Raw genomic sequence first — 284,713 nt, forward strand, 5'->3', positions numbered from 1 at the left:
CCCATCGTATACTACATCAGTACTATCCAAAGGATGGAATCATATGGGATCCCGTGGGAAGATCCTGCAACAGACCCACACATCCTGTCTGATTCCATGTTACGATGTTGCCTGTGAACTCTGCAATCTGGCCACAGGGAAATGTGAACCTCAGTGCCAGATGATTTTGTTATAAAAGGAGCCAGGCCTGGATGGAGGCTCGACTGATAAAAGCTCTCAATTCCTTGAGAGGTCAATAAGGAATAGAGACGAGACCAGATCAGTATAAAGTCTTGCCTTTAATACCTTTGCAAAGGGAGGGCCTCAATCAAGTGGCTCTCCAGAATAGCTGACAGTCATCATATTTATAGGCTATAGATGCATCACACACATAATAGCAGAAATGCATAGCTAATCAAGAATACATCATTTCGGTGCCTTCCTATCATTGTTTAATTTCTCAGCATCTGTCTATTCTGGTCCACTTCTCTGTTCTCATCCCAAACTTCCTCTATCCTTGACCTTTGGTGCTACAAGCTGGGAATAACATCTTTAATTGCTAAAGAGGTAGATAAGCGGAAAACTCCCGTACTTTTCACAAAGCAAGGAAAGCAAGCATATGTTTCATTTTGCATTATTTGATTTCATTTTAGTACAACATTTTAATTTTAACTCATTGCAACAACTTGGGTTAGACATAGTAAAAAAAAGAGGGTATACATGGAGACTGATTCCCCCTTTCCCAGATCTGGATACCCTACTTCTGCTCCAGCTCTGAACTATGAAGCAGTGTGCAGTGAAGGCTATATGACACACTTACTGTTCTGCCAGTGTTTTAAATTTATATATTTGTTTTTAATGTTTTTAGTTACTGTAAACCACCCAGAGAGCTTCGGCTCTGGGGTGGTATACAAATACAATAAATAAATCAAACCCTGCCCCTTTTTACTGTAAAACCCGGTGGGATCAGCTCAAGTATGTGTTTTTTTTAATTTGTTTCAGACAAATTTTGCAATTGATCACTGTTGCCCTTCCAGGTGTGGCCAATGGAAATGTTTTGCTATAGGTGACTAGTGTGCTCACAGCCTATGTTTGACTGTCATAACAAAAGTCACCCATGAAGAAGTGGAGAAAGGATCTCTCCTCCAGGTCTTTCTTCTCAAGATCCATTCCTTTGGACTTCTCCTGTGCCCATACTTCTTCTCACCCACATTTATTTATTTATGTATTGCTAATTGTAAATTGTATTATTTTTATTGATGTATTTTATATTTGGTTTTTTTGTAAGCCGCCTTGAGGGCCTTTTGGCCAAAAGGTGGGGTAGAAATAAACAATAATAATAATAAGTGCTGAAGAAGGTGACCCAAAACCGCTTAAGTCAGTGTACTTCAGCATTTAGACCAGGAGCTAAGAATGCCAGTGCAAGTGGTGTATGAACTGTAACAGCTATGGGCTTGTTTAAGGTTAAACATGTGCAAAGAGAAAGCATACAGGGCAGTGTAAAAGATGTGACCATGATGAAAAGGTACCTTCAAAAATGCAATTACACTAGGTATGAGTCAACACTGAGACAACCTCACTCTTGAAAAGTTATCCTACCATGCTCTTGCTAACTTTATTCATCCAAAAAGCAATATGTGCTACATTTATGTTTCTAAGCAATATCTAGTTTTGGTATTGCTGACAGCTTGCATTTTGAAAATTTCTTCTCATTCCTGCTTACTTTCTCTTCATGACTCACTTAATCAAGGTTGGTATACTGCATACAGTATTGATTTCTTAGAGATCTGCAAGACAAAATCAGTATGGGGCTCCTATATTTGAGCTGCCTACCAGCAGATCATGCAAATATAAGTTTTCACTGTTGACTTTTGCCCTCATGAAATTTTGTCTTCAGCCAAGTCATATCGGTTCCTGCTGGGAGGAAGGGCGGGATATAAATCAAATAATAAATAAATATAAGCAATATTTGTTTTCCAATTGACAAAACTAACAACTAACATAGTGGAATGTAAGGCTACAGGCTATGCTACTGCAACTTAAGGAGGGAGTCAGGAAGCTAACAGGTTAAGCCTTACTCTGAATAAATGTTGTAATAGTCATTAACAAGATTCTTATTGGAAGTACTTTGTTTTGTTTTTACTTTATTGAATTTTACTTTCAAGTCTTAAGATATCTGGTGAAATCCTAATTTCCTGAGGCTAGAAGTCACCATGCTTTAGGCTGCAATCCAATACATGTTTACTCAGAAGTACACTCCATGGGTTCAATGGGACTTACTCCCAGGTAAGTGTGTATTGGATTGCAGCTTTAATCAGGGATAGTTGAAATCCTCTTGGGTCTGATGATCCCCAGCCAGGGACAGTTGGGGGAACTCTTGAGCCAAATTAATAACTCTTCCTCTTTCCCTACCCAGGCCCCTAAGTGCCAGTTGACTGACCTTTATCTTGATGCCTGGAGGCACCCTATGTGAGTCTGAATGATCTCCAAGAAAAGGCAGCAAATTAATACACCAAAATATGAATACAGATGGAATCATTTTGTTTCTGACTGCTGTTAACTAATAGTGATAGCAGACTTGACCCTGCCAACTATTCTATGATTCTAAGAATTTGATCAAAGTTAAGCAACCAGGACTAAGAGGTTGCACCAAGACATAGATGTAGCCACGGGTTCATGGGACCTCTCTTAGTTTGGGATTTGGCAGCTTCATTTATGACTGTAGGAGACTGTAACTCTCTTCTGATTTGAAGCAAGAGATTTATGTAGTGACAGCCTTCATTCTAGATAATGTGAGGAGGAGGCAAGATGGATATCCTGGCACCAAAAGTTACAATTTTGAATCTTAAATTTCATCCTTATTATAACCTCCTATCTTTTCCCAAAACCTGGAGACACAAAGCTTTCATTCTCTACTCATTCATAACTTCTCAATAAAAGGATGGTGATATACCCTAATTAACAGCTGGACAAAACTTTGAATTTTGTGTAGTGAGATAATATAAAAGGACATGTTCACTGACTATTCTTTGGAAAGGTATGGCATCCCAAAGACCTGGAGAAGCTGCTTGCTATGTCAACTTCCCCAGAGCACTGGGAAAGGAATAGCCAATCAGAACAACCTCAGATTCCCAAGACTATCCCAGATAATTACAGTGCCTTGCAAAAGTAATCAGACCAATGCTCTCATATTACTGAATTATAAATGTTACGTTGTAATTTCATTCTGTATGATATTTTATTTTGAAACACTGAAACTCAATTATTGTTAAGATGTCATTGGTTTTATGTTGGGAAATGTTTGTAAGAAACATAAAAAAATGAAACATTGCTTGCATAAGTATTGAACCCCTGTGCTGTGGAAGCTCCCACTTTACACAGATGAAAGAAATTGCCCTAACAAGGACACAGTTACCTTACCATTGGCCTCCACTTGTGAACCATTAAAGTTGTTGTCACATTGTCAGGATAAAAAAACCCTGTTGGAGGATCATTGGTCAGGCCGTGGATCTGAAGGAAAATGAAGACCAAAGAGCATTGTACAGAAGTGAGAGATAATGGAATACAAATGCATAGATTAGGAAAAGGGTACAAAATAATATCCAAGTGTTTGCATATCTCAGTTGGATCAATAATTAGGAAAGGGAAGCTGCATCACACCACCCAAGCACTGCCAAGAAAAGGCCATTCCTCAAAACTCAGCACTCAAACAAGAAGGAGACGTGTGAGAGAAGCCACAGAGAGGCCAACAATCACTTTGAAGGAGCTACAGAGTTAAGTGACTGGGAGTGGAATAATGGTGCACCAGCCAACCATATCAAGAGCTCTGCATAACACTGGCCTGTGGGAGGGTGGCTAGAAGAAGCTGTTATTCAAAAAGTACTATCTGAAAGCACGTCTGGAGTTTGCCAGAAAGCATGAGAGTACCCCAGCTGCAATGTGGGAAAAAGTTTTGTGGTCAGATGAGACCACGATAGAGCTTTTTGGCCAAAACTCAAAGCACTATGTGTGGCGCAAACCTAACACTGCCCATGCCTCAAGACACACCATCCCTACAGTGAAGTATGGTGGTGGCAGCATCATGCTGTGGGGATGCTTCTCATCAGCAGGGACTGGGCATCTTGTTAAAATTGAAGGAAGAATGGATGGAGCAAAATATAGGGAAATACTGGAAGAAAACCTGCTTCAGTCCACTAATAAACTGAAGCTTGGGAGGAAATTCACATTTCAGCAGGACAGTGATCCCAAGCACAAGGCCAAAGCAACACTGGACTGGCTCAAGAACAAAAAATGAATGTGGCACTCTTTAAAAACTGCAGTCCACAAGCAATGCCCAACCAACCTGAACAACCTGGAGTGAATCTGCCAAGAAGAATGGGCCAAAATCCCTCCAACACTGTGTGCAAAGCTGGTACATACTTACCCTAAAAGTCTTAAAGCTGTCACTGCAGTGAAAGATGACTCTACCAAATATTAATGTGGGGGGTTGAATACTTATGCAAGCAGCATGTTTCAGTTTTTTATGTTTCTTACAAACATTTCCCAACATAAAACCAATGCCATCTTCCAATAATTGCTTTTTAGTTTCAGTGTTTCAAAATAAAATATCATACAGAATGAAAGTACAATGTACCATTTGTAATTCAGTAATATGAGAGCATTGGAATTACTTTTGCAAGGCACTGTACATTTAGCTTTGGCAGACACAGCTTGTTTGAGCAAGGAATTTATTAATAAACTCCCTCCTGATTTGACTAGAAATCAAACTGGTATGCTGTGTCTCCAATTTTGTTTTCTGTATCATGACCCATATTCCTCTTTTTCCATTTGCTGTCTGAAGTAAACACACTTGTATAATTCTTGGAATACGACCAAAGTCTCTCCTTATCCAGGGAAAGGCAGCGTATCTTCCAGCAGGATTTTTGTGAGCAGATCATTTCCAGAAATAACTGCTATGAACTAAGAAGGAAGAAATGTAATCCCGGTGCTTGTGATTTTAATGTCAAGACAGTGTGTAATAAATCACTTGATTCTATACGTGTGTGGTGTTTTTTTAATTTGATAGCATCAGAGCTCAAAATCTTATGGAGATCACAGAAAGACAATTGGCTTTGCTGAAGGCAGTTACCAATTTTAAAGTGGTTTGAACAGCAGAAAGCCACTAAACATGTTATTAAAAAAACAAGAAGGAAGAAATCCCAGCCTGTGTTGTTATCTTTGGTCAGCTATGATAGCACTAGCTATAATGACTCAAAGCCTCATATTACAATGGAAGATTCCCCAAAACTCCAGGGTTATACTAATCAGGGGAAATCCTTTGAAATTCACATCACTAGTCACAAGGAACTGTCCACCAGGAAGCTTTCCTGTTCAAGACCCATAGATAGGAGTGAGAACCATGCAGCAGAACTTTCCAGTAAATCAAATCCATAATGAAATACATGGAAGTATCTTCTGTACAGAAGCCTGAACTCCACTGTGACTATTTACTTAAGGAGCAAGTCACAATGCGGTTCTTGTTTCATTGCATCTGAGGCCAAAAAAGACATAGAGTTGTAGCTAACATTTGTTCTACTCATGCAGACCCGTTGAAATTATGGCCTTGACTAATTTAGGTCCATTACTTTCCATGGGTCTACACAGAGTATAACTTAGTTGGATATAACCTATAAATTAAGTTTCATTCTTTCCCTTTGAGACAGAGCAGGGAAACCACTTTTAAGTGATGAGGTTTTTAGGAGAACAAAGCTTTGTTTATTTCCTTCCTAGTTAACATCTACAAAAGCCATTGTTTTCTGTGATATTTCAATTCACAGTTCTTTGGAGTAAAATAATACAAGCTGAAACACTGGGTAGGTTTGAGGCCAATCTGTAAGTGAAAACTTTAAAAAAAAAAGTGAAAGGAAAATAATACATGGCATTGCTATCGGATATCATGGCTTGTTTTTCACAAAAATGACTTGGATATTAGCTGGTGTTCAAAATAGGACTGAGCTAGTTCATATGGCCACTTTGCACATAGCTGGCTGCTCTTTCCTCTTAATCCCAAACTGCTCTGTTACGTTTTTTATTCTTCACTGATTGCTTCTGTTAGGTTTTTCTTTTTTTAGGTATACTCAATAGAAGCTGGTCTACACCAATTGGGTGCGATTGTCCTTTGTTTCTCACCTATGCACACAACTTTATCTCACATTCTGAAAGTAACACATACTAAAAGTCTCAAGCTCTCCCCTAGACAATTTCCTTGGAAATGGACTGCCTCAAGTCAATTCCGACTTATGGCAACCCTTAAGTTTTCACTAAATTCTGTCTCTCCTAAAGCTCTTGTGCCAGAAGCCACAGTGTTAGGCTTTGAAATTGCACTCGAAGCGTATTGTCAGTTTTTCCACAGTGAGGGTAGAGTGAAATCTGCTTAAAATTCAGCAATTTACATACACACTATCAAATATATATAGTATGAAGGCACATGAGGCTACCACCATGCTGAAGCTAAACAGGTCTAGACGTTGTATCCAGTGTAGGAAGTATCCTGTCAGCATACAGATTTCTGCTTGCACAACAGGATTTCCCTCCTCTTTCCCCCATACATCCCCTAAATCTGTGCTAGGGGTTCCCCCAACCCTTGGGAGTAGATTTGGGGAGGACATGGGGGTATGCAGGGGAAGAGAGGGGGAAAGTCCCATTGCACAAGCAGAAATCCTTGCATTGATTAGATCCTTACTTAGTGGTATGTTAGATACAACCCTTGGTCTCATCAGTGCCTGGACTGGTGACACCTGGGAACCACATGTATGCTGCCTTGATGTTTTCCATGACAGAAGAAAAGTGGGATATAAATATAAATGAAATAAATGTAATCTCAGATGAAGACATGAGACTGCATCCAATGATGTTTGCCTGCTGTTCCAAAAGAAATCTACTTGCAGAACAACACTTCCAGTTTCTTTTTCCCACTCACCCCCATAACACGTCTCCCCATGCAGCACCCAGAACTGCTCTGGAGGGTCCCTAGCCCTTTGAAGCAAATCTGGTGTGCATGCGGGGGGGGGCTACAGGAGGGAGGGGAGAAAAAGAAACCTAGCTGTGCAAGAGGATGCCCACTGCCCTGCGCTGAATCTCACCCATAGACAAAAGTGCACCTTAAGTTAACTTTATGGATTGTGATGGGACCTATCTTGCAATCTAATTCTTTTTACCCTAATGAATATGGCCTTGCCATGTGCAATCTTTCTGAAAAACAGTTGTATACTATCTTCCAAAAGCCAGTCATAATGTAACCACTCCATTTTATCAATGAGCATCCACTTTCAGATATGCATCTGTGCATAAATACAAATACTCCAAAGCCAATTCAGAGAATGTCCGCATTAAGAAAATTTATTTTGTGGCATTATTTTAGCCTAGTTCTGATGCAAGAAACATTTCTATATTACTATCTTACTACAGTATGTTAAAAAAGAAATTAATATGGAAATAATGCTTAGTACCATCCATAACCAGGATAGCTCCAGAAAAGTCCCACATACTTTAATCAGACTGTCTTGGAGCAAACAGGTTGGCACCTGCAACCTAACTACATCAATTGTAACCAGATATTTGTTTTGTGCATCCAAAATACTATAAGCACAAAATGATGCAACTTAAGGCCCATATTTTCTTTGCATCTGGTGACCCTGGATTTAAGTTTGCTACTGAAGCTAATACTATTATTTTTTGTTCAGGTGTGGCAATGCAAGAAGGGAAGAGTTGTCAAGGAAATTGCAAAGAAATGGAAATGCTGCCCTGGGTTCCTGCTGGGAGGAAGGGCGGGATATAAATCAAATAATAAATTAATTAAATAAATAAATACAAGATTTGGAGCTGACATAAATGAATATTGTTTTTCAAAAGATGTGATACCATGTTTCATATGCACAGCTTAACAGAATGTATTATAATACAGTGTTCTGCTGTGATTTCGCCAGAGCTCCCCAGCATGCAACAAAGCATTTTCTCCTAATGCACTTCCAATTCACTCCACCACAGAGAAAGCAGCAATTGCCCTTTTTATTTAAAGAAGGATACAGTCAAAAGGTGGGATGGGGATGGTGCTAAACTCAGCTGGTTAAATACAGAAGGGATAGAGTTAAAAGGGAAGTGGATGGCGCTAAAGGGCTGCCTGCGGAAGTACACTGCCTTCAAGTCGATTCTGACTTTTTTATGGTAAGCGGTATTCCGAGGTGGTTTACCATTGCCTTCCTCAGAGTTTGAGAGGCAGTGACTGGCCCAAGATCACCCAATGAGCTTCATGGCTGTGTGGGGATTTGAACCCTGGTCTCCCAGGTCGCAGTCCAACACCTTAACCATTACACCACACTGGCTCTCAAGGGTGCCTGCAGGCACAAAGAAAGGAGAAGCCAGTTCTCTTGAATTAATACACCCTGCAAGCGGCAGAATACTCTCACTCACAGACTCAAGCACATAATCTTACCCAGTTTTATCAATGGAATGTCCTGCATGCAGATAAGAGGATTTAGAAGGAAAAAACATCCAAAGCTTTAGAAGCCAGGGTACAGAAACAGTTTCTCAGACATAATAGTTGATTGGAACAAAAGTAGAAATAAACTTTTTATTATAGTGATGTTATGTATAGTTCCAGATAAGCTTTGCAAAATATTTTGCAGAATGAGAGAGACTTAAGGAGTCTTTTAGGCTAGGCATGAGCAGAATTCATATTATAGGATCTACTTTGTTTTTTACTAGAATCACAAGATCTAACAATTGAAGATTCACCATCAAAAAATAGTGCCTGTGGATGATGCCACATGGAAAATGGTAGCCTACAAGAAGGAGCCAGTTACCTACTACAGCTCAAGAGCCATACACTGGGATGACCTGCATATACAAGTATCAAGCTACATCTGAGTTAATACAGATAGGAGACTCTAACAGCCTAATGGTTCAGGAGCCTATTGTTGTTGCTGTTACTAGATAACAGGGAGTAAAAAGCAATTGGTAATCTACTTCAAATCATTCAGCAATCTACAAGCAAATCCTGATTTATCTTCTGTTCAAGCTACCTTCTGCATAATCTAGGGCAGGGATTAGGAACTGTTGGAGTCTGACTCCCATGAATCCCAGCCAGCATGGTCAATGGTCAAGGATGATGGGAACTGTAGTTACGGCTGGGGGTTTATGTTTTTTGGAGAGACACAAATCAAGTCAGAACATTTTATTAATTAATTAATTGATTGATTGATTTATATCCCAGCAGGAGCCCATTTCAGTTGTTCAAATAGAAGCTACTTGCTTAACATCTACATGACAACTTTTCCTTTCACGTCTTAACACTTCTGTCAAGCATACAAACAGAATGGCACTATATCTGTAGTTGATGATAAACAATACAAGCAAAATGATTTTATCAGCATCCATGGCTCATAAATGAAGTCTCAGTGGGAAGGAACAGAATGCGAGGAGGAAAAATGCTTCCCAATCAATAGTCCTATATTGAATATTGTTCAGTGCAATTTAGAAGGACAAATCTGAAGTTAAGGAGAGAGTCAATTATCTTCAGGCATGTCTGTACCAAGGAAAATAAGATATGTTTTCCAAAAGAGCTTTTCATTTTTCTCCCATTGGTATTGATTAACTGACTCATAGAATTGTAGAGCTGGAAAAACCAGCAAGTTATGTAATCTCTCTAGCTAGTTTATGATGAAACAGGATTGGCCTCCTCCAACTACACCCATGTCTAATAATTTAGTTTATCCAATAAGAATACATTGGGACTGTGATAACTACATTACACTCCGTCACAGTGACATAAAACAAAGCAACTGGTTCAAATGATTAAGGACAGTAGGGTTGCCAGGTTCTTGGCCTGAGACTGATCCTGTATCTTTCGGAGAAGAGAAAGTCAGCCAAGTGCAGGTGTTCTTGCAACTCTGTAATGGGAAAAACCACAAGGTAGAATTCTCCCTTCCCCCTGCACAACTTTTAAAGATACAGAAGACCTCTTGGTTGCTAGGCCTGGCCTCCAAGAGGTCTTCTGTATCTTTAAAAGTTGTGCAGGGGGAAGGGAGAATTCCACCTTGTGGTTTTTCTCATTACAATGTTGCAAGAACACCTGCACTTGGCTGACTTTCTCTTCTCCTAAAGATACAGGATCAGGCCTTGAACCTGGCAACCCTAGGCCATGTTCTCCATGTTTTCAAGCTGTGTTTTAGAAAATATTTAACTGTGTTTTAGAAAAAAAATTAATCACAATTGTGTTTGTGAATGTTTTTAACTGTTTTTGGTATGTTTTTCTTCTTGTTGGTGAATTGTTTTGTTTCTGTTTGCTGCCCTGGGTTCCTTCAGGAGGAAGGAGAGGATAAAAATTAGAAGTTGTTGGACTAAAACTCCCACCATTGGTTCTGCTTCCTAGGACTGATGGAATTTGTAGTTCAACAACATCTGGAGGGCACCATGTTGGCTATCCTTGACTCACCAACATTGGACATGTATGTAGATTGTAAGATGATGACACTATTCCTATTTTCGTCAAACCCACTTAAGGATGAACAGGTAAAATGTCCTTTCAGCAGAAAAAAATGATCCCAGGCCAGCCCAAAGTCCTTTTAATTCAGTAAGCAACTAAACAGATACTGAAATACTGTAATTATAACAATCGTACTTAAGTCTGTAACATGCATGAGACAGTTAAGTAAGAGAAATAATATTGCAATGTGAAAGACTAATAATTACAGAAAGGGATTTGCATAATAATATCCATTCACAAGATCCAAGCTTTTACTTACCACAGGAAACTTTCCCTGTTTTTAATTGCTAATTTAATTAACTCTCCTAAGACCTTTGCTACCTATTTATTGTTAACTGCTAGGAGCAGATCTAATCAATTGCTAAATCCCCTGCTATAGTTAAAGAAGACAGCCTCAAAAACAAAAACTGTAGGAGACATTACAACTCTATTTTTCCATTCCCTGGTTAAATTAGCAAACACCAGATTAATTTCAGAACTGGAATTTTATTTTATTTTATTGTTAATGACATATTTTTTCCTCCTATAACAGATACTAGGAATCTCCTAGAAAAGATAATAATGCTAAGAAAAACAGAAGGGGGTAGAAAAAGAGGAAGGTCAAACAAGAGATAGATTGATTCCATAAAGGAAGCCACAGACCTGAACTTACAAGATCTGAAAACAGGATGGTTCATGACAGATGCGATTGGAGGTTGCTGATTCATAGGATTGCCATAAGTCATAATCGACTTGAAGGCACATAACAACATAAAAGATACCGTACATCATGGACCTATTTCCTATTAGGAGTTTTATATGACACCTCCCTGCAATGTGGTCCTGTCAGAGACGGATAACCTGTGGCCCTCCAGATGTTGTTGGACCTCAGTTCCCATGAGCTCCATTCAGCATGGATGATGGAAGCTAGAGTACAATAAAAACATCTGGACAGCCATAGACCCCTCATCCCCAGCTCATGTGAATGTTGTAGACAGAGCACTGAATTGGCCGAGCAGCTTCAGTTGTCACCCAGAAGTATCACTGAAACAAGTGATGTGCATCCTCATTGTCCATTTTTGATGTAATGTATGAATGTGGAGTCCCATGCTTTTTCCTGCTACTAGATAATTAGGGTTGCCAGGTTCTGGGCCTGAGACTGATCCTGTATCTTTAGGAGAAGAGAAAGTCAGCCAAGTGCAGGTGTTCTTGCAACACTGTAATGAGAAAAACCACAAGGTAGAATTCTCCCTTCCCCCTGTACAACTTTTAAAGATACAGAAGACCTCTTGGAGACCAGGCCTGGCAACCAAGAAGTCTTCTGTATCTTTAAAAGTTGTGCAGGGGGAAGGGAGAATTCCACCTTGTGGTTTTTCCCATTACAATGTTGCAAGAACACCTGCACTTGGCTGACTTTCTCTTCTCCTAAAGATACAGGATCAGTCTTAGGCCCTGAGCCTGGCAACCCTACTAGATATATATTGTCCTCACCGTGAGGAAGATGCACATTACACTGGAAGCATGGACAAGGAACGTAACTTCTCCACACTCCTTTGTTAGTCCTTTCTATGCAGTCACCTTCAGAACATTATAGTTCAGTCCATTATATAAAACCCAGAAGCTGTGTATGTTGGACTATAGAGACTCCATACCTTATATCTGCTATGGGAAGTTTAGTAAAATAGGGTTGCAACAGTGAGCTGATTAACTGGTTGTTTGTCAGGAGGATGAGCTGGGCTCCTGGGGGGTTGTCAGAAGAGGATTCAAATGGCTGGCAGAGGGAGGAGGGAGGAACTTACCCTCTGTGGAGCGAAGCCGAAACAGAGGACATGCCAGAGATAGGGTCGCCTAGCAACGGGGAGCCTGAGAGCCTTGAAGTTTTAGAATCCCCCCCAGACATTTCCAGGCCCTCCCTTCTCCGCAGCTCAGAGCAAGAGGGAGGGCTGATCACAGCAGAAAGGCGGAGAGATGGTTTACCCTCAGCTCCTCCTTTATCACCCATAGGGGAATCGGACACTTCAGAAGAGGAGGAGGTGATGCCTCCCCCCTCACCACGCACACGCAGACGGTTGAAAAGACAGGAGAGAAGGGGGGGAAGGCGGGCAGTACCTGAGGGGGAGTTAAGGAGGAGCGAAAGGTTGCGCGCCCGTTTAGCCCCTTCTTAAAGAACAGGTGGGAAGCAGCCCCTTGCTCTGTCAACTTTCTCCCAATGTCGCAGGACCTGTATCCCTGTATTGCTTCATGAGAAAGCGCAGTCTTTGTTGGACATTACTCTAATAAAACACGAATTAACTACAACCTCTGGTCTGGTTCCTGAGTCGCATCCTGGGCCTGACAGCTTGACAGAGCCACCTAAATCACCCTCAACGCTCTCTTCACTTGACTGGTACAAGATGTCAAAGGGAGCAGCGGGGGGGACGAACCCCACTTCTGAGACGGAAGAAGTGAAACTCTTGAGGACTAAGGTAGCTGAATTGCAGACGGATGTCCAAGCCCTGCTAGCAGCAGTCAAGGCGCTGAAGACGGATAATCAAACCTTGAAGGCCACGATAGACCAGATGCAAACAGCCCCTCCAGCTGCCGCAGTAAAGGTTCCCATTGGATTGCCCCCAAAATACGCGGGACAAAGTGATCAGTTGGCAACTTTCGTCGCTCAATGTGAGTTATATCTGGATGTCAGGCATATGGAGTTTCCGGACGATGGGGCTAAAGTGGCCTTTGTGATTAGCCTCCTGGAGGGAGAAGCTGCAAAATGGGTGACTCCGTATCTCGTGAGAAAAGATACTGTCTTAAGAAGGTACAGAGGATTTATACAGGAGATGACCGAGATGTTCCAAGACCCGCAAAGAGCTGAAACAGTAGGGCGGCAACTAGGCGCTCTGAAGCAAGCTAAAGGGACTGTTTCTGAGTACACTAATGCTTTTAAAATTCTGTCCCAGGAAACTGGTTACAATGACGCCGCCCTGATGTTTATGTACTGGAGTGGATTAAATGCTGAAATCCTGGATGAGTTGGCCAGGACCTCCCCCCCCGCTGACCTACCAGGGCTCATCCGGCTATGCCTACAGATAGATCACCGGATGGAAGGAAGGCGCCTGGAAAGGAAGCAGGAGGTCCCGAGATACTCAGCCTCGGCATCTCGCAGCAAGACCCTTCCCTCTGCAGGAATGGCAGGTAATGCAGCTGAGGGACAGGGAGGGGCTAGGCCAAGACTGTCGGAAGAAGAAAAGGAAAGACGACGCCGGGAACGTTTATGCTTTTATTGTTCAAAGCCGGGCCACGTGGCCAGAGACTGTGGACTAAAAGGGGGGAAAGCTGAGCCGTCGGGAAACTAGAACACCCAGTCCACGTGCAGGCCGGTGGACTGGGGGCAGCGTTGTATAAAGGCCCCCCAATGATCCAACCTCCCTCAAAGGGGGTGTTGGTCTTGCCTATTCGGATTACAACTTCCAGAGGAGTGGTGTTTAATTCCACTGCCTTAATTGACAGTGGAGCCTCCACAAATTTTATTGATGTAAAGTTAGTCAAGCGTCATGGAATTTCCCGGTGGAAACTGAACGCTCCCCTAGCTGTGGAGACTATCGATGGGAGACCCCTGAAGTCAGGAGGGGTGACACAAGCCACGGAGGAAGTGAAACTTCAAATCCCCGGGCACGAAGAGTTCATTTCGCTATACATGTCAGATCTCTCGAACTTTGAGGTGATTCTGGGAATGCCCTGGCTAGCAAAGCATGAACCCACAATAAGTTGGAAGGAGGCGGTGGTGTGGTTCACCTCACAGTATTGCCAGGAGAACTGTCAACCTGAAGGAATCAAGAACACCTTAGCGGGGGCAGTGCAAGAGATCGAGCAAGTGACCCTGCCGCCAAAGTATGAAGAATTCAAAGATGTGTTTGATGAAAAGGAGGCAGAGACTTTACCCCCCCACCACCCTTACGACTGTGCGATTGATCTAGTGCCAGGAGCCAGCATTCCATCAGGGAGAATCTATTCTCTCACAGAGATTGAGAGGGAGGCCCTGAAGGAATTCCTGGATAAAAACCTGAGATGAGGATTCATACGCCCCTCACAATCCCCTGCTGGAGCGCCACTATTGTTTGTGAAAAAGAAGGGGGGGAACTCAGACCCTGTAACGACTATCGCGCATTGAACCAGATCACCATCCCCAACAGCTACCCGCTGCCCCTGATCTCAGAGTTGTTGGACCGACTGCGCTCTGCAAAAATCTTCACGAAGTTGGATTTGAGAGGAGCGTACAATCTGATCAGGATGAAGCAGGGAGATGAATGGAAAACAGGATTCTTGACCGCTTACGGACAGTATGAATACCTGGTCATGCCATTCGGACTTTGTGGAAGTCCAGGAATTTTTCAAAAATTCATGAACGACGTGTTTAGAGACTTGTTGGACACATATGTAATCTGTTACTTAGATGATATCCTGGTGTTCTCAAAGAACCAGGAAGACCACGACCAGCATGTGAAGACGGTGTTGCAGAGACTGAGAGAAAATCACCTGTATGCTAAATTAGAGAAATGTGGATTTGACCTCAAGTCTCTAGACTTCCTTGGATATCGAATCTCAGCGGAAGGCGTGGAGATGGACCCAGGGAAAGTAAGCTGTATATTGGACTGGGGCCAACCTGTCACCAAAAAGGATGTACAACGGTTTTTGGGGTTTGCCAATTATTACAGAAAGTTCATTCCAGGGTTTTCCAAATTGACAGCTCCTCTGACTGACTGTTTAAGGGGAAAGAAGAAGTTTCAATGGACAGAGAATGCCACCCAGGCCTTTGAGGAGCTGAAGAGAAGGTTCGCTTCCGAGCCCATTCTGCACTTTGCTGACCCGACCCGCCCTTTCATCGTGGAAGCAGATGCTTCAGATTTTGCTATCGGGGGGGTCCTTCTGCAATTAGACCAAGAAGGAAAGGAGCTGCACCCCTGTGTGTACTTCTCTCGGAAGTTAAAGCCTGCAGAGAAGAATTACACAGTTTGGGAGAAGGAGCTGCTGGCCATCAAGGACTCTTTTGAAAACTGGAGACAATACCTAGAGGGGGCCCCTCATCAGATCGAAGTGCGCTCCGACCACAAGAACCTGGAAAGCCTCCAAACTGCCAGAAAGCTGAACCAGAGACAGATAAGATGGTCCCAGTTCTTCACCAGGTTTAACTTCAAGATCACTTACCAAACCCAAGCCAAAAACCAGAGAGCTGATGCCTTATCCAGACAGCCACAGTACAAAGAAAGTGAATCCGAGGACCAGCCTCAGTACGTGATCCCGCCAGAGAAATTAATGTTGGGATCATGCCAGTCTTCGTGGGAAGAGGAACTCAAAAAGGCACAACAAGAAGATGCAGAAGTACTAAAATATGGGCAGGAGACGGGACGAAGTCAAGACTCAGAAGTAACCTTTCACTGGAGGAATGGACTATTATGGTTCAAAACAGCCAGATATGTGCCAGAAGGAGAATTAAGGCTCAGAATCCTACGCCAGTGCCATGATTCCATCACAGCGGGACACTTTGGGATTTACAAGACCATTCAGAACGTGGCCAAGGACTTCTGGTGGCCTAAAATGCGTAGGGATATTGAGAGCTATGTAAAGTCCTGTTCTGTCTGTCTGCGGACAAAAACACAAACAGGAAAACCAGCAGGACTGTTACAACCGCTACCTGTCCCACATGAACCCTGGAAGGATCTCTCCATGGATTTTATAACTGATCTACCCAAATCCCAAGGAATGACAGCCATTTTAGTCGTGGTAGATCTACTCACCAAAATGGCGCATTTCCTCCCTTGTGCAGGGGCCTTAGAGGCTAAGGAAACGGCCAAGTTATTCATCAAAGAAGTCTACCGACTGCATGGGTTGCCAAACAGTGTAGTCTCAGACCGAGGAACTCAGTTCACAGCCAAATTTTGGAGAGCAATGTGGAAACAGTTGCAGACGGAATTAAAACTCTCCTCCACCCATCACCCCCAGACAGATGGGCAAACGGAACGCTTGAACGCCGTTTTGGAAAGATATTTAAGAAGTTATGTGTCCTATCAACAGACTGACTGGGTATCATATTTGCATTTTGCAGAGTTCGCCTACAACAATTCTCTACACTCCAGCACTCAACAAACCCCATTCTTCGCGAATTATGGATTCCATCCTAAAGTCTTTCCAAGCAGCTCAGAAGGAATGCTGGTACCGGCAGCTGAGGACTTCCTAAAAGAATTGCAAGCGGCGCAACAAACACTGAAACAGCAGTTAAACGAAGCCAAAACAGAGTACAAGCGAGTTGCTGACCTGCACAGGAAGGAGCCCCCCCCCCCTTCAACCAGGAGACCAGGTATGGCTGTCCAGCCGTTTCCTCCAGATGCCGGGCAAATGTAGAAAATTACAAGACAAAACGGTGGGTCCTTTTGAAATAGAAACTCAAATTAATCCCGTGGCGTACCGGCTGAAGCTACCTGACACGTTTAAAATACATCCTGTGTTTCATCGATCCCTCTTGACGAAAGCTGCCCCTCCCAGTGAGCTGCGGCTGGAGGAGCCTCCTGGGTCCCCACTCCTGATAAATGAGCAGCTTGAGTTTGAAGTTGAGGAAATCTTGGATTCCAGGATCAGACGCCACAAGCTGCAGTATTTGATTCACTGGAAGGGCTATGGAGTGGCTGACAGATCATGGGAAAATGCAGATGATGTGCATGCTCCAGAGTTAGTAAAACTTTTCCATCAACATTTTCCTCACCGCCCCAAGCCAGACAGGGGGAGGGGGGCACAGCTTGAGAAGGGGGATGGTGTCGGGAGGATGAGCTGGGCTCCTGGGGGGTTGTCAGAAGAGGATTCAAATGGCTGGCAGAGGGAGGAGGGAGGAACTTACCCTCTGTGGAGCGAAGCCGAAACAGAAGACATGCCAGAGATAGGGTCGCCTAGCAACGGGGAGCCTGAGAGCCTTGAAGTTTTAGAATCCCCCCCAGACATTCCCAGGCCCTCCCTTCTCCGCAGCTCAGAGCAAGAGGGAGGGCTGATCACAGCAGAAAGGCGGAGAGATGGTTTACCCTCAGCTCCTCCTTTATCACCCGACACCATCCCCCTTCTCAAGCTGTGCCCCCCTCCCCCTGTCTGGCTTGGGGCGGTGAGGAAAATGTTGATGGAAAAGTTTTACTAACTCTGGAGCATAGGGGAATCGGACACTTCAGAAGAGGAGGAGGTGATGCCTCCCCCCTCACCACGCACACGCAGACGGTTGAAAAGACAGGAGAGAAGGGGGGGAAGGCGGGCAGTACCTGAGGGGGAGTTAAGGAGGAGCGAAAGGTTGCGCGCCCGTTTAGCCCCTTCTTAAAGAACAGGCGGGAAGCAGCCCCTTGCTCTGTCAACTTTCTCCCAATGTCGCAGGACCTGTATCCCTGTATTGCTTCATGAGAAAGCGCAGTCTTTGTTGGACATTACTCTAATAAAACACGAATTAACTACAACCTCTGGTCTGGTTCCTGAGTCGCATCCTGGGCGTGACATTGTTTTATAGTGTGCTCCCTGATTAATTCTGGGGACTCTCATGAGCCTAGAGTACAACCGTAATTAGGGGTTTCTAGTTACCCTGGATACTTAACCAGAGGCTAAAAGGTCACTGGCTGAGGAAATGGACTACAGCTGGCTTTGAGACTGATACTGGTGATCAGGAGACCATTGAACCTGAGGCTGGCAGGCAAGATCCCATCGTTCTAAGGCCTATAAGAATCAGAGCCAGGACCCCCATGGATTCATTCCTCTAGTCCTAAGGAAGCAAGTCCTTCCTACATTACCTTGCCAGTCCAACAGTGCAGGGAGTGCAACAGGCAAGAGGTTATAGAGCATAGGAGAAGTGTCCATCTTCAAGCCAGGGTGTTGACCCTTTAAGAGTCTATAGTTGTCCAACAGAGGGAGGAAAGCATGAAAGAGCGGGACTGGAGGCAGAGGTTAGTTTACCAGCCCACATCAGAGCTAGGGTTGCCAGTTTCAGGGCCTGAGACTGATCCTGTATCTTTAGGAGAAGAGAAAGTCAGCCAAGTGCAGGTGTTCTTGCAACACTGTAATGGGAAAAACCACAAGGTGGAATTCTCCTTTTCCCCTGCACAACTTTTAAAGATACAGAAGACCTCTTGGAGGCTGGGCCTGGTCTTCTGTACCTGTATCTTTAAAAGTTGTGCAGCGGGGAGGGAGAATTCTACCTTGTAGTTTTTCCCATTACAGTGTTGCAAGAACACCTGCATTTGGCTGACTTTCTCTTCTCCTAAAGATACAGGATCAGTCTCAGGCCCTGAAACTGGCAACCCTAATCAGAGCAGTTGTTCACTCAGAGCTGTGCCCCCTGGGCTTTGCCCTGGGTTCAGATGAATCAGGTATTTCAACTGATTAAGTGGTTAGACTGGCTGCACATTTTGTAAAGGCAATAAATTTATATGTATTTCCAAGCACTTCTAAAAACTGCAGATGGAAGGTGCCATCTTAAAAGAGGCATCCCCCTTCATTCAGTGGGAGTGCCTCTTCTAACATGAGGCCAGCTGCAACACATAAACACGCATCATCTGAAAACAAACTATGCATTTTTTTCTTCAAAAGTATTGCTTTATTCATATGAAAAAACATGTAGGTTTGATTAATATAATTTAAAACAAACAATTGATCAACTCAGATTTTTTTATCAGGCAGACTGGATCAAACCTGCCATGCTGTTTCAAGTCACCCACCAAGGCCCCAGCCAAAGGGATATCTTTAAAAAGAATGCTGCTTCCTTTTTCCTTAACATCTACCTGCCAGCATGCAAGAGGAAGAGTTGCCTTTGTGAGGTCAGAAAGAGATACTGTTGGAAGATCTCTTCCTTTCCACTGCAATGATCACCAAAGCAAAAAAAAAGTGTTCCCGGACCCCCACCCATCACAGCACTACAATGGGGGGTGGGGCAGGGAAGCTGCCTCTGTCTCTGAAACACTCTCAACATTTGAGAAAAAGAGTGAGTGGTGAGTGTATGTATGTGATCTGTATACATTCTGTGTATGTAGTGAAGACACACACATGTAAGTATTCATTGACCAAACCTTCCACTGCCTTGTGGCCCTCAGTGTAGTAGCTTCAGGCTAGCCATCCCAGCCTATGGAAAAGGGCACCATCAAGAGAAGACCATGCTAAAGCAATTTTAGGTGGCTTGTGAAAAACAGTTCAGTTCAGTGTAGCCAAACAGAGGTCTGCAAATTTCTGGTAGCTTCAGAACAAGGCTGCCAAAAATGGGTTGAAGGATGACATAACAAATAGGGATAAATGCATGTAACTCAGACCACATTCTCAGGAGAACAATATGGTCATTTCAGTTTGGGCCCAAGTATTTTTAAGCACCTCAACAAGTCTGATGAAAATAACAAAAGGTGAAATGCTCCAGATCATATTTACTTGACAAAACAGAATTTAAGAAAATGTGATTATGCCCTTTAGGAGGTGAAGCTGTTGACAAACATTCAAGAAGTTAAAAAAAAAACACCTAACAAACTATGAATAAGAATATCTTTCTTAATCTTTTTCTTCTTCTTTTTTGTGGCATTAGTTATTGTGGCAGCACTGGTATGCATTTGTCTTGATCTCCCCCCCCCAACCCCTGATTACTTGCTGGGGAAAAACACATATAAAGCTTTTCAGGACACATAGGTGATTTTTTTCTTTGTTTGCTTACCTGGAGAAAATATAGCCCAAGGTTTTTTTAATGTCAGAAATAAGTGCTGTCAGTCCAAAAATCTGTGCAATTTTAATATTTAAACTTCACTGGCAGAAAAAGCAGGACAACACAAGATATAAATACTGATGTAGAAAGTACAAAATCTTAACCAAATAAATCTTATTTGTGTATGTGGCTCAGATCCCTTTTACAAGAAAAGAAAGATCACTACCACCCTTCTAAAAAAAAGAGAGTAGCAGTTAACAGTCAATGAAGAAATTATCACTAGGATTTATGGGGAGGGGTCATGGCTCAGTGGAAGATCACACAGTTTGAATGTAGGAAAATCCCAGGTACAGTTCTTGGCACCTCTGGTTACATAGCACAACCCTATATATGTTTATGCAGAAGTAAGTCCCACTGTGTTTGGGGGGGCAGGGTTGTCTTCTAGAAAGCGTGTTCAGTATTGCAGCCAGAGGCTACGTGCACACTAGTTGCTTAAAAAGCAGTGAGACCATTTTGTCTGGTTGCAATCTGAAACGAATCTGCACCTGACTATACACAATTTTATTGTTTGATGGAATACACCCAGCCCCACTGCTAATGTCTGAGCTTTTAGGACCACCCACTGTAAAGTGTTTTCATTGGACACACCTTGGAGTTGCAACGGGTTGCTAGATCAAACAGTTTTCAAGTCAGTGTGAAGCTGGCTTGAAGGGAAAATGCATCTGGTCTGAAAAATCCCAGATTTTGGAGTAAAAACGAGTGGAGCATGACAAATGTCATATGTACCCAGATTTAAAAAAACAGAGGTGAAGAAGCAATGAAGCCAGTATAACTGCAAGTATGTCTGCAGCCAAAGTCTCTTTAATAGTTGTACTGAGAAAAACCTTTCTGTGTAAGACTCAGCCTAGAAAGTCACTGCCTGCAAGCATAGACAGTACTAGGCTAGATGAACCATTCATCTGGCTCATTCTAAGGCAGCTTGTATTTTCTATAATGAAATTAAAAAATACATCAAAGTTTCTCAAAATCACAAGAGCTGCTTGCTTCGTGATCCATAACTGTATTCCCCTCAGCGCATCTTGGCTCATTTACTTGAGTAATCTGAAGATAAGTATTCTGCTGGCACCTTACTGGAATGCACCTGTTTTCTATTTTTCATATACTGCTGGATTTCAAAGATTGATGTCTGGGCTGTTGTGAAGATACTCTGTGAGTTGAGGAAAAACTGGACTGAATGGTTGTTTGATCCCTCCCAGTTCAAATATTTCTGTTATTCTCTATGAACGATCTCTTATTGGAAAAAATGCTGTTCTAATCCAGTATTCCCAATGGTCTAGTATCTTCCCAGCCTCTCTGGCTTTCCAGGTGAAACCATTTTCTGCCATCTATATAAACATTCAGTAGCTCGGAACATCTTTTTTGAACATGGGGGATGGTCAACCATTTTTTCCGTGTAGTACAAGGCAGTATTCCTCATGAACTTTTTGTGCTTTGACAGACTAAGAGGGATGGTGACAGGCTTCTGTTTGGAATACTTTTGTCATTTGTCTTCTGGTCTCTGTGAGGAAATTCTCAGATTATTTTCCCCTTTGTGCATCATTAAGGTGTGAAACAGTTTGGGAGGAGGTGGGTCTCAGCAGAATGAAGCAAATCCAATATGATATGCAGCTATAGCACCTAAGGCAGATAGTAAGAGACAATGAAGTAATGTTACTGGAGTCCATATGACTACTGGACATATTGGGGTCCACTATTTCCAAATGTTTCCATAGTTGTGGGATTCAGTCCCCGGAACAAGAAGCCCCTCAAATTCCCAGCAGTAGTCCATCAGATTATCACATGAGGCCATCATCCGGACAGTGTATCCTTTCAAATGATGACTCTGCAAAGCTCACCAAATGATCTTAATGGCAAATCCTTTCTGTCATTTCTTTCTGTGAGGGGGAAAAAAGGAATGTAATTTTATTTGTAAGAAGTCTCTGTCCACAAAACCTTTCAGAAAACAGCCTTATGATTCAACCTGGTGCACGAAGTACCTTGAATCTGTCATAGAATTGTGACCTTTGAATGTGTCCAATTATAGATAGTCTCGCCACTCACCCCATCAGTGATGCAAAATGAGTAGGGTATCAAGAGACTTTCTGTTACCATGTTATAATCCAGGGTATCTAATCACTGATATTTTAATTATTGCATATATTAAATACAAAAATGAAAAACAGCATACTAATGCTTAGTAATAGCTATATCCTCTTATTATTCTACACAGTAATTTTAGCTTTCATAGCAAGTATGACTAAAATCTGGGGAGTTTATATCACCTTTCAGTCAATAAATGCTTACAAAGCAGTGGGTTGCATTTCTACCAACAAAAAAATAATGCCATTTTTATTTCAAGTTTTTAAGGATAGCTTTGGACAGCATATTTGCTGACACACTTGTTTGCCAATAGAAACACCCCCCCTCGCGCATATATTTTTCAAACTGAAAAAATGGATTGAAATTTAATCAGACAGAAAACAATGTCTTCTCCCCCAAATATGGGCAAACACTGTCTATTGAGCATGCTTGCTGAGGATGATGGGGGTTATAATTCAGTACCATCTGCAGGCTCAAAGGTTCACCACATCTGCTTTTAGGTGTTTGCTCCATTGAACTGGAGAAATATGTAGAGACATGAAATGGGACTGGGACTTATACCTATCTAGGAATCTTGATCTTTCTCAGATTTAAACCTCTGCCCCCCTTCCTATAGTCACAGGGAATAGACTCCAACTCCCATCAGCCCCAGGGCAGTGGTCAGGGATGATGGGAACTGTAGTGGCATGGAAATTATATACTTTAGCATTGTATACCATGTTATTTGATTTGTGGTATAATAGTCAATGCTTTTTTGGTAAAAAATGAGGTGCCGGTACTGATACCTTAATAAAAAGTACCATGCATGCCAGCACAAAATGGCTGGCATGGGCAGCAAAAAATGCAGTGCCGGTACTTCATAACAGTGAGTACTATCACAAAAAGAGGCCTGATCGTAATCATAATTAATTACCTACACATCTGCTAGCAACCATTGCATTCAATTAATCAAATGCTAACAAACTCAGAGCTTTTTAAAAAAAGTGCTGGGTTTTCATTTCTAAATTAATTTCTAATCTATAGGTTTAAATATTAAGTTGGTTCATTTAAGAAATGTATAGAACAATGGTTCCCAAACCTTCCCCCCTCCCCATGGACCACTTGAAAATTACTGAGGGTCTTGGTTGACCACTTAATGATTTTTTTTTGCCTTTTGTAGCAATTGTAATGCACTGTGCTAGATGCTGTATGATGTTTTATTGTGCTAGATGCTGTATTTTTATTGCTTCTTTTATTTCTTATATATTGTATCTTATTGTATTAGAATTTGAATTCCATAGACTTCACACTGTAACACAATAAAATACAATATAAGAAATAAAAGAAGCAATAAAAATACAATTAAAATAAAGACGAATATTTTATGAGATGGATATGCCATCTCCCATCTTCCACCACAAATCCACATACACCGCATGGACGACCTATATGAAGTTCATGGACGACTGGTGGTTCATGGACCACTGGTTGGGAACCTCTGGTTTAGAATTATTGACCACTAAGTATATTATTTGTAAAGGGTTGTATTCAACTAACACCTACTCAGAGTAGACCCACTGAAATTAATGAACCTAAGTTAGTCATGTCCATTAAATTCAACGAGTCTTCTCTGAGTAGGACTAGCACTGAATATCACCCAATGTTAATAATAATAATAATAATTTTAGTGATGATTTTTGGAGTCTATTGTAGTTTTATATCAGTATCATAAAAATATTGAAAAGGTCACAGATAAATATTTGAGTATTGTTTACATTTATTATACAGATGATCTGAATTAGAATGTTGACTCAAAACTCAAACTACCCTTTATACTAAAGAAAATAAATTTTGGCTGTTTTCAACATCCTCTTCATCAATATGATGCCTTCAGAGCCATGCCTTCAGTGTAGTGGGCACAACTCTATGGAACTCTCTCCCAGCAGAAATTAGGAAGGCACACTCCCTCCTAAATTTCAGATACATGGTTAAAACTGTTTTATGCCAGAAGGCCTTTGCCCCATGAATGCTGCTCTGATGTTTAATTTTTTTAATTTTGTATATTGTATGTTTTTATTTTGTAAGCTACTTTGGGATCCAGACGATGAAAAGTGGGGTGTAAATGTTAAAAATAAATATGCTTTCATCTTGTCATGTATATGTCATACAACATATATGTTAACATTTTGCATTTATAATGTGGTTTTTGAGAGTTCAAAGCACTTCAAATACGCTTTCTTAGTAGATAAACAACCCTGCAAGATCAGTGGATTGAATCCAAAGGTTCCCGTCCTCTAACTGAGTCTTTCTTTGATGGAAGGCCTCCTTTCTCCCCCATATTGCACATGGGAGGGCCTCTGGCCACCTAAATAAATTCATGACAGGTGAAATTCAACCAAGGGCTGCCTGGCTCACAATCTTCTAGTCTGATTAAATTAAATCAGTTTGATCTGATGGATGTTTGCAACATTTCATTAGATAGCAGTTCATGCCAGGTAAAGATATGACTCAAAAGTCTGGGTAAATGTATACAATATATGTCATACAATAATTTTTAAAAAAAAACAAACCTTCATTTATTTCACAATAAACTCCGTTTCTAAAAAATCTGAGACAATGTCTGTGAATTTTGTCCTTAGTAGACATTATTACATTTTTTTCCAATTGGTTTCAACTTAAAACAGCCTAAAGGTTTTAGGTTTGAAAGAAATAAAGATGCTGAAGTGAGACACAGGCAGCAAAAAATAGGACAGATCTTCAGTGCCTCTTTGAGTTGCCTTGGTGATAACCAAAAGGGTCATCAGAGGCTGATATCCACAAAGGTTTGCATTGGGTCTGAAAAAAATCCAATTTTCACTTCTTCACAGTTTTCCTTTAATACCATGAAAAAGCACTGGTGACAAAAGGGAACATGCACAATATGTGTAAAGGGAGTAAAAACAACATCCTATCAAATATCACCTAGCAAGGAGAAAGGATGTTTAATTGGAGAATTGCATCTACATATAAAGTGCTCCTGAGACTGGATTCACAGAGTCAATCGACTTAGGCCCCAAATATCTCAGAGACTGTCTCATTCCCTGCAGCTCTCTTGGGTGTTAGGATCAGCAGTGGGGGCCTTCTTGGTAGTTCTGCTACTCTCAGAAATTTGGGGGATGGTGGCCCAGGAGGGAGCTTTCTCTGTGGCAGCCCCTAAGTTGTGGAATTCCCTCCCTATAGAGGTGTGTCTGGCACCTCTTTATCCTGGCCTTTAGCTCCTGAGATGGATGTTTTCAGAACCCACCCTATTCTTGTGATTGAAATGTGTTTTAATTCTTTTTAATATTGCATTTTAGATTTTGTTACCTGCCCTGGGACCAGGCAATTATTATTATTATTATTATTATTATTATTATTATTATTATTATTATTATTATTATTATTATTATTATTATTATTATTATTATTATTATTAATAATAATAATAATAATAATAATATGCATTATGCATATTAATCTAATATGCAAGGATTGAGGAACCTCCTTCATGTGTGGACGATCATGGAGAGAGTCTGTTCACAACATTCAAACAGTTCAGTACTGAGAGAGAATCTTGAAGAATTCAACTAAAGCTTATCATCTGATAATCACCAGGAGAACAGGTCATGTGAATCCACCCTAAGCAAATCCAAAGTAATGGGGCACCAATATGAATGCATTATGATGGCATGTGACCAGGCAGCCCATTACATTTATCTAAATAAAAGTCAGTTCCCAACAGTTCATCACATTTCTGTACAATGTAGAACCCTGGCTGGGTATGCAGAAAGGAGCAGGCTTGATTCTCAATGACCGAGAAGTCACTGAGGTCAAACTGATCTTATCCCTGACACAGGGTGTCTAACCCCCGCTGACAAGGATACTACACAGGGATGCAATAAGAGTCTTTGCAATGTGCAGATATTCCTTACTCGCACGAACACACACACACACACCCCACCCATCCCCATCACAATGTCAAGCATTTTCCTAGCATATAATAATTTGTTTTATTTATTTATAAGATTTCTTACCCACTCTTTACCATAAGGCCCCAGGGCAGGCTACAGCACTATAATATACAATTATGAAAACAACTTTACCATGCCCTGTCATTTAGTTATAAAAAATAGGACATAGTATATAATATTGGAATTGGTCCTCTGTAGCCCTACAATGACTAGCAGAGGGAATCATGGGCCCCTTATAAAGAGTTTGTTGAGGACTTGCTTTTTTGTCTCCCATTTATGCCCTGAGTGCTTGATATGACACTGGAAGCCTTTCATATTAGTGTTTTCTATTGAAAGGTTTAACATTCTATGCGCTGCGGATGAATTTACTGGTAAGTCAACTTTAAGGCTGACTCAGGTAATCACTCACGTGATTATAGTTGGCCATTTTCATTCCTGTTCCTGGGGAATCCATGCTCATGGCAAACAAACTATCTGAACTGTTTGCTGTGATGTCACCTGCTTCTATGTACATTTTTCATGGTAAGTAGTGCTTGAGAGTGAATAAAGTGAGTGTCAGGGAGTAAGTATTTGCATATTGATGGTGATTGGCTGAGAGTGGGAGGGAGGAGATCTGTGACATGTTTAGAGATGAGTGCTGTTGGAAGGGTGAGGAAAAAAATTAGGGGTTGAATTTAGATTAAATTCAATCTGTGATAAAAAAAGATACAGGGTCTAGGATTTGAGTGCGGTCTAGGGAGAGAGTATGAATATAAGAGGGAATAATTAGCAGCTAGTATAATTAGTATAATTACTTCTCCAGCACAAAGGATAAAGTGGATTCTTACCATGTAATACCTTTCAAATGTGAAACAATAAATATACTGTTGATTTCGTTATCTCATACCTATTGCTCAATTACTACCAAGAGGGAAAGTAATATAGATGAAATATTAAGATTAATACATGGCCTCTCATCCTCATACAAAGTATTGGACCTGATGTAAAGTCCTGGTGGCAGTGTTACTCAATGTGATGGAAGATATTGCCTGCTAAGGTAAAGTCCTGGTAAAACAGAGTATTGCCATTAAAAGAAAAGTGCAGGGATGCCTCATTTGCCATACACATAAGCCGCCATTTTCCTCACTGTCACAAACATTCCAAATGCTAGTGAAATGGGGAGGACGCAAAAATAAACCTTCTAGTCTTTGGGTTGCATCCAATGCTGTTTGAACAGAGTTCCGCTTGCACAACAGGTCTTCCTCTTTCCCCTTTTCTTCCCACACATCCCCAAAATAAGGATGCACTGGGGGGGGGCTGTAGGGAAGAAGAGAGGAGGAGAACGTTCAAATGTGCAAATGGAAGTCTGCAGCATGAGCAGAATGGAACGATAGTGTTGGATACAACCCTTTGAAAACAATTCAGGGGATCTATGAATTATCACAAAAGCATTAGTGAGATCAGCAGGAGGGGTGCAGAGACAGCCAACCACACACAAAGTGGTGATGTCAGTTAGTGCCAAATTTATTCTTTTGAAGAACACTTCAATTTGAGGATGAAAGGGTATGCCCTGGCACCAGAAGCACACAGCATGGAAAGCTGGAAAAGACAGTGGCTAAAATTTTGAACATACTGTATTAGTCCCATTCTAGCTGTTGGGCTTATTCTTGATTAAGTTCAATGAAAACTGAAAACATGATTTATTATGTAACATTTGCCAATGCAATCCAAATGTTCATTACTGTCCTCAAATTCTGTGGAGCAACATAAAACAAAAACATCAAATACAGGATTCTCTGCTCCTGGGGAAATGAGTGGGAGTTCCTGCCTTTCTAACCAAGATTTCTCAGTGCTTCTGTTAAAATCTGAAGCATTGATACCTCCTCCCACCACCACCCCCAGTCATTTCAACCACAGATGTGCTCTTCCTCCTCCTCTGTCCCACGAGCCCTCCTATTAAAAGCTTCTCAAATCATTTATATCTTTTGGGACCCAACTGTGTCCCAAGGCTTTTTATAGTTTAAAGGCAAAACTAATTTTAAAAAATGGTGTACGAATGAAACTCCAAAGCAGGCAAGGTGTGTGTGCAAGTGTTTCCCCCACACACCTTTTCTGTACCACATCTGGCTTCTCAGGTGAACCAAACTGCACTGCAGTATTGATTTGATGGAGCCTGGGCTGCTTTTGTCTGGTGGGAAAGGCTCCAGATGACTTCTGCACATTATTAATGATTAAAATGCGGCTCAAAGCCTTGTCCCTGAGATGTAGGATTTCCACAGGGATATTTTGATAAAGAAGTATTTTGATCCAGGGGCCTTTCTGAATGTCTCATAGGAGAAATGCATGAATTTCCATACTGGTGTTAAACTGGGACTATGGAATACATGCAACTAAGACCATCCCCAGATTGTCAGTATTTTGTGGGAGATATTTGAGTTTGTAAAGGAAATGTAGGTTTAAAGAGGATGAAAGCGCTCTGTCACCCTAGCGCAAATCCATTTTGGATTTGGATGGGAAAATGCTTTGAAAAGTGTGGGAAGAATGAATGGTTAACAGAAAGACATATGAACACCATACAAGCAATTCAGGAAGAATGCTTATAGTCAGCGAATCTCCCCACAAACAAGTTGGAATGAATGTTCAATATAGACCAGACATAGTCCAAACTCCACAAAAGCTTTGTGCAAGCAAATCAGGATGAATGCTCAATAAATAGCATGTCTGGAGGAGCCCTCATTCATGCACCATCTTTTTAGACCTTATAATGCCCAAAGCTGTCCTGTGGTTCTGTGAGCTGCTAAGGTACTGACACGCCAGGTACTTTAGTGATATATGCCATTGTTGCAAAGATCATGGATTAAAATTCAACCATTTTGCAAAGAACACAAATAGACCCTGTTCATTTAATGTGAATTACTAAACTGTGGTCAAAATTACTTGCTTAAGCAAACACTTAAGACAGGGAAGCTTAAGTGAAAGCAAGTCTTCTGATGTTTCATGCTATACCTTCATTCTCATACTTTAGTTTCCATTTTCCCCACCTTTTGTTCACTCTTTCCTCTAGCCTCTGGGCATCACCACCACATCAGCTTGTGTTTATTTCTTTTAATTTTTCTTCTTGACACAAACAGTGACCCTTCTGTATGCTAGACAACATTCATTATGCTAATATCCCCACAGCAGCTCCTATCTTTCCCAGAAATAATCCAAGGCTTTGTCAATGTTATTACTTGTTGCAACCAATCTGTTTTATCCTAGTAAAACAAATTACAGTTTTCTTAGAGACACATCTCTAAAATTAATCTTAGGCCAAGGGAGTTAAACTATGCATTTTACACAACCAAGTATGAAGAGGAAAATTATCCAATGACTGAATTACAAAAAAGTCATCCAGAATGTTTCATTAAAATATTCCAAAGCCCGCAAATTGGAGAGGGAGAATCTAGCCACAAAAACACACACACACACACACAAATAGTTTGAAGAAGTCACGTAATTTCAGCCCTACTTTTCCTTCTGTAAAATGGAAAAACAATTACATATGTTCACAAGGTTATTGTGAGCTGAGTTGCATGTGAGTTTCCCCCCTGTTAATGTAATGCTAGGATACCGAGGGAAAAGGACTGTAGAGCCATGGATTCAGGTTGATGCATGGATTTCAGTACTGCTATCTTTTGAAGTCTCACCTACTCTCTAGGTTGTAGTGCTTCATTTCATGCTGATCTAGTATTTATCCACAAACACAAAAGCTAGGAAGAATTCAGGGCCAGGAGAGAATGTGATGTGCTAATCCTGTTTGTAAACTATGTCCAGTGGGGTTTACTCCCTAAAAAGTATGTTTAGGATTGCAGCTTCCAGATAACCTGTTTATTAAGCATCCATCCTGATTTGTTTGCACAAAATACCCATGGAGGTTATATGATGTCGCCATCAAGTGGTAGTTATTCCACACTTTTCCTGTGCTTTCCCCCATTACTTTTCTTACTACAAAAAGTCTGATTATTATTGGGGGGGGGAAGCAGATTTGTTGCAAAAGAGCCCTGCAATGCCATTGCTATTTATCACAATGCCCCTCCCCTTTCTGCATTTCACTTTTCTTCCTCTGAGCTCTCAGGTTCAAAAGTTCACTCCTGTCTCCCTGGTGTAATATCCTCTGGAGACAGAGCTATGTCTGTAGATTTCTCAGTTCAGACAGCACTCCAAACCATGGTTAGTAAAGCTATGGTCTGCACTACCATGGTTATTGATTCTAGTTTGCCAGTCTTTTGTGTACCACGATTTGTTCTGATTTGATGATGATACATGGTCTCTAATGCATTCAATGTCAATACCTTCAGGGATGGAAACCTGCCAAGGCCCTTAGTTGAAGACATTTCAGTATCCTTGCCCTCAAGCATACACAATTATATCATCATGGCTCATGATAGGGAGAGGATGGGTTTTGTGACTGTGTCATACCTCTACTATTCTCTATTTCATAGTGAATGTGTAAGACAGAGGATGCATGCTGAACACAAACTATTTTGAAACTGGGAGTGCAGAGAAACTGGGAACCAGCTGTGCATGATATAACACCCCAGTACTAGAAATTAAGATAAATTCATATATTTTTCTAGAACCATTGTAGCCCACTTGGTTGAAAAATTATGGTCTGAGGCATATAAATTCAGACTCGGAAACATACCCATACTGGGAGTTAGTGTCATTTTACAAAGATGATCAGGGAGAAACTTTCTCTTATTATGTCTTAAGGGAAGCAGCAGAAAGGAGGGAAGTGGATTATTATAGATTTTTGTTCTTTTCTGCCTCTTTGGCTTCCTGATATTTAATTACTTGTTAGGGTCAGTTGAATTGTAGTTGTTATTCCCTCATTTGTTAAGAAGTGGCTAATTTTGACTATGTAACTTCATTTTAGAAACTTCAGGATTTCAACTGTGGTAGTCATCTATATATATCTATACCTAAATGAGGATTACTCTTGGGGTCATGAGAATTTGATACACACAGCACTTGCAGCATCCGTGTACTACACAGAAGGAACTGGTGCAACTCCTGAATTACCCATAGCTATCCCTAGAATGAAAATAAGTTAAATAATAACGATGACAGTAATAAACAGTTTATCCATCCCAGCTGACTCTTAAAGTGCAAAATCTGTGTTAACAGTGTGAAGTGGCCAATGTGACACACACATGCACAGGCACACTTGGGATTCTTCTGAAGGTTGCCTAACCATCCCTTTCCTTGGCAATAATGCAGGATGACTGGCTGAACTCATCATAATGAGAGTGAATGATGGTGCAGAGTCTCCTGATAGCTGTGAATCTCTCTCAAGCTTATGGAACATGAAGGTGATATTCATTAGAGCTTGGAGAAAGTGACAGCAACCCCAGTGAGGTATGGGGCTGGACTCTAGAGCAACAGCTAGAAGGAGAGCAAACAGTAGCTTGCAGTTTGAACTTAGAAAGTCAGGTTTTAGAACTTTGCATTGCTGGCGATGGTCACTTTAAGTCTGCAGTACTCTCCCTCATCCGAAGGAAATTCTTGCTGCTCAGAAACTGGGAGCATAGTAGTATCTATGTTCTTACCAGAGGCTCTAATTCCCTTTGGTCAACCAAACTAAACTCGCTGATGAAGTAGTAAAAGTGCTTGTAGCAGGTGTTGACGTGAGCTTCAGCACCCATACTGATGATGCTGTCAAAATGATGGATGTAGACATGGACAAAGACTCTGAAGAGGCGTGTGAGGATCTTGGTGCAGACCTGCTGGAAGTTCTTAGGGAAAGGAACACCTGCAAGACAGAAGAAAAAAGGCTTTAGACTGAACATTCAGCATTACTGTTGGACAATCAGCTATATTTAGGGCCTTCCATTTGTGCCTCCTTATTTTTATTTATTATTACATTTGTGTTCCATCTTTCCTCCAAGCAATTCAAGGTGACATACATAATTGCCCGCCTACTGATTTAACCTAACAACAGCCCTGTGAGGTAAGTTAGGCTGACAGAGCATGATTGGCCAAAGGTTACCTAGTCAGCTTCATGGGAACTGGAATAAAACAAAGGTTGAAGGATTCACTTCAGTGCACATTTATACTCACAACAACAGTGCATCACTGTGTTATTGTCAGTATTGACAATATGGACTAATTGTCCAATATGAACTCAGCGCAGGACTTTGGGGCAGAAGCTCAGGGCCCTCACTCCAGAATGACCCTAAATGAGGTAGGGCTGGCTTACCACATCCTGAAGTGTGTGAAATAATACACATCACCATCTAGAGAAGACCAGAGACTAAAACTACCCGAGGCACGATGCAAAACCTGGCCAGCAGTGGTGGGGCTTAATGGAGTGGCAAAGACACCACTCCATCCACAGCCCTGCCACTTGCACTGGCCAGAGCAGAAGGGGGAAAGGGGGGAATGCCCCCTCACTTTACTAGCACCCAGGCTGGTGCAGCGAAGAGGCCCAGATCGGGTCCATTTCCATCATGTGATGGCAATGGAGCTGCCTCAGGATCCAGCAGACCCTATGCTGGCCCAGCCAGGCTCCCTCCCCTGGAATGCTATGTTTCCATGGGCTTTACTGGCTGCTGCTGGCAGGGATCCCACCAGCAGTAGCTTCTCCCCATCCACTGCTTGGGCAGGCACACTGAGGTGTTCCTCACTGGTGGAGCTTCCTCTCTGGCAGCAGGGCTGGGTAGAGGAACACCTTCGCCACATCCAATCACCCTCTGGCACAGTAGATGGGGGGGGGATGTTGCTCTGCCCATGCACTACAGATTAGAAGACTTCCAACCAGTAGCAGAGTATCATTCTGAAACAGTATCTTCTGGAGCATTGGTTGGAACAAATAATCTAAATTCATTTGAAAAGCCAAGATGAATATTCTTCTAAAGAGTATTTCAGGATGAATGGTAATAGTACCATAATGAGTACTGGGGCTCAGTGGGAGGACAGTATTGACTATATGAAATTCCCAACTCCTTTCATCAGGCAAACCTTGAAGCAAACTTATCAGTGCTTGGAAAATGTGATCACCTTCACTTTATTATGGAAGTAAGTTGGTATCCTCGAAGCAGTTCCTCTGAAACATCTCTGTTATCTTTTCAGTGCCTTTTGAGGACTTTCCTCTTTCAACAAGTCTTTTAAGTTGAGACTTATCCCAGTCGTCTGTGTTGGAATTGCTTTTTAATTTTTTAAAAACTTTTTTGTTTACAATATGTTTTTTAACCCTTTTTTAAAGATGTCTTTAAAGCTTTTTAAAAAAATGTTTTTAAAGTTGTTTTGTTTTAATGTATTTAAGGTCTGTTTTTATGATGTTTTAAAGTGTTTTTAGTGTTTTTGTTTGTCACCCTGGGCTCCTGCTGGGAGGAAGGCTGGAATATAAATCAAATAATAAATAAATTAAATAAATAATAAAATAAAACCAATGAAAAGTTCCCCATTGGCAGCTCTTTAGAGTTTATTTAATACATGTAATTATACTATACCTGAAGGGGGAGGTAGAGGATATCCTTAGCATTGAATGGAACTGCACACTATTACCACACGTGATAGGATTGGCAAGGAACAAAGGAACTTGAGTAGGGAGCCTCCTATTCTCATAAAAACTGTTACATTATCACAGTGAGTATTGGGAACACATGAAACAGCTCTCTAAGCGATCAACCACATGTATTTAATTGCCATCTGAATTGCACAGATGAAAAGAGGAACAACCACAAATAATAAAGTGATCTCATACTAATTACATTTTATTTTCAAGCAGGTTTCTGCTTGTCAGCGTTTCCCACAAATGCATCACTAGAGTTTTAGGACAAGCCTAATGAATCAAGAATGCATCTGACTTAATGAAGTCTGGGCTGTTGACAGGATACATCCATGAAGAGTTGTAGCTGCATAATACCACATGCCAGACTCAGATGTGCCAATGGCTGGAAAGTCAGTAAGTGTGGTTATTGTGCTGTCTGGGGCTTATTGGCTCTTTTTTCCTGTGTTTTGTGGGCAGGAAAATGACTACAGCTGAATCTCAGAGCTGTAAACAAATACCTTGAGAAGGCTGATTATTATTATTATTATTATTATTATTATTATTATTATTATTGAATTTATTAGTCGCCCATCTGGCTGGTTCACCAGCCACTCTGGGCGACGTACAGAATAAACAATACATTAAACATTAAAATTTAAAAACAACAGTAAAAGCCTAGGTTCTGCGTTCTCAGACCTATGATGCCACAGGATACATGAGGACTGTTATTCCTCTCAAAGTACTAATGTAAAACGCTTTCCATTGAAAGTGGAGAGTACAAATGTTCACTAACGTTGAGGTTCATTCAAAGTGCCAGAATGGCTTCTTTTAATGCGTCTACAGATTTTGAAAACTGGAAAGCATTCATTCATTCTGAAGCCCTATTTGCACAAGAATTTCAGCCAGCTGGAAAAAGTCTAGTGAGTCCATGTTATTTTCTAGCCACTTTTAGCATGCACAGAGGCAGTCATGTGCATATGCTGCTATTTGCACTAGATTTGGATACTGGTCAAATACTGTCAAATTGTGGACTCCTACAGTTCACATCACATCCTGGAAAGCCTCCCTCATTAGGACTCCACTCCCGGGTTTTGCAGCTGGAAAGTGCCTTTGCCACTGCTACATGACTGACTGGGCTTTTGACATGTCAAGTGCAAACCCTTTTAAGAGAGTTTGTTGTAGTGTGCTAGTATTTAGGGTCTGTCAGATTGCAATCTAGATATTAAACCTAAACCACGTGAAGTAAAATTACCTGAAGGACTGCCTCCTCCCACATAAGGTCATCATTGGAAGCCTTTCTCCGAGTGCTACCACTGAGTAAGATCTGGAGGTTGGATATTAGGGACTGGACCTTCTCAGTAGCACACCAGTTGTGGAATGTCCTTCCAAAGGAGGCTCACATGCCTCTGTGCCTCTGCAGTGATGTGTTTTATTTGTACTTCCAGTTGCTCTATTTTAACTTTTTTTTATGTACACTACCCAGAGAATGTCAGTTATAGGGCAGCATAAATCAATAAATATTTGCGTAATATTGTTAAAATCACCAATGAAGCAGAAGACAAAGTAGCTGTGGTTTCTCCTACCTGCCCCTTCCTTGCTACTTATATTTATCCATCTACTCTACCTGTTGTAGCGAGCAGAAGCCCACATTTGCCACACTCAATTCATTTTTGGCAAGAGAGGATGAAACTGATCTCAGGATAAAATTGATCTGGGCAGATCATTTAAAGTCTGGCCGTGGGAGGTGCATCTCCAAATCTTGCTCAGCCATGAAATGTACAGAGTAGACACATTCTTTGGAACAAAAACAGATGTGATGCTAAACGTGTCTACAACAGCCACACCAGGGCTTCAAAAAATTAATACCAGGCGTAGAGGTGCAGTTTTAACTGGAACTGCAGCATGCAAGGAAAGAAGGTTTAATCTTTTATTTCCTTGTCGTGGTACTGATGAAGATCCCACTCCCCATAAGATCATAACAAACAGAAAAATAAAACAGCCTGCTAGATCAGGCCAATGGCTCATCTAGTCCAGCAGCCTGTTCTCATAGCAATCTACCAGATGCCTATGGGAAGCTCCAAAGCAGGACCTGAGTGCAACAGCACTCTCCCCATGTGCAAACAGCCCCACTGGCTTCCCTCCCAGGACTAATACCAGCAGCAGGGGGTGGGGATTTTTGTCAGGACCATGACAAGGGAGGAAAGGGTTAAAACTTCTCATGCACTGTAGTCCCAATTAACATCCCCCTCCCGCTCCTATTTATTTTTGGTGATTTAACAATATTATATGGTTGCTACCCTGAGGTGTTTTGCACCTGGATAGATGTGGCAGTCAGCATGACTTCCCTTACAGCATGAAGGTGAAATAAGACCTGAAGAGCACTTTGTATGCTAAAACTATATTCATATTTATTTATTTATTTATTGAATTTATATCCCGCCCTTCCACCCAGTAAGACCACAGGGCAGCCAACAAAAACACTAAAAAACACTCTAAAAATATTAAAAACAGACTTTAAAATATATTAAAACAAAACTTCTTTTAAAATATCTTTTTTAAAAAGCTTTAAAAACATCTTTAAAAGCAATTCCAACACAGACACAGACTGGGCTAAGGTTTCTACTTAAAAGGTTTGTTGAAAGAGGAAGGTCTTCAAGCAGGCACCAAAAAGATAACAGAGATGGCGCCTGTCTAATATTTAAGGGGAGGGAATTCCAAAGGGTAGGTGCCATAACACTAAAGGTCCATTTCCTATGTTCTGCAGAACAGACCTCCTGATAAGATGGTATCTGCAGGAGGCCCTCTCGTGCAGAGTGTAGTGATCGACTGGGCATATAAGGGGTAAGATGATCTTTCAGGTATCCTGGTCCCAAGCTGTATAGGGCTTTGTATACCAAAAGTAGAACTTTGACCTTGGCCTGGTAGCTAATGAGCAGCCACTCTCTATGCGGGCATTACAGTTTTTCATAAATGAAAGTGAGTAACTACACACAATTAGCAAGATTTGTTCAAGTTACAGAATTTTATAGAGCTTTGGTACATAATTCTATATTTTTCTATTCTGGTTCATGTTAAAGTCTGAAAGCCATTTCTGTTCTACATTAATAAAAACAAGAAGCCAAACTGTCAACAGTAGACTAGCAGACAGGAACTGCCTATTATGGTAGCCTGAGCGCAGATCAAGGCTTTCCTCAAGCCAGGAAGTGTGGTGGAAATCTGATAAGCAAGGCATCTTTTTTTCATGTAACTCTACAATGATTCAAACCTTTTGACAGCTGTCTGGCCACCCACTACAATTCTGCTTAGGAAAAATTGTTGAACAAGGGGTTGCTCAGCAGCTCCAGGCTTACCTGGACAGCATAGGTTTTCAAGATCCTACCCGGTCTGGTGTTTGGCTGGATAACACACTAGGTTTGTGCTTGTGGATTTGGTTGATGATTTCTATCTTGAAAGGAAATTTCACATAGGGGGAATTTTTACTCTTTTGATCTTGCAGAATTGCCTGCAGCCTTTAATACCATTGACCAAGCCCAACAAATCTGTACAAGAGAGGTCCACACAGACACATAGGAAACTGCCTTATACCGAGTCAGCCCCTGGATCTGTTCAGCTCAGTATTGTCCACACTGACTGGCAGTGGCTCTCTAGGATCTTCAGACAGAAGACATTCCAAGCCCTATTTGGAGATGCCAGGGACTGAACCTGGGACCTTCTTCATGCAAACCAGCTGCTCTACCTCCAAGCTACTGTTTAAAGGCCTCCTAGTCCCAATCCTGTTCAAAGTTCAGGATAAACCATCCACCAGCCCACCACATATATGAGATAGAGATCACCATGCACTGCAGAGTGAAAGTGCTTGCAAAACAAAAAGCCTCAGATGTCTCAAGCCAGGAGTAACGGAACCTTTGCAGCCCAAGGGCTGCATTTCTTCTGGGCAACTTGTCATGGGCCACATGCCAGTGGTGGGCTGGACCAGAGGCAAGAGATGTAAATTTTACATTTGTACAGTAGCCTAGTATTACGAACCCCATGGAGAACTCCCAGCAGAGTGACTCCGACATTGAGGAGGCCTGGGATCCAGAGGAGGGTCCCAGTGGATTGCAGGAGAGGGCTGGCAAAGAGGGTGGGGTCACGGAGAAGGTCCCTGTAAGAGAGGGCTGGAGAGTTGGAGAAAGAGCCCAGTGATCTGACAGGTGATGGCCCTGCTCCTGAGCAGCAGGCTGTCTCAGACCTGCCCACTGTGGGCAATGGTTATTCTCGTCCCTTCTCCAGGATGCTTACCACCTCCAAAACCTCCTCCCAATCCACCTTCTGGTGGAGATCCACTGAGTAAGCAGCCAGAGAGGGCAGAAGAGGAGCTGCCAGACAAACTGGCTGAGACGTCCCTGCCTCCGTCACCAAGGACACATCGCAGGATACACAGGCACAAACAGGTTGAGCCCACTATACAGCCTACCTGTAGGAGAGCCCGCTCCAAGAGACAGTTCCCGTGCAAGTAGAGTGCCCACCCCAATCCTACTTAAGGGGCTTCTGGGGATGTGTGCAATTGTTGCAACAACATCTATGCTTTTGGAGCCATGCCTAGAGATGTTTGAGTGGGACTTAGATGACTGTGTAATCTGTAGTTTGCTCCATGAACTGTGCCCACTTTAAGTTCTTCAATAAAGGAAACAAAAAGAAAAAGTTGCGTGTTCCTGTGTCTGACACCACCATGGGGGCTAGTCAGGGGAGCTAGTTTCTATGCACACACTCACACACCTCTTTATCCTCCACTCAGGCAAGCAAGAGGCATTAACAGAATTCAAGAAAAGGTACCAGCCAGACAAAAACACTCCAGGAGGATGCGAAGCAGGGCCAGTGAGAGGTGTGGCCTGGGAAGAGGAGATATGGCTAGGCGGGGGGGGGGGATGGCCTGGAGAGAGCCCCGAGGGCCAGATAGAGAAGCCTGGAGGGTTGCATTTAGCCCTCAGTCCCTGTGTTTCCTCATTCCTGACCCAGGCAACTGAGACAAGACCCACACATACTGCACAAAAGGCACCAATAGTTCTTCCCCCGTGTAGTTCACAGGAAAGATCAATATCCATCCACTGCCATCACTCAGTCACTCATCTCTCGTTGTGTCAGCCTCTGAGGGCCAGACTAGACATGATCGTGCAAGTGCCTTTTCAAATGCATACCTGCCCCATCATATAAAAAAGGGGGTGGGACCTGATTTAAAGGGCAAAAGCATGATGGCAAAAAGCACCAGACCCTTTTCTCTGTACTTGCCTCTCACCTCCTCGCAAAAGATGTTTTTCTCCCAGCACATAGAGGGTAATGAATACTCTCAGTTGTCTATCTTTGGTACGGCAGCTTCTTACATCCTAAGGAGCACCTTTGGAATGTGGAGATGGTGCGCCACAATCTCTATGCATCTCTGAAGTCATGTATTACACATTCACATATACATTCAAACCAATGCTGTCTGGTTTTATCAGCCTGAAAAAGCACTGAAAAGTTGACTTGCGAAATGTGTTTCAGAGCCAGGAATCTCAAATGCACCTGTGTTCAACTTCTGCTGCCTTAAGCCAGGAACAATCATTTTAAAGAGCACTGTCAGGTGGTATGACAGAAATATTGTTGCCTTGCTTCCCACCCACCCCCAGCCTTTTGTCTCACTGTCATCTCTGGTCAATTAGTTTTTGTAAAGGGTTGTTTTTTTAAAAAAGCACATGCAAACAAAGATGATAATTAGATGAGTGTGCATACAATAGGGAGCAATGTCTCTGCCATACCACCCTCTGAAAGAAACTCTTGTCTGTCTACCATTAGTTCACACATGGAACAGGGCAACAGAGTGGTACCGTGTGGATGTGGACTCCAGTTTTGGAGACAGATGCTTTCACAACATCACTTAACCCAACAAGGAAGTAAGTGAGAAGTGATGTACTGATGCATTATAAATAAGAGGCACTAAATACAAATACAGTACAGAACAGAATGTTAAAAGATTTGTCTCTCCAAGCCATGAGTTTTTTCTGATATGGTCAAATGAAGCTTGCTAATGGGATTCCTTAGTATTAATCACTACAAAGTAATTGTAGGAAGGAACAATTATTCAAAACAATGGCACAAATACAATGAATTTTTATTTTTAAACCCCACATGTTAACATGTGCATTGTTAACAGCCACTTCCTATTAATGCATGTGTGTCTTTTAAACCAACCCTTAACAGGAATGGATACAAGAACAGCTGCAAATTGTTACATGGAATTTATTTTGAAAGCAGATGAGGTGGGGATATCAGAAGCAAGCATTTATGAAGCCAGCCAGCTGCAAAAACAACTAGAAACGTGCTGTGTCAAAGTGGTGTGTTTCTTTACAATGGGAGAAGAATCCAATAGTCATTGTTTCCCCCATCTCTCTGTGTTCTTTGGAACCATAAATAGTCAATTGGACAGTGGAATTCTATGCATGTTTATTCAGAAGTAAGTCCCACTGTGTCCAATGGGGCTTACTTCCTATTAAGCATGCTTTGGACTGCAAACTAAGTTTTGGATGAATGAATCCAAGCTCAGTAGTTTCCATTGCATAATTGAAAGGGATGCCATCAAATGTGTTTCATCTTTTCATCTGATTTTCCATCATTGGCAGCTAGCATTGCTAGACTGAGAAAATGAGCACCTCTGCTAGTAGGGTAGCCAGATGGGAAAAAGAAGACAGGGCTTCTGCACCTTTAATAGTTGTTTGGAAGAATTTCAGCAGATACAGCTTGTCATGCAAATTCTGAAATCCCTTCTGCGGGAGTTCTATCCTCTTTTTCATCTGACCCCTCTGTCTACTAGTAGCATTCTGCCTTCTCCCTATGGCAAAAGCTGAGAAACACTTGATCCATTCCCAGTTTCTCCTTCCTGAAAGTAGCCAGGCTGATGTTGATACAAGAGCATGGGGTACTCACAGAGAACCGTTGCTGCTTATTTACAGATTGTATGTATTATTTATTAAATTTATATCCTGCCCTTCCTCCCAGAAGGAGTCTGGGGGGCAAACAAAAACATTAAAACACCCTAAAACATCTTAAAAACAAAAGACTTTAAACCATATTAAAACAAAACATCTTTTAAAACCTTTTTTTAAAAACCAGCTTTAAAAACATCTTAAAAAGCAATTCCAACACAGATGAAGCTCTCTACTTAAAAGGTTTGTTGAAAGAGGAAGGTCTTCAGTAGGCACCAAAATGATAACAGAGATGGCACCTGTCTAATATTTAAGAGGAGGGAATTCCAAGGGGTAGATGCCACAATGTTAAAGATCCGCTTCCTATGTTGTGTGGAACAGACCCCCTGATAAGATGGTATCTTCAGGAGGCCCTCACCTGCAGAGCATAGTGAATAACTGGGTATGTAAGGGGTAATATGATCTTTCATGTATCCTGTTCTCAAGCTGTATAGGGCATTATATATCAAAACCAGAACCTTGAACTTGGCCTGGTAGCTAATGGACAGCACAGAGCTTGGAAAAGTTACTATTTTGAACTACAACTCCCATTAGCCCAATCCAGTGGCCATGCTGGCTGGGGCTGATGAGAGTTGTAGTTCAAAAAAGTAACTTTTCCAAGCTCTGACAGCAAGTGATATGTTGGCAGCAAGTGATACGTTCGTACCACCACATTTTGCACCAGCTGAAGCTTCTGGAGCAACCTAGAGCACACTACAGTAATTCCACCTGGAGTTTACCAGTGCAGAGCATGGACAACAGCAGTCAGGCTATCCCGGTCCAGAAATGGCCACAGCTTCTTATCAGCTGAAGCTGGTAAAAAGCACTCCTAGCCACTAAGGTCACCTGGGCCTCTAGCGACAAAGATGTATTCAGGAGCATCCCCAGACTACGAACCTGTTCTTTTAGAGGGAGCATGAGTCCATCCAAAGCAGGCAATTGACCAATTATCTGAACTCAGGATGTCTCCATCTTGCTAGGATTCAGAATCAGTTTATTGGCCCTCATCCAGCCCACCACTGAGTCCAGGCACCGGTCCAGGGCTTGGATGGCCTCTCCTGATCCAGATATTACAGAGAAATAGAGCTGGATATCATCAGTGTACTGCTGACACCTCACCCCAAATCTCCTGATGAGGGCTTCATATGGACATTAAACAGCATTGAAGACAAGACGGTACCCTGTGGTACCCCACAGCACAACTGCCAGGGGCCCGAAAGACAATCACCCAATGCTATTCTCTGAAAATGACCCTGAAGGTAGGATCAGAACAACTGTAAAACAGTGCCTCCGATACCCATCTCATCAAGTCGGCCCAGAAGGATACCATGGTCAATTGTATCAAAAGCCAAAAAGAGATCAAGTAAGAATAACAGGGTCACACTCCCCCTGTCCTCTCAATAAATGTCACCTATCAGGGCGACCAAGGTTGATTCAGTCCCATAACCGGGCCTGAACCCAGACTGGGATGGGTCAAGATAATCCGTTTCACCCAAGACTACTTGCAATTGCTGAGCCACAACCCTCTTGATCATTTTCCCTAAAAAGGGGGTATTTGCAACCAGAGAGTAGTTGTTACAAACCAATGGGTCCAGGGTGGGCTTTTTCATGAGTAGTCAGATCACCACCTCTTTCAGGATGGCTGGGACTACTCCCTTCCACAAAGAAATGTTGACCACACCCTGGATCGACTTAGTCATACCCCCTGGGCAAGTTTTAATAAGCCAAGAAGGGCAAGGGTCAAGAGGACACATTGCTGGCCACATTGTCACAAGCATCTTGTCCACCTCATCAGGCCACATAAAGTGAAACTGATCCTAAGAAGTTGCAGCAGATGTTACACTGGACACCTCACTGGGGACTACAGTGAATGTGGATGGGGCATCAAGCTTATACAGAGGTGAGCAAAGTTACCCTCAAAGTGCCTTGCAAACAATTCACAGTGGGCCTCCGAAAAGTCTAAAACTCCATTTCCTAGAGTTGATGTCAACAGACCCCTGAAAATACAATGAAGCTCCGCTGGAGGGCTACTTGAGGATGTAATGGAGGCAGAGAAGTGGGCCTTCTTCACCGCCCTCACTGCCACGCAGCAGGCACTGTGTTTAACTTGTGCCCGATCAGCTTCACAGCACATCTTTCACCACTTGCGTTGTAGCCATCCTCCAGCCTGTTCCAGCTGGAGCAAAAACCAAGTCGAAGGTGTTCCCCTGCCCTATGCGTCGGACCAGTGACAACTTGAGACAGCCTCATGGTTGCCATGGAGGCCATGAAATCCCAAGCCAGAACACTAGAGGACTATTGTTCTGGGCTCCTCCAACACCACAGCTAAGATTGCCCCCACCAGCTCAGTCAAAGAAGCTGCTAGGCAGCAGGATTCGTGGTACACCAGCAGCAACCCTTGTTTACTGTCTCCTTGGCTGGACACTAGGTGCAGGCCCTCACAGGCAACACCAAGACAGAATAGTTTCCTGGGGACAGAGACAAAAGTTCTGTAGACCACAGCAACCCCTCCCCCCACCCCTGCAGCTTGTGCAGGTGTTGCACTGAGTATCCCAGTGGTCAAAGCTGGGTCAGAGCAACTCCTCCCAGCCCACTCACCCAGGTCTCAGTAATGCACACAAAATCAGCACCCTCATCCATGATCAAATTGTGGATGAGTGTGGTCTTCTTGTGTACCAATCTGGCGTTAACCAACAGCACACACAGGCCAGTAGGCACAGCAGATGAGCAACTAGAAACCCACCCATGGAACAGTGGAAGCAAAGAACAAGGGGAAGATAGCCTTGCTCTTGTCTTCCATGGTAGATTTTGGCAGCACAATGATTAGGCACATATTAGTAAAAGAGTTTTTGCCATAATCAGCACAATCATTCTAATGCATTCCTTTCTCCTGGCCACAGCATATCTGCTCTTCCAAGCTGTGTCCTAACACTCCTAGGGCGGCTCAGGGAGCTGTCCCAGAAAATGTCCCCTGTATCAGTAGAAGTCACATCCAGAAGGATAGAAGGGTTATGTTACCCTTTCTTTTCTCTGTTTTCCCCTCAAAGCCATGAGGACTAGAATTTTTAAAAAAGAAACCCAATTCTGCGAGAAACTGGGAAATAAGTTTCTGTGGAAAGTCTTGCTACCTGCTTTAGATGTCACATTCCACAATTTGCAGCAGGATAACAACCATGCAAATTTACCCTGCAGAATTGCTTCATCTTACAATGACCCGTAGACAGCCTCTTGTTAATATTTGAAAAACAGCCGCTCCTTTGCCCGATGGCTAAAGCATTGTGTAAAACCCAATTACTAAGGGCATTCAAAAACATACTTACTTGGAAGCAAGTTCCACTGAGTTTAGTGGGGTTTACAACTAGGTACGTGTGCACAAGGGTGCAGCCTTCACTGAATGCAGTACAGGCTCTTGGTGGTGGCAACAAGTCTTAGACCAGTCTTACGTCTTTTGAAAGAATGGGGAGAGGGCATAATGGAGTCTCATGAACTTGAAATTTGCAGGGCAGTGCCTCATTTGCCCTATCTCCTCTCAGCCAACCTCCACCTGACTGTCTTCTTACCTACAACCAGTTCAGGGGGTGGCAACTGGCTATCAGCTTCCTCCTCCTTACTCAGTGTTGCCCTTGTAGAACTCAGCAGGGAGAAAGATGGGGAGAAAACAAGAATGAGTTGGCTGTGCCTGTCATTGGCTCTGGTGCCATCTACTGTTGGTCTCCCTACTTTCCGCTCTACCAGTCCCAGTGGGTGCCAGCCAACACTGCCATATCCCAGTGGCAGAGCACATGCTTTGCATGCAGAAGGTCCCAAGTGCAATCCCTGGCATCTCTTGTAAAAAGGATCAAGTAGCAGATGGAAAGAAAGACCTTTGCCTGAGACCCTAGACAGCCACTGCCAGTTAAGTATTGACAATAGTCTGGGCTAGATCAACCTGGGATATGGCAACTTCCTATGTAGCAGCTATTGCCTACTTACCTATCCTGGTAGGAAAGATGTCCTCGTTGTTAATTAGTGTCTCAATCCAGTCCATCAACATGCACATATACTGGGGCGCTGACAGCTTGGTAGGCCTCTTATATCGGTAGTCATCCTGCCACCGGTACTCATACTTGAGCCCACCTGACATGATGGGACAGCTTTTCTCAGTACAGAATTCTGACATGGTCCCATAGATGAGATTTATTCTGTTGAAGAAGTCCACAAGGTGCACGGCAATCCAGTCATTGATGTTCTCCCCTGGGGGCAACTGGACCACAGCCTTCAGGTCTAGTCCTGATTTCAGAGAGGCTTGGGCTTTCTTGTACAGTTCAAAGCGCTGGGTTCCTGGCTCAAATTTCTTCCGGGGACGAAATGTTTTGTCTTTGTTAAAAACTTGCTTAAGGCACAAAGCCATTCTGGGCTGGAACCAGCCAGGGTGATGACAAGGCTGCTGTCTTTCCAAAGGCCAAAAACAAACAAACAAAGCAGAAAAATTAAGGATGATTCCTGAAAGATAAAATGGACACAAAGTATTTAAATCAATTATTTATTTAACAAAATTTATATACTTTTTGATTGTAGAAAACCTCTAAGCAGTTTACAAAAACAGTTAAAAACAAACATATTTTTAAACAATTAAAACAGCAATAGACTAAAAACATAACAACATTGTTTTACAATGCCTATCTCAGTGAACAAAACCAAATACATCTGGAAACCAACCGTAGCATCCACACAAAAATGAACTGTAGCATCTACACCAGGGATTGGCAACCATTCTGGGCCATGGGCCCATTTGAAACCTGGAGAAACTGTTGTGGGCACCACACATGCACACCACAACCAAGCACACACCACAGTCTATTCCACTGGGTACAATAGAATGCTTCTTTCAAAGCTAATTTCAGCAGGGGGATGGGACCCTGTGGGTGCCAAGGAAGTCCTCTGTGCATGCAAGTCCAGTAGCGGATGGCACTGAAGGGCCGTGGCGCTCACCTGACCACTGGCTGGTTGCATCATTGCTGCTTACTGGGAAAAAGCACAAGTGGCCAGCTTGGTGCAGTGCAAATGCACCATTAGAAGCCCTGGATCTGCACAATTTGCAACACAACTTATGGGGAAGGGCCATAGCTCAGTGGTAGAGCATCTTCTTTGCATGCAGAAGGTCCCAGGTTCAATCCCCGGCATCTCCAGGTAGGTCTGGGAGAGAACCCTGCCTGAAATGCTGGAGAGTCACTGCGAGTCATTGTAGAAAGTCAATAGGGAGCTAGATGGGCCAATGACCCAACTCAGTATAAGGCAGTTTCCTATGTTCCTCCTGGTAAGCCAGCAATGCCATCAGAGGATGAGAACATGAATGCTTCCTGAGTGTATGGCATAATGAATGGCAATTCAAAAAGGCCAGAATCTCTTTTGGGAAGGAATTATGTGTTATAACAACAACAAAAAGACATCTACCAAACACTTCCATCTTATGGAACCAAAGTCATGCCAGCTTAATACAGATGCCACTTTTTGAAACTCAGCCTATCAAGTTATGTACATTATATGTGGAGAGACAAAAATAAAAATTCAACCATAGGAGCAGCAAAGCAAGTTACCAGCCAACTTGCTATATCAAATATGTCAACCTATATATTGTGTTCCTTCTAATAATCCACACATTTCTCTTTGACCTACAAAGTTACACTGTTATCAGCCTCAGTTCCTGAACCAAATGTTTGCCCCCCCTTCCCTCACCAAAATCAGAATCATTCATCTTCAGTAATTAGTGCTCCCAAGGTGATTACCCAATGAAAATGGAAAAAGCTCTTATTATCTCCAAGCCATTGCACAGAAACTCTTTTAAAACAGAAGGGCATATCAAAGTGACACCTCAAAGCAGTTCTAAAAATACACTGATCCTTCTTGAGGGAAGAGGAGGGATTTCCTCAGCAGCTGTGGTATTTTTTAACCTAAGAAGAAAACATTTCTTTCACTTTGTCACTAGTGCAGCCATTCCCTCCATATCTACTGGGAATACAGATGTTTGGCAGTTCACATAGTTTTGGGTCTCTCAGTTTATAATGCTTCTTTGCAGTGAATTATATTTAAAAAGACTCGTGAACTTCGGCTTCAAGTTCAATGGTGTCCCAGGAGAGGAAGCAAGTAAGTTTTGAGCCATGGGAAGACTTTAAGCACAAAGACCAGCAGGCACTGTTCTTATTCAGCTGTGAAAAAGGAGCAGCATTGGGTGGATTGCACACACAGACACCGTGCTCAAAAAGCAGGAATGTGATTTGGCATCTGCCTACGGCAGGCTGCATTACACAGTAATCCAGGAGAAGAGTCTGTGTCTTTTTTAAAGTTACCTTTATTTGATACAAGTATCAAAACACAGAGAAGCTGAAACACACACACACACACACACACACACACACAGCCCAATGTTGCTGGACTACAACTCCATACTCATAGAATCACAGAATCGTAGAGTTAGAAGGGGCCTATTTATTTTTTATTTTTTATTTTATTAGATTTCTAAACCGCCCTATAGCTTTCTAGCTCTCAGGGCGGTGTACAAAAGGTAAAAACAGATTAAAATACAATAAACATGATAACAATACACTGTAAAATATAGAAACAAAATCAAGACAAAGACAAATTAAATAAAATTAAATTAAAATGCCTGAGCAAAGAGGTAGGTCTTTACCTGGCGCCGAAAGGATAACAAAGAAGGCGCCAGGCATATCTCATCAGGGAGGGCGTTCCATAGCTCGGGGGCCACCACTGAGAAGGCCCTAGTTCTGGTTATTACTCTCCGGGCCTCCATATGCGTTGGAACCCGGAGAGGGGCCTTCGATGTCAAACGTAGTGAACGGGCAGGTATATAGCGGGAGAGGCGTTCCACCAGGTATTGCGGTCCAATGCCGTTAAGGGCTTTATAGGTAAGAACCAACACTTTGAATCTGGCCCGGAAACATATTGGTAGCCAGTGCAGGTGGGCCAGGACAGGGGTTATATGATCATATTTTTTAATCCCAGTAAGAACTCTGGCCACAGCATTCTGCACCAGCTGAAGTTTCCAAACCGTCTTCAGAGGTAACCCTACGTAGAGTGCATTACAGTAGTCCAATCTAGAGGTTACCAGAGCATGGATAACTGTGGCAAGGTTCTCCCTGTCCAGATAGGGTCGTAGTTGGGCTACCAGCCGAAGCTGGTAGAACACGTTCCGTGCCACCGAGGCTACCTGAGCCTCCAGAGACAGGAGCGGATCTAATAAGACCCCCAAACTACGGACCTGCTCCTTTAGGGGGAGTGTAACCCCATCAAGGGCAGGTCGGACATCAGCCATCTGGGCAGAGAGCTCCCCCACCAACAGCATCTCAGTCTTGTCAGGATTGAGTCTCAGTTTATTAGCTCTCATCCAGTCCATTATCGCGGCCAGGCAGTGGTTTAGTACATCAACAGCCTCACCTGAAGAAGATGAAAAGGAGAAGTAGAGCTGCGTATCATCAGCATATTGCTGGAAACGCACTCCAAATCTCCTAATGACCTCGCCCAGCGGCTTCATATAGATATTAAAAAGCATGGGGGACAGAACCGAACCCTGCGGGACCCCATATTGGAGTACCCAGGGATTAGAGTAATGCTCCCCAAGCACCAACTTCTGGAGACGATTCTCGAGGTAGGAGCACAGTGTCAGAGAGCCCACTACCTCTCTAGGTAATTGGTTCCATTGTTGTATGGCTCTAACACAGCCTTTCCCAACCAGTGTGCCTCCAGATGTTGTTGGACTACATCTCCCATCAGTCTCAGCCAGCATTGCTAATGGTGAGGAAAGATGGGAATTGTGGTCCAACAACATCTGGAGGCACACTGGTTGGGAAAGGCTGCTCTAACAGTTAGGAATTTTTCCTGATGTCCAGTCGAAAACTGGCTTCCTGCAACTTGAGCCCATTATTCCATGTCCTGCACTCTGGGAGGATCGAGAAGAGATCCCGGCCCTCCTCTGACTCCAATCAACCCTCGCCATTAGCCATGTTCAGCAACATCTGGAGGTCCAAAGGTTCCCCACACCTGCACTAGTGCAATGACTTTGTTGGATTTAGCCCTATATAAAAACCACCTTTCTATAAAACACATCTGCAGGCAGAAAAATTATTCTCTGTAAGGGGTTTAACCAGTTGAGTTGGTCATTACCTAGTCACAAAGTGTTCTTTATAAAAAAAACAAACTTCTGGGCTCCAGATTTCATCAACAGGTATAAATGCATTCAAAGATTTACAGAATGCTGACAATTTGACTAACAGATTATTCCATAATTTTCCTAGTCATTTTTGTTTCAAAGGGCTTCTCTTGAGTTCTTATGGGTGTTATAAAGGACAGCCTTGTGCATCATGCCATAAAACATTGTTTTCCCCTTTAAAATAGTAAGATCAGAGGCTTGAACTTTTCCCAATTCTTATTCATATATAATTTGACGGAAAAAGCACATTCTGTACTTGGACACCATTTACTATGGTGTGTGTGTGTTATAGATCCTGTACTTGGGTAATAATATATGAAGCAGCCCTCAGTACAAGCATCTCCTTAACACCTCAAGTTCTGTCATCCTACAGAAAACTTGAATTGTGTTTCAGTAACAAAGCTTCAGGCCCACTTCAGTTCAGGCATTATCTTGTATACCCAGATTTGGATTGAGGGCATCAGCACAGCGGAGACAGCTGTCAAGTATCAGTTAAGGCATTTATCTAGAGGAAACACATTGGCACTAAACACTTGTTTCCTTACTGCTGCTTCACTACTGTTCTTCATTCTATGCTCATTTGGGACACCATTTGGGGTCATTGTTTCAGTGGGGAAATAATTTCTGCGTTTCCACCTTCTCTCAGCTTCAGTACAGGCAAAAGTTATTATGAATAGTTGCTCAAGCTCCTTTTTAAGTGTGCAAAGATTTTATAACCCTTATCTCAGTGGTACTCCACACACAATTTTCTTACATTGGGGTGGGGAACTTGTGTGATGCTCTAGATGTGAAGGTCCAGAGTCTAAAATTACCTAACTGCACCACTGTATTCTACTGCAAAATAGGAATTTGGGGAACTAGGCAGAAAGGATGGTCCTGAATATCTTTTGTGGTTACTTGGGTCCTTCTCAAAATGCTGAAAGTCAAGATGAGCTTCTCCTCCTCTCAGTCCAGCCTTTTCATGTTGGCTTCCAAGCCATGTCCTGTACGCTTTTTGGTCTCGTAAAATTGCACTATGGCTACCCAAATTGGAACTTTTCACTATGGAAAGTGATAACCATCATGCCCAGCACCAGCTCTTTATACTGTAAAATCTCCAAACCGACCTATACTTTCCCAAAAGAACCAAAATCTGTTCTTCACTACAAATCCTGGTCTGACCCTAGTTAAGTCTCCACTCCCACATTAAAAATGCCACCATAGCCTTGAGTGTGTATTAACAACTTCAGTTTTCAAGAAGACACAAACTTAATGGATCTTAGGCAAAGTATTATGAGCTTCCCAAAGGAATTTGGTTGGCCACTGTGCAAACAGGATACTTGTCTAGATGAGCCTTTGGCCTGATCCAGCAGGGTTCTTCTTATGCTCTTCCTCATGATGCTGAAGGGGTGGAGATATGCCCTCACTATGATGCCATCACAGCCACTGTATCCAGTGTGTGCTCAGTCTAGGAGGGGATGGGGAAAATACACAACCAGAATTTTTTAAAAAAGTGTAAAAACACCCAAGAGTTATTTTGTGTTTTGCTAGCACAGTGGGGCTTCTACCAGATCCTAAAGCCCTTCAAGTATCTTGAGTATAGCTCTAAAATCCGGTCATGCTGGTGCATTCATTATCACTATGATAATCCTTTTTTAGATTATTTACCGCCACTGGGAAATTACACCTTTGATCATTTCTCCAACTGCCAGATAATGAGAATATAGTTAGGAATATAAATATACACTCATATGGGGAGGTTGGGGGAAGACAATCCAACCAGTCAAGTACTTTTAAAATCCCAGCATCTGAAACTTGAATAACACAATTGATTTTCTTTCCACCTCACAATGATCTCTGCAGTCCCCCATACTGAGAGCAGAACAGATGTGATGTGCAAGATCTGACTGGATGTCAAAATCATCCATTGGGTCACCAATATTGCCCAGAGCAGTGGTGCTGGGAGCATTTAACCCTTTCCATGCCTTTAAAGCTGCTATTAGCCCCACCAGGGAGAAAATACAGGTACACGCAGATGTCAGCATGCTTTTGAATCACGAGCTGCCATGCGAAGAGCAGTCATCTAATTGTCAGTCTTGCTGTTCTGGGGGGGGTGGTCTGAGTGTAACAAATATATGACCCTTCCTCTCCACCGAGTCAATATAGCTCTGAGCAAAGATGATTTGTATAAAGATTTATGAAGACTTTCCAAATCAAAGAAAAACACACAAATAATTAAAAACCACTTGGAAAGGTCTAACACAAAAGACAAGAATACGTATAACAAAAAGTAAAAGAAAAACTAAGAAAATTAAAATGAAACCAGCAAATCAACAATAATGACTATGTTTATTCTTGCTCTTGCCCTTGATCACAGTAAATGGAGGCATCATGGCTACACAATTCACAATTCTCTGTTTGGGCCCTAGGGTTCTTCTGAATCACTATTGATTAGCCTCTTGGTCAACAAACAACAAAAAGGAGTGTGGGCTTCTGTGTCTGTCTGGAAATCCTGGCCTCTATCTTGAAAGCCTTGCCCCTAACTCCAGATAAAGGAGGCAAGGCTGGTTTACACAGCATTGAAGGAAAGGCTTTCAGCATATGCTCAGAGGCACATTCCCCTAACAAACATTTTCAGGACTCTGTCCTGGTGGCGTTAAAAGAGCTCCCAGGGTTGAGTTCTAAGGAGCTCCCAGTCAAATTAAGTCCTTTATAGAAAATATAGATGAACTTTGCTGATTTTTTATTATGCATATCTGCTTTTTCAGCATGTGTTCAGAACATCTTACAATAACAAAAAGGAGTTAATGCAAAGCTTTAAAATGATTAAAACATAACAAAAGAAGGAAGATGGAAGGTTTACAACAGCAACAACAACGAAATTCCCTCTAGGGAGAAATCCAAAGACCTGATTGGGAGGCTTTACAACCCTTCCAAAATGAAAGCAAGAACAATTCCTCCATTCCAGAGGGCAGTGGTTCTGCACTCGTGGGCCCACAAATGGACTTCTTAATTCAAAGCCTTCCATATTGCAGGCGTGCTGTTTCCTTCCCCATCCACACTTGCAAGAAGAGATGGGAAAACATTTTCAGCCTAAAGGCAACACACTTCCCCAACTGTAGTCCATGGACTACCGGTGGTCCATGAGTTTCATTTAGGTGGTCCACAGAATGTGTGTGAAGAAGAATACTTACAACTGGAATTCTATGGAATTCAAATAGCAATACAACAAAAGACAACATAAGAAATAAAAGAAGCAATAAAAATGCAATTAAAAATCAATACAGCATTTAGCACAGTACATTACAGTTGCTGCAACAGGCAGAAAAGTGGTTCGCCAAGACTCTCAGCAATTTTCACATGGTCCACGGGAGAAAGCGTTTGGGAAGCACAGCTCCAGTGGGCAACCTTGGGGTTGTATGCCAGCAAATCTTCCTTGTTAGGTGGGGTAGCCACATTTCTAGGTGGGGCCTTTGGGGGGAGGTGCACAGTGCCAGCCAATCCCGTTCTCGCAGTTGAAGAGGATGTGAAAGCCAGGCCAGAAGAAGGGAAAGGCAGTGACCTTCCCCCTCACTCCTCCTCCATCCAGAGTGTGTGTTAACTTACATGAATGAAGTTTAATCTATTAAATTGTCATCCTTTCTTGACAGATCCCCAGGAATACCAGACTCAAAAGATTGACTTTACCTGTGGCTACAGTCTTCTTTCATCTGTGGTTTATCCCTGTGGTCTTATTCTTCATGAACTGAACTTCTTTGGTAATGACAGTAAGCTCCTGAGCTTGGCTGTATGCTGCATTAGGCATCTCAGTTTTAGATTCCACACAAAATACAAACCTGCCCATACTACAAGTTAAAGGAAGGGCAGAGAGAAGATAAACACTTTAGGGTGTGTAAAGACTCCTTGAGAGTCCCTCCTTCTAGTCTTGTTCCTGACCTTTAGATTTTTCTTCCTGTTGGACAGTCAAGGGAAAACTTTTAATTGGCTACTATATAAAGGACCCATGAAGCAATAGGAAACTAATTTTGGAAAGTAATTGGGTTTTTTTTTATGGTTGCTGTGTTGATTTTCCAGAAACCCTGAAAAGGCCTCATGTTAAGCTGCATATATTGGGAAAATCAGAAATTAGACTTGAGTTACAGTCTAGGTAGCCAGCCAGCCAGGTAGCTAACTGTACATAGCAATATTTCTATTCCTCTAGGGCTATTTTCATCCTTTGCCATCAAGTACTCAAGAAATAGAAGGAAGCCACTATAATTGTGAGAATAATGAAAAAATAAAAGGGTAAAGGGTAACTTAGAGTAGTCATTTTTTAGATCATTTTAAGTTATGTCTTTATTTCACTCTTTATCAATAAGCACCCAATCCTGCTGTACTCATCATAATAAGTGAAGAATAAACAAACTCTTACTTCTTAGGTTATTTTTAAATTGGTTTTTAATATCATTAAAATATCATTTAATAGCATTGAACATCACAGTTCAAGAAAGATCATCAAGACAGTAAAGGTTCCAGGAGACAGATATCAAAAGCATAATATCAAATAGCATCGCTGATCAAATGCTATCTAATATCAGCTTCAAATATCAAATTACATCTATGGAATACTGGCAGAGCTCCAACACCAATTCTCAAATATTGTATTAGCATCAACTATTAAATACCACTGCATATCAACTATTAACTATCATTCCGCTATTTAAATAACAATTGCCAATGCCAAACAAATGTTGAAACTGACTATTCTATACAGAAAGAAAATATAGCAGAGGACTAGGGTAGTGATTTAACTACAGGCTTACTTTCAGCTATTGATGATGTAAGATTCACTCTCAAGCGTCTGCTTTCCAGGAATCTCCAATTCAGTTATCTAAATACTATGGAAAATTCCAGAGCTTGTTCCAAGGAAATGGCTGTCAGAGAAGAGAGAGGCTGGAGAGTATAGGTAAGTGAAGCCAACTCTACTTGCTTGACAATAAGTCTTGAAACAGGAGCTGCAGGAGAAAGCAATATTCATGGCAAATAACAAAAAAGTGCTAGGGATTATTCTGGCTCTGTCAGGAACCTAAGACTACTTCCCTGCATTGTAAAACACAACCTCTGATCAATATGGAGACTCTTAGGTTAATTTTGTGTTGCATGACATCCCAACTAATACTACGGATGCTCTGAAGATATCAGATGTAAGACCACTGAGATCTCTGTGAAAGACACATGTCCCACAGATGCAGCTTCTTCAGACTGTTACAGTGCTGGAAAAACTTGCACTTCCTGAATGCAGGGCTCCTTCACGTTCTAAACGAGTCAGAAACACTACCTTGAATGGGATATAGTGACTGTACTAGGGAAAGGCAACCTGTGGCCGTCCAGATATTGTTAGACTCCAATTCCCATCAGCCCCAGCCTGCATAGTCAGGGATTATGGGAGTTGTAGTTCAAAATCTGGAGGACTCTAGGTTCCTCGCTGCTGGACCATACAGTTCATTCAAGGCTCTATGTTATGCACACTTCATAGGGAGTAAGACACACACACACACACCCCAAAATCAGTGTGACCTCCAAATAGACATGAATAGGATCAGGCTGAGGTTTTTCCTTGTGAAGTTCTTTTCTTCAAGGAATATTACTTTCATGATAAATAGTAAGGGTTGAGGTTGGGTGGGAAAAATTACCGATATTTTAAGTTGATCTAGTAGCACTATATAACTTTTGATTTGTACGTCTCTCATTGTATAACTGAGCTTGATGCTCATTCCATACTGAGATGTGGGGAGGTGGGGGGGGTCAGCTGAAATTTTTCATAGACCTGAAATACTCTTTCAATAACATGTGCAACTTACCCCAATGACACTTTAAACCAGCACTGAAAAAATAAATTTAATTACACATAATATATACAAAATAGTCACAAATTAAAAATAGCCATATCTGAGTTAGCTTAGCCATTAAAGACAAGCAAAACAATATTATATTATGTGTTTGAAAACTGCTAGTGCTCAGACTCCACTGAGCCTCCAATGGAAGAAATCACCACAGAAAAGGGGCAGGGAGCAGTGAAAACACCTTACTATGGGCCTTCGTGTTTGGACTTGACTCCTAGATGGTTCTGACACTGGAAGTGAGATGCATTTATTCACAACCAGCTCTCCTTTTTTCTGTAACAGGAACATAGCAACTCTGAGGGATTCATCTACCTTTTGGAAACTGGTCTCTTGGGGCGGTCAGTCTTCCATTCCGGCTATGGACTTTCATATTCCACCCACAGTCTGGGAATCCCATTTTAAAGTGATTTTTGCTAAATCCCAAAATAAAGATTCCACTCGTGAATTGGTTAGCCACCTGGAAAAGCTCCCTGAATGGCCCCCAGTCTCAATATCAGAAATTGTCTCGCTTATAAACAAACTTAAACCGGGAAAGGCCCCAGGTAGTGACAATCTCCCCCCAGACCTTCTCAAAGACAATGTGGACTGGTGGGCTCCACTTTTGGCTGCTCTCTTCACGCACATTGATCGATCTGCCTGCCTGCCTGATGATTGGAGACTGGCCATTATAATTCCTGTTTTCAAAAAAGGGAAACGCTCGGACCCTGCCAACTATCGCCCAATTAGCTTGCTAAGTGTGATCAGCAAGCTGTATGCCAGCCATTTGCTAGAGAAATTTTATGACTGGCTTGAGATCCATAAGATCCTTGATGATGAACAAGCCGGCTTCAGGGCGGGATGCTCTACCCTTGACCAGGGGCTGATATTACAACATCTTGTGGAGAAATACATGTCCCCCTCTGGGGGAACCCTGTATGCAGCGTTTATAGATTTTAAATCCACATTTGACCTGATTCCTAGGGAAAGACTCTGGAATAAATTGATGGAGCATAACATTGACAGACGACTTTTGTCTCTGATTAACAGCCTACACGAGAACACCTATTTGAAAGTTAGGTGCAACTGCGCAGGACAGTTAACCGCTCCTATTCCAACTCATAATGGTGTTAAGCAGGGCTGTGTACTTGCTCCCTCGCTGTTCAATTTTTATATTAACCCCTTAATCAAACATCTCGCAGAGGAAAATGCCCACCCACCCATTTTGGCGGGTAGACCTTTATTGACTCTACTCTATGCGGACGATGCTGCCCTCCTGTCCTTAACATGTGTGGGCTTGCAACGCCTTCTGAGAGCGCTTACCTCTTTTTGTAAGACAGAAAAGCTAATACTCAATTATGATAAGTCTAAGATCTTAGTATTTACACGCAAAAGGCTCAAACATCGCTGGCTATTAAATGATCACCCTATTGAATAAGTTTCCCTGTTTAGATACTTGGGAATTATTTTCCACTCCTCAGGCTCTTGGAAACCCCACTTGAGCAATGTTGTCGAAACTGCTCAGAGAAGTATTAGGGCGCTATTGGCATTCTTTTCTAATGGGGGCCAACATATTCCCTCAGCTATGATGGTGTTCAACGCTAGAGTGGTGTCCCAACTTCTTTATGGCACCCAGCTATGTTCCCAGTGTAATTATGCCCCTCTGGAATGTGTCCAATCTAAATTTATCAGGACCATTTTAGGTCTTCCAAGCTGTGTTCCAAACGTTGCTCTCCACCGGGAAGTAGACACCCTGCTGATTGAGTCTAGGGCTTGGGTCCAGAGGTTGAATTTGTGGCTAAAATTAACTTTTTCTCCCGTGGGACTCGCTCCGCTAACCCTCATTGATACTTACCAATCTAGATGGAAACTTGCGGTGATCTCCAAACTCCAGTCACTTGGTTTTTCTCATGCAGCAGTATTACATCTTGGGTACTTCAAGGCTAAAGATCTTATTTCACAATGTATTAGGGATATTGAACTTCAAAATAATCTGGCTCATTTGGCAGCTTTCCCTAATACTTGGGTCAGTGTAAATGTACCTACTTCGGCAGGCTATTTATTTAATCTGTGTATCCCTAAGTATAGAAAGGCATTTACTCTAGCAAGATACAATGTACTTTCCTCAGCCTTATTGGAAGGGCAGTACAAGAGAGTGCCTTATTCAGAATGATTTTGTATTTGTAACTCTGGTGCGGTGGAAACCGTTGAACATGTATTATTGCACTGTGCCCTTTACTCTGATTTACGTACTTTGTTCATTGCCCCGTGTCTTCTTAAAAGAGCTAGAATATTAGAAGAAAATTCCTTCCACGTTCTACTTGAGGATCGTGACCCATTCATTACTGATATGGTATCTAGATTCTGTGTTGCGGCCATGGCCCGCAGAAAGAGCTTGGTCTAATCATTTTAATCCCTGTTCCTACCATTTTAATATGTATTTTATGGATTTGGAAATGTGTGTTTTATGTTTTTTGTATGTATTTATTTTGCTTGCTGGTCATGGACCGAAATAAACATTCATTCATTCAACTCTGGGGTAGAATTTTCATCAGGGAAATGGCACTGAATCCCCTCATTCCCGAGTGCCACAGTCCTGTTTAAGATGTTTTTATTATATTTTATCTTATTAAATACATTGTAAATCACTCTGAGACTTTTTTTTAGTGTAAAGTGATATACAAGTCTAATAAATCAAATCAACTTCTATGTGTTGAGCATGGGCATCTGCATTGGGGTAGCCTACATAGCTAGGATGTGTATAAAGGTTTGTATCTGCATAGGGAAGATTCAGGCTGAAAACCTTATGTACACTTACCTGGAAATAAGCCCCACTAAATTCAGTGGATGGCCTTGGAGCAAGTGTCTCCCAGCCTGACCCACCTCACTGGAGTAGTTGTGAGGAAGAATTAGAAAAGAATGGTGAAGCACTTTGTACACTGAAAAATGTGTTGCCAGCATAACTGATAACAACTGTGTTTTTGCAAGGCTGCAGTGAGGGACGTGCCCCAGGACATGAGAAATTGTCCCTAGGGAGTAGCTCTTTGGAAAATATTGTTCCTTCCTTCCCCGGCTCCATGACTGGCAGCATTCAAAGCCATCAGTCACAATCTGAGCAGATACTAAATTTAGTGGGCTTTGACTAAGGTCTAATAAAATTTTGAGGAGAGCCATTTTGGGCTCAATCTCCATTAATCCAGTTTCCAGATAAAATCTCTCAAAATCTGCTGTTCACTCAAGAAAGACAGTAGCCAGAATACATCTACTCCGGGCAAGAACATTAGACAGATATGCAACTCTTAACAGCACAATCTTCAGCATGCTTACTTGGAACTCAGTCACACTGTGTTGAATGGGACTTTCTACCAGGTAAAGTGTGCATACACTTTCTCAGTGTCTGTGTTTAACAATCAGATTGTTAAAAGAAACCATCTATAAGTCAGTAGCCACCCAATGAAAAATGATATTTTTGCTTGGCACTCATCTATCAACTCAGCACCTACCCAGCACCTGCTTCAATGAACCTCTAAATTTCTGGATATAGACACAAGCCTGTCTTCCAGATGTGCTATTTTAATACTATAAGCGTGAGGTTAGGCTCTGATTTCTCAGTAGTAAGACATTCTGCACGTGGTCAGAAGCGCTATTATGGTAGGTCTTAGCTGTGGTATTCAACAGAAATTCTGTGGGTGAGCCCTGGCACTAGGGACCACTGGCTCAGCAAGAGGCACCCAAATGAAAAAAACTAGATGAGATATGGGAGAACCTTGTGCCAACATCTGTCCGCAGCTGGTATTGATTTTTGCCACCTGCACTGTCCTTGTCATTATGGGGACCAGTGTCGATGATTACAAGCATACAATGTGCCTCCCCTCCCACATGCCCTATACTAGCTTTGCCTAACCTGGTGCCCTCCAGATGTGTTGGACTACAACTCCTACCATCTCTGATCATTGGTTATGCTGGCTGGGGCTGATGGAAGTTGTAGTCCAAAACATCTGGAAGGCACCAGGTTAGGGAAGGCTGCCCTATATAAAAATATGTATAGCCTCTTGGTTTGTAGTGTCTGCTGCAACACTTCAGCAAATCAATAGATATCCCTGAGGCCATCAGAACAGTGACTTGCAATTGGGAAATTTTCCCCCAGAGCACATACATAGTGTGTTGTTGTAGCCAGCCTATTCTCTATCTCAAACACAGAAGCACCAGTGTTCAGTACACACAATTATGTGATGATTCAGTCAGTCTACACAGTTTATTGGACATTGTGCTTGCAGTTTCCTTGGTGTCGTTGCCAAGTGGCAACTGGCAGGAATCCAATACCAACAAGTCCCTAATAGTGCTGACAAACTTGCTGTTGGATATTTTCTGCTCTAAAATGCTGCTCTGCTCCTATTTGCTTCTGTCACCAGTAACTGGCTCCAGCAAGGTTGTGGCTAATCGCAAATACTCACAAACATGCTAACAGAACCCAGTCACCCTTCTAGAATTTTCTCCCTGCCCAACCGCATTGCTGACAGCATAAGGGTTGAAGAGTTCAGAAAATCCAGCCTCCAGTAGTTTTCTAAATGGGGCCACAAGGGCTGTAAATGAGTCGCAGCATAGCTGTGAAGAACGTCACGCTGAAGAGGCAGATTCGCCGAGAGAGCTTAACTGGAGCTTTGCAATGCTCTGATCAAACTGTTTTGTGGGAGAAAAGAAAAAAATACTCACCCTCAACTGTACAGCTGATCCAAATCAAAGTTGTCACCTCTGCATCAAAGGCCAAGGAGAAGTCTTCCTCCAGTCTCTCTAAAACTGCTAGTGGCTTATCAAAAAGCTGAGGAATAAAGCATTCCACACAAGAAGCCCTTGCTGAAGTTTTCATTAAAGAAACTCTGCTTCTTCTTTTTGTCTCCCCGTCAGTGATGTCACATCCTGATTGTGTCTATAGAAGAATACAGCTGTCCTTGCTTGCAGCAACATGCCAACTCTTTCACCCTCCCCCAGCTATGCCTCCTAACTCTTACAATGCTTGCTCTCTCTCTCTCTCTCTCTCTCTCTCTCTCTCTCTCACACACACACACACACACACACACACACACAGAGCACAATTTCAATTTTTCTTCTTTCTTACTTTTTCTGGCTCCAGATGAAATGGGAGCTTTAGGTCCCGTGAAAATCCCATATACCAAAAGATTAGTGGGAAAACAGAATTCATCTTTCTGCTATTCCTCCCTCCACTCTTCACAAGCTCCAGTCCAGATACTGAATTTAGCCTTTTCTGGACAAAATTGTCTTATTTTTTTCAATCAAAGAAAACAAATAATAGACCCCAGTCCAAATTTTCCAGCCATCTCAGGAGAGAAGAGGCTTGCCCGCAACTGCAGAAATGTGGATCGGGGGTGGGGGGGAGGGATCATGTACTGAGGTCACTGATGACTGAGTGAAGGATTAAGGGTATGAAAGAATGTGACACACTAAAAGTGACTTTTGATTATTTCACATTCTGATTCTGTGTGCATGCATATCATTTGAATATAGGACACTGCTCACTGCTCTATACAGAAGTCAGACAACTGGTCCATCCAGTTCAGTATTGTCTACAATACCTGGGAAGGGGAACTTGCAACCCTCCAGTTATTGTTGGACCACAGCTCCCATCTTCCTGTCTCCCATGCTGGCTGGGGCTGATGGGAGTTGGGAGTCCAACTACATCCGGAGGGCTACAGGCCTTCACTGAATGGCAGCTGCTCCTCACTTCAGAGAGAAGCTTTTCCCAGTTCTACTTGGAAATGCCAGAGACTGAACCTGGGGCCTTCTGCATGCAAAGCATGTGCCCTACAACTCTGCTATAGCCCTTCCCTTAATATGGAACAGAAAGCCAAAAAGTCATTCTACACATAGCAAGGCTTTTTGTGTATTCACATATGCAGGAAATAACAGCCCATGACTATTGAAGTATTACCCTAAAAACAACCTTTGGGCTGGTTCACACATGCAGGGATGTTCAACTCCACACCAGTGACTTGTATGTGTGAATGGGGATGGAGCTGTCTTGGTTCATCTCTCTCTGTTCTCTCTTCCCTGTAATGCACGCTGCAGCACATGTGATGCACATTGTGTTGTAGACACGCTACGAGAAAGAAAGGGGAAAAGACACTTAGGTTGCTTCCAGGTGACCTGTTCATTGACATTTATCATGATTTGTCTGCACAACGCTTGCAGGGAGACTGTTGAGCATTCATTCTCATTTGCAGAGAGATTATATGATGTTGCATTGAGCCATTGTTATCTTGCACTTTCCAGTGTATTTTTCATCACTTTCTTTACTGTAAAAAGCCTGATTTTTTTTTTTTAAAAAAGGTTTATTGTGCAAGAGCACCAAATCCACTTTAATTGTGCAACCTGAACTTACAGGTAAAAACTGAATCCCACGCGCAAAATAGCAACAGTCTGGAAGCACCTTTAGAGAAGCAACACCTGTGTCTCTCTTAGAGCCAAACTACAAATTTGGCAGTTGCAACTATTCCTAATGCAAGTTTTCAGTCAAAAAAAGCAGCTGCACTGGGGCAGGGTGTAGTGGGAAGATCTGAAATGGGGCTGTGGTGCAGAGGAAATGTGGGGCCAATCGTTTTCCCCATACCCCAGCCATGATCCAAATTCCCCTGCCCCAATCCCAAGAGCAACTATTAGTTGGAAAGGGGAAAACAGGGCTAAAAGCTGCAGGCAGTAACCAATGGTGGCTCTATGTCAGTGGGGCAGTGGAATCCATTCTGGGTTTTAGTAAGAACTTTCAAGGTTCTAAACCAAAGCAGATTCCACTGCCCCACTGACATGGAGCCACCAGCCACCATTGGCTTCAGGAAGATTTTAGTCAGGGAATCACCCACCTTACCCCCATCCCAATCCAGATCTCACACATGCATCAACGACAGGAGTCCCAATCATAGAACTCCAGCATAATGTGTGGTTTGCACCAAAGCACATCTAGCTCTGCCCTAAGACATTAAGACCCCCAGAGAAACATGTCCCTAACTTCTGGCACTCAAAGATATGAGGTTGTATCCAATGCTAGTTCTACTCAGCGTAGATCAATTGAAGTTAATGGACATGACTAACTAGGCTCATTAATTTCAGTGGGTCTACTCTGAGTAGGACTAGCATTGGATACTGTTGTGCATACCCCAGTCTCGTGGTGAAAGTTTCCAGGGGTTCCAGTGCTTACCCAGGTTCGGTCACTAGAGACAATGGTGTCTTTAGGATATATGGTTTATTTACGTATATATGCAACCTGAGCATAAAATGGAAGGCTCAAAGCACTGACACTCCAACAGATCTCACTTCCCCATTAGGTTTCTAGGCCCCTTGCTGGATAATCACCTTGTGAGTAGGCTTGCGTGTTCCAATGAACCCTGTGAGCGATGCCGTTGGGAGTCATGTACTCCCAGCAGGGTCACCCATGGCGGTAAGGTCAAGGGAGGGGAACCAGACAACGAACGATTCAAGAAAGTCCTCAATGGCAGAACAGGCAGAGGATAACAATATGTATGTTACAACGGCTGTGAAGGCGGATGAAGGCTGCAGCAGATAAAGGACTTCCAATCATCATGGTACCCATGCCATTGGATCAAAGCCTTTTTCTGTCAAGACTGTGTGTTGATCGTGGTGCACCGATCTCCCCACATAAAACAAATTCACGCACAGGCGTCTTCCATAACAAAAGTCTCATGGTGATTGGCAAATGGTGACGGGGACAGGACTGTGAAATCCAGAAGCCCCTAGTCATGGTCTGGTACATCGGCGGTGGGTACAGATTCAGACAGATCCATTGTTAAAGACTATATTTTGGAAGACAATCTTACTCGGTCATGAGTGATTGCCAAGAATTAGGTTTCTAGGGAGGCTCCCCCATGCCTTTGCTTTGATTTCATCCCAGCGAGCAAGTCAGCCTCTCTGTCTCTTTTCAGCTTCCCATCCCCAGACCAGACTAAAAACATACACAGGCTACCTTCAGGGGGGGGGATTATCCTCAGAGCAGCACCAACCAGTTGTTTCTCGACCAAGTCTTTAGAAATGTAATTGGGGTATTTGACAGATTCAGCCGTACCCATTACCTTAACAAAGGAACTGGTTTGACAGTTCAGCAGGTTCCTTCCACTGCAAATGCTAAATTTCCAAATACAAATACAGAATTACAGGCGTGGAGGGGTGTGACACCCTTCCCTGGCTCTCCCTGTCAGGTTCCTACCTGCTCGTGGCTACTGCCTGTCACTAGGCACCACCAGGGACTCCACCAGTCCGGACTGTCCTTTTTTATGGTTTCTCTCCCCGCTCTAGCATAGACCTCACCAGATCCCCCTGCTAGGCAGCACCACCAGTCACGTCCTATAACCAGTATTCCCAGAGACTCTGCCTGAGTCTCTCTCAATCAGGTTACCTCTGTGACTGCGTGCTTAAGCTGTCCCAATCCCTTTGTATCAATGCAGATAATTCTGGTTTGCTCTGAATACTTGTGGTGTTATTCTTCCCTTCCCCGCTGCCACCATTTGTCACTCTTCAGCCTTGGTATTTACCTTACCCTCCCTTCTGGTCTGTGAAACCCCAGCCAAGGATCAGGCCTTTGGTAAACCAAATATATTTATTAAATAACAGAGATAACAAGATTACTTTATAAAGGCACTTAAGCATATGGTTTCATCTATTCCTGAGGTACTGGTCTTAGTATTAATCCGAACTCCACCCTCTCCTCACATCCACCAACTCTCCACACAATCTCCTCTCAAAAACCCACCAAAACAACCCTCTCACGTTCCCCCCAGATTTAACTGTCATCCTTCCATTTATACTCTCCGCCATTCTCAACACTCAGCCAATCATCCAGCATTCTACTGCCCATTCACTCCCCCCTCCTCTTTCATTCCACTTACCATGTATCTCCTATACAAACAGTACTTACCATATATACACTAATACATGAACATCACAAGGGGACCCAAAGACATTATCCACACCAAACTCCCAATCTTGTAACAATACAATTCACAGTGTCTCCACACATGGAGGTTTCACTTAGCTAACAAGTTGGGACCTGCAATAAAATGCGGCTGTGTGGAATGATGTTTCCAGCCAGCCACTCATACTCCATTGCACTCCCCAGCAGAGCATGCTCAGTCCTCATCTTCATAATTGCCTTGTTCTGCTGGTGGGTTTAGCAAGTTTTCTTTCTAATAGCTCCCCCTTTTTATGCAACCTAAAGTTGGACCTTTATCACAAAACACCACTTTTCACTTTTTTGAGTCTGTTAAGAGAAGCCAATCAGGGCTGGTGGCCAGTAGTCAACCAACTCATGCACTGGCCAAAGTCCTCAAGGGTTCAGAAGGGCCCACCACTGACCTGACCTGGCTGCACTGTCACACAGCATCAGGCCCCTGGACAGCCATTTTAATGGTAGGTGGGCAGCTCCCATCCATGGTGGCCCCCACTCTCTTAATTTACTCATTTTATTTTTATTTATGTATTTATTATTTGATTTATATCTCGCCCTTCCTCCCAGCAGGAGCCCAATAAATATTATGCCCTCGCCTATAGATCTATTAAATCTATAGATTTCATGTGTCTATAGGCAGGGGGGCATTGTAGTTGGAATAAATTAAGATGGTGGACAGCCACCATGGGTGGAAACCAAGCTTGGCTCTCATTCAAAAGCAGCAGCAGCACTCACCTACCACTAAAATACCATCTGGGGACAGCAGCAGGAAGGATGGTGATTGGCAGTTGAAGAAGAGTATGAAGACAAAGACCGATGCAGCTGTGGCCATGGAGGATGGGGGGGGCATCAGAAACATCATGCCAAGGGCCCCCTGAAGTCTGAAACCAGCCCAGATGCCAGTTTTGATTGCACGATTTTACCTTATCTTCTAATGAAATATTTTGGTAACAGTTGCCCCAGTTGCCTTGCAGTCCCCGGTAATTTCCCTGCAGCTGATGTGAGTTTGTAGCAAATGAGAAATCAGGAATTGCAACCAGAAGTACAAATAAATCTAATAAATGCAAATGAGGATTTTTTTAATGAATGTATTCTTTCTTTCTTGTACTTATCCTTAGTTTGCCTTTACCCTCACTCAGTGCAGTCAAGCAGAAACAACAGATATTCACACTTTTGTTCATTCGTATCAGAACCCAATGTCCTGTTTGAACATAACGCCCCGATGTTTGGGCTGCAAACACCACAGGTACAAAAGTTTTCATTGTGGCCAGCTTAAGAGGAAGCATGATAACATTTTTGTATTTCTTTCACAATTATATACTTAAAAAAACAACTGAACATGGAGGGAAAGAGTGACCTCAATCTGGAGTTACCATTTTAAAGGTGAAGAAGAATATCCTTGATACTGAAGAAGATACTGGGAATCACAACCAGAAATGTAAACATATCTAAAAACCACTTACCTACCAACAATATTGAAGAGACACAATGAATTAGAAGTGTGGTGTAGTGGTTACAGTGTCAAACTGAGACCTGGGAGCCTGGGGTTCACATCCCCACTCATGAAGCTTGCTGGGTGACCTTGGGCAAGTCAACATCTCTCAGGCTAACCTACCTCACAGGGTTGTTGTGAGGATCAAACGGGGAGAGGGAAGAGCCACATTGTGCTCCTTCCAGGAAAGGTGGGATATAAATGTAATAAATAAATAAAGTTATCATCTGGCTGGCTTCTTCATACTAGCTAGACCCAGAGAGATTGCTTATTCCATGAGTATTTTTCAACAACATGGCACTGGGTAATTATAGGATTTTAGAGCTAGAAGGGATCATCCAGTGCAACCTCCAGTTCAGTGCAGGAATCTTACAACCAGTGGTGGCTGGTGGCTCCATGTCAGTGGGGCAGTGGAATCCACTGTCCAAGGTGCTCCTTGAAAGTTTGGACTAAAACCCAGAGCATATTCCACTGCCGCACTGACATGGAGCCATCAGCCGCCACTGCTTACAACTACCGCACTCTTGACAGATGGCCATCTAGCCTCACCTTCAATATCTCCAGCAAAGGAGAAAGCCAACACCTCCCCAGGCTGTTCCTTTATCAAGCAGCTCTTACTGACAGGAAGGTTTTTCTAATGTTTAATGGCAATCTGCTACCTTGCAGTTCTGGTGCTGCCCTCTGGAACAATATAAAGGTAAGAGTTAATACACACAGACCTTCTTGATATTGCATAAATTGTCTGTGAATTTAAGTGTAATTCTTTTGTTTTATTATTTATTTTTGTTCGTATTATTGGAGTGGAGTAACTGCAAAATGTATTTGCAAACTGTATATGGCAAAACTTCAATAAAAATTATTTCCAAAAAAGAGAAGAAAAATAATAAAATAACAGCTCTGCTCAATTTCCTGCACGACAGCTTTCAGATATTTGAACACAGCTATTTTGACTCCCCTTAATCTTTTCTTCTCCATGCTGAACACATCCAGCTCTTTCAGCTGGTCTTCATAGGACTTGGTTCCCAGAACACACACACACCCCTTTTGGTCACCCTCCTCTAAATGTTCTCTAGTTTGTACATATCCTTCTTAAAATGTGGCTCCCAAAACCTAACGCTGTACTCCAGTGCTAATCAGGATAGTTTACATTTGTATACAATCATTTAAATTAATTAACATATACCAATAAGCAATGGTCAGGAAGGAACAATTGTTACACGAGAGAAGGAGCAATCCAGTGCATGTTTTCTTAGAAGCAAATCCCACGAATAGGGTTGCAATACAATGTGTAAGCACAGAAACACAGTACAGTCGACTTCAGAGGAAACACGCATAGGATCACTTCATACGTGGCGTTTTTTCCTGCACGGAGAATCCTGTGAAATGTTCCTGTTGAAGAATCAGTGTACACCATATGCACTCTGATGTGCATGAAAATTATCTGGATGTTTCCTGAACTGCAGCTTCCCTTGTAACAGAGAGAGAAAAAAGATTGTTGCTTCATTTTCCCATGATTTGTGCAAGGCTTTGCCTACACACATGTAGGAAAAATATCATCTTTAAAGAGGCCCTAAAACAGCATAAGTAGAGAGGCAAATCCTGTTTAATCCTGTTGCTAAGTGAAAACAAAGTAGAAAGATCTGGTTTCACATCTCACTGCCATTTGACTCAAGATGAGGCCCCCACATACTCCCCCCCACCCCGCTCTTGATGAAACTGTATTGAAGCATGGAAGGATTTCTTTCCTCACCTGCCACCCTAATAACCTCTCCAGTGCAAAGTGGGCGACACAGAATAATATAATTCTGCCTTCTTTTTTCCATCACAACTAAATTGAACATGAACATACTTTTCCTGTTAAGTTTGTGAGGAAATGAGAGATAAACAACCAAACACAACATAAAAATCAGAAGAGATTAGAACCCACAAACCTACCAGTTCAAAGATCCCCACACTTCCCTTTGCATTCCAGCTCAGCTGACTCCTGATCTTCGGATCAAGCAATTTAAGAAGCAGGAGGAGGAAGAAGTGTAAAGGAGGAAGGGCTGGGATTCTTTACTGCCTTTAGGGTCTGATGAGCTTGTGGGGGCAGGGATGTTGACAGTCTCACTCTGTTTGCTGTTCACCTTGCTAATGGGCTCTTCCAGGATGTCTTTTCTTGGGCTAAAGATCTTTAGTTGATAACCATCAGCAGAGCTTACAATGACAATTTATACTATCTGAGCATTTATTCTGAACCCCTTTGGAGTGAATAAATTAAAATTTTAATTTATATTTACTTAACAATATTGACAGACTAATGAAGTCCTCTGGGTGGCTTACAACAGCAATAAAACAATAAAATACAGCAATAAAATACAGCAGAAATAAGACAACAACAAAAGACTCAGAAAAAAAATAATTTGTTAGTTGTTAAGATTAAGGGCACAATCCTATGGCCTCTTCGAGTGTGTGCCAGGGCCATAGGATCTCTGCCTCCACCAGTGAAGTAAGAACTCTGCTCATGAAGGTCTCCTTGTTGCAGCCATGGAAATCCACCCTCCTTGGCTGGATCCAAAGCCCTCCCATTTCCCTAACATGCCCTTGGAACAGGGAGAGGAATATGTTAGCCCTGGACCTACTGTAATGATTTCCCTTCCAATTGGGACCAATGGAAATGAAAATATTTTGACCCACACAAAAAAAATCAGAAAAGGGGGGGAATGAAAATTAACTTCTGAGCTTCTGTCCCACCAGCACACACCTGATGGGTCTTTGGATTTGGTGGTTCATCTACCACAACCATCCCTGACCCAACAGGATTACTCTGCTACAGTTTAAAAGGTATTCACCAGGCACTGAAAAGACCACAGAGTAGGTGCCAAGTAAGAATCTCTGAGGAGTCCATTCCACCTGTCCCCACTTGACCAGGGCATCTAGAAAAGAGCTTCTGAGGATGATGTCATGGTTCAGCAAGCAATATTCCACTGCAGGATCCCTAGAACATACCACTTAGCCTGTCGTAGATTGCCTTCTCATGGTTTCACAGTGAAATAAATAGGCATTCATTATCAGAACAGTTTACTGACATGGCATATCTTTCTTAGACAGGTCTGATATACAGAAGCCCATATTGTTATATGTGGGCAGGAGGCTAGCTACCCCTTCTCCAAAATCCAAACATTGCTGATTCCACCATATGTTTGAATGTGTGCACAAACTGACATCAAGGAGTAGACTTCTGTTCATTCTGCCTCCAAGATGTCTGATGTAATGTGTCAATCTGCCCAGGAGACTGCTGAAAAAGATTCTGTGTGCAATACAAGCTGCCAGGAGCAAGAATTGGAAAGCCACTCAACCTCCATTAATTACATTGCAAAGGTTGAGCAAATTGTGAAAAGTATTACTCATAGGTTCCTGTAACATAATGCTTATGGGAAATACTAGAAAGGACAATATTAAGCCGCAAAGAGGGCCTGAGAGTAAAGTCCAGCAGGTTCACCTGCATTTCAGAGATAATACTTTACTCCAAAACAGGTCTAGTATGGCTTGTTTCCATTCTTCCGGATGTGCAAACACGAGGTGCATTATAACACATGCATTTGTAAATTTTAGAATGGACCAATGCAGGGGCGAGGAACCTTTTATAGCCCAAGGGCCACATTCCCATCTGGATAACTTTTTTAGGGACCATATACCAGTGATGGGAGGGGCCAGAGGCAAAAGTGGGCAGAGCAATATATGTAAATTTTACCTTTCACCTCGCTAACCTTCACCAAAGGCACGTTCTTGCCAAAAACACTAAAGGAGTGTGCCAAGCTGGCCCAGTGAGGGGTGTGGCTTGGGGAGAATGGGTATGGCTAGGGAATAGGTGTGGTGTGGGGAAGAGTCCCGATGGCCAGATAGAGGGGCTTGGAGGGCCACATTTGCCCCCTGAGCCTGAGATTCCCTGGCCATGGATTACTGTAATGCATTTTATGTGGGGCTGTCCTTGAAGTGAATTTGGAAAGGTAGAGCTGGTGCAGAAGGATGTTATTTGCCTCTTGACAGGTATAAATATATTGCCCTGCGGGGCTGCCCTAGTTATCAGTAGCTTCTGGCTACAATCAAAGTTGTTATCTACACAGCCCTAAACATCCAGAGGCTTTTTATTCTAGGGAGTCTCTCTCTCTCATAAAAAGTTTCTAACTTTTACCATTGTAATTTTATGTGCCTCCTCCCCCTCCCCCCCCCCCCAATTCCCATGACACATGAAACCATACTGCTAACCAGCTTGGTTTCAGGAGTCCATTCCATCTACCACTAGGGTTGCCAGGTTGGAACCATCCAAAAACCTGAGAAAATGGGGGTGGGCCCTAGTGACGTCATTAAACATGATACATTGTATCAACCAGTTGCTTGGAGCATACCATTCAAAAAAAATTCTCTGGAGATTAAAATAGAAATCTTACCTAACAGGGTGTTCCTAGGTCCATCTGAAGTGACAAGGTCATTCTTTCTCACAAGCTTAGGGTGATGCAAAATGGAAATGGACTGCCTTCAAGTTGATCCCAGATAGGGTCTTCATGGTAAGCAGTATTCAGACAGAGGTGGTTTACTATTGCCTTCCTCTGAGCCTGAGAGGCAGTGACTGGCCCAAGGTCACCCAGTAGTTCTTCGCCTTAAAAGACAATGTGATGAGTCCCTAACATAGCTTTTGCCAGCCCTATTAGAATTAAGTGGTTCTACGCTCTTTGCCCTTAAATGTATTTTGAAAGTGACCCCATTTATCTGAGAAAAACCAAGTGTCCATTAGGCTTTCTAAAGCAAGCAAACCATACTATTTAATATGCTGCTCCACTTGCTGTACAGTAGCCAACAGGGAAAAACACACACACACAGTCACTCCCTTTACTATATGTTTACCTGTCTTGTCATTACACCCAGAGGAAACAGTCAGAAACCAGACACACTGCTAAATGTTCAAGCAAGCAGAGTAAGAGAAGTTTGTCTAATCCTTAAAAGTTAATTTGGGCCTCCTTAAGGAGGCAGCTGCTAGGGAAGGAAGCTTATTTCAGAGACCCAATTACATTATCATTTTATTGCTCCAACTGAATTATTTTCTAACCTTACATTCTGAAAGACTTGAACAGTCATTAATTTGATTTACGGAGGCTCAAATCTTGAGACTCCCTAATCTAAAATATGTTAAGCAATAAAGTAAAATGATGTACGAGAAGCTATTTGAAATCAATGTCTTTTAGATGTAGAAATCGGGCTTCTGTGATTAGTTTCAAACTACTGCTGATAGTCCAGGGAATTTTGCTTAAATTAATTTTAAATCCCACAGAAGTCCTTTGGTGTAGAAGGTAAACTGACCCATAGTGTATGCTCAAGAGACTTAGATCAAGAAAACTGGGCAATGGTTTTAATAATGTATCACTTCTCTTTCTGCACAGTACCCAACACATTGCGATAAATCTGTAATAAATTACCAACTTTAGTTTGCCTAAATTACTAATTTCAGTTTGCACGACTGTTAAGATACACCACTTACTCAAAAGCCTATTTCTGGAAATCTCTTTTATTAACAAGGCTATATAACAGGCTGTCTGAACTAATGCAAAGCCTTTCACCTATTTATGATCTAATCATTATGAAACCTTAAATCCCATGCCTGAGAACATAAATAACTGCACTGTAGTCCAAAACATCTGGCGATCACCAGATTAAGGTTGGCTGCTGTAGAATATTTTCTACTCCATATTAGGCAGAGAAGAAGAAATAAAAACCAGTAAATAAATGACAGTGCAATTTGAGGAAGCAATACTCAAATTAGTTAACACATGCTAACCCTGCAACCAGAGTCATCAGACTCAGATAATGAAAAATTGAAAGTGCAGTTCATTTCAACCAACTTGATACTGCTTATTGGGGGGGGCACAAGAGTCTGGTTTTCTTGATGTGGTGGGTCGCTGAAAGTAAACACTCTCCATTTCAAGCACAAGTATATATGGGCAACAACAAGAGACTGTCATAGTGACGGCAGCTACAAAGTCATTAACACAAACAAAAAAAGAGATGTGTGATCTTGGGAATGTGATACACTAGGCGAAAGTAACGGGACAGGGCAACTCAAAAGTGCCCCGGAAACCATCCATTACCCATGAAAAGACTTTTCATGAAAAAGGATGCTATGCTAGCCTGGAGCGGGAACAAGTGTTTCTGCGGGCCAGAACGAGGAATAGTTCTAAGCAGGCTCTGCAGACGCGGGAAATGCAAAAGGGGCGTTTGAAACCTCTCGTGTGAAAACGGCCCCGGGAGTTGCATGGAAGCTACCTTGGCACTGGGTCGACAAGCCGAAAGGAGTTCAACGAGGCTAAGTGCGGGAGAAGGAGAAGGGCATGCACATATACACAAGAGCCTTCCCCATCCCGAAAGCAGGCAGGGGCTCCCAGCTACTTCCCTCCCGGAAAACGGCTGACAGGCCCAAGGCGGTCCTTCTCCTCCTCCTCTCACCTGCGACCGGCTTCAAGCGCCGGCTGCCTTTCACGCAGAGTTCCGGGTCGCCGAGCGCCAACCTCGGCCTCGCCAGCCCACGCGGCAGAAGGCACACGCCCGCCCGCCCTGCCTTCTTTGGGCCGAGGAGAAGGCGGAGGCCCGGCGCACCCGGGAGGAGAAGAGCGGGCGGCGGGGTGGAGGCTTAGGTTTGGGAGAGGCGCCTCAGCCGTCGCCAGCCTCGGGGGGGAGGACGGAGCCTGCCCCTCACCGTTTCCTGAAGGGACCCCCCCCAGCAGCAGTCCCTGCCCGCTGCCGAGCGGCCTGCCAGCTCTGGAAAGGACGGCCGGCCGCTTCACCCCTCATGCTGTGGGGAACCAGCTCTGGGGCTAAGAAGGAGCCAGCTGGCCGGCCTCCACTCCTGCTGAGGCTGGCAGGCCGCTCAGCAGCGGGCAGGGGCTGCTGCTGGGGGGGGGTCCCTTCAGGATATGGTGAGGGGCAGGCTCCGTCTTCCCCCCCGAGGCTGGCGACGGCCAAGGCGCCTCTTCCAAACCTAAGCCTCCACCCCACTGCCCGCTCTTCCCCTCCCGGGCGCGGCGGAGTGTGTATATGTGCGTGCCCTTCTCCTTCTCCCGCACTTAGCCTCGTTGAACTCCTTTCGGCTTGTCGACCCAGTGCCAAGGCAGCTTCCATGCAATGACGGCGGCAGCTCGAGTCTTCTTGAGGCACCTGCTGGCAGCCGCTTCGTCCTCCTGTGTCTGCAGTCCCCGGCTGACTGAGAAAGGGCGGGAAGGCGGCCAGCCACAGCCCAACGTATGCGTGTGTCAGTCACGCATGCGTGGCTGAGGGGGCCGCTGAAAAGCCGGAGATCCACCTTTTTAAACGAAGTATAGCCGGAGGCCGGAGACGGCCCCTTTTTCCCTGAGACTCCGGCAGGAAACCGGAGACCTGGCAACCCTGATCCTCCAGGCGGGGAGTGCTGGGCTGTCCCACATCCTTGATCTGGTCAGACTTCTGGAAAGTCACGTTTGCCACACCAGGCTCCCTGGCAATGATCTGGCTGCCTGGCCTTGAGAATTCAGCTGCTTCTGAGTTGCCACCCCCAACTGCAGGACTCTTTGCCTCAGGGGCTCCTTCTCCCATTGAAGCGTGGGACTGTGGGGGTGGGCGGTCTGTATCTGTCCCCATCATAGCTGCTGCACTGGAGCCTGCATCCATCCTCAGATTGTCAACTGTGTGGAGCTCAGGATTCCCTGCCTCTTCTTCCTCCTTCTTCTCCTCCGGGACACTTTTCCCTGATGGGCCAATCACGCCTGAGATTGTTACACGTTTGGAAGGCTTGACAGCCACCTGCTGTGGAAGAGCAAAGAGAGAGAAGAGAGTGGGGAAAAAGAGATGGGCGGCTATAGGAGAGGCAGGAGAAAACTTGGGGGGGGGACAGCATTAAAAAAATGGAGCAGAGGTTCTCAAACATTCCACCCCCAGGGCCCACTTGAGGTGACTGAAAATTACTGAAGCCCACCAGTCACAAAATGGTGGTGCAGGGGCAGAACCAGTCAGAGACTTGTGGCAGATGAAGTTTGGTATAATCAGCTGGCAATTACTGATATCATTTTCTATTGATCTCTAAACCATCTTGAAAAATTGCTAAATTCTTTGCCACAGTGTTTTCCTTGTGGCAGGGAGTTCCATAGCTCTGCTTTCCTAAGTACAGGTATTTGCTCGAGCTACTGTGACAGCCTCCCTGTTTCACTCAGAATTTGCAGTTCAGTGGCTTTAAAGGGCTTTTTCTTTTATATTTTTAATGTTTTCTCCATGCCATCCCATCCTCCCATGCCTCTCAAAGTATTTTTACCCATCTCCTGTAATTTCTTCTTCCACTTAACATGTACCTTATCCACACACATCCAACTGCCAGTTTCTTTCATCCCTCCTGCCTGTTCATGTTCCACTCATGTCTTTTTCCTTCTGCGGAGAGAGGCCTTCCTTCCCTTCTGTTCCCCACAACTTCTCTGTCTCCCAGCTACCTTTACATTTCTGGCATTGGTCCAACCAAAAGGCTATGTGGCATGTCTAGGGTGCAGGGCAGGCAAGTGAAGAGGCACTAGTCAGGCTGTGGCACTGAAGCCCACCTGAAAGTGGCCCTAGGCCCACTGGTGGGTCGAGGCCCACTATTTGAGAAATACTGCACTAGAGCATAAGATGATGTAAGCCTCAACTTGGTGCTTTAAAAGTAGTAATTTGTTTTGTGGTGATGACTGCCCAATCCTTTTTGACCAAAGTTCTTCTTCAGGAGCAAAGGGTTTTAATGTGTCTTATTCTAGTACACTTGCTAAATGTTTGAAAGTATATTCTTGAGGGTGTTGTGTTCAAGGGTGTACGAGAATAAGACACAGAAAGACCCTTTGCCCCTGAGAAAGAGCATTGGTCAGAATGGATTGGGCAATCTTCACAACATAAATTAGTCCTTCCCTCCCTTTTGAGCACCCCTATGAGACTGCCTCTCCCTTCTGATAGGGCTGTCCAAAATTCAAGCACAAGGTCTTAATTTGTATTATGCAGTGACAATCCTTGACACCACTGGGCAGGGTTTAAATTTGGAAAGAAAGGGTAAAGAAATCCTAGGACTCAAACCTGCCCTTTGACCCACAAATCATGCTGGCTGATGAATCCCGAACTGGTGAGGTTAGTGGCAAAAAGGATTCCACATATGCTCAGAGGCTCTCTTATCTTATTTCTTCACATATACCCTAGCTGAGGCTTGGAACTGAATTTTTTCTCAAACCTTGCTGGGGTTTGTGTATTTGCATGTTGTTAGGTGTAAGAATAGGTGTACATTTGCATGAACAGATATGTGTCTATAAACGGAGTAATAGACTGAGTAAGGAATTGGAATGTGGTTTTGGGAGGGGGCCTGAAAAGCATCACCTTAGGGCAAGTCTTCATTGGAGCTACCATGGTGCAGAAATGCAGAAAGAAACTTCTAGAAGAAAGAAGGCATCCTTGAGGCATGGAAGAATTCTGCACTATGAGCTGGTTCATATATGAACCATCAAGTAAAGGATTGCACATGTGTAGGGGCTATCATAGATCGAACACCAATGACAGAATGTCTACATTGCCCACTGTCATCTCAAACACACATTCTGATGTCATCCATCAAGCACTGATGTCACATCAACATAATACATTTAAAGCACTCTTATAACACTTTAATGGAGACTCCTGGGAACTGTAGTTTGTTACGGGTGATGGCAATTGTAGATATAGATAATTATTTAAGGGTAATGGGAATTGTAGGTCTGTGAGGTCAGTTCCCTTAAACTACTGTTCCCATTTATTTATTTCATTTGTATATTGCCCCATAGCCGAAGCTCTCTGGGCGGTTTACAACAATTAAAAACAAATACAAATTTGAAAACACATTTTTTAAAAAAGCAATTTAAAAACACATGCTAAAATGTGGGTTCTTTGATGGAAGCCAAGACATTTCAAGATCTAATAATCAAGTAATTATTAGGGCAGTCTAGGGATTCTGCTCGTGTACTGTCCACCCCGCTGCATGACGGACTCCCTGGCCGAGGTGCTGGAGGTGGTCTCGGCTGTGCGTGTACAGTCCCCAAACATGCTGGTATTGGGGGACTTCAATGTACATTCAGAGGCCATCCTTACTGGGGCGCCTCGGGACTTCATGGAAACCATGGCTTCCTGGGAGCTGCACCTTATTACAATGGGGCCCACCCATGTAGCCGGTCATGCACTCGACCTTGTGCTTGTCTCGGGAGAGGAGGGGAGTGATCTGAAAATTGGGGGTACATCCATCACCCCCTTGTCATGGTCAGACCACTACTTGTGAGGATGGACTTTTCGGTGCCACAAACCCTCCGTGGGGGTGGAGGACCTATTAAGATGGTCTGCCCCAGGCGTCTGATGGATCCTGATGGATTCCTGAATGCGCTTGGGGACTCTCTGGAGCATGCACACAGCCACTCAGCTGAGACCCTGGTGGAGGGGTGGAATGCCGCAATCGCCGGGGCATTAGACTGGGTGGCTCCGAAACGCCCTCTCCCCCTGAATAGAGCTCAGATGGCACCGTGGTTCACCCCACGGTTGCGAATTCTGAGGCGGGAGGTGAGACGGCTAGAGCGCCGGTGGCGGAAATCTCGCTCTGACGATGATCGGACACATGTTAGAGTGGCTGCGGCAGCCTATCATGTGGCAATAAGGGCAGCAAAAAAAGATTTTTATGGTGCCTCTATTGCATCTGCAGAGTGCTGTCTCAGGAGACTGTTCCAAGTGGTCTGGAGCCTGGTCGGTCCAGTTGCTCCGGAACCAATGGAACATGCTAAGGCCTCCTGTGACGAGTTTGCTAAACACTTTGTGGAGAAAATCGATCGTATTAAGAGTGCTATTCCGTGTGCTGTGGACACAGTGAGCGAGCCAGAGGTGACCAGTGGTGCTCTGGTGGTGTGGGATCGGTTCCAGCTTCTTCCATCTGATGGAGTGGACAAGGTGCTTTCAACCTTAAAGCCAACCACTTGCTTACTCGATCCTTGCCCATCGTGGCTCATTATGAGCTGCAAAGATAGACTGGGGGAGGGGATCAAGATGGTGGTAAATACATCTCTCGAAGAGGGAGTAATGCCATCAGCACTCGAGGAGGCAGTAATAAAACCAATCTTAAAGAAGCCCTCCTTGGATCCCCAAGATCTGAACAACTTTCGCCCAGTCTCAAATTTGCCATTCTTAGGCAAGGCGGTTGAGCGGGTGGTGGCAAAGCAGTTGCAAGTGCACTTGGAGGAAGCGGATTATCTGGATCCATTTCAATCGGGCTTCAGGCCTGGACATGGGACTGAAACAGCCTTGGTCGCCTTGGTAGATGATATGAGGAGGACGTGGGATAGGGGCGAATGCACCTTCCTTGTCCTCCTTGATCTCTCAGCAGCTTTCGATACCGTTGACCACGTTATCCTCTTGGACCGCCTGGAGAGGTTAGGCATGGGGGGCACTGTATTGCAGTGGTTCCATTCCTTCCTCTCTGGTAGGTACCAAAGAGTGGTATTGGAGGATGAGGTCTCGGATCCTTGGCCTCTCACTTGTGGGTTGCCACAGGGTTCCATCCTCTCCCCGATGCTGTTCAACATCTATATAAAGCCGCTGGGGGCAATCATCAGGAGATTTGGGCTGCAATGTCATCAGTATGCGGATGACACGCAGCTCTATCTCTCATTTAAATCTTCACCGAGGTTGGCTGTAGAAACCCTGTCCAAGTGCCTGGAGTCGGTGAGTGGCTGGATGGGAAGGAATAAGCTGAAGCTGAACCCTGACAAAACCGAGGTACTGTTTGTGGGAGACAAGGGAAGGCTGGGGGATGTGGACCTGGTGCTCAATGGGGTACGATTGCCCCTGAAAGACCAGGTCCGCAGCCTGGGGGTCATTCTTGACTCCCAGCTGTCCATGGAGGCTCAAGTCTCGGCTGTGAGCCGGGCGGCACTGTATCAACTCCATCTGATACGGAGGCTGCGCCCCTACCTTCCCAACCATCTGCTCCCACCGGTGGTACATGCCCTGGTCACCTCTCACCTAGACTACTGTAATGCGCTGTACGTGGGGTTACCCTTGAAAACAGTCCGGAAGCTGCAGCTGGTACAGAATGCGGCGGCTTGTCTGATTAAAGGCAGCCGCCGACAAGATCACATCACTCCAGTGCTGAAGGAGTTGCACTGGCTACCGGTTGTTTACCGGGCCCAATTCAAGGTGTTGCTTTTGACCTTTAAAACCCTACACGGTTTTAGCCCAGTCTATCTGAAGGAGCGCCTCCAGCATCGTCAGGGATGCCGCTCAACAAGATCAGCCTCAGAAGACCTTCTCTCGATCCCACCGGTGAAAACAGCTAGACTGGTGAGGACTAGAGAGAGGGCTTTTTCAATAGTGGCCCCCACCCTGTGGAACTCTCTCCCAAATGATCTCCGCCATGCCCCTTCTATGATGAGCTTCCACCGGGCCTTGAAGACCTGGCTCTTCAGGCAGGCTTTTGGGGTGGGTTAGGTTTTTACTGTTATGGTTTTAAATTTTAACGTTTTAATGTATTGTTTTTTATCTTGTACATCGCCCAGAGTGGCTGGACAACCAGCCAGATGGGCGACTAATAAATTTAATAAATAAATAAATAAATAATGATGTACATGCAATTATGAACCAGCTGTAGTTGTGAATAGTGAGTAGAGAAGATCACCCTATTGACCTCACACCTGCCATCTTATTTTAGGAACAGGGAAGCATATGACAATCAGATGCACCAGAAGAGCATCTCTGACTCACAAAATGTTTCATTCAAACCGCACCCTTGCTCTGCCCCAGTACCTTAGAATCTTCCCTGCTTTTTGACAGTTTCAGTTTCTCCATAGATGAGGACAGGACATTATAGATGGTTACAAAAGTAAGGCTGCTTCTTTGTCGAGCTGCAAAGCAAATGGAGCAATTAGCCAGCAACATGGCTTCCAGCCAGGGGCATGGTGGTGGGGGATATGGGAATCAAGCATTCATATAGGCCATCTAATTGGCATTTCTTCCTACCTGAACTCAGAGCCTTTTTCAGTTTGTTCTTGGACATCTGGCTCCTGTTTAGATACAAGTTCAGTTAGTCTAATTTGTTAAAGGAGTTCAGAATAAAAACACAGCTAATGATTTTTATTGTTATTCCAAGGTTCATAATAGTACCCGAGACCACTTCCTGGCCCTGCCTGGAATCCCAGGAATCAAATGTTTTAAATGGAAGAAGTATGTTTCTAGGTCTCATGGATGCAGCAGTTAGAAAAAAATATGATGGCATGCTTAACTAATGGAGTCAGCAGTTATACATAACAGGAATGCATGAACATGGGGGACATTATGGCAGTAGGCTGCCACAATGTGTCTTTGTTAGAGAACCCTCGCATGCGCAGGATTTGTGATCATAGGAAGAGAGGGCCTCCTACATGGACAGCTGCATATGTGAGGTTCTCTCACAGATTCTAATGAACATGCATAATAATAATAATAATAATAAATTTAATTTCTGTGTTGCCTATCTGGCCAATGGCCACTCTAGGCGACGTACAAAATCATTAAAATACAATTAATAAAATACAGTGATACAATATAAAACAGTGTAAAATCAATAAATCTGCAACAACAGTATTAAAAGAGGGCAGGAGGCATTACAGTTATAGCAGTTAACCCTCCCCAGAAACCCCGAAGGCCTGTTGAAAGAGCTTAGGTTACAAAGCTCGTCTCCCGCACCCCTGTCGTTAATTTAGCATTGTATAACGTTTGATCTGAACAGGGTGGTTTATAGCAGATGCCACTGGAGGTCACTGATTCATAGGGTCACCACAAGTCGTAATCGACTTGAAGGCATATAACAACAAAATAACATTTGAAAAGGGCTCAGGTGAACAGTTAAAAAGCCCAAATGCATTACATTTTCCACCTTTTGAGATTTCATACTCAAGATTTCTTAACCTGACTCTGGGGTTAGTGCTTTGGGAGCAACATTTTTAAAAAATAAGAACATGCAGGAGGACTAAGCACAACATGCCCACTAACTCTAGTTTGATATCTAGGCAGTTCAGGAGAGCAATATGCATACTTTGCAGCTAAAACGTGCAGAACTGTATATTTCCCATAATACCTAGGGATGGACCTGAGTTGCACAGGTCCAAAATCACAGCTATGGGAGGAGCCCTATTCCTCCTGAGCCAGTAGCCAAGTGAGAGAATTTTAGTTGGTGTTCCTCAGCCCAGGAACTGCTAACTCTCCAGCCCAGCAACATGAGAGCTGCTTCTCCCACACAGCCCTTGTGTCCGGATGGAGGAACGACATGGATGGGGGAAATTATGTGGTTCATTTCCATACAAGCTTCCTTGAAAGGGTGGTGCTGGCATGGGAAAGAATTGCTTCATTTCCCTGCATGAGTTCTTCTATCCCAGATGTGGGGAATCTTTGGCCCTCCAGATGTTGCTGAGCTACAACTCCCATCAGCTCAACCTAGCATGGCCAATGCCCATGGTAGTTCAGCAACATCTGGAGGGCCAAAGGTTTCTCACACTCATTCTATCCAAGCAAAGTGGTGTGGAGCTGGACTGTAGATAAACAATTTACACAAAACTGTGGTAATGTATAAATTAGGCTCCCACCATCTCATTTGGAGCTATTGGTTGACAAGGTTATAGTCGATCACTTCACACCCCACAGAATATGACATTCTTGTCTTCTTCACTCGTTTGAGCATTTTATCCCAGAGATGCTAACAGATCTGCTTGCCTTTGTTCAGCTGGGCTTCAAAGGAAGCGCACCAGGCAGCTGGTTCTCTTATCTTGCCCAACCCAGATTGCTGAGACTGTACTTCTCACCCTGAACATCTGCCACTTGGTTCTCCCAGCCAGCATACCTGGGGGGGTTCCTGTTTCCCTGCAGCACTGCTTGGCTGGATCTGCTTGGCTAGATCTTTACTTTCTTTATCTGTTCCCAGTGCTCCGCTCTGGGGCCTGCTTGTAATCAGGCCAACCACCATGGAGGGCCCCACACCCACAGTCTTCCAGCCTTGTTGAGAAGGCCCCACTGCTACTGATGCTGTTGTTCTGTGGACTTGTAGCCCAGACTTCTTTTCCTTCCGTGATGGGCTCCAAGAAGTGGAGCGCCCCTTCTTTGGGGAGCGGCTTGAAGATGTCTGTGGCCTGCTACTCTGTGCCTTGCTAGGCTCCTGGGATTTCACATTTGTTGTCTGTGAATGTGCGGCACTTTCCTGGCCCCGACTCCCTGGCTCAGAAGGAGCAACTGCGGCTGCAGGTTTCTCAGAAGTCATTTGAGCTGGCTGACTGGTTGGTCTGGATGGGCCAGCTGCCATTGACTTGGCACCCACTTCAGAAGGTCCAGCAGCCTCTGAAACATCATATGCATCTGACGGACCCGCCGCCTCTAAGGCACGGGATTTGGGGGCCGGACTGGCTGCTGGTGCTTTTGTTGAAACACCTCCGGATGCAGGCTGACTCTGCTTTGTGGAAGGGCTCTGGGAAGCTGGGGCTTTTCTTCCTTGTCGTGATGAAGGCTTGACTGGCTTTGATGGGCCAGGACTTCTGTCCAGAGATTTGGCAGGAGACTCCTTCTCCTTGTGAGTCTCGGAGCTGTCCTCTTGTGAGAGTGTAGTGGCTAGGGTTTGTACCAAAGATCTGGATTTTTTGCTCCTTTGTAGTTTCACAGGTTCAGGTTCACATTCTAATTATGTTCTAGGAGTGGAGGGACGTGCTGCCTCAGACACGGCAAATGGCTGAGAAGGTCCTGCTCCCACTGAAGCTCGAGATCGTGGGAAGGAGTGAGGAGAAACCTGCTTAAGCATGGATTGCTTCTGTGATTTGGAAGGTCTGCGGAATCCGGAAAGGCCAACCTGGGATCCTGGTGACTGCTTAGTTGCACTCTTGCTCATCAACTTGGGAGCAGAAGACTGAGACTGTTCTCTGGAAGTGTATTCCTATAAAGGAAGAAGGGTAAAATATCCTGGCATATATGGGGAATGGATTCCCAGAAATCAATGAAAGATAAATGCAATTACCATAGCATTGCTTCCAAAGAAAGCTTGGCCCACCCACTTCTCAATGAACTAGAGCTCTGAACTCATACAGGAACACAGAAGGGCTAGGATTCTGATGACTGGTGGTCCCAGAGCTCTGCCCACTGCTTTGGTGGGAGACTCCACTAGACAATGGGGACAGGGAATCAAAGAATTTTACTACTGCAATACAGAACATGGACCCCCACCTCTTCCCCCATCTCTTGGTTTATCATTTAGGGCTTATTCACACGAGAGCCTAACTTCGTACTAAAGATGCTGCTTTTACAGTCATAATAGATTTTCAAGGTCTACATTTTTGCTCAATGGTTGCTTCCAATCTGCTGTTTTCCATTCACACAAGTAGGCATTCCTCTGGGAAGGATTAGTGTTGCTGTTTCCTTGCAGCCCTGCCCTCTAATTTTAGATGTTTACTCCCTCCAGTTCAAGGCTGAAGCTGGGAGAGTGCCTTGGTATGCAATTGACAAGAAAAAATGAAACTGATTAGACCCCCTCCCCTTCTCCATTGTCAAGCCTGAGTGAAAGGCAGACTGGGGAGTAAGTGAAAGGCAAAATAGGCAGCAGCTGGGGCAGCTTTTGCAGGTGGCAGAGAGACAGAGGAAGCAGGAGATGGGGCATAAGAGAGCCCACCCACTAAAAAACATTGAAGCAAAGCGCCTACAAGGAGGAGCGCAGCACAGCTGAGATGGTTTTTCCTCTTCACATTATCAGCGCATTATCAGCAATGAAATATGCTAGATAAAGAAGGCTCACAAGCCCACATCTCTGATTTTAAGAATGGTACCTGAGACCTTTCCTGTGCAAGTCCCTCCACTCCTATTCTCTGCCTTCTGGGTCAAATGTCTTTCTCCCCTCACAAATGGGCATTCTAGAATCACCAGTTCCACCCACCCCCCTTGCGATTCTGCCTTCAATCTGCATCCCTTCCCTCCCCCTTTCTCACATTTCCGACCACACAGGTCAACCAAATTGCAAGTCAAGAAAATTGCTGACAGGGACTAGCACCTTGGGAAAATGCCCTGTGTGTCATAAGGTATCCCAAGTCCAGCCACTGGGTTCTCTGGGAGATAACAAGATCTACAGAGCTGGAGAAGGAAAAGATCAATCTCCTTACCTTTTTGGGTGAGATTCCAACTGATCCTTGAGAAGCAAAACCTTTTGAAATAAAGAGGAAAGGAGGAAGGGAGTGAAAGCTGTGGAAGCCGCAAAGGGTCCTGTCAGTGGTCTGTAGAGACAGGCACCTGGTTCTAGGGGGGATGCACCCCTGCTGTCCCACTCAGCTACTTCAGACACTCCGCTGTATAAAAGGCTCCAAGATGCATCATCCTGGCATCTCAAGATTGGGGGCACCGTGCTGAGATGTTTGGCTGGAGGGCTGTTCTTGTGCCCACCTCAGACATATCAGGGAGCAGGGCTGAAGTTTAACCTGAGCATGGCCTTGCCTTCAGTGCCTCCATCCTTACCTGATTTGAGGATGCTGTGTTGTGAAGCAAGGTCACTTTCCCTGAAATGGAAAGGCGTGGATGAGAATTTGACCACACAACTGCCACAGTTTGGCCAGAGCGGAATCAATTTCTCATTTCACAGGTGGAAACATGGATATATTTGTAACACCCCTAGTTCCATCGCAAAGGTCGCTGACAAGGCCTCCCCTTCCAATTACACATTGTTCAAGATTCAGTCTCCACCTCTGTATGTGTGAATTAATTTATGCTGGAGTAGCCTGGCCGCCTACGTGTACTTCCCCCTAATTTATGTAAACACTATTTGGTTGGATAACTCCATGGCAAAATTTGGATAAGTGTAAAGTTCGAAGGAGGGCTGTATTTGGGTTCTCATGTTGTTTCAGAAAGTGCAAATTTGATAGCTTCACCTTGAAATGCAAAATGGATCGAATTCCCCCCCATCCCAATCTCCACCAACTTGAAAGCCAAATGGTGTTTGTTCTTTTAGTTACAGAGCCAAACTTAGTAGTCTAACAATGCATTACCAACAGCTCCAAATACAGCGGCTGCAGTGTATGAAATGGGAGACTGAGCCCTGCATGGTGTCTTGGGGGAGGCCATGGCTTATTTTATTTCTTTATTATTTGATTTATATCCTGCCCTTCCTCCCAGCAGGAGCCCAGATATTCACGTGTACCAGAGACATAGTACGTAAACATATATACACCTAGACATTTAACCCCAAGGAAGGAGCTGAACCCTGAAGAATGATTAGCCATTTGCACTAAAAATGCCCCCCCAATAGGCACAATGATTTACCAAGGACCAGGAAACCAAGAAAAAAGGACAATCCCTGGTAAATAGGGACTGTTGGGCTATATGGGGAAAGCACTTGGCTTTGGGCCAACCATGGGGGGGGAACCTGAGCGGTTGCTAGGCAACCCCCAAGCTCTTCCTCCCCCTCCCCCTAAACAGCCAATATAGTTAGCCAGTGCAAAGAGAATGAATGAAAATTCAGCTGCTTCTGCATTCCAGTGCAGCTGCACTGAGATGCAAGGTGAAGGGAAAAGAGATGCGTTGTTGCTACATAACAGGGTAGACCCCGGGTAGTACTACCTCAATAGACTAATCTCTCAGGGGTTACCCTGCTCTTTTCTGTTTCTCTTCATATCTGTATGATGTTTTGCCAAAACCAACAACAGTAAATTAATTATTTTGCGTTATTTTTAAACAAGACAACACTTAGGATTGTTCAACCCAAAGCACAGCATGTACGTACGTGGATCTTGACATGCTCCTGGCCAAGCTGGCCTGACGTAGCTGCTCCTTCAGCTTTTCCGCGGACTGTGCACCCATGGTGCCTGGGAGCCAAGGCTGCTGGAGAAACACAGCACATCATGCAGATGTGTAAGGATGGTCTAGTAAGGATGGCCGGGAGGGACAAGAGGGCGGGGGATGTGTCTGGGGTAGGGATGGGGGAGAAGTTTGATTCTGTTCACACTGAAAGGCAAATCAATCAAATTGGCAGTTTCTGAAACAGTACAAGAACTGAAAGACAGCCCTCCATTGCCATTTGCACTCATTCCAATTTGGCAATGCAGTTGTCCAACCAGACAGTGTTTATCAAAATGCATCTGACGGGAAAGTGTGCATAACAATGAATATATTAGTGAACATAACATACAAAAATGCATTATATTAGGAGAAATTGCTTGCAAAAATGTGTTCATAAGTCAAAACTGCATACAAAGAGAAGGAGGGGGGAAATTAGGGGGGAAATCACACCAAACTGCTGATGAACTTTCATGAGAATTTTTTAAACGGCAAAAATTGGGAAAATGAGAAATTGGGAGAAGTGAAATGGAAGATCCTTCCACACTTTGTCTGGGGCAGGCTTGTTGACAAGCTGGGATGCCAGAGGTGGGGGAGGGGCTAGGGTAAGACTGAGCAGCGTGATGATGGCAGGCGGATATGGTAAAGGACAAAGAAGGAAGGCTTTTGGGTAGCTTTGCTTCATGAGACTCACCTTCTCAGATGTAGCACGCAAGCTAGCACTCTTCCATATCGTGTGAAGCCCCGATTCCTTAGAGGTGAAGCTGACTGGATCACTGATCCTGCCGCTGGCCACGTGCAACAGGTAAGCAAGGCGCATCCAGCGATCAAAGAGGAAGTTCTCATCCCCTTTGGGGGCACAGAGTTGCAGATAATATTTTCGCCCTGTTGCCAACTTTACTTTCAGCTGTCGCTCATTCACGTTATGCACAAAAATCTCCACCAGGTGTAGAGGGATCAACCTGTGAGGGAAGGAAGGACTCAGCCTAGGAACCTCCCAGGTGGTGGGGTTTTCCCGGGAAAGTGAGGGATGGCAGAATGGGGGACTGCACCAATCTCACCGAGTGATCTCCAGGTCTTTCACCTTTGCCTTTGTGGTTTTGACACCTTTCTTTACTTGGGCCATGATCATCAGGTCAGGAAGTAGTAGAGATGGGCTGCTGGCTAAAACACCCATGGTGATTAGATTGGGGTGGTTGTGGATGCCAATGTATTCACCCCTCTTGGTTACCTGCGTGAGAGGAGAGGAGAGGGGAGGGGAGTCTGCTAAGAATGGAACAAAAGCTGTGGCAATAGGAGCCCCAAACAAGCTACAGCATCTGAAATCATTTGGGCAATGCAGGGTCTGGCTGACAGTAGACCTTCCTTGCTGTTCCTTGCACTGTGGCTCCTACGCCTCTTCAGGCCTAGAGTCTCTTCAGCCTACCATCAAAGCCTTTGTTTCTTCCCCCTCTCATATATAATCACATGAAGCTGCCTTAATATCAGGATAGGCCACAGGTCGGTTTAGTCCAACACTGTCTGTTCTGCCTGGCAACACCTGTCTATATGGGCTTTGGTGGAAGCAACAGAAGTGGCTCCTTTAAGGCATATAGGCCACTGCCCAACCAACAGCAGCATGGCCATAGCTCAGTGGCAGAGCATTTGGTTTGCACGCAGACTGGCCCAGGTTCAATCCCCAGCATCTCCAGACAGGGCTGGGAGAAGCCCCTGCCTAAAACCCTGGAAAGCTGCTGCATGTCAGAGTAGGCAATACTGAACCTCCTCAGTATTGTTGGCAGTAAAGCACCAACCCTTGCAACAACAAGTAACCTGAGCCAGTAGGGGGTGATAGACAGAAAGGCCAGCTATTTTCCCCTTACTGATTCCTTGTTTGTTTTTCCTCAGGCTTTGCTTCCTCCTGGCTCTGCAATGGCCACATGTATGTCTGTTGTCAGAATGATTTTATTCCCCAGTGGTAATAAACCTTACATTTCTTTACCCTTTCAATCAACAGCCTTTTGAGACTATTTTTGCATCAGGCTATTTGTGGCAATATATGCCAACTTACTTAGACTCAGACTAAGGCAGCTCCCTATGATCGATGACTCTTAGTCTGCCTTCAGTCAGCCCTCACTTGCCCTGCCTTCTTACTTGCAAGCAATCCAGGGGGTGGCACTGCCTTTGAGCTTCCTCCCCCTTAGTCTCCTGAGTGTTGCCCCTCATTGAACTCAGCCGGGAAGAGGAGGATAGAGACAACTAGAATGAGTTGGCTCTGACTGTCTTTGGCTCTGGTTCCACCTCCCATTGGGGCTCCCTGCCTTTCTGCCCCAACAGTCCCAATGGGCTCCAGACACCGTTGGATAGAAGCCTTTCCCATCACCCACTACCTGAGCCTTTCAACTAGAAGTCGGAAGCAGGGCCTTCTGGGGCACTTTGCTGCAGTAGGTTGTCGATGCAACCATCTGCCCCCTCCCATGCCTCTTTATGAGCACTTCCATGCAGAGAAACACAAGGAAACACAATGGCCCAAACTGGCATGCGGGCAGACTGAGCCAGCAGGCACATGGGAACAGGATGGCTCTTAGCAATAATTGCGAAATGGTTTGCCTGCCGCCGCAAAGCATAATGGAAACTGCAGTTTGTAAAGTTTTCTGGGAATTTGTAGCTTGGTCGGGAGAAACCACAGTTCCCAGGATTCTTTGAGGGAAGAAGTCACATGGTTTCAATGGGCTTCTGCTGGGCGGATGGGCAAGATATAAATCTAATTAACAACACCAACAACAACAGCAATAATAATGTGTGTTGGATGTGCTTTAAATGTATGGTATTGGTGTGGTGTGGATCTGCCTTTAATCTATGCTGGCCAATATGGTGCACATCCTTGTATGTTCGTGGGGGGAGGGCAGGCTCTAACAGGGAACACTGCTGCAGAAATCTCTGTGCTGTAAGCCACACTGCCCAACCAAGGGCAGCATTCAGTTCACCTGCACAAAGCTGCCCTCGAAGATTGGTGCATCTCCCAATAGATGGTATTCAGGCTGCCGCAGCACCTCCTGCAGATTGCCAGTTGTTGGGGCCCAGCCAGAGAAAGGCTGCTCATGGATACCTTTGGTGAGATTCTGCAAGCCCTTCTGCTTAGTCCCTGGGAGACCGGAAAATAAAAATTAACAAAGAGGATTCATATGAAAAATGACAGGGGAAGTCCAGGGTCAAAACCTTCAGTCTGCAGGACCTGGCTTTTGTCTTGCAGCAGGACTCAGGGACCCTTCCCTTTTGCAGTTCACTCCCTGTGTCAAATTATCAGCAGCGGCTTGTGGTTCCATGTCAGTGGAATCTGCTCTGGGTTTTCGTCTAAACTTTTGAGCGCTGTCCAAGGTGCTGAAGCCTGACCCCAAATTTAGATTCAGCACACTGGACAGCTCCTTGAAAGTTCAGAGTGAACCCTGGAACAGATTCCACCGCCCCACTGACATGGACCTATCAGCCTCCATTGCAAATTATAGGTTGTAAGCCTCTTGGGGCATGAACTTCTTCATAAAGCAGGTGTGGGGAACTTTGGGCCCTCCTGATGTTGCTGAACTATAGCTCCCATCAATGCCATCAAGTATGGCCAATGTCCAGGGATGATGGGAGCTGTAGTTCAGCAACATTTGGAGGGCCAAAGGGTCCCCACACCCACAGTAAAGCATCACACACAGTGATGGTGCAAAAATAAAGCCTCATTATACCCCCTCCCACATATGTTAAAGTTCACTAAAGCCCTCTAACTTAAAATCATAGAGTTGAGAGACGACAGGGACCCAAAGGCTATATAATTCAACCTCAAAATCAACTGGCCGCCAGTTCTTCCCAATAGATTTACATTATTTATTTATACACCACCCTCTTGCAAAACATATTGGGTGGTGTACAGCAACATAAAAGCATTTGGCTGCAGACCACAGCGCCTGCCAAGCGAGCAATGGCTCTGGACAAGTCAAGCAAGTGAGCCAAGCCATGTGTGTAGGTGACAGGCAACACTATGCCTGCTTGCTCCTCTCAGATAAATGAGCCAACATGATCTGAGGGGAAATTCCTTCCTGTCCTCAAACACGGCCATCTGTTAGCTCTTGAACATGAGCAAAACCATCCATCTCACAAGCCTTTCCCTTGAAATCAAGGCAGAATTCCGTGGAACTCAATTATCTTCCTCCTGATGTTCCATTCCCAATGGACAGGGTCCCCCTCCCCTCTCAAGAACCTGGGCACCCTAGGTCCTACCTGCAGGGTACGTGTTCATGGCTGTGGGACTGAGTGGAGACTCAGGAGTTATAGGGCCTTGCTGATTAACATGGCACAAGGCATCCCTTGGGTCACAAAATACTGGCTGATGATTCCAGATGGGGAAGGGCCCCCCCATGTCCTTTGTGCCTCTGGGGCTCTGTGCCCATGGAGGCCTCTCTTCTCTGCAAGTGGCCCCCATCAGCTGACAGGCATCCCTCCCCCAGCTGCTTGTATGCCTGCACATTATGACATCATAAGGCAATTCAAGCCAGTGCCTGGAAACTGGCAGTAACAAGGTTATTGCTGCCTACGCTACTAGAGCTCCTGGAGTGGGGGTACTGTGGCTTTTTGTGCCTTGGGACACATCCTCAGTGACCAGAGTCAATGGCTCCCTTCATGTGTGGTTGGCACATGGGCATCATCACTGGCACTGCATGATTGGTGGGCCTTGGTGGATTGTCCATGGAATTTTGGTGTGTGTGTGTGTGTGTTCTTTTTGTGCCATTTAGGATTTTCTGTGGTGTTTCCCCCTCCCAAGCTGAGCATGTGTAAGATACGGCTGCTGTTCTGCCAGTGTAACCCCCCCCCCCGAAGCATTGGAGTAGAGCAGGAAGGGCTAGCCTGTGGCCTTCCAGATGGTGCTGGTTTGTGTGTTATGTGCCTTCAAGTCAATTGTGACTTATGGCGACCCTATGAATCAGTGACCTCCAAGAGCATCTTTCATGAACCACCCTGTTCAGATCTTGTAAGTTCAGGTCTGTGGCTTCCTTTATGGAATCAATCCATCTCTTGTTTGGTCTTCCTCTTTTTCTACTCCCTCCTGTTTTTCCCAGCATTATTATCTTTTCTAGTGAATGTCTCTCATTATGTGTCCAAAGTATGATAACCTCCCCCAATAGAACAAATAAGAGTAATAAACCACAATCTCTACTTTAGTGTTACATCCAAACTGGGGACTGTAGTTTGTTTCATTCAAGGATACAAAATTATACAATGAGGGTCCCCATACACAATAATACAACAACAAGCCTAGAACTTATTAAAAATTATAGTAAGTTCTCATGGTTGCAGTGTACCATACAAGCAATAAACAACAAATTACAACAGAATACTGGCAATAGTTCATTTCGACCAAAAAGTCTTTATCAAGTTTATATGAGAAAGCCTTAATTCCTTAGGAAAAGTTCTTTTCATGTTGCACTCCAATGAGGGATTCTGCCAAGTTATAATCCTCCCACTTGTATGGAGATAACAGAATTCTTCCTGTGTGAAGGAGACCTCTGAAAACATATATTATACTTTACTATATGTTACTATGAGAGACAGTGTGGTATAGTGGTTAAGGTGTTGGACTACGACCTGGGAGACGAGGGTTCGAATCCCCACATAGCCATGAAGCTCACTGGGTGACCTTGGGCCAGTCACTGCCTCTCATCCTCATAAAAATCCTATTCATAGGGTCACCACAAGTCGGAATCGATTTCAAGGCAGTACATATGTTACTATATGTGACTCTATACAAGCACCAATTTGATTTTTAGCCAAACCTGACTATCAGAACAGCTCTTTACCTCCTTTGTTATCTGTCCCAGGAATGAATAAAAACAGCCCCTAACTGATCTTAATTTATATTCGCTGCAAATGCTTAGTGTATGCAATCGGAACTCCAGGCTCTCTTGGATGAAACTGATTATCTGGATCCATGTCAATCGGGCTTTCGGCCGGGGTTTGGTACAGAAACAGCCTTGGTCGCCCTGTATGATGACCTCTGTCGGGAGAAAGACAGAGGCAGTGTAACTCTATTGGTTCTCCTTGATCTCTCAGCGGCTTTTGATACCATCGACCATGGTATCCTTCTGGGACGTCTTGCGGACTTAGGAGTTGAAGGCACTGCTTGGCAGTGGCTGTGTTCCTACCTCGAGAATCGTCTCCAGAAGGTGCTTGGGGAGCATTACTTGAGTCCCTGGATACTCCAATATGGGGTCCCACAGGGTTCAGTTCTGTCCCCCATGCTCTTTAATATCTATATGAAGCCACTGGGCGAGGTCATTAGGAGATTTGGAGTGCGTTTCCAGCAATATGCTGATGATACGCAGCTCTACTTCTCCTTTTCATCTTCTTCAGGTGAGGCTGTTAATGTACTAAACCACTGCCTGGCCGCGATAATGGACTGGATGAGAGCTAATAAACTGAGACTCAATCCTGATAAGACTGAGATGCTGTGGTGGGGGGGGTCTCTGCCCAGATGGTTGATGTCCGACCTGCCCTAGATGGGGTTACACTCCCCCTAAAGGAGCAGGTCCGTAGTTTGGGGGTCTTATTAGATCCGCTCCTGTCTCTGGAGGCTCAAGTAGCCTCGGTGGCACGGAATGCATTCTACCAGCTTTGGCTGGTAGCCCAACTACGACCCTATCTGGATAGGGAGAACCTTGCCACAGTTATCCATGCTCTGGTAACCTCTAGATTGGACTACTGTAATGCACTCTACGTAGGGTTACCTCTGAAGACGGTTCGGAAACTTCAGCTGGTGCAGAATGCTGCGGCCAGAGTTCTTACTGGGACAAAAAAAATTGATCATATAACCCCTGTCCTGGCCCAGCTGCACTGGCTACCAATATGTTTCCGGGCCAGATTCAAAGTGTTGGTTCTTACCTATAAAGCCCTTAACGGCATTGGACCGCAATACCTGGCGAAACGCCTCTCCCGCTATGTACCTACCCGGTCGCTGCGCTCGACGTCGAAGGCCCTTCTCCGTGTCCCAACGCATAGGGAGGCACGGAGAACGATAACTAGAGCTAGGGCCTTCTCAGTGGTGGCCCCCGAACTATGGAACGCCCTCCTTGATGAGATACGCCTGGCGCCTTCTTTGTTATCTTTTCGGCGCCAGGTAAAGACCTACCTCTTCGCCCAGGCATTTTAAAAATTTTTAAATTTGAATTGAAAATTGAAAATTTTTAATTATGTTTTATTGTGTATTGTATTTACATCCACTTGTATTTTAACCTGTTTTATTATGCTGTACACTGCCCTGGGAGCTTATTGCTATAGGGCGGTCTAAAAATGTAATAAATAAATAAATAAACTGGAAACATGCCACTAATTGTAAAATGACAAATCAAATTTATCATTGAGTCCATTAGGACTTACTGTATTCAAGGTAAAAATCTAATAGGCTTCTTGTTTACAAACTAGGTTATGGATGTCTTGCCCTCTATTATTAGACTATGAACTTGTTACACAACAAATTATAAACCATAAATCTTCAGAAAGGAGAAGGAGGTATCAGCATTGCTAGGGAAATCCCAAATTTTGCAGTAATACAATTAAAACAATTAAAACTAGAAACCACCTCCACCAAAACAAACAAAAGTCCAGTGGAAGGACCAATCGCACTTAGTAGACATAGCATGTTGAATGTCACTTAGAAAAGAAAAATGGAATTGTGGGGTGCGGGAGGGAGTGGTCTGAGTATTCTGGTGGAGAACATGGCTAGCTTCCTGGAACCCTGAACAGGACCACTCTTGCTAAAAAGTGAAGATGCATTGCAACATTTTGTTTTCGTTCTTTCTTGTTTGGGATAAATAGTGTTGCTATAAACCATCTGATATTAGCATTTCCATTTTAAAGATGGGGATACTGAGGCCAAGATTATAAGTCTGTGGCAGAAGTGGGACTTGAATCTCACCCCCAAATTACCCATACCATTGCATAAGACACTCCAGTACACTTTTCTTTGAAAGAACGGGCCTTTGATTTTTTAAAAATGTTTCCCTGGGAGAAGAGTTTGCAAACTTTTAGGTTACACACCATACTTTCAACAGGCACAATAGAAAAGGAACTAATTTTAATTGGAGGGAGAAGTAGAGAATAAAATTTGTTAAAAATGCAACTAATTTTACTTCTTTCAGAGGCCTCACCACAAAGCTTTTCCAAATAGGTGTCAAGATCAAAGTGTATGTCTTTAAAATCCCCTCCTTTTTATATTTTCAAAAAAGACACTGCAGCATCTTGAAACAGTGAAAATCCATTGCGTTTCATGGAAAAGGAGAAATCTCAGCCATATGTAGATGGTAGGGGGCACTTAACTGTGTCATCTGATGTTACAAAGGGTCTGATTCACATATTAACAGAACAGTATTGTGGCTGCTTCCCTATGGAGCTCTGGTAATGTAGGAATGAAAGAATCCCATGAGACAGATCATGAGAAGAGTTCCCACATCAGTGCTGCATCTCTCTGAGGACCTGCAGTGTCAATGTGGATGAGTTGCACACGATCCAAGGGTCTCTCATGATTTTGTTGTTCAAACACTACCAGAATGGTATGAGCCCAGAAAGCAACTTTCCTGCTAAATGGGTAACATGAATCAAGCTTTTTGTAGCTTTTCCCCTTCTTTGAATTTCTGCATAATTGCAGAGGAGGTAGGTTTCACCCCCTCATGGTCAGAGGGTATATTTGGCCACTATTTACAGGCAATATATGAAAAACATTTAAAGGGCACTGTGTAGCTTCTGGCTCCATAGGCCTACATCTCTTGGGTTAGCCATACGGCAGAAATAGACAATGGTGAAGCTGGTTACTAATGGTTACTGGTTATTTGCATGGCAGTTCAAAACATCACTTGATGCCTTTTAATAGAGGACAGTCTCCTGGAGATGCAAATGTTATCATTTGGGGTAGCACAAAGCTTATTGTGATGTGTACTCTCTGAGTTCCTTATTTGTTTTTGTCATCTGGGGTCATCATCACACACTTATGAACACTGTGCAAAGACAATAGTTTTGCCTGGAGAAAATTATTGTGGATCTCAAAAGAGACAGCACCCTTGGTCATTCAGATAAATGATATGGGGTAGATCAAATATTATTTTGGGGTTCAGGTCAGAGACAGATAAACTTAAGTTCTTTTTAAACATTTTCTGATTCAACTATGTTTCAAAGTTTCATGCAAATTTGGAACTGGTGACAGGTCATCAACTTCAGCTTTGTCAGAAATGGAGGTTCCCTTGTCTCCTATTTTCATGCTCACTTTCATCTCCCTGATTTCAATACAATAGGATGGTTATGGAGTATTCTATCCCCTTCAGACAACCTTTTCATTGTGCATTCATGATTATTTGTGCTCATGTTATTGGGGCAGTTATACACAGTCCTACTTTCAGTACTATTTGTACTTGCAAAAGTGACAGGATGTACATAACACCTCAGTGTATGTCCCATAACTTCCTGCAGAAATCCTGTAACTTTTCATAACACAAATGTTCCAGGTTTATTTCCCCCCACTATGGTTGCACTATATAGTGCAAGAGTACCCCTCCCAAAAGCAATAATGCAATAACATTGGGGAAGCCTTGCAGAACAACTAATAAAGTGGGATGATGTGCTGACAGTCCAGTATAAATCTGCTGCTAATGCACTATTATTGCACGTTACATGCTGCAGAATACACCCACAAAACAAGGTCTGCAGTGGTCCTAGGGCAATAATTGTTGGTGCTGTTACTTACTAGTACAGTAACTCCTATTGCACTTGGGCTCACCTCTGAGTAAACATGCTTAGGATCAGGCTGCTAATAATGAATTTGTGTTAACATCTTGGCAATGGTATATAATTTCAAGGGTGGGGGTAGGAATTACTCCTACCATCAGTAACATTATAAGGGAAATGAAGACTTCTCCAGGTTGTTAGCTGGCACTGGCATTGCATAAAACACAGGATCAGTGATCCTAAGCATGTTTACTCAGAAGTAAGTCCCATTAAGTTCAGTGGGTTTTGGCCCTTGGCAAGTGTGCTTAGGATTGCAGCCTTGATGGAGTTATTTATAAAAGCAGGCTCAAAAAATCTAAGTGCATTCTAGTTGAACATCAAGGACTGTTAACAGGAATATCTCCGTCACACCCCCTCCAACTTTTTCCTGGGCTTTGGTTGGCTGACCACACAAAAGTGAGGAGGAAGTTTTTATTATGCCAAAATAATTGAACGGAGCACACGCTTGAGGTATGTGTGTGAGTATGCATGAGGAAAACCTCTTAAAGGATGAGGTTCTCTTTATGATTCACTCTGTTTATTGCGAAAGGAGAGGGGGAAATGAAAGGACGAGGCAGGGCTCCTGGGTTCTCCGCAAAGGGAATTGCGGGCCTTCCAGTAAACTAGAAAAGGAGATACAAGGACCCTGGATTACCTGGGAGTAGGGAGCATTATTCCAAATAGGGAGAGAAAAGAGAGGAGGGAAACCGAGCATCCTGGACTCCCAAATTAGGGGGGAGGGCTCAGACTCCTGGGTTCCCCGAGATAGTGTAGTATAGGCTAACTCAGGGCAAATTGGGTCTTAGGAAGCCTGGAGTCCCAGATCCTGAGGGTAGAGCAGAGTTAATTCATCTGATACCTGAGTGTTGGTCCCTCCCCTTCTGAAACTGGTTGGACCGCTTTCGTGGGTCTCTCACCTGGGCCACTCCTTCTTTCCTCTCTGGACCTGGGTAGGCCATTTACCTTTCCTGCTGTCCTTTTCCTGCCTTCCTTCTTTTCTCTTAATGCCCCTGGACTGGGTTTTGCCTTTAAGGTCATCATACTAGTCTCCTCGAATTGCCCCTTCTTGGTAGTCGCCTCTGACCTGTTTTTTTAGGCCATCCAAAACCTTTTGTGCAGTGTGCACCTATCCTGAAGCTCTCGGCGTTTCTCCCTCCTCTTCCCTCTCCCTCTGTTCAAAGAAGGACCAGGAAGCCGAGTGATCCCCTCGACGGGCCCCTCTGATCCCATGATGGGCTCCTCGGGACTGGGCTGCTGCCGGCTGGCCTTGGCCTTTGCGGTGTTCATGGACACTGCTGGGACTGGGGCGCTGCTGACGGGCATTTTTGCCAGGCTGCGGCTCCGGGGCCGAGATTTTGGGGACCTTCTGATATACTCCGGAGGTAGGCAGGCTGTCCCAATAGTCCCTGGCCAATTCCTAGTATGGTCCATGAGTAGGGTTGCCATATTGCCCGGACAGCCGGATTTTACCCGGATTCTATGCATGCCACCCGATGCCCGGCTACCTCTTACGTGGCCCGGATTCTCAGCTTTAATTAAAAAAAAAAAGTTTCTAGGTGGTCCGGTTCTCGAGATATACATAAAAACGTCAGCCACCCCCCTCGACTGTTAAATCTTTCTTTAAACAGTACTGTACTATAGCACTTTGTAGCTTTAACCCCACCCGTTCAGCATTGCAGCCAATCAGGGATTGTGTTTCAGTTTCATTGACCTGAGGCAGCGTCTAGAAAACAAAATGGTGGTTTCACCCCCCCCCCCCGTTTATCTGAAAATCTCATAAATTGGGTAAGTATATACATTTCAGTTTTTTCCCCTCTTGTGTGCAGGAGTCAGAGCTTGGGCAGTGTTTTGAAAACCTTCCCAATACTTGCTTTTTGTAAAAGCAATGCTAATCCCATATGCCCAAAGTAAATCCCATTTAATTCAATATGACTTACTTTGAGTAGACATGGTTATACCACCTCCCTACCTCACAGCTATGCAGGAACAGAGAGCAAAAAAGAGGAAAGGAGGAAAAAGAAAGGCAAGAGAGAGGGAAGGGAAAGGAGAGTGGGAGGAAAATAAATCAACGAACTCAACCAAGATTAGCTTTTGGAACAAACTATACATTAGAGTGCAGCCATGTGCAACATCACCCCAAGAGCTGCTTCTCTGCTGCAAAATATCCTTATTCTAGGAGTACAGAAGTGCTACTGCAGTAGTGTTTAACTTTCCCTCCTACTTTCTGTTCTCCCCATTTAGGACTCCCTGCCTAGGGGTCTTGATGACTGCTTACTTCCCATCTGGAATCCCTGGGGGAGTGGGGTGGGGAGTTTCTGGTGAAAAGCAACAAGTGAAGGGGAGGGTTAAGTCCCCTTCCCCTCCTTCTCTGCTGCAAACTACTCCTTCCCAACTCCCAAGGATGTTTACCCGTGGAAAAAGCAGCCATCAGGCAATGTGACACGTGACTCCATGTGTCAGGGCTCTCTCAGGAAATGGCCTGTTCTCTCTAGCCGTTTTGCTTCCTGGGACCGAATTGTGTGCAACACTGCAAAGCTCCAAGATAAAAACTGACACTGTGTGGGAAAGCCTGAAAAGGAAAGGGGGCGGAGCTTCTCATTTGTAGCAGCCTGAAATGTTGGCAGACATACTTCTATATGAAATGGGATTTGCCCCAACTGCAAACAGTTGACCCATGTGCTTTGGGCAATTATCTACTACATTTCTCTACCACTTTCTGCTTGAAGCCTCTGTTGCAACCGTCACCAACCTGGTGCCCTCCAGATGCAACTTGCCAACCTGGTGCCCCCCAGCATGGCTCACATTGATGGGAGTTGTAATCTAAAACATCTGGAGGTCACCAGGTTGGCAAAACGACTCTATTGACAGCAGTAGGCATTTCCCTTGAAATGCAAATAGGAGATTTTCTTTCAGGACCCTGGCTGGGAGAGAGAGTGCGTTAAACCTCCCCTCACCATGACTCCAAGCTGTTCATGCTTCCTCTTGGTCACTGTTTACACAACAACAGCAGCAGCAGCAGCAAGTGCACATTGATTGCAATCCCATAATGTCACCTCTAGTTTGGCCTTCACATGATTCTAAATACAAAACAATACAAAATATAGACTAATGGGGCATCCAACAAATGGTTTCAGTACAGCCCTCCAAGACACATCCCTGTATCTACTTACAATAAGCAGTTAGGAGCTTCCTCCTCTCCATGTACTGCCTGTTTATTTTTCTTCTCTTTGTTCCTCTCAACAGTCACCTCAATATCCATTTGGACTGGAAATTCACAGGTGTCTGGAAGTTCAGAGGTGTCTACCTTTGTGTGTGTGTGTGTTTCTGAAAAATTCGTGTCCTTTTAATTTACAAAACTCTTGACATATGCTTGCCTAGCAAGTTCCCTCAGTATGCGGAGACCACTCATTGAATTTTCGGGTAGCCCGATTCTGTTTCCTAACTGATAGGCAGTCAACCACGCAAGTTTGCTATTACAGGAAAGTTTGCTATTGATAAACAAAAGTATCAGTTGCACCAGCTAGCACAGTTAACTGGCTGAAAGCCGATTGCACAACTGATTAGCAGTCTTGGAAGCTGTTATTAATACGTTCCTACAAGATACACCCAAAAGAGTTTTAGAGGAAGTCATGCTATACAATCAACAATGCAATGATTGTTGGCTAGAAAAGTTGGGTGAAAACTGTGAGAAAAAGTTCCAGACTTCCAACTGTTGAAATAGGATATCGGGAAGAAGAGGATTTGGAAGTATTTAATAACTTAGGGCACAAATAATTAACATTTTTCTTCCACTTTTTAATGAGGTCTAAGGGTGCAATCCAACTCACATTTTTGTCGGGCTAGGGGGAATTGGATGTAGAGGACCTCTGGCTGAGCTGGCAGGTGCCCAGCGCTGCCGGGCTCTGCCAGCGGAAGCCCACTACCACTGCTGAGCCGTGCCACCGCCGGGACCCTGCCAGTGCTGCCAGGGGTCCACCAGGGACAGCTAGCCCAGCAGAGAGCCAGCAGAAGCCAGCGGTAGCCCTGAAAACGGTGTGGTGGGGAGGAGCTGCTGGGGACTTAAGCCAGATCCTCCTCGTGTTCAGAACTTTCCCCCAGGTGCCGACCTGGCTGAAATCTGCGCCAGGCAAAAGGCCGGTGGAGTAAAAAATTGTAGCAGGCATCTACAAGGAGCAATTACTCCCTGGGAGGCCAATTTGTGGGAGCTGGCTTCTTCCTTTCTGCTTGTGCACACAGCTCCCAACAGAGCTTGTGGTCAGCCAGGGCGGTGGCTCCCAGTGGGAAGTGGATGCCATGGAGCTTTCTGCTGACTCCTCCTCTACCTGCCCCCCTCTGCCGGCTTCCCACTATTTGGACTGCTCTGCCTATAGCAAAAGTTAGTAAATCAGCTTTATCACCTTTTATCCATGTAGCTTACAGGATCCATTAACATAATTTCAATAATGCTTAAGTAGTTATAAGAAAACCAGCCAAAAGATGTAGAAGGAAATGGCAAAGGAATGTAACATCGCATGAACTTAAGGCTGGCCTTGCCAGATAAATGAGGTCAATTTTTGAAATTGCAGGTTTTCTTCAAAAGAGAAATACAGCTTGTGAAAAAAACAAACACAAAAACAGTATTTTACTAGAATATTTTGCGCAATACCACAATGGGAAATATTAGTACAGTTATTCATTTATAACAGTGTTCATTCATGTTTTTCATTTATCAGCCTATGAAATGGAATGTATTCAGAATGTTATCATTAAGCTGAAAGAAGGAAACAGGAGTGGACTGATGAAATATATTAAAGACGACACCAAGGAACAAGGACATTATGCTAAATGAACTGCATGACCTTGTGGTCTAAGGGGTAGCCTCCACTTCTCCAGTCGCTCCAGTTGTGGTTCTCAGCATTTGCTCAAATTTCAATTTTGCCTTCTTGAAAGCAAGTGAAGAAAATTCTGCATAGCAATTCAAACAGGGCCATTCACTTCTGCTGAATCTCAGCATTAACATTTAGGTAGCTCTCCTGCAAACACTATTCTTAATCAAGCTGCTACAATCCTAAGCATATTTGCTAGGAAGCACGTCCTATTGAATCCACAAGTTTCTGAGAAAACCATGCACAGGATTGGATTGCTGGGGCTGTACACATCTTCCTCAAGGCTAGTGGCTCCTGTTTATCCTATAGTTGATTCAATCCCAACCCCCTCTCTTATTTTTCCTCGTCACTCTGTCATTTCCTGGAGAGAAATATGCTTATTTGTTTCCTAAGATCTTGTGCAACTTAAGATCTATTTTATGAGAGGTGGATGGAATCATTAGGTCTAAACTAGGGATGGGTGAATATATCCATTTTGATTTCCTCTGTTTTTATTTATTTATTTATTTGTTTCATTTATAGACCGCCATAGCGAGTGGCTCTCTGGGCGGTGTACAAAAAGGTTAAAATACAAAATATCAACAATAAAATCAGACAACAAACAATAAACACAAGCAGCAACTAAAGAAAAAAATAAAAAATAAAAAATTTAAATTATAACATAAACGCTTAAAATGCCTGGGAGCATAGCCAGGTCTTAACCTGGCACTGAAAAGATAGAAGCGTAGGCGCCAGGCGTACTTCTTCGGGGAGGCTGTTCCACAGTTCGGGGGCCACTACAGAAAAGGCCCTAGATCAAGTAACTGTCCTCCGGGCTTCTCGATGGGTTGGTACCCGGAGGAGGGCCTTAGATGCTGAGCGAAGTGACCGGGTAGGTTCATAGCGGGAGAGGCGTTCCACAAGATATTGCGGTCCCACGCCGTGTAAGGCTTTATAGGTCAAAACCAGCACCTTGAATCTGGCACGGAAACAAATAGGTAGCCAGTGCAAACGGGCCAGAACAGGTGTTATATGTGCTGACCGGCTGGTCCTCGTCAGCAGTCTGGCTGCTACGTTTTGCACTAGCTGAAGCTTCCGAACTGTCTTCAAGGGCAGCCCTACGTAGAGCGCATTACAGCAATCCAGCCTAGAAGTTACCAGAGCATGAACAACTGAGGCGAGGTCATCCCTGTCTCATTTTTCCAACCTTAAATTTAGTTCTTCACATTTTCATATCAGTTTGCATTTTTTTAAAAAAGTCACCAAGAATATTAAGCAGCATTTTAGTGTGAACATTTCCTAATATACACATTGTTATATGTAATCTTGCCTAATATATACATTTTTGCTATGTAGTTTCCCTTAATAAGTGTTCCTGTAAGTCATTTTCACTATATATGCATTTATTTGCATACTTAACCCTAGTACATGAATTTTTGGTCATGCTCTTTGTCTGGAGAACCACATTGCAAAATTTGGAGATGTGAGACTTTTAAAGGATAGCTATATTTTGGTTCTCATATTGTTTCGGAAAGTGTAAACGAGGTAATTTCACATTTAAATGCAAATTCAATCGAATTTCTCCCCCATCCTTAGTCTAAACAACCACAGAGGGAATAAAATTACATAGTAGAAAAAAGGATTAAAAAGATACTTAAGGAGAAATTATGCAAGTTACATGAAAATAATAAGATATGAATTATCAGGGCTTAATTTACACTTAGGCCCAGAATCTGCTGTCAATACCAGGGGCAACGTCCTTGAATAAGTGAAGTCACAAATAAGGCATGTGCCTCAGAGCTTGTGTTCCTTCTCGATTTACATTTCCAGGCTTGTAAAAGAAAGTGCCTCTTGTAACCTCTCTCATTCTGATTGATTTCACCATTTACATATATGCATCAGGAAAGCCATTATGAAGTTCACTAATTTCAGCCAATGGCAATTGAGATTTATAATTATAAAATATAATTATTCCTTCTGTTTCCAATGCTCGGATGGTGTTGTTGCTTATCTAGCCAAAACAGTGGCTCCCATGCAGAAGAGGAAGATAAACCCCCAAGGTTTGCAGAAGTACAAAAAGAACATCAGGAAAAAAATCTTGAGAGGGAGGCCCCAAAACAGCCAAATGTGGACTGAGCATGCTCAGTAACCGTGGAATACTGTCCAACTGTCAGGGCAAGGGGAAGAGGCGAATGGGAGAGGATAGAATCCTGAAAAGCAGCATACTGTACTCACGCTAACATTTTGTTTCAGGTCCCATTTGATAGAACTGGTAAGCAGCCGCAAATGAAATGATACATTTGTTTCCCGGTGGTACCACCTGACTCAACAGGTGGGGACTCACATATATTAATATTCCTCCATACAAAAATAAAACAAAACCCCTGCATGTAGCAAAGTAAATGTCAGGGGAAAGGATTCTTGCGAATTATGCTAGAGGCTTTTTTTTTTCCTGTGAAGTGAAATTTTTATATGGAGGAGCATTCCATCATGTGAGCCCTCATCTACAGCCGGAAGTGGTACAGCCTAGAAACAGGTGTGCAACTTCATCAGCTTTTGTGGGAAGCAGGTCTGGTGAAGTGTCTCTTTTGCTATTCAACAGAATGTATTTTCCTGTTTAAAGAGAAAGGGGGGTGTTTCCTTGTCTTGTGTCAGAGCAAAAAGATTTCTAATCAATGTTTGCTTTTTAAACTAACACACTTTTTAGTTCCATTTCATGAAAATGAATTTTCCAACTGGATTAGAGAGAGGTAGGTACATACCTGTACTCCAGAGTGGTGAGTTTTACCAGCTTAGGAAACCAAATTCTGGGGGGAGGGGGCTTTTTAAATTATTATTATTATTATTTATACCCCGCCTTTAGGCCCAAGACCCTCAAGGCGGCTTACAGAAGACACAAATATCAAAATACAATACAAGAATACATCAATAAAACAATAAAGCAATACAATAAAGCAATACGATTTACAAAACACAATTTACAAGAGTTAAATAACAATAACCATCACAATCTACATTTCCAACTTAACACTTGCAGCACTAAAATTGGCCCCAAGGTACCGTCTAATAGCACCTAAGTCCATGAGTCCACTACCTAGCTGGAACTAAGCAGGTCTGGGTATGTGAGGTCTGGATGGATATCTGCAAAGAAACCTCACGTACGCTGCCTTGAGCTCCATGATGGAAGGAGGCTTGGTGCCTACGGTAGGCCCTTCCTGGTAGCTAGCTTGCTCTTTGAAGCGGCTCAGGAAGGCAAAAGATAGATTAGTCCTAAAGGAACATGCAGGCAAGGCTCCTGAAGAAACAGACCTGCTGCTGTTGCTGTCACCTCCTCCTCCTTCACCGAGCTGTGTGCTTGAGGCTGAGTCAAGGCCGCTGCGGGACCATCATGAGGAAAGGGCATGCTGCGAGGGGAAGAGTCTTGGCGGGCCTGCTGGTGTTGGCGGCACTACTGGTGGCACTGGCAGCAGGGCTCTTGCTGCTGCTAAACACGCTACTGCTGGCCCCTGGCTCCTGCTCCCGCTGCGCGCTCTCCCTCACTCTCCAAAGACTGCTCCGCCTCAGCTCCAGCTTGACAAGCTCGGGCAGAGATGGGGAAGAGCAGGAGGCGGTGGCCGGTGGCCCAAAGAGCACAGCTGCGGCCGGGCTCCCCGGCTGTAAATTACCTCAGGAACTCCAGGGTCTTGTTGGTCTGCCCAAAGCAAAACTGTGGCGGGGTGGAGAGGTTCTTAATCTCGGCACTGGTGTACTGGGTGGCAATGAGGGCTTTGAATCCCTGCCAGTTCTAGGGAGGAGCCCCGGCTGCAGTCATCCTCCTCCCCATCGCCATCTTTATGCTATTATGCTTTTTAAAAAAACAACTAACTCCCATCAGTACAAAACTGAGCTCATCTTTTTTGCTTCAAATTGGATCATGTTGCCCTTTGAAAATAATCAAAGTAAGCAAACCTCTTCATCTTGGCATTATGCAAGACTTTGCTTCATTCATTTCCATTCAAATGATTCCCCCCACCCCCTAGGAGAAGGAACGTGTCATTTCCCCAGTTTTAATACAATTCGCTGAGAGAATTTCTGACCATGAAAGCTGATAGCTGGGGATTAAAAAAACAAACCCTAAACATTAACATTTTTGAACAATAACACAGAGCAAAATGAGTTTATTTCTATAGTCTCCAGGCTGCCTTTTTGCCATATGGCACTCTTGGCAACTTACAGAAGATTAATTAAAGATAAAATGTCACACTTCATACAAAGAACATCCCATTATAAGCGCTAAGATTAATTTAACCTTGAATGACAAAAAGTTTAGTTACTTTGGTAAAGAACCCACTAGCCATACTTGTTCAATCCAGTGACAAAATAACGAAAGCTGCTGGACAAATGTGGCCAACACATTGCAGATTAAGGTTCATCCTTGTCCAACCAGCCTTCCCACATTTATTTAACTTGTATATTGCTTTACATTGCAACAGAAATCTCTAAGCAGCTTACATACCCCAAGAAAAATAATTTGACATATGACCGGTGGAGTCTCATGTATTAGGGACAAATGGGACACTGCTCCCCAACCTCAGTCTGCCCTCAACCAGACCCCACCTGCCTGACTTCTTTCTTACAACCAGTTCAGGGGATGACACTGGCTGTCAGCTTCCTCCTCCTCCATCTTGGTGCTTCCATTGTACAATTTAGCAGGGAGGAGGATGGGACAAAACTAGAATTGGTTGACTCTGCCTGTCACAGGCTCTGGATTTCACCTACTGTTGGTCTCTCTGCCTGCCATCCTACCAATCACAATGGGCACCAGCCATCACTGCACGTGACTTCTGTCTGGGTTTGGCCAAGAGCAAAGTGGGTGTCATGAGAATTGGAGCAGAGCTGGAGACGGGGAGAGGAGGAGAGAGATAAGGAACATGGTTCCGTAGCACTCAGAGTTACCAGTTCACAACCGAGTGATCATGGCTGTAGCTTTACATGTTTGAGGTACCAAGAGACTATACAACTGTTGTGCTTCTTGCCCTGTTCAAGGGATGGGGTACCCATGACTCTCCAGATGTTGTTGGACTCCATCAGCCCCAGCCAGATGGCCAATGGTCACAAGGATGATGGGAGCTGTAGTCCAGCTACATCTGGAAGTTCAGAGATTCTCCACTCCTGCCCTATTCCCTCCACTGGCCCATGCTGCCTACCTGCCTTCCATTTGTTATAGCAACTACACTCCAGTGTTAACACACCTGGATACTTCCCTGCTGTCTCAGGAGAATTAAAAGAACTGGCAAGGCCATAGATTGATATCAACATACCCCTTGCTCATAAGATATGGGACATGCCAATTGTTTTGTAAGGGCATTTTATAAATTTGTAATTTTAAAGGTTGTAAGCTGCCCTGAAGAGCCAGTGTGACGTAGTGGTTAAGAGTGTTGGACTACAACCTGGGAGACCAGAGTTCGAATCCCCACACAGCCATGAAGCTGACTGGGTGACCTTGGGCCAGTCACTGCCTCTCAGCCTCAGAGGGAGGCAATGGTAAACCCCCTCTGAATACTGCTTACCATGAAAACCCTGTTCATAGAGTCGCCATAAGTCGGGATCGATTTGAAGACAGTCCAAGCTGCCCTGAGTGGAGCATTTGTCTTAATAGAATATAAATCCAGCAATTAAAAACTTTTCCCCCTTAGGCAGCACTAGCTGTTTTTCCTAGACTGTGTCACCAGAAACAGCTGGTGGGGTCCACATGCAGTCTGATTACAGCTCCTTCAACTGCATTTTGTTGTGGGCAAAGTGCGGTGGCTGTATAATGACTTGTGATCAATAACAGTTAACTACACTATTATCACATTGCACAACCATGTGTGTGTAGCTGCAACTCAGGATAACACTTCATGCACCTGATGAAATGGACTGTAGTCCACAAAAGGTTATGCCATTATCAATTTATTAGTCTTTAAAGGTGCCTCTTTGTAGTTTACTGCAAAACACCAGCACAGCACCCATTTGGAAATAATGGCTTGCATATAGTTCACCTGTCTCAGCACAGAGGAAGATGTGATCATCATTATGCTGTAAAGGTACTCATTGCTCTGCCATGGTTCTCATGATGCCACGCAGCAAGCTCAGAAAACTCGCTTTCAAGCAAGAGAGTTGTCTACTTGCAAGAAAGGTCCCCAGCTATCTATATATCTCTTATTGCATCTGCTGTTCCTTTTTTATTTTATTGTAGTGTTGATAGTTGTACATTTGCAGTGCAAAAGAAACAGCACTAGAAGACAGGGAACAAGTTTGAACAACAAAAAGTCACATGGGACACCAGATGAAAAGGATCTAATAAGCAGTTGACAATTTTGCCCTCTTGTGGCTATTCCTGTGATGTACTTTTGTTTTCAAAGTTTCTCCTGCTTTCAGAAGACTACACTGGAAGCATATGTCTTTTGAAATAACACGGTAGAGCAAGGATGGGGACCCTGCGGTCCTCCAGATGTTGCTAGACTACAATTCCCACCATATCTCACCACTAGCCATGTTGGCTTGGGCTGATGAAATCGAGTCTAGCAACATATGGAGGGCTAGAAGTTCTCCATCCTATAGCTGGGCTATATCTAAATGAGTTCCTTATTTTGTGATTGATTACCCTAATGTGAAAAGTGCTGAAACCAGACCTTAACATGAGTAATGACAGGGGCTTCAAGGGCATGCAAACACAAACAGAAATTGGAGTTCTTATACCTTGTTTTCTAAAATGTTGACTACCCAGCATACAGTTTGAAGCTAAGAGAAATATAGCATTAAAAGAAATGGAAACCAAAGTTTGCAAGAATCTACAAATCTTGAACCGACTACAGTCTATATATTCTTAACCACTGGCTTTATACCAGATCAGACATTTCATAAGCAGAGTAACTAAGTGTCATAATCTCTTGCAAAGTGGGGGATTTATTTTGATTATATTTTAAAACGCTGCTTCTTTAATCCAACGGGATTCTCCAAGTGGTTCACAGAATAAATACAATAAAAGACAACAGTCAAAAACAATGAGACACAGCAAGTACCATGGTGAGCATACAAAAGCCAGCATAGCATAAAACAAAAAGCTAAAATAGCTTTGAGAAATTGAAAGGGTTGGCTGGGGCAAAAAACATGTTAGGACCAGGACCAGGTGAACTTCCAAAGCCAGGGTGCCACCACTGAAAAGTCTCTCTCTCTCTCTCTCTCTCTCTCTCTGATAACCACCTATGGGCCTCCAAGAATCTTTATACAAAAGGTGGGCTTATCCGGGCATAGACAGGCCAGGTGTGCACATACACATTGAGAGTTGGTAAATTGAGTAGTGGGTCATTGATTTAAATCTTGCCTCAGCCATGCACTCAGTTAACTTTCTGCTGCACATCTGCAACATGTGGATAAAAATGCTGATCTGCTTTATAGGGTTGTTTAAGGTCACTGTGTTAACGCCTGTGAAACATAGGAACACAGGAAGCTGCCTTATACCAAAACAGATCATTGGTACACCTAGCTCAGTATTGTCTACGCTAACAGGTGCACACTCTCTGGGGTTTCAGACAGGGGACATTTCCTACCTTACCTGGAGATGCCAGAGATTGAACCTGGGCCCTTCTGCAGGCAAAACACTTTGAACACCTGAAAGTGCTGAAAAATGCTGGGTGTTAATTACTTAACTTTGCCCTGAATAACTGTTCCCAAAACATGAACACTACTCCGTTTGCCAAGAGTGGGAATAAAAAATTGAAAATGAGACCAATATAAATAGTTGGCAATTTTAAACTAAACCTTTAAAGGAGTGGCTAAGCTGTGGCTCTCCAGATGTTGTTGGACTACATTATCCTTTACCATTGGTCATGTGGCTGGGGCGGATGGGAGCCAGAGCCCAACACAATCTGGAGAGCTGCATGATAGCCACCCCTGGTTTAAAGGGATAATTTTAGACAAAAGATTGCAGCTCTTTCATACCTTAAAGGCTCACAAATGCTCTCTAAACTAGTCATAAGAATTGTACTTTCAGCACCCATCCCACCCTACCCCAGCCAGCTTTGTCGATGAAGAAAGATGCAGTTGCCCACCTACAGGCTGTCGTTAGTGCTTTCCACTCTGCTGCTCTAGGACTCTCCAGGGCACAGTGATTCACTGTTCCCATGGCGATACGTGGAGCAACAGGACTGAGAAGGACAAATGGGGACAGCCTAATGTGTAAGTCTAACACTCTTTCTCCTGTGGAGCCAAAGCCAAGAAAAAATGAATTAAACATTCTGGTCTATGCACAACAGCGCCTCATATTCTTTTGTCTAAGAGAGCACAACTTTGGTTCAGAGGAGAACTTAAGATTTGTATTCTATAGGTTCATGTACAGCAGAGAATTTGGCTCATTACAATCCAGATTAACTTCTAACCTTAGTATTTGTGGAAGTGTTTACTGGCAAGTTTGGAAACCCTCTGACTAATGTATCTGTGGCTAAAGGATCTCCTAAGACACAGGTGGGCAACCTCTTATCTGTCATGAGCCATGTTGCCTTGATGGTAATTTGATGGCGCCCACACAGAAGTGGCAGGCAAGCCTACCGCTAAAGATGGGCAGAGTCATCCCCTTCTTCATTCCTCCCCTTGTTATCTTAAGAAATTAAGGTAAGGGCCACATGAAATTTAGGTGAGGGCCATATGCAGTCTTGGAGCCACAGGTTGCCCACCACTACTCTAATACCCAGACTATTTGGGCAACAGTTTTGTTTTTCTAAGATGAACTGTTTTCAATACAAGTACTTACAAAAAACTGCCAGTGGCAGATCCCATATCAGAAGAGGCACTTACCTTCTTGTTCACCCTCAAGAAGTTTGGCTCCCTGAACCAAAGTTCCCAAGAGGGCGCCTATTGTGACGTGTGCATGCATCATCTAACAAACAAAAGGAAGTATGCCTTTTTTCAGAGCTATTTTTATTCATATGCAAATGTTTACAGATTCAGTCAATCAGCACACATGATTAATCAAGCAATTTCTTTGAATGGGGTGACAATGCTACCCATCTGCCTTTCTCTCTTGCCCCTCGCCACCCGTTTTCTATCAAAGTATTGCAATGCTTTGGTTTTTTTTAAAGAACGGAGTATTCAAAATTATGCAAATTAGCCCAACATATGAAAAGGAGCATGCCTTGAATCAATTCGCCCAAGCAAACAAAAAATCCTGGGATTTTCTTGGCAGAGTGCACACCACAAAACAAATAAGGCAGGCTTGGGCACAGAATGTCAAGGTTTGTATTCCACTAAGTCCTTCTCAGAGTAGACCCATGAAAATTAATGAACTCTAGTCATGTCTATTAATTTCAATGGGTCTACTTTGAGTAGGGCCAGCACTGAATACCACCTTAAGATTCAAGCTTGCAACCTGGAAAACAAGCTCAACATTGCAAGTTCTCTCCCTGCTCCTCTTGATTGACTACATTACGCTTAACAAACTGGCACTGTGGATTGAACAGAGATACTCATTTCTGAACTCACCCTGAGAAGGGAGCTAATCATCTGCCAGCCTTCTTTCCTGTTGTTTGTGGGTTGTATCCAACTAACTCATTGTGTGAGCAAAATGTACCCGCCCAATTCCCCTCTGGAGCAAATGGGGGGGTCCAGAGGGAGGGGAAATTCCATTGCATCCACAGAAGTTGTCCTGCTTATGGAATGAGTCAGGGTTCCATCCAACGCTGCACATGCAAGTTCCACTCAGGCAACCAGGGTTCCCCTTCCTCTTCTCTCTCTGTGCCCAACCCCCAAAGTCTGCCGAAACCCTCAGGAGAAGATTTTGAGGATGTGTAGGAGGCTGCAGGGGAGAGGAGAGCAGGGAAAGTTCTGTTCATGCAAGTGCAAGTCTGTTGCGCAAGCAGAACAGCAGCGTTGGATACAACCCAGAGCTGGATAACGTTCTATGAATAGAAAGCAATGCCTGGCTTTTACAATGCCAGATTCATCTGCATCTGGGCTTTCCTGAACCTGCCATTTGTCCCCTTTCTCACTCAAGCCGTAACAGGTTCAGAAACAAACATCTGGCTCGGAGGAAGAAGTTCTCACCCATTACACAAAAGCAGCAAGGGAGGGAGACTGCCAAGCAGCAAAACGTTACCGCCAGTTGCACAGATGAATGACAAGTAAAGCTCATGCCTGACCCACTTATTAAATGTCCTATGGGGCTAGGAATAGCTTAGGATCCTTCTTGTTTCTAAGAAGATTTGGTTGCATCTCATGACGGCATTTTTAGAGAATGAAGGCAACAAGGGCTTTTCCTCTGCTATAGGCCGTGTTGGTGAAATTGCCTGACACCTTTCCTATACTAAGAACTGCACAGATTGCCAGCAATATCATGGAAAACATTCAACAACCTTTCGTGATGGACTGCTTCAAATGACATTTAATTTAAAAAAGAAAAATCAGATGTTTTTGGTTTTACATATCAGATGGCCGTGACGTTTGGTCAAACTTTACAGATTTCCAAAGATGTGCATTTTATACCTCTTCTCCTCCTCCTGTCAAATAGTTGATATTTAAGCCCCACAGGGCAAGGAATAGTCCTTTTTGCTTGGGCAGTAGAGTTTCATGTACACCAAGGGTGTTCTATATCCGTTTTGTCTAAGAACACACCATGCTAAGGTGCAAATAATAAGATAAGTTTTGTCTGGGAACTCACCGTATCCATTAACAGGAGTCTCTCCCATGTCACCCCTCACATTCTCTTTCCCTGCTGAATGAACAAGAGATTTACAGAATTCTTCATAAATGCTAAAATTTGCTGGTCTGTGTGCAATGCGGAAAGAGCAAGTTTCAAACATGATGTGGTGGCTATCAAGGTTTATTCTTTCCTCCTTTCTCCTACCATTCAGAAACAAAAGAGGTTGTGCAAGTGCCTCCGCATTCCCAGAGGAAGTGCAGCCCGCTTGGTAAGATGCTCCTCTCCCCATCAGACGCCCTTTCCCGATCAGGATGATTTCTGTAGGAAGCAGCAACTCCAGACCCAAGGCAAGAACACTTCCCATAACCGTCATGTCTGTTAAAGGCTGCTTCACTTCTCAAGCAGTGGGAGATGTTGGGTCTTGCTGAGGCCTCAGTTCTTCCCCAACTCGGCTCTGCTCAATCTCATCTATTACAGACATGTACTTAAACTCAGCTGGCTGGTGGTTAAATGCTTCTACTAAACGGTAAATCTCTTCACGGTCTGTGGCATAAAAAAGCTGCACCTGGCTGGCAAGGCACTGAGCTTCTGTTACGGTCTGTAAAAAAGTAAAAAACACACAAAGCAAGTTGTCAGGACAGCAGCAGATCAAAGATCGCCCTACTGTCACCAGCTGATCCAAGTCCCAAGTTCAGAGCTGAACTTTGGATCCATGTCAGGGCTATGCTGTTTGTGTCTCGTGGACCGCTAATCCAACTGCAATGTAAAAATCAAGTCCTTGTGGTGGGAAGTTAATCAGCTTCCTGGCCCCACTGCAACATCAGTCATGAAACTGAATGGTACACCACTGTGATATCTCTCTCCCTACAATATTTCAGAAAGCAAGCAGGGCAGAAATTTAATGATTGAATGCCCTGAATATTAAAAATCAAAACCAAACACCTTTCAGCAAGTGAACTGAAAACAAACATAGTGAGAAAGCAGGGTTCTAGATTCTAAGCGGTAGAAAAACACTCTGGAACTTATTTATTTATTGCATTTGTATACTGCCCCATAGCGGAAGCTCTCTTATAACGGAGAAGAATTTTAAAAGAAAAGGAATTGTTTTGGACACCATTATAAAGATTTTTTTAAAAAAAATTATTAAGCGATTTATGAATAAACCATGGTTTATAATGACAGGAATGAGCATATGCTAGCCACAGAATTGCACATTGCCCCCTCTTCTCTTTTGGTGTGGCCACAAGGAGTTCAGAAGCTTCGTCCAAACACAAACTGTGGTTTATCTTAACCATGATTTCTCGGAAGCAAGCCAATTTCAAACCATAGGTTATGAAGCTGGCTTGTTCCAAACAAGGTAAGATGAATCAGGTTACGATTTGGATGTAATGGAAATTACAGTTTAATAAAAAGGTAAAGTGATAGCTTTCTCTGAAGAAAGCATTCTACTAATTTTCTCATGGTTGTACTGGAGGAGGCTGGAATATGTGAGTCCAAGGCCTGCACAGGCTTGTTCCCAACATGAAAAACCATGGTTTATGTGATGCCTGAATGCATTCACTAAATAAAATGAGGTGTGACAGCTACCTCCAGCCTTTTAATTGTATCCATTCTGCAGTCAATATTCTGTCGTCTGGACAATCTGCATTTCATTTTCTCACTATGCTGTAACACCAGAATTATTGTATTGCCAGCAGCAGTTGCAATGACCCCATGAATGGAGACAGCATTACCACCAACCCACAAAAAAATGCATGCTATGAAAGTAGTACAGGCTTGTTTTCTCTTTTGGTGTTATTGGTGTGTTTTTAAGAGCTAATTCATTTTAGCATGGCAAAGGGGTCCACCGATGAATCTACGGTGAAGAGGACAATTACGTTGTTATGTACCTAGGATGATATATGCCCATGCACAGCTCAGCCAACTTCTGGAAGTTTTATGATGGTATGATCACTGTGCATCTGGATGCATGGAGAGTCTGTTAAGCAAATTCCATTGTTGCAGATTCAACAGGAATAATGCTTGTATTTAAAGCCCTGAACAGACTGGACCCAAATATCTGAGTGAATCCCTGCTCCCAAACTGACCTACCCAGACCTTGAAAACTGCAAATGAAGCCCTCTTGGTAGTTTCTGTGCAGTACGAAACATATAATGTGGGAGCCTGGAGAAGGGCCTTTGTGGTTGCAGCAGCTCTGCATCTGTGAAATGTCTTCTCCACTGAGGTGCATCTGGCCTCTTCATTATACTCTTGTAGAAAACAAGTCAAGATGCACCTCTTTTGACAGGCTTTTGGAGGAGAGATGGGGTGAAAAGTTGTCAAGTTTTGACAGTCAAGATTTTTATGGAATCAATGAATGCTACCTTTTTTCCCTTTCTTCCATGTGTTGGAGTTACAGAATTGTTTTTATTAAACTTGATTGGAACTCTTAAGTAACTTAATGTATTAATAATCAGCCCAAAGCCCCCCCCCCAAAATGGAGCAATCTGCACAAGCTCTCCTTCTGATCCTTACTAATATCCGGAGCAGGATCTTCCTACCATTTCTCAAAATTGCATAATGGAACACTTGCATAGCATGCCTGAAAACATCCACCCTTCTTTTGTATTTATTAAGCAAGCCAAACATTTCCAGTAACTATTCCACTGGTATGCTTGTGGCAAAAAGAGCTATCTTTTTTTAAATTAGACTTCCCTTACCAAAACTCTGGAATCCATTTCTGCTGTCATCAGAACAATTCCCTTTTCCTCCTGAAGCTCAGGATAATGATACAAGATCAATTGGGTGGGAGCAGCTTCCCCTCGAGTCTTCAGGAAATAAATATTGTATTATTAAGCAGCACACGTGGAGTGTCAACAAAAGATCAGAAGTCAAAGTGTTAACGAATGAGCCAATCATTTCAAGACATCATGAACCTTCCAGCTCTGAAGAAAAGCCCATATGGAAATAAAACACAAATAGTCCTAATAAACATCCTATACATGGATGTGGAAAAAAAAATTAGAGGATGGACACCAGCCAGAGAAACAGGAGGGGGAGAGCGACACATGACATGCAGAAGGACTTTTGTACGCTTGATCCAAATAGCATCCTCCACTGCGCTGTATTGAATTTGAAAAGGAGCTTGAAATGTAGCACAATATGCGGGCTGCCATTTGGAAATAAAATACAGAAGACCTGCTATTCATATGATTTAGGGGGCTCATTATATTCTGGAGACAGCCAGTGTGGCGTGGTGGTTAGAGTGTTGGACTACGACCTGGAAGACCAGGGTTCGAATCCCCACACTGCCATGAAGATCACTGGGTGACCTTGGGCCAGTCACTGCCTCTCAGCCTCAGAGGAAGGCAATGGTAAACCCCCTCTGAATACCAATTACCATGAAAACCCTATTCATAGGGTCGCCTAAGTCAGAATCGACTTGAAGGCAGTCCATTTACATTTCTTTTTTAGATTCTGGTCTACAGGTAAAGCGAACACAGGAAAGGCACAGAGGAATAAAGAGAGTAGGGAAGCTTAAGCAGAGACACCAGCATGAGAAAGCTGTGATAGGATGATGAATTTCACAAAAGAACCTGAACAAGGTTTCAACAGGAAATGCTAAGAGCATGTTTTATTGAAGGAGGACATGGTTAGGCCTGGGAACAATATCTAACTCAAGCCTCTACACACCTCCATACTGAGAAAGAGGAAGTTGAGATATGAATGAGGCTTTTAGCCATGCATGCAGGCCCTTCATGGTGGGAGCAAATCAAACCAGGAAATCTTCAATTAACTAAAGATTCCTATTTCATCCAAACCAGGAATCTTCGGTGAACAGCTCAGAACAAGCCAAGTATGAAGCTAACTTCAAAATTTTGTTTAATATCCTGTCTTGGTCTGAAGGGGTTAACCACTGTTTAGAGCTTACAGAAAGGACAAATGAACAATCTGATCTGTGAATAAAATGCCTATTTTGTTTTGTCTTAGCAAAATGTACTGAAAGGCTCAGAACGGAAAAGGCTCCTCTTAAAGTCCAGCATTTCAAGCAATACTGCATTAACACAGTCCACAAAACAATGAATTGCCATGTGTTCTACGGCATGATTTAACAGTTGCAAACATAATTGACAGAACACTTCTAGTCTCTAATCCCAAGCCTATGTCTGGAAATTAATTCCCCAAAGGTCACCTACCTGAATGTTTATTAGAGAAGTAAAGTGGAGTTCTGTTCCTGACCACTGTCCCACAAAAAACTCATAGCCCTCCTTCCTTGGCAATGCATATAGAAACTGTTGAGGAGATGAGATATGTTAATTTAATCCCAGCTCAGGATGAAATCAGAAAAACAGAGGCATCAGGAAAAAAGTGTTGTAGAAATAATAACCAAGCGAGATGGAATAGACTAGCTCACAGAGATCAATTCTTTGTGCACCTTTCAAAAAGTATCTCTCAGTCTCAAATTATTTGAGAGACCAGGTTTGCCCATAGCCTTTACTGTAGGGGAACTGGCATTAGGACAGGCAAAATGTCAACATCAGAATACCCACATTTTAAAAGCATTCATGAGGCCTTAGATCTCTCAACAATGGCTGAACTACACTTTGTACAGCTATGTTCAACAGTCACCTAGGTGTGAAATTTTACCAGATGTATTGAGAGATTTATAGCTCCAAATCCAAAATGTTAGCCATTATAACATACCAGCAAATCAGGGTGGTTGGGGTGAGAAACACAATTTGGTACATAAAAAACTCAATCCCACAATTCTTTGGGCAGCCTAACAAGGGTTTGCAAGGCCAAAATTCAACCGGGGGGGGGGGAGGAATATAATTTTTGTCCCATATTCCCTCAAGAATAATTTTATTTAGAAACAAGGCCAGGCTCTCCATTATTTCCCCCCCCCAAAAAAAGGAAAAAAGAAAAGCAACCCTTCAAAGACAGAGGTTTATAGTCTTCCCCAATCTGGTGTACTTCAGATGTTGTTGGACAAGAAATCCCATAATCCCTGACCACCGGCCACACTGGTTAGGGCTTACTGGATTTATAGTCCAAAACATCTGGAGTACATCAGGTTGGAAAAGCCTGCCTTTAGAAAACTTTACCCACATTCAATGTCCCTTGCCGCTATTTGTCCTACAAGTAAAAAACACATGCACCCGTATCTGTTCAAATGATTAAATCCCTTTTTGAAGCAGTGCATTCCCAATATGACAAATCCCATCCCTGATTGCTATTACCATTTTAAAAAAACATGGGAGACCCTAGATCTGCCACTGTCAAAACAAGGGAACAGTTTTCATTAGGCTGGGCCTCCAGAAGCTAGTTTTCCCTTCCAAAAGGTGCTCCTGCTGGATCCTGTTTACTGAACTGTCTCAGCCCTCAAAAACATAATCAGCATAGGCCTGTAAATAATTCTATGTCATGCTGCAGTGATCAAAGAGTAGGCAATTAAATACACCACAGCAATTGGAGGAAGGAGGCAATCATGCCAGGTTTTTGGCTAACAACTGCCCACAGCCATCTACCAGTCATGCTAATCTCACACACAACCAAGGCCATCTCACAACTGTCAGTATTTTGCAGGAGAGATTCAATCACACACTGGAAATTTAGGTTTGTGCAATTAAAGCGCTCTGTTACCCACAATCCACTTCTTTTTGAAGTTAGGAAAGTGATGGGGAAATGCACGAAGAACTGTGAGATAAGCAACTGATTAATGGGAAGATGTGTAACCACCACACAAGCAAACCAGAACAAAACCAGGATTAACGTTCATTGTCATATAACTACCCCCTAAACAAATCAGAATGAATGCTCAATAAAGACACTCCATTGCCTAACTCTCACATAAGCTTTATGCAAGCAAATCAGGTTCAATGCTCCATGAACAGGCCATGTGGATGAGACCTGACTTTGGAGAAGAATTTGTGGATTACATCCAGGCCATGACTCTGCCTTCGTTAATTACTACCTAGAAACTTACATTTTGCAGGTACAACTTTGGCTCAGCATACTGGAGGAAATGTCATCTGCCCTTAATACACTTCTTCCAGTGTTCTATGAAACAAGTGTGCATGAACCTGTTCCACAAAAAGATCTGACACCTGTTCACTGCAATTTGTGGGCACTCCAGGGAAGTACTCTTATACAGAGAACACGAGAATTCATAGACCAGTGAGTACAGTAGCTGTATTTCATACCTATTACATCAGGGCCAAAATCTTTTACCAACAGTTCACCAAAACCCAACTCAATTTGAACACTAAGGTGCCAATAAATCAAGCTTCTACAATGAGACAGTAGAAGAACAGAAACAGATGCAAGAAACTCTGGGGAAAATACACTTATCAAAGACACATATGCAACACTTACAGATGGGCAGTCCTGAATTCGCTTCCACATCAGATCGAAAGTCTTTCCCTTTAGAAAGAAGGAAAGAAAATATGTTTAATTAATTCTCATCACTGGGAAAGAAAGCTTAGAATGTTGGGGTTTGTATGTATTCACTTCAAACATTTCAATCTTTCTAATTGCTTACAGTGGCTTCCAAAAATAAAACTTTAAAACTTCAAAAAAAAATCAAACAAAATATGCAACAATAAATAATAAATTATACAGCCACAAGAGTAGCTGTATACTACAGCCAGCGTGGATTTTTCACATTCCGCGATGTTAAATTAAAAATACCACCCCATGCCATTCTGATGCTTCCCATAAGCTCATTTCAAAACAAAACCTTACAAAACGTACAAGTCCTGAACTCAGAAACGCTTAACAACCCTCTCAATTTTCATGGTGATATACAAAACAGTCAGAGAGAATAGAGATTTCAAAGTGTAAAAAGAGGGAAAAACCCAGAGCCCCTTTCAACTTTTTTCTGTCAGAGTTCTCATAATCTGTTGAAATCCATTAAAAGCCAGGAAGGAGAGACAGGCTCTGGTGCTGGGTAAAATTTATTGTAAGCTCCGTGTTTCGGAAATTATCCTTCTTCAGGAGCTAAAAACAGACTACTCAGCAGGAGAGTGTTATTCTGGATTATCTCTTTGAAAAGTCTGGGACCTCTAGGGTTAAATGAGGATTTGGATTTCTCTGAGTTTAAATAAAATAAAAAACAAGGGTTCTAAATGAAACTTGGCTTCCTTTCTGTAACTACTGTACATGTTAGTTAGTCACTGGCTGGATCAGTAAAATCTGCAAATGCAGTGATTGTGCAGCTGAGCTGATTTATATACTCATCATGGATATAAGCAGCATTTGAGTCTGGTTTGTGTTTAGTGTGGGGCTGGACAAGAATGTGTATTGCCTGGGCAGAGTAAAGGAAACAGATCTCCACAGTTCAGTACAGGGCTAAGTCTTCGTGTTTTTCTGGGGAGGGTGAGAGAGTTTTATGCTGAAGTTGTTTTGTCATGGCCAGCACAAGATTCTGTCTAATTTGAGCCACGCAGTATAGTTTTATAAGATGTCAGTTCAATGTTAATGTTTAGGGATACAACATAATGACAACATCTTAAAATGTGTGTAAAGTGAGTTATATGGAGTGTGGTCTTTAAAAGTATTCTGTTAATGTCTAAGACCATGGTGTTGTCTCCATGACATTGATTTGAGTTTGTTTTAATGTTTTTAGCTCCTGAAGAAGGATAATTTCCAAAATGCGTCGATCTTACAATAAATTTTACCTAGCACCAGAGCCTGTCTCTCCTTCCTGACTTCAGTTTGGTGCTTGTTCCCTTTTGTTTCTGCCGAAATCCATTAAAAATCAGCCATGATCACAGAATACCTGTAATCCTATTACTGACCTTGACCCATACTCTGAGCTTCATCTTCTGCAGTTTAAAAGTTAAAAAAATGCCTGGCTGATCTTTAATTAATTTAAGAAATTTAATTTAAGAGGCACGTTACCAAATTCTTCCAAGCTATACAGGAAGTGGATTGGACTGTGAAAGACCAACCCAAATTGTGTTTGTATTTTGATAAATTTGTAGGGCAGTACAATATCTCACAGAGGAGGTCAGGTCTCCTGCTCCCCTGGTGCACTCACTATAGCTGCCCAATTACCCTGCTTTTTAAAGTTTGATAGAAATATCTGTGGGCTATAGGTACGTTCTTAAACTGCAAGGTTTTTTGCCTATTAGTGAATATCAATACCAGAACAGAGCCAGGGATAAACACCTGGTTTTAATGTCTCAAGGCCCATAAAATCAAATAGGACTGATTTGCGTGTGCATGTGAACTTCAATCAACAGAATAATGCCATACTGTTTGCAAAATGGAATTCCAGAGCCTTATGGTCACTACTAAGATGACTCAATTTTTCTAAGGTTTACTATCAATCCATAATGAGCTCTTAAGTGTGCATGTTTGAATAACTAAGTGGTATTTAGGTGCCTGCACTAGGAGGGCTTACAAACAAGTGTAAAATCTGAAAAATTATACTGAGGTTTAAACAGGGCAATAGCATGGAGGCTTACTAATGGGGTTCTCCTCCATTCAAATGTAATATATTCTGAAGCTTCATAAAGCAACAGAGTTTCTTATGCAGCATTTATCTGTTTTATGTTCAATGTAATACAAAGTGGGTGGATGGGTGTGTTAGTGAGAGAGACTGATATGTCACTGTCTCTCTCTCAGTTACATACCAACATATCTGCAATATAAACATACAAACATAAACATATTCCAGGTGCTATTTATGTATAATGAACCCTCCAATCCAAGTTTGGTGTAGTGGTTAGAGTGACAATCTAGGACCTGGAAGACCAGGGATCAAATCCTCACTCAATAGTGACCTTGGATAAGTTACCATCTCTCAGCCTAACCAACCTCACAGGGTTGTTGTGAGGATAAAATGGGGATGGGAGGAGGACTAACACATTGAACTCCTTGGGGGGAAAAGGTGGGATACAAATGTAATAAATAAATAAGGTTCCATATGTGCTGAGATGCACAACACATGGAGTTCCTGCATGTGCCAATGGCATTATTTATTTAATTGGAGGGGCCTAGTCCATACATGCATGCACATATACACACTAGTAGATCAAGATCTTCCACTTAAGTGGATGACTCATATATATTTGTTTATTTCGGTACAAGACCAGCAAATTTAAAACAATAAAATTGTACACATTGACCAGATCAGGTACAAAATAGTTACAAGAAGTGTTAAAATGCTTGGGCCAAGCTCTTTCTGCGTGCCATGGCCGCCACACAAAATCTCGCCACCATATCCATAATGAGCGGATCACGGTCGTCAAGTAAAACATGGATGACAAAGCTCTGGCACTAAGTTACTAACACAGTCTAGGTTCCCATGCCCTTGAATTCAATGCTAGTTATCATCTGATCATAGTTATCATCTGATCATAGGATGCTGCATTATGAGCTATGTATTTCCTCACTCCTATTATCAGTTTCACTGTAACTGCTAAGAGCAAAAGCTGGCCTGCTTAGCAGATCTTTGTGTCCTGATCTCAGTAGCACTCACACTATTGCGTGCTGACTACACTTACAGGAATAACTGCATAAACGGTGTCTTCTCCAGAATAATATTGCTTCCATATCTGGAAGAAAAAAAGGAGTACATTAACTTCACAGACAATCACCGAACATCAAGTGTGGTAAGCCATACTCAGTGCACACCCACTGAAATCAATGTACTTAAGTTAGTAATATCTAACTTCACTGATTGTCAGTCTACTCTGAATATGACTTACATATTTTTTTCATTTATTTAGTGCAAAGGTGGTTAACATTTTTTGGCCCAAGGGCCACATTCACCCTTAGCCAATATTCCAGGGCCATACGCCAGGGGTGAGTATAGCCACATGACACCCCTGCATGCACATTTTTGCACCATGTGTGTTTACATACATGCAGCCCTATCCTCAACTGATATGTGCAGATCTGCTGGGGAGTGCTCCCTCTCTGCTATATCTATTTATTTATTTTTGCTGCCATCAGAAAAATCAGTGGGGTCTAGAACACGCCCTTTAACTGAAAATTAGCCACCCCTGATTTAGTGAACATTTATCCTGCACTTCTGTCTCTCTCAGGGTATCTTACAGTTACAAAAATACAATAAAACAAAACAACAATTAAACAGTATAATGCAGAAAGAGAGGCTGATTAAAATTGCATTAATAGAGAAGTATAAAATAGAATATTCAACAGCCAACATGTACACATTTTCTCTCTTCTTTTTACCTCCCTGCCCCCATCCCCTCTCTTCTTGCCTATTTTCTCTGGATCCAACATTAGTCATACTCCCAATAGATCTATTAAAATGAATTGACATTACAGACGTAGGTCCGTTAATTTCAATGGGCCTAACTGAATAGATCTTAGCTGGATACAACCCACTGCCACTGGCATGAAGAAAATGTGCGCTGCATTTTATATTTATTTATTTATATATATATATATATATTATACAATATATATTAAATTGCATTAGCTGATGTTTAAAAGGATCTGGGAGAACAAAAAGGTCTTTGCCTGGTACCAAAAAAGACATCAAGGTGGGCACCCTGGTGATCCTTCTTGAAAAGATTATTCTAAAAGTTGGGTGCCGCTATCAAAAAGGCCCTATCGTTAGTCATCATCCATCACACAACAAAAGGCAGGGGGCACCCAAACAGCCTCTGATGAAGATCTCAATGCACAGGCAAGTATATATGGGAACAGCCTTCTGTCCATTACTCTCTCTGTATAACAACCATGAGTTATCATCATCAGGAGATTTGGGCTGCAGTGTCACCAATATGCAGATGACACTCAGCTCTATCTCTCGTTTAAGTCCTCACCAGAGTTGGCTGTGGATACCATGTCCAAGTGCTTGGAATCCGTAAGTGGATGGATGAAGGAGAATAGGCTGAAACGAAATCCTGATAAGACCGAGGTGTTGCTCGTGGGAGATAAGAGGAGGTTGGGAGATATAGACCTGGTGCTCAATGGGGTGAGATTACCCCTGAAGGAACAGGTCCGCAGCCTTGGGGTCATTCTTGACTCCCAGCTGTCCATGCAGGCTCAGATCTCGGCAGTGAGCCGGGCAGCTTGGTATCAATTACATCTGATTCGGAGGCTGCGACCCTACCTTCCTATCCATCTACTCCCACGGGTGATACATGCCCTGGTCTCCTCTCGCTTACGACTACTGCAATGCGCTCTACGTGGGGTTACCCTTGAAAATGGTCCGGAAATTGCAACTGATACAGAATGCGGCGGCACGCTTGATTAAGAACAGCCGTCGCTGTGATCATATCACTCCGGTGTTAGTAGATCTACACTGGTTACCAGTTGCCTACCGGGCCCAATTCAAGGTGTTGGTGTTGACCTTTAAAGCCCTATACGGTTTCAGCCCAGTTTATCTGAAGGAGCGCCTCCAGCATCATCAACTGTGCCGCCTGACGAGATCAGCCACACAATGCCTCCTCTCGGTCCCACCAGTCAAAATTGCTAGACTGGTGTGGACCAGAGAGAGGGCATTTTCGATTGTGGCACCTGCCCTCTGGAATTCCCTTCCTTCCGATCTTCGCCATGCCCCCTCCCTGATGTGGTTCCGTCAAGCCTTAAAGACCTGGCTATTCAGGCAGGCCTATAGGATCTTTGGGGTGGACTAACTTTTATGCTGTTATTAACTGGACGGGTGGTTTTTAGTGTAATTTGTTATTATGGTATTTTGATATTGTATTTTACTGTGTACTGTATGTCGCCTAGAGTGGCCGTTAACTCGGTAAGATAGGCGACTTATAAATAAAATTTTATTATTATTATTATTTATCATCATGAGCATGGTATACAGCAGCTGCCTGATTCATGGCAAAGAGACTTACACTGCACACATGAGAGTAGTTTCCTAATTTTATTCATGGCTAGAATCTCCATGTAAGGAACAGCTATGTATGAAATTGGCCTGAGCATTAGGTTATTAATGTTACAGACCATCACACAAGTTTACCCGTGAGAAGATTTTCTGTCCAGTTTAATTTTATGAAAACTATATAGAATATATTTTCACTATGTCACTTTGGATCACCTGTTTTATTTCTTCAGGCTTCCTCTTTTTCATCATCTCCACATTAAGTATAGAATCAAGTGTCTGAAACAAATCACAACAATAAAGCATGTACGATAGAACACCATGGTAAGAGGGAAAGTTTGAATTCTTGCAAATGCATGCACACTCACCCATACACACCTTAGAATCATAGTAGAGTGGGAAGGGGCCTAAAAGAGTCCAACCCCCTGCTCAGTGCAGGAATCCAACTTAAAACATACCCGACAGGTGCCTGTCCAGCTGCCTTTTGCATGCCTCCAGTGTTGGAGAGCCCACCACCTTCCTAGGTAATTGGTTCCATTGGTAATTGGTTCCATTGTTGTACCACTCTAACAGTTAGGAAGCTTTTCCTGATGTTCAGCCAAAATCTGGCTTCCTGTGACTTGAGCCCAATATTCTGTGACCTACACTCTGGGATGATGAAGAAGAGATCCTGGCCCTCCTCTGTGTGACAACCTTTCAGGTAGTTGAACAGTGCTATCATATCTCCCCTCAGTCATCTCTTCTCAAGGCTCACCTTTGTGTACTAACAGGAAAGCTTGATATATACACACAAACTGGTACACATTCATCAATAAATAAACAAGTGCAACAATCTCCAATAAGAGGGGAGAGGTACAATACTCAGCCTAAGACTTCTGTCAAAACTGATGGGCTGGCAGGGGGAGGAAATGGAGCACAAATACTGACAGCTCATGTCAGTCAGTCTAGTCCAGTCATCACCAAACTGCTGCTCTCCAGCTGTTTTGGACTACAACTCCCATCAGCCATAGCCAGCTCAGAGTTCCTGTTGGGAGCTGTAGTCCAAAACAGCTAGAAGACACCAGGTTGGCAATAGCTGGTCTAGAGTGCACCAGTTCCTTGTGTAACTTTCTATCGAAGATCCCATGAAAAAAATCACCCGTACTTTGCTGAAGGCCACACAGATGCTAAAGGTTGAAGCAGAACTAAAAGTATGTCATATACAGTCCCAATTGGACCCACGCTCACTGCTATAGAATATTATAAGCAAAATAGAATTAATAAGGGTAAGGTAAAACAAAAAAGAAAAGCTGTTTAATAAAAATAACAGCTTACCTTATTTTTTGTGAACCCATGAATTGATTCTTTGATCTAAAATTAAACATTAAAATACCAGTTTTAAAACAGCCACCTTTCATAACCTTCTTGATGACAAAATTGCTATTTATCCAGGAAAGAGAACAAATGAGAGACACATACGTACCTAAACAGTCAGAAACAATGTGCAGGTAAAAGGCTTATGTAAAAAACAATGCACTTAAACCTAATGTTTTTGCTTCAGGGCTGATGAAATTCAGCATTATGCAGGCTATGAAACACCAATGGTTATGCCATAGTCATGTGTATTTGGCTTCAAATGAAAAAAATAACATTCAGCTGACTATAGATGTCAGGATTATTCATGATTTTGTATCAACCAAGAGAGGAAAAAACATGTTAGAAAGACCCTAGCAGCGTGTTCAAAACTTAAAAAAAAAATTAATCGAGAGCTTGCTTTGCAAAATAAAAAGTCTAAGCGCCTGCCAACAGGCTTCTAGCTCCTTTGCTGTGTACCTTCCACAAGATCAAGCTCTTTCTGCTGGTAGACAAGTAAGAGGTGACATGATAGACGTTCATAAAATTATGTATGGCATGGAGAGAGAGAGATCTCTCTCTCTCTCATATATAATACTAGAACTCATGGACATTCAATGAAGCTGAATATTGGGAGATTCAGGACAGATAAAGGAAAGTATTTTTTCACATAGCACATAGTTAAGCTATGGAACTTGCTCTGAGGAGGCAGTGATAGCCACCAACCTGGTTTAAAAGAGGATTAGACAAATTCATGGAGGATAAGGACATAAAAGGTTACGAGCAGTATGCTTCTGAGTAACAGCTGCTGCTCAGGTCCTGCTTGTGGGATTCCCCTGGGCAACTGGTTGGCCACTGTGAGAACAGGATTCTGGACAAGATGAGCCACCTGGCCTGATCCAACAGGCTCTTCTTATGGACAGGGATTTCTAGTCACTTGCTCCTCAAGCAACAAGAACCTGTTTTGTATGCAGAACTTTTCAGAGACGACCTTCCTACCTGTTGTGGCTTATTCTTCTGCTGTAGGGTAGGAGAATATCTGCATTGTTTGCTGAGAGTACGTGGGGAAAGGCACCAGGATGATTCCTTAGTATTTCTCTCTTCACTGTTAAGAGGCAGCTTGCCTCTAAATGCCAGTTGCTGGGAATCACAAGTGGGAAGAGTGCTATTGCACTCAGGTCCTGCTTGCAGCTTTCCATAGGTGTCTGGTTGACCCGTGAGAACAGGATGCTGGACAAGATGGGCTTTTGATCTGCCCCCAGCAGGACTATTCTTCTTGTTATACTTAAGGCTTGTTCACACAACCATTGACCTCATGTTAATGCCAGAATTCACAAACTTCAGATTTGCTTACATGATCAAAAGATAAATCTAAAATGAAAAAAGAAACAGAAAGTAGGAAAAGATCCCCTGGATATTGTTCAGCCAGGAAAAATGCCTGCATACATATTACTTCTTGCCTCATGACTGGAGACAGGGAGAAGCACTCACAACTCATGAGAAGGTCAGAGAGAGAGGTCTGAATGGCTGAAGATGAAAGGCTGAAACGATGGAGGGTACAACACAAATTTTCTGATATAAAGTGCATGGTGAAATTGCAGATTTGGGTGTGTGTGCGTGTGACCCAAATCAACAACCTCCAGCCTTTTATAAGGAAAACAACTGTTAAAAAAAAGAATACTCCTGACAGTTTTGAGAGAAGTGTACACTAGCACAAACCTGGGATGCAACATTTAGTCAGTTAACAAGCTAAAGAAAAGGTTTAATTTTTTTTACAGTGCAATCCTATACACACTTACCTAAGTCTCACCGAACTCAATGGGGCTTACTTTCAAATAGACATGTATGTGATTTCGCTATGAAACTATTTTTTAAAAGCACCCAATTAATGATAGCAGACTTTTTAAAAAAAGCCCTTACAAAACTTTATGTGGCTGCTGCAATGCCTGTATATCATCTGAAAACAAGGAAAATAGACTTTTTTTTTTAGAAAGAGTGTTTTATTCTTATACAAATATACAGATTTACCTATGTATAAAGACAAGTGCACATGATAGAAATGGTCCACCTGCAGCAGCCACATTTTGTGTGTATTCATGAGAAAAAAGGTGTGTGTATACAAAAATGTAATGGGTAAAGTAGCTCTAAAATATCTTTGGCATCCCTGAAAGACTAAGCAAAATTTTGGCTTGATTACTGGTCCTCACTGCAAAACAAAAACATATTTTGCAAAGCTAACTACATCACAAGATCTAGCAGTCTTCACAAAGGTTTCCACTATTTTAAAAATAGTACTTAGCATAATAAAATTAAACAGGAATCCATGTCTGCACATCTATATATATATACATGCACAAACAACAGCCAGGAATAAATTAAATACAAAACAAATTAGGTTTGGATATTGGCCTTGCCTTTTCCTCCATATATTTGATAAACTCTGCTTGCTTCGAATATTCCACTGGTGGCTTTTTCACATCGCTCTTTTGTTCCATTCCGGATTCAAAAATATCTGGATTGGATCTGAATCAAAGTTAGAAGCGTTTGCTTAGCACTCACCGATGCTCATTTACAGCTTATTCCCGCCCTATCCCAAAAGCTCGGGGTGGGCTACAAGAAATCCGTAGTTTCTTGTAATTATTCGTGCACCCATTATGCGCACATGCTTCCACGTGAATGGGATCAGATCCGTAATTATCGAAGTTTAATCCTTCCTTTTAATCCTGAGAAGTAGAAAATTAAGATAATAAGATAGCAATCTATAGGCACGTGCCTAATCAGACGTCTTGCAAGAGCAAGCCTACAACAAACAATGGTCTCCTTATTTATAGAAGCTCCCAAATCAGTAGGACTTGCATTTATGCAAATAAGCTTACAGTGGAAAATTAACAGCCATATGTTGGTGTGTGGCAAAACAGGGTTTTAAAATGCACGGGGCAGCCCAATCCTACACTTATTTACTCGAAAGAGTCTCCCTGCGTTCAGTGGAATCTATTGCTTGAAAATTCACAGGATTACAGCCTTTCTCTTGCCATGCAGAGGCAACTTGCCCAAGTAAAGCAGGACAAAGGGCGTACAATAATTAGATTTGGCCTTCAAGGTTACCGTCGGAACCCTGCGTCTTCTTCCGAAAAAGGACTTAGCAAGTGAGCAAAGGGCGGGGCCATCAACTCCCTGCTCCTCTCTCCAGGGATTCTCTAGTTTCTCTGTTACCTGCGAAGTTCCTGGATCTTGCTTTGGTATTTCTCGAAGAAAGGATTTGCCTCAAGGCCCCTATCGCCTCCCGCCCTGCGAATGGCGATCACCACCGACCGAGGCTGCGGGGGGAGCAACAGGCCAAGAGGCCGAAGAGTGGCGACGCGACCCACGAGCGCCCCTCGAAGCAGACCGAGCCCTGCCGCTCCCCATAGTTGCTGTAAATGCCCCGCTGCCATCCCGCCCCAGTCTGCACACATCCACCGAGAGCAACGCGTAACACCACCCTCCTCGTCTACGCACCCCAGCACAAAAGTTCCGGCCAAAAAAAAAAAAAATCCGGGGGAAGCGAACTGCAACTACTCCTTTAGTGGGCGGTAACCCTAGTTGAGCAATATTTCACCCGGAGGCGGGGAAGGGGGTATAATGTAACAGGCACCCAAGAAGTCCCCTAATTTCAGAGGATACCAAATCCTAAAAGGCGCTGGTGCAGTGCAATCCTATGTACGTTTAATGGGGAGGACCCCCCCTTTACTAGCTCCCAAACGAAAACCAGCCTTTTCCCCTGGTCTCTGGGTAAGTCACCACAATCTCCAGATTCTCAACTGTAATTTAAAAAAAAAAAAGTTTCTAAGCGGTCTGGCTCAAGAGGCATACATCAAAATATAAGCTGCCTTCCTGTTAAATGAGCTTCTAGTTGGCTGCTCTAACCCTGCCCTTTCAGGTTTGTAGCCAATAAATGAAGTCAGGGTTGTGATAGACAAGGGATTTGTTGATCTCCAGACAATGGCTAGAACCCATTGCAAGGCCAGAAAACTGTTGTCCTTTTCTGCTTGTCTGAAAATCTCATAAATTAAGTGGGGAAACAGAAGGAAGGAGAAAAAGAGGAAGACCAAATGAGATGGATTTCATAATAGAAGCCACAGACCTGAATTTACAAGATCTGAACGGGGTGGTTTACAACAGATCCTACTGGAGGTCGCTGATTCATAGGGATGCTGTAAGTTGTAATCAACTTGAAGGCACATAACACACACACACAGATTTCAGCAGTAGTAAAAATCTCTTTCTCACTCTGTGCAGGAGATGTAGAACAAAAAGCATGGCAGGATCTTGGCAGGCAATTGTTTACTGTAAGCAATTTAAGTTATGATTATAATAAAAGTGTACATACAGGGTTTTTTAAATTACAAAAATGGCATACATTTTAACTTTCAAATAATTTTTGAACAGAAATTTAAAATTGTACATGCAGCTTCTTGATGCCATTACAATGTGTTTCACTTTTCTAATTATGAGGACTCAAACAACTTTAAATTTTCCTGGACTGTTGAAGCGGGCAGCTTATTTGTCTAATTCATAGCCTGTTTGAAAACCCAATATGGAGCTTTAATCTTATACCTGCTTCTTTGGGAGTAAAGCTGTAATGCTCATCCCACCTACTGGGAGTAAGCCCCATTGAATTCAATAGGACTTATTTTTGACTAGACATGGTTCGTACTGTGCTGTAAATCAATGGGACTTTTGAGTGAATATAGCCAAGGATTGTGTTTGTGCTGTAAATCTTTCTCTCCCCCTCCAATCCTGTTTTTTAAAGCAATTAGGCAGAGTTTAGTTAGGTGTCACTGCTTTTATTTTTTAGGAAACGAACACTTATTTTCTTTTAAAAAACCAACTGGTTTGGACAATAAGCTATTATGTGGGGTGTATGTATTTTTACATCTCCTGTGTGCATGTGTATGGAATCTTTCCAACAACTCTTTGAGGTAGGGTTGTTGATTGGAAACTAAGGCAGCTCACAATAAGAAATAAAGCCATTTAAAATCCAGTAACCATAAAACAAGTATAAAACAGTTGCAGAACAGCTTAAAGTGGCATGATTCTGAATTTTGGGTTGGGTGAGTGAAGTTCCTTATCTTGAGGTTGCAGTCCTGTGCATGCTTCCCTGTTTGAATAAACCCCATTGAATACATTGGGACTTGCTTCTGAGTAAGCATACATAGGATTGATCTATAAATATCTTTACAGATTGTGTAAATAATAAATATCTTTGACAGTTGTACTTATATAAATATTCATACTATGTCCCAATAAATATCTGATTTCACACTATGGTTTTACATTATTATTTCCTCTACATTTTAAGTGTGCCCTTCTTCCTGATGGTCATGGTCCCCCTCTGTTGTTTTCACTGTGAGGGGCAGATTAGGCTGAGAGATGATGAATAATCCATGGTCAACTCAGTAAACTATGTAGCTGATTTCCATTTTAAAAAATTAATTAAAATGTTTTACATGCAGGCAAAGTTGATTAAGTAGATCCATACAATACATTTAAAGCACATCCAACTCGCATTTAAACTTCATGACTTCTCCCGAAGAATCCTGGGTAGTATAGTTTCCCCTCACAGTTATAGTTCTTACCACCCTTAACAAACTGCAGTTCCCATGATTCTGTGGTGGGATTCATGTGCTTCAAATGTGTGTTGAATGTGCTTTAAATGAATGGTGTGGATCTGCCCTAGGTATGCTGTGCATTCATTAGTGAACTGAAAAGAACAATTTTAACTTTGCATGCAAAATCCAAAATCCAATCTCTGGAAAAGACTATTGCCTGGAATCCTGGAGGGCCAATGCTAGCTAGATGGTACCAAATGGCCTGCGTCTGTATAAGGCAGATTCCTTTGCTCCTAAAGGGGGAAAGAGACCCAAGGGCCACAGTGACTCTGAAATCTATTTATGTATTTTATTTATAACATATACTGCTTTATTCTAAAAAAAACCCTCAAAGTTGTTTATAGAAGGAATTAAAACAATACAATTATTGCCAAAAACGATTAAAGGCATGTATTTAACAACATTCAAAATAATAAAACCAACAACGAGTTAAAAATAGATAAAAACGTAATAGCTTCTACATGCCTGGATAGGCTTGCCGAAACAAAAATATTTTTAGCAGGTGCCAAAAAGAGTGCAATGAAGGCACCTGCCTAATGTCAATGAGCAGGAAGTTCCAAAGTGTAGGTGCTGCCACACTTAAAGGATCGATTTCTTAGAAGAGCAGAACAAGTACTATGTGGCACCTGTAACATGGAAAGCACACCGTGAACTTGGCCTGGTAGCAAATTGGCAACCAATACAAATTTCAGAGCAGAAGTATTATGTACTGATAGGGTCTCACTCATGTCAGCAATCGTGCCACAGTATTCTGCATTAACTGCAGCCCCTGGGTCAGGTTGTGCTGCATGGGGATTTCTGTGACCTTGGCTAACTGGCTGCAAGGATTTTTTTAGTTTGTTTTTTCGTTAGGAATCTTGACTGGTTCTGGGATGCTGAGTTTTCTGCCTTACTCGTAGGAATTTTGTTGTGGTGGGTATGGTATTGCATTTAGGAAATCATCACTATCTTTTGTTTTTCTTTTCCTGTTTACATTTAATTTACCTCTGACCTCACTCTCTTGACATCAATAGAAGTAACAACAGTGGTTCCATGTGGCCATGTGGTCAGCTCAACCCCCTTAAACCCACTGATGATGCACCTTGTTGTTTGCATGATGGTTTGTTTCTTGCCCAATAGTGGTAAAAGAGAATTCACATACTGGGAAGTGTGGCTTCAATTGCTCTTGTTCTCAAGCTACTGCCAGTGAAGGTAGACTGAACCATGTGTGCTTTCTCTCCATCAGTTATTACTCACTGGAATTGGGTTCGCTGTGAAAGTGAGTTTATAGCAGTCCACAGGGTAGGCAGGGAAGGATAGGGAATCTTCTTAACTCATACTCATTTCTCAAACCTCTCTTTGCAGTGCAGGGTTAAGTCTGCAAAGAAGTTTGGAGCAGCCACATTAAAAGGCAGGCAGGGCATTCCAGCCAGGGGGTAGCCAACCCTGCTTGGATATGGATATCTTTGCAGAGGATCCCTCATCAAGTCTTGCCAACAGCACAGTCCAAACCATATCTACTCAGAAATAAGTTCTGTTGAGTTCTATGAGGCTTAGTCCCTTAATAAGTGTGTTTAGAATTGCAGCCTTCAGGGACATCCATCTTTACCCCTGAGTGCTCCCATCTAGTATCTCTACAACACAAGGCTTCCTTTGTCCTACAATGGTCTTTTGGTGACTGGCCTGGCCTGAGGGCACTTAAACTCTTCTTGCCAGAAGCAAGTAGGCTAGATTAAATGTTCCCTACCCAGGCTCCATAAGCAGTTGAGAAGGAATTATTCCATCACTTCAGCTGGACCCGGGAACACCCTCATTTACCTAAGATTCCTATCTTAATTTCCAATCTGAGGTTTGTTGTTGTTTTAATGGTTTAATCAGCTGTTGTTGATACTTAATGTATCATGGTTAATGACATTCACTAGGGCCTGCCCCTGTGACATCATTAGGACCCACTCCTGAAATCTGAGGGTTTGGGATGCTTCTGACCTGGCAACCCTAGGAGGGCATGATAATTGATTTGCATCACGTTAATAAATAATGTAATTTAATTATGGTGGGCACACTATAGATTTTCAATAAATAAATAAATCAGTTTTCTTTATTAGAATCTCAGGCATTTGTAAACGTGATTGCATTAAGGATCAAAACAATTCAAAGCCATGGAGTTACCAGTTTTGAACCCAAGCCTGAAAAGCACAGTGGTGCGATTATAGGTAATTTTAGACTCTGGACTTTAGGAGTGGTGCTCTTGAGATGGTAATTACTTCAAAATGTGCCAATAAACCAGCCCTAACATATTTTTGTTCAGTGCACTGACTCCTGTCCTGATGGCACCACAGAAGAAAATAAGAAAAGGGCCAATGAATGGAGAACAGAGGGGGAAACATCCCCTGCACTGCCTCAGATGTCCATACATACAACTCTGGGGAAAACTCACCATCAAAGCCATGTGGAGAGCATGCAGGGACCATCCACACATGAGTGGAATACCTCTTTCCTGCAGGAACAGCTACACATGGTGATTTTTAAAATCAACAAGTGTAGACTTTCTCAGGAGCAGCTGAACAAGGTACAGATAATGTATGAAAACCCCTTAGGCACACATGCTTCCATGTGACTGGGGTCAGATGTTTGCCCTTTGCAGAGAGGGATGTTGACATCTGGCCAGAGCAGCCTTTCCCAACCTGGGGCCCTCCAGATGTTTTGGACTACAACTCCCATTAACCTATTGACCTGGCTGGTGGCTGGGAGTGTTGGGAGTTGTACTTCAGAACATCTGGAGGGCCCCAGGTTGGAGAAACCTGGGCTACAGTTTTCCTGACTTGAGTTTTTAGACCCCTTCCCTCCCCCTTTCAATTGTTTCCAGTGCCTCTTAGAACCCCACAGATTCTTGGAAGGTCATTCGGTGATATACACAAGACCAGATACAACTGAATACCTAGGGAGCGCTCACTCCTCCAGAGTGTGTAGAAACAACCATTTCTTCATACTTACATTCTATATAAATTATTGTTTAGATCCATTCCAATCTGGGTTCAGGTCTGGGTCTTCCTTCAGTGCCCTTTACAGAGAACAGGATAAGGGAAGTGCAAGCTGTTTCTTGATCTCTCTGTAGCATTTGATACCATTGACCATGGTATCCTCCTGGACTGGCTCAGTGTAATGGGGATAGGGGCCACTGTGATTCTAGTCCTACCTACAGGACTGAGTCCAGAGAGTAACAGTGGGAGAGTGCTTTTCGGCCCCTGGCAGATATGCTAAGGGGTGCCACAGGACACTATTTTATTTCCAGTGCTATTTAATATCCATATGAAGCCACTGGGAGCAGTCATTAGGAATTTGGGGGCCAGGTACTATCAGTACAGTACCAATACAGTGACAATATTCAACTCTGTTTCTCCATAACATCTGAATCACGAGAGGCCATGCAGGTGGGATGGATGAGGCAGCTGGAATCCTAGGGCATCTGGGGTAGCCTGAATCCTGGCAAGTCAGAGGGGAGTGGTTCCCATGTACGAGAAATTGGTAAATTGCCTGTTCTGGACAGGGTTGCACTGCCCCTAAAGAAGCAGGTACGCAATCTGGGGGCGCTTTTGGATCCATCTTGGTCGCTGGCTCAGGTAGCTTTAATGGCTAGAAGTGCCTTTTACCAGCTGCATCTGGTAAGACAACTACAACTGTTCCTGGACTAGGAGAGTTTGACCACAGTAGTTCAGGCATTGATGACTTCAATACTGGATTACTGCAATCCAGTCTATGTGGGGCTGCCCTTGTGCTTGACCTGAAAACTGCAGTTAGTGAGAATACTACAGTTCAGTTGCAGACAGGAGTGAGATCCTGTCAGCATATAACACCCTCTGCTCAGAGATCTTTATGTGAACTTGAGCTGTAATTGCCCACTAACAGGTTGAGTTTGTCTGAAGATTGTTACAGGAATGCATTATTGCTGCCAATGGCTGCCAATTTGTTACCGAGCCAAGTTCAAGATATTACTATTGGTATAAAGCCCTTAACAGCTTGGAATAAGTTTACTTGTAGGACCTCCTTACCCTATGTGTGCTGTGATGTTCATGTATTAGTGTATATATGGTAAGTGCTGTTTGTATAGGAGATACATGGTAAGTGGAATGAAAGAGGAGAGGGGAGTGAATGGGTAGTAGAATGCTGGATGATTGGCTGAGTGTTTAGAATGGCTGAGGGTATAAATGGAAGGATGACAGTTAAATCTGGGTGGACGGTGATCATGAGTGGGTTGTTTTGGTGGGTTTTTGAGAGGAGATTGGGTGGAGAGTTGGTGGATGTGAGGAGAGTGTGGAGTTCGGATTAATACTAAGACCAGTACCTCAGGAATAGATGAAACCATATGCTTAAGTGCCTTTATAAAGTAATCTTGTTATCTCTGTTATTTAATAAATATATTTGGTTTACCAAAGGCCTGATCCTTGGCTGGGGTTCCACAGACCAGAAGGGAGGGTAAGGTAAATACCAAGGCTGAAGGGTAACAAATGGTGGCAGCGGTGAAGAGAATAACACCACAAGTATTCAGAGCAAACCAGGATTATCTGCATTGATACAAAGGGATTGGGACAGCTTAAGCACGCAGTCACAGAGGTAACCTGATAGAGAGACTCAGGCAGAGTCTCTGGGAATACGGGTTATAGGACGTGACTGGTGGTGCTGCCTAGCAGGGGGATCTGGTGAGGTCTATGCTAGAGCGGGGAGAGAAACCATAAAAAAGGACAGTCCGGACTGGTGGAGTCCCTGGTGGTGCCTAGTGACAGGCAGTAACCACGAGCAGGTAGGAACCTGACAGGGAGAGCCAGGGAAGGGCGTCACATGTGGTGACAGTAGCGGTGGGATACGAACAAAGGAGACTACGTCACAGGTGTTGGCTGTAGCGGTGGTACGAATACTAGAGAATCCCTAACAGTGGTGTGGCAAACAGAAATAACAAAACAAGATTACTTGTGAGAGTGACTGGCAAAGAGTGTGTGGCAAAGAGTGAGTGATCTCAAACACCATGGCTGAATATATAAAAATGAAAAGAGAGGAGCTGGTGGAGAAGTGCATAACATTCAATTTACCTCACAAGGGTAAAGGGGTAGATGAATTGAGGGTAGCACTTATAGGATTTGCAACTGCCCAGCAAAAACAACCTGTCAGGGAAGAGACCCCAGAAGGATACTTAAGCAATCCCGCTTATATAGAGTATTTGAGAGAGAAGTTAAGATGGGAGGCTGAGGAAAAAGACAAACAGCGAGAGTTAGAAACTGAGAAGTTGAGGATGGAAACTGAGAGATTGAGGATGGAAACTGAGAGAATGAGAGTGGATGCTGAGATACAAGGGGAAAGATTAAAATTGGATAGAGAGAAATTTCACTCTGAGGAGACAAGGAAAGACAGAGATGGAGCAAAAATAAAAATTACTCCAAAGGACTTTGCTGTCTTTGAGCCTGGTCAAGATCCTCAAATTTATCTCACAACCTTTGAAAAGGCAGCTCAGTTGTGGGGGCTACCTGAAGATAAATACATGCAGTATTTATCAAACCTGATCAAAGGGGAATTGGCAGAGGTATACCAATATTTCCCCTCAGACAGGCCCGTCACCTATGCTGAGTTTAAAGAGGCAGTCTACAAAAGATTCAGACTGGGACCTGACTATTTTAGAAAGTTATTCTGAAACTGTCAGATCCAAGCAGGGAGGTCTTTTGTTGAACTGGGAGCAAAGCTGATGGATATATTTGGAAAGTGGATGAGTAGTGCCAAAGCTCAGTCAGTGGAAGAGGTGAAAAGCCTCATGATACTGGATCAATTATACCATCAGTTACCACCAGAAATAAGGCTCCTGGTCAAAGACCGTTCCCCTACATCGGTGCAGGAGGCCGCAGAGATGGCGGATCACTTTGCCTCCAACAGAACTGGCTGGGTGGGGAAAACATCAAGAGATTTTAAACCCAGACCATATAGTGGCGGCAGAAAGGATGTGGTACCACAGCGAGTGAGTCCTCCAGTAAAATCTGAAGGGCACAGGACACCCCAGAGTGGAACTGTGTACCCTAAAACAGAGGAGAAATTATGCTATAAATGTGGTAGACCGGGGCACCTACGTTTTCAATGTGAGGTTGCCAACCCCATTAGTAATCCTGCTCAGGCAAGGGCAGTAAAAATAGAACCAAAAGATCTAACCACGAAAAAGGTTCAGTTCTGCCAGATAAACTGGACAGAAGTAACAGACCTTGATTCAAGTCTGAGAGAGGAAGTGAGTGTACAAGGGGCAAATTATTGGGCATTGCTTGATACTGGTGCCGCTCAGACGTTACTGAGGCCAGATTTAATAAAATCTGAAGAAATATTACCTCAGCAAACGGTGACTATTCAAGGAGTGAGGGGTAGACCAGAAAGCTTGCTTATGGCCCTAGTGAAAATGGAGTGGAGAGGCCGAGAGGGCAAATATAAAGTAGGTATTAATGCCCAACAACAAGAACCAGTGATACTGGGAAGAGATGTTATGGGGGCACAAGGGAAAATATATGTGGTGACCAGACAGCAACTTGGCAGAGAAACAGAAGCCATGTTAAAAGGGGCTGAAGGAAACAGGGTGGAATCTGTTTGCGAGCCTCAGGTCACCATAGCAACCCTTGGCAGGCCTGCTGAAGGAGACAAACTGTATCAACTGGTCTCTGGGGAAGAGACAGAGCATTTCAGAGAAGAACTGGATAAGGATACCAGTTTGAAGCAAATAAAGGAGCAAGCCCTGACCCAACAGATTCCTTTCACTGACAAACTGAGGAATCAAGTTGTGTGTGAGAATGGGATTTTATATAGACTGTGGATGCCTGCTGAGAGAAAGGGTGAATGTGAACCAGTGAAGCAATTGATAGTACCTAGCAAATACAGAACCAGATTGCTAGAGGTAGCCCACGATGTCCCATGTGCAGGACATCTGGGAATAAAAAAGACCAAGAGGAGATTGGCTGCACACTATTATTGGCCAAACATCTCTAAAGATGTAAAACAACATTGTCTATCTTGTGGTATATGCCAAAAGGTGGGAAAAAGTGGAGTAAAGACTAAGGCACCCTTAAAGCCCCTTCCTATAATTGGACAACCGTTTTATAGAGTGGGAATAGATTTGGTGGGCCCTTTTTCCAAACCCAGAAGGCATGGCAAGAAATATCTATTGGTGGTGGTGGATTTTGCCACCAGGTACCCAGACGCAGAAGCACTAAGATCTGTAGAAGCCCCTGTAGTGGCAGAGGCTTTATTAAAAATCTTTATGAGGCTGGGTTTCCCTCATGAAGTGCTGACGGATCAAGGCAGTGTATTCATGGGAGAAGTGATGCAATGTATGTGGAAATGTTGTGGTCTAAAACATCTAAAGACCACTACTTACCATCCCGCCACTAATGGGCTAACAGAGAGATTCAATGGGGTTTTGAAGGGCATGATAAGAAGCTATGTTCAAGATCACCCACAAGACTGGGATGAATGTTTGGGATGCTTCTTATTTGCATACAGAGAAGTCCCTCAAGAGTCAACAGGCTTCTCACCCTTTGAACTGATGTTCACTAGAAAAGTGAGGGGACCTTTCGAACTGTTAAAAAATTCATGGGAAGGAACCCTGGGAGAGTACAAAACATCTGTAGTAGATTTTGTATTGGAATTCCGCAATAAATTAACATCAATGATGGAAGTAGTGAAAGAGAATTTGAGTCAAGCACAGGAGAAGCAAAGTTACTGGTATGACAGAACAGCCAGGGAACGTGTGTATGATGTGGGAGATATGGTTATGGCGTTCATACCCAGGAAACATGACAAATTACAGGCTAGCTGGGAAGGACCATATACCATAAGAGAAAGGCTTGACACAGTGACATATGTAATCACCACAGACCAATTAAACAAAAGCAAAGTGGTTCATGTAAATATGTTAAAGCCTTACCATACCAGGGATGCAAAGGTGCTGCAAGTTACCTTATTCCCTGAGGGAAGTGGGCCTGAACTTCCAGATTTGGTACAGGAAAGCAAAGACAAAGGAGGGGTAGATCAATTGGAATGGTCAGAGGAGGTGCAGGAGGAAGTAAGAGAAGAGATTCTGAGAGTGTTGAAAAACTATGGGGATCTCTTTAGCAATAAACCTGGCCGAACCAGTATAGCCAAACATTCCATTGATACTGGAGATCATGCCCCAATCAGATCTATGCCGTACCGTGTGAATGGGAAAGTTTTGAGTGAGATCAAAAAGGAGGTCGAAGATATGCTGAAACTAGGAGTGATCAGGGAATCTATCAGTCCCTGGGCCTCAAGTATTGTCCTGGTTCCGAAAAAAGATGGAACAACAAGATTTTGCATTGATTATCGGCTAATCAATAAAATTACGGTCCCAGATGCGTATCCTATGCCCAGGGTAGATGCAATGTTAGAGTTATTGGGGGCAGCAACCATTATCTCTACGTTAGACCTCTGTAAAGGATTTTGGCAAATGGAACTAGACGAGCAATCCAGAGCCAAAACTGCCTTCAGTACACCAGATGGGTTATATGAGTTTGTGACCTTACCCATGGGACTAAGGAACTCACCAAGTTTGTTTCAGAGGCTAATCAATACTGTGTTGCGAGGCATGGCAGATTTTGCAGTGGCCTATATTGATGACGTGGCCATTTTTAGCAAGTCGGTGCCTGAGCATGTCCAACACCTGACAACAGTATTAGAGGCATTAAGAAAGGCAGGCCTCACAATAAAAGCGAAGAAATGCCAGTTTGGGTTGAAGGAGGTGGTCTATTTAGGACATAAGGTGGGGAGTGGGAAAATCACCCCCTTATGGAGCAAGGTGGAGGCAATACAAGCGTGGCCTATCCCCTTAACCAAAAAGCAAGTTAGGGCATTTCTAGGTGTGGCTGGTTTTTATAGGAAGTTTGTGAAAAAGTTTGGGGAAATCGCAACACCCTTGCATGAATTGACAAAGAAAAAGTGTTCTGAGCGTGTGGTATGGACGGATGAATGTCAGAAGGCTTTTGATCTGCTGAAGCAAGCCTTGTGCCAAGGACCCATATTAATAGCACCAGACTATGAGCAACCATTAATCGTGGCTACAGATGCATCAGACCTCGCGCTGGGAGTCGTCTTGCTGCAGGAGAGAGAAGGCACCAGACATCCAGTGGTGTATCTGAGTCGCAAGCTGACGCTGAGGGAGAAAAACTATTCGTCGGTCCAAAAGGAGTGCCTAGCGGTCATGTGGGGACTGAATAAGTTGCGCCCATACGTGTGGGGACGAAGATTCACGGTAACAACGGATCATCGGGCCTTGTTATGGTTACAGACTATGAAAAACCGTAACACTATGCTGCAGAGGTGGTCCTGGTCCCTACAAGACTATCAAGTGGACTTCCAGTTCATCAAAGGCAAGGACAATGTATTGGCCGATGGACTGTCAAGGCAGGTGGCTGGGACTGCAGTGACGTGACCAGACGGAGGAACAAAGAAAGACATTTTCCCCAGAGAGACTTGTTTTATTTGTTAACGCGGCGTATGAATCCTGGAACAGGAATAATACTCTGCCGTTATTTTAAGGGGGGGGGGGAAATGTGATGTTCATGTATTAGTGTATATATGGTAAGTGCTGTTTGTATAGGAGATACATGGTAAGTGGAATGAAAGAGGAGGGGGGAGTGAATGGGCAGTAGAATGCTGGATGATTATCTGCATTGATACAAAGGGATTGGGACAGCTTAAGCACGCAGTCACAGAGGTAACCTGATAGAGAGACTCAGGCAGAGTCTCTGGGAATACGGGTTATAGGACGTGACTGGTGGTGCTGCCTAGCAGGGGGATCTGGTGAGGTCTATGCTAGAGCGGGGAGAGAAACCATAAAAAAGGACAGTCCGGACTGGTGGAGTCCCTGGTGGTGCCTAGTGACAGGCAGTAACCACGAGCAGGTAGGAACCTGACAGGGACAGCCAGGGAAGGGCGTCACATGTGCCCACTTAACTGCTTTGATTGGTGGAACTGGTCCTGTTACAGGTGCCATATAATACTTGTTCTACACTGGTGAGAAATTGTTCTTTTAGTATGGCAGCACCTATCCTTTGGAAGTCCCTGCCTGTTAACACCAGGCAGGCACCTTCACTGTGTAACTTTTGGTACCTGCTTAAAACATTTTTGTTTAGGCAAGCCTACCCAGACATGTAGATGCTGATGTGTTTTAATGTACGTTTAGTTTACGGCTGATTTTGTCTTTTAAATATTTGTTGTTATATGTCTTCAAGTTGATTACGACTTATAGTGACCCTATGAATCTTTTGGATATATTCATAGGGTTTTCATAGTAAGAGGTATTCAGAGGTAGTTTACCATTGCCTTCCTCTAAGCTTACGGCACCTGGTATTCCCAGGTGGTCTCCCATCCAAGTACTAACCAGGCCTGACCCTGCTTAGCTTCCCAGATTAGACGAGATTGGGCATGTTCGTGGTTAAATATTTTTAATTACTTGTTTTTAACTGTTTTTTATTATTTTAATATTTCTTGTAAACCACTCAGAGATTTTGTTACAATCAAACAGTATATAACTTTTGTTAAATAAATACAACTACCTTGGTTTTAGGTTGCCCTGATTTGCTACCCTGCTGATAGGCATTTGGCAACACAAGTTTGCTATCAAAGGGAACAATATTTGAGAAAACAGATCCGGGGACAGTCTGCATTTGTTTTAACTTGCCCACCACTACATCTGTTTCTATCTTACAGAAAAAGAAAAGATTGTGACGAGAGAGAAAACAGTCAGAATGCAGCTTTTCCAGTTGAATGTTAGATAAGGAGTCTTTGATTTTCAGAGTATCTACAAAGGTACCTAGGAAAATCCCCTCCCTTTATTGTTTTGCTGGCTGAAAAGACTACTGTCTACTATGAACCTTGTTACACATTTTTGTACATGAGCAAAGCCAGCCCAAGACTTTTTTTCCACCTGAAGCAAATGAGAAGATGGTTCCCTCTGCCATTCCATCTACAAAAGCTCCTACACTGACAACTGGCAACTCACTCTTTCAACAGTGTCAATGGGACAGTACCTATAGTAAGCTAGCTTGGCGGACTGGGGGCACACAGCTTGATCCATTCTTTGCCCCTTAGCATTTGCCGCCTGACACAGACACTTCACCCTCCTCCCTAATGGTAGGGCCAGCCCTATACATGAGATTTTTTTGTCAGGAGCTGAAGGCACTGGACTTGCCAGAGGATTGTGTGTTTTGTGGCCCTCAAGAACTGTATCCTAGCTTCCATTGTCTCACTGTAAGCTTTGGAACACTCATTTCCTTGCCATTCTGTTCTAGTGACACCACTAACTTCCCCTAGCTGCTCTTTTACTTCAGTTTTTCTTCCCTCCCTGGAAAGAAAAGTATCCTAATCCTGTTAAGATAGATTTAACACATTCCCAAGAGTCTGAGGGTAAATAATGATTATATCCAGTGGTAAGTAGCATAGCCTCATTTCTAAATTATTGGCAAGTTTTACTTTTTATGCTGTAGTTGGTAGAACAAGCAGGTGTGTGAATGACATTTCTGTAGGGTGTACGTATGTGGAGATGGATCAGCCACACCTGCATCTGCAGCGTGAGAGAAAGAAAATGAATATGCCAATTGCCAGTCATACCTCTTTCCCAAGTTAAAACATACCCAAACCCTTTCATCATAACAAGACCCCACCACAGTGTTTATTACATATTATAACTTCAACAACTGTTGTTTTTGTCATGTGCTGTTTTCTTATGACACTAATTCTACAGTAAGTATAGACCTTATGTTGCAGCATCTTCTTACTATCTGGTCTTATTTGCAGGTTTGCTGCCCATCTACTTTGGAAGTCTAGGATTTTGTTATATCCTGGTATTCAGTTGTATGCTATTTCTGCAATGGAGAAAAGGAATCCAGCAGAAGCAACGTGCAAAAGCCTGGGTGAAACAGATGAAAACAGAATCATATTTCCAGCGTGCATTGGCTCACAAGGCTGAGAAGGAAGCCCAGCCTGAAACTAAACCAGAAGTCTGCAGTTCTGAGAGCATCCAAAAGCTACAAGGTAGCTTCTTGTCCAGTGAGATTGCTATCGCCAGCAGTGCTAATTCCTTTCCTTCAGATCGAGATCCGTACAAACCAGTATTTCAGGAAATACCTTGTGCTTGTGCTCTGTCTCACTTGCCACCACTGCTTGAGCATTCAGCTTCTTACCCATGCTCTAGCATCCCAGCCAAATGTACACCATTCAACTCACTTCTGAAACCTGCCATGTTGAAAAATGAAGCATACAATATTGGTAGCAACATCTCTGTTTAGCAGCAAATTTAATGGATAGGGCAAATCTCAGTCATTTTAATTGGACCCCAATTAAAGACCAGTTTCAGAACAATTTCAAAATTCACTCTTTTTCTTTTGCCAAGAGGAGGTCATAAAGGCTCTACAACAAGTATCACACCCTGTAGAAATTAAAACTGAATTCTCATTTTTAATTAATTGGGATGCACATGCATTCTCCAGGACTTCTAAAGCATTCTAATTGGCAAAAGGTCTAGATACCATATGCCCAGCAGCTGACAGCATGATGGGGCTTGTGCTGCTTTCCTGACCTCCATCTGGCTGAGTTGCTGCAGCATAGCAGGATGAAAAGAGGCAGGGTCTCGACAGCACAAATACGCTAGCACAGCCAATCCAGTATTCCTCCAGTACATTTGCACCATGCCAACCTTGCTGCCAACGCAGCAAGTGACTCTCCCCCTCTCCACCCAATGTGCTTCAGTGACTCAGCTGGTTGGAGGTCAGGTGAGCAGTGCAGCACCACCATGCCATCTGTTGTTGCATACATCTGTAATCTGGAACAGCCCCCCCCCCAAACTGCAGTCCATGGTGATGCAGTTGGTCTCTTGCCTGCATGTGGATTTATTAATTGGGGAATTCATATTGTAATACAATATGTAAGCAATAAAATTAAAAATCATACAGTATCTAGTAGAGCACATTACAATTGCTGCAACAGACAGAAAAACCATTAAGTGGTCTGCCAAGACCCTCAGCAATTTTCAAGTGGTCTGAAGGGGGTGGGGAGTTTGAGAACCACTGGTCTAAATATTACAGCAGCCTTCACCAACCTGGTGTCCTCCAGATGAAGTTAGACTACAGCTCCCATCAACCCCAGCCAGCATAACTGACTCAGGCTGATGTAAGTTGTAGTCCAGCTTCATCTGGAGGATACCAGGTTGATGAAGGCTGTATTATAGAATACTGAAGTATCAGCGTTTCAGTATCTAATCCTCCTGGTTGCAAAGTTAAACTTGACTGTTATGGGAGTAATGACACCTAAAAGCTGAGCCAAGAAAGCAGCTTTACAGGTTTTTAAGTTATAAGTAGAACCTATGTTGTCCTAAATATCTTTTAAGGCTATATGGCACTCCATTAGTATTTTGTCCTCATCTCTTTACCTCCACCGTTAATCAAATCCCTGGCAACTTCCAGATTTTGCAAAAACAACACACTGGGGAAGTTTTAGTCATACATCATTTGTTCCTTCTCTATGGAATTCAGACATCTAGACTTCCCTACTTATTATAGGTTGCTTTTTATGCCTATGAGAGCCAGTGTGGTGTAGTGGTTAAGGTGTTAGACTACGACCTGGGAGACCAGGGTTCGAGTTCCCATAGTCATGAAGCTCACTGGGTGACCTTGGGCCAGTCACTGCCTCTCAGCCTCATGAAAACCCTACTCGTAGGGTCACCATAAGTTGGAATCAACGTGAAGGCAGTACATTTATGTTTATTTTTTATGCCTATGTACAGCCCTAGACAAAAGATGGCAGAATAGTCAAGGCCAATAGACTAATCTCCAGTTCAGGTATAGTTTAAATCTACGGCTAAGGCTGAGCATTACAAGCCTGTCACTACTTTGCTATAACCTATGATTTTACATAAAAAGGGGGACCTGTGGCCCTCCAGATGTTGCTGGTCTACAGGAATCCCTGACTATTAGGGATGCTGCTTGGACTCCAGCATCTATCCATATCCCTCCACAACCACCACAAAATCCGCAACATTCCAATTCTGACATATAATATATAGTTTGGTAGCGCACATGCTTAGCATGCAGGAAGTTTTGGCTTCAGTCCCTGGTATCTCCTGTCTAAAATTCTGCTGCCAGGGTCAACAATGCTGGACTAGAGAGAGGAATGTTCTGACTTGATATAAGGCAGCTCCTTATGTCCTGGGCAGACAGGTCATCACTTGTAAATATGACTTTCAGACGCTAATTAACTTCTGTATCTCATATTTGATATTTTGCCCTAAACAATGATAAATTATGGCTAGAACTCACCATAGGTTTGAAGCGACAGGATCAATATAAACATAGCATGTCTGTTGATGTGTTTCTCATACAATTTTGAGGATATATGTCCACTTTTTAAAAAATATACTTTCTTATTTGCATGGTTTGGAATGATTAATGGTATTCTGTCTATCAGCAGGACCTTGTATGTGTGGCTGCGCACGTATCATGGAGATTATAGCAAGAACTTGACAGCTGGGCAGATATTATGAAAAGACAATAACAGTGTTATCCAAAACATTTTTAACACTAATTAGCAATAATTCTTTAAACAGCTTATGTACTCCTATTTGTGTCATGTTTACAAAGGGGTAAGCTCTGCCGATCCATATGTCATGAGCCTGTGGAATGTTCCTGGAGTGATGAAGAAGAGGATATAGGATGAGACCCAGGAGGGGGTCCTAGTGCTTTGCAACAAGAAAGTGCTGAAACAGAAGACTTCAGCACTTTTGACAGTGACAGCTCCTCCCCTAGTCCAGTTAAAACAGAGGGATTGCTGGCTGATCCAAGATTCAGCCCCTTTTCCTCCCATCTACCACCCCAGTTTGCCCCAGCTGCAACTATCATGCACACCTCCTGTAGAGGAGATCTTGACAAAGTTCCACCATTGCCCCAGACATGCAGACAACTGTGATGGCAGGCTCAGCTGTCCTCCACTTTTCCAACTAGAAGGAGCTCTCACACACATTCCCATTCTGTGACACCTTCCTCATGCAAGTAGAAAGAGCCCACCGAAACCTACTTAAGGGTTATAAGGAGGTGTGTCTAATTGCTGAAACAATGTCTTTTTTGAGTAGTCATGCCTAGCTATGCTGTGTAGAGGTGCAGAATCTTGTGTGAGCTGTAAGCTGATCCATGAAGTGCTCTAAACTGAAGTTTTTCATTCAACACACTGGAGAAAAATACACCGGTGCATCTGACTCCAACAGGCTTGGCCAGGACACTGCAATGGGGCAGGGGGGCAGGGGAGCAGGGAAGGGGGCAGCTTCTGGCAACCCATGGGAGGAAGGTCAGGTCTGGCAACAGTAGGTGGGATTGGCAAACAAAGTGAGCAGGGGCAGCAGCCCCTAGTTAACACAATAATTATTTAAGATATTTCTAAACAGCCCTTCATCCAAGTGTATAATATACATGAATAAAATGCTTTGACCTCCTTATTCTTTTAGGCAGGCTCTAAAGACAAATGATCTGAATACATTATTGCTTTTTCTATTAATTGCTTTACTGTATTTATTTGATTTATATCCCGCCCTTCTTCCCAGCAGGAGCCCAGGGCGGCAAACAAAAGCACTAAAAACATATTAAAACATCAAAAAGACAGATTTTAAAATACATTAAAACAAAACATCTTTAAAACATTTTTTTAAAAGCTTAGTGATATGCTTTATGCTGCTCTTCTGGCTTTAAAAACTATATGGTTTTGAGTGATTTTTTTTCTGTTTTATAACTTTGATTGTGAACCACTTGGGAAAGATTTCTAGTGCTGAAAGTAGCTTTAATAAAATACATACATTAAATAAAAACAGCAACCTTCATAACAATAACAGGCAAAAAAAAGTTTAGAAACTACTGAACAGGACTAAGGCAACATACTTTTTAACATCTGGGTAACATGGCACCAATGATACTGCTAGGGAAGGCATATGGAAAAGGGCCACAACCAAAGAGGTAAGACACAGGCAAAGTGCTAGGGGAAGCAGTATGCTTCAGATTTATAGGTCCCAGCCATTCAAAGCTTTTAAAGGTAAGTATTTACACCATGCATTGGGGCTTGGAAGTGAATAGGCAGCTAATACAGATCTTTCCAAAAATATACGGACAGCAGAAATATAGCATGTTTATTCATAAGTCTCACTGATTTCTACAAAACATACCAGGGAGTATGTGTAGGATTGCTACCATATACCGTTAGAGTGGCACTATATATTATGGTTCAAAGGCTACCTGTAAGGGAGAACTGGGATAGATGGGATGGGGTTTTCTTACAGAATTTCTTTGCTGCCAAATGCACCTCCCTTAACCCAGGCCATACCTCAGCCATTTTACTCATATCCAGCACAATAGGAAGATCAGATGGACTTCAATGTGGAGAATTGGTATTTAAGAAAAGATTAAGCACATTGTACGTGATAGAATTGAAAAGTCATTAATTTTTAAATGTCTGAATTGAACCAGCTGGAAGTTTTGAACTATAGTGTAAGGATAAACATCTTTATCCTTCAGTTTGTGCTGCAAATCATTTTCTTCATTTAAATTCCAGTCTGAAAATAAAATGGCAATTACACCCACAATGAAGTGTTTTATTTAAATAAGACATTCACAATGCATGATAGGTGCAAAATTCAGTAGTTAAAACCAGCTTTAATTCATACAAGCTCTTGTACATTTCTAAAAGAGATCGAATTAGTTAAAGCTAGCAATGCAGTTTATATGGAAAGTCAGTTTAAATCAAAGTATAAATACTTATTTATACAATGTTCAACTAAAATATTTAGTGCAGTAGACTAACACAAATTATAAAGAATAATGGATCAAAACTAAGTTTCTTAGTAGACAATTTGGTTTAAGTTTCTTAAAACCTGACTGGCTATTCCTGTGCCAAGGACCTAGTTAAATACATCTTCTCCTCAGACGAGGATATGCATGTGGAATAGGTAAACTTTTTAAAGATATTTTGTTATAGAATGAAGCTTTCTCAGATGCTGTAACACACATTGGACCAATTAGTACAACCCCCCCCCCAGCACCAAGCGAGCTAGATAGGCTTAAATACTCCAAAATCCTACTAAGAATGTGCTCTTATAACTTCAGGGTTCTTAAAAGAAGAAAAATCAACTGCCTCCCCCTCTTAGTGCTGTAAAGTCCTTATTATTAAACATCTTTCTGTATGACCATTTCCTCAACAAAAGGTTCAAGTCACTTTTACTTCGTAAATACACACTATGTGTCCCACCTCAAGAGCTGCTATATATAATTTTTTATGTTGTGTATCGTATTTCCAATCTTATCAGGGACCTTTGGACTCAGTGTTTCAGAGAATGTGTCACCTTCATTGGAAGCATTCCAAAAGCATTAATGTAAGCAACTCAGAATTCATCCAGAGCCTTTGAGTACTGCAGCACTGAAGGGGCTATTCCAGTTTCATTGGTATTCGCAAAGAAACAGCAGAAAAAACTGTAACTATACCATCTATATGTTTTCCCCTCCAACATAGAGTGCCACATCATAATGCTTAAGGATACTAAACACAGAACAGATGCTTAGATTGAAGCCTGTGGGTTCAGCCCATTTCTCCCCTTTGTTTCCATTTGGTGCTGGGAGGTAGAGATAAGTTATTCCTCCCCCATGCTGTACTGCTCAGATTTGGGATAGTCTGCTGTGCTAGTGCTCATGTTTGTAAAGCCAGTCACAAGCCCAAGTGCTGCAGCACTAGGGTGCAATTGCACCCTAGTTCTACAAACACTCCTGTGTGCTGCTTAGCCTTCAGAATATACCACAACACTGTTGCATGCCCCTATTTGTCTATTTTGTAAAACACAAGCAGCAGACTGTTAACAACCTGTGTTAAAACAGTAGCTCCCAGAATGCCTAATTTAGTTCAGTTTGGTATGTTGCTGGTATTATGGTAGTCACAGTCGCTTAGCTGTTCCTGGTCATGTATACGATTACTGTCCTAACCACATGTAGGCACATAGAGTCTAGTAAGACATTCCCAAATGATATGTTCTGGTGGAGATGTAAGATGTGCACAGTACCAGAAACAGCAACAAAATGGTGGCAACCACACCATCACCAGTAATATAAATTAGTCTTTCACCTAATTTGTTATACAACTGGTTATTTCTAAGCTAGAATTAAGAGTCTAACAAACCACATTAAATGTAATACATTCTGAAGACTGCCAGTTACACCTAACACCCAATATTCATTCCATATGATTGCACCACTTCAGGTGTTTACATGGCAAACCACATTTATTTGAAAGGTCCTCCTCCTGTGAAAGTCATGCCACACAATCACAGTTACCATTTCAGAGAGAAGAAATTAGGCTAAGGTTAATGTTACCCAAGTAGTGAGGAAACCTCTTTTTCTATCAGTGAGATTGACTGAATGTAATTCTTTCCCACATAAGTCACACACCATTCAGGAACTGGGAAATGCTGGTGTGGGAAGGAACGACAATCAATTCAACTCACAAGACTCCTTATAGTCCCCTTACTGCTCATATGAATTGGGCTTTGGTAAGCTTTCAAGTGGGATGGTTTCCAAACAAGTTTTTCCCTTCATGAGAATTGAGATGATAGAGTCCTAGAGAACTATCACCTCAGTAGTTGAGCATCTAATCAGTCATGAATCTTTCACAGATTTTGAATGGCATTCTCTATCATGGCAGAAATACATCTCAAAAACAAGTAAAAAGTTCTGTTATTTGTCTAACAGTGGGATTGGAAGAGAGCTCCCTTTCATACTAATTATACAAATCAGTATTCCAAAAATACCTTCAACATTCTGGCATATACTCATGTTACATAGGCACAAATTAATACTGGTAGTGTTATTTTTATTGCTTTATTTAATTTGGTCAATAGTTTTATACAGAAAGCATATAAAAGTGATTGACGCTGTCTGATACAGCACTGATTTTCAATAATCTTGAAATATTTTGCATTTTTCAGCTTTATTGGGCAAGGGCAACGTGCCCAGGTCAGGAAACTAGTAGTAAAAAACTAGACAACCTATGTAGGGAATTGGTTTTTCAAGGCTTTTTATTATTGTAATATTTTTGGAGGAATCTGTCTCATCTACACCAGAGTAACCAACATTGTATCAGATTTCCTTGTACACTAGTGTTCTGTTGACAGCAACCACTGTCATCCATGACATGCATATTCAAATGACTGAAAAGCCTGCATTTTGTTGTGCACAATATTACTTTGCTAATAAAATTAAAACTGAAAAGGCCAAAGTCTTTATGTTCTAGAAAACCTTGGATGTCACTTCAAATTTAGATGCTCAATGTTTATTTATAGTACTTGTTCTCTAGTATCCAGAGAACAAACAGCTTCATTTACTTTTTATTTTAAAAAAGTCTTATCCTGCATCTGTCCCTACCTGTTTTTCCAATGGGATTTAGTAGCTTAAAATATCAAGAACTCTTAAGTTTAAGCAATGAAACCGTATCAAGGACCAAGCCACACATTACATTAAATGAGTCTTCATATTTGCACTTTTAAAAACAAATCTAGAGTCCCCAAATCCAGATCTGGACTGTAGTGCTCACCACCCTATGTGCTGATCCAGATGGATATCCTTCCCCCATAGCTGTTTGCATGGGAGGCAAATAGCAATTTCAAGGGGGCAGGATGTTCATCAGAGCAACGATACAGGGGGGAAAGGGTTAACCAGCTTCCACTCATGCCACAGTCCCAATCTGGATCAGGGCCCCACATTGATTTTTTTAAAAAAAGGACTATGCACAAATGCAAAGATACACTCAATGTAACATGTAGTTTGGCTCCAAGCACCTCAACCCGTTCCTGGTTTATATAAACCATATCAGAAGCACTAAAATGACAATTATAGTGATTGTTAATACCACTTTTGATTTTATGAGATGTGTATTAAGGTGAGGAAGATCAATTCAATACATGTCATCAAATCAAGGGGGAAAGGCTGCAGTGAATATTTTAAGATGCAACTAAGTTCTTCCTAAAGTTAGAATACCAATCATAATCTGTATTAATATACCAGTAGAAGGAAATACCTACTTATAATTCCTATATCACGTTTTTCAGAGCATAAAATAAATATGAACTTTATTTAATCTCAACATTAAGAATGGAAGTCCTTCTGAGAGAGTGGTATATGCATTCGGATCTTTAATATCTGAATGCTATCCATGGATTCCCATGGAACTATGGAAAAAGTGAGTCCTCCAAGTGTAATCCCTAGGAGAAACATTATTTTAAGCCTTGACATGACTTACTTTGGGTTTATAACCTTAAATAGATTGCCAAGTTGACTCAGATGTAATTGATCTAATTTTAAATATTTACAAGCAGAAGAGTCCCATTCTGTGAAGACAGATGCATTTATGTTTTTTATTCTAAAGTGCAGCTAATTTAAGGCAAATTTGAAGTAAAAAATACATGTTTGTCAATATATACACACATATTCTAATTTGAAGACAAGAGCTTCCCTTATAAGGGAAATAAAAACTTTGAGCTAAATTTCTTAGTGTAGGTTATGGTTCAATTACTCTGCAGTCCCCAGTTATTCAATACTATGGGAGGATTCCATCCTCTGGCCCTGATCCAGAGAAAATTAGATGCACTTGTTTGCTGTGAAAATTGAAGAAATTTCAACAAGTTATTTGCTACTGATGTGTCAACAGGGCTCCTAGGCATCACTAATTACCTCTGGATTAGAGTTTAGAACTGAAAATCTAAGGAGTCAATATCTCTTAAATCAGATCAAAATTTAAAAGCTTTCTAGTATTTTCCATATTTAGCCAATTAAAAAGGTGTCATACACTAAGTTAGCTGCAAAGATTAGTATATCATTGGGAAAAGTGCCAGATATAGCTTTTACTTATCAGTTTTTCTTGTATAGCTACTGTAGTCCTTCAATACTGTTATTTATACATGCAGAGATACTATACATCCAAAGCCACTCTCAGTTCTGGTAGGGAATATTTCTCATCTCCATCTGCATCAAATTCTTTAAAGCTCTGTGAATCAACCACTGTAGACCCAACCAAATTTTGCAGGTCCTCATAGGACAACTTGCCATCAGTGCCTTGGTTGATAGTCCTGTATAAATCTTGAAGATCTGCAAGAAGAAAAAAGTAACTCTAAAATCCAGGCAGTAGCCAAGAAGTACTCACACTTACATCCTGAATTTTAGCCCATCATCAGCAACATCAGCTTATTGGAGCAAACACACAAAATACACAACGTATGGCCTGTAATACACATTCTAGTAGAGGAAGTGCTGGTTTATTAAGCCAAGAGCTTGCATTGTGTCCCCACGCTTCTTCCCCTGGTCCTTCAATTGCCATTTGTTTAAACTACAGTTGCCTGTAATTAATCAGGATATGGAACTAGGTTGTAAGTCAAGATTCTCCCATAGTTTTCCATTTCAGAGGTAGCAGGAAACTGTGGTTTAAACCAACCACACTAGAATAATTTGTCAGCATGTAAGGCAAGGAGGGGCTGGTAAAGGGGGATAAGTGGGACATGACTTATTCTCACTATAATAATCCACAGGAGATTGCTCCATCTGAACTGGACATTTAACATGGTAAGTTTGGAGACATGTATTTGCTAAAATATTAAACCTATCACAAGAACCTGAACTAGCAACCATAGATTTACTTGAGAACATGCCAGATAATCCTGGTCAGAGTTTTAGCCCATCTTCTATTGCTTTTATAGATGTTTACCAGTGCTCAGATTCTTAGTTGTTCTTCATTTGAGCACTTATGGCCAAATGACATGTGATGATAAACACAACACTTACAGCTGCAAGAATATTCTTAAAAATATGTAAATAGCAATGTAAATAAAGTAGTGGTTAATCTTTTCCAGCTACATCACTGTCCAAACAAGAATTCACTCTCCCAAGTTTCCCATCTTTGCAAGTCTTTATGCAGGCAGAACAAGCCTATTTACTGCTGCCTTTTTCACAATTTTAACGATTTCATTTAGGCTGCTGTCACCGTGATCTTATTCTGTGATTTTATGCTTTTCCTGAGCTATGCTGTTTTAATGTCTTAATATCAATCTCTGACTGGTGTTTGTGGTTGTGTGGTTTTAGTTTTAATTATGTGTTTCATATATTGTTAGATGCTATTGGAGGTCGCCGATTCATAGGGTCGCCATAAGTCATAATTGACTGGAAGGCATATAACAACAACAATATATTGTTATTAAGGGAAGAGCCATAGCTGATAAAGCAACTGCTTTGCATGCGGAAGATCCTAGGTTCAATCCCCAGCAACTCCAGGAAGGGCTGGGAGAGTCTCCTGTCTGAAACCTTGGACAGCCACTACCAGTTAGTGCAGGCAATACTGAGCAAGATGGGCTAATGGTCTGACTCGCTATAAGGCAGCTTCCTATGATTCTGTTTTTGTGAAGTGCCTTGCAGGCAAAGTTTTCTTAAAAAGAGGGTAAAAATCCATTCAATAAATACTATTTGCATGGGATAGAATGCTTCCCATGACAAAAAGTAGCTTTAGGCAAGGGGTAGGAAAAAGTGCCTTTTGTCAAGGTTGTGCTGGGGGAAGGAAGGATTAATCCCCCTTTTCACAGCTCAGTCCTGACTGCCTCTCCCAGGGATGGCTATCTACCCTTTTTTGAAAGATTCACACAAATGCAAGTGACACAGTTACCATCATGTATAGTTTGGTACTTCAAACATTGCCATTCAGATTTTGTTTTTCTAAACATTACCTCATGTAAGTTTGTAAAGCTACCTTTTTGCAGAACTACTCTTAAATCAACCATGTTACATTCCAAATTCCTCTGAACTGTTATTTCTGTTAAATTAGAAAAGGGTTTAATGTTTCTAATGCCTATTTATCTCCAACAAAACCAAATAGAGTTACCTTCTAGGTTGGATATTCCAGGTAAGGACAAGTCCCTTGGGTGTCTATTTCCCTCAAAACCTCTGCCAACTGATCTTGAAGAAAGTCTTGGAAGTTTTGTAGGTTTTGAAGTTGTGCTCTGGAGTTTTCCTCCTGTCAAGTAATTTTACAGTAGTTATTTTCTTTTGATTAATTAGCAAATAAGAGAAAAACAGTTATGCCTCACAAAGGGGACTACATTAGGATGGTATACAGCAGATTATAGTGCTTTCAACACAGTAATAAGTCAGAGATCTCATTAGAGGACAATTTAGGGCAGGTGTTGACAACGTTTTTGGGCAAATAGGCATCTTTGGAATGTTGACAAATGTTAAAGATACTAGTCACAAAATGGCTGCCATGGGGGTGTGGCATAATAAAATGACTGCCACATCCAAAAGAACAGAAAAAGACTGGGCAAAATGATGTAGGCACACTCCCCATTAATGCCCAATCTTGGCATGTGCAATGTAGGAGAGGCCTAGCCAGCACAAACAGGAACTGAGCAGAAAGAACAGTTGGTCAGGCACTGTGGATTTTTGAGGGGATATTTACTGATACTGGTGGGCACACTTGCACTCATGGAATCACACTGGTGACTCCAGACTTAGGCTACAGTCCATGACTACTCAGAAACAAGCTCCACTGGGTTCAATGGAACATACCCAGGTAAGCGTGTACTGGATTGCAGCCTTAGTGTATGTTTTAACATTTTATACACAGTATATTAATGAGAGCCAGTGTGGTGTAGTGGTAAAGGTGTTGAACGACGACCTGGGAGACCAAGGTTCAAATCCCCACACAGCCATGAAGCTCATTGGGTGACCTTGGGCCAGTCACTACCTCTCAGCCTCAGAGGAAGGCAATGGTAAAACCACCTCTGAATACTGCTTACCATGAAAACCCTATTCATAGGGTCGCCATAAGTCGGGGTCGACTTGAAGGCAGTCCATTTCTATTTTCATATTAACGGGACTGAGGCCTCTCTATTTTGAATATGGAAAAGTAATGGTCCAGTCTTTTTCTACTTGCTGCTTCTTGTGCATTTTAAAGGGAAAAGCACATCTGAAATGTATATTCCATACTAATTGATGTAGTATGTGTGTATCTATCCTGGGGTACAAACTATTATGCAAAGAAAAACAATATTTAGACTGACCATTTACTGGGGACTTAGAAAAGTTGAAAGCCATTAACCTGCTTTTTTATGACAGCACAGTAAGAGTGATATGTTTATTTGAAGATCAGAACAGTTTATAGGCTGACAAACAACTCAGCACTAGAATATAATTGATGAATTTGGGACTGAAATTTATGTCTCCATTGCTCCCGTTGAGAATGTTATTCTACCAATAGTCTTTCCTTCTCAAGTGTGCACTTATATTTTCAGACTCCTTGAATTGCTACTTGTCTCTTCATAAAGAATGAGCCATGGAAGGCTTACGTCAGAAGCTCTAAAATACAGGTCAGCCATCAGACATATTTCCACTCCTTTCAATACCACACTTGCCCAAGAATTGTAACTGAAGTGCAAATTATTCAGTAAAAAAAACCCCAGTGAGACTGAAAGTAGAATAATAATGTACTGTAGGATGAGAAACTATGGAATATTCACCTTTTTTCGATGCATCAGATCGATCACTTTCTGGTTTGCTTGACAGAGCATTTATCAGCTGCAACTTCTCTCTTAGCATGGATACCTGAGAGTCTCCATTTTCTGTATTCTGTACAATTCAAAAATATTTCACTAATGAAATCCTGCTAATTATAGCCTAAGTTGTAATGACAAACTATGATATAACAGTTCAAAATTCAAAATCCTTGATTTACATAGAGTCATCATATCTGAGTATTCATTTCATGTTTCTTGTTATATAGGACTACTGTGGCTAGTAAGATTTTGGCCTATTATGATAGATACAGAATTAGCTATACAAAAAGGGAGTCTCAGAGAAGTAGAAAGATGCAAGTAGAAGTAAACAACTCAGATTTCATTTAACCCATCATTTTATTTATTTTTAACATTTATATATCACTGTATGACACAAAGTGGTTTCCAGTGCAATCAGTGAAACCAGCTACTTAAAATAACGTTTAAAAAAGCAGATTAAAAAAATCGTAAAATCAAATATACAATCCAATTCCATGATCTAGACCAGGATTACTCTAATCTAGCATAAGCACGGGTGAACAGATATATTTTTACTAGACAACAGCAGCTCATTATAGAAAAAGCCAGGAGAAGGAAATTCTACAGGTGGGGTGTGACGGTTGAGGAGGCCCTTCCCTAAGTCTCCGCACAATGCACAAACATTGACAGTGGGGAACAAGGACCCCCTGAGCAGACTTCAAGGCCTGGGCGGTCCCAAGACATATAGGGCTGTATATGTTAGTGACAACACCTTAAAATGGGCCTGTTATCATATAGGCAGCAACTGCAGATCCCACAAAATAGGTGTTACATAAGTGCACTCTGAAGTGCCAGTCAGTGCTCTGGTGGCAGCATTCTGTACTAGCTGTGGTTTCTGGACTGTGTTCAAGGTTACATACAGCACATTACAGTAGCTGAGATGGGAGGTTACCCCCATGTGCATAACTGTGGTCAGGCTATCCCAGTACAGGAATGGCTGTAGCTGGTGAACCAGCCATAGTTGGAAATAGCCATTCCTTAACAGTGAAGCCACTTGAGCCTCAAATTACAGAGATGGATGTAGTAGCACCCTTATACTACATACTTCCTCCTTCAGGAGGAATGCAACTCCATCCAGAACAGATCAAACACAAATTTCCTGGACATGAGCACCACCTGCCAACAGTGCTTCCATCTTGTCGGGTTTCAATTTATTGGCCCTCATTACTGCCTCCAAGCAACAGTTCAACATTGACACAGCTACATGTCGTTCAGATGATGTGGAAATATAGCTGGTGTCATCTGCATACTGGTGACAGAGCTCCAAAATTGCTGTACTGAGCAGCTTTAAAGATGCTAAATTGCACTGGGAAACTGAAAAGAACCCTGTGGAACCCCACACCTTAATTGCCATGGGGCCAAGCAGAATTCATTCAAAGCTACTATCTGAAACTGGCCCTATGGGCAGAACAATTTTCTTAACAATGTTAATATTTTATTTGATTTTTTGTGCACTGTATTTTTTTCTGATGTGTATTTTGTATTTGTGTTTTTTCTTTTTCTTTTGTGAGCTGCCTTGAGGGCCTTTTGGTCAAAAGGCGGCATAGAAATAGAATAAACAAATAAATAATAAATAAACACAACCACTGTTCCACTGTGGCTTCAACTCCCAACTGACAGAGCCACTCCAAGAGGATACAGTGGTTGATGGTATCAAAAGTCTTGAGAGATCATGGTGAACAGGGCTGCACTTTCCCCAACTCGCCTAATGCAAGTCATCAGTCAGAGCAGCAAGAAACATCTCCATTGCAAACCTTGGCCTGAAATCCAATTTAATAGATCCAAATTATCTGCTGCATCCAAGAAAATCTAAAGTTGTATGGCCATAATCTTTTTGAGCAGCTTGCCCCAAAAGGCAGTTGTTATTCAACGTCTCTGTGTCCAGGGATGGTTTCTTTAAGGGCAGGATGGTCCACCACCACTTTCAAGGTGGTGAGAACCACACCCTCCTGCAATGAAGCATTAATCACTGCCTGGACTACTCTGCCAGCCCCGTTTGGCTAGCTCTAAAAAGCAATGAGGGGCAAGGGCCAGGGCCAAGAAAGCAAGTAGTTGGCCATACACCTTCAAATGTCTTGTCCACATAAGCGGAAAGTGATCCCAAAAAAGACCAGATGTATCCTACTCTGAAGCTATACACAGACACACCAAAGCCAATGTGGAAGAAAGCAATTTTATTTTTGAAGTGCCTAGCAAATATGACACAGCAGCTACCAGAGGTTCAGATGTTACCAGACTGTGATCCAGAGTTCACTTGCTCCCTTACCATTCTGAACAGCTCTGCTGGATGGCTACTTGCAGATGCAATGGTGACAAAGAAGTCCTTTTCACTGGCATATTGTAGTCATGCCTATGTGTTCCACGTTTGGTTTTGGTAAGAGATGGGCTCAAGTTGCAGGAAGCCAGATTTTGACTAGACATCAGAAAAAAATTCCTAACTATTAGAGCCACACGACAATGGAACCAATTACCCAGAGAGGTAGTGGGCTCTCTGACACTGGAGGCATTCAAGAGGCAGCTGGACAGCCATCTGTCAGGAATGCTTTGATTTGGATTCCTGCATTGAGCAGGGGGTTGGACTTGATGGCCTTATAGGCCCCTTCCAACTCTACTATTCTATGATCTATGAGATTTGTGCCACTTATGCTCTAGCTGCTTCATTGTCCAAAGGTCACTGATAAACCAGGGTGCAGTCTGGACTCCATAGCATCAGAAAGGGTATGTGGTGGGGGGATTTGTTGATGGCCCTTTCTATTTTGCTATTCCATAACAAGAGAAGAGCTTTAACGGGGCATCAGAAATCTTCAAGAGCATTCTGGAATCCTTGAAATTCCCTAAGTCTCTGGAGCAGATCATAACAATTGGTTTCCACCTCCATTACATGGGAGGACTAGTAACGTCATCAAATCTCACCAGGTAATTGTCTATCTGTGGAAAAGGTGTTAGATGAACTACCACCAGTCTGCTCAGTGGCAAAAATCAGAGTTATGACATGCAGTGTGTCAAGCTAATGACAGTCCCATGGCTGTCATGGAAACTTAAGCCCTGAGCGGGCCCTGATGAAGCAGCCTCAGCTTAGATGTTGAAGTTCCCCAGTACAATTGTCTGCAAGTGTTCCAACACCACCTCCAAGATCACCTCAGCCAGGGAGGTCGTTGCAGTGGAGTGGGCAGTACAGCAACAGGATCCTTGTACTATGTCTCCAACTCAACACCATGTACAAAGTCTCTATGCTGGTGCTCTTGTGGGAGAGACGGAATGGGAGGGAAGTGCTGGGGCAGATCAGGCTTGCCCAGATCACCTATAGAAATGTCTGTGATGCACACCAGGTCAGCCCCCTACATCCAAGTTGTGGATGACATATTTTATTGTGGGTTGGCCTGGCATTCATCAACAGTCCAAGACGTGCGGGAATGTTGGCATGTCTACTGAGGTTCTGAAGATAGGACTGGGAAAATGATTAACTGTTTTATTCTTTATTATTATTTTAGGTACCTACCCACAAAGCTCTAGTTCTGGTTCAACTGTTGACTAGACTGTGTAGAAGTTATAATCTAAAACTCATTTCATATTCTGCACACTGTAGGTCAAATGTATCAACTCACAAGTAGCAAAATTGCATATTAATGGCTATTTGATTTTGTTAAATGGTATTGCATTCATTCATCAAGACTAGAGCACATCTCCCTTGCTCAGGGGTTCCATGACCAAATTCTAATGTTTCCTACTCTCTTCAAACAAATGGCTTCGTATTAATAGACGAACCAGGAGATAGGAAGTGGAGAATAATTATGGTTAAGTCCTGCTTTAATTCCTGACACTATAGCTTTGGAAGGCAAAGTACCGTCAATATACGAGCAACTAAAGTATTCACACATCATGAGGAAAATTATCCACCTTAGGTATGGAAAGCTGGCATTTTGAGAGTCTCTAAAAAGCTTTGGCTTATAAATGTCTCTTTCCAGGGAAAATTGTTTTCAATATATGTAAGATATTTGACCCAAGATGAAAGCTGTATGGATGCTTAAATGTTTTTTCATAATTTTATGTTTTGCATGAAGTTTAATGTATTATACAAAAAATGTTAAGCATTGAATCCACTACTCTTTGTGCAAAAACTGAACAGACGTCTGGTTGGGCAATGGGGCTTCACCTGCCTCTCCCCCTTGCAGCCCTCGGTGCAACCCCATATTCTGTTCTGGGCCCCCCTAACCCTTCAGAACACATTTGGGGCAGAACTATACAGACAGAAACAGGCTTGATTCTTGTTGCAGCACCATGGGGGCAGGGAATACACTGTAATAAAGTATCCAAGGATCACCTTTTACTTTCTCCCATAAGCAAGTTTTCACTCTTACTAAAAACCAAAAGCAAGACCTATCCTTCGCCCCATCCACAGGGTAACCTAAACATTACTGTCAGTGATCCTGAAAAAGGCATGCAAGAGATGTCATACAACACTCTCAGATCCTTGTGATATATAATTCAACATCACACAAACTTGTAATATTGAAGAACATTTGTTCATTTTAACGAGTAACTCACACAATAAGAGGCCCATGGTGTTCTGCACTTTACATTCCGTGGAACTAATGCACAAGTAGGACTCTGATATGATGAGTACTCACTGATTAAACCCCATTTGGCATCAAAGGATATTGGTGAAAACAGTCTTATAACACCTTAAAGATTAATAATTTTATTGTGGCATATAAACTTCCACAGACTGGAACCATTTCAAGAACTGACAGATCATATCTATCAACTGATAACACTTATTCTTCTCTAAGATGCTACAAGACTGTTTTTCTACAGACTACCATGGTCAAAATAAAATAGTAATTTCACTTGTCTATGAAGTGCCTTTTAAGCATGGACACGAACCAGTTTAATGTAATATTTTCTGCCCTAGTGGGTAGATTGTGAAAAATAAGTTACTTCCTACTCCAATCAACTAAATTCAGACAGAGAGCATTTAAAACAGTCATTTTCTTTCATCAATAATCTGCATACCTTCTGTCCTATAGGATATGATTAATGGGGACTTCCGGGAAGGGTGACTTAGCCTGTGCCTGCTTTTGAGACGGGCTCCTGTCTCAAAAGAAGCTTATTCAGATATATCAGTCAGATTTTTTTTTTTTTTGACTGATTAAACTTCTCCCGGGTAGGGAGAAACGAAGAGATTAACCTCAAAGCCTATTTTTGTTGGGACGACCAGATCTCATTAATTTATGGGACGAGGTCCAGCCGACGAAGGTGGGACGGATTTTCAACAACAAGCTCTATCTGATAAAGCGAACGTTCATCTTATCTTCTAAGAGAGAACGCACTAACAGGCAAGCACCCTTCTTTCTATATTTTTCTTTTACTTGACTTAAATTGTTGCTGTTTAAAAGAGATTTGCCAGATTGATCGGTTTTTGACATCTCACTGGGGAGCCATAACTTCTCTCTGCTACTCACTAATTAATAGCTTATCTCTGTTTTTGTTGCAAAAAGCTGTCCTGGATTTGCATTCTAAAGATATACACAGAAGAGGGATTTCTATTCCAGATTTTTATTTTGAAGAATATTATATTGTCTGAGACTACTCTCTTTTTGGTCTATTTTATTTTGACGAATCTGTTTCCTGACGACCGCCATTAATTGTTTCGATCCTGGGAACTGCATTTTGTTTACTTAAGCATGGAGAGATAAGGCTGTCTGCTCTGTTTATACTGTGATGTCACCAAGTTTGGAGTATTAACCCAATTGTTGCTGAAATAAGAAGTGGTTTTCCTATATTTTTCTTTTAAAATGGCAATTAAGAAAGTGGCTGAGAAGCTGGAAATAACTATGTTTCAGAAAATAATGGATGAGATTGAGATAACGAAACAAAACCTGCGACAGGGTTGTAAGGAGCTGAAAATTGAATTGAGTAAAATGAAGCAGGAGATTAAAGATATAGGGGTCCCTGTGAGAGAGGTGACCCTGGAAGGGGTCCCTGTGAGAGAGGAGACCCCGGAGATTGGAACAAACGTGGAACAGGAAAAAGATTTGGAGTCTATGGACTTTAGAAACAAAATCTATTGTTTGGAGACACAGGAGATTAAAGACATAGGGGTCCTTGTGAGAGAGGAGACCCTGGAGACTGGAACAGGGGTCCCTGTGAGAGAGGAGACCCTGGAGACTGGAATAGGGGTCCCTGTGAGAGAGGAGATCCCGGAGATTGGAACAAACGTGGAACAGGAACAAGATTTGGAGTCTATGGACTTTAGAAATAAAATCTATTGTTTGGAACTCAATGTTATCTCTGAAGAAATTAATGAAGATTCTAGAGATAAAGTTATCAATGGCATGGATAATCTTCTGGACTGGAATGATGTGATGGAGCCCAATATAGAGAAAATCTATGGAATTAACTGCAGCCATGTGACAATGGAAAAACTTTCAAGAGATGACCCAGTGTATTTTGAAAAAAAGAACAGAGATATGATTTTACAGCAGTATTTCAGCAACCTATTCAGAATGGATGGCAAGAAAATATTTGGGATAGAGGTAATTCCCATCAGACTCTTACTATATGACTATGGCTTTGACAGCAAGATTATTATGGAATACTGATAATGGAAGATTGGATACTGAAATTACTGGACTTAACAAGACTACTGAAGATGGAAGATGGAAAATGGAACTAATAGGGATAATAGAACAATGGCTACTGAAATTACTGAACCTAACAGATTCTGATGTGATGGATTAATTGAAATGTTTATTTTGACTATGGTTATGACAATAAGATTATCATAATTAGTAATGAGATGGATTAATCGATATGCTTATCTGGAAAAAAAATTGATAGATATATTTCTTAAAGAATTGAAACCTCTCTTTGACTTTTTGTGGAAAGAATAAAGTAATGTTTATGAGATTTGATGATTAAGTAAGATAACTACTGGAGGAAAGTGATTTTATAATATGACTTAAGAGACAGGATTGTTATATATTATAGACTTATAACTGATTTGATCTTTGACAAATGGGAAGTCAATATTTTACTCTTTATTTTTTATTTTTGTTTTTTTTTTCTTTTTTTCTTTTTGTTTAACTATTTTTGATTTTGTTTTTTGTCTTTGAATGTTTTATGATTTTGTCTTGTATGTTTTATGAAAATCTGAATAAAAATTATTGAAAAAAAAAAAGGATATGATTAATGGGTTCTTATCATTATCTAGGAAGTTCTTAGACATTCTCTTTGGAGTGCCCCAAGTATCTTGCTCCCAAGAGCAAGCTAGTGGGATCTCCAGCCCATCCAGCTATTTTGTCAAACTGCAGATGAGAGATTTATTACGTACTTCAAGAAATGTGAATCCCTACTGTGCTGTGTATCTCCCTAGATAGAGTTTGTTATCCTGCTGTCCAGTCTTTGTGAGTAAATTAGGGAAAGTATGAAAAATGGTCTAGCACTATAATACTACAACATTTCAAGGGTACTTGCTTTTAGACATTCGTTTCCCTAGAATTACCTCAATATTCTGTATTTTTTCAGTAGTTTCATTTCTTGCTTCATCTACATTCGCCGAGGTAGTTAAGTCACCCACCTGCAAGAGGCAAAACAAAATGCAATGTACAAACTTGTGACTTCTAAAATATAGTTTACTTTTTTCAAAAATAGCATATGAGACAAAAACTCTAAGACTAGAGACTGATCACACAGATTTTAAAATGTAGTTAGCAGAGTAAGCAATAGCACTTTGCCTACCGTTTGAAACTCTAGAGCAGTTAAATAAACCTAACCTTCTCTGGGCATGCTGAGATCATAGGGAACTCAGATAGTCCAGTCTGCAACAGGCAAAACCCACTGGATATTTAAGCAGAAAGAGAAGTAGGTTGGAGATTTAATTGGCACATTAATAAGGCCACAACACTGTATGAGTAATTACATTTTAAATGTAATATCAACAATCAGCATGACTGTATAATAATTGTACAGTATGTGCACGCACAACGTCAAAATTCTTGCAGTGAACTGCATGGCATCCACGGAGGCATCCGCCATAAATGCCATTGCCCTTGAAATTTTTAGGAGAGATTTCCTATTTTGAGCTTGATCCTACTGAGGATTGTCCAACAAATTCTCCAATCACAACAAGGAAACTCTGGCAAACATCGATGCTGTTGCTGCTGCCCTGACGGATAATGCAGAAAGGTTCAAGTTCAAGGTTCTGCTTTTGGTGTACAAAGCCCTATACAGCTTGGGACCAGGATACCTGAAAGATCATCTTACCTCTTTTATACCCAGTTGATCACTACAATCTGCAGGTGAGGGCTTCCTGCAAGTATCATCTTATGAGGAGGTGCATTCTGCACAACATAGGAAGTGGACCTTTAGTGTAGTGGCATCTACCCTTTGGAATTCCCTCCCCTTAAACATTAGAGAGGTACCATCTCTGTTATTTTTTCGGCACCTGCTCAAGACCTTCCTCTTTCAATAAGCCTTTTAAGTAGAGACCTTATCCCAGTCTGTGTCTATGTTGGAATTGCTTTTTAAGATGTATTTGGAGCTTTTTTTAAAAAAAGATGTTTTTGAAGATGTTTTGTTCTAATATGTTTTTAAAGATGTTTTAATATATTCTTAAGTCGGTTTTTAAGATGTTTTAGAATGTTAGTGTTTTGTTGTCGTCCTGGGCTCCTACTAAGAGCAAGGGTGGGATATACATTTAATAAATAAATAAAGGTGGTATTGGTGATCCAGTATGCTGAAATTTCAGGCTCTATTAAGAGTTACATGTATTAGTGCCAAAGCCCAATTCAAGCTGGTCAATAAGACAAAGATTTTTTCCTAGCCTTCTTACTACATATGTTGTTAGTAGCTCCAGGCCAGCAGCAGTGGGGCTTAATGGAGTGGCACAATCAGTGCTGCATCCACAGCCCTGGTGCTCATGCCAGCTAGGGAAGGGAGGGAAAAAAGACCCTTCACTGTGCCATCTCCCAGGTGGCACAGTGAAAAGGCTTGGATTAGGTCCACTTCTATCATGTGACAGCAGCGGGGTTTGTGCAGGATCCAGAAGATCCTGTGCTGAATCAGACTTGTTCTCTCCCCCGAAACAACCTGGTTTGTATCCAAAGTGGCACTAAGTCACAGTCCCATCAGTGCAAGGATTTCTGCTTACACAAAAGAACTCCCCCCCTCTCCTAAAACCTGTTATAAGGGGTTCCCCAACCCTCCACAGCAGATTTAGAGAGGGCATGGGGTGTGCATGTAGGGAGGAAAGCCACTGCACAAGCAGAAATCCTTGCGCTGATGGGAGTGCATTAGTTGGATACTGCTCCGTTTCTGGAGTTTCTGCTGGATGCTGCAGGGGGAGGCCACCAGTGGTAACTTCCACCCACCTTTTGAATGGTTGAGCGCACTGGGGCACCCCTTGCTAGGAGGGCTTCCTCAGTGATGGTAGAGATCCCCTGTTGAAGGCAGCTAGTAAAGATAGGCAGGGCTGTGCAGAGACACCTCTGCTCAATTCAAACCCCTCTAGAACAATGGATTGGAGGAGTTGAATTGCACTGTTAGTTAGTCCCTTGTGGAACGCTAGATACTGAAACAAAGAGAACTAAAATTTACAGAACTTTATCTGGCAAGCAGAAATATAGACAGCTGGTTATGCTGTGACTTTATTGAAGCTAAGCAGGTCAACAGCTAGTCAGTGCCTATTTGGGAACCCTATGAAAGTCACCTTAAGTTACACAGAAGAAATGTAGGATGAGTGTTAGCATGCAGAGATTGCATAGTATTCAGTCCTTATGGCAGTGATGATTTCCAACTTCGTTATTTGAGATTTCTAATCCCCTGAAGACATTAAAAAGTTATCTTCAACTATTACATTGGCTCAAGACGTTTGCCATTTCTCCATACTACCTCCACTCCAGTATTTAATTTTTTTAAAAGGAAAAGAATCACAGGGGGGAAAAATCCTTTTGTCAAGTGGCCAGCAAAGTTGCCATTCTGACAGCCAGTTTCACTAGCTCCTTGCCTTTAATTCCAACATGTCCCAAAATCTGGCAGAAAATGTAGGGGAAAAGTTTTATGTGAAAAAAGATAGATAGAAACTGGCTTTGTTCATGTTCCAGGCTACTTTTTAATGTACACGTTTTTTTCAACTGCACGATCTCAATATACAGTCAGCCCAGAGCAACTGCATAAAATGCTGCAGCAAACATTGACTAATTCAGGTAGGAGCTTCCTTGCAATATAAGCACTACTACTGCCATAATATTATCTTGCAATATGAAGTCCTAAAGTGTGTCTACTTAGAAACAAGTTCCACTGACATGAATGGGGCTTACTCCCAGTTAAGTGTGTAAGATTGCAGCTTTAACTACATATTACAATTGAAGCACAGTTATCAGGGACATTACACACATAGCTGCCTTTGTTGGACAAATTATCACAGCTCCCAAAAGCTGTGCAAGCAAATGAAAAATCCAAGGTGACCAAGATTCATAGTGAAGTAGAAGGCAACACTGAAGATCTGACTGGGAGATCTAATTGTTGCAGGACTTCATTAATTCAGTGCAAAGTGTTTGATAAACGAACTCCAGGTAATGAGAACTGCCTGTTTCATTATATAGTTTTAACATTTATAACTCTACACCCTAAGGCAGCCATAGCTTACAATATATATATTTAAAAGGAGTGACTTTTCCTCATATCATTTCAACCACTATGAAACACAACTGATCCATAAAGCATACAGCAAACATGACTGCCTTGGAAATATTCATTTCTCAAACACCTACAACTGTTGGACACTTACCACACCAAGGGTCAGGTTCTCTCTTTTTTCCAGTTTATTCACAGCCATCATATGATTTTCTAATGAAGTAACTCTCCAGCTTAGATTGCTGACTGTGGAATCCATACTGAAAAGTTTTAAATCATTCAGTTTCTGGTACAACATTAGGGTAGAGTTTACCTCCTCTATAGAGGTATGCAGATACTGGTTATCCTGTTCAACACACAAACAACTTAATTTTACTACTCCACCAAGGAAACAGTAAAACAGCAATAACTAAGAGTAAGCAGCTAATACTTAATGCACTTATCTTCATTCATGTGCAGCTTGATCCTATGTTGATTTCATCAGAAGCCAGCCCCAAAATTCAACAGAGCTTATCCCCAAGTGTCATTGCATTATAGTTCAAGTAAGATTTAGAACTGCTTGAAAACTCCTTAAATGAAGGAGGTCTGTTAGTTCTTTGAAGGGTTTCAACAACTACCCTCTGTAAAAAGCAGGCATGCTAAATCACACAGAACTCACAAATAGTTATTTTAATGCAGGCTACCTTCAAAGAATACCAACCATAACATTAAACAAAATTGTCTGGCTTGTCATTCTAATACCACTGCATTGTTATTTACTGTATTTTATTGACCTCTGTATGCTGACCTGGTAAGAACCTGTTTGAAGAGTGAGGCATTCATTTTATAATAAAGAAGCCCATCTTTTGCAAGGCAGTTTAATAAATGGCTATGCCCAATTGCAACTCTCAAATGAATTATTTAACCTCTTCATTGTGCTGGATGTTATGCAAAGCAAAGGGTAGGCTATTACACAGGTCATTCCCTAAAATTAATATCCAACTTTGCTAATATAAAGACTAGTTCTGTTCTCTGTTAAATATACCTAGGCTTCTTAAGGCCAGAGACAGACTGAGGAACTGCTGGAGTTTATGGGCGATATCCTATTCAGAACTGACCCTCTGAAATTAATCATGAGTCCACCGATTTCAATTAATCTACTCCAAGTAAAACTAATAGTTGATATCATCCTACATTTCCTAAAAATAGGGGTTGACTTTTGCTTGTTTGTTCCAGAATTCTAGTTTAAGATATTTTTACAGAAATGTTGAAATACTTATTTGCAAAGCCTCTAAAGCAGCAAGCAAGTAGTACCTGTTTACAACTGTCAGTCGTATTCTTCTCACTTATTTGGGGGGTAGCAGATGAGGAAAATGAAGGCAGATGCTTTTCTCTAATATCTTCTACAAACTCACTCTGATAAAAGCAGTAAACATGATTTTTTAACTAGTTTTTTATCTTTGAACATAAAAATAAAGCATTTATAAGCACTAAACTGGGAAGATAATGAGAGCCTAGGAGAATGTGAGATAAACAAACATATTGTTTCTCTGTGTAAAATTATTTAAGCACTTCAAAATAAGCTGGTAAACACAATAATAGTATAGCATAGCTGGAGAGCATCATGAAACGTAGGAGCAGTGTGGTGCTCCCTTAGCATGCAATTATTCAAGAAATTGTTGTTATAATGAAATGTATTTGCCTTGCTTGATTGTAGTATTAGCGTGAAAGATTTTCTTGTATACAGCACAGGAAGCATACGAAGCAGCAGGATTAGAAAAATCCCCAGTAACTGGACATCCAAAACCTAAAAACTGGATGTTAAGCATTAACTTATTTCCACCCCCTCCAAATGTTAGGTATTAAACAATTTGGTTATAGTTATTGTATCTAGGAATCTGAAACACATACGTTTCTCATCCCTGTTAAAATGTAACATGAAGGAGTTCTGCAATAATTTATAGCTAAAACAATAAAGTGGAAAATACCATTTTCCATTATAAAATACAGACTGCCCATTTAAAAAGAGTAAAGTTCAGGCCATTTTTATTTTTAAATTGCAGAACAAAAATGCAATTCATTAGGAACTTATCACAGAATGAACTACTATAAAATCTATACACACCCTTACCATCTCATTTTGGAGTGTTTCTATGGTTTTCTTTTGTTCTTCAATTGCTGCCTGCATACTCTCAACATCATGATGTACACTGGTTACAGTGCTACCTATAGTAGCAACGCTCTAGAAAAAATAATCATAATCTTGTATCAGACATTCAGTGGTAGTTTAAAAAGCTTGAGACTCTAATTTATTAATTCCAGCAGAGTAGCTATTCTAGTTTGTTTCAGTAAAGCACACAGTAGAGACTTAACATGTATTATGGAAAGGCCACAGCCTACTTTATCAGTTATAATACTGTGCTGTTCTCCAATATTTGTACTCATATTAGGACATTAATCTCTGCAGAATATGACATCTAAAAGCCACTCAGGAAGGACTGCTTCAAGTGACATTTCCTACATGAATATTACTTCAATGTAGGAAAACAGTACACATACTGCACACACATAAATTTACGCATGCAAATTACTTTGCCACACAAACAAGCTGGCAACTTCACTCTACATACAAGTGTGCAAAAGGAGACATGTACTGGGCATACATTTCAAAATTCCTACATAAAAGCAAAATCCAAATAGCCACACAAGTAGCAATCTTTAGAGATGTAAATTTGCCAATATAATTGGCAACTGGGAAAACAGGCAGCAATTTTGTAGAACGGATTACAAGCACTCATCATTTGATTTTGTTCCACTTCCTTCAATACAAATCAGAAGTTCACTCTCAAGAAGAATAAGTTACAGGTCACAGATGTTGACAGCAATTTTACAAAATGAAAATAGCAAAGGCAGATTTTTAACTCAGAAAAGAAAATATAACTTAAATAACTTCCAAGAAAGATTTCAGATACAATTTTAGAAAGAAAGAAGTACTACTAAACTTCTGGAAAACTCATCAGTCGTAAAGGACCTCTGTGTGAGGCAGAGTTCTAGTCCTACTTCTATTGCATTATTATTATTTCTATTTGTTAACCATCCTTTACTGTAACATCCCAGTGTGGGGTACATCTAGATAATACAATGCAACACAGACAAAAAAACCCTCCCCAAACTACCAAATACTATAATACATATCAGCCATGTAACTTCACTTCAGAACACACGGGGAGAACTATACTGAACAAATTAGACAAGTCCTTATGCAATGTGACACAGCACAGCACTCTCATTTCCCACCTACATGCTTCCTACAAATGATTAATGCCACTGGTTGAAGACAAAATGTCTATCCCTATTAACCAGAAAATAAGTTTTGGAAACTGCATTCTTATCACTTTTTCACTATATTCTGAAATGTAGTCCATGTCATGAACGGCTTCATGAAATCAGTGATCAGTGTTCTGTGGTAAATGATAGCTTACAAAATTAGATGAACACAAGATACTCAGTGAAATACATACTTTCTGAAGCTCTTCCACTGTAACAGGAAGATTAATCAAATCGGAAGCAGACTTAATGTTCGCTTTGAGATGATTTACTGCAGACATCAACAAAGATATCTGCAATCAAAAGAGGAAGTTACTTCATTCTCCATCTCTCAGTAGAAGTTACAGATAAATAATTTAAACATAAATGAGACAGCACATGATACTGAGAAGCTTCTGGAATCTTGACACTGTACTATAGCTACTGTAACTTTTGCAAATGTTTGTTTTTCTTGGGATATATTTACAACTGATTGACACAACCATGGTAACACTTGCTCAGACTTTACTAGTGGATTCTTCTTCATTTAGTATCAGTCTACTGATTAGGTAGGTTGCTTTTTTTAAAAAAAATGCAAGCATCTTTAGTAACCATCATAGGAGAAGAGGGGAACAGAACTACATTTCCAATATGGAAATACACTAAGGCAAAAATTCAGTAAGTGCACTTCCTCCCCAGCTTTTAGAGACACTGAAACATCTTCAATTTTTTTTTCATAATGCTATTTCAGATTTTTCCTTTTGTCTTCAGCAACGAGGGAATTATATGTACTACTCAAAAGCTTTGCTACAACACTATAAACATTCAAGGGTCAAATGCTTTTCTGTCAAGGACAGGTCATTACCGTTGTCTAAAATAAGATTAGGGATATAAGACATGCTATGTTCTTCAGCATATACTAGATTTCCCCCCCAATTAATCAGGACAGCTATAAGTAAAGAATAGAGCCTCTGACTTTATTACATTTATATACCACCTTTCTATCAAAGTACCCAAGACCGTTTGCAATGTTAAATACTAAACCAATGATATAAAATGTTGTGTTGGCTGGGGAAGGGGCCAGTTCAACTGGAGCAGGCCCTGATATTGCCTTTGTCTGCCTCCCTGTACTGTATTTTAAATCTGGGAATATTATACTTCAGATGCAATTTAACTTTGCCTGTTTTTGAGCCATTTAATCTCTGCTGCAATATTTCATATTTCCTCTTCCCAGATTTTGACAGGGGATGCTTTTCCTTATAACAAATTATAACACTTGTTAATTGAAAATTCACACTTCACAAGATCTGTACATTATCAACAAGCACCTTCATTGAGTTTTTGCAATAGGAAACTATTCACATTTAATTAATCAGTCTGTTAAATGCCAGACTTACTGAAAATAAAAAGCTTTAATCAGTTGGCAACCCTAGCATTTATGTAAGTTACTTCGCTACCATTTAGTAATAAAGTGAACGCCTGCCAACAATTGCATAGAGATAACATTTTAAAGGGGTACTGCATTTGTTTAAGGAAGCACTATTAGGCTCTTATATCTGGTGGTTGATAGTGTAAAATACCCAGCAAATCTGCCAGTTTGCTACCTCAGAAAGTTGTCCAGTTTCATAAGCTGATGAACGGCAATCACAATGATTTTACAAATAGCTACTCCTGATGAACTGGCTTGGTAAGGACAGAGAAGACAATCTATTTTAATTAGTTTTTTTCTCCAGCTGACATGATACAACAGAACCTCTTTTTCAGCATATTCTAAAAGAAAAGTGTACTCATGGAATCAGTATTATAGGTTCCTTATATTAACATAAGCACATATTTGTATAAGAAACAGATGCAACATGGAAGTGCTCCCTTTTTCATATACAAATAATAGTCTAGTTACTACAAGATAAACTTGCTGCTCCTGAGATATACAAGTAGTGTGGTGATAGGGCCAACTTGTGGCTTCACTTGGTGTTCTTCGTTCCAATTCTGGGAAGAAAGCATTGGAAGAATAACTTTTGTAAATATAAGTGCACACACTGAAAGGGAACACATTAATAAGGGGATTGTCAACTGGGATTCTACAGTGCCTTGATTTTAGCATTAGGCTTCTGCAGATTTCTTATATTCTAATCCTTTCTGCTAATGCTAACTAGCATTTGTCAGTAACTGCAAAAAGCTTTAAGATTCCTCTCTGGCAAATTTAGATCAGTATTTGCAAATGAAAGGTAAGAGAGAGCATTTATGATGCAAAGAAAAGGAAAGTTACAAAACTGATTTTGTAAAAAACTCCCAAAACAAATATAGTGGCTTTTAAAGGCAGAGACAATCAGTTTTGCAGGGAGACTTCCTATGTTTCTTTTTTCCATATGAAGGCTGTTCAGTCTCATTTTGAATATGATTTGTTGAATCAAACTAGCTTCATAACCAATGGTTTGAAGTTGGCTTGTTTCAAACAAACCGTAATTATGATGAACAGTTAGTCAAGTTTGAACGAAACAAGCTGTGGTTGAAAACAGAAGCAAAAGCTTTGGATCTCCTAGACTGAGGCTGCACAAGAAAAGGGAGGGGGGAGCAGACTCATTACAGTCATAATAAAACCATGGTTTATTCAAATGTTTGAATTGGACCTATGCAAGAACTCAGTTTAAGACGAACAGCCACATTTGCACCTGTCATAAACTATGATTTAGAAAACCATATTGTGCACAGCCTGCATGCTGGAGAATACAGCCTGAGCTCTGCAGCTTTGCTCCTCCCTTTGCACATGTACATAAACAAATCACGAAGTAGATAGCTTAATGTGGCATCTGAACAAGAGATCATGGGAATTTGCCCAAACAAATTATCATTGCTAGCCAACCCTAGACCATACTTTGTTGTTGGCTAAGGCGACAATCCAATATATGTCTACTCAGAAGTAAGCTCCACTGGGTCCAATGGGACTTACTCCCAGGTAAGTGTGTTTTGAATTGCAGCCTTAGTGATTGTGGTTTGTTAAGGCAGAACAAGGCATAATCCCAAGTTTGGTCATCAAGCTAAAGTATCCACTTTGTTTACCTGGTAAAGTGAGGTAAAGTGAAGCAGGAACCCTTGGGTTGCATGCACCAGCACACAGCTTGTGCAGAGTGTGACTTACTAAACCATAGTTTAGCATTATGTGCTATCACAGTAAGTGAAAAGAAATTCTATCACTTTATCAACTTCAAAAATGTCAAACATAAGCATCTATTCTATTGACCCAGATTGGTGCCCTTCAATAGCATTCATGCTATTAATAGCAAATGGCTCAATTAAGCAGTTGTTGTTATGTGCCTTCAAGTCAATTAACACTTATGGCGACCCTATGAATCAGTGACCTCCAACAGCATCTGTCATGAACCACCCTGTTCAGATCTTGTAAGTTCAGGTCTGTGGCTTCCTTTATGGAATCAATCCATCTCTTGTTCAGCCTTCCTCTTTTTCTACTCCCTTCTGTTTTTCCTAGCACTGTTGTCTTTTCTAGTGAATCATGTCTTCTCATTATGTGTTCGAAGTATGACAACCTCAGTTTCATCATTTTAGCTTATAGTGACAGTTCTGGTTTAATTTGTTCTAACACCCAATTATTTGTCTTTTTCACAGTCCAATTAAGCAGTTACATATTTTAAATGGTTTACAGTACAACTTTCCTTAAATGTTCACTTACTTTACCTGTTTGCTTATTTCAGTGATGTTTACCCATATTTTGTTTAATCCCCTGTCTCCATTCTCAAACTTTTCCAGTTTCTTTTGTTTATTAAGCAGATCTTCAGTCAATCTGGGAATTTCTTGGAATGAGGTCTTTTGATTAGACTCCACTAAAACACAAAGTTAGAAGCAGTAATTATCCAGCAACACTAAGATCTCAAAACACAAGCAAAATCTGTTAACAGGCATGTCTACACTGCTTTATGACTTGGGTCCAACTCCTGAACATAGTACACGGAAGATCCATTGATTTTAACCAAACCTCCACACTGTGCACTTAGGAACTAAGGGTGACTTAGGTAAAGTTGTACATTGACACATATGTAAAAGACATTTTTTTCGCTTTTTTTGTAGGAAGCAACTTCCTGTAGTCTGTTTCAGCTCTTAAGAAAGACAAGTTGAATTAAATATGCAGCTTATTCCTGTTAAGGAATTTGTTGAACAGATTATAAAATGCTAAGATTGCTATTAGTAATCTTGATGGAATTTCTTCTTTGCTCAGTCATTGTTATGTCCATATGACTAAGCTAATTGTACATGTACATGAGATGTGTACTGTTCTGCCTCATATGCAATAAGGAAATGGCACAAATATGACTAGATAGCATATGGTGGTTCATTTGAATACTATAGAATACCATACAAAATGCATTACTTGTCACTTATTACAAATTACTTTTAATTTTAACTTTTAATTAATATTTCCCATTGAACTTTGAATGGCTTTGTTAATGACTTTTAAAGGCTTGTGGTTTGTTGGTCCCAGCTTCAGATAGGGTGGAGCAAAATGGGAGTGCTGCATCCACACTTGTTCACAGCAAGTAATAAACCATGGCTTATTGTAGCATGAGAACCAGCCCATTTAGATTTTCAGTGTGAATAGGTGTTACTGAACAAAACTGAAACATATTAAGTAAAATGGGGCTGTCACTGTATGAACAGAATATATACAAAAATATAAGCAGCATGATAAACCTTTCAAACGTGCTTCTCAAAGTGCCCTCCTTCATATTTACCTTTCATATCAGAATTCACAATTGTTTACACTAAAAGTGCTGATTCTATGCTTAACAGCCATTTAAGATCTAGAAATTTAGTTTTACTTATTAAAAATATCTTACAGCAGTTTCATTTTAAAAAATCAAAGCAGTGTACAGATACACACACACACACACTAAAAACACAAATCACCAGTTAACTATTACAGAAATTTTAATTGTCTGCATAAGCCTGACCGCATAAAAGAAATTTTCAGGAAATGTTTAAAGATTACAAGGCACCTGCTGAATCTCAATTGGAAGAACATTCCACAGGACTGTGCTGAATAAAACAAAGATTTGAATAAAACAAAGATTTGGTTTTGTGTCAATGTCAGATGAGCCTTGCTGACTTGAGAGACAACCAGCAACACACCTACAGATTATCTCAGTGATCAAACTGGGATATAAGAGTTCAGGCAGTCCTTAAGATACCCTGGACCTAAGTAGTTCAAGGCTTTGTACATGAATACAAGGACCTTGAACTTGGCTTGGTAATATTACACCATAATGAAATACATTTGAATCCCAAATGTCTATCAAGACTTACAAGATTAGATAGAATGTGTACTTTAAAGCTCTTTTAAATGCATCACATTTTTATATTTTATTTTAATGAGAACACTTGCTAATTCTATGGTTTCTTCTTCTCTAAATACAGACAAAAATAGCTGAGGAATACAGTTGCTCAGCCTACATGAAAAACTGTCATATTCAAGACAGTTCATTAACAGGCCTGAAACTAAGTAATCTATGCTGCGCTATATGCCTATATAGTCTCACACTTCTAAGAACAAATCACCTGGACCAATTAATGCATAGGTATACAGGAATGCATATATATTATGTGATATGAAAAAAGCAAATTATAACTGCAGTGACTACCAATATTTGTATATACAACATCAGAGATTATATATTGTAAAAGAATTATCAGGAGTGTTTTGCAGTTGATGATCAAGAAAAGCTTGGTTACATCTGAGTCTGCATGAAAATTGCCAACTACGTAAGTGAGATTGTAATTTATCTTTCATAGTTATATAGCTTCAACAGCTTTGGAGAAAGCACATTCTCCTAAGTGTTTCCCTTCACCTCATGACACTAGCTTTCCTTGGGATTTCTATATAACAATTTCTATCTCACCCTTCACGTAAAATTATCAAGGCACCCACCGAACCAATATGGATCCTTAATGTTCATCATCACCACCACCAGATGACAGTGCAAGATAAAGAATTAATAAATACATAAATAATTTTATCTTTGAACTGGTTCACTCACTACCATCCACAAAAGAGTGTAACTGTTATTTTTCAGGATCCTTTAGCAACTGAGTCTTTCAAAATATTTTTGAGTACATGAATAATTTTAACGCATTCGTCAATGACTACAGATATTGCCACTATACCACACTGGCTCTCCTTATAGATGAAGAAAATAGATTTTTTATGCAATAACAGTTACAATATTTTGTACACAAATGACAGTTTGACATCATGTTTGCTTCATAATGACAAAGACTATTAATAGGAACATATACAAACTTAAAAGCCTGCTGGATCCTGCTAATGGCCCATCTAGTCACAGCATCCTGTTCTCACAGTGGCCAACCAGATGCTTATGGGAAGCCCACAAGAAGAACATGAGCACAAGGGCACTCTCCCCTCCTGTGGTTTCCAGAAACCGGTATTCATAAGCATACTGCCTCTTTTTGTTCCATAAATTTATAAAAGAGAAATATCCAAGATCAGTACTTACTGGTTCGAAATCGTTCTTTTAATCCATCCAGGTCTTCCTTGAGAGCAACTTGCATCCATACCAAGCCAACACAAGCTACCACACAAGCAGCCAAAATGACAAAAGCACATAAAGGGTAGCAGAGCTTGCAGCATCGTAGGTAGTCACCCCTAAAGGAACAAATGAATAAACGGTTTGTAAATTGCCAAGCTATAGCACAAGTATTGAACAAAAATGGCACTTAACTGAATTCAGTACTGTAGTACATCATGCTCTCATTGTAGTGTGAGCACTTGCAGTATGACTCCTGAAAATACTTCAATTATTCCCACTGCAGAACTACACAAATTCAATATAAGCCTTCATCTACATCACTTAACCACTTGAGACAACAAAAAAATGAAACCATCACTGCATATAAACTACTAAGGATCTCAAGTAGTTCTTTTAAAAATATATATTTATATAAAAACACCTTGACCATCATATTATACTGTTGAACTACCATGATCCCATAACAAACACTGCGTGGCAAGTTCATTCTTTTTAGCATTCTAAAGCACGTTTCAGAAAAGTATTGTTTTTATTTACTGTGCCCTTTTCTCTAAGTAATTTAACTTTGTACTGCTCCAAGTTCTTATTAAATCTTGACTGCAGGAATTTTGTTAATTACAAAGAAACAAAAGGTAGAAGAGAGTATGAACAGGAAGGATACTCCACTGGTTGTGACCTGCGAGGTGTGTGTCATGTTTGTTTTCTTGCCTGAGAACAACATGGCATACACCTGCAACAAATGCAAGCTCGTGGCACTGTTGGAAGAAAAAGTGAGAGGCCTGGAACAGCAGGTGGCCACACTGAGGACTATACCAGAAGACGAAGAGTTCTTAGACAGAATGCTGGAACAACAGCAGCAAAGAGAAGCGGAGGTGGAAGAGCAACAGCATCCGGTAGTAGAAGAGGAGATTGCTTTGCAGAGGAACAACAAAGTGGAGGAAACTGTGGGAAAGGGTGACAGGAGCAGAAGAACTAGAAGATACCCTTCACCAGTGGAACTATGGAACTGCTTTCAACCACTCGAGGATGAGACTGGAGAATAGCCTGTGGTGGAAGAATTACAGGAGACCCTATGAGACAACCATAATCCTAAAGAGTTAAGCCCCAGCTGATAGTTGAGCCATCAGCCTCAAGTAACACATCATTGGCTGGCAGCAGTAGCTGGGAGGAACCAGCCACACATATAAAGTCAGAGCACCCTAGCGAGGGAGCCTGCTCCACGAGCTAGAGGGAGCCCCAGCTGATGAAGCGTCAAGGCCCCAGCTGATGAAGCGTCAAGGCCCCAGCTGATGAAGCGTCAAGGCCCCAGCTGACGAAGCGTCAAGGCGAGTTAAGCAGCAGAGCGAGGAGGCCAGGGCCCCCCACTCTGCCCATCCGTTCCGTAACCTCAACTAAACCGCAGTCTCCAACCCATTGACGTAATAAACCTTAAACAAAACTATGCAGGTAAGAAGCCAGCAGGGGTGTGGGGGCTTTCCAGTGTTTTGCACCGCCTGCAGCATGTACGACTATCTGCCTGTTAGACAGAAGTCGTGGGTGTGCTCTCGGTGCAATGAGCTCCTGGCTCTCCGGGAACGACTTCATTTCCTTGAGGCTAAGGTGGCAGACCTGGAAAAGCTGAGAGAGGCAGAGAGGTGTGTGGAGGAGGCCTTCAGGGATGTTATAGCTGTGTCCCACTCCAACGATGATAGCTCTCCTGCTATCATGGAGAACGATGGTCTCGGGGAAGGAGAGCATCCAGCTGAGGAAGAGGGAAATGATCCCTTAGAAGGGACCCATTCCTTGGGGGATGAGCAGCTATCCTCTCGTGCCGAGGATATATCTCCAGGGGGTGGAGGGATTCTTGTAGTGGGTGATTCGATCATTAGGAACATAGATAGTGGGGTGTGTGATGGGCGTGTAGACCGCAAGGTGTTTTGCCTGCCTGGTGCAAAGGTTGCGGATATCACCCGTCATTTAGATAGTTTGGTAGACAGTGCTGGGGAGGAGTCAGTGGTCGTGGTGCACGCTGGCACCAATGACATGGGGAAATGGAGCCGTGAGGTCCTGGAAGCAAAATTTAGGTTGCTAGGTAGGATGCTGAAAGCCAGGACCTCCAAGATGGCTTTCTCTGAAATGCTACCAGTTCCACGCGCAGGACCAGCCAGACAGGCCCAGCTTTGCAGTCTCAATGCGTGGATGAGACGATGGTGTCAGGTGGAAGGGTTTGGACTTGTTAGGCACTGGGGAACATTTTGGGACAAGCCGGGCCTGTACAAAAGGGACGGGCTCCACTTGAACCAGAATGGAACCAGACTGCTGGCACTTAAAATTAAAAAGGTAGCAGAGTAGCTTTTAAACTGACTGAGGGGGGGAAACCCGACAGGAGCTGAGGAAGGTCCGGTTCGGAATAAACCTTCCCCCTGGGATAAAAACCAAAGAAATGATGAAATTTTAAAAGGGGCAGGCCTAGAAGTAGGCATTGTGAGAGCAGGGGCACAGGATATAAATTCAGAAGAGCAAAATGTTGGTGTTTGTGGAATTGCGTGTCCGGTTCTTTACAGGTGAACAGCAAGACGTTCAAGAAATCCAAGCACAGACAGAGAACTTGTTTAAGAGTCCTTTACTGTGGACATTAAAGTAGCAAAAACAGCATACAAGACTTTTCCCTTCACGATCACAACACCTAGCAAGAACTTCTTCCCCCACAGAGATTCTTTCGGTTTCTCTCCAGCCTTTTGTAGATAAGACTGGCCTCGCTGGGCACAGCTGCCTGCCAACGTCCTTGGTGCTCTCCCTGGCTGGATTAACCCCATAACTCCAGTTTTGCTCTTCTACTCATGTGAGGCACATATGCACGTACACACATATCCAACAGCCCCCACCTGTGTCTCACATGTATTTAATCACGACATTCAGGTCTTATAATGCATTTCTACAACTTATCATAACATGGCATTGTTCAGTACGTTCACCTTGCAACATTGATCCCTTAGAGCTTCATTTATTTATTCACCGAATTTAGGTTTTACACAAGTTGCATATAATGTTTCTGCATCCAGTTCATGTTCATGGTATGTACCCAGGCCGCTGACTATACCCACTGTGAATCTGTCTGGTGGCTTCCCAATGTTAGCCCTCTTGGAGCGCCTCAAGGGTACTGGAGCTTCGGCTCCCCCTGTACCACCATTATCTGTACTTGTACCTGGCATGGCTTGTTCAGGTGATGTCAGATCATCAGCTTTTCTTTTTCTTGTTTTACGTTTGCCCCATATTAATTCATTTAGAGCATCTTTCAATGGTATTTGAGTCTCTTGTTTTCACCCCTTGCGTTGGTGCATTGTCTGACCCATTTAGAGTAACAGACTGGTTTTGGTCCCACGGCTTGACTGAGATCTTTATGCTCCTACTCAGCACAACTTGCTGTGTCTTAGGAACCCAAACCCTGTAAAAAGCATGTTGGAAACCCAGCACAAATGCTTCCTGTGCTCTGGGCGCCAGTTTTCCATGCCTTTTTCCCTTTGGAATATGTACCCAGCACCTAGCCCCGAACCGCTCAATGTGTTGCACCCTCGGGTTTCTTCCCGTGAGTTTCTCATAGGGTGACATCCCAATGGCACTGTGTAACACCCTGTTGTGTATGTATGTTGCATACAAGATGCACTCTCCCCAAAATGAGCCTGCTAGGCTGGAATCCCCCAACATGGCTCTCATTGATTCCTGAAGGGCTCTATTTTTTCTCTCTGCAACCCCGTTAGAAAACGGAGAAAATGGAGCTGTGAAGTTTTGTTCTATTCCTTTGCTTTCCAGGAATTCATGCAATGCTTTGCCTGTGAATTCCCCCCCCCGATCTGAGCGTATACGTTTCACTGTAATGCCATGCTGTGTTTCAATCCTCCTGATAAACAGACATAGCTTCTGTTCTGCCTCATCTTTTCTTTTCAGTAGATAAACATGACAGAACCTCGTAAAATCATCAACCACGCCCATAAAGTATTTAGCACCCCCTCGTGAACTTTGTATTGGTCCTGACAAATCAACATGTATTAGTTGGTAGGGAGCGGTTGTGGAGCATTCCGCCTCTTTATTGATGGGTGCAACCGTAGCCTTCGCTTTACAACAGGCATCACAATCCATCAGTTGCCCACACTCTGTCAGTTTCATGTTTTCGCTATGTGTAGGGGTTTTCTTAATCGTCTCATAGTTGGCATGTCCTAACCTTCTATGCCAATCATGCACACAGCCGTTATGTGTCTGTCTCTCTGCACTCAACGCAGCACACCCTGCATGATTGATCTGTATTATGAACTGTGAATCTGTTAGGCACCCTTGCATGCAGACCTCACCTCCTCTTTGCACAATACATTTCTCTTTGTCAAATATTACAGTATAACCAATATCAACTAACTTCTTCACAGATAGAATATTGCTAGCTAACTGGGGTACATACAAAACGTCCGTCAGAATCCCCATTTTACTTAACTTCACCGTGCCTCGCGCCAGAACGTCCCTCCTGGATCCGTCAGCCAACAAAACAGAGTCTTTTACTGCTCTCGACGTGTGAAACAGGCTTCGGTCCTTCAAAAGACAATGGGATGCGCCGCTGTCACACACCCATCGCGTACCGATGGTTTGAGACTTTTCTGCGCTTACAAAGTTCACATTTGACTGCTTCCAGCCACAGTCTCTGCTTTTCCGCCTGGCTGCACAGTTCCTTTGTATATGACCCCGTGCTCCACAAAAATAACAGGATTTCAGCCCCTGCTGCTCCTTGAAGTTAGATTGCTTGCTTTTGACAGCTTCCTTCTGCTCAGTTCTTTTCTTCTCCTGTCTCCTTTGCCATTCTTGGTTCAGTTTTTCCTCCACAAAGTCCAAATTCAGACCTCCGTCTGGCATAGCCTCCATTGACATCACGAGATTATTCCAGGTTTCGTCAAGTGAAGCCAAAACTATGTACACCTTTTGAAGATTGCTATGCTCAATCCCTCTGTCCTCCAATTCTGCAAACAAACGTCTGAACTCTGTTAGATGCTCGGTCATGGTACTATCTTCAGTTAGACGTATCTGGTACAGTCTCCTCGCCAAGCAAAGTTTGCTCCCCGCTGTTTGTTGTACATGGACAGTTTGTAACACATCCCACATTCGTTTCACTGTGGGTTCGTCTCTTACATAGAGCAATTGAGAGTCAGAGAGTGCCAAAGTAATAAAAGCCTGTGCCTTCTCATCCTTACGCGTCCAGGCCACCTGAGGAACTGCCGGTGGGGTGGTGTCGATAACTTCAAACAAGTCTTCTTTAATCAGAAACGCTCTCATTCGTAGTTTCCAGCTGGCATAGTTAGTCTCCGTGAGACGTTCCATTGGCATGCCTGCAGACATATGCACTGCCATTTCCGCTCACCTCTTCAAGGCACAATCAAGCTGCCTTCCTGAGCTCTGACTTGGATCAGAACAGTCTCCACTGCGCTGTAAAGTGCGCCGGATCTGGGCCCATAACCCTGTTGGTGTGTGTGGAATTGCGTGTCCGGTTCTTTACAGGTGAACAGCAAGACGTTCAAGAAATCCAAGCACAGACAGAGAACTTGTTTAAGAGTCCTTTACTGTGGACATTAAAGTAGCAAAAACAGCATACAAGACTTTTCCCTTCACGATCACAACACCTAGCAAGAACTTCTTCCCCCACAGAGATTCTTTCGGTTTCTCTCCAGCCTTTTGTAGATAAGACTGGCCTCGCTGGGCACAGCTGCCTGCCAACGTCCTTGGTGCTCTCCCTGGCTGGATTAACCCCATAACTCCAGTTTTGCTCTTCTACTCATGTGAGGCACATACACACATATCCAACACAAAATTACCACAGGCCAAACCACAAGTGCCAAAGACACTTGAAGAGAGACACTGCTTACAAGTGCCTGTACGCTAATGCTAGGAGCCTCCGAACCAAGATGGGAGAACTGGAGTGCTTGGTCTTAGAGGAGAGCGTTGATATAGTGAGCAAAATGGAGACCTGGTGGAATGGAGAGAACCAGTGGGATATGGTTATCCCTGGATATAAACTATATCGGAAGGACAGGGAAGGACGTATTGGTGGCGGAGTCGCTCTATACGTGAAAGAAGGCATTGAATCCAGCAAGCTCGAAACCCCAAAAGAGGCGGACTCCTCCACAGAATCGTTGTGGGTGGTGATACCATGCCCCAGGAGGGACTTAATACTGGGAATGATCTATCGTCCCCCTGATCAAAATGCTCAGGGAGACCTGGAGATGAGATATGAAATTGAGGAAGCATCCAAACTAGGAAATGTAATGGGTGACTTCAACTACCCGGACATAGACTGGCCGCATATGTGTTCCAGTCATGACAAAGAAGCAAAGTTTCTAGATATTCTAAATGACTATTCCCTAGACCAGTTGGTCATGGAACCGACCAGAGGGACGGCAACCCTGGACTTAATCCTCAATGGGGACCGGGACCTGGTGCAAGATGTAAGTGTTGTTGAACTGATTGGGAGCAGTGACCACAGTGCTATTAAATTAAACATACATGTAAATGGCCAATTGCCAAGAAAATCCAACACGGTCACATTTGACTTCAAAAGAGGAAACTTCACAAAAATGAGGGGATTGGTAAAAAGAAAGCTGAAAAACAAAGTCCAGAGGGTCACATCACTCGAAGATGCTTGGAAGTTGTTTAAAAACACTATATTAGAAGCTCAACTGGAGTGCATACTGCAGATCAGAAAAGGTACCGCCAGGACCAGGAAGATGCCAGCATGGTTAACGAGCAAAGTCAAGGAAGCTCTTAGAGGCAAAAAGTCTTCCTTCAGAAAATGGAAGTCTTGTCCGAATGAAGAAAATAAAAAAAGAACACAAACTCTGGCAAAAGAAATGCAAGACAATAAGGGATGCTAAAAAAGAATTTGAGGAGCACATTGCTAAGAACATAAAAACCAACAACAAAAAATTCTATAAATACATTCAAAGCAAGAGACCATCTAGGGAGGTGATTGGACCCTTGGATAATAAGGGAGTCAAAGGAGTACTAAAGAACGATAAGGAGATTGCAGAGAAACTAAATGAATTCTTTGCATCTGTCTTCACAGTGGAAGATATAGGGCAGATCCCTGAACGCTCTACGTTGGGCTGCCCTTGAAGACAGTTCGGAAACTACAGTTAGTCCAGAATGCAGCGGCCAGATTGTTGGCGCGGACAAGAAGGTCCGCTCATATTACACCCGTTCTGGCTCGTCTGCACTGGCTTCCTATTTGTTTCCGGGCTAAATTCAAAGTGCTGGTTTTGACCTATAAAGCCTTACACGGCATGGGACCGCAATACCTGGTGGAGCGCCTCTCCCAATATGAAACTACCCGTACACTGCGCTCAACATCTAAGGCCCTCCTCCGAGTACCATCCCATCGAGAAGCTCGGAGGGTGGTGACTAGAAATAGGGCCTTTTCGGTTGTGGCTCCCGAACTATGGAATGGCCTCCCCGATGAGGTGCGCCTGGCGCCGACGCTATCTTTTCGGCGCCAGGTGAAACCCTTTTTATATTCCCAGGCATTTTAATGCGTATTATTATATGTATTGTTGTATTTTGCTACTGTTTGATTATTTTTGTTTACCTTTGTTGGTTTGATTCTATTGTTTTATTGTATTTATATATTCCTGATTGCTTTATTTTATGTACACCGCCCAGAGAGCCCTTGGGCTTAGGGCGGTATATAAATTAAATAAAATAAATAAAATAAATAAACCTGAACTAACATTTGCAGGAAGGGATTCTGAGGAACTGAGACAAATAGTTCTCCCAATGGAGGGCTGTAGAAAGTGGAGTCCCTCAAGGATCGGTATTGGGACCTGTACTTTTCAACTTGTTCATTAATGACCTAGAATTAGGAGTGAGCAGTGAAGTGGCCAAGTTTGCTGACGACACTAAATTGTTCAGCGTTGTTAAAACAAAGAAGGATTGCGAAGAGCTCCAAAAAGACCTCTCCAAACTGAGTGAATGGGCGGAAAAATGGCAAATGCAATTCAATATAAATAAGTGTAAAATTATGCATATTGGAGCAAAAAATCTTAATTTCACATATACGCTCATGGGGTCTGAACTGGCGGTGACCGACCAGGACAGAGACCTCGGGGTTGTAGTGGACAGCATGATGAAAATGTCGACCCAGTGTGCGGCAGCTGTGAAAAAGGAAAATTCCATGCTAGCGATAATTAGGAAAGGTATTGAAAATAAAACAGCCGATATCATAATGCCGTTGTATAAATCTATGGTGCGGCCGCATTTGGAATATTGTGTACAGTTCTGGTCACCTCATCTCAAAAAGGATATTATAGAGTTGGAAAAGGTTCAGAAGAGGGCAACCAGAATGATCAAGGGGATGGAGCGACTCCCTTACAAGGAAAGGTTGCAGCATTTGGGGCTTTTTAGTTTAGAGAAAAGACGGGTCAGAGGAGACATGATAGAAGTGTATAAAATTATGCATGGCATTGAAAAAGTGGATAGAGAAAAGTTCCTTCTCCCTCTCTCATAATACTAGAACTCGTGGACATTCAAAGAAGCTGAATGTTGGAAGATTCAGGACAGACAAAAGGAAGTACTTCTTTACTCAGCGCATAGTTAAACTATGGAATTTGCTCCCACAAGATGCAGTAATGGCCACCAGCTGGGATGGCTTTAAAAGAAGATTAGACAAATTCATGGAGGACAGGGCTATCAATGGCTACTAGCCGTGATGGCTGTGCTGTGCCACCCTAGTCAGAGGCAGCATGCTTCTGAAAACCAGTTGCCGGAAGCCTCAGGAGGGGAGAGTGTTCTTGCACTCGGGTCCTGCTTGCGGGCTTCCCCCAGGCACCTGGTTGGCCACTGTGAGAACAGGATGCTGGACTAGATGGGCCACTGGCCTGATCCAGCAGACTCTTCTTATGTTCTTTAACCAGCAAGAGGCTGAAGCTCAATCAAGCAGGGGCAATGAAACCATGCCCCACAACAAGAAAAGAAGAGTACTAGTAGTGGGAGACTGCGTGGGATCGAGACCCAAGCATGCCGAGAAGATCTGTGGGTTCACCAGGTATGCTGTCTACCAGGAGGATGGATTAGAGATATGATGGAAGGGTTGCCATCACTCAACAAGCCCACCAACAGGTATCCCTTTCTCCTCATCCATGTGGGAACAAATGATACTGCCAAATGGAGCTATGAAAAAATCACATCAGACTTTGAAGCTCTAGGAACTTTGGGGCCCAGATAGTTTTTTCATCCATCCTTCCAGTACTTAGGAGTAGAAAGGGAAAGAAAAATACTCAGTGTGAATGAATGACCACAAAGGTGTTGCTGACGTGAGAGATTTGGATTCTGGGACCACGGGCTATGCTTCTTGGAAGATGGACTGCTGGCAAGTGATGGGTTGCATCTCACAAGGACTGGGAAGAATATGTTTGGCCACAGCATGGAGAAATTCATCAGGAGGGCTTTAAACTGAATCCTAAGGGGGAAGGAGATGTAAACTTGGTGGTAACGACTGATGAAGGCTTGTGCACAGTAGCGGGAACAGAGAGATGAGACAGATCGGCTCTAATAGGGCCCAGTAACAGTCCTCAGAAAAATGTAGTAAGGAAGCCAAGCCACAAATCACATGGTCTTCGATGTCTGTATACTAATGCACAGAACATGGGAAACAAGCAGGACGAACTTCAACTCTTAATACAGGACGGTACAGTGTAGGGCCCCGCTTCTCAGCGCCCAGCTTTTCGGTGTTCCGCTAATACGGTGCCAGCAGGCCATCAGCTGGAGGGGGGGCTGGAGCTCCCCGCTCTCCAGCTAATCTCGCCGGAGGAGGAAAAGATCAGATGTAGAGTGCTACAGCTGATCTCCTCCTCTTCTGGTGTGATCTGATTATGCCGGAGGAGAGGAAGATCAGCTGAAGTGTGCTTTTCGGCAGGGGTCTGGAACCTAACCTGCCATATGAGTGGGGTCCTACTGTAATTACGACTTGATAGGTATTACTGAAACTTGGTGGGAAGACTCCCATGACTGGAATACAGCAATTGAAGGATGTAACGTGTTCAAAAAGAACAGAAGGAATAAAAAGGGAGGTGGAGTCGAGGTATGTGTTAAAAACATATATCCCTGCACAGAAATACAGGAAGATGAGCTTGGTAGCTCCACCGAGAGTATCTGGATTAAAATTAATGGGGCAAGTAATAAAAGGAATGTGGTGCTTGGAGTCTACTACTGACCACCCAATCAAGGAGAAGACGAGAATGTAACTTTTGAAAAGCAAATTGCCAATGTTTCGAGGAGGCATGATGTAGTACTAATGGAGACTTTAATTATCCCAATATCTGTTGGGAGACAAATTCTGCCAAACATGGCCCCTTCAAAAATTTTCTGACTTGTGTTGGAGATAACCTTCTCCTACAGAAAGTGAAGGAAGCAACCAGAGGATCAGCTATCCTGGACTTGATTCTAACCAATAGAGATGATCTCATGGATGAAGTGGCAGTTACGGGAACTCTGGGGGAAAGTGACCACACCATACTTGAATTCTTGATTTTAATAGAAGCAAAAGCTGAGAGTATCCATACGCACACCCTGGACTTCAGGAAAGCTGATTTTAATAAACTCAGAACAATTGTAAGTACCGTTCCATGGCAAGCGACCCTAATGAGAAAAGGAGTCCAAGATGGCTGGCAGTTTCTAAAAAAGGAAATTCTAAAAGCGCAATGGCAAGCAATTCCAACAAGGAAAAAAGGGGGGAAACAGCAGAAGAAGCCAATGTGGCTTCACAAAAAGCTTAAGAGATGTCCTGAAAACAAAAAAAGACACATATAGGAAGTGGAAAGAAGGCCAGGCCACAGAGTACAGGCAGGTATCACGGAAATGCAGGGATGGCATCAGGAAGGCTAAAGCTGAGAATGAGCTGATGTTAGCGACAACAAAAAAGCTTTCTTCAGATACGTCCATAGTAAAAGACAGAGAAAAGAAATGATGGCACAGCTACTCAATGAGGATGGCAAAATGATAACAGATGACAAAAAAAGGGCAGAAGTGCTCAATTCCTACTTGGGCTCAGCCTTCTCCCGAAAAAGGGTCTATGACCTTCCCGGGAAACATGAAATAGAAGGGGCAGGATTGGAGCTTCAGATTGATAGACAAATGGTCAAGGAATACCTAATCACTTTGAATCAGTTCAAATCTCCAGGGCCTGATAAACTGCATCCTAGAGTATTGAAGGAACTGGCTGAAGAACTCTCAGAACCGCTCTCTATTATCTTTGCGAAATCGTGGAGGACTGGTGAACTGTTGGATGACTGGAGGAGAGCTAATGTTGTCCCTATCTTCAAAAATGGCAAAACGGAGGAACCGGGGAACTACAGACCAGTCAGCCTAACATCAATCCTTGGAAAATCTGTAAGCACCTTGAAAACAATGCAGCGATTACTAGGAGCCAACATGGATTTATGAAGAACAAATCCTGCCAAACTAATCTTATCTCATTTTTTGATCAGGAAACCTCCCTGGTAGACTGTGGGAATGCTGTGGACATAATATATCTCGACTTCAGCAAAGCTTTTGACAAATTGTCCCATGATATTCTGATTAGCAAGCTAGCTAAATGTGGCCTGGATGGAACAACTATCAGGTGGATCCACAGTGGGCTCCAGAATCGTACTCAAGGAGTGCTTATCAATGGTTCCTTCTCAAACTGGGTGGAAGTAACGAGTGGGGTACCACAGGGCTCGGTCCTGGGCCCAGTGCTCTTCAACATTTTTATTAATGACTTGGAGGAGGTACAGAGCATGCTTATCAAATTTGCAGATGATACAAAATTGGGGGGCACAGCTAAAACCGTAGAAGACAGAATCATAACTCAAAGGGACCTTGATAGGCTGGAGCATTGGGCTGAAAACAACAGATTGAATTTCAACAGGGATAATTGCAAAGTTCTAAACTTAGGAAAAAGAAACCAAAAGCACAGTTATAAGATGGGGAATACTTGGCTCAGCAATACGACATGCGAGAAGGATCTTGGAATTGCCGTTGATCACAAGCTGAATATGAGCCAACAGTGCGATGTGGCTGCGAAAAGGGCAAATGCTATATTAGGCTGCATTAACAAACGTATAGTTTCCAAATCGCGTGATTAGTTTATATATTTATTGCATTTGCATACCGTCCCATAGCCAAAGCTCTCTGGGCGGTTGACAATTAAAAACACTAAAAACAAATATACAAATTTAAAAACACATTTTTAAAAAGCAATTTAAAACACATACTAAAGTGCCTGGGACAAGAGGAATAGTTCCCCTCTATTCAGCACTGGTTAGGCCTCATCTTGAATACTGCATCCAGATGCAGATGCAGATAAACTGGAACAGGTTCAGAGAAGGGCAACAAGGGGACTGGAAACGAAGTCCTATGAGGAGAGACTGAAAGAACTGGGTATATTTAGCCTGGAGAAGACTGAGGGAGATATGATAGCACTCTTCAAGTACATGAAAGGTTGCCACACACAGGAGGGCCAGGATTTCTTCTTGATCGTCCCAGAGTGCAGGACACGGAATAATGGGCTCAAGTTGCAGGAAGCCAGATTTCGACTGGACATCAGGAAAAACGTCCTGACTGTTAGAGCCATACGACAATGGAACCAATTACCTAGAGAGGTAGTGGGCTCTCTAACACTGGAGACATTCAAGAGGCAGCTGGACAGCCATCTGTCAGGAATGCTTTGATTTGGATTCCTGCATTGAGCAGGGGGGTGGACTTGATGGCCTTATAGGCCCCTTCCAACTCTACTATTCTACGATTCTGTGATTCAGTATCTAGTAATCCAAGTTCTTGCAGAAATGTTATTTATTTCTTTTTAAAGGAAACAATATAAAGGTTCAAGAAGAGTACTGTCCACGATATTCTAAATTATCACTCTAATCCAACAAGGGCAACATGCGTACAGAAGCATGTACAGTATAGTGCAGAATCAACATATCTAGCATTTAAGGCTGTATTCAGAGTTCCTAGGGCTGAATTAGGAATTGTAGGCACAACACCAATCTTGTTTCAGTTTTATAAAAAGTGGAATAGTGAATTATTTTGTATAATTCAAGCTCTCTCATTTCAATTCATGGAAGAAGTCAAGAGGAAATAATATTATTCAAATAATATTTCAGTATTAAGCCACTTTAATAGGAATTCACTTACATGCACGCTAACCAATTTAGATCATCTAATTCTCAATGGTTTATGTTTTTGCAGTTCTGCATTTTATATTTTTGTAAACTGTATTAATTACTTTCCTATATCATAGAAAGCAGCAATTTTTTCAATTTTTTAGTTGTTTATGGAGCCATTTCAATCAATAACATCTGAAATAACAAGTCTGGTAAAGTCATCCATTCCATTCAGTGAAGATTTAACATTCCAATTCAGAATTTAGCCTTGCATCTTTGATTAACAAATAAAGTGACTTACTACAACATCTTAATCCCTAATCCATGAACTCTCCTTATCTAAAAAAAATTGGTGACTATCACAGGTTATTTACTATATTACGTGTTATGTAAATTTCCTTGACATGTTGATTAATGGTTAAGGTGCTGGACTATGACCCAGGAGACCAGGGTTTGATTCCCCACATAGCCATGAAGCTCACTGGGTGACCTTGGGCCAGTCACTGCCTCTCAGCCTTAGAGGAAGGCAATGGTAAACCCCTCTGAATACCGCTTACCATGAAAATCCTATAGGGTTCACCACAAGTTGGAATCGACTTGAAGGCAGTACAATAACAACTCGCTACCACTGACTTGAAAAAAGCTTTTTGGAAAAGGGATATGTACATCAAACCAGTCAAGTTTGAAGTATTAGAATTGTTTTGGTTTTAATCAGCATGAAAAAGCTTGACCTAATTCTTTAATGATCCACGAAGCTGAATTTAAGGACCAGTCTTGTTAGGGATTCCTTCTTACAGAAGTCAGCCACAAGTTACGGAATCAGGTTCTACAATAAATTGAATTTAAGGCTTGTCAATGGCAATCTGACATGCTAGTAAGTATAAAGAAGACAAAAGATCGTAGGAAAGGAATTAGTCAGAGTACAGGCATTTATTTATTTGTTATGTGCACCAGAAGTTATATTCGGGATATTTTTTAGCAGCACAGTCCCTGAGAAATGACATTACCCAAATAAAAAGAATGGCACTCCTCCTACACAACTAAAAAACCAATAGCAAGACAAGTTATACCAGAAACGCACCCAACTATTCATCTGAATAGGAAAACTTCCTCCTAGAACAAAAACCGACATTTATGCTACTAATCTGTACCCACAACTCTACTTGTTACCACCAGTCACCAGCTTTCTCATTTCGCTCCAACTCAGTTCAACGTTACACCCATATGAAGCGACCCCCTTTTCCTCCCAGCATCTTTTCCCTTAGCGTCTTCTAAACCTACAATCTCTTATAAACACTTCCACGAGCACTTCAAACCCCATCCACCCTGGAACGCCAGATCTGACTCGGGACAACGCAGCTCCACGTCCTAGACACCATATCAAGACGAACTATGCTCCGCTTTTGCTCTCATTCTACTCCACGTCCGCTTGATTGCGTGGACGGAATCCAAAGCTCATTCCCCTTCGCTACCCCACCTCGAGCCCACTTGCCCCCCCCAGCAGAGCCACCCACCCCTCCCACTCTTATTTTGCGGGTCTCACTTAGAAAAGCGGGAGCGGGTTCCTGGGAGTCCGAAGCCGTCCCCGAATTCCGGGCCTGAAGAACTACTGCTACTGCTCTCGGCGGACTCGGTGCGGAGTAGTCGGTGGCCCGAAGCGGAGCCTTTCCTCTGATGTCTCTTTTTGCGCCCGCCGCCACCCCCGCCGCTCCCACTTCCCCGGTCACCGTTCCCGCCGCCCAGTCCGATAAGTGCGTTGAGCTCCTTCCGCTTTTTCATCTTTTTCTGTTGGGCCGGGGCAGGGCTCGGGGAAGCCGAGCAGCGCAACCCGGGAGGGGCTCCCAACTCCGGACTCCGGCTCGCCAGCTTCAGTGTCTCGGAGGTTTCCGTCTGCCCTGGAGTCTCAGCGGGGCCGGTGCGGCACTCTCAAATCCCAAAAGTGCCGTTGCTGCTGCTCGTTACCGGTTACAGCTCCCGCCACAACCTCCCGAGCCATGGCAGCTGAGGGCACAGAGCTTCCTCCTATCCCTCAGTGCTGGTAGACCAACATGAGATGTTACTATTGGCTGAGAGGATTAAAGAAACTGGACAGCTTTGCGCTTTTGCATACAAGTATCGGCTGCTCCTATTGGATAGGATAACAACTCCTCTTAGCCCGCCATACAGCTCTCAGCCATAGAGAGATTCGACATTTCTCATTGGCTAGTGGACTGGCTAATTCCAGTCCACGGCAAGAATACAGGAAAACAATTAAAGGACCAGTATCTAGCTTTGGGGTTTTAGGTCAGTTTGAAGCATATAAATAAAACCACATACAGCTATTGAAAGCTGCTATCGACCAAGATGCAGTGTAGGACCAGAGTGGCCTCCCTCTCCCTTGAATTTCTCTGTAGCATATGCTTTACAATGGAAAGACAGTGGAAAACCAATTGTACAATTGTATACCAGAAGTGTTAATAAGGTCTGCAATAGTGTGGGACTCTAAACCTACCGAGACAGTGAATAAATCAAGACAAGCAATAAGTATCCGGTTCCTGTAATATACTTCCATAGGAAAATAGTTACTGATGGCAATTCCACTTGGATGATACAGAAGACATAGTTTGGAATGGTAAAAACAAATTTGAGTAGACATCATGGACAAGCTGACACAAGTCTGCAGAAGCACCTTTCCAAAATTACCACCAGCCATCTTGCTGGACCACCTGTCTCATGAACCATAGCACCTACATCCATAAAATGTATGTCAAATTGTAAGTTTCTGGGTGTTTCAGCAATAGCCAATGAACTATTATATAACAAACTTATAATAATAATAATATAATGACAATAATAACCAAAGAATGGAGACAAAAATGAGGAACTGGAGGTGTGCTTTTGGTCATCACAAATCATATACCCATATAATAGTAGTGGACAGCATGGTGGGGCAGCAGAGTTCAGCTGGTCTCCAGACAGCTGAGTTGATGCTGCTCCCAGGGAAGGGAAGGGCCAAGGTGGTGGGGAGGTCAGGACACCAGATTGGCTCTGCTGGTGCATTTTCACTGTGCTGACTGACCCCCCTGCCACATCACCTTTTTTAAAAAACTATTTTGGCTATAATTGGTATGGAAGCGCCTTGTTTGACATGTCTTTTTATTTATTTATTTATTTATATTTCCATTTATAGACCACTTACTATCTGACAGATCTCAAAGCAGTTTACAATAGAATACACAAGGTACAATAATTAATTTATAAAGCAAAATACATGAACAATATCCATATACATAAACACAGTATAAAAGCCAGAGTATGCCACAAGGGACAAAGTGCAAAAAATTCAAACACTGGAATTCCTTGCATGGGTCTCAGGAAGTATGTATTTACAGCTGATACTCTGAGCTCTGATAAACCAGGCAGGTGATGGGGATTTAGCACACATCGACAGAGCTAATGTGATCAGGGAAAACAAGATCCAAAAACTGTCTGCTCCCTGGGCTTCCATGGTGAGATGTCTCAGTTCCTCTATTCACGGTGTGGCGTGCACGGTCACACTCCAGTCACCCCAATGCACCGCCCTTTCCAGTTGTCTTCTGCACCGACACCAACCAGCCCTCAACCACAACCACCTGGGTCGACTCCTCATCCCACCCTGCCTCTGCTGCTGCTGCTGCCCAAACACTAGTCCTAGACAAACAGGTCCTGGATGAGATGAAATGGCTGCCAGGCCCGGGGACCACTGCCGCTTTACCGGGAGACACCGCTTTACCAGGAGACAGTTACCATGGCCTCATGGCAACCACCCCAGGAAGAGAGGCACTGTTGCTTGCTCCGCCACCGCCTCTGCAATGTTACGGCTTGCTTCACTTCTCTGTGTGCCGACAGCAGCGAGAAGCTGAGGAGCCATGCAGCCGCTGCGCAAGTGCTACAGGTGGCCATCTTCTTTCCCAATCTTGAACCCAATCAACTATTGGGCAGAATACAATTCAATGCCATCTCATAGAAAGGATTCTGTCCTGGAGATGCAGGTGTTTCGTTTGTAGTGGTTCAAACCACCAACAGTTCCTCATTCTGGTCTCATATTTTGGCTATGATGATGATATACTGGCTATTACTGAAACATCCAAAAACTATGTTTGACATGCATTTTCTGGATGTAGGCTCCATCATTCATGATCATGAGAGAGATGCTGCAGGAGGATGGCTGGTGTTTATTGGCACATCATGTCGGCCCAGTGTTTTTCATTCCAAATTATATCTTCCATGCCATCCAAGCAGAAACTGCTGTCAATAATTACTTTCCTACAGAAATCTATTGTAGGGACTGGATTATAATCTATGTTGACCCTTCCTATCCTTATCATCTGAGGCTTCATGTACACAACACAACCCTATGCAATGTTAGTCTACTAAATCTTCATCAATTTGGTGTCTTCTAGTGTTTTGGACTGCAACTCCCATCAGCCCAAGCCAACACATCCAAAACATAGAAGGCACCAGCTTGGTGAAGGCTGGTCTACTGTCCAGAGTTCTTACCATACAGGCCAAGTAGAATAATAGCTATAATGCCACAGGAGCAGACAATCATTCAAGTACCTTTCCCCAAGCAATTCCATTTGTATTATATCACACATTTAATACATATGTATTAGTGCTAATTCAGTCAAGTGAATAGCTTTCAGTTTAAAACTAAGATACATATAAATTCAAATTTAAGTTGTACTATGGATTCAAGTGGTTCAAGGCATAATACCTTCCACCTGTACCTGACCAATAGTGCTTACTTTCTCAATATCTACATTTTGCTACATTTTACTGAATTAAATGTCCTGAAATCTAACATGTGTATACGTTTTTATATTGCAGATGCATTTATTTATTTGTTTAATTTCTTACCCACCCTTCACCATAAGGTCTCAGGGCAGAGTACAGCAACATAATATATAGTTATAAAAACTGATAATAAGTTGCAATTATAAAAAAAAGTGAAACAGGTCCAACCAGAACAGAACAATATAAATCCAGCAAAAACGTCTGGTCCCATCACACAAAATGCATTGACTGTCAAAGGTCAGGATTAAGGGGTGCATCTTCAGCATACAGCAAAAACTGTACAAAGCAGATGTTACAAACATCTCTGTGAGGAGGAAGCCTCAGATAGCAAAATATCTTGGGCCAGTCAGTCCTGACCATTTTTCCTGACATGCTAGCTTTCCTGATGATTCAGGAGAGGCTTCTCAACACAGTGCACAATTCATTTGTGGAAGATGCTGCCACAAGATGTGATGGCTACCAATTTAGACCGGGATTTAAAAGGGGATTAGGCATATTCATGGATGAAAAGTCTACGGTTGCTAATCATGATGATAGCTATTTACTACCTCCAACGCTCCAACATTATATGCAGCATGCCTCTTAATTCTAGTCGCGGGGGGGTGGGGTGGAACAGCGGGATATTATGCCCAGGCTTGGGGTTTCCTAGAAGCATCTGATCGGGCCTTTTAAAAACAGGATATTTGAGTTGATGGACCTTTGGATCCAGAGTGGCTCTCCTTACAGTGCAAACCAATGAATGCCTACTCAGAAGTAAGCTTAGTTGAGTTCAGTGGGACTTATTCTGATGTTCTCGGAATACTGATGTGTATTTATTTATTTATATCCCGCACTTCCTTCCAGTAGGAGCCCAGGTCGGCAATGTTCTCAGAAGCCCCCGCTGCTTGTCCTGCTCTTCCCTTTTGACGGTAAACGCTTCAGCAATTCGGTACGTTGCGCTACTGGCCTATTTGTACGCACTTTGTCCTGAGGCTCCAGTTATCCACGCATCATGTGCACGACGCGCCAGCGACGCGCCGCCGCCTCCTCTCCCCGAGGGGCACGTGCAGTCGAAGGGACAATCTGTTCTGAGGCCCGCTCGCTTCTTGTCGTGCTATGGATTTCACGCGGATTTTGCACTTGGCTGTTATCTTTTGCCTGACCTGCGTGCTGATCAAAGTTATCCAGCTGCATCGCCGGAGACAGGAGCTGCTGAAAGCTCTGAGCAGGTTCCCGGGCCCTCCCGCACACTGGCTGTATGGCAGTATAGCTCAGGTAGGTGCGCCCAGCGGAAGGAGCTGGAATTTGTTGCATTAGGGACAAAAGCGGCACACAAAGCACCCCTTTGGGGGTAGCAGGCTAGTGCTGGTTTCACTATACCATTTATATCGGGGTGGTGAACTTGTGGCCCCCAAGGTGGCACAGGACTACATTTCCAATCATTCCTGACCATTCGCCCCGATGGCTGGGACTGACGGGAGTTGGAGTCCAACAACAATAGGAGGGGCAGAGGCTCCCCATTCCTGATCTATGTGATCAACACCTCCGATTGTTCAGCCAATTTGGCCATGCATTGGATCGATTGTCAAAAGTAATGGAAATAACTAGTCGTCCACAGAACTCTTGTTAAGAGCAAAACATTCAAAATAAATATCGAATGACTATGCTAATACAGCTTTGCTGAACAAAGATCAAAGAAACGGAAGGCCAGATTAAGGTGGTTGGGGGCTAGGGTTGCCAGGCTCAGGGCCTGAGACTGATCCTGTATCTTTAGGAGAAGAGAAAGTCAGCCAAGTGCAGGTGTTCTTGCAACACTATAATGGGAAAAACCACAAGGTGGAATTCTCCCTTCCCCCTGCACAACTTTTAAAGATACAGAAGACCTCTTGGAGGCAACCAAAAGGTCTTCTGTATCTTTAAAATTTGTGCATTGAGAAAGGAGAATTCCACTTTGTGGTTTTTCCCATTACAGAGTTGCAAGAACACCTGCAATTGGCTGACTTTCTCTTCTCCTAAAGATACAGGATCAGTCTCAGGCCATGAACCTGGCAACCCTAGGCCAAATGCAGATCTCTAGACCTCTGTATTTGGCCTTTGGCATTCTCTCTGGGCCACATCCCATCTTCCCAGGCAATAGCCTTCACTAATCCTACTTCACGCCCAAGTGTTTTTGCCTGGCAGAAATATGTCCATTAACTCTGATAATCCATCTTGTGTGCCTGGATGGAGGATAGAGAGAGGTGTGTGAGTGTGAATTTTACCAAGGTAAAATTTATATTCATTGCTGTGCCCACTTTTCCTTCTGTCTCCACGCATTACTGGCATGTTGCTGACAGAAGTTTGCTATATTTATGTGCTTTAATTGAATTAAGGGGGGCAGTTAGAACAAGTAAGGGCTAGTTTAGGCAAATAGGAATTTGCCTTATATCGACTCACACTCTTGGTCCATCCAGCTCAGTATTGTCTACACCGATTAGCAGTAGGTATCCTGGGTTGCAGAGAGGGGACATTCCCAGCTTCCTCTGGAAATGTCAGGACTTAAACCTGGGGTCTGCATGCAAAGCAGATGCACTCTCACTGAGCTATGGCCCTTCCCCAGTTTTTGTAACAGTCTGGAATGGTTGCATTCTAAATCTGTGAGATATGAGGGTGAACCAGTATGGCAACAAACTTTTGAGCCTGTCCTTTGATCTGGCAGCCTGAAAGTGCTATGACATGTCTGTCTAGGTCAACCAATGTTACCTTTCATATTTATGAACTTTGAACCATTTATGTTAATGGCCATGGCCACATTTCATGGTAGTGAATTCATCCTCCCCCGCTTCCATGATCAGAGAGAGGGATAAGGTTCTCCTCAGAGAAGATAGACAAGAGGCAAAAGATGTGTGGTGGCATAAGTCTCATGGATACATATGAGCTAGTTTGTCTAATGCGACTAATGACTGGTGGCACAGCTCTCCCCCACTCACCCCAAAAACATTTTGCATACTTTGAACTGCTGTTATTGCTTCTGTTGTTGTTTTAAGCTCTAGAAGCTGAGCACTCCAGCTCTGTATTACATGAATGTGGATGTAATTACCTTCCCATTTAAACAGCAAGAACTAAAGAGATTTACTAGCTCCTTCCAGTCTCTTGCCTTTATGATCCTTTCCAGTTAGAGCCTTATGATGACCCTATCTATAATATTAGCATGTGAAAGAACAGCTTGATGCTGTTGGAAATGGGGGAGGCACAGAGAGGAACAACCTAGTTTCGCAACCTGCTTTCCCCCCCAATAAGCACTTATATAAAGGGGTGGGGTTTCTGTGCCATTAGAACTTATACCAGTTTGAAAAGCAAGGGACAAATATACCCTACCAAAGTGTAATATGGTGCAGTAAATTGCAAGGGTGAGGAACTCTGAGACTGACTCCTTCTATTGGGTAATTGTGGGTGTCATGTATAAGCTGAGCTTCTTTGGCTTTATGTTCTCTGTTGTTGTTTTTCTCATTCTTCCAGGCATTCTTTCCTGGTGGTTCATGTTACCCTTGTCCAATTACCCAACCCACAACTTAGGTTTGCACAACTATACTGCTTTGTTGACAGAGTTCTGGTGTGGTGTCATGCATACACTAAGGAGACCTGGGTTCAAATTCCTTCTAAGTGACTTACAAAGCTGCCTGGGTGACATTGGACCAGTCATCATCAGTCTAACCTCTTTCATAAAGTTACTGTGCAGACAGAAACAGTGAGAGCAAGGGAAGACTATGCTGAGCTCTTTGGAGGAAAGGAGGTTTTTTTTTTAATTACAAAATCTAATAATAAAGTGCAGATGATCTTGGGATTTAAAAGGTGGCTTATGCAAGCAAAACAACCGCCCATAGTTTTTTGATGATAGGGTGAAAAAGAGGGGGGAAAGTTGCAACCTCAATTTATTTATTTATTTATTAAATTTATATCCCGTACTTCCTCCCAGTAGGAGCCCAGGGCGTCAATCAATTTATAAGCTGCTCTGTAGGACTCTCAGGGCAGTATACAATTTAAAAACAATTACAACAAAATCATAAACCAGTAGAACTACTGAAGGGCAGAAAAGCCCAGTAAAATCTAACAAAACTATGAACACTAGAACCAGCTGGCATGCTTGGGACTAAAAAGACATGAAAATCTGCTCACCACACACCTAATGTCAAATGTCAGGGGAGACTGAAGAGGAGGACCACAGATAAAGAATGAAAAAGGTTCATTCATGACTATGTGTGAGAGACATGGGCCTTCAAATCTTTAGAAGAGAGACTTTCTGGATTGGGATAACACATTGTTACTTAGAAGTCACCCTCCTTCATTAAACTTAGAGTAACCAACTGGTATGAAAACAACCGGCATGACTGGTTTGGAGCTTTCTGGCCATCCTATTACCAGTTGAGGAAGGCAAATGCCATTTTCCTGCTTCCTCTTAGTTTGCAGCCACTTATATTTTTTTAAAAATGCATGGGTTTGCAGAACACACCTGTGTACTGACACAGATAAGGAAGCATGAGTATGTGAACTGCACCAACAGGAGAAATTTCAGATCACTGCCCCCGTACCTATGGCCTGGGTCTCCCTCCTTACTGTGAGGGGCAACGAGAGCCTAGTTGGCTGGCTGGCTGGCTCACCCACTCTGTGTCCAGCGATAGAGAAAGGGCAATAAAGGCCACAAGGAGATGCCATGATGCTCTGGGGTTGCTGCCTAGCTCAAGTCACCCACCCATTGTCTCAACCATCCATGCTGTACATTTTGGGCAGATTAGCCCCTGTGCCAGGATTCCCTGGCTGTCATAGGAATATTTCTGAGTTTGTTTGGAAGGGGGAGAATATTGTGCAGTAGATATCCTTCCAAACTAAACGTCCCTGCCCAAGCACACACGGCTTAATTGAGATAAACAAATACAATCCAAGAGTTCATCTGTCAAGGTTTCAAGTGTCATATTTACCCACACAGCAAATTGGAGTCTTTGGTGTTGGCAAGTCAGAGCTTTGCTGCTGTATATTTAAGAGACAACTTTCCGGTTCTGAGTCCTGTTATTCTCTGCTCTCTGTGTGTTGCAGCTAGAGGCAGACCTAACTTTAGTGTTCTTCATTCTACTGTATTCATTCTTTTGTATTTAGGTTGTTTTTATTATTATTATTCTATTTGTCAGTCACTTCCAACAATGGTCAGAGAACTCAAACTGATTTACAGAACAGAAAATACAATCCAAAAAATATATATAATATATATTACACAATATTATATTATACAAAATACAATATTTATAATTAGTATTTTACAAAACACCATCTAAAAGCATATAGATTATTCTACATGTAGCAGTTTCTGATGGCTGTGCATTTATTTGAGGTAAAAAAATACTGTTTTTGCATGCCACTGGACTGTTCAGCTTGGTAGCCACAAATGACACAGAACTCCAGATATTTTTAGTCCACAGGACTTTTTTAACACTCCAGTTTTATCACCAGTATTTTAAATATGTTGGGTCCTGGTTCTGTCATTTAACCATAATTTAGACTGAATGTTTGTTCTGATCAACTTAGGAAAAATATTTTACCTTCACTTCTTTCTTTGCTCTCTTATTTTGTTGCAGCTTTCACCCATTTCTACAGTTCTCAAGAAGGCAGAGAGCTGGAGCTGCCTGTATCCATTTGCCTTTCCTGTATGGTATGGGAACTTCTCTGCATGTTTAACCATCACGCACCCTAATTATGCAAAATCGTTATTTGCTAGAGCAGGTAAGAAACAATATCGTCTTAATAGTTGGTGGATTGGTTGTGTGTGCATTGTTGATATCCAAGTGATTCTGGTACAATGGCAAGATGTAAATACTAAGGATAATTTCCTGTTATCCATTTGTAGCAAAAAAGGAAAGCTGCAAATGGCACATTATCCACCTCATTTGCATGATGTCCCATGTTCTTCTGGGTAAGCCTGGCCTATGTGGCAGAAAAACTGGGTGTAAAGTTTTCCCAAAGGAGTGGAATGGAGAAGAGCGAACATCAAGAGTTTGGGAGCTGAAAGTTGCTTTAACTGACTTCTGATTCACCATACAGAGAGAGCAGGAGGCACTTGTAGGATCTTTCAATGAGGACATGAAGATAAGTTTGGAAGATTGGCTGTTTCAATCTGGGCAGCATCATAACAATCGTGTCAACAGGCATTTAAATCACCCCAGTAATACACAATGGCACTTTGTTGCTAGCACATCTGATTAGAATTGCAAAATGTGTGCCTGTATTCCTATCTAGACTGATTTGCAATATCCTGTGGGACTCCTTCACGTGTAACATCATCATGAATCATGTAGGTATTAGTTCACTTCATTAGTAAATATGTCACACTCCCAGGTTTACAGTCTCTTTCCTAAATACAGCTGAGTTCTGAGTACTAAGGAGTTCCTTCTTCTTTTCCTTTTCCTTGTTCTTTTCTTTCTTCGCTTTATCTCTTGTCTTTATCTCTTTACAGAACCGAAGGATAGTTTTGCCTATCGTAATGTGATTCCATGGATCGGTATGTATAATCCAGGCACTTATGATGGAGAAGTGTTGAAGTCAGTTAAGAACAGGCTACAAATAAATAGCATAGGTTTTCTAGGAAATCAGTTGGCATAGAAGTTCTATATCTAGAGAGCTCCCCTAAAGACACATAACCCTTTACCTGTGTTTTAACTGTTTCTGTATTTTTAAAAACTTATTTATAGAAGTATTTATATACCGCTCTCTCACAAAACACCAAAGTGGTGTACAGCAACATAAGAAACCTTTAAAAGCAACAGAAAACAATCATTAAAATGAATGGCTACTCAAGAAAATTTTAGACAACTGCATTGGCCTGTCAACATAAAGAAGTAGTCCTGAAAAAAGATGCCTGAAAGTCAAAAGCAAGGATGTCTGTCAAATCTCTGCTGGAAAAGTGTTCCACATAGGGTTGCCAGGCTCAGGGCCTGAGACTGATCCTGTATCTTTAGGAGAAGAGAAAGTCAGCCAAGTGCAGGTGTTCTTGCAACACTATAATGGGAAAAACCACAAGGTGGAATTCTCCCTTCCCCCTGCACAACTTTTAAAGATATAGAAGACCTCTTGGCTGCCAGGCCCAGCCTCCCAGAGGTCTTCTGTATCTTTAAAAGTTGTGCAGGGGGAAGGGAGAATTCCACCTTGTGGTTTTTCCCATTACAGTGTTGCAAGAACACCTGCACTTGGCTGACCTTCTCTTCTCCTAAAGATACAGGATCAGTCTCAGGCCAAGAACCTGGCAACCCTAGTTCCACAGCATGGGATTGACGACACTGAATGCCTAACTTCTGGCTAAGACCAGTTTAGTGGATAACTAAACTGCCCTAGGAATTTATTTTGGAAGGTGTCATAGAAATTTCAAGAAATAAATAAAGCCCAATATGATAGAGAATTGGATCCAGATACTAGCTAGGTTATATCTTTTATGATTTTGAAAAACTAGAAGTAATCTCTACCAGGTGTTATACAAAGCAGGTCCTGCAGACATAGGGCAGAGTCCAAGGCTGTGTGAGTGGACTCTTGCTCACACAGTGGGACTCATCTTCTCCTCTTCCCCCCTGTAGCCCCCATGACCCCCAGCATCTGCTCTATAGTCCCCAACCTTCTAGCACTGATTTTGAGGGTGTGCAGGGGACAGAAGGATTGGGGAGAGGAGGGGAAATTTCTGTTCCACAAGTGGAAGTTTCTTGCAGTAGTGAAACTGGATATCACCCGTTTGTTTGTAATACTTTAGCTCCATTGAACACTGAGATATTGGAATGAAATTTGGAACACAGTCATGGTACAATACTGTAAATTCTGAATTCCAGTTCAATCTCCTCATCAGTTTTCAAAGAAAGGAAAAAAATGTTTTATTTATATCAAGACTCTGTGTTTGTAGAGGCTTAAATGATAGGAACTGTCTGTGTTCCCTCAGGGAAAGGCTTGCTGGTCCTACATGGGCCAAAGTGGTCACAACATCGAAAGCTTCTGACTCCAGGTTTCCATTACACCATTTTGAAACCCTATGTGGCATTGATAGCAGAGTCTACAAAAGTAATGTTGGTAAGTCCTGTCACAGGAATTGTCCTACCTAGTTGGCTTTGTAAGAGTGTATTGCGGCTGCTGCTATGTTACAATCATTTCAATTAATGCTGAACCAACAGTGGAAGTGCAAAAATACTAATATGGGGGGAAAGCAGTGTGTAATAGTTTGATCTATGTATTGCCCACTGAAGGAGTAATTAGTCTGCTTCAGCAGTAGGTGGAGCTGTAACTTGTATCAACTGGTTAAGGGCTTACTTATTTTTCATCCTCTTGTCTGATTTAAGCAACTTCTCTAACTTGCTGCTCCTGTTTCCCCCCCCCCCCTTGTTGAATTCATGTTGTTTGCAGTCTGTTGTTGCTGTAAAGGATTTCTAAGCAGTGCGTCCACCATCTATGAGGCTGACTGATTTTGACATTCTGGCAAGCTTCATCCATGGCAGACCAATCCAGTTTTTGAAAAGGGAACAGATAGGCAGGTGATTTGTAAAACCTCCGTCTGAATCTCTGGAAAGCTACTTTGTGAGTCAGAGTAGACTATCCTAGATTAGATGGACAAATAGTTTGATAAGTGTTGCACTCCACACACAGGGAGAGTTAGTTCAGGGAGAGGAGTCAGATGAGGACGAGGTTCTTTGGGGCGTTGGAAGAAGGGAGACAAGCAGGGAGGGTTCTGGCAGCCCACAGACTCCCATGGCTGGCACCCCCATCAAGACAGTTCCAGCCCCGCCTGTGAGTTCCCTGCCTGGACCGTTGGGAAGCGACCCTTCACTCGCACCATCCACCCCCATGCAGGAATCCCCGCCAGGTACTTCAAACGTTTCCCAGCCAATCAGCATCCCATTTTCAGAGCCCGCACCGTCACCTAGCGAAGTCCTGATGTCAGATGGGCCGTCTGAGGCTCACCCCCCTTCACCCCGTGCAAGGAGGCGTGAGAAGAGAGACTTTCAGAGGGTGGACCTCTGTCGGAGCTGTCGTTTACGTGCTAAGACCTTCCCTACTTAAGCAGGTGCCTCCCAAGACTCTAGTGCTGAGTCAACTCTCCCCACAAGCTGCAGAGACTGCTTAGCTAGGATAGTTAGGGAAAGTAGTGAGAGCAGACAAGTATATGAAGCGCACCTCTTTGGATCTCACCATAACGCTAATAAAATGAGAAAAAGACATCCTATGTCTCTGGGTTGGACAATAAGGGAACTTCCTATATTCTTTATTAAATTCTGCCTCTTCTATTCAAGTGATACAGGGGTGGGGAACCTCAGGCCTGGGGGCCAAATACAGCCTTGCAGGCTTCTCTGTCTGGCCCTTGGGACTCTCCCCAGACCATGCTCTCACGAGTCCTTCTTTACAAGTGCAAGTTGCTTGGATGAACAGAGAGGTGTGTGTGGCCACTAGCCTACTGTACAAAGGCAAAATTACTCCACCCGCTTTTGCCTCTGGCCCCAACCACTACCGACATGTGGCTCCTAGAAAGTTGCCCAGAAGGGAATTCAGCCCTTAGGTTGAAAAAGATTTCCCACCCTTGAAGCAAAGCACTGGGTTGTATTTAACATAGTGCTAAGGAGAATGTTTTGTCAGCACAAGGATTTCTCTTTGCACAATGGAATGTTATCCCCTTCTCCCCCTATATGCCCCCTAAAGCTGTTCTGAGGTGGCTTTCCAACCCTCCAGAGCAGATTTGGGGACAGCTTGGGGGGGAATACATTTACACTAGTGCTAATCCTTGCACTAGCACTTTTATTTAGTTGAATACTACTGCCCACTGAATCCAGAGAAGAAACATCTTCTCTTAGTTTTATCTTGGGACAACTGCCTATGTGGGAACTATGAATAAGGGCCATTTATCTCAGGATATAAGGCATATCAGACAGGTAACTGACAAGAAAAGCTTGAGTAAAGTTTGTTTGTTTCAAATCTGTGTTTGTGATGGGGTTTAGAGAGAGGGGAGACTGATGCAGTTCTGATTCTTCTACCTTTTGATAAAGCCACAGTATAGCTAGATGTGCCCAAAGTCTGTCCTTAACTGAGTCATAGTTGTAACGTGTGCACCGAATAAGTGCTGCGAATAAGCCAGAAGAGAAAGAGCTGAGACCCAGAGTATACCCAAAGTTAATGCAGCAGACAGGCCCCAGCCATGCAAAATGGAGGAATCCCTTATTAACACATTGGGACTTAACTGTTTGTTAGGGAGCCTTCATGCCAGTCTCTTCCTACTTGATAAATCAACAGTAGGGACTTGAACCATGTGCCTTACTTGACCAGAAATACTCAGGAATTCCTAATGTCTTTTGGATGTTAGGCTCTTTCAGTGTTATGCCCTACAACCTGTAGAGGGGGCCCTAAGAACTCATAAAGACACCTCTCTTATAAGAGTGCTTGGTGCAATGTGATTTTTCCATGGTCTAAAAAAAGCCACATAATTTATTTGGACTAATAGTTAGAATCAGATTTGCACTCCAAGAGAACTTCAACATTAAAATTACCTATGAACTATTTCCCATCTGTTGGCTTAGGACAAATGGGAACAGCTGATCATCCAGGATGAATCGGTGGAACTCTTTGAACATGTCAGCTTGATGACGCTTGATAGCATCATGAAATGTGCCTTCAGTCATAACAGCAATTGCCAAATGGACAGGTTAGTATTGGTGCCCTTTTAATGCTGAAGGCTCCTCTTATTGACCAGGAACATACTTAGTAGTGTTTTAAAGATCCAGCTTGCTGTCCTGAATTTACATTCAATATCACAATTCACTGTTGTTGTTGTTGTTATTTGATTATTTCCTGCCCTTCTTCCCAGCAGGAGTCCAGGGTGGCACTGTTCTGAAATACACAGTTGATGCATCCTATATACCCACTTAACCTTATATATATGGTAACAACAGTGCTATTGACACAACATTTTGGGCTCTTCTTATGATCTAATATGGCACTGATTGATTGTCTTATATAATCAGATGAAAACTGCAATAACTTACAAAATTATTATCTATTCAGTTTATATCCTGCCCTTCTTCCCAAAGGAGACCAGGGCAGCAAACACATCAATAATAAAAAACATTGTAAAAACAATTGAAAACATTCTCGTGGCCAGCAATTTTAGGATTTCCAGGAACAGTATCAGCCATCAAATATCTGAGGAAAGTCCTGAAAGTCATTAACGAGGGAGACAGCTATACCACACCAGATTTGTTTCATTGCACATAAATATAATATGCCACTGCAGTCCACCGTTTAGAAAATGTCGTTTAAATCAGTGTGGTAACTTTTCCTCTTCAAAAGTAAAATAAAACTGAGCTTTTTATGTCTAAGAAGAGCAAATGCTCAGTGTGTTTATAGTATGAGAAGGTGGGTAGCTCTTTTAAAAAAATTAAAACTGAAATATTCACATATGCTTGTGCTTTATTGTATGTTTCCCATACTACATTGCGACACTAAAGTCGAGAATGATTTGGAGGCACAGATCTACTCCCAGTGTTATTTTAAAACTATATGGTAGTAACAGTGTTCAAGGGTAAAATCTTGTGCCTTATCATTTAATTCATTATTCGACTCTTAGGGACAATTCCTATCTCCAAGCTGTCGTTGAACTTTGCTCCTTGGTACATGCTAGACAGCATTCCATCCTGGGCCAGAGTGATCTGATTTATTGGCTCAGCCCCCAAGGATATCAGTTTCGGAAGGCTTGCCAAGTTGCCCACCTTCATACAGGTACTTTTCCTGATTCTTTTTTAAGACTTAGATTTTAGCTTTTAAGAGTCAGTTTAAGCAATGCTAGGACACTGTTAACCCCAAAGAACAAAAGAGTGGCCATACACATTGAGGAAGAAAGAAAGGGCATCTATTATTTTGGGCATCTAATAAATGTAGAAAATATATACATATATAAATAAAGGAGAGTAGCAATAAAAACAGCCAGAAAAACAAAAAGGGGCAAACTTCAAATAGATATCTGAAGTAGAATTAATTAGTTCAAATATATTGCCTGACAGATTTTGACAAAAGGTCTTCCTAGGAGATGGTAGTTACAAGGTCCTGTACATCAGAGCTTGTTACCACAGGACAGTGTTGTTGTTTTATAATTGTGAAGTAAATGCAAAAGATACAGAAAATATTAGCTCTAACAATGCGCTATACACTATAAAAGATTCAAGAACAATCATAGTATATATAAAAAAAGGATATTACTAATGTTAACACAGGAATGTACAAGACAAATATATCTCTATCTCTTGCATGTCCCTAATTTATACAAATCCAACATCAGAAACTATTTTGTAGAAGCAAACATGGTTAACATTGCGATTCAGGAACTAATGAAAAGTATAAAATGTCTTGGTTAACTTACGTATTACTCCTTTCTGGTACATTTTATCCTAAAGCCTCTTGTTTTATGTTTTAAATATGTCATGCAAAATATTATATCTATTCACTAATAGGCAAAAAACCTTGCGGTTTAAGAACGTACCTATAGCCCACAGCTATTCTATCAAACTTTAAAAAGCAGGGAAATTGGGCAGCTATAGTGAATGCACCAGGAGAGCAGGAGACCTGTGCCTCTGAGCATACGGTGAGTGGTGGCAACACTTGCCATCTCCAAAGATAGAGAATTATATTTTTGTATGTTTGCTGGTGTTCTTCTTCCTTTGCTTCTTTCCTGTGTTATTAATGTTTCTACAGAGAATCTACACTAGAAAATTTTATTTCTCTCATTATTCATCCCAGAAATCTGTGTCAAATTTATTTTTATTAATTTCAAAGCCTTTTTATTGGTCAGTGTCATATGATGGTGAAAACAGCCTTTTGTGTTTCAAATTAGAGGTTATGTTCTATTTCTATTTTGGGTGCATTAACAGTAGAATTTGGACCTGCAGTTTGCTGAAAAATCAGACTGATTCCAATATGTTGCTACTTCAGCAATGACTCTAGCTGTTGGAAAAAAGAGGATGCATGTTTTCAGGCTGCTATGTTTAAACCACTTCATTTAAGGCAAGGTGGGCGTCAATTAAAAACATAGAGTACACCTAGCATTTTGCTAGAATATATTTCACCTACCACTGTTTTATCTTGTGCAAATTGAGACACTCCTGAGGTCCACTGGAGACTATTCTGCAGAAGTCAGTGCCATTATTCCACATTATGTTTGGAGTTTTTTTAGTATAAATTTTGCAGAGAGTTGCTATACTTCACCTAGTCTCAGAAATAGAAACAAAAGAAAATGATTTCCTATAGGAAACTTCACTAAAATTGCAAAGGAAATCAGACATATTCAAAGTGACCATCTGAACTATATCAACTGTCTTAATAATGTTGCTTTCTCCCTGCTAAAACAAGATCAGCACATCACATGTCTTCTTTCTATTACTTGGGCTGATTGCAGGTGTTGCCACCACTCACCATATGCTCAGAGGCACATGTTACCAAATTCTTCTAAGCTATACAGGAAGTGGATTGGACTGTAAAAGACCAACCGAAATGGTGTTTGCATTTTGACCAATTTGTAGGGCAGTACAATATCTCAGAGAGGAGGTCAGGTGTCCTGCTCCCCTGGTGCATTCACTATAGCTGCTCAATTTCCCTGCTTTTTAAAGTTTGATAGAATAGCTGTGGGCTATAGGTACGTTCTTAAACCGCAAGGTTTTTTGCCTAATAGTGAATTTCCCTGCTTTTTAATCCGGGAGATAAGAAATGGGATCCTGTGCAAGTTTGCTGAGAATGGATGGATCATTTGTATGCTTATTGAGTTCAATGGGATTTACTCCCCTGCAATCATGGTTAGGATAGGGGAAACTGACCACAGGGGATGGGGAGGGGAGGAGGAGGAGGAGGGAGGGGAGGAAATGCAGAGGGGAGGACTGGGAGGGGAGCAGGCAGGATGGGGAGGGGAGGAGAAGGACAGGTTTGATCATTTGCATGTTTATTAAATTCAGTGCGATTTACTCCCATGCAATCATGCTTAGGATAGGTAAAACTGATGGGGGGGAGGGAGGGCTAGAGTGGGCAGGGGAGGAGGAAGGGGGAGGAGAGGGGAACAGCAGGTCTGATCATTGGCATGCTTATTTTCAATAGGATTTACTCCTATGCAATCTTGGTTAGGATAGGAAAAACTGACCATGGGGGAGGAGGAGTGGAAGTGGGAAGGAGCATATTGGAGGGGGCCAAAGGAAGGGGGAGGGGAGGGCAGGTTTGATCATTTGCATGCTTATAGAGTTCAATGGTATTTACTTCCGTGCAATCATATTTAAGATTAGTAAAACTGACCATGGGGAGGGGGAGGGGAGGAGGGGGAAGGGGAAAGAGGGGATTGGTGGGGAGGGAGGGGCAAAGGAAGGGGGGAGGGAAGGGGCAAGAGGAGGGAATAGAAGGGAGGGTGGGTTTGATCATTTGCATATTTTTTGAGTTCAATGGGAACTATGCAATCATGTTTGGAAATGGACTGTCTTCAAGTCAATCTCCACCTATGGTGACCCTTTGAATAGGATTTTCATGGTAAACGGTATTCAGAGGTGATTTCACCATTGCCTTCCTCTGAGGCTGAGAGGCAGTGACTGGCCCAAGGTCACCCAGTCAGCTTCATGGCTGTGTGGGGATTCAAACCCTGGTCTCCCAGATCGTAGTCCAACACTGACCCACAGAAGGGGCAGGGAGTGGGAGGGGAGGGGATTGGGTGGGTGGGCACTGGGCAGAAGGAAAGCCGCTTTCCTTTCCAAAAGGAAAACATTGTAAACAGAATCATTCTTTTTCAGGCTTTCCCCCACCTTTTTATTCTTCAACAGACACATGTAGCCTCCCACCCAAATTTAAACCAAAACTTTCCCTGGCCACATCCAAACCAGGCCTTTATTTCACTTTGGACAGTCATAGCTTCTCTCAAAGAATCCTGGGAAGTGTAGTTAGTGAAGGGTGCTGAGAGTTGCTAGGAGACCCCCTGTTCCTCTCACAGACCTTCTATCAGAGTGGCTGACTGTTAAACCATTCTCTCAGGGGAGTAGGAGTCTCTTAGCACCCTTCACAAACTACACTTCCCAGGATTCTTTGAGGGAAGCCATGACTGCCTCACATGAAATCAAAGTCTGGTGTGGGTGTGGCCCCCTGATTAGCTAAGCTCAGCAGCTGTGAGGCTTTTAGAACTCTTGACAGTTGGTTCTTACTGAGCATGCTCCGCATTATCGTTGAGTTCCAGCCAAAATTTATTAAATTAATTAAAAATCAGCCAGGCATTTTTTCAACTTTTCAACTGCAGAAGATGAAGGTCAGAGTATGGGGCAAGGTCAGTATTAGGATTACAGGTACTCTGTGAATATGGCTGATTTTTAATGAATTTCAACAGATTATGAGAACACTCAGAGAAAAAAGTCCAAAAGGGCTCTGAGGTTTTTTTCTCTCTTTTTACACTTTTTACACTTTTTACATTCTCTGTGACTGTTTTGTGTATCGCCATGAAAATTGACAGGGTTGTTAAGCAAGCATTTCTGAGTTCAGGACTATATGTTTTGTAAGGTTTTGTTTTGTTTTGAAATGAGCTTATGGGAAGTCTCAGAATGGCGTATTTTCAATTTAACATTGCGGAATGTGAAAAATCCCCGCTGGCTATAGTATACAGCCACTCTTGTGGCTGTATAACCACTCTCGTGGCTGTATAATTTACATACCATCCTGCCTACCTACTTATTGTTATTTTATGTATTTTTAAACATTGTCATGAGTTACTGGCTTAGAGAAGAGACTATTATAACTAGGTTTATACATTGAAATGAGTTTTGGTTAACACAGAAGTTGATGTTGTTGTTGCTTTTAAAGTAACGTGCTGCCGTAGCCACATGATATGCTCCATATGTTGTTGGGCTACAACTCCTATTAGCCCTGACCATTGGCCATGCTAGCTGGGATTGATGGGAGTTGGAGTCCAACAACATCTGGAGTCCAACAACATCTGGAGGGCACCATACTGACTTCCCTGGTGAATACCCACACCTGGGCTTCTTTGTGAATGGGTGCCACTTACCTTGGATACTGGGGCTGTCTGTATGGAAAGGCTTTTAAATACAGATGATATCTAGGCCAGACAGGTACTCACACCTAAACACAGCAGAGTAACCAGGTGCTTTTCTTTAGCTGAAGTTACAGTGAATTATACCATTGTCACATAGACATTCTTAGATCTTAGACAAAAAGCCATTTATTAAGAACAACACACAATTGACATCACCCCATAAAGGAAAACCAAAGAATGGCCCTAGTATATAAAAAAGTTTGATAATTTGTTTTCCTGGTGGTGTAAGAACTTAGGACACATACGGCTGGTTCACACATCTCTGTTTAAACTAAACTGTGGTTTAAAGTTGTACGCATGGCATGTTAGTGCTTGCTGCTTAAGTCATGGGTGCTTAGCCTCTCCCCCACTTCTGCTGCCACCGCACTGCTGGAAGCTAAGCCACTGTTTGGCTTATCGTTATGTTCGAACCTGGGCTCATGGTTTCTTTTTCTCAAATAAACCACAAGCTGTAACTAAGGATTGTTCTTGGCTTACTGCTTGTGGTTTGTTTGGAGGAAACAAACTATGAATCCAGGTTGGGACATAGCGCTAAGCCAAACCATGGCTTAGCACCTAGCAGTGTGGTGGCAACAGGAGTGGGGAGGAGCGAAGTGCCCACAATTTTTTAGCAGCATGTTGCAACATTCACCATCAAGCCGCACATTCATCTTGGAAACCATAGGTTAGTTTAACTTTGCTTTAAAGTGATGTGCAAACAAGGCTGCTAACTTGAAAATAGCAGTTAGCTTGATTTACCAAATTTTTCGTATAGTCCTCATCTTTCCTCCTATGGACCTTACTTGTGTGAAGGTCCAGCCCATCTTCAAGGAAATCTTCCACACTTTACCAACTGAAACATTAAAACAGCCAAGAAGCTCTTTGAAATAGAAACAAACTAGTCTGCAAGAGATGGGAGTCTTAAAAATGCAGTTATGTAGTGGTTCATATGTTAATATGTGTACACAAACATTCAACAAACATTCACTTATCCAGAAATGGGTATAAGTGCTTTAAAATTAATCTTGATCGTTTAAACAGATTTGATCAGTGAGCTAGTTATTTCTGGTAAGTTGTTATAATATTCATTTTCAAACACAGATAAGATAATCAAGGAGAGAAAAGAATCTCTAAGGGATGAGGAGGAACTCCAGAAGATTCAGAAGAAGAGACACCTTGATTTTCTTGACATCCTTATGTGTGCCAAAGTGAGTGTTGGGGGGAGGAAGTAATTAATTCAACAGCTGAATCTGTTACACCAAATATAACTCTGGTTTCCAAGTGACCTGCAGTACTTGTGGCCCTTTTTAATAGAATAAGGCTCTTGTCACTGTTGTAACCTCAAGTCTAGGTGACTCTAATCCACTGTATATAAGCTTTCCTTTGAGTGTTTGGAAGTTTCATGTGATGCAGTAAGCAGTGGCTCACCTTCTGGGTTTTTTTTGAAGGGAAAGAAGAAAATATGGTTGAAGGAAAATATTGTACCAATGTTTCAACATCTGCATTGGCTTCTTTTGGTCTTCAACGGCCAAAAACTGCCTCCTGCAGATACCTTATCATCAGGAGGTACATTCTGCATAACATAGGAAGTGGACCTTTAGTGTTGTGGCACCTACCCTTTGGAATTCCCTTCTCCTTAAATATTAGGCAGGCACCATCTCTGTTGCCTTTTTGAAGACCTTCTTTCAACAAGCCTTTTAAGTAGACATTTGTGTTGGAATTGTTAATTTTTTTAAGATATTTTGTTTTTAAGATGTTTTAAATATGCTTTTAATGTTTTATCACTTGTTTGCAACCTTGTGCTTCTAGAAGGAAGGGTGAGATATAAATTTAATAAATAAATAAACAAAATTATTTTTTAACATAGCTATCCTACCTTTGGGCATTGAAGGAGCCTTTTGTTGCTAGTTCTGCATTCTGTGTCAAGAAAATCCACATCCTATGAAAATGAATGGTACAAATCATACAGTTTTGCACATGCTGCAGCAAAGAGACAGAAATGCTCCCAGGATAAAATCTTCTAACTAGTGAAATTTATCAATGTTTAGGATGAGAATGGTGTTGGCCTATCTGATGAAGACCTGCGTGCGGAGGTGGACACGTTCATGTTTGAAGGCCATGATACCACGGCTAGTGGGATCTCCTGGCTGCTGTATTGCCTTGCAGAGAACCCAGAGCATCAGCAGAAATGTAGGGAGGAAATCAAGGACATTCTGGGGGACCATGACACCATTCAGTGGTGAGCATTCATGATTTACTGGACAGTTTTCCCACAGCACTGTGAATTTAGAAAATTCGTATTTTCCCAAGGATGTGCCCAAGGAAAGCAGGGGTTCAGTGAGGGATAGCATTGTGCTTGCAGAAAGGACACACCAGCACGTCTCAAATCTCCAGTGCCAGAGATTGCCCAAGTGCTTGGCTCATCCTTGACCCCGAACTGAGCAGCAGGGACTCAAGTGGTATCGCTAACCACTGCCAATCTCCACTGCTTTGCTATTACTGCTCTGCTGCTGCCTGCCTGTAATTTGTGTGTATGAGAGAGCAGGGGACAAAGGAACAAATCTTCTTCCCCCGCCTCACCCTTCTCTCGCATTGCATTTTCCTATGCAGGGGTGGGGAACTGGATCTTCTCCACCCCCTGTAGACCAAATTTTGACAGGTGGATGGGACTACCCATGACATTGGGTGAACTGTTTTTGCTCCCTGCAACGTGTGGTGCTTTGAAGTCCAGCCAATCAGGTGATTATTTGGTCTATAGCACCAATAATAACCTGATTGGCTGGTCCTCAAAGCGTCACATGGAGCTCTAGGTGAGCACCAATGATCAGCTTGCAGAGAGCCCACAAACTCTAAGATTATGTGGAAATCATTTGTTAGATCCTGGAATCCAAATTGTAAGGAGGACCAAGGTGGCAAATACAGTTCTTTCTGTAACTTCCGTTTGTTTCTCTTTAATTTTTGTTTAAAGAGCAAGTTTCCCCAAATGTCGCATGCACACACACACACACACACGCAACACACACAGGTTCCTTGGCATTGCTCATTCTCATCCATTGCCCAAAGGCAGACAGTTTTAATTAAAAGGAGAGAGCAGAGTCACAGGAGCCCACAGTGTATTTTGCTTAGGGAAGAAACACTGCAAAAGCAAAACTCACCGAGTTGCCCTATTAATGTTTAGCATTGAATGTTGACACAAGGGCACTCTTGAGAAGTGACCAGAGTCAAAATATATATTTCTCATCCAGTCGGGAAGCACATTAACCTACAGTGCAGCAATGATGTATACGGGGAGGGTTCAGGCCTCCCATGGCCACTGTCTACATAAGCCTTGCTTACACTGTGAGAACTAGTAAGCCACCTTTCCCCAACCTGGTGCCCTCCAGATGCTTTGGACATCAACTCCCATCATCCCCGACCATTGGCTGTGCTGGCTGGGGCAGAAGTCCATAGCATCTGGAGGGCACCAGAATAGAGAAAGCTGCTACAAAATAGGAGTGCATATGAGGATGGAAGTAGAACTAACAAAGCACATGGTGTTCCTTCTGAAAATATAGGGTTATGTCCAATGCTGTAGTTCCACTAGTGCAGCAGACTTTGGCTTGTGCAATGGAACTTTTCTCTCTTCTGCAGTGCAGAGGGTTGGAGCAGGATTTTGAGGGTGCATGAGGAGAGGAGAGAGAAAATGTGTGCAGCGTTGGATACAACCCAAAATGCCTAATGGATTACCCCTACATACATCCCTGTCTCAAAGAGTTTCAGAAGTGCTGCACTGGGGTGTGCGCGTTGTATACCTATCCGTTTAATCTGAATCTTGTGCATGGGAGAAGGTGTGAACTCGGTTCTGTGACCATTTCTTGTGTTTCCATAGCTACATATTGATTGGTACCTTCCACAAATGGGTAACACTGAGGCATTACCAAATCGCACTTTGATTGTGGTGACAGAATTGCAAAGGATGCTGTAGGAGCTGCTGCTGCTACTACTATGTTACCTTTTGGTTCTGCTGTAATGATTGTGCTGTTTCTGTTGAGGGAGCAAATGACCCCTGACAATATTATGGTGGTACAAGCACCAGCATAGCAGCTTGTGGCACAGCAAAATCAAAGGAATGGCCAATGAACATACCGACAGCTCACGATCAGTTTCACTTACTTTATTTTTGACTCGCCTATCTTTTCCCCCAGGGATGATCTTAGCAAGATGACCTACTGCACCTTATGCATTAAAGAGAGCCTCCGCCTTTACCCTCCAGTACCAGGAGTGTCCCGAGAGCTCAGCAAACCTATTACTTTTTTTGATGGACGGACTTTACCCGAAGGTTGGCTTAATTTCATAGCCAGAATTTGTTTCCAGAAAATACAGATGTAGCACATATCATCTTCCTTAGAACACATAGCTTATGTTAAAAAAAGAATCTGCCTTGGTTTTTAGTAGGTTAATGAATTTATTATGTATTTATTTTAAGAACAATTATACCTTACTATTTAGTTCTAAACTACGCAGGATAGCTTACTAAAAAATAAAAAAAACAAATCAATCAGCATATAAAACATTATTATTTATTATTATTATTTATTTTTATTTTTTATTTTTTATTTTTTTTAAATTATTATTATTATTAGATTTATATGCCGCCCTTCCTCCCAGCAGGAGCCCAGGGCGGCAAACAAAAGCACTAAAAACATTAAAACATCATAAAAACAAACTTTAAAACACATCATAAAAGCTTTAAAAAACATCATAAAAACAAACCTTAAGGGGAGGGAATTCCGCAGGGTAGGTGCCGCCACACTAAAGGTCCCTTTCCTACGTTGTGCAGAACAGACCTCCGGATAAGATGGTATCTGCAGGAGGCCCTCCCCTGCAGAGCATAGCGATCGACTGGGTATATAAGGGATAAGACGGTCTTTCAGGTATCCTGGTCCCAAGCTGTATATTTATTTATTATTATTTATTAAATTTATATCCTGCCTTATGGCCAAAAGGCCCTCAAGGCGGCTTACAAAAACACGAATATAACACATAATAAAGCATAAATACAATAATGCAATTCTCAAAATTAAATAACAAATAACATTATTAAAAGAAAAGAAAAAACATTTAAATGTGTCACAATAAGAGAACCAAACACTTTATAAAAAGGCCTAGATAAAAATCTTCAATTTCCCAGCAAATAAGTAGCATTTTTATTTTTAACATATAAATATACACAGTATATAAGTAGCCAAACAATAATAATAAACAACAAACTAATGAGAACATCTCAATAAATATACAATTAAACAATCCCCACACACTTCACAACAGTGTTTAACAAAAATATGCTATAGTCCAAATAACAGCAAAAATGAATCTCCAAAATTAAATCTTGACCCCCAAAACAACTAAAAAACAACTAACCCCAGTAGTCTATAGACATCCCGAGCAGCAGGTTCACGCACACATACACACACACGGTCTCTGGCCCCTTCAGCAGTTGCTGCTTTTGTAGCTGGAGAGAGACAGGGCCCCACCCTTCCAGGCCAGGTGGAAATCAGCCAGAAATGCAGGGAGCAGGTCTTGCAGAAACTCACATAGGTAGATGGTCTCTGGCCCCTTCAGCGGTTGCTGCTTTTGTAGCTGGAGAGAGACAGGGCCCCGCCCTTCCAGGCCAGGTGGAAATCAGCCACAAATGCAGGGAGCAGGTCTTGCAGAAACTCACACAGGTAGATGGTCTTTGTACAGGGCTTTGTATAGGGCTTTGTACACCAAAACTAGAACCTTGAACTTGGCCCAGTAGCAAATGGGCAGCCAGTGCAATTCTTTCAGCAGTGGGGTGACATGTTGGCGATACCCTGCCCCAGTGAGCAGTCTCGCCGCCGCATTTTTCCCCAGCTGCAACTTCCGGACCAACCTCAAGGGCAGCCCCACATAGAGCGCATTATAGTAATCCAGCCTGGAGGTTACCAGTGCATGGACAACAGTGGTCAGGCTATCTCAATCCAGAAACAGCCGCAGCTGTTTTACCAGCCAAAGCTGCTAAAAGGCACTCCTAGCCACTGAGGTCACCTGGGCTCTAGCGACAAAGATGGATCCAGGAGCACCCCAGACTATGAATGTGCTCTTTCATAGGGAGTACAACCCCATCCAAAGCAGGCAACTGACCATTATCCGAACTCAGGAACCACCAATCCACAGTGCCTCCATCTTGCTAGGATTCAGGCTCAGTTTATTGGCCCTCATCCAGCCCACCACCGAGTCCAAGCAGCTGTCAAGGGCTTGCACGCCTCTCCCGATTCAGATGTTACAGAGAAATAGAGCTGGATATTGTCAGCATACTGCTGATATCTCACCCCAAATTTCCTGGTGACCATTCCCAAGGGCTTCAAATAGATGTTAAACAGCATGGGGGACAAGATGGTACCCTGCTGCATCTCACAGCACAACTGCCAGGGGGCCGAAAGACAGTCACCCAATGCTATTCTCTGAGAACAACCTTGGAGATAGGATCGGAACCACTGTAAAACAGCGCCTCCAATACCCATCTCACCACGTCGGCCCAGGAGGATACCATGGTGAATGGTATCAAAAGCTACAGAGAGATCAAGTAAGAATAATAGGGCCGTGCTACCCCATCTTTCTCCCGATAAAGGTCATCCATCAGGGCAACCAAGGCCGATTCAGTCCCATAACCAGGCCTGAACCCAGACTGGGATGGGTCAAGATAATCTGTTTCATCCAAGAGTACCTGCAATTGCTGCACCACAACCCCCTCGAATCACCTTCCCTAAAAAAGGGGTATTTGCGACCGGTCGGCAGTTGGTCCAGGGTGGGCTTTTCAGGAGTGGTTGGACCACTGCCTCTTTCAAGGTGGCTGGAACCACTTGTGACGCCCTTCCCTGGCTCTCCCTGTCAGGTTCCTACCTGCTCGTGGCTACTGCCTGTCACTAGGCACCACCAGGGACTCCACCAGTCCGGACTGTCCTTTTTTATGGTTTCTCTCCCCACTCTAGCACAGATCTCAACATCCCCCTGCTAGGCATCACCACCAGTCACGTCCTAATACCAGTATTCCCAGAGACTCTGAATACTTGTATGGTTATTCTCTTCACCGCTGCCACCATTTGTTACAGTTTCCCTTCAGCCTTGGTCATTACCTTACCCTCCCTTCTGGTCTGTGAAACCCCAGCCAAGGATCAGGCCTTTGGTAAACCAAATTAAGTATTTATTAAATATAACAAAGATAACAAAGATAACAAGATTTCTTCATAAGGCACATAAGCATATGGTTTTATCTAATACTAATCCGAGCTCCACCCCCCTCCTTCTCCACATTCTCCTGGCAAACAACTCTCTAAAACCCACCAAAACAACCCACTCACTTTCATCACCTCACATCCACCCAGATTCCACTGTCACTCTTCCTTTTATACGCTCAGCCATTTTAAACACTCAGCCAATCATCCAGCATTCTACTGCCCATTCACTCCCCCTCCTCTTTCATTCCACTTACCATGTATCTCCTATACAAACAGCACTTACCCTATTTACACTAATACAGGATCATCACACCACTCCCACCAGCAATGCCTGTTTTACAGTTTAAGAGCATTGTAAGCAGTGTGATATTTGCTATTAACACTATCTTTTAAAGTTCCCTACAGAAATTATGGATTTTCTCTTCTCCTGGAAAAGTATGAGGACTCTTAAAGTGGGCACAGGCATATCTGCCACTCATTAGCAGATATTGAAAGGGGTGGGAGGAAGCTTTGACTCCAACATCCTTTATAGAAAGCAGCAATGATAAGGCTTAGCTTATGATTGGGCTGCCTTGTACTGATGAGGGGAGAGACCTCTTTGAGGCCCGGAAAAGAATCTATGTGGATCTGTATAGTTTGGAGGATTCCTATACTGACATACTCTATACAGGTGACTTTACTGGGGCTCATCTGGAGGCTATGCATGGTCTTCTACACGGGTGTGGTCAGGACAATCCTTAACCATATCCCCTACTGCAAGTGTGGGGAACTTTTGGCCCTCCAGATGTTATTGAGCTGCATCTACAACTGAGGTGCAGCTGACAACTTCATTATACAATTTTAGGCAAATGTTGAAGATACACCACTTTACCCTGGCCTTTGACTCTTGATATGTCTATTTTTAGGACCCACCCTATTTTGTGATCTTAGTTTGTTTTTAATGCTGTATTTTAAAATTGTTGTAACCCGCCCTGGGACCTTTGGGTGAAGGGTGGGTAATAAATGTTAATAATAATGATGATATTAACAATGTTATTATGATTATTATTAACTCCCATCAGCCACAGCAAGCATGGCCAAGGATGGTGGGAGTTGTAGTTCAGCATCATCTGGAGGGCCAAAGGTTCCCCACACCTGCCCTACTTCCAGCAGACCAGATTTTCACATCTCTTTGCATCTGTCCTTTCCCCTTTGGTTCCACTATTTGGGCACAATTTGTGTATACTCTGTCAATTCAGTGAAATATAGGTAGGTATCTAACGAGTCCTCTGACTTACTTACATTGGAATTATGCTATTGATGCAAGTTAAGAAAGTCATGGATCACAGCATTAGACCTTTAGTAACTGAAAAATTCTGCTAGGTGAATTTGGGACAATCATTCAAATATTCAGTGGCTAGAAAACCTACCTTAACACTAATGCTAGAGCCCCAATATTCCTTAGCAAACAGATATCCAATGGCATGTAACAAACTTAATCTCTTTTCCACATTGATTGCTTCACAGGCTCTTGGGTTGCAGTAAGCATTTATTTGATCCACAGGAACCCCATCATATGGAAGAATCCAGAGGTATGATACTTTGGCATTCAAGCTATTTTCCTTTAAGGCAGCAGTGCTCCTTTAGTTTGCTAGAATGAAGTCATCGCTGGGTACCATTCACTCTGAAAAAAACTATACTAACAAACTTGCGTGATAATCTTTCGGAGACCATACACATAGAAAGACTGTTGGTTTTACTACAACAAGCTAACACAGCTACTCCTCTGGAAGCTTTTAAAGCATACTGTACTGCTGTGAGACTATTCTGGCTGTCTAAACTTGCTGACTTCAAAGTCTATGCAACATTTAGGGATATTGCAATGATGACCTCCTAAAAGTAAAGGAGGAGCTTGAAATTTCATCATTTCCAAAAACTTATCTGTTCAGGTTTTTGCAAAGAATGATATAGGGGAGAATAAGAATTTCAGCCAGTTTGGGCTGTAAGACAGACATTTGGTTTTAGAGACTTTTCTGCACAAGAGGGACAAAAGTTCACAGAAAGGTAAAAGTATACCAGATGAAGTTCTGCATAGGATAGGAGAGTCAAAAGTCCAGGAACTTGGCAATAAAGGAGAAATGAAAACTTAACCAGGACTCTACTCTTGCTCTGATTGGCTAAAAGTGTGGAAGGAGGGAATGAAAATACTGTATACTAGCAGCCTTGTACCCGGTGTCGCTCAGGAATTCTAATAAACAAAAAGATCAGTGCAGTTTTTAAATCAGTGGTTAAAATCAGTGCAGTTTTGAAACATTCATTCCACCATCTTAATTCAAAATTATGTCCAATTGTAACCAAACATAGATGAAAACCTGCTCCTTGATCTCGGGAACTATTGGATGCCAACGGGTTCGTGGGCCCGGTACACTGTATATAGATTGGGCCCTCTACATTCTCAACTCCCCTACCTTCTGGCAAATTTTTGGCAAGAACTGCTGCTTATGTACATATATTACCAATATGAACAGTTATTTTGAATCCACAGTCTTGATGTATTTATTTAACAGATTTTTAATCTGCCTTTCCAAGTTCCTGCCCTCACAAGGCATCTTACAACAGTTATAAATAGTTCAAAAACCATAATCATATAATTATTAAATAATATTTAAACATTAAAATAACATTAAAAGATAGGAGCAACTAAAAAAAATTGCATCGCTTGACTGAACCAACTCTCAGCCTAACCTACCTCACAGGGTTGTTGCAAATATTAAAAGGGGAGGGAGAACTCACGCAGAAAAGCAAGGTACAATTTTATCATGTCATATACACAAACCATACAGTGAGCAGGGAGGAAACGTGCATAAAGGGAGCCCCCCCATTGCTTTATGCAACATTCCACAGTCCTAATACTTTGCAGCAAATTACCAAAAACAAACACTTGCCCACACACAAACACAAAAATACTCTAAGCATGTGCAGCTTGACTGAACCAATTCTCAGCCTAACCTACCTCACAGGGTTGTTGGAAAAGACTCCATACACACACACTGGAGATGTAAAAATATATACACCCCATATAATAGTTTGTCAAAACCAATTAGTCATTGCAGAACATTTTTTAAAAACAACACACAGGATTAATTTACTACCAAATAACACCTAGTAAGCCCTGCCTAATTGCCTTAAAATAGGATTGGAAGGGGTGGGAAGAGATAGGTGTGTGGAATTAGGATTGCAGCTTTAGAGGAGAAAAGTGAGTACAGGATTGAAGCCTCATTTTGGGAAGGTTTTCAAAACAGGCTATGAATTAAACAAATAAACTGCCCTGTTCAGCAACACAGGAAAAATTAAAACTTGTATGACACCTTATATTTAGAAAGCTGCAACACATTGTAGTGTCATGCTAAGTTGCATGCACACTTTTTATTTTTGTTCAAAAGTTATTTGGTAGATAAAATGTATAATTTCTGTTCTTTGCAAATAATTAAAAAAAAACCCTGCTTGTACACTTTTATTATCTTCATTACTGAAATTGTTTACTGTGCATGCCTACCAAGAACCTGCTTTCCTGTGAGTGCTTTTTTGATCTGGACCTCGTGCTGGATGTGCACAGAGAGAGAGAAGTGAGCAGTCAGACACGTGTGCTGTTGCTGAAAGCTCTAAGGTTACTCACATGATGTGCAGATGCACACCATTAACTAATATTTAGAAACAAGCAGGAAAAGGCAGCTCTTTTCAGCATTTGCAAAGGTTTCTAGCTATTGCCTGGTGTTCAACAAACCCCTTGTCAATCACAGTTCTGACTTCACTCATTGGCTAAAAACCTGAAAGGGGATTGGAGCAGCCGGCTGGCTCATTTCACCGAAATTGCAGGAGGGGGACAGTTTACATTTTTTATAACTTTTTTCCCAGAGCACTTAGAAATTTACTTTTTAAAACATGAATGCTAAGAGTCTGGGCCCCTTCTTGGCTCTGGGCCCAGTAGAAATAGACCCTTTCTACCTGTCTGTTGGCAGCCCTGGGAACCATAATTCAAAATTTGGTTGTGATATCTTAAGAGATATCCAAATGAATAGCGAACAGACAGACAAAGAACTTTCCAAAGTATATAATAAGACATCTCAAGCAAAAGCACTTCAAGAGAGCTGAAACACTAGAAAGCGTTAGAGAGCACAGTTGAGTATCATAGCAGAAAATAGCCAGAAGGCTTCAAAGGGACCCAGAAGCTGAAATGAGGGGTGTAAATGCATAAGTATTGGCTTGGTTAGGGAAACAGTCTAGAACAGGTCTAGTTGGGTGTGTTTATTCCTGTTTATTTTTATTTGTTCTTAGGGGTAACTACTTGAACTGTAAAACTGTTTCCCCCCCCCAAATGATTAAAAAAAACCAACTATTCATGTTGCTATCTAAAACTCTTAAATATAGGCACTATTATTATTGGGGAAAAATGGTGTGAGGTTTCTTATTCACCTTGTGGTTAAGTGCCACACCACTCTACCCAATATAGGGAGTAGGTTGGGCCATTTAAAGTCCTGAAGATAAAAGAACTGGAGGCAGCCAGAGAAAAAAAGATACAGATGATGGCAACAGTGAAGTTAACAAGAAGGGGCTGGTTTGGTTGATTTGTTTGCCTCCCTTCCCTCTCACGTGCAGGCTACCACCCATATCGTCGTACATGCCCTGAATTAGGACACCTTTAACAAAGCAACTTGTCTGTATTACCCACTTGAAAGGTATTCAAAAGTGACTAATGGTTCACGGAGTTTGCTGTTTATATGACATCCCAGAGAGATTTCAAAATTGATTAGCACTCTGATAACTGGACCCATTAAAGTACCTGAAAGAATATATATTTTAGTAACATACTGTTGAAGACAGTATGTTGGCCAAACAAGGTTGCTGTTTTTTTTAAAAAATAATGAAACAGAATCCTTTTGTTTTAGGTTTTTGATCCTCAGAGGTTTTCTCCTGAGAACATATCTGGCCAAAATTCTCATGCCTTCCTGCCTTTTGCTGCTGGGCCACGGTAAAGTTTATATAATAAAGATGTAACTTAGAACAGTCTTTAAGGTACTGAATTTTACATGAAAAGTTCAGTGCTGAATAGCATAGGAGATTCTGTAAGCTTGGCATATGGTTGTATTCAGCTAAGTCTTACGCAGAGTAGAGCATTGAAATTACTGAACCTAAGGTAGGCATGCCCATTAACTTCAGTGGGTTTACTCTGAATAGGACTAGCATTGAATGCCACCCATAGTGAATATGGATTTAGGGTTGTATTCAGTGTAGTGCTAAGGAGATAGTTCTGTCAGCACAGGCATTTCTGCTTGCCTGATGGAATAGTTTCCCCTCTCCTCCCCCTGCACACTGTTCTACAGTTCTCCCAACCCTCCAGAGCAGATTGAGGGGGGCACAGGGGGAGGAGTCCTGTTGCTCAGGAATCATTGTGCTCGCTTCTACTACTCAACAAGTGAACTGAATTCGGCCCATTATGTCCATTTTTAATATCAATAAATTGACTCCTAGGTAGCTGTGACTTTGCAGAGAGGTGGTTGTTAGTAACATCCATCTATTGGGAAAGTGAGGGGGAAGGACCATAGTTCAGTGGCAGAGTAACTGCTTTGAATGCACAAGGTCCCAGGTTCAATCCTCAGCATCTCCAGGTAGATCTGGGAGAGACCCCAGTCTGGAACACTGGAGAGCCTCTGCCAGTCAGTGTAGGCTATACTGAGCTAGATGGATCAACTTCCTATGTGGGATATCATGCATGTATCAAGATTGAGGGGATTATTAGCAAGATGCATTCTGTGTAGGGGAGGCATGCTTGTCACTCACCCCCCCCTCTTCCTGCTACGTTGGCCTTTCTACTGATCTACTTTCTTCTGTCCCGGATGCTCGGATGTTCTTATCTTCTCTCCCTGACACTGCTGCTCACTTTTTTTCAAGTTAAGCTTTTCAGCATCTAGGCAGCTCTTTTCACTCTCTCCCTACATGCTGTTGCTGCCCCTCTTGCTGCTCCAGAATCATTTCTGGGGAATGAATGAAAAGACAGCCCTCACTACTTCACAATTATTTTTGCCACAGTCACAGGGGAAAAGGCTTCCCACCCCTGCCCTTGGCCAACAGGAGCTGTAACTTGGATTTACTCCACATTCCTCTGAGTATGTTCCCACCTGCAGCAGGGGTGGAGAGCGTCCTCACCTCCCCCCACCCGCTGAGGGCTTTTGGGACAATCTGATGAGAGTTGCACGCCAGCCATGGGTGGGGGCCTGAGGATGCACTAGACAGATCCCAAAGGTTTCCTACCAGAAGTGGTGCCAAAAATGGGTGGGGCAGAGCCACTGCCTCCCTCTCTCATACACACAACATCCATCCATTTACATATACAAGCATGCACCCCCTCATTCTCATCCATCCATATACACAGAAGCACCCATTCATATGTACGCACACATACTTTTCTCTCTCTCCCTACTATTATCTCTCCTTTTCTCGTTATTTCTCCTCTTCCCCAACAGGTTATCCTCCTCCCCCATCCCCAGGGTAATTCAAAAGAAGTTTCCATTGGCATCAATGGACAATTTTTAGGGGAGTTCAGCAGGTGGGGAAGTGATGGTTAACTCTTTCCTCTCCAGCTGCCACACCCTCCCTCCCCTCCTTCAATGCAGCAGCTAGGCTTAGAAAAAAGTTCCCATTTGTGCAATTGGGATATTTTTTTGTAAGTCTAATCGCCATGCATGGAGTGGCACTGAGAATGGGAGGTCGTGGCCCAGATCAAATGGACCAGGGGTTCTCCACCATTTGAGTAAGGAGATTTAAAGGGGGATTACTGGTTTGGCAATGAGTTTCCAAGCAAAGGTTCCCTATTGTAACTAGCTCTTTGTCCTTTCAGGAACTGCATTGGACAGCAATTTGCCATGAATGAGATGAAAGTGGCTCTTGCCATGACTTTGCTTCGATTTGAACTTTCACTTCATCCTACTAAGCCTCCTCCCATTCCCGTCCCTCTAATTGTCTTGCGTTCCAACAACGGGATACACCTTCGCATGAAGAAAGTGGCATAAATCTGAAACTGCAGGTGAAATTTGTAATGGGAGACTTAGAACAGAATGTCACATAATTTATTTGGTTCTTCAACAAAAGCTGCTTGAAAAGGAGCATGCTGAAGTTGTAGATTGCCGGCCTGCAAATTTATTTATTTATTTATTTATTTATTTATTAGATTTATATCCCACCCTTTCTCCCAGTAGGAGCCCAAGGCGGCAAATAATGTTTAACAGAGGCCTATTTTGTATCGAGGAAAGTCAGCAACATTGCCTCCTCTTGGATAAGTTGGGATGCCAGCAAATTGCTCTCTAGCCCCTTCTTCTACATTGTGAACATCAAAAGAAGCTTGGGAAATATTACTTAGTGAGTCCATGGAGTAAGAAAAAAAGCATCTTAAAGCAAGCTCCTGTATTGCTGTGCAGGGACTATGTCATGCAGGGCCCTACCAGGATCCCATGAATTAGGCAGAGGTGGCTGTTTGGTTTCAGCTGCCGAGTGGAGCTTCTACAGGCACTTCCAGACTGTTGGTTTTTAAGGGTGGGGTCCACTACATACTGGCAAATTCAGGTTGAATAACAAATCTGCTTCCCCAAAAGATCAGACTTTTTGCAATAAGGAAAGTGATGGCAAAATGCAGTGAAAAGTGTGTGATAACACTTGCCTTCCCTCAACGTTGTCTAGCCTCCCCACAAACAAATAAGAGTGAATATTCATTAAATAGCCAACCTCATCTAATCTCCCTGCAAACAAGTCAGGATGAATGCTCAATAAATGGATTGTCAGGAAGGACCTTGCCTTTAAAAACTGAACCTACGGGGGGGGGGAGGCAGAAGTTAATATGAAAGCCTGAAGTTTTTTCACTTTTGCATGCAGGGCTCTCTATGCTTTAGATTACCCTGAGTGTCGCCTTTCTTCTTCACTCTCTGTGCAGGTTCAGTAGCGTATCTGAGTCTGGCTCTTATAGCCTCCCAGCATGAGTGTTAAGTTCCTGCAATATTAGTTCCCCCTGCATCTGCCTAACCAGCGAAGGGATATTGATGGTTTTCCGCCGATCTTTGAAGACCTGGCTATTCAGGCAGGCCTATGGGGTTTCTGGGGTGGGTTAGTTTTTAATGCTGCTGACTGTATTTAAGAGTGGACAGTTTAATTATTGAATGTTGTTGTTGTGATTTTATATTGTATTTTATTATGCTGTTGTACGTCGCCTATAGTGGCCGTTAATTCAGCCAGATAGGCGACTCAAAAATAAAATTTTATTATATTATTATTATTATACGTTGGCCCTCATGATCCTGCCCTTTCCTCCCAGATTGTCTTTGCCAGCTTCACTTCCCCATTGGCCTAACTGTGTAGGAGTCAGGCAGGCCAAGCTGGACCAAAGCAGCTGTTCTTCTCTGGAATCCTAGGTGTGGTTGCTGCGGTTAATCCTCTTCTTCCTGATAATAACTGTAGCATCTCACCATTGCTAAGCAGCACAAGAGGACTGTAAGCCCAATGGCTGAAGTGGCATAGGAAGCATATGAACTTAAGCTGCTCATTTCAAAACATATTATACAAGGCTCTTTAATCCCCTTCCATATGAACCACAACAAAGACTTTATAAGAGTTCTCTCCTGCTGTATCTCACCTGCTCTCATTCGTCTGTGTCTTTCCTCACACATGGCGTGGGAGTAGGTGAGATGCATAGAGAAGGGCTCTTGGGATTGAAAGCCATGCTGGGAGCCAGACTGAGCCCCTGAGCTGTCAGTTGCCTACCTATAGTATAGAACAGGAGTGGGGAACCTGTGGCCCTCCAGATGTTGTTGCTGGACACCATCTCCCATTAGTCCCAGCCAGCATGGCTAATGGTCAGGGATGTGGAAACCTTAATTCAAGGTTCAGGCAAATCTTTTCTGTTGATGCCAAGGGTAGTAACATCAACTGCAGCTTGTCACTTGTAATCATGTATCAGTTGCTGCCCATGTCCTTTCATTCTATGCTTTTACCATGATTTCCATCTTTTGCATCTTCTTTCCAGGGTCTCTCCGAACCATAAGGTTACAAGAACATACAACTTCAGAGTGACGAGCTTATGCAAAGGCTGGGCCTCCTTCACATGCTCTTGAACCCCGGACCATCAGATTAAGAATCCAGTGCTTACCTGTCAGACATTATAATGCAGAATCGGGTAAATCCTACAGAAGCCCAAAGCGCTCCAGGTTTACTAGAGAGCAAGTTTTATGATTGTCAAGAATAGCCTTAAAAAGTTAGTGCTGTTTCTGTTAAAGTCTTAAAATTAATCTCTCCCCACTCTTATCTGTACCCTGCTCAGAGATTTTTTTTATCACACAGCTTGTAAATGTTATAAATAAATAAGAAGGAGCATTTCAACAATCAGAAAATGAGACCTCTACACTCAGTCTCTGCCTTTATTCACATTAGAGTCACCTGTGTTTTTCATACATCCCATTCCAAAACTTCCGTTCATGGTTCCCAATACAAGATTTGAACAAGATGCCCCTCAAATGATGGAAACATGTACATTATATGGAAATGTGGTTCTGGCTATGCTCTATGGCTGAATGTTAATGTTTAGCACCAAACTTTCTTTTCATCAAGGTGGTTTTCATCAGCTGATAAATTTTATTTATTTATTACTTAGAAATGTATTTGCATACCACAATTTTGTTAAAACCATCAAAGTGGTTTACAAGAAGTTAAAACAAACAACCATAGGATAAAAACATTAAAACTACAATAACAAAGGTTAACTGTTGCAAAAAGGCATCTTAACTGCCTGCCTAAGCCTAGAGCAACAGAAACGTTTCAGTAGGCACTTAAAAGTTAGAACAGAAGGCACGTGCTGAATCTCTGTTGGCAGAGCATTCCAGAGAACTGGGCCGATGACACTGAAGGCTCGATTTCGAGTCGATCTTAAATGAACCTCAACAACTTGGGGGATGATCACAGCTGCTCCTGCAGATGATCTCAGGCACATAGCAAGGCTGTGGGGTAGCACGTCTTCCTTTCTTCTAGGGCAGCCGGTCTTTTTTACTGTTCCAAGGCAGAAAGGAGTTTATTTCCTGCTCCCCTGGCAATCTTTCCCTTGACTCCCACTTTCTTCCTGGATCTCTTGTAACCTTCAGCCTGGATAAGAAGAAGAAGAATTAGATTACTGCAATGCACTCTACGTGGGGCTGCCTTTGAAGACAGTTCGGAAATTGCAGCTTGTGCAAAATGCAACGACCAGATTGGTAACAGGTACCAGACAGTTCGAACATATAAAACTGATTCTGGCCCACTTGCATTGGCTGCCTGTATGTTTCCGAGCTCGATTCAAGGTGCTGGTTTTGACCTATAAAGCCTTACACGGCTTGGGACCACAATACCTGATTGAATGCCTCTCCTGATACGAACCCACCCGTACACTATGTTCAAGATCAAAGGCCCTCCTCCGGGTGCCTACTCCAAGGGAAGCTCGGAGAATGGCAACAAGGGAGAGGGCCTTCTCAGTGGTGGCCCCCAAATTATTATGGAATGATGTTCCTGACGAGGTGCGCCTGGTGCCAACACTGTTATCTTTTCAGCGCCAGGTCAAGTCTTTCCTCTTCTCCCAGGCATTTTAGCATGTGTTTTTAAATTGTTTTTATATTGTTTTGAATTTTAAAATTGTGTTTTAAATTGTTTTTAAAATATGTTTTTAAATTGTGTATTTGTCTTAATGTTTTTGATTGCTGTAAACTGCCCAGAGAGCTTCGGCTATGGGGTGGTATACAAGTGCAATAAATAAATAATAAATTTTATTTCAGTCAACCAACCACAATACAGTATAAAAATATTAAAATGAGACTGCTTGGTGACAGAGCTATGGCAGACATCAAAACAATACGATAAAATTAATTACAATTCACAGTCTTACAGGGTCTGGTCACAATGGCCAAGTTCAGAAATTTGGCCACTTGAACAGTAATTGCCTTGTTGGAGCCCTCTAGTAAAACAGGCAGAAGAGACTCGGGAGTGGCCTGGAAGGGACTGCATAATAGGGTATAAAAGATCTTTTCTGGCCCCTTCATAATACCTACAATTAAACAGAACATGTAAAACAGACTCCACTTCAGCATTATCACAAGGGCAGCATCTATTATTCCTTGGAGTTTTATCGTATCTACCCTCCAAGAGTTTAGAAGGTAGGGCGTTGAATCAGGCCAGAGAAAATGCCCTCCTGTACTTAGGTACAGATAGCCAACTTAGACAGAGCATCCCATCATTACAAGGGAAACCTGTTAGACCCAGTGATCAAGGGGAACGGGCCCGAAGCAGCTACAAGTAGCTCTTGGATGTCAATGTCCACTAGCCGCTGTTTAACAATTGCCTTGGCCCTACCAAATTCCATAGAGAGCAAGTCAGAAGGAGAAAGGCCAACTGAAACAACTTTATCCAACACCACCTTGGTCCAAGATGGCTTAAGAGGGTATCTCATTACCTGAGATGTAAATAAGCTTTGAGTGTGCATAAGACAGCAGCGTAGCCAGAATTGAATGACATAGATCCAAGCTAAGCATTTTAAAGAGTTAAGGCAAGCCTCCAAATTAAGGGTAGCTCCAGAAACACATCTTGGGACACCAAAAATAGATCTAAGGAAGAAGGATTGAATTCCTTCAAGTGATCCTTTAAAGTAGGGATACCAAATTGTTGCACCATAGAGTATCATCGGGACTGTTTTGGATCTTAAAACATGTACTGCTGCTGGCAAAAATTTCCCACCCTTTGTGAAAAAGAAGCGGGTCATTGCACCCAAGTTTTTCTCAGCTTTGGCCTTAACATATTTGCCATGGATTCTCCAGCTGACTGTTTCATGGAACCAGATACCCAGGTATTTGTAGGAGTCAACCTGTTCGGTTTTGTCATTCTCCATGAACCAAGGGTACCTGACCCTTCTCCTGGAAAATACTATTACTTTAGATTTAGTATAGTTAATTGTAAGGTAACTATCTTTACAATATTCTACAAAGCAACTGAGTAGTCTCTTAAGACCCAGCCGAGTTTGGGAAATTAGAACCGCATCGTCTGCATAAAGCAGAATGAGTACTTTTGTATGCCCAATCTTGGGTGGATGGGATTGTGTCATTCCCAGGACAGAAGGAAGATCAGCCAGGTTAAATAGGGTGGGGGCGAGAACACACCCTTGTCTGACACCTCGTGAGGAGGAGATCTTCGAGAAGTGACCTCGATAGCTAGAACGTACCTGGATAGATTTATTTTGGTACAGTAAGTGAATTAGGAACAATAGCATTTTCTCAATAGAAAGCAGTTCTAATTTGCTCCACAGACGATCGCGAGAGATAGAATCGAAAGCAGATTTTAGGTCTATGAAGGCTGTAAAAAGTTTGCCTCCTCGTGGTTTAGAGTGTTTGTGTGTTAGGTGGGCCAATACCAAACTGGTGGAGTGTGGAGCATCCTGGTTTGAATCCTATCTGCTCTTCTCCCAAGATGTTGTCACTTATCCACATTTTCAACTTTAGGCCTAGATAGCTGGCGAACACCTTCCCCACTATAGACAATAAACTGATTGGGCGATAGTTACTTGGGTCGTTCTTGGGTCCTTATAGATGGGAACTATGAAGGCTTTCAGCCAAATTGTGGAAATTATTCCTGATTTGTTTATTAGAGTGAAGAGAGAGGCCAACAGAGGGGCCCACCAGCTGATACTACTTTTCAGCAGCTCCGAAGGGATGCCATCAGGTCCAGAAGCCTTGTCTGTCTTTAACTGGGATAATAGTTCCTCAATAGTATTAGGGCTCATCCAAATGGAGCGAAACAATCCACGTTTTCCATATCCGGTTCGTCATCTGACAGTCCTCATTAAGCCTGCTTGTTCGCTCTTTCCCAATAAAAAAACCACTTTTTTTGCGCCCACACACGCAGCGACCCATACTTCTTCTCGCTTTTTCCCAGCTCCGCCCATAATACTCCCCCCTATCAGCCAATTGGTCCGCAAAAATATGACGTTTGCTCTTTTCCCCCTTTGCAACAAAGTACAACAAGGCGCATGTGCTTGAACATACGAGCGTGAAAGTTTGAATTTCCTGATGGTTTGGTAGTAGTGGCTGTAATGGAGTTCCTTGTCGCTCACCACTCTGGAGCAGCGCAGGCCGGTGGGGGGGTGTCTCCAGGTGCCCCGACCATCCAGGGGGATTGTGGGCAGTGCAAGGGATCAGTGCTTGTAATCGCCGGGCAAATCCCCCCATAACCCTTGGGCTCATTCACTGCAAAGTTCAGCCCCGGACCGTTATGCGGCTTGGCGGCAGGAATGCTGCCTCTGAGGGAAGCAAACAGCCCCCCCCATATGGGTGGCCGCTCTTGGCTAGGGCAGGGAATGCGGACAAACAGCCCCACGTGCTGCTGTGTCAATCTGTGCTGAAGCGACCAGCACAGGCTTTGCGGTGTTCCCTCTGATAAAAGAAACATGCAAACCACTTATATGCCTATAATTCCTGTATTTTTGTTTGTTTGTATTTGCGATATTTCGCAAAACCAACTGTATGCTTTTCTACCTTTATGCATATTAACATTTCTGGAGATACACATGATTGCAATTCCACTTATTTCTGCAGAACAGCAAGTAACAATGTGTCATGTCTAGGAAGGTAGACCACCAGTCTCTATGGTTGCGGGTGGCTGAGATGCTCTAGCAAACCACTTATATGCCAATAATTCCTGTGGGGTTTTTGCTTGTATTTGCCATATTTAGCAAAAGCGACTGTATGCTTTTCAGCTCACCTGGGCTGCAGAGAACCTGCAGGCTGTAGTTGAAATTGACAAGACTCAAAGAGAGTAGCCTTGCAGGCAAGAAAGCGAAATTGACTAAGGATGCATGAGTGTCTGTAATCCAAGAGGAAAGCCTCTATTTCTCTTCTCCCCCCCTCTCCCTCGACTCTGGATGCCTGGAAGCAAAGACCAATACGTTCAAGAAGGGCATTTGATACGGGGGGTGAGGGGTGGGAGATGGAGGTTAGGCAAAGATAAATATTTTCTCCCTTGAAAAAGTTTCCAAACAACCACAATTGCAGATCTCACCCTGAGCGGCTGCCCAGTTTGCAGGCTGGCTAAAAATTAACTGCTGTTGCTGCTTCTGCGCAAATGTGCTTTTTTGCATCTGCCCAGTAGAAGTTGCAGCCCCCCCCAACACCACACCATTGCTCTGAAAGGTTCCTTTTCCCCGGGCTTTCCCTGGACATTCGCGCACATGCGCAACAGTGGAAATACGTGATTGGCTGAGAATGAGGGAAGGGATATGGGGAACCGCCCAAGAACCGCCCATCAAACGCCCACAGCTGTAAAGTCCGCAGTATTGCATCCGAGCGCCTGAAGGTACAGCGGATGATTCCTGGTTTAAAAAAGCAAATCACATGATTTGCGGTATTGCAGGAGCGGATTTAACCGCGTGAAAATGTGCAAAAGCGCGTGGCGTCATATGGATGACCAAAAAATAATGAAAACACAAAGCAATCATGTCACACATTTTACAGTCGTCTGGATGAGCCCTTAGTATCAACAGGGGGCCAGTCAGGGATATTGGAGAGCAGATAAGTGGGAGGACTGGAGTTAGATGTTTTTGGGTCATTGAAAACAGCACGGAAGGTATCCTCCCAGATATTTGCTGGGATATAACCATCTGGGCTTCCATTATGGTCAGCTAGAGCTCCGGAAACAAGCTTCCAAAAGGATTTAGTGCTACGAGTGATGGATGCTGCAATCAGCATTTGCCAAGAGTCCCTGATTGCCTCACTTTTTTCCCGATATAAAAGCTTCTTATATTCTTTTCTTAGCACATAATATGAGTGCGGGAGTTGGCGCTCATTATTTACGCAGTAGCAGCGATAAGCAGAGTGAATTCTTTTCCTGAGATCAGCACATTCTCTGTCAAACCACTCGTTTGTTCTATCTGTCAGGTATTTTGTAATACCGTTTGTAGTTTGGAGAGTGGAGTACATATCCTGCATCATCTCACCCTTTTTTGGTGAACTATCTGTTGTTATTTGTTCTAAAGCTTTTATTGTACGGGGAAGGTGAACAAAGCTGTTGAAGGCCTGTCCTGTTTTATTGGACCACTTGATCTTTTTAAAGCTAGCCGCTATAGATGGGCTAGAGAGTACATAATGAGGCGTGTTCAGCTCTAGCACACCAGGGATAGAAAAAAGAAATTCCAGCGGCAGATTGTCGCTATCAGAGCAATCTGCTACTCTGAAACTATAACCCAGAGTTTTTAGGGCCTTATGGGTAATAATATAGTCGACCACACGAGACCCTGGGAGAAACATAGGTAAACTTCCCCCAATCATCGCCAGCACTGGAGCCATTTAAAATGCACAGGTCAGTTTTGGAAACAAACTGAAGCAGACCTACTCCTGCAGGGTTTAAAAGAATATCTTTCGAGTGGCGTGAGTTACTCTTAAGATGTCCCCTGCTGGCAGAGGGATGGACACCAGAGGTGGAAACTTCCACCAGATAGGTTCCAGTCCTTGCATTGAAATCACCTGCGATTATAGGGAGTGCATGAGTAAATTTGGCCATCCAATGTGCATAATGACATTCGGTTTTGAGCCAATTTGACATGGCGTCCTCCCTGCAAACCATTGGAGGGACGTAAACATTAAGTAAGAGCAAGGTCAGCTGTACGGACCTCATCTCCAAAATCAATGCCAGCAAGGTGGGATCACAGTCTGGGAGCTCAGTTATCTTGGTATCCAAAGATGAGGAGACCAAGATACTCAGTCCTTGTCTGCCCTGCCTTTGCTCATGTTAGGGAGTGCAGGCATACAGAAGGTCACAAATCCATTGATGTAGATATGGTCACAACACCATGTCTCTTGGAGCAAAATAATGTCAAACTTATTCAAACAGGCAAGGAAATTTTGATTACTGCATTTAGACTTCCACCCAACAATATTCCAAGAAAGACGTTTTAGAGGGGTGGTGCTGTTCCCCTGTCGTAGTCAGTCTAGCTCTTCAATTGTGTCCATACTGCCTCCTAAGTTCTCCAATACACAACGGTTGGAGGATGGTGCACAGGGGATAGATGTTAGAGGGATAGGTCTGTATGTATTGTTATTAGAATCTTGTAGGCCACTCTCATGTGGTTCCAAGTATTGTAAAGCTATCCAGTCAGTAGTTTTTGCATTCATATTTTTGTGGTCTGCAAGGACAGGTTTTTTTTGTGTACCATCACATTTAATAAATACTGGTGACTTTGGGGAGATCCCCAACTCACCAGGCTTAAAAGAGATGCTATTTTGGGCCAGTTTAGAAAGTTGCAGTACCACAATTTTGGGGCTTAAAGCCAGCCGTCCCTTTGTATTAAGATATTGTAGCTTGTGTGTTGGGATTCCCTGAAATGTGTTGCAGTCTATTGACTGACTGAAAGCCTTTAGGGGGCTCAGAGAGGTCTGTACAGAACTTTTCCCGGTAGGGATGGTTTCCCCTCCTTTTTTAGTATTGGAAGCAAGCGGACGGATATCATTTAATTTAGACTCATTGTCTCGATTGGTCATATTTAGGAGTATTTCTTTCAAGGAAGAAAGTCGCAGCAAAATCTCCTGCTGTTCCTGTCCTGGGAGAGCACCAAAGCTTCCAATTAGCATTAGTTCTTCAGGTGCAAAGTTTCCAGGAGCAATATTATCATTGCTCTCTGGAGGCTCCCCAGCACCATTTATGTCCCTAAAATTCCCTGAGCCTGTAGTTACTTCACCTGAGCTATGGGTCAAGATAAGAATAGGGACATTGGTCAACTCAACTAATTTCCCAGTCAGTGGCTCCTTTTGCCTCAAAGTAGAGGGGCATCTCTTCCCCTCCTTTTGAGCTCCCAGAGATGTAACGGGGGAATTATCCTTAAAATGCCTCCTAACATCCATACCTTTTCTTTTAAACACTTCTTTAGCTGAGTAAATTTTCACAGCTGTAATAGCTGATGCGAAAGTTACCATTGTTCACGATGATTTGTAATTATAATAAAGATATTCAATCTTCCAAATAGAGTCTAAATCTAGGGAAATCGCAAGTGATGCTGATATAAGCTTCACCAGATGTACTTTGTGGTCGTATTGCGTCAGCCAACCATTTGGTTTTGGGTAGTTAATAAAGACCAGGTTCTTTTTCATTAGCTGTAAATGCCATTTTTTGTTTATCAAGGTTAGTTTCTGTGGACGCTCTTGCTCCACATATTCCTTAGTAGAGGATGCTTTCTTGTTTGAAAGTTGGGAGATTGACCAAGGGTCTTGTAGTTCATCAGGTTCATCTACAGAAACATGTTGAAAGGGACCTTTTGACTGCTGGGTTAGACACGTCCTTTTGTGTGCGCCCTTATTGATTTCATTATCCTGCCTCTCAGGATCAAGTACTTTTCATCTTTTATCCTCTGAGTCCAGTAGCTTAAATAATTTATTGAAATTCATTTTGAAGCATTTTTTAGCGTTAACTGCCGTTTTTATATTTTTAGTTTTCTATTTAGAGCTTGCAGGGACCTTAGTGTGTTTATGTTTGATAGTTGTATTGGTCACACCTGTGAAATTTTTACCACTCTTCCTAGTACTAGAGTTTTTGCTGTTCTTTCCATGTCGATTTGCTAGTGAGGAAGGCTCACTTGCAGTTCTAGCATCCTGGTCTGCCTTAGGTTTTGACACCGAGTCCTTATTTTCTAAAGAAGTTAGAGTTGGCTGATCTCCCCCCCTCAGTTTGCCCAATATTAAATTTGTTAAGGTGGTCAACAGCCCCTTACACTCTGAGAGGAAGTTCTTAATCTGGGATATATCCTCTGTCCACCTCGTAAACAGACTCCTGATCAGCTCAAGTTGGGTGTTAAATAAATTTGTTACCGTATGGCAGTCAATATTCTTGTTGCCAGAGGGCAGAGAACGAGAAGAAGAGACTGGCTGTAAAGGGGGAGGGTCACAATTCTCCCTCATCAGGCTTCCAGCAAAAGATGGCATTATGAAGTTCTTAAAGCTCACTTGTGACAATTCATGCCTACTATCCTGCTGTCTGTCTGTTGTAGGGACAACTGCAGGGGCTAGTTCCGCAGCCAGGTTACACTCGCCTTCCCCCTGGGTTTCCCAGTCCATAGTTCTCATTATACACTGGGGGCCCAGAGACCAATCTAATATCTCTTCATCCAGTAATTCATTCAACGCCCTTGCCTGAGCACTTTCTTCCGAATTGGGGCCGAAAAGGTCTGTAATTTTGAGCTGACTGGGTTTTAACAAAGGACATAACATCTTCCGTCACAGGGACCAGTCCCAGTTGTTTATAACCTCCTCTAGTGAGAACCATCACACCCAAGTAGAATAAATTAGCAAAAGGGGGATGACAGTATATGGAAAATTATATACTATTATTCAAAATAGCCCCCTCCAGAGGGGGTCTAAACAGCCAATAGCTCTGCTGAGCCCTGTCTCAATCTTAGTAAAATACAGGGGCAACTATATAGAGCATTAACATCTAGAAGTCTTAAGCAGCCACGCATTAAAAGCAAACATTCAAACTACCTAAAACCAATAAAACAGTTAAAACAAGAAGAGACTTCCAATAGCTCATAAAACTTCACCAGGAATGGGTAATTAGACCAATTAAACTAGTTAAACTAATTAAGACTGAGGGATAACAGACAGATAAAAATAATAATAAAATAAAAGGAAAAAGACAGAAACAGAAACAAAAAACAAAAAAAAGGAGGAAAAGAGACTTCAGAGAACTCAAAAAACTTCAGTGGTAATAATACTAAAAATTGAAACTTTAATTTAATTGCTCAAAGCCATAGGCCGCCGCAATAAAGTGCAAATACAAGTACAGATACAAATACAGATTCTAGGAACATATATAAATGTTAAAAAGTGTGACGGGGCGTGACATAGGGCAGTTAACAAGGTCACCTTCCAACCCAGGATAAAAAGATTAAAAAGCATCGGAAGTTAGGACAACTCCTGTGCCACCACTAATAGTTTTGTATATTTGGCTCTAATTTTCCCTGCAGCCAAAGCAAAGTTGGCTACTTGTTGCGTTAGAAAGGCATCACTGCCAACTAGGAGGATACATATTTGTTCCAGGGGGGGCCTGTTTGACATGGAATGGATAATAGGGAGAAGAAATTTCAACCTCGGTTCTTTATAGAGGGGACATCTCAATAGATAATGGATGATGTCCTCAGCTTCTCCTGATTTGCAAATACAAACGCGGAGGTGAATTGGAGTGTTATTGTATCTCTCTTCTAGCATAGCTGAAGGCATAGTTTGGAGGCGCAAGGCCGTGAACGATCTCAATAGGGGGGCAGATAAAAATGTAAGATATTGCTCCATGATAAAAGTTGTTTTGAACCAGAGGTACCAGAAAGAGGGAGACAATTTAGTGGAAGAGTAGAGGACCCATCTTTTGGAGTACAGATAAATTCTTTCCTTCAATAGTTGTTTCGCCCGCATAGAGGGATGGGAGGGTGGAAAATCTATGTTAATCCCATAAACGGCCATGATGGATTTATTCCGGTTTAGCCAGGTAGTGTAGGAGGAAGTCTGTGATTGTTCAATAAAGCATTTTTTGGGGAGGTGGGCATTGCTAATACTAAAAATAATAAAGAAGGGACCCTGGATCATTTGTAGGTCGTTGCAGTGACAAAAAAGGTGAACGGCTTTTAATTGACCTGCCCCCTTTGAGTAGTTCTGTGCTGCTCAATACTGATAACACAGTTAAAGTGGCAGCACTCCAATACAAGTTTGGTGTGTTTAAAATCTTTGCCCAATAGACGTTGAACACGGACACGGACTAATTCCAAACACGGCCCCAGCTAAAAGATGTTACGAACAAGCCAGTTCTTTGTTCCATACACTCGGGGTTCAACGGTCTCGGTACGCCTTATGTTATCAGTCTCAGCATTCCAGGGTGCTCCCTCCTCCACTTAACTCTCTCCTTCTCCTTGTTTATTAGTAATCTTGTGCTGTTATCATATTCTGCAGAGGCTGCTGCTGTTACAGCAATATCAGTATTTCTCCTCTTGTTCTCATTCCCAAGGAGGTTGTCTGTCAGTGGGATCTCCAGTATCTCACCCTTTGTTGGAGCTCCTTGAGTCGTAGGGGTCGGTGCCTCGTATTAAACCACAATAAATCCCTTCAAAGCTGAAGAAGATGTAACGAATCCTTCTGCTTATATGGTTATGTGGGATGCTATTTCCAAGCTTCTCAAGTTCTCTTATTAAAGGGTATTTTAAGGAGTATTTACATGTCCAGAGTCTTATGCTGGTGAGTTTGCCGCCCAACAGGAAACTGGAAGTCAGGTCAGAGACCTTCAGCCTGGATGCATCCTTGCTTTAGTCACTTTCTTCCCCATTGTCCTATAGCACTGTTCAGCTATAGCTCACCCTTGTGGCCATGCTAAGCATAGCAGTCTGCTTTTTTGCATTAGGCAGGTGTATTTGCTACACATACAAGCAAAAGGTTGGAGGCATGATGGCTGTTGATATCATGAATGCCTCACTAATAGGTGTGTGTGTTGGGAAACAATGTTAGAAGAAAAGGGCATTTGGAGGATTAAAAGTTGCAAACCACGTGGCTCAGGGATATTTCTTTTTGGTATTTTCCTTTTCTTCTAAAATGCAGTTGCAAAGGCTGCAATCCATAGCAGACCAGAGCAGAGGGTATCCAGAACTCCTGGGAGGAAAAGAGATAAGTGGATTTTAGCAGAGAAATCAGCAGAGAGGAAAGCAATGAGTCCTTCATTTGCTAGACTGCAGCCTCTGCGATTCCATTTCATGTGTTGCTTGGCCCATAATCATGTTATCATTCCCAGTTGTGCAAAACTGTCCAGGAAGAGGAGGTGGTCACAGACACAGATTCACAAAAGTGTTGCATGTAATGTAGGAGATTTTATTAACAAAACAAAGGAAATTTCCACTACATCTAGCCAAATAAGCCTAGCCACCCAAAAAAGGACTGAATAAACAAATGATTTTGATAGATCACAAGGAACTGTGATTGTGAAAACAGAATAAGATTATAAAAGGGGAATCAACAAGAGATGCTTTCTGGCATCAGTCAAAAATGAGAAGACACTTTTTTTCAATTAACAATTAGGTCACACTGCTGCTGAGAGGCAAAAAAGAGAATTTTCCTCAAAACATGATATCAAATTACACAGCTTGAGGGACTATTTCAAAACAACATGAAAAGTCTTGTAAATGCCTGGCAAAACACCAAAGAAGAGTGGAGGCATGTGCTGATAGTGTTTCACTCTCTTATTATATAAATATGTATGAATAGAACACTTGACATTTTTAATATAAAAAAATCAAGCGCTTTACTCTTTTGTGGAACTTTGGCACTTGCACTTGTATTGTTTTAATTATTTAATTAATGTATACTTTGGATGAATAATGCTTTACAGTCCACGAGGTACACAATAATCATTTCCAGCTTATGGATTTGGAACTGAATCCAGAAAAATATGAAATGCATATGGGCATCCACAGCATATGCCTCTGATAGTGTACATCTCTCCCTTACTTCCCCGTCTCTCTGATCCAGGTCTAACTTGTTCACCTCTGGATTGCCTTGAAGACACAACACTAAACTATTTGAGTAGGTGTATTATTTCTGCTTAGTCTGGATAGCTAACTCAGGGCACTTGTTCTTCTATTCCCCAGGAAGCAGAAACTCAAAGGAATGAACCCTTCAGTATTACTTGGAAAAACAACAATAACTCAGCCATAGCAGCCTTGCTGAAACTAGCACTGTGCTGAAAAAAATTTTTTTGTCAGTTAACGAGAATAAAAATTGCATTTGAAAATTATCAAAGGGGAGAGGCTGGTGAGATTCTCATGGGAACAGAGATTTTGTTACATTTGAGCAGACTGAAGAATTGTGTGAATGTCCTTTCTTACAAATTATCATTCTACAAATCATCTGCAGCCTTCCTGGGTGCTTCTTAAAAACAAGGCAACAACAAAAAGTGGCTAGCAACCAAACCAGCAAAAGGAAGGAGGGACCAAAGCCAAGATGCTGGAAAAATGGAAATGTATTGTATTGTAAGCCCAACGCGTTTCAGACTATTAGTTTTCAGGCCTTCATCAGAGGCTATAAATAAAACAACAAGGATAAATTTACTCACATAAACATATAAAATCATACATATAAAAATCTATAAATCAGTCTGTGACTTACAATGCAGGTTAACAAGAAGTTTGAATGAGCAGACCGCTTACAACAGTATAAACGCCTCAAAAAGCAGAACATTAGGCATGAGTATATATACATAAGCAACCAGAATAGAATACCGGTGAAATCACTTGCCCTGTTCCCCTCACAGAGCTTCAATCAGAGTGGCCACTGGAGCTCTGTGAGTGGAATAGGAGTCTCCTCTGAGCACCCTTCACAAACTACACTTCCCAGGATTCTTTGGGGGAAGCCATGACTGTCTCAAGTGAAATAAATGTCTGGTGTGGGTGAGGCCCCCTGATTAGCCAAGCCCAGCAGCGGTGAGTCTGGCTTTTAAAACACTGATGGTTCTTACTGAGCATGCCCAGCCATATCATTGACTTCAATGCTAGATTTCTTAAATTAATTAAAAATCAGCCAGGCATTTTTTTTAACTTTTAAACTGCAGAAGATGAAGGTCAGAGTATGGGGCAAGATCAGTAATAGGATTACAGGTACTTTGTCAACATAGCTGATTTTTAAATTTCAACAAATTATGAGAACTCTGACAGAAAATAGTCCAAAAGGGGTTGGTTTGTTTGTTTTCACTTTCTTTTTACACTTTGAAATCTCGATTCTCACTGTTTTGTGTATTGCCATGAAAATTGAGAGGGTTGTTAAGCAAGCGTTTCTGAGTTCAGGACTATAGGTTTTGTAATGTTTTGCTTAAAAATGAGCTTATGGGAAGCATCAGAATGGCATAGGGGGTATTTTCAATTTAACATTGTGGAATGTGAAAAATCCATGCTGGCTATAGTATACAGCCACTCTTGTGGCTGTATAATACAAGGGCAAAGTGTGCTTAAAAATGTACCTATTAGCAAAAACAGATACAAAAATGTATTGTATTAGGGAATAATGTTTTGCTAAATTTGTACAGTAGGCAAAATTGCATACAAAATGTGTATATTAGGAGAAAATTGCACTAAAATATTGATGAATTTTCATGAGGACTTTTAAAAAAAAATATTGTGAACTGATGTGGAAATGTGGAGAACTGAAAAATGAAAAAATGAGAAATTGTCAAAACTGACAGATTCACCCATTCCTAGGCTCCTGTAAAACAAGAGAGGGTGTCTGCATTTTTAACAGATGCATATAAGAGAGAACTTCAGAAGATGCAGCTTGCACAATTATTTCCTCCTTCTAATAGTTGTGTAGAAGTTGCAGAAACTTTGTCCTAGTTTGTCTCATGCCACTCTAAAACAAAACACTTCTGTTAAGTGAGTCATGGCTGAAACCTTGCCAATCTTTTTAGAAATGTTTAATGGCAGCAGATAAAGTTGCAACGTCCAGAATGAATTAAGACTCCCTATCCGAAATCAGATGACCTCTAAATCAGTCCACCCTACACCCCTCATTTATCTTTTAATGCTATTTGTGCAGATATATGCCCTCTTGATCCATGAAATATGCAATTTTAGAAGGCTATATTGGACATCTTCAGACAGTGTTGCGAAGCAACTATGCACTCACAAAAAAGTTTAAATCCCTTAGCCTAGCTGTTTTATGTTTGTATTTACCTTTGGGTCAGCGGCCAGATTAGTTCTGGGTGAGAGCCAGAATCTTGGGACTGGAAATCTTGGGCTCCTTGGTGAAGCTGGCATTTCTCAAGGAAAATTCAGCAATATCATTTTCACATGCTGTGAGATCTTCCTCAGGAATGAGCTCAGTGGGATTTAGTTATCATTGGGGATTTGTATCCTGAGACTGCCATTCAATATTTGTTGACAAATGAGTAAGTTCCATTCAATTTAGTGAGGCTTATCTTTGAGCAAACATGCATTAGATATCACTGCTAGGGAAACATGACTGAACTTTCTAACCTGTATGTGTGGGCCAGGTTTTAAAAAAAGAGGACTGGACTCATCCACATAGAGGAGAAAATTCAGCATGAAATTCCTGCTGAAATGCCCTCTTCTGCACAGCTATTAAAGATGCAAGAGCTGAGATAGGCATAGTAAATGACAACAGAAATTGGGCTCTTACACCTTTCATTGCATAACACCTTCACCCTATGCTAGAGCATAAGCACAGCCTCAGATCACGGTATCTGCCAGATGAATCACAACAGCAAACAAAAAGTTTCTGCAATTAGCTCTTGTCTAATTCAGTGACTGAAGTTTCATACCTTAGGCATAGCCATCAAGGACCCTTCCCCTGGCCAGGGCTTACTGATCAACTCGGGCTTCTCATGCCCAGCTGAGCTGTGCTGTTGGTATTAATTTTGTGGTTGTACACAGTGGGGAGGAGAGCCTGGCTGGGAGTCCAGAGTCTGCGAGTTCAAATCCCTGCTCGTGTCTTAGGGTGTCAAGGACCAGCTAAAGATCACCCCCACAGTGAGTGGCTCAGGGGTTACTTGCCCCGTCACCTGTGCAGCCGTGGGCAAGCTGCATAGTATCAAGGAGCCCAGTTGCCCCCCAGCTGACAAGGAAGGGGCTGGCTTATGCAGCTGTGGCAAGCTGAGCAGGCCCTAGCCAGCTGAGGAGGACTAGCCTGAGAGGGAGGCAATGGTAAACCCCCTCTGAATACCGCTTACCATGAAAACCCTATTCATAGGGTAGCCATAAGTCGGGATCGACTTGAAGGCAGTCCATCCATCCATATGCCTTCAAGTCGATTACGACTTATGGTGACCCTATGAATTAGCGACCTCCAATAGCATCTGTTGTAAACCACCCTGTTCAGATCTTGTAAGTTCAGGTTGATTCTTTATGGAATTAATCCACCTCTTGTTTGGTCTTCCTCTTTTTCTATTTCCTTCTGTTTTTCCCAGCATTATTGTCTTTTCTAGTGAATCATATCTTCTCATTATGTGTCCAAAGTTTCATCATTTTAGCTTCTAGTGATAGTTCTGGTTTAATTTGTTCTAACACCCAATTATCTGTCCTTTTCAAAGTCCATGGTATGTGCAAAGCTCCAACACCACATTTCAAATGAGTTTTTTCTCTTATCCGCTTTTTTCACTGTCCAACTTTCAAATCTGTACATAGAGATGGGGAATACGATGGTCTGAATGATCCTGACTTTAGTGTTCAAGGATACATCTTTGCATTTGAAGACCTTTTCTAGTTCTCTCATAGCTGCCCTCCCCAGTCCTAGCCTTCTTCTGACTTCTTGACTATTGTCTTCATTTTGGTTAATGAGTATGCCAAGATACTGATAATCCTTGACAAGTTCAATGTCCTCATTGTTAACTTTAAAATTACATAAATTTTCTGTTGTCATTATTTTAGTCTTCTTGATGTTCAGCTGTAGTCCTGCTTTTGTGCTTTCCTGCTGTTCTAATTCCAGACTACTGAAATACGATATCTAGGGTGTCCCCGCCTATCACCTTCACTTAAGACACTGCAACAGGATTGCGTATGGGCTGTAACCAACTATACTTAAACAGACAGAGAGACTCAGAAGCTGCTCCCAGAGAAGGGACTTCTATACTGAACAAAATGTATCTCACCTTGCCTGGGCTGGTTTTAAATTTTTACTTGATTTTTTATGCAGCTGCTACTTTCTGCCTAATCAGTGTGCTCCTGAAAGTCACCCAGCTATACCGAAGGAGGCAGAAACTGCTCAGATCTCTGGAGAGCTTTCCAGGCCCTCCGAAGCATTGGTTTTATGGCCACACCAACGAGGTAGGGTTTCATACAATAAAACAGAACTCAGAAAAAGTGAGTAGAGTATTGGTGCCGTTTGTGGAATGACACATCCCAAATGTAGAGCTGTTGCTGGTGTCAGACAGCTAGTGAGCAGCTACGATGTGGGTGACAAAGGGCAAACTATACATTATTGTGCCATGACCTGTGAGCTAGAGTATGGATTCCTATAAAGCAGGATGGGGCATGTTGTAACTTATAATGCTAGATGTGCCTGTCTGCACTTTATCCCAGAAACTGTTTCTTACTAGCCGTGGTGATATTTCCTTCTGGTACAGCATCTCTTCCTGACCACTATACCCATGCTGTGCCTTAAATCAGCTCCTTCCCACCAGAGATGGGGTTCACTGCTCTGTGCCTGTATATTGCACTATCAATACTCAAAACTCGGTCTGTAGCAGTTTGCATTTTAAGTTTGCACAATTTCTGCCCAGTATGGCAATTTGCAAAAATAAGGTTAATGTTTTTGGTTCTCCTGATAGTAGTGTGATCATCTCTTACACTATGGATATATTCCTATCTTTTTAGCTATTTACAGTATTTCTGCTGTTATTGATTGCCCATCATCATGCAGCCATCTACCCCCAGGAGCAAGAAAAATAAAAGTTATTCTGAGCTTCTCAGAGGCACAGTGTCAGAGATTGATGTACAGAACTGAGGTCATTCTGAAGTGCACACATTTTCTTTAGTCTCATCTCATTTAAACTGAATACAGTTTTTTTTTAAAGAAAATTGTTTTTGAAAAGAAAATGATTTTTACAAACAAATGGTATTTTATTTAAAAATATTTTTATTTGAAAAATGTTTGTTATAAAAATGCTTACTTTAGATAAATGATGTCTTGATTTCATTTCCTTCTTTTCTGAGTTTTTTCAATCATCTTTCTGTTGACTTCTACTATGGTATTAATTCATGTGGTTGTGGCCAAAGTGAATTATTTTTTCCAAGGAAAAGTGAATAAAGCAAGCTTTACGAACCTTATAGTAATACCCCCTAGTAAATTATCTGTGTCATTCACACATACATAGTGATTTTGAATATTTTGTTGTTTTAAAAGTCATTTGCTTATGTACTTATGTCACCCTGAGCTCCTACTTAGAGGAAGGGTGGGATATAAAATAAATAAATAAATAAAGCTACTACTACCATTAAGCATTACTACCTTAACCCCCCCTCCCACAATGGAGAGATATATAGGTAGGAAGAGAGGACAAGAAACATAAAAATGAATGGCTATCATTATCACCTCAATCAGCAAGGCAAGTCCAAAACAATGACAATAAGCAGAGTAACATTAGTATAAGAAGTTATAGTTACATATATATATGTTGGATTTGAAAACAGTGTTAAGTTCATCCTAATTTTTTTAAAAACATTATATTGTTTAAGTTCACTAGCACTCTCATGGAAATCAACCAGTTTGGTAGGTTGGCAAACAAGCAAACAGCTGCAAATCTCACCATCCCTACTTCCTCTTAACAGGAATTTGGTGACTTGCTTGTCTAACACACAGGTCTACCAGCATGACATTGAGTTTTCCCTTAAGAAAGCTGCTTTAATATAATGGCTAAGAATGCACTGGGAGGCTTCCACTTCAAATCTCATTTCACCCATGACACGCTAAGGCTGCAATCCAATACATGTCTACTCAGAAGTAAGCTCTATTGGATTCAATACAACTTACTCCCAGGTAAATGCAGAGCTTGGAAAAGTTACTTTTTTGAACTACAACTCCCATCAGCCCCAGCCAGCACATGCTGGCTGGAGCTGATGGGAGTTGTAGTTCAAAAAAATAACTTTTCCAAGCTCTGAAATGTATATTGGACTGCAGCCTAAGGGACTTAGACAAACCACTATTCTTTCAGCTACTCCATCTGCAATATGGAAATATTAACCCTAGCTTATCTTTCAGGGCTGCTGTTAACTGACTGAGGTAGTGTATGAAAAGTACTGAGAAGAACTAATTATTGCTATGCTCAGGAGGGAAACCTGACCAGTCTGTGGTTTAACAGGATTAACAGGATAGTTTGGGAAGGTGTCAGACAGGTATGCTTTGTGGTAGCTTAAAGTTTATTATGGAGTGGCAAATCCCCAGTGGCCTGGGGGCCTCAGACTTTAAAGCAGGTTTATATGCTTTTGATCAGAGAGAATGCTGGTGCTTTTCAAAGGGGATAGAAGATGTATGATATGGGATAGCTGACAGCTTATTTTGGGGTGTAAGGGCATATACACTTCAGTTCCTTGTTCTGACTGCTCATACAGTTCTCTGCCAAATAAGGAGGTAGAATAATTCTTCAGCCTCACTGGAAAACTCAAATGCTTATTACGTCATAACATTTTCGGTGGATATGCCTGGATGGAGTTTGTTATACCAGTGTATTGCTTATGAAACTATCTTTATATGTAGTGTTTATCAGGCTGACGAAAGACCATCAGATGGGCCTAACAGTGGATAGCCCACACCTAGGTTAATATAATACTATTTTATCTTTTTTGATTACCACAGCTTGGTCGAATTGGAGAACTCACCACAATGGTGTCCTGGTCAGAGAAACATCCCTATGGTCATTCCTTGTGGTTTGGAGCTTTCTTAGGGTTCCTCAATATCTACCATCCAGATTATGCTAAGGCTGTATACAGCAGAGGAGGTAATAAAATGCTCCATTTTCAGACAACACGAACAGCTTTCTATCCTTTACGTATGCCATTTGGTAACTAAACTTTGGTTGATGGGGAACCAGTGGCCCTCCAAGATGTTCTTGGACTCAGTCAGTAAGGCCAATGGTCAGGGATGATGGAAGGTGTAGTCCAACTTCTGGATGGACATATGTTTCCCATATCTGCTCTATTGCAAAAGCTTGTTCCCCCTGGGTATACCCACACACATACTCTGGTAGCCTGATGGGGGTTGTTACACCCTCTGGACATGTTCCTTATATGTCAGTAGCCTGCCTGACGTGAATAGAAAAACATATATATGTAGGCAAGACATTGAAAACAAAGTTGTAACCTCTCCCCACAACAACAACAGCTTGTGATGGTTCCCACCAATACTGCCACCAAAATATCAAGAACCTAGTACTATCACTGTTTACTTATACGCTTAATGCTTTCCCCCCTTGCCACCATGTATTTAAATTACTGGTCAGTAATAAACCTTAGTTCCTCCTCCAGTAGCAGTGTTTAAGCTATGCACAAAACAGTACAGGCACCCCTTTAAAGTGAAAAAAACAATGTGAGATAACATTTATTTTTGAAAAACAATAAAAACTGTTGGTTATACTAATTTGAAAGGTTACTGTATATTGAACTTTATTTGGCTACTGTTAAGCATTCTGATTTAAAGTACTAGGTTACTGTTGCTTTAAAAAGATATCTGTGAGCGATCCACTACCTCTCCCTATGCAGACCAATAGCCAATTACCCTAATCCAGTCAAATGATTAGACAAATTCACAGAGGATAAGGGTATCAATGGCTACTAGCCATGATGGCTATGCTATACCTCCATGGTCAAAAGCAGTATGCTCCCACTTACCAGTTGCTGGAAACTGCAAGAGGAGAGAGTGCTCTTGCACTCAGGTCTTCTTCTGGAGTTTAATAGTGAATCAAGGCGAAGGAAAGGCCCTATTATCACACTCAGGTCTTGCTTGCGGGCCACTGTGAGAAGAGGATGCTGGACTAGATGGGCCATTAGCCTGATCCAACAGGATCTTATGTTCTTATTTATTTATTTATTTATTATTCAATTTTTATCCCTTCTTCCTCCCAGCAGGAGCCCAGGGCGGCCTATTAACCCTAAACAACTATGCACTGGGGACTATAGCTATAGTCTTCAGTCTGGTCTTTGACCATTTGCCTCTGGAGACTCTCAAGCTTGCTCCAGGACTCCTGCCGAAGTTTTCATCTTGGTCCAGCAACCTCTGCTGACTCAGCAATCCCCACTGACTCTTGCTTCTGAACTCTCTCAAAGGCGGTCTCTTGCGGAATTCTCCCTCTCCAGCTAATAATTTTAGCTCAGGTCTTGGCTTATCTTCAGGCTTCCCAAGCCCTTTTAAGCCACAATATCCTTTACTTGGCTTCATCCTCTTTAGCCGACCCACTTCTTTTATTCTCGCTTCATACACCAATTCTCCTCCCAACTGACTCCCATGATCTATATTGTAGTCTGAGACCTACCTTTTATGCTGAAGCAGAGTCTCCCTATAGCTAATCATTTTAAATTTGGACAGAATTCTCCCTCCCCATGGCCCACAACTGTGGTCCAACAGAATGAGGTAGAATGACCACTGTTTTGTCCAACAAGAATTTACAAAATTTCAATCAACTGAGTCTGTATATGTAAACAGAACTTTGCTCTGAAAGCTCTCCTTGTGTTGACAGAATATAACTGGCAGATAATGTGATAGCCAAGTCTCCTGCTGTCCTAATATACCTACCTTACAGCTCCTAGGAGAAAGGATATGCAGTTTACATAGTTAACCATTTACATTCCACATCATGAATCCCTATATACATTTCTTTTAAAGCAAAACATTTACCTCAGAAAATACACACAGCTATTCTAAATCCAGAAAGGTGTTCTATGTGTGGGGTGGCAAACATTAGTCTACCATTAATAAAGTGCTTATTGATTGTGATTAGAGGAAATTTACATAAGATATGTTCAGGTTGTACTTGGAGCTGTGGCTCTATAAAGAGCTGATTGCTCAAGGGAAGCCACAACTATATCACTACTTTGAAACATTTTGAATATCAGCCTCTGTGTTTTACAGTTACAATTAAATTTTCTCATAACATTTTATAGGTTTTCACTTGTTAATTCTACCAAGATTAGTGTCAGTGTGCTTGCCATAATCATATTCCAAGCCTGAACTTAACTGAAAGGCATAGAAGTTGGCATTTTATCATAAAAGAATAGTAAATCTGGCACTGTCCTATTAAAATCCTCTAACTTGCTCTCACACTAATCAATTTTCATTCTTCTTTCGCCCATCCTCCTTGGCCCAAGTCAGTGGCAGAACCACAAAGTACTGCAACCAACCTGTCATTTTGAAAAGACTCATACCCAACACAACCACGTGTATGGCTTTGCCAGGGTTATATCAGGAACAGAAATCCAGACCTCAAAAGGGAAGAGATATACCATTTTATTGACTACAAATCCAATGTACATTGCCACAAGGTTACCATACCATTCAAAATCACATCCCCAGAGGCCTTTAGCCACAACAGGGGATATACTTGCTCATCAGCAATGGCTCCCTACAACAGCATTTGACATCTTAAGTAAAGGGGATGGAGTGGTAGAAGGCTGATATTTTGTGTGATTCACATGTGTCTTTATCACTCAGTAGAAGCAGTGGCGGTTCTAGGTTTTGAGGAACCCTTGGATTCTGCTCCCTAAGTGTACCCCTCATAGGGTTGCCAGGTCTCCGGTTTTCTGCCGTAGTCTCCGGCAAAAGTGGGCCGTCTCCAGCCTCCGGCCATATTTGGTGTGAAGAGGCCGATCTCCGGCTTTTGGACGTCCCCCTCAGGCACGCATGCGTGATTGACACGCATGGCTGCTGGGTGGGAGTAGCGGCCGCGATGGGCGTTTCTGGCTGCGGTTTGCATCGCGGCTGATAGAGCAGTTTGGAATCTCGTTTGGAAGCAGAAGGCTGCTGGGCTGCAGGAGCTGGAGCAGGTTGGACTGCGGCTGATTGCAGAGAGAGAGAGAGAGAGAGAGGCCTGAGAGAGAGAGAGAGAGAGGCCTGAGAGAGAGAGAGAGAGAGAGAGGCTTGAGAGAGAGAGAGAGAGAGAGAGAGAGAGAGGCCTGAGAGGCCTGAGTAGGGTTGCCAGGTCGGAACCATCCAAAAACCTGAGAAAATGGGGGCGGGCCCTAGTGATGTCAGGGGGCGGGCCCTAGTGACTTCACAGGGTGGGCCCTAGTGACATCACAGGGCGGGCCCTAGTGATATCATTAAACATGATACATTGTATCAACCACAGTTGCTTGGAGCATACCATTCAAAAAAAATTCTCTGGAGATTAAAATAGAAATCTTACCTAAAATAGGGTGTTCCTAGGTCCATCTGAAGTGACAAGGTCATTCTTTCTCACAAGCTTAGGGTGATGCAAAATGGAAATGGACTGCCTTCAAGTTGATCCCAGATAGGGTCTTCATGGTAAGCAGTACTCAGACAGAGGTGGTTTACTATTGCCTTCCTCTTGAGTCTGAGAGTCAGTGACTGGCCCAAGGTCACCCAGGGAGCTTCATGGCTGTGTGGGGATTCAAACCCTGGTCTGCCAGGTCACAGTTCAACGCCTTTAGGGAACATTTAATCTAGCTTACTTGCTTCTGGCAAGAAGGGTTTACGTGCCCTCAGGCCAGGCCATTATTGGAAGAAAGGAGCTTAGTGTTGCAGAGACGTTAGATGGGAGCACAGATAGATGCCCCTGAAGGCAGCAACTGTAAGCATGCTTATTAAGGAACTAAGCCCCATAGAACTCAATAGGACTTACTTCTGAGTAGATATGGTTGCAGCCATGTTAAGGACAAGGGAGGGCATTCTAGGCAAAACAGACAAATAATTGGGTGTCAGAACATATTAAACCAGAACTATCACTAGAAGCTAAAATGATGAAACTGAGGTTATCATACTTTGGACACATCATGAGAAGACATGATTCACTAGAAAAGACAATAATGCTGCGAAAAACAGAAGGGAATAGAAAAAGAGGAAGGCCAAACAAGAGATGGATTGATTCCATACAGGAAGCCACACACCTGAACTTACAAGATGTGAACAGGGTGGTTCATGACAGATGCTCTTGGAGGTCACTGATTCATAGGGTCGCTATAAGTTATAATCGACTTGAAGGCACTTAACAACAACAACAAACCTCCCTGATAGACTGTGGGAATGCTGTGGACACAATATATTTCAACTTTAGCAAAGCTTTTGACAAAATGCCACATGATATTCTGATTAGCAAGCTAGCTGAATGTGGACTGGATGGAACAGCTATTGGGTGGATCCACAGTTGGCTACACAATCATATTCAGAGTGCTAATCAATGGTTTCTTCTCAACCTGGGGGGGGTAACTAGCGGGCTACTATAGGGCTTGGTCTTGGACCCAGTGCTCTTCAACATTTTTATTAATGACTTGGATGAGGAGGGGCAGGGAATGCTTATCAAACTTGTAGATGATGCAAAATTGGGAGGAATACCTAATTCCCTGGAAGACAGAAACAAAATTCAAAGGGATCTTAATAGGCTGGAGCATTGGGCTAAAAACAGCAGAATGAAATTTAACAGGGATAAGTGTAAAGTTCTACACCTAGGAAAAAGAAACCAAATGCAGTTATAAGATGGGGGATACTTGGCTCAGCAATACTACATGCAAGAAGGATCTTGGGATTGTTGTTGATCACAAACTGAATATGAGCCAACAGTGTGATGTGGCTGCAAAAAAGGCAAATGCTATTTGAAGCTGCATTAACATTTGGAGGCAATATGCCTCTGAAGGCCAGTTGTGCTTATTTATTTTATTTATCTATTAAACTGATATCCCGCCCTTCCTCCCAGAAGGGTCCTGCTTGCAGGCTTCCTATTACGGTTGGGGTGAGGAACTAGATGTTCTTATGTCCTTAAGGGAACCTGGAAACTACTGAAAGGTACCAGGAGAACAGATGGACCCAACTCCTGCTGTGCAGCTCCCAGCACGGGCGGATGAAGCAGGGTGGCCAAGGCAAACTAAGACTCCGAGCCCTGGCCTGAGGCAGGATTGGACCAGATGCGAGGATCCGCTTCATTTACCCAGGAATGTTGGATGCAAACCCATGGGTGCTCTCTAGCCCAGTGCTGTCTGCACTGGCAGCGGCTCTCAGGGCTTCAGGCAGGGGTGTCTCTCAGCCCTACCTGGAGATGCCGCTGAGGACTGAACCTGGGCCCTTCTGCATGCGCAACAGTTTCCCTAAAAATAAAGTAAGATTCTAGTCCTTATGGTTCTGAATGAAGGGTGATTTAAACAGGGAGCTGCTTTATACTGAGTTAGGCCACTGGTCCATCTGGTTCAGCATCAGCGCTGTCTACAGCGACTGGCAGCGACTGTCCATGTTCTCTGCCACTGAGTTACGGCCATCTTCCCTTGATTTAAAAGGGGGGGACGGGCTGTGGCCTGCAGGTCCCCCAATATCACCTGCTCCACAGGCTCTTCTCAGGCGGGAGGGTGTTCAGCACTGGGCAGTCTCTGCTTGAGGAGAATTTTGAAAGTGCACATTGGGCAGGCTGGCAGCTGACCCAAGGCATCTCCTCAGGCCACTGACCCACAGACAAAGCCAGCTGGGGCCTCAGGTTGATTTGGCTGCTGGTGGTCAATGGCTCTTGACAGACAAAAAGAGGCTTCCTACTCTGCTGCGGGGGGCTTTGCACGCACACTGAGAGGTTTAACTTCCAGAGTCTTGAGTGGAGGCAACTCAATGCTGAAAAAAGACTAGAAACTTGTTAGCAGAGTTAGGTTTGGGATCAAGAGCAGACCCAGCGCTGATGTGTGTGTTTGTGTGTGTATGTGTGTGTGTGTGTGAGAGAGAGAGAGAGAGAGAGAGAGTGAGTGAGAGAGAGAGACTTTCCCTGTGAAGTAGTAGACTTTTACGCTGCAGCAATAACTGAGGATTCAGACTTAGTAAAATAAGGAACAGCTTGCTTCATTGAAGGAAATACACAATAGATAGGAAAGGGATTCTAGTTCTAGTAAACTACCTGCATTGGAGGTTCATGGACCTGACATGGCCTTTGCCCTTATGCTGCAGGTGAGAGAGACAAAGCAAAGACATCTCTTCTCTTCAAGAGACAGAGAAGAAGCAGGAAGGGAGAGAGTTGGAAGGTGTGGTCGGCATTCCTAAGAGGTATCAGTTTTCAGGAAGGAAGATGAGCATATGACCAAAGGAAAGGCACAGCCTAGCAACCTGGAGGTCTCCTCTCTGTCTCCCTCCAGACGTGGAAACACCCAAACCGAGTTGCATTTCCACAATTCCAACACAAGTGATGCTTAAAATGGAAACTGTGATTTATCAGGGACAGGGATTAGGAAACAGACATTGTTCCTGGGGAACCTGGCCTGGTTTTCCCTGCCTTCCATCTGCAAGATTCTTTCTTTATTTTAAGACCCACTCTACACCCACCTGTTTCCTGGGCTGCCAGTTTTCTTTGGGTGGCAGCCAGAAATTCAAGACGTAGAACTTTCATTGTCACAGAGATGAGGGGATGGGCCTGTTGCTTTGTTGCCTATATTTTTAACTTTATTTCAAAAATAAAATAAAATTCTATGAGAATCATTTACTTTGTTAGGCAGATTTCTGGATAACATGCCTTGATTGTTGGTGTTTCCTCAGTGAGAGCTAGTTGAGAATCAATGTGGAATGAGATACCCATCAGTGCTTGAGAAGGGTGACACCTGCCCACTAGCTAAGAGAAAGATGTGTGTGTGCGAGAGAGAAAGAAATATCAGTTTACAATTCAGAGTCAGAGGTAGAGCTATGAGCTGGTTGATGGCAGGGTCTCTCTCTCTGGTGACCTGTTACAAAGCCACAGATCTGCTGCCTTGTAGGACTGCCTCTTTGCCTTCACCTGCTTGACTTGTGTATTTGAAAATAAAGCAAATATCACAAAAATGCCCCAGACATTTTGCTGCCTGAAGCAGAACCCAAGTGATGTCCTAAGCCAAACCTTGGGGCCAACACTAAAAAGGTACCAGTTCCTGCTTTCATGTATCTCACCATCAGGATGATGCCTGAAGGAGGTCACTTCATCCTGCTGCATGGAAATGCCAAACTTGTACTCTTTCATCCAAAGGAAACCAAACCTGGTAGCAGTGGCAGCTGGTGGCTCCATGTCATTGGGCAGTGGAATCCACTCTGGGTTTTACTCTGGACTTTCAAGGAGCTGCCCACGGTGCTGAAACGTAAACCCAAAATGGGTTTAGCACCTTAGACAACTCCTTGAAAGTTCAGACTAAAACCTAGAGTGGATTCTATTGCTCCATTAACATGGTGTCACCAGCCACTACTGCCTGGTAGCTCTGCCCCTGGACTTCCTGCAGCTCAGGGAGGCAGGAATGCAACAAGCAGATGCTTGTTGTGAATAAGCTGTGAATAATCAACACCTCGGATCAAAGTTTCCAAACTAGATGGTACCCGGACACAAAGTATATTTGCCATGCTGATATTTGATTTAGACTTTCAGTCAGAACTAAGAGTTTGTTTGTTTTTTAACAGTTTACTTACCAGCATCACTTGGGCAGAATCAACCATCAGTGCCACATATGACTTTAAAATATCACTGTGAAATGCTGGAGTTAACAGTCGGCGGTGCTGGAACCATTTGGGCCCATCTAAAACCAGTAGCCCTTTCCCTAATAGAGAAGAAAAACTAGTCAAATCCCTTCTGTTATTTATGCTCTGCAGAGCATGTCTGAACAGAGACATGTTTAAAACCACTTGAGCAGAATTAAAATTCTGTGCTAATACCCATCCAAACCTGCCAATACTAGTTCCGCATTTTGTACTCTGAATAAATGACACATGGAGAATGTTGACATTAATGTGGTTCACCATTTGGTCCCCACCCTGGTATTACAAAGGGTGCAAGTTACTGCAACCATGGTCATATCTGAAGGGTGTAGAAGAAAGGAGCAGCACAGAAGGAAGGAGACATGGCAGTAGTGATGGAGGGAAACAAAGGGGTATGCTCTGACAGAAATTAGACACTGCCATTTGAACCAGGCATTCAAAAGACTTGCATAATATACTGTATTTACTTATATCAAAAGTGTCTAAGGAGCTGCTCGTACATTGTCCTCTCAAGAAGATTACCAAGCTCTTTAGAACAGACACCGGTGATCTGATGTGATGGCCAGAGACTGCTGAGCCCCATCTCTCAGGCCTCTCTCTCTCTCAGGCCTCTCTCTCTCAGGCCTCTCTCTCTCTCTCTTGCCTCTCTCTCTCTCTCTCTCTCTGGCCTCTCAGGCCTCTCTCTCTCTCTCTCTCTCTCAGGCCTCTTCTCTCTCAGGCCTCTCTCTCTCTCTCTCTCTCAGGCCTCTCTCTCTCTCTCTCAGGCCTCTCTCTCTCTCTCTCAGGCCTCTCTCTCTCAGGCCTCTCTCTCTCTCTCTCTCAGGCCTCTCTCTCTCTCTCTCTCTCTCAGGCCTCTCTCTCTCTCTCTCTCTCTCAGGCCTCTCTCTCTCTCTCTCAGGCTCTCTCGCTCTCGCTCTCTCTGGCCTCTCTCTCTCTGGCCTCTCTCTCTCTCTCTCTCTCAGGCCTCTCTCTCTCTGGCCTCCCTCTCTCTGGCCTCTCAGGCCTCTCTCTCTCTCTCTCTGGCCTCTCAGGCCTCTCTCTCTCTCTCTCTTGCCTCTCTCTCTCTCTCTCTCTCAGGACTCTCTCTCTCAGGCCTCTCTCTCTCTCTCTCTCTCTCTCTGCAATCAGCCGCAGTCCAACCTGCTCCAGCTCCTGCAACCCAGCAGCCTTCTGCTTCCAAACGAGATTCCAAACTGCTCTATCGGCCGCAATGCAAACCGCAGCCAGAAACGCCCATCGCAGCCGCTCCTCCACCCAGCAGCCATGCGTGTCAATCACGCATGCGTGCCTGAGGGGGACGTCCAAAAGCCGGAGATCGGCCTCTTCACACCAAATATGGCCGGAGGCTGGAGACGGCCCACTTTTGCCGGAGACTCCGGCAGAAAACCGGAGACCTGGCAACCCTAGGCCTGAGAGAGAGAGAGGCCTGAGAGGCCTGAGAGAGAGAGGCCTGAGAGAGAGTGAGAGGCCTGAGAGAAGAGAGAGAGAGAGAGAGAGGCCTGAGAGGCCAGAGAGAGAGGCCAGAGAGAGAGAGAGAGAGGCCTGAGAGGCCAGAGAGAGAGAGAGAGAGAGAGAGAGAGAGGCCTGAGAGGCCAGAGAGAGCGAGAGAGAGAGAGGCCTGAGAGAGAGAGAGAGCGAGAGAGGCCTGAGAGGCCAGAGAGAGAGAGGCCAGAGAGAGCGAGAGCGAGAGAGGCCTGAGAGGCCAGAGAGAGAGGCCAGAGAGAGCGAGAGCGAGAGAGGCCTGAGAGAGAGAGAGAGAGAGAGGCCTGAGAGAGAGAGAGAGAGAGAGAGAGAGGCCTGAGAGAGAGAGGCCTGAGAGAGAGAGAGAGAGAGAGAGAGGCCTGAGAGAGAGAGAGAGGCCAGAGAGAGAGAGAGAGAGAGAGGCCAGAGAGAGAGAGAGAGGCCTGAGAGGCCAGAGAGAGAGAGAGAGAGAGGCCTGAGAGATGGGGCTCAGCAGTCTCTGGCCATCACCACACCTTGGGGGAGGAAATTCCATCACACACACACACACTCTCACACCCTGGGCCCCCCCTCTTCCTTTTCTGACTGTGGAAAGCTGGTGGTTCCATGTCTGCCACTGCTCCTTGGATTGTTGAAAACCAAATGTTTAAATAAGCAAAATGTATAGCAGGATGAGGTTACCATGTGATTTTTTCCAGCTGGGTTGTGTGTGTATGGAACTTCAGCAGGTGAACAGGCCCATCCCCTCATCTCTGTGACAATGAAAGTTCTACGTCTTGAATTTCTGGCTGCCACCCAAAGAAAGCTGGCAGCCCAGGGAACAGGTGGGTGTAGAGTGGGTCTTAAAATAAAGAAAGAATCTTGCAGATGGAAGGCAGGGAAAACCAGGCCAGGTTCCCCAGGAACAATGTCTGTTTCCTAATCCCTGTCCCTGATAAATCACAGTTTCCATTTTAAGCATCACTTGTGTTGGAATTGTGGAAATGCAACTCGGTTTGGGTGTTTCCACGTCTGGAGGGAGACAGAGAGGAGACCTCCAGGTTGCTAGGCTGTGCCTTTCCCTTGGTCATATGCTCATCTTCCTTCCTGAAAACTGATACCTCTTAGGAATGCCGACCACACCTTCCAACTCTCTCCCTTCCTGCTTCTTCTCTGTCTCTTGAAGAGAAGAGATGTCTTTGCTTTGTCTCTCTCACCTGCAGCATAAGGGCAAAGGCCATGTCAGGTCCATGAACCTCCAATGCAGGTAGTTTACTAGAACTAGAATCCCTTTCCTATCTATTGTGTATTTCCTTCAATGAAGCAAGCTGTTCCTTATTTTACTAAGTCTGAATCCTCAGTTATTGCTGCAGCGTAAAAGTCTACTACTTCACAGGGAAAGTCTCTCTCTCTCACTCACTCTCTCTCTCTCTCTCTCTCTCACACACACACACACACATACACACACAAACACACACATCAGCGCTGGGTCTGCTCTTGATCCCAAACCTAACTCTGCTAACAAGTTTCTAGTCTTTTTTCAGCATTGAGTTGCCTCCACTCAAGACTCTGGAAGTTAAACCTCTCAGTGTGCGTGCAAAGCCCCCCGCAGCAGAGTAGGAAGCCTCTTTTTGTCTGTCAAGAGCCATTGACCACCAGCAGCCAAATCAACCTGAGGCCCCAGCTGGCTTTGTCTGTGGGTCAGTGGCCTGAGGAGATGCCTTGGGTCAGCTGCCAGCCTGCCCAATGTGCACTTTCAAAATTCTCCTCAAGCAGAGACTGCCCAGTGCTGAACACCCTCCCGCCTGAGAAGAGCCTGTGGAGCAGGTGATATTGGGGGACCTGCAGGCCACAGCCCGTCCCCCCCTTTTAAATCAAGGGAAGATGGCCGTAACTCAGTGGCAGAGAACATGGACAGTCGCTGCCAGTCGCTGTAGACAGCGCTGATGCTGAACCAGATGGACCAGTGGCCTAACTCAGTATAAAGCAGCTCCCTGTTTAAATCACCCTTCATTCAGAACCATAAGGACTAGAATCTTACTTTATTTTTAGGGAAACTGTTGCGCATGCAGAAGGGCCCAGGTTCAGTCCTCAGCGGCATCTCCAGGTAGGGCTGAGAGACACCCCTGCCTGAAGCCCTGAGAGCCGCTGCCAGTGCAGACAGCACTGGGCTAGAGAGCACCCATGGGTTTGCATCCAACATTCCTGGGTAAATGAAGCGGATCCTCGCATCTGGTCCAATCCTGCCTCAGGCCAGGGCTCGGAGTCTTAGTTTGCCTTGGCCACCCTGCTTCATCCGCCCGTGCTGGGAGCTGCACAGCAGGAGTTGGGTCCATCTGTTCTCCTGGTACCTTTCAGTAGTTTCCAGGTTCCCTTAAGGACATAAGAACATCTAGTTCCTCACCCCAACCGTAATAGGAAGCCTGCAAGCAGGACCCTTCTGGGAGGAAGGGCGGGATATCAGTTTAATAGATAAATAAAATAAATAAGCACAACTGGCCTTCAGAGGCATATTGCCTCCAAATGTTAATGCAGCTTCAAATAGCATTTGCCTTTTTTGCAGCCACATCACACTGTTGGCTCATATTCAGTTTGTGATCAACAACAATCCCAAGATCCTTCTTGCATGTAGTATTGCTGAGCCAAGTATCCCCCATCTTATAACTGCATTTGGTTTCTTTTTCCTAGGTGTAGAACTTTACACTTATCCCTGTTAAATTTCATTCTGCTGTTTTTAGCCCAATGCTCCAGCCTATTAAGATCCCTTTGAATTTTGTTTCTGTCTTCCAGGGAATTAGGTATTCCTCCCAATTTTGCATCATCTACAAGTTTGATAAGCATTCCCTGCCCCTCCTCATCCAAGTCATTAATAAAAATGTTGAAGAGCACTGGGTCCAAGACCAAGCCCTATAGTAGCCCGCTAGTTACCCCCCCCAGGTTGAGAAGAAACCATTGATTAGCACTCTGAATATGATTGTGTAGCCAACTGTGGATCCACCCAATAGCTGTTCCATCCAGTCCACATTCAGCTAGCTTGCTAATCAGAATATCATGTGGCATTTTGTCAAAAGCTTTGCTAAAGTTGAAATATATTGTGTCCACAGCATTCCCACAGTCTATCAGGGAGGTTTGTTGTTGTTGTTAAGTGCCTTCAAGTCGATTATAACTTATAGCGACCCTATGAATCAGTGACCTCCAAGAGCATCTGTCATGAACCACCCTGTTCACATCTTGTAAGTTCAGGTGTGTGGCTTCCTGTATGGAATCAATCCATCTCTTGTTTGGCCTTCCTCTTTTTCTATTCCCTTCTGTTTTTCGCAGCATTATTGTCTTTTCTAGTGAATCATGTCTTCTCATGATGTGTCCAAAGTATGATAACCTCAGTTTCATCATTTTAGCTTCTAGTGATAGTTCTGGTTTAATATGTTCTGACACCCAATTATTTGTCTGTTTTGCCTAGAATGCCCTCCCTTGTCCTTAACATGGCTGCAACCATATCTACTCAGAAGTAAGTCCTATTGAGTTCTATGGGGCTTAGTTCCTTAATAAGCATGCTTACAGTTGCTGCCTTCAGGGGCATCTATCTGTGCTCCCATCTAACGTCTCTGCAACACTAAGCTCCTTTCTTCCAATAATGGCCTGGCCTGAGGGCACATAAACCCTTCTTGCCAGAAGCAAGTAAGCTAGATTAAATGTTCCCTAAAGGCGTTGAACTGTGACCTGGCAGACCAGGGTTTGAATCCCCACACAGCCATGAAGCTCCCTGGGTGACCTTGGGCCAGTCACTGACTCTCAGACTCAAGAGGAAGGCAATAGTAAACCACCTCTGTCTGAGTACTGCTTACCATGAAGACCCTATCTGGGATCAACTTGAAGGCAGTCCATTTCCATTTTGCATCACCCTAAGCTTGTGAGAAAGAATGACCTTGTCACTTCAGATGGACCTAGGAACACCCTATTTTAGGTAAGATTTCTATTTTAATCTCCAGAGAATTTTTTTTGAATGGTATGCTCCAAGCAACTGTGGTTGATACAATGTATCATGTTTAATGATATCACTAGGGCCCGCCCTGTGATGTCACTAGGGCCCACCCTGTGATGTCACTAGGGCCCGCCCCCATTTTCTCAGGTTTTTGGATGGTTCCGACCTGGCAACCCTAACCCCTCACCACTTTACCACAGTCCCTTCACTTGTGTGTCCTTCTGGGCTCAGCTGGCACCATCTCCCACAAGGCATGGTCTTATCCTTAATCCTCTAACTGTTTGGTTGCTTGGAGAGACCAGATGATAAGGCAGCAATACCAAGGAGGAAGAGCAAGGCCAGGATTTGGCAATGGGCCCCTTACTAGGGTGTGAGTTGTCTAGTCATGCCAACTGCAGATTCTGACCCTGAGGTGAAGGCTAATACTTCATGTGCTAGGAAAACGTTTGCCAGACCTCTTCAACAGCTATTGTAAGAAAACTCTGTATAATAAGGCTTTATGAGAACAAACTGGGTTCTGTTATGAAGTGGTATGATTGCAATAGGATTCCTATCCCCAACCTTACTTGAAGGTCACTTCAGTTCTTGACTGTCTTACACCTTCTGCAACATTCTTCATAACATACATTCTTAAGAATAATATGGCAAACATTCAGATGGGTTGGGTAAGGGCTTCAACAATCTATTAGAGTGTCTGAAGAGTAGGCAAAGTTACTATGCTGTTCTAATGTCCTGCAAAATACAAAATGTCATTGCTCAATGTTCTCATCCTTTTTGGATATTGCAGATCCAAAGGCTCTTGATTTCTACAATTTTTTTCTCCCATGGATTGGTAAGAACGATCATGTTTTTTATTATTACATTTAAATTAGGGGTCCTAAAGCTTTAGCCCTAGGGGGTACATCTGGAAACCTAAGAAACTGTTGTGGGCACCACAAAATACTCATTTCACAGAAGGAAAACTGGCAATTCTCAGAATCCCCCCCCCAGAACAGGAAAAACACTTACACATTCCAAAACAAATAAAACATAGACAAAATAAAGCACAATACAGAGCAGACTACCTCCCCCAAAACAAGCACCCCCCAACACCACAAACCTTTGTTTTTTAAAAAAAAATAAAGATTTGTTTAATTTATTTCTTGCCCTTCCTCCTAGAGAGAACCCAGGGTGGCAAGAATTGGGAGGGTCAGGGAGCCTTGTCAGGCACAAAGGGGTATGTGTCTGGTGGTGCCACGTTGGGGACTCCAGATTTAAATAAATTAAATTATGGATGCTTCTTGGGGTGTTATTCTTGACTGGATGCTAAAATAATAATGATTGGTTAATTCTGAGAAGGAAATACTCCACCCATGGCATACCATCAAGCTATATGTTAAAATCAGAACACTGAGTTCCAAAGAACAGCATAAGAGATATGTATGAATTGTGATTGTATTAAGGGTGCTTGCATTACACATATGTGACAGCAACATAGCTCCAATGGGTCAAGGGGGCCAGGCTCACATTGCTGTTTCAAGCAAATTAGTCATTTCATATAAAACCTTCTGACCCTTGGCTGACCTTGTTAAGGAAGTGCACATTCCATCATCACATTCCATTTCTGCAAGAGATTTTGTTCACATCAGATCACCGGTGTCTGTTCTAAAGAGCTTGGTAATCTTCTTGAGAGGACAATGTACGAGCAGCTCCTTAGACACTTTTGATATAAGTAAATACAGTATATTATGCCAAGTCTTTTGAATGCCTGGTTCAAATGGCAGTGTCTAATTTCTGTCAGAGCATACCCCTTTGTTTCCCTCCATCACTACTGCCATGTCTCCTTCCTTCTGTGCTGCTCCTTTCTTCTACACCTTCAGATATGACCATGGTTGCAGTAACTTGCACCCTTTGTAATACCAGGGTGGGGACCAAATGGTGAACCACATTAATGTCAACATTCTCCATGTGTCATTTATTCAGAGTACAAAATGCGGAACTAGTATTGGCAGGTTTGGATGGGTATTAGCACAGAATTTTAATTCTGCTCAAGTGGTTTTAAACATGTCTCTGTTCAGACATGCTCTGCAGAGCATAAATAACAGAAGGGATTTGACTAGTTTTTCTTCTCTATTAGGGAAAGGGCTACTGGTTTTAGATGGGCCCAAATGGTTCCAGCACCGCCAACTGTTAACTCCAGCATTTCACAGTGATATTTTAAAGTCATATGTGGCACTGATGGTTGATTCTGCCCAAGTGATGCTGGTAAGTAAACTGTTAAAAAACAAACAAACTCTTAGTTCTGACTGAAAGTCTAAATCAAATATCAGCATGGCAAATATACTTTGTGTCCGGGTACCATCTAGTTTGGAAACTTTGATCCGAGGTGTTGATTATTCACAGCTTATTCACAACAAGCATCTGCTTGTTGCATTCCTGCCTCCCTGAGCTGCAGGAAGTCCAGGGGCAGAGCTACCAGGCAGTAGTGGCTGGTGACACCATGTTAATGGGGCAATAGAATCCACTCTAGGTTTTAGTCTGAACTTTCAAGGAGTTGTCTAAGGTGCTAAACCCATTTTGGGTTTACGTTTCAGCACCGTGGGCAGCTCCTTGAAAGTCCAGAGTAAAACCCAGAGTGGATTCCACTGCCCAATGACATGGAGCCACCAGCTGCCACTGCTACCAGGTTTGGTTTCCTTTGGATGAAAGAGTACAAGTTTGGCATTTCCATGCAGCAGGATGAAGTGACCTCCTTCAGGCATCATCCTGATGGTGAGATACATGAAAGCAGGAACTGGTACCTTTTTAGTGTTGGCCCCAAGGTTTGGCTTAGGACATCACTTGGGTTCTGCTTCAGGCAGCAAAATGTCTGGGGCATTTTTGTGATATTTGCTTTATTTTCAAATACACAAGTCAAGCAGGTGAAGGCAAAGAGGCAGTCCTACAAGGCAGCAGATCTGTGGCTTTGTAACAGGTCACCAGAGAGAGAGACCCTGCCATCAACCAGCTCATAGCTCTACCTCTGACTCTGAATTGTAAACTGATATTTCTTTCTCTCTCGCACACACACATCTTTCTCTTAGCTAGTGGGCAGGTGTCACCCTTCTCAAGCACTGATGGGTATCTCATTCCACATTGATTCTCAACTAGCTCTCACTGAGGAAACACCAACAATCAAGGCATGTTATCTAGAAATCTGCCTAACAAAGTAAATGATTCTCATAGAATTTTATTTTATTTTTGAAATAAAGTTAAAAATATAGGCAACAAAGCACACACATACACAACAACACACCAAGATCACTAACCAACTGCAATCATCTGAGACATTTCCTTTTGATGTGTGAAATCTTTCTCTCTTACATTAGGATAAATGGGAAAAGCTGATCTCAGAAGATAAATCACTGGATGTTTTCCAGCATGTTGGCTTTATGACGCTGGATAGCATGCTGAAGTGTATCTTCAGTTATAACAGCAATTGCCAGAAAGACAGGTATAGTAAGAACTGGAAAAAAACATACTGTAGTACTTTGTAGGTGTACTAGAGAATGATTCACGGGGGGAAAACACTTCTAACAAAAATCATCATTTTGTGAGATTCAATTCACATGAGCATCAGGCTCTGAGTAATTGCTTGAAATTCCTGTGCATGCTCTTGGGGAAACTTCAGGGTTGATTCAGCAGGCCATTATGGTCTGACACTCTAACCACAGTGTTCATGGAGGGTAAGGCTATCAACAGCTCTTATCCATGATGGCTATGCTCTGCCTCCATAGTCAGAGGCAGTACACTTCTGAATACCAGTTGCTGGAAACCACAGGAAGGGAGAGTTCTCTTGCACTCAGGTCCTGCTTGTTGGCTTTTCATAGACATTGGTTGGTCACTGTGTGAACAAGATACTAGACTAGATGGACTATTGGCCTGATCCAGCAGGCTCTTCTTATGCTCTTATGCACTCCCCCTATCTCTGACTCAATAAAGGACATCAGGATGGCCAATGGCAATTTAATCCCAAAGCTAGATTAGAACCCAGACTGGAATGGGTCTACATAATCACAATCTTCCAAGAATGCTTGCAGATGTGTTGCTCCTTGTTCAAAAATGGAGTTTAGCAACTGGGCAGCAGTTGTCTAAAAACATTGGGTCTAGGGTAGATTCTTTCAGGAGTGGTTTCAATATTGCCTCCTTAAGGCAAAAGACACCACGTGCCTGGTGTAGTGGTTAAAGTGTCAGACTACAACAGACTACTGAATCAGGCTAAAGCCCCATCTAGTCCAGCATTCTTTTTTTACAGTGTCCAACCAGATCCTATAGGAAGCCTGCAAGCAGGATCTGAACGCAACAGCACTCTCTCCTGTTCAGGCTTCCAGCAGCTGATATGCAGAGACATACTGTCTCCAACAGTGGAGGCAGAACACAGCCATCAGAGTTGGTGGCCGTTGATAGCCTTACCCTCCATGAACTAGAACTAGGATCTCGGCTTCAGATCCCCACTCTGCCATGAAGGCCAGATAATTCTCTCTCAGATAACTTGATCTGCCTCACAAGTTTGTTGTGAGGATAAAATAGTGCTGGTGGTGAGGACCATATACTACTTGGAGAATAGGTGAGGTAAAAATGTAATATATAAATTACATTGCTTTACATTGTACCTCTTTAAAAAAACATTTATCAATTAATCTCTCTCTTTGACTCCTCTATAGTAAAAATTCTTATGTCCAAGCGATTGGTGACCTCAGTTGTTTGATGCAGGAAAGAATACAGACATTTCTGTATCACAATGATCTAATCTATCGCCTCTGCCCTCATGGATACCATTTCTTCAAGGCTTGCAGAATAGCCCACCACCACACAGGTATTCCTTTTGGTTGTTATCTTCAATACTTCCCTGAAAATGGAGGAATCTACACCTGTGTTTGCACAACTGAGGCTGCAATCCTAACCCTACTCCCTTACCTTAGAGCAAGCCCCAATGAATTCAATAGGACTTACTTCTGAGCAGACTCCATTAGGATTGTGCTATAACTCTCTCAGGGCATCGGTATTCAGTTGCCAGGCCTCCGGCAGAATCCAACTGCAAAATGTAATCGCACCAAGTGAACCTACATGCAATTCTGGGCTGTCCCTAGGAAAAAAATGTTGCTGATCAATTCTGGTGTCTCTCAGGGGTTTCTAAACTATCAAGGAGCTGGACGTTTTGGTAGTGGCACCTCAACTATGGAATAGCCTTTCCAGAGAGGCTCATTTGGCACCTCTTATGGTCTTTTCAGTACAGGGTGAAGATCTTTTTATCCACCCGGGCTTTTGAACTGCGTCTTAAATCTATACGCTATTTTACACTGCTTCTGTGTAAGGAAGTTTTTTTGCTGTCTTTTATTGTTTGTTGATGGTTTCTAATTATTATTTATTGTGTTTAAAATATTTTCTTGTAATCCACCCAGGGAATGTTTATTGATGGGCAGCTATCTTAAATCAAATGAATGATTGATTAAATGAATAGTGGATGGTATCCAACTAAGTACACAATCCAACCCCCTCACCCCTTGGGCCAGGCTGAGGATGGGATTGGATTGGGCAGAAGTTTTCCTTCACCCAGCCTTTGCTAGCCTTCACCTGTAGAATGATTAAGTATTAAGCGTGAAGTAATAGTTTCCCTCTATTCAGCACTGGTTAGGCCTCATCTTGAGTACTGCATCCAGTTCTGGTCTCCGCACTTCAAGAAGGATGCAGACAATCTGGAACAGGTTCAGAGGAGGGCAGCAAGGATGATCAGGGGACTGGAAACAAAGCCCTATGAGGAGAGACTGAAAAAACTGGGCATGTTTAGCCTGGAGAAGAGAAGACTAAGGGGAGATATGATAGCACTCTTCAAGTACATGAAAGGTAGCCACACAGAGGAGGGCCGGGATCTCTTCTTGATTGTCCCAGAATGCAGGACATGGAATAATGGGCTCAAGTGCAGGAAGACAGATTTTGACTGAACATCAGGAAAAACTTCCTAACTGTTAGAGCCATATGACAATGGAACCAATTACCTAGAGAGGTAGTGGGCTGTTCAACACTGGAGGCATTCAAGAGGCAGCTGGACAGCCATCTGTTGGGAATGCTTTGATTTGGATCCCTGCATTGAGCAGGGGGTTGGACTTGATGGCCTTATAGCCCCCTTCCAACTCTACTATTCTATGATTCTGTGATGCCAGCATCAATGTGCTGGCGTGGAACTTCCCCTTCTGGAACTTCCCCTTCTGGTTGCTGAATGTTTGGGTGGCTCTGAGTATGATTTAGTTGGCTACCACCCAAAATAAACTGATGCATAGAATTAATGTATTTTAATTTAGTTTTAAGACTATGAGACAGTTGATAGCATATGAGACTTCATACATGATTTCTGGTGAAATAAAAACAATCAAGAGATGCCAACAATTCTGAAATATGTGAACTTTCCGTTTTAAGGGTAAAGTTTTACATTTCAAATTCAGAATTTCACATTCAAAATTGAATAGCAATGTTTGCCTTTTTAAACAAATTTCAACTCTTTGTAAATATATGTTAAATCAAGTCTAGTAACAAACAGTCCTAACTGTCCTGCCCAAACCACTGAAATCAGACATGAATGTGGAGATAGTAGGTTTAATGGAAAGTTTCAGTTCAGAACGCTTTACAGGTTCCACAGGATTCAACATCATTACTAGGATCAACTAGGCATGACTACACTGCACTAAGACGTTGTTGCAGCAACTAGACATGTCTCCTTACCAACCTTAAGTAAGGATCGGTGGGCACCCTACTTATTTATTTATTTATTACATTTATATACCACCCCATAGCCGAAGCTCGCTGGGCGGTTTATAGCAATTAAAAACTTGCATGAACTGAGTGTCACTATTGAGAGCACGTGCACACACAACCTATCTTCCTCCGAGGGATAGCAGGAGCTCTTTGAGCTTGCCAGTGCCACAGCCTGTGTGTACAAGGTGAGGGTGGCTGATCTGTCCCAGCAAGGTCCTCACTGGCAGGAGGGGGGGCTGTGCAGTGGCAACGGTGGAGCGGGTGAGGAAAGAGGGTGAACGTTGGGTAGAGAAGCAACTGCCTGACTGGGCTGAGCCTCCTCACTGGTAATGAGCAGACCTGTCACTGTCCATAGCGCAAGAGCTTTCAGAGTCCAGCGTGCCTGTAGGCACATCACTGGAATCTTCTTTCCATTCAAAGTCCTTCTCCTCCGCCTTGTTCTCGCTGCTCTACACCCTTACCAAGGGACCCATGACACTAACCTGAAGCTCTAGCCCAGTATGGAATGTCTCTTTCAAAATTTTACATGTCCACATCCTTTTAAAGTTAGAAATATTCAAGAAACTAATCAGAAGCAGTGAATGCCATGACACCTGTTTGGTAAAATAATTAGGTTTATTATTTTTCTGACACAGAAAAAGTGATTAGGGAAAGAAAGGCACTCCTCAAAGATGAACGGGAACTTGAGAGCATACAAAAGAAGAGATACCTAGACTTTCTGGATATTCTTCTCTGTGCCAAGGTGAGTAGAAGCCCTATGACCTAATTCCAAAAAAGGATGCTTGTATGTAATTACCATTCCAATTTATTATTTTTATTTATTTATTTACAGCTTTTTTATCCTGCTGTTCAGCCAAAAATGGCTCCCATAGTGGCTTACTTACACTGTTCAATAACATGCCCCCTACTTCAGACCTACAATCTGAAACACAAAGGAAAAGGGATAAGAAAGGAGGAGGAAAAACAAAAATAAATTCAGACACTACTACTAACAAAGTTTTTACATGTGCTCTTTCTAGCAGGGATGGGCAAAGCAAGCTCTCCTTGTTCCAGTTGTTCTTCCCCTTGTCATGATGTTCTTCCTGGGAGGCAAGGGGAACAGCCTCCCAGCAGCTCTTGGTCTCTTGGATGATTGCAAAGGGTAGTGTGTGCTGCTCCTTAGGAATGGATAAATCTGTCAGTTGTGGTTTCCCTAAGTTTCTCATTTTTCCATTGTTAAGTTCAGTTAAGTCTGTATTTTTCTAAAGTCCCAATGAAAAGTCATATCTTAATGCAAACTTTTCCTAATATTCACATATTCATATGCAGTTTTGCCTGATATGCACATTCTTTGCAAGCAATTTCTCGTAATATAATGCATTTAGGTTGCTTTCACATATATATTAATTTATCACGCTTTTCTGCAATATGCGTATTTTTGTGCACATTATCTAGTTGGAGAAATGCATTACAAAATTTGGAGAAGTGTGAATTTTGACTGATAGCTGTGGTTTGGATCATGTATAGTTTTGGGAAGTGTGAATTAGGTACGTTCACATTAAATTCTGAACTGACTTTCTCGGTCATCCCTAGCTGCTCTTCAGCTCTGCAACCCAAGGCAATTTTTTTTTCTGTGAGGGATGCCAGGAAAAGAACTCCCTGCAGCTGCTCCTTCTCTGGTGAGTAGGGATGTGATTCGCTGGATCGTCACCTTGCAGTGGTGAGTGGGCTTGAGTGTTCCAATGAACCCTGTGAGCAATGCCGTCGGGAGTCATTTACTGCTAGCAGGGTCGGTAAGGTCAAGGGAGAGGAACCAGACAAAGAACGATCCAAGAAAGTCCTCAACGGCAGAACAGGCGGAGGATAACAATGTGTATGTTACAACGGCTGTGAAGGCGGATGAAGGCTGAAGCAGAGAAAAGACTTCCAATCGTCGTGGTATCCATGCCATTGGATCAAAGCCTTTTTCTATCAAGATTGTGTGTTAATCATCATGCACCGATCTCCCTGCATAAAACAAATTCACACACAGGCATCTTCTAACCAAAACAAAAGTCCCATGGCGATAGGCGAATGGCAACGGGGGCAGGACTGTGAAATCTGGAAGCCCCTAGTCATGGACCAGCACATGGGCAGTGGATAGAGACTCAGTCATCCTGGCTCAAGGACCGAGGCAGTTGAGTAGTTCAGCAGATATATCCACAACTGAGCAGTCCTATTCAGGATCCACTCTGCTCACCCCGTATGGGGAGGGGGCTAGAAAAGGTGCCCTAAACATAGTCTGCCTCATCTGTCTCCCTGACTGGATCACCGCATCCAGTGGGGTCACCACTTAGCGGTCGCAAAAGACAAATGAACTTTGGAACATGTAATATACAGACATTGCTGGACAATACAGATAGTGAACGTCCTGAACGCAGGACTGCCATCATCACAAGGGAGTTGAGACGTTTTAATATTGACATAGCAGCACTCCAAGAAACTCGAAGAGCAGGAGAAGGACAATTGAAGGAAGAAAAAGGAGGTTACACCTTCTTCTGGAAAGGACTGCCTGAACAAGAACGACAAATACATGGAGTAGGCTTTGCTATTAAAATGATCTTGTGAAGCTCTTGTCAGAAGTTCCTACTGGCATTAATGAACGACTCTCAACTCTCCAATTAAAACTCTCCAAAAACCAGCAGGCAACTATTCTAAGTGCTTATGCACCAGCATTAGATGCTGATGAAGACATCAAGGACAATTTTTATAACCAGCTGGACACCATCTTATCAGATATACCTAAGGAGGATGAAATTATTCTATTGGGCGATTTCAATGCAAGAGTTGGGCGTGATTTTGATTTATGGCCAGAAACCATTGGGAAAGAAGGAGCTGGCAATAGCAACCTGAATGGCATTCTACTTGTGACTAAATGTGCAGAGCATAATCTTGTTATTACAAACACACTCTTTCGTCAGAAAGATACATTTAAAACATCATGGAAGCACCCGCTGTCGAAGCACTGGCATCTCCTGAATTATGCAATTGCCCATGCCAGAGATCGTTGTGATGTACTCCTCACCAGGGCCATGACGAGCGCCGATGACTGCTGGACAGATCACTGATTAATTAGATCCACCATGGCCGTTAATATTGTTCCTCAACGTAGGCTCCAAGGAAGAAAACCAAGGCGTAAAATGAACATCCACTCCCTTCAAGATCCTATTAAACGAGCTTGCTTTCAAACAACTCTCAAGAAACATCTACCTACGGAATTCCCTGAAAACATTGAGGAATACTGGATTAAACTGAAGACTTCCATTATTGCAGCATGTGAACAAACTATTGGATACCAAACTAAGAAACATCAGGACTGGTTTGATGAGAATGATAGTGAGATTGAACATATCATTGACCAGAAAAGGAAAGCCTTCCAGATATGGCAAAAAGACATTAACTGTGCTGCTAAGAAAAAAAAATCTATGCCAGTGCAAAGGCTGAGGTCCAAAGAAGAACTAGAGAACTTAAGAATGCCTGGTGGATAAAGAAAGCTCAAGAAATCCAGCTTTTTGCAGATGCTCATGATGCACGGGGCTTTTTTAATGCCACAAAGGCCATCTACGGACCAACAAATTATGGTACAAATCCCTTACGTTCAATAGATGGTACCAAACTTCTAAAGGACAAAGAGTCTATTTCACTGTGTTGGAAAGAGAATTACCACAACCTCCTTAATCGTAACTCTATTGTGGCTGGTGAGGTCTTCTCGCAAATCCCACAACAACAAATTAGAGATGAGCTTGCAGTATCCCCTAATTTGGATGAAGTCAGTAAAGCCATTAATCAAATGAAGATTAACAAAACTAGTGGACCTGATGGGATTCCTGCTGAAGTCTTTAAAGAAGGTGGGCCTGAACTTACACAACTTCATAAACTCATCAAAAAAATCTGGATGAGGGAGGAGATCCCAGAAGACTTTAGGGATGCCATAATTATCACTCTTTTGAAGAAGGGTGATAGAACAGATTGTGGGAACTATCGAGGCATTTCTCTTCTAGCTACCACAGGTAAAATCCTTGCAAGGATCCATGCAAATCGCCTCCCACCTATCTCAGAAGACATCCTCCCTGAATCCCAAAATGGCTTCCGCCCTTCCAGGGGGACAGTGGACATGATCTTCACTGCACGACAGCTTCAAGAAAAATGCAGGGAGCAAAACTGACCTCTGTATATGGCGTTCATTGATCTGACTAAGGCCTTTGATACTGTAAATCGAACTGCTCTCTGGACCATCCTTCTGAAAATTGGATGCCCTGATAAATTTGTGAATATTTTGCGACTCCTCCATGATAACATGACAACGACAATTTTGGATAACAATGGCTCTCAAAGTGACCCATTCAAAGTGAGATCATGCGTCAAACAGGGATGCGTCATTGCTCCGACCTTATTTGCTATTTTCATTGCCATGATTCTACACTGAGGGGAAACTTCCCACTGGCGTGGAAACTGCATATCGAACAGATGGAAAGCTTTTTAATCTCAGTAGGCTGAAAGCAAAATGTAAGGTAATTACAATCTCCGTCGTAGAACTTCAATATGCCGATGATAATGTAGTCTCTGCACATTCAGAGGAAGATCTTCAAACTATCCTAAATGTCTTTGCAGTAGCACATGAAAAGCTTGGCCTCTCGCTTAACATCAAAAACCCCCGAAGTGCTTCATCAGCAAGTGTGAACCAATCCCTCTGTAGCGCCATCAATCCAGCTTAATGGTGCAACGCTGGAGAATGTCGATCACTTTTCTTATCTTGGCAGCCATCTCTCTGTAAAAGCTGACATCAACGCCAAAATTCAGCATCATCTGAGCTCTGCGAATGCCGCATTCTCCTGAATGAAGCGTAGAGTGTTCGAGGATCGGAACATTCGCAGAGAGACCAAAATACTTATTTACAAAGCCATTGTACTACCGACCTTACTGTATGCCTGTGAAACATGGACCGTCTATAAGCGCCACTCCCAACTTCTTGAAAGATTCCACCAACGCTGCCTCCAGAAAATTCTGCAAATTACTTGGGAAGATAGGCGGACTAATGTTAGCGTCTTGGAAGAATCAAAGACCACCAGTGTTGAAACAATGATCCTCCAACATCAACTTCATTGGACCGGCCATGTTGTTCGAATGCCTGATCACCACCTTCCAAAGCAGCTACTTTACTCTCAACTTAAGGATGGAAAATGGAATATTGGTGGACAGCAAAAGAGGTTTAAAGCTGTTTTCAAAGCTAATCTAAAAAAAATGTAACATGAACATTGAGAACTGGGAAGACTTGGCCCATGAGCATCCCAACTGGAGGTCAGCTATTATCAAAGGTGCTGTGGACTTTGAAGAAGCACGAGTACAGGGCGAAAGGGACAAATGAGCTAAGTGGAAGGCACGTCAAGCAAATCCTCATCGTGACCATCTTCCATCTGGAAACCTATGTCCTCACTGTGGGAGGCTGTGTGGATCCAGAATTGGCCTCCAGTTACTTACGGACCCATTGTTAAAGACCTTACCCTGGAAGACAGTCTTACTCAGCCACGAGTGATCACCGATGATTCGCTGTAGTATTTCATGCTGCTTGTGGTCCATTAGTCCGCTACTATGTCCTGATCTGTAGCAGTTCACATTTTATTAAATTAGGTTTCTTTCGTCCGGATCTGCTATAGTTACAAAAAATCATGTAATTGATTTCATCTTCTGTAATTGTGATATAATAGTGTCTTACATTGTTTACAGTACTGTTGATGTTATCTCTATATGTTTCCTGATTGTTTTTATTCACAAGTTAATGAGCCAAGTGATTGCCCATCAAGTAGCCATCTGCCCTCAGGGATATATTTTCTCAGACATGAATGGTGAAAGGAAAGGAGAGGGTCCCCTTCCCTCAGGTAAATGAGGCTTGAACAGAATTGTGTTTTAGTATTTTGCTATGATGCGATAATGAAAAGAATGCAATGATGAATGAATGCTGAAAGGATAGGACAGGGTCGTCCCCCCCCCCGCACACACACATAAAGTAGGCATTTATTTTTTTAATAGCCAAAAAGTGGTAATGTTGGATGCATTTCTTGTACTTTTTTCCTTCCATTCCCCCACCCTTTCTGCACTTCACATCGGTGTGCTCAAACAATTTGCTTCAGGCCAACAGATTTCGAAACAGTTTTGATTGTTAAGGAAATGTGTGAACCATTTCATTGACTGGATTAGCAAAACTTAGAAATTAGCATTATTGGAATAAAGCTATCATTATAAATGGCCTCAGCTTGTTAAAGATATCATAAAGGTTCCAAGGATTTTTAAAAAATTATCCAGAAAAGCCACTAGTAGCTGCAGTATGGACATCCGATCCTCAAACATTGATTGAATTAAATCTGAATCCACACCCACCTCCAAAAATAGCTAAATCTCTTCACCATCGATGAATAGGTCAAGTTGGTGTCCCATTTGCCATGATGATGTTCCCAGAAGGCAGGGGGAGTAGATTACCAGTGACTTTTTTTCTTTAGCAAAATATTTGAAACAAATAGTTATTGTTGAAATTGTCAGCTCATTTTTGATTAGTTACTCTATTGGAATCACTTTGATATGAAAATGAATTGATCTTATTGGCTGCTTCCAGTCTCTTGCTATTTTGTGGGGATGATTCAATTACACACCAATAAATGTAGGTTATGCAATTAAAGTGGATTTGCTGCTTTTGCATACGAAATGGAAAATTGTTGTGGTAAGAAAAGTGATGGGGAAATGCATTAGAAGGTGTGGGATGATGGTGACATTGGGCAATGTCATATAACTTCCACAGGAAAAAATCAGAATGAATACTCAAGGAACAGTGTGTCATGGAACCTCTGTGCAAATTTTGCGCAAACAGATCATGATTAATATAGCTTAACATGAAGGTTTGTTTCCCATGAAGGAGGCAAGTGACTGCATACAACAAGAAAATAGAGCAAGCATCCAATGGCTTTTGACTTTGATAATGCTCTGTTTGCCAGGATGTAAATGGTGTTGGATTATCTGATGAAGACATACGTTCTGAGGTGGACACTTTCCTGTTTGAGGGCCATGATATTACCACCAGTGGGATTTCTTGGATCTTATATGCAATGGCCCAGAATCCAGAGCACCAACAAATGTGCAGGAAAGAGATAAAGGGTATTCTTGGGGAGCGAGAGACAATATGCTGGTGAGAACTTCCTTCACTCAGTATCCTTGTGAAGATCTTTGTTGAATCTGTGTTTGTTTTATGGGATTGCAAGCATATTTGTGGCACCTTTGTCAGACCTTAAGTATAAAGAAAAGATGGAGATTTTTGAAAAACTTTATTAATATCTGAGCAGTCTTCGGAGAGGCAAGATGTCATGAAGGCTTCATATCTGCTTCAGATGTTGTAAATAGTGGCGTCCTGTGGATGTGAGAGTGTGTCATGCTTCTGCATTTTGAGATTCATAGTTAAGTATAAAAGTTATTGTTTGGGAGAGGTATGTGCATATGAAGCTTATACATCTCTCGTATTTGAGTTCCCCTTCAGTTATTTGAGTGGAAGTATAAATGTAGAATCTGAAAGGACATTCACATCCACTTTTTGACACTTCTTTTAATATCTGAATCTACTGTTTAGCTATTGGGGGATATTTCTGTCTTGTTATTTGCAGATCTTGCTCACTGTTTTTTGTTTTTCCCTAGGGATGACCTTAGTAAGATGACTTACACTACAATGTGTATTAAGGAGAGCCTCCGTGTTTATCCTCCTGTCCCTCAGGTGTATCGAGAGCTCAATAAGCCTGTCACATTTGTTGATGGAAGGTCTGTTCCTGCAGGTCTGTTTTATTATGTGTGAAGTAATTTGATGATCTTTTAAATGGCTGATGATGGACTGATGGATGGAAACTGAAAAAGTAATAATGGCATCCAGTTGAGAGTTTTCTGACAAGGACAAAAAGTAATAATAGCATCCAATTGAGAGTTTTCTGACAAGGATCTGGCATGGGGGGTGGTAGGGTTGACTGGTCAGTTATCTTGTAAGATAGAATTCTTTATTTGGCTTTGGAGCCATGAGCTCCTAAAACTTGCAGGGAGGCACAGAATTTGTACATTGCAGATTCTACTTAAGACTATTATAAACAAAAGCCCTTTCTTGAAAAAGAAAGATGTGTTTCTACCTGATCATGGATATGATCCCAGAGTGCAGGACACAGAATAATGGGCTCAAGTTACGGAAAGCAAGATTTCAGCTGAATATTAGGAAAAACATCCTAACTGTTAGAACACTATGACAGTGGAACCAATTACCTAGAGAGGTAGTGGGCTCTCCGACACTGGAGGCATTCAAGAGGCAGTTGGACAGCCATCTGTCGGGAATGCTTTAAGTTGGATTCCTGCATTGAGCACAGTGGCCTTATAGGCCCTTCAAATTCTACTATTCTATGATTCTATGAGACAGGGAAGGGCTGTAGCTCAGTGGTAGAGCACATGTTTTGCATACAGAAGGACCAGGATCAATTCCTAGCATTTCCAAGAAGTGCTGGTTAAGATCCCTGCCTGTCAGTCACTGAAGACAATGTTGCACTAGATAAGTGGTCTGGCTGAGTATAAGGCATCTTCCTATGTTCCTCAACATATATTTTTACATTTTAAATTATACACCACTGTGGGGGTTGTTTTCAGAACTGAATGTGGCTAAGAAATGCTTAAATAAAAAAAAGGAATTGTATAAGTCACCCTGAGGACTTTCAGATGGATCTATCTGCTCCATGACTTTGAGCAAAACTTTTAGCACATGATGAGTCCCCCAGACACAACCCCCCACCAATGCATTTTCACCAATATGCAAGCAATTAAAAACATTGTAACAAAATACATTAAGATGCAATAACAACTGCATCTTAAGCAATCATTCATTGTGGCTTTTGCACAATCCAGCAATGCAGAACTGGAACTATAGCTGCGTTATGTGTTTCCTCTTCCATTTCCTAATGAGAACTTTTCCCCCTCCTCCCCTTTGTCCTTAACAGGTGGTTTGATATCCCTGAATATTTATGCTCTTCATAGAAATCCTGATGTGTGGAAAGATCCTGAGGTATTTTTGCTTTGAACGGTTGTTTGGTCAATGGTTTTAATCAGGGGTGACTAAGAAATGAATCACAGTAGCACAGCAGGGTTGATTGCAAACTGAGATAAATTGATAGAGGATAGATTACCTATCTGTGTGGTGGAAACTTGGATGATGTTCCTTGATGTGGCTTCTGGTATTGTACCCCACTTTTGGAAAAATCCTTTTGCAGAACTCTGGAAAATGGGAGAAGTTGGAGCAAGAAAATTTGCTCCAGTGTAGTACAACTTAGCATTCCACTGTCTGACATGGATTTCCCTGTACAGTAGGGCCCCACTCATATGGCAGGTTAGGTTCCAGACCCCTGCTGGAAAGTGAAAACCGCCGGAAAGCGGATCAGCTGTAGCACGGGGGTCTGGAACCTAACCCACTGATCGCACCAGAGGAGGAGAAGATCAGATCTTCACCTCCTCAGGCGTGATCAGCTCGAGCAGGAGTCTGATTGCACCAGAAGAGGAGAAGTTCAGCTGTAGCACGCTACAGCTGATCTTCCCCTCCTCCAGCGAGATCAGCTGGAGTGCGGGGAGCTCCAGCCCCCCCTCCAGCTAATCGCCCCACTGGCGCCGTATTAACAGAACACCGAAAAGCTGGGCACCAAGAAGCAGGGCCCTACTGTACTGAAGTACAGATAAACTAGTTCCAAGTATATATTGTATCAGAAGCTGATACAAGTTTCTGATAACTACAGTCTTATTCTTAGTACTGCACCTGCACAAATAAACTTCCTCTCTTTCAGGTATATGATCCTCTAAGGTTTTCACCAGACAATTCATCTCAAAGACATTCCTATGCATTTTTGCCCTTTGCTGCTGGACCCAGGTAATGTAGCTAATTATATGAAGGACTTCACTAAAAAATAATAGACAACAGCAAGACCAAAGATGATCAGCACAAAGCAAAACTTGATTTATATGATGGATGAGTGAAGTTCATCCTCAGGAATATGGATTGCTGCTTATCTAGGCATGGATCTCACTTTTATTGTGACAAAATTGGGTCAGCTTCCTTTATGGGACAGAATATTTATCTATTCTCTCTCTCTCTCTCTCTTTGAACAACAAACCAATTTCTATCCTTTCAGAAGGAAGGTTAGTTTCCCCCCTCATTTGTAGGATACTGGTAAAGGGGTTCCTGTGTGACAGTTCTATTTTACTAAGGCTTTAGGACTGATTCACACTCTTTGGGATTCTGCCCCCCACCCCCCGTGCTTGATAATGTTCCTTTCTATAGCCTGAAAGTATCCATGGTGAAGCAGATGACTGAATACACCACAACAGATTTATCTCCTGATTTAGTACTCCATTTCATGATAGCTTGTTAAATCAGATCCATGCTAAGTATCCATAACTGTGGATATTTTCAATCAGTGGTGACACAACAAACACTGTAGATTAAAAAGAAATACAAAATGCAATTAGAATGAATTGGGTGTTGTAAGATGGTCATAACTGGGGAATCTAGAATCCTGCACTAAAATCCAATTTCTGTGAAAAGAATACTTATGTATCACACACATCTGTGGAAACTTCCCATTGTTATAGCACAGCCTTCACTAAGCTGGTGTCCTCTACTTGTTTTGGACTACAACTGCCATCTGCCCCAGCCTCATACTGGCTGTTATAGAAGTATTCCCACCCTATACCTATCCACACCAAAATATGTCATCATTTGTATTATTATTTATTATTTATTTAAGCCATTTCTATACCGCTTAACATATAGAAAAATCTAAGCGGTGCACAGAAGATAAAACAGCAAATATTATAAAAATATACAATAAAACCACAATACAAATGCATACATAATACAAATTAACAAATAAATATTAAAATAATTGCCTTGCACTTCTCCATTCAACATCTCTCAACCTCCTGGCCTCCCACCCAGGACTCCACCCATCCACCCTGGCTCTCACCCAGGGTCCAACACACAGAAATTGCCCCCAAAGTCTCACAAGCTTCCCAGGGGATCCCAAAAATGGTGAACAGAAGGATGCGGGGGCAGCTGGAGTCCTGGGCCGCCCCTGCACTGGAAGGCGCCACCAACAAAGGCAAACATAGGTAGAAGTGTGGGGTGCGGAAGTCGAGCTCCAGGTGGTGGCGCGAGATGAAGCTGGAGTGGCCCATGTTGAAATCCACCGAGTTCTGTGACATCGCTGATACTTCAGCAGCTCACCTAGTTTTTATAACCTAATTTTAAATCATATCACCTCTTTGACCACTAACAATGGATTCCACTTCCTGCTTCAGTCTCCATTCTCCTATATAAGTAGTTAAACTGCCAACCCAACATCCCTGTGGAATCACCTAGGCCAGAACCAAGAACCTTCAGCTCTGTATGCAGCTTTTCCAAGTATGTTGAGCCATGAGAGGAATGGTTTGGAGCACCTTCTAGGGCACAAAGTATTCTCAGTTTCTTCACTGCCTGCACTCTCCTAGGCTGGCCATAGGCTCCTTCTACACAGAAAGGGCTATAAAGGCTTTCTGCTTGAGCTGGAAGTTTGCTTGACTCACTACTGTCTTTCTGGATTTGGTGTGCTTCTGTGTGTTCTTTGATTCTTCTGGCCCATCTCCTGGTTCCAGATTCCTCTCTGTGGCTCAGCCTGAAGACCTTGAGCATCTTTTGGTGAGTGTAACCGGCCCGTTGCAGTGCCCCCGAATCCTCTGTGAAGGTCAAAGACTCATCTGTTTTCTTGTACTCTTTCAACACCTCATTTTTTTCAAATACTGGTAACCCCTTGGAATTGCATCTGGAGTAAGTGAGGAAAGTTGAGCAACTGGTTGCAATTTACTTACAAAAACATTCTATTTCAGGGTTCATGGCTTTGTTCAAATTTAAGCTTGAATATTTTATCTTCCTCAGGAACTGCATTGGGCAACAGTTTGCTATGATGGAGCTGAAACTGGCTGTTGCTATGACCTTGTTGCGTTTCCACGTGGCACCAGATCCTGCTCATCCTCCCCTTGAAAAACCTCAGCTCATTATGCGCTCCTGGAATGGGATACATTTATATTTGAAGAAACTTACATAAAGGCCTCTAACAGAATTAATTGCTCCTTTAGGGAAGTTAAAAGGTTGCAGGGAAATGGCTCTTGCAAATCACAAATCTTGTGAGGGAACTAAGATTTATTATTTTTATTGTTAGGCAATCGGGAGAAAGTTGTGTGGGCTGATTGAATGGGTCATAGTCTCTGCTGCAACAAAGCACTACACCAGCAGACTCTTGTGTGTCATGGTATTTAGGTTTAGTTCTCAATAAGGATTCAAAGTGAAGAATGTGTTCTAGACTTTTCATACATCTGGAAAGTTTCCTCAAAGAAGAGATGGGGGGGATGGGAGAGAGGAATTGTATTTTTGGCCCCATCTGCACTATACAGGTAAAGTTGTATCAAAATACTTTAAACAGTCATGGCTTCTCCCAAAGAATCCTGTGAACTGTAGTTTGTTAAGGCTGCTGAGCAGGGCCGGTGCCAGAGGGTGGCCAGGTCAGGCCCTGGCTGAGAGCCCCTGTATCCCAAGGGGCCCCTAAAGGGCCTCTCCTTAACGTGGGTAGGTAGCGCTTAGGGTTGCCAGGTCTCCGGTTTTTGGCCGGAGTTTCAGGGGAAAAGGGGCCGTCTCCGGCCTCCGGCAATACTTTGCTTAAACTGGATGATCTCCGGCTTTTCATTGGCCGCCTTCCCGCCCTTTGTCATTGAGGCAGGGAGAGCTGGTGCTGCCGGGGCCGGGCTCTGTCTTCCCAGGCAGCAGCCTGTCTTGGACAGGGGCGGGCGGGAGCGGCAATGAGGGGCTGGCCCTGGGCGCGCGAGGCAGGCGCTGCTTAAAAGGCCAGTCGTGCGAGCGCGGCGCTGTCATTCTCCCTCCTGCTGTGGGCGCCGCTGGGCGGGAGTGGCCGCGATGGAGCTCGGCAGTGGCGGTGGCGGCGGCCGCAGCGTCTCTGGCTGGGGAGCGCATCGCGGCCGCTGCCACCCAGCGGCGCCCACAGCACGAGGGGTGAAGCAGCCGGGCGTCCTCGGGGCTAAGAAGGAGCTGGTCCCGTCCGGCGTCCACTGCTGCTGTGGGTAGCAGGCTGGAGAGAGAGAGAGAAAGAGAGAGAGGCTGGAGAAAGAGAGAGAGGCTGGAGATAAAGAGAGAGAGGCTGGAGAAAGAGAGATGCTGGAGAGAGAGAAAGAGAGAGATGCTGGAGAAAGAGAGAGATGCTGGAGAGAGAGAAAGAGAGGCTGGAGAAAGAGAGAGATGCTGGAAAGAGAGAAAGAGGGATGCTGGAGAAAGAGAGAGATGCTGGAGAAAGAGAGCGATGCTGGAGAGAGAGAGAGAGAGAGAGAGAAAGAGAGCGATGCTGGAGAAAGAGAGAGATGCTGGAGAAAGAGAGATGCTGAGAGAGAGAGAGAAAGAGAGAGATGCTGGAGAGAGAGAGAGAGAGAGCGATGCTGGAGAAAGAGAGAGATGCTGAGAGAGAGAGAGAAAGAGAGATGCTGGAGAGAGAGAGAGAGAGAGAGAAAGAGAGAGATGCTGGAGAAAGAGAGAGATGCTGAGAGAGAGAAATGCTGGAGAGAGAGAGAGAGAGAGCGATGCTGGAGAAAGAGAGAGAGAGAAAGAGAGATGCTGGAGAAAGAGAGAGATGCTGGAGAAAGAGAGATGCTGAGAGAGAGAGAGAAAGAGAGATGCTGGAGAGAGAGAGAGAGAAAGAGAGCGATGCTGGAGAAAGAGAGAGATGCTGGAGAGAGAGAAAGAGAGAGAGGCTGGAGAGAGAAAGAGAGAGTTTGGCCCTAATCCTCAGTTTCTTACTATTTCCTCTGGGTAATTGCACTGCTGGAAACGGACAGAATCATCATGTAATTGTCTTTTCTTGACAGGATGTGGGAGTGAGATTGAAATGACAACAAATAGGAATGTGTGCCATTATTCCATTTTTCTGCACATTTCCCATCTCCCCAAAGCAGCCTTCCCCAACCTGGTGCCTTCCAGATATCTTTGGGCATACAGCTGCCACCAGCTAACATCTGGAGGGCACCAAGCTGGGGAAGTCTGCCCTAAATTGTCAGCTGCTTCAGGTCTATCAGATCTAAGTATATGGTCACCCTGTTGTGGGAAAGTTCCCATTAAACTGACTCGTGTTGTCTCATTAAGTCTCTAATGTGGCAATTTAAGCGAACAGACCTGATCTTGTTCTGGGTTTTGGACTTCCAGCAGGGGCTTAGACTAGAAGGACTAAAAGGCCCCTTCTAGCTCTGTGATTCTATGCTACATGTAAGTGTGTGTGTGTTACACACAAACGCACAGGCACACACACAAGCATACTTTTTTTCTTTGATCAATTTTGCTTAGAAAAAAAGTGTCTTGTTCTTGTCAGTTGACTTCCTTTTTTATTCTTTGTATGTACTTAAACAAGCTGGTCTGTTTTAAAAGAAAAGCTTGGTGGTGTTTGTGAGAGCCCACGAAAGAGCAATTTCAGGTAACTGCCACAGCCAAATGGTTAAGAATTGGCCTTATGACATAATGTGTACTGGCTGGTCTCTACAGAATTCCAAACAGCATTTCAGACTTAAGGCTGCCATCTATTATCCCAAAGGCAGCCAATGTAGCATCCTCCAGATATTGTACTAAAACTCCCATGAGCCCTATCCTGCTTGGCCAGCAATCACAATAAAGTCCAAAAACTTGACTGCATGTGTTTAATTATATGCATGGAAATGGAAATGGACTGCCTTCAAGTCGATTCCGACTTATGGCTACCCTATGAATAGGGATTTCATGGTAAGCGGTATTCAGAGGCGGTTTACCATCTAAGGCTAGTACTCCCCACCTGGCTAGGGCCTGCTCAGCTTGCCACAGCTGCACAAGCCAGTCCCTTCCTTGTCCGCAACTGCCAGCTGGGGGAAACGGCTCCTTGCGACTATGCACCTTGCCCACAGGTGGCAGGGCACATAATCCCTGAGCCACTCACTGTGGGGGTGATCTTTAGCTGGCCCTTGACATCCAGGAGACACGAGTGGGGATTTAAACTCATAGACTCTGGACTCCCAGCCAGGCTCTCCTCCCCACTGTGCTATACCATCTGTTGCATGAGCATACAGTTAACATACAACTGACTTCATAGCACATGCAGATAACAACTGGCTCACTCTGCATTAGCATAGCTGCTGCAAGCACTCTTAGTTCATTTTTACAAGATAGTTCAACATGCTATCTTGTTCATTAAAAAAATGCATTCATTCCTGACTTTACCTCTTACCACTTCTCCAGGCTGTAAAAAATAAAATAAAACACCTTCCACTTTCCTTTTTTGTATCTTTAATTCAGTTGTTGTTGTTAATGTGCCTTCAAGTCAATTTCAACTTATGGTGACCCTATGAATCAGCGACCCCAATAGCATCTGTCATAAACCACCCTGTTCAGATCTTGCAAGTTCAGGTCTGTGGCTTCCTTTATGGAATCAATCCATCTCTTGTTTGGTCTTCCTCTTTTTCTACTCCCTTTTGTTTTCCCCAGTATTATTGTCTTTTCTAATGAATCATGTCTTCTCATTATGTGTCCAAAGTATATGTGTCCAAAGTCAGAGGAAGGCAATGGTAAACCACCTCTGAATACCTCTTACCATGAAAACCCTATTCATAGGGTCACCAAAAGTTGGGATCGACTTGAAGTCATTCCATTTCCATTTTCCATCCATACTCCCTAAGATGGTGAGAAGGAATGACCTTATCACTTCAGCTGGACCTCTTTTAGGTAAGATTTCTATTTTAATTTCCAATCAGAAATTTTTCTTTGAATGGTATGCTGCACGCAAGCGTGGTTGATACAATGTATCATGCTTCATGACGTCACTAGGGCCTGCCCTGTGACGTCACTAGGGCCTGCCCCGTGACGTCACTAGGGCCTGCCCCGTGACGTCACTAGGGCCTGCCCCGTGACATCACTAGGGCCTGCCCCGTGACGTCACTAGGCCCCGCCCCATGATGTCACTAGGGCCCGCCCCCATCTTCTCAGGTTTTTGGATGGTTCCGACCTGGCAACCCTAGTAGCGCTCCCTTAAAAAAGATCTCAACCAGATGGCGGTGGAGACATCAGTCCCTTAGGGAAGCCTTGGCCACCATCTTGGTTGATGGCAGGCTTGCATCCACAGCGCAACTAACACATTAAAGGAGAGGTAGGTGGAGCATGTGGGGGGTTGTGGGCCTGTGTGGCAGTGGGGGATGCCTGGGAGCTCCCTTTCCACGATCTGTGCTGCAGATCACAGAAGGGAGCGCTACCCACCCACCCACCCTAAGAAGGGGCCCTTCAGGGAGAGCTAGGTGGGGCATGCATGAACATGGGTGCAGGGGTCGAGGGCAAGCTGGTGCCCAAGGACTCCTGCATGCCTGGCACCAGCCTTGGTGCTGAGAGTTGTTAGGAGATGTCTATTCCTTTCACAGAGCTACAGTTCCCAGAGTTCCTTGTGAAGACGGATTATCTGTTAAACCACTCTGGGAATTATGGAGCCTTAATCTTTGTTCCAAATACCATTGCTTGTTCTGGAGCTACTACACCACACACCCCCATCCTGCCACTTTGACATTCGGACTAACAGTCCCTACATGCTTGTAGGTGTCAGGAACAGCCTCTGAGGAAGCAGCCTCAGGGTGGAATGCCAGTTTTGTCAGCCAAAGGGCAAGACTCAAGATGTGTTTTTGCATTGCGATTTTTTCTAGCCTGTCATCTCTGCAGTCTTCCACAAACATATGACTGCCATTCCTCAAATCAGCAAATGTCTCACATCCTAAAGTTTTATCAACAGCATCTTTCATAAAGACCTCATTTTTCAGTGTTTAACAACATTTTTCACCAATCCTTCCAAATGCCTTGAAACTAATGGACACAGAAATTTTCCATGGCACAGGACACAATTAGTTACTGTGAATTATAACTTTCCCCAGAAGTGGTTTAGTGTTAAACAAGAGGCATGGGAGAAAGATACTACTTCCTCATCCTAAAATGAGATTTAGCTTAATAATGTCCACTCCTTTGGGCTGTCCTACCTTAGTTGATTTCACTTTAGCCCTTTAGCACTGCTGAGGCATTATTTTCTGCAATTAGCTGGAAGTGGAATTAAAAACATTTCATGCACTATATATAGTTTCATATTTTCCAGCAATGCTCTTCCTCATGGCCAAGATTCACTCACAAATTCCGTCCAACAAAGGTCCCTGCAATGTTGTAAAAAGCTTCTGTGTTCAGGTTCAGGCTATTTTATTGCTTCCTGTTCAGCAAGATTTGGGGATTATTCACCAGTTTCTCTTTAGCTACCTATAAATCAACTTCTGTTCCCATGCAAGGGAAGGAGTGCTTTACTGGTTTCCTTTCATTTCTTTTTCATTTTCAAAAGCAAAATAACGCTACAATATTATAAAGACAAGAAAAGAAAAATGAAAGGTAACCAGTAATTAACACCCACCCTCCAGAACAGAAGCTGACTATTTAAGAACGTACCTATGGCCCACAGATATTTCTATCAAACTTTAAAAAGCAGGGAAATTGGGCAGCTATAGTGAATGCACCAGGGTAGCAGGAGACCTGACCTCCTCTCTGAGATATTGGACTGCCCTACAAATTTGTCAAAATGCAAATACAATTTGGGTTGGTCTTTCACAGTCCAATCCACTTCCAAATTGGAAGAATTTGGTAACGTGCCTCTGAGCATATGGTGAGTGGTGGCAACACCTGCCATCTCCAAAGATGGAGAATTCTATTTTTGTATGTTTCTTGGTGTTCTTCTTACATTGCTTCTTTCCTGTGTTACTAATGTTTCTACAGAGAATCTAATCTAGAAAATTTTATTTCCCTCATTCATCCTAGAAATCTGTGTCAAATTTATTTTTAATAATGTCAAAGCCTTTTTATTAGTCAATGTCATATGATGGTGAAGACAGCCTTTTGTGTTTCAAATTGGAGGTTATGTTCTATTTTTATTTTGGGTGCATTAACAGTGGAATCTGAAACTGCAGTTTGATGTAAAATCATACTGATGACAATGTGTTACTTCTTCAGCAATGACTCTAGCTGTTGGAAAAAAGAGGATGCATGTTTTCAGGCTGCTATGTTTAAACCACTACATTTAAGGCAAAGTGGGCACAGTCAATTAAAAACATACAGCACACCTAGAATTTTGCTAGAATATATTTCAACTCCCACTGTTTTAGCTTGTGCAAACTGGAGGCTATTCTGCAGAACAGTCATTATTCCACAATTATTGTTCCACAATTATTTTTGGAGGTTTTTTTAGTGTCCATTTTGCAAAGTGTTGCTGTAGTTCACATATTCATAGAAATAGAAACAAAAGAAAATGATTTCCTATAGGAAACTTCACTAAAATTGCAAAGTAAATCAGACATATTTAAAGTGACCATCTGAACTATATCAGCTGTCTTAATAATGTTGCTTCCTCCCTGCTAAAACAAGATCAGCACAACACATGTCTTGTTTCTCTTATTTGGGCTGATTGCAGGTGTTGCCATCACTCACCATATGCTCAGAGGCACATGTTTCCAAATTGGCTTTTAGAACACTGAAAGTTGGTTCTTACTGAGCATGCCCGACATTATCATTGAGTTCAAGCCAAAATTTCTTTAATTAATTAAAAATCAGCCAGGCATTTTTTTTAACTTTTAAACTGCAGAATATGAAGGTCAGAGTATGGGGCAAGGACAGTAATAGGTACTCTGTGAACCTGGCTAATTTTTAATGAATTCAACAGATTATGAGAACTCTGAGAGAAAAAAGTCCAAAAAGGTTCTGGGTTTTTTTCTCTCTCCTTTTAGACTTTGAACTCTATTCTCTCTGACTGTTTTGTGTATCGTCATGAAAATTGGGAAGGTTGTTAAGCAAGCGTTTCTGAGTTCAAGACTCTAAGTTTTGTAAGGTTTTATTTATTTTATTTTGAAATGAGCTTATGGGAAGCATCAGAATGGCATGGGGGTATTTTCAATTTAACATTGCGGAATGTGCAAAATCCACGCTGGCTATAGTATACAGCCATTCTCATGGCTGTATAATTCATTAGTAATCTTTGAACTATTCTGAACAGGAAGCAATATGTATGTATATAAATCAGGTCTGAAAAACACAAGAGGATAACAGAAAAACTGGAAGGAAGATTTATTTATTTTTCTTTATTTATTATTAAATTTATATCCCGCCCTTCCTCCCAGTCGGACCCCAGGGTGGCAATTTAACAACAGAGTTGCTTAGATGCTGAGACAAGTGAGTGAGACTAATGTGGAAGCACTCTTCCTTTGCTCTTGCCAGTTTCCAGTCTGCTGTGTGGATCATCAGGAGTCAGTAGGGGGATCAGCACAGCTTCTATTTTGGATGTCAGGCATGTTGGAAACACCTTGGAACCACTACAAATATAAATCAGTTTCATACTGATTTAATTGACATTAATTGACATTGTTTCCTCCAAAGAGTCAGAGCCTGCTTTTGTGGACCAGTTCAGATGTTATGTCTGTGTACTTTCATATTACACATTTATTTTAAAGAAGTACAATTTTAAATGTGTGTATGTGTGTTTATTTTTCCCCCCTTTATGCTTCAACATGAACTTTAGATGGGATTGAATGGGTCTGCATGGTCATGATGTGATAATTAGAGTAGGGTTATGCACGCCCTCCGCAATCCCAAACTGAATCAAGGGCCTCGCACAGCCCTAAATGTCATTAGGGTTTTAAACCCTAATTAAATATGCAGTTTGCATGAGGGGGCTGGGGAGAAGGAGATGCAGGTAGAGACATCTGCATTGTCTCTTTCTCTCTCCCCTCGCAGCCACATGTTTAATCAGGGTTTTAAACGCTAATTAAACATGTGATCAGCAGCGGGGGGGAAGGGCAGGCAAGAGTCTCTGCCTGTATCTCCTCCCCCCCTTGCCGTGAGCCACATGTTTACTTAAGGTTTAAACACTAGATTAAACATGCACCCACTATGGATCACTGTGGGTGGACCTGGCCTGACCTGATCCAGACTAATCCCAGATTGACCCAGATCATCCCAATTTAGTTTGGAATCTGAGATTTGTCCAGAGCTGGTGCACAGCCCTAGATCAGAGATCCTAGTGACAATTTGAAGTGGTACATCCTATACATCCCTTCTCATTAGTTCTTCTAACCTTTGCTCACTGACTTCTTATCTTTCATTATGGTGTAATCTTGTGTCCATTTCAGTTGTTTCAAATTTCTCTGACGTCAGTGTGAGTTCTACAGGATTGCAGCATTGGCTATTTATTCTAGCCACTTCCAATTCTTGTTACATCTCTCCCCCCTCACTTCTTCCTTGTTTCTGCAAGTATCTCCCCTGCCAATCAACCATATTTCCTGAGGAGTTGTTTTTCAGCCACAGTAACAGAAACAAGTGTATTAGTTATTCCCTTTTTACCCACCCCCAAATAGTAAAGGTTTCCCTTGTGAGAAAACCACTACAGCTATACTTCTGAAAATTGGCCAGAATCATCCCCTCAGAAGTAACAAGCATGACTTCAAATTTCATCCACTTCTGCCAAAAGGAAAAAAAGATATAGTTGCTTATTTCCTCAGTGGTGAGGATTTGTTTCCCTCCACTCAACAGAAATGAATTAGCACTCTCAAGATTGTGCATGCAGTAACAAAGGAAACTAAACAAAAACCTAGTCCTCATAGCTTCTGTGAGCCCTAAGTGTTAAGGGTATACACTGACCCCAAAATTTGGTCCTGACTCACTTCAATTCAAAACACTTCAGAGGCTTCCCAATTCAACTTCGAGTTCATCTACTTTTTTTCGAGGGGGGACAAATCTTCATTCCCTTCTTTCACCATTGGGGACATAAACAGCTATACTTTTTTTCTACTTTTGGTAGAAATTGAATAAAGTTGCAGGTATGCTTGTCCCTTCTGAGGGGATGAATTCTGCCAATTTTCAGGATAGCTGTACTGGTTTTCCCACGAGGGATGGGTAAAAAAGTAATCACGTTTCATCTCCCCTTGCATTTTGTGGGCAATTGATCTAAAAATAGCAGAGACGAGAGAGCTTACCCCAGATAAGAAACCTAGCAAATTTCATACAAATAGGTCCATGGGTTTTTGCACTAAGCACCTTTAAATTTGTTTTGAGGGGTGCAGAGAGGGAGAACCATTCCATACAATTTCACTGTTTCACTGCTGTTGCCTCCTTTGATGTTGCAGTTAATCTCTGCAAGGAGTGTGTCAACTAATTTTCATCATTGAATCAGGCATGACTGACCTACTCAATCACTCTTCATGGAGTGAGGCATCAGAATTACCTGCTTTTGGAGAAGGCTGTCTATTGTGTCTTTCGAATGAATAATTCTTCTGTGTTTGCCTCTGTTTGAGCAGCAGAGTGATCCATGCCAACATAAGGCATGGGCTCAGTGCTGGATTTATGCACAAGCTACGTAAGCTACAGTTTAGGGCTTCAGGTTATGAGGGCCCCTAAATTTAAAAAGGGCTAAATTTCCATTTCAAATTATATTTCAGTTAGATTGTTAGTTTACAGTTTATTAGATGGCAAATGTAAAAGTTCATTATTATGGTTTTCACCATCCTTTCTGTTAGAATAACACTTCTTTTGGTTATACTATGTGGTCTCTTAAATTTGACCTAGTTTAGGGCCTCAGCATGTTTTAATCCAG

The 284,713-nt window shown here is 42.7% G+C and overlaps 7 protein-coding genes across 17 annotated transcripts; 3 read left to right on the forward strand and 4 right to left on the reverse strand.

Moving 5' to 3' along the window:
- Positions 1-20,221: 20,221 nt before the first annotated feature.
- Positions 20,222-67,236, reverse strand: MOB3C (MOB kinase activator 3C). Of its 4 annotated transcripts, none has more exons than XM_061632883.1 (6): positions 60,750-60,876; positions 59,504-59,609; positions 53,735-53,926; positions 44,723-45,232; positions 31,831-32,033; positions 20,222-22,090 (listed from the first exon to the last, which is right to left on the reverse strand). In XM_061632883.1, the coding sequence occupies exons 4-6, from the start codon at positions 45,138-45,140 to the stop codon at positions 22,061-22,063; spliced, it is 651 nt and encodes a 216-aa protein (XP_061488867.1). In that variant the 5' UTR covers positions 45,141-45,232; positions 53,735-53,926; positions 59,504-59,609; positions 60,750-60,876; the 3' UTR covers positions 20,222-22,060. The 4 variants fall into 4 exon arrangements, with proteins under 4 accessions (XP_061488867.1, XP_061488866.1, XP_061488868.1 ...); XM_061632882.1 differs by having other exon boundaries at positions 60,738-60,876; XM_061632884.1 differs by lacking the exons at positions 53,735-53,926; positions 59,504-59,609; positions 60,750-60,876 and adding an exon at positions 67,186-67,236.
- Positions 67,237-72,361: 5,125 nt separating this feature from the next.
- Positions 72,362-88,471, reverse strand: LOC133386859 (Golgi-associated RAB2 interactor protein 4-like). The gene is made up of 8 exons (XM_061630629.1): positions 88,333-88,471; positions 87,057-87,214; positions 85,152-85,321; positions 84,785-85,052; positions 84,038-84,135; positions 82,777-82,817; positions 82,428-82,468; positions 72,362-73,059 (listed from the first exon to the last, which is right to left on the reverse strand). Exons 1-8 carry the CDS (start codon positions 88,469-88,471, stop codon positions 72,535-72,537), a joined length of 1,440 nt encoding a protein of 479 aa, XP_061486613.1. The 3' UTR covers positions 72,362-72,534.
- Positions 88,472-109,070: 20,599 nt separating this feature from the next.
- Positions 109,071-126,304, reverse strand: ATPAF1 (ATP synthase mitochondrial F1 complex assembly factor 1). 2 transcript variants are annotated; one of them, XM_061632885.1, is made up of 9 exons: positions 125,702-126,304; positions 124,903-125,011; positions 122,471-122,506; positions 121,373-121,435; positions 118,848-118,898; positions 115,711-115,758; positions 113,532-113,627; positions 112,056-112,163; positions 109,071-109,954 (listed from the first exon to the last, which is right to left on the reverse strand). In XM_061632885.1, the coding sequence occupies exons 1-9, from the start codon at positions 125,941-125,943 to the stop codon at positions 109,754-109,756; spliced, it is 954 nt and encodes a 317-aa protein (XP_061488869.1). In that variant the 5' UTR covers positions 125,944-126,304; the 3' UTR covers positions 109,071-109,753. The 2 variants fall into 2 exon arrangements, with proteins under 2 accessions (XP_061488869.1, XP_061488870.1); XM_061632886.1 differs by lacking the exon at positions 124,903-125,011 and adding an exon at positions 125,048-125,211 and having other exon boundaries at positions 125,702-125,789.
- Positions 126,139-141,590, forward strand: TEX38 (testis expressed 38; the record flags this gene model as incomplete). The annotated part of the gene is made up of 2 exons (XM_061630630.1): positions 126,139-126,259; positions 139,948-141,590. Coding segments are annotated over 2 exons (612 nt in total), but the record flags the coding sequence as incomplete, so codon positions are not given.
- A 5,440-nt stretch (positions 141,591-147,030) lies between these two features.
- On the reverse strand, positions 147,031-188,493 carry EFCAB14 (EF-hand calcium binding domain 14). Its single transcript, XM_061632887.1, has 11 exons — positions 187,960-188,493; positions 173,236-173,384; positions 170,405-170,550; positions 166,927-167,025; positions 165,537-165,647; positions 164,720-164,821; positions 163,581-163,772; positions 160,296-160,370; positions 152,717-152,825; positions 151,084-151,215; positions 147,031-149,306 (listed from the first exon to the last, which is right to left on the reverse strand). Exons 1-11 carry the CDS (start codon positions 188,193-188,195, stop codon positions 149,131-149,133), a joined length of 1,527 nt encoding a protein of 508 aa, XP_061488871.1. The 5' UTR covers positions 188,196-188,493; the 3' UTR covers positions 147,031-149,130.
- A 3,712-nt stretch (positions 188,494-192,205) lies between these two features.
- LOC133387664 (cytochrome P450 4B1-like) lies at positions 192,206-225,354 on the forward strand. Its single transcript, XM_061632897.1, has 13 exons — positions 192,206-192,485; positions 196,817-196,961; positions 197,692-197,736; positions 199,156-199,283; positions 201,773-201,897; positions 202,819-202,970; positions 208,393-208,499; positions 209,340-209,530; positions 211,476-211,609; positions 216,036-216,100; positions 219,455-219,537; positions 221,404-221,589; positions 223,576-225,354. Exons 1-12 carry the CDS (start codon positions 192,327-192,329, stop codon positions 221,573-221,575), a joined length of 1,506 nt encoding a protein of 501 aa, XP_061488881.1. The 5' UTR covers positions 192,206-192,326; the 3' UTR covers positions 221,576-221,589; positions 223,576-225,354.
- A 14,803-nt stretch (positions 225,355-240,157) lies between these two features.
- Positions 240,158-282,570, forward strand: LOC133387661 (cytochrome P450 4B1-like). 7 transcript variants are annotated; one of them, XR_009763530.1, is made up of 14 exons: positions 240,158-240,399; positions 242,927-243,068; positions 255,654-255,701; positions 256,963-257,007; positions 258,292-258,419; positions 259,523-259,647; positions 260,858-261,009; positions 263,579-263,685; positions 269,945-270,135; positions 270,636-270,769; positions 271,964-272,028; positions 272,798-272,880; positions 274,924-278,787; positions 282,343-282,570. XR_009763530.1 is itself a non-coding variant. In XM_061632889.1 (13 exons), the coding sequence occupies exons 1-13, from the start codon at positions 240,214-240,216 to the stop codon at positions 275,090-275,092; spliced, it is 1,575 nt and encodes a 524-aa protein (XP_061488873.1). In that variant the 5' UTR covers positions 240,158-240,213; the 3' UTR covers positions 275,093-282,570. The 7 variants fall into 7 exon arrangements, 6 of the variants coding, with proteins under 6 accessions (XP_061488873.1, XP_061488874.1, XP_061488878.1 ...); XM_061632889.1 differs by having other exon boundaries at positions 274,924-282,570; XM_061632892.1 differs by lacking the exon at positions 240,158-240,399 and adding an exon at positions 242,262-242,353 and having other exon boundaries at positions 274,924-282,570.
- Positions 282,571-284,713: the final 2,143 nt, after the last annotated feature.

The sequence above is a fragment of the Rhineura floridana genome, chromosome 6 (genome assembly GCF_030035675.1).
Source record: "Rhineura floridana isolate rRhiFlo1 chromosome 6, rRhiFlo1.hap2, whole genome shotgun sequence".
In the NCBI taxonomy this organism is placed as follows: domain Eukaryota; kingdom Metazoa; phylum Chordata; class Lepidosauria; order Squamata; family Rhineuridae; genus Rhineura; species Rhineura floridana.

What these genes read in the sequence shown, in the direction of transcription:
- MOB3C (XM_061632881.1), bottom strand. Translation starts at nt 59,657, where the DNA reads ATGAAAACTTCAGCAAGGGCTTCTTGTGTGGAATGCTTTATTCCTCAG. An exon ending in GATCAGCTGTACAGTTGAGG is followed by an intron (nt 45,233 to 59,503) that starts GTGAGTATTTTT and finishes TTTATCTTTCAG; the next exon opens with GAATCATCCTTAATTTTTCT. An exon ending in CATCTTTCCTACCAGGATAG is followed by an intron (nt 32,034 to 44,722) that starts GTAAGTAGGCAA and finishes TCTGTCTTGCAG; the next exon opens with GTGTTCCTTTCCCTAAGAAC.
- LOC133386859 (XM_061630629.1), bottom strand. Translation starts at nt 88,471, where the DNA reads ATGGGGGGGCCCTTCCCCATCTGGAATCATCAGCCAGTATTTTGTGAC. An exon ending in TGCGTGCTACATCTGAGAAG is followed by an intron (nt 84,136 to 84,784) that starts GTGAGTCTCATG and finishes GTGTTTCTCCAG; the next exon opens with CAGCCTTGGCTCCCAGGCAC. An exon ending in ACACAGCATCCTCAAATCAG is followed by an intron (nt 82,469 to 82,776) that starts GTAAGGATGGAG and finishes TTATTTCAAAAG; the next exon opens with GTTTTGCTTCTCAAGGATCA.
- ATPAF1 (XM_061632885.1), bottom strand. Translation starts at nt 125,943, where the DNA reads ATGTGTGCAGACTGGGGCGGGATGGCAGCGGGGCATTTACAGCAACTA. An exon ending in AAGATCCAGGAACTTCGCAG is followed by an intron (nt 125,012 to 125,701) that starts GTAACAGAGAAA and finishes ACTTTGATTCAG; the next exon opens with ATCCAATCCAGATATTTTTG. An exon ending in CTTCTCTAATAAACATTCAG is followed by an intron (nt 112,164 to 113,531) that starts GTAGGTGACCTT and finishes TATTTCCTGAAG; the next exon opens with ACTCGAGGGGAAGCTGCTCC.
- EFCAB14 (XM_061632887.1), bottom strand. Translation starts at nt 188,195, where the DNA reads ATGAAAAAGCGGAAGGAGCTCAACGCACTTATCGGACTGGGCGGCGGG. An exon ending in ACCCGCTCCCGCTTTTCTAA is followed by an intron (nt 173,385 to 187,959) that starts GTGAGACCCGCA and finishes TTGTTCCTTTAG; the next exon opens with GGGTGACTACCTACGATGCT. An exon ending in AAAAGAACGATTTCGAACCA is followed by an intron (nt 170,551 to 173,235) that starts GTAAGTACTGAT and finishes TTTGTGTTTTAG; the next exon opens with TGGAGTCTAATCAAAAGACC.
- LOC133387664 (XM_061632897.1), top strand. Translation starts at nt 192,327, where the DNA reads ATGGATTTCACGCGGATTTTGCACTTGGCTGTTATCTTTTGCCTGACC. An exon ending in ATCGTTATTTGCTAGAGCAG is followed by an intron (nt 196,962 to 197,691) that starts GTAAGAAACAAT and finishes ATCTCTTTACAG; the next exon opens with AACCGAAGGATAGTTTTGCC. An exon ending in CCTTTTGCTGCTGGGCCACG is followed by an intron (nt 219,538 to 221,403) that starts GTAAAGTTTATA and finishes TTGTCCTTTCAG; the next exon opens with GAACTGCATTGGACAGCAAT.
- LOC133387661 (XM_061632889.1), top strand. Translation starts at nt 240,214, where the DNA reads ATGTATCTCACCTTGCCTGGGCTGGTTTTAAATTTTTACTTGATTTTT. An exon ending in GCAACCATATCTACTCAGAA is followed by an intron (nt 255,702 to 256,962) that starts GTAAGTCCTATT and finishes TGGATATTGCAG; the next exon opens with ATCCAAAGGCTCTTGATTTC. An exon ending in ATTCTGCCCAAGTGATGCTG is followed by an intron (nt 258,420 to 259,522) that starts GTAAGTAAACTG and finishes CTCTTACATTAG; the next exon opens with GATAAATGGGAAAAGCTGAT.